General features: G+C 44.2%; 3 protein-coding genes and 2 long non-coding RNA genes across 6 annotated transcripts in view; 2 read left to right on the forward strand and 3 right to left on the reverse strand.

Moving 5' to 3' along the window:
- The window catches only part of macrod2 (mono-ADP ribosylhydrolase 2), a 1,179,663-nt gene extending 1,159,317 nt beyond the window's left edge, over positions 1-20,346 (forward strand). The window contains exons 16-17 of the mRNA XM_033026285.1: positions 16,412-16,465; positions 19,844-20,346. Of these exons, the coding sequence (XP_032882176.1) occupies positions 16,412-16,465; positions 19,844-19,857 (68 nt within the window). The 3' untranslated portion in view covers positions 19,858-20,346. The remainder of the gene's footprint in view (positions 1-16,411; positions 16,466-19,843) is intronic.
- A 3,557-nt stretch (positions 20,347-23,903) lies between these two features.
- Positions 23,904-34,377, reverse strand: LOC116976409. Its single transcript, XR_004412948.1, has 3 exons — positions 34,366-34,377; positions 33,248-33,249; positions 23,904-24,018 (listed from the first exon to the last, which is right to left on the reverse strand). It is a non-coding gene; the product is annotated as an uncharacterized LOC116976409 (long non-coding RNA).
- A 30,300-nt stretch (positions 34,378-64,677) lies between these two features.
- On the reverse strand, positions 64,678-187,548 carry kif16b (kinesin family member 16B). Of its 2 annotated transcripts, XM_033026286.1 has the most exons (27): positions 187,256-187,517; positions 162,197-162,266; positions 159,301-159,414; positions 158,601-158,717; positions 157,589-157,686; positions 152,609-152,718; positions 149,581-149,723; positions 142,900-143,068; positions 142,661-142,792; positions 137,685-137,860; positions 134,100-134,165; positions 131,558-131,617; positions 122,381-122,500; positions 121,583-121,634; positions 119,009-119,146; positions 117,126-117,208; positions 116,034-116,122; positions 108,264-108,296; positions 106,980-107,033; positions 104,088-105,443; positions 101,838-101,990; positions 100,008-100,119; positions 98,449-98,499; positions 90,885-91,007; positions 85,611-85,700; positions 70,790-70,873; positions 64,678-66,018 (listed from the first exon to the last, which is right to left on the reverse strand). In XM_033026286.1, exons 1-27 carry the CDS (start codon positions 187,300-187,302, stop codon positions 65,860-65,862), a joined length of 3,999 nt encoding a protein of 1,332 aa, XP_032882177.1. In that variant the 5' UTR covers positions 187,303-187,517; the 3' UTR covers positions 64,678-65,859. The 2 variants fall into 2 exon arrangements, with proteins under 2 accessions (XP_032882177.1, XP_032882178.1); XM_033026287.1 differs by lacking the exon at positions 108,264-108,296 and having other exon boundaries at positions 65,851-66,018; positions 187,256-187,548.
- Positions 187,549-197,488: 9,940 nt separating this feature from the next.
- On the reverse strand, positions 197,489-201,866 carry LOC116975788. Its single transcript, XR_004412775.1, has 3 exons — positions 201,852-201,866; positions 199,169-199,171; positions 197,489-197,589 (listed from the first exon to the last, which is right to left on the reverse strand). It is a non-coding gene; the product is annotated as an uncharacterized LOC116975788 (long non-coding RNA).
- Positions 201,867-223,900: 22,034 nt separating this feature from the next.
- Positions 223,901-231,644, forward strand: otor (otoraplin). The gene is made up of 4 exons (XM_033026288.1): positions 223,901-224,161; positions 227,928-228,067; positions 228,170-228,283; positions 231,144-231,644. Exons 1-4 carry the CDS (start codon positions 224,041-224,043, stop codon positions 231,165-231,167), a joined length of 399 nt encoding a protein of 132 aa, XP_032882179.1. The 5' UTR covers positions 223,901-224,040; the 3' UTR covers positions 231,168-231,644.
- The last annotated feature ends 56,714 nt before the right edge of the window (positions 231,645-288,358 follow it).

A 288,358-nucleotide genomic window follows, 5' to 3' on the forward strand; every position in this document is an offset into this window, starting at 1 on the left:
AAAGGATTTCCCCTTTATCCTTGAACTGTGACCCCTTGTCCTGCACTTCCCCAACATCGGGAACAATCTTCCTGCATCTAGCCAGTCCAACCCCTTAAGAATTTTGTAAGTTTCTATAAGATCCCCTCTCAATCTTCTAAATTCTAGCGAGTACAAGCCGAGTCTATCCAGTCTTTCTTCATATGAAAGTCCTGACATCCCAGGAATCAGTCTGGTATAACTTCGGCGAAGCAGTCTAATCTCGGACACAGTTGCCAGCCACTTACCCGGTTGCATTCAGAGTGGAAACTAGAAGCCCCATGAGAAATTAAAGTCAGTCTCCCTCGATTTGCGACAACCACAGCTATTTATTGCAACATCCACTGCTTTGCACAACTGAACCTTTCAAGATGTACAAGATTAATTTTCACTCCATTCAACCTTCCCTTGTCTGACATAGGGATCAGTTTAGAGGCTATTGTTTGACTGTAAGCCGGGAGAAGTTTGTCTCTGGTTCGCAAGCTTCTTAGCAGGGGGAAAAAAAATCCTCTTAAAACTAATTGAAACCGAGCCATTCTATCAGTAAACCCCTGGTTAATCAGTGGCTGCATGGATTAACAAGGGAACGGAGATTAGATCATTTTAAACGGTGTGTAAGTACGTTTTGTTGGCAGCCATGCGGGTAGAATAAGCAGAACGTATCAATACGACCTACAAGATGACATATTTTGTAAAATACACAAATTGCCGGAGTAACTCAGCAGGTCAGGCAGTATCTCTGGGTAACATGGATACATTTTGGGTCGGGACCCTTCTTCAGGGGTGGCACGGAGGCGCAGCGGTAGAGTTGCTGCCTTATAGCGCTTGCAGCGCCGGAGACCAGGGTTCGACCCCGACTACGGGTGCTGTCTGTACGGAGTTTGTACGATCCCCCCGTGACCTGCGTGGGTTTTATCCGAGATCTTTGGTTTCCTTCCACACTCCAAAGACGTACAGGGTTTGTAGGTTTATTGGCTTGGTGTAAGTGTAAATCGTCCCTGGTATGTGTCGGATAGCGTTGGTGCGCGGGGATCACTGGTCGGTGCGGACCCGGTGGGCCGAAGGGCCTGTTTCCGCGCTGTATCTCTAAAGTAAACTAGACTGATGAAGGGATCTATAACAGACACCACCATATGTCTCGGACACACGGAGTGCGAAGCTGAGAGTGATTCAGTCTGCAATGCCAGCATTGTGTGCATTCACTTCTTCCATTGCAATCAACAAATACATGTAGAGAGCATAGTTCCCAAGGAAGACCACAAAGTATTAAGCAAAATAATGACTATAAAGTCGCCCCATTTTAAACATCACCTTCTCATGCGTATTTACTGAACATGGCACGTTTTTGAAGATTCACATACATTAAAAAATATATATTTTGTAACTTTATGTTTTGGAAATATTGGGGGAGTTTTCATTTTTACTTTTAAGGGCTTTATCCACAAATTGCAGCAGCTGTTATTTGCAGCAAAGAAAAAACTGTGATGAACATGCACTCTGACCCAATTAAGGATTACTGTGGGAACAACTCACTTTAACTCCTCACCTGGGTGGTCTCAAGTATTACTCTGTGCATAACCCTCTCCCTTTACACCAGTAGGTTGATGACTTAAAATCTGATCTCAAAAAATCTGTGCAGTGCTAGGAAAGTGCAATGTCAAAGGTCAGTCACTAACATTTAGGGTCACCAACTTTCTCACTCCCAAATAAGGGACAAAAGGTCAAAATACGGGACAAATTCCCGACGGCAATTCTTTGACGGACTCGGCCGTGGCTGGGTGAACGATGAGTTGGCCCGGGTGCTGGACTGCACACAAAGCCCAGCCGGCGGGCCAGCTGAGGAGTTTTGGCCCGGGGGCCACGTGACACGGCGCGCAAAGTCCAGCGCCCCTTCCAACTCATGAATCGATGATCGGCCGTGAGAAGGTGGTGGTGTCGGCGGTAAGCGAAGGTCCGAAGGTCGGACAGCTGGCCGGGCTGCCGACCGACCGACGGGGCCACGGGCGAGGCGCTGCTGCTGCTGCACTCCATGGGCTGCACTACGTCGGGACGGGTGAGGCCAGGGCCGGACAAGGTGCTCCGACCCGACAGTCCCCTCGACCTGAGTAGTAGCGGTCAAATACGGGACAAGGGCGGTCCCGTACGGGACAAACCAATTTAGCCCAATATACGGGATGTCCCGGCTAATACGGGACAGTTGGCGACCCAACTAACATTGGAGACCTTCGAACTATTGAGTCTGAAGAAGGGTCTCGACCAGAAACGTCACCCATTCCTTCTATCCAGAGATGCTGCCTATCCTGCGGAGTTACTCCAACATTTTGCATCTATCTTTAATTCTACTTTACTGGACTTTACCTTGCACTAAACGCCGTCCCCTTTAAAGATTCATCATGGAAACCAGCCTCCCTTCCATACAATACAATACAATACAATTCAATTCAATTTATTGTCGTTTGGACCCCTTGAGGTCCAAACGAAATGTCGTTTCTGCAGCCATACATTACAAAACAAAAAGACCCGAGACACAACACAGTTTACACAAACATCCATCACATCGTTGTGATGGAAGGCAAAAAAAACTTATCTCTCCACTGCACTCTCCCCCCCGATGTCAGAGTCAGAGTCAAAGTCAAAGCCCCCGGCTGGCGATGGCGATTGTCCCGCGGCCATTAAAGCCACGCCGGGTGATGCAAGGTCGCACACCGGGTCTCGGTGTTAGAGCCCCCGGCGTGCGCTCGCAGAGTCCCGCGGCCACTCCAAGCCGCGCGGGGCGGTGATGTAAGGCCCCGCTCAGGTAATCTTCAACCCCGCAACTCGGGCGGGAGAAGTCGCCGCTGCGGAAGCCCCGAAAAGCGGACACCCAGCAGGGACCCGCGGGCTCCCAGTGCCGCAGTCCGCCAAACCCGCAGTTGCAGCCTCCGAAACTCCGGAGGTCGGGTGGCAGCAATGTTCAACCACAGCTCCACCCGCTCTGGACTCAGCCAGCCCCGTGACGGTGAGTAGTCGGCAGCTCCGCAGCTGGAACCCCAGGTCGTTCCTGTTGGAGGCCGCTCCACGTTGCAGCCCCAACGACAACGGAGACCCGACAAAGAAAAGGTCGGGTCTCCCGTGCAGGGGAAAGATTTTAAAGTTACCCCCTCCCCCCCACACACATACCCCAACAAAAAAAATAACAAAAACTACATAAAAACGAGACAAAAAATAATAAAACACAGACGGACTGCAGAGGCCGCTGCTGACGAGAGTCGCGCCGCCCACCTCACGCCTCACGCTACCTTGGCAAGGCCAGCAGCATAATCAAAGACCAGTCTCACCCCGGCCACTCCCTCTTCTCTCCTCTCCCATCGGGCAAGAGGTACAGAAGTGTGAAAACGCACACCTCCAGATTCAGGGACAGTTTCTTCCCCGCTGTTATCAGGCAACTGAACCATCCTAAGTACCAACAACTAGAGAGTGGTCCTGAACTACTATCTACCTCATTGGAGGCCCTCGTCCCATCTTTGATCTGACTTTATTGGCTTTACCTTGCACCAAACGTTATTGATGTTATTTCCATTATCCTGTATCTGTACACTGTGGATGGCTCGATTGTAATCATGGACGGTTAGCACGCAACAAAAGCTTTTCACTGTACCACGGTACACGTGACAATAAACCAAACTCAACTCAACTACAAAACTCAACGCCATGAAAAGCTGCATTCACACTGTGTCTGCTTCTAGTAAATGTGGCTCGGAGCAGAACTACCAGGTCAACCTCCACTATGCCTACCTCCACCCTGTACACTAGTCTTTCTAAACAACTTTAAAATGTACTTGCAAGACACATTCCAGTTTAATCCCACGTCTCTAGGGATGCGGCTCCAGCACAAAACAGCGCCTGGCCTATTTTTCTTTATTCGTGCCACCGTTGCACATCAAGGTTAGCTCCTTACGAGATGTCTAATACTCCAGTCCTCCAATTAATTCAACTGTGGGGCATTTCTGTGTGCTTCAGATTTAGCACGCTCCTTCACGGTTAAAATCGTCGTGTTAAAGGGCCTGTCCCACTTCGGCAACTTTTTTCGGCGACTACAGGCGACTAGGCTGTTGCCACATGGTCGCGGGGTGACGCCTGTATGGTCGTGAGTCGTCTCCTCAAGTCGCCTAAAGAGTCGTAACTTTTTTCTTGTTGCCGCTGTTCAAAACGTTTCGACGACTGTGGGCTTGACGTAGCTTGTCTTCACCTGTCGTAGGTTGTCACCAGGATGACGCAGGTTGTCGCCAGGTGACGTAGGTTGTCGCCATTGGCAACTACCTACGTCAACCAGCAACAGGTACCGGCGACTGAATTGTCTTCAGTTGTCGCCGACAGGGTCGTTACTTGTCACGGGTGGACGTAGGTTGACTTCGGGTTGTCGTAGGTTGTGGCCCGTGTGGTCGTAGGTGGACGTCCGAATGGGTCGCCGGTTGTCGGTAGCTTGACGTAGCTTAACGTCGACTAGGTGGGAGGTTGTCGTAGACATTGCCTTGGGGAGGGTCCAGTCACCGTTTGTTTCGGCGACCTGCTACGACTGTGACAGTCACCGAAAAAATTGCCTAGGTGGGACGGCCCTTAACATCCTAAATCTCAGTGAGAGGAGATGCGATGGATTTAACAGTAACCCAACGGGCTGGCTCGAAGGGCCAAAAGGCCTACTCTTGCACCTATTGTCTATTGTCTACTGTCTACTGTCTATTGACGGGCTGGCTTGAAGGACCGAAAGGCCTACTCTTGCACCTATTGTCTATTGTCTATTGTCTATTGACAGGCAAATTTTTCCCTAAGAGCTAAATCTACTGTCTATTGATGGGCTGGCTCGAAGGGCCGAATGGCCAACTCATGCACCTATTGTCTATTGTCTATTGTCTATTGATGGGCAAATTTTTCCCTGAGAGCTAAATCGAACTCTCATTTGAAAACATCCAGTGAATTGGCCTCCACTGCCTTCTGTGGCAGAGAATTCCACAGATTCACAACTGACAACATTTTACAACAAGAAAGGTCTCGACCGGAATCGTCTCCCATTCTTTCTCTCCAGAGATGCTGCCTGTCCTGCTGAGTTACTCCAGCATTTTGTGAGTCTATCCCCTGTTAATGAGCCCACCCACGAGGGTCCCTTCCTCTCTCCATTTTCCTGCGTTTCTCATGTACCACCACTCAACATAAATGCACAAAAAAAAAATCCTTCAGAAAATTTGAAAGCTATTCCCAAATTGGCTCAGAACATCAAAGATGCAGCCTCTCGCAGTGTCAAAAAATACTTTTGACTGACAGTTGAATATTGTGAAAAAAATTCTCTAACATAAAGTCAAACTAATTGGCTCCGATTGATAGACAGTATCTCCAATATCAACAGCATTAATAAGCAATTTATGATGCGATGGGAAAGGTTCTTATTTTCACATTTCACTATTTATTACTTTACAAATATTTAGTTTGGTTTAGTTGACGTTTAAGATACAGCGTGGAAATAGGCTTTGAGATACAGTGTAGAAACAGACCCTTCGGCCCACCAAGTCCACGCCGACCATCGATCACCAGTTCGCACACGATAGCAGTCGAGTTGCTGCCTCACAGCGCCAGAGACGCGGATCCAATCCTGACCACGGGTGCTGTCTGTACGGACTGCGTGGGTTTTCTCAGAGATCTTCGGTTTCCTCCCACACTCCAAAGACGTACAGGTTTGTAGGTTAAACGGCTTGGTGTAAACGTAAAAATTGTCCCTAGTGTGTGTAGGATAGTGTTAATATGCAGAGATTCTTGTTGGTGCGGACTCAGTGGGCCGAAGGGCCTGTTTCCACGATGAATCACTAAACTAAACTAAATTAAAGTAGTTCTCCATTGTTGAGGACCAGATTTTATGTTATTATCTTGGGCAGCACGGTGGCGCAGCGGTAGAGTTGCTGCCTCACAGCGCCAGGGACCCAGGTTCGATCCTGACTATGGGTGCTGTCTGTACGGAGTTTGTACGTACTCCCGGTGACCTGCGTGGGTTTTCTTCGGGTGCTCCGGTTTCCTCCCACACTCCAAAGACCTGGCTTGGGGAAATTGTAAATGGGCCCTAGTGGTTGTAGGATAGCGTCAAGGGTCTGTCCCACTTGGCGATTTTTTTCGGCAACTGCCGGCATCATTGACTGGTCTTTCCTCAAGTGTCACAACATTTTTTTAGTCGCCGCTGGATTTTGAAATGTTCAAAATCTTTCGGCGACCCTGATAAGTCAGTCAATGACGCCGGCAGTCGCCGAAAAAAGGTCCTTCAGTGTATGGTTTTGCCGTGGGCAGTGCGGACTCGGTGGGCCGAAGGGCCTGTTTCCATGTTGTATCTCTAAACTAAACTAAACTATATAAAGCAGATAATTCTTTGCAACAGCAAAATTTCAGGATTATAAGTCTCACCTGTGTAAATTCTCAGCCGCAATGTGTCACAAGTGAGTGCAGTTAATTTGGAATTGTTCGTGAATGTCATTGGCAAATGAGCTCAGGCCCATCTCATAAGAAAGAGAACAACTAACTAGCCCTCTGCTCTGCAAAAGACGGTGCAGAAATCTAATGTAGACATAGAATGCTGGCGTAGCTCAGCGGGACCGGCAGCATCTCTGGAGAGAAGGAATGGGCGACGTTTCGAGTCTCAGGATGAGAGTCAGGGGAAAGGGAAACAAGAGATATAGACGGTGATGTAGAGAGAGATACAACAAATGAAAGAAAGATATGCACAAAAGTACCAATGATCAAGGAAACAGGCCATTGTTGGCTGTGGGCACCAGGTGAAAACACACCTGGCTGTGGTAGCGAGTCTGGGTTGAAAGGTGGAGGTGGAGCTGGAGAGCAGGAGGAACCACAGAGGGGGAGCAGCGAGAGAGGGTAGAATTCTAGTGATGTGTACTGACGATAGACATAACGTCCTGGAGTCACTTAGCGGGACAGGCAGCATCTCTGGAGAGGAGGACAATAGACAATAGGTGCAAGAGTAGGCCATTTGGCCCTTCAAGCCAGCACCGTCATTCAATGTGATCATGGCTGATCATCCGCAATCAGTCCCCCGTTCCTGCCCTCTCCCCGTATCCCCTGACTCCGCTATCATTAAGAGCTCTCTCTTGAAAGTATCCAGAGAACCGGCCTCCACCACCCTCTGTGGCAGAGAATTCCACAGACTCACAACTCTCTGTGTGGAAAAAGTCTTTCCTCGTCTCCGTTGTAAATGGCTTACCGCCTATTCTTAAACTGCAGCCCCTGGTTCTGGACTCCCCCAACATCGGGAACATGTTTCCTGCCACTAGCGCATCCAAACCCTTAATAATCTTATATGTTTCAATAAGATAAACTCTCATCCTTCTAAATTCCAGAGTGTACAAGGAATGGGTGACGTTTCAGGTCGAGACCCTTCTTCAGACTGGTGAAGACCCGAAACGTCACCCATTCCTTCACTCCAGAATTACCGCCTGTCCCGGCTGAGTTACTCCAGCTTTGTGTGTCTATCTTCGGTTCATGTCTAACGTTGTGTAATACAGATCACAACCATTCAGTCATCTCCTTGTGATTTCTTTCATGACCGAGTGCATATCACAGGATTCCACCTTTGGTTAATAAGCTTTAAGATAATTAAACACAAACATGACTGATGTGCACTTTGTATTTATTTCATACAGTCACTCTGGGAACTGACTCCACATACTTGCTTTAACATGTCCTTCACAAAACTAGTGATTAAATGGTGCCCAGCACCATTCCTCATCTCTTCTCTTTTGACACCGTCGTTTGCTCATTGGCATGAGAAGCACTTGGTCAGACATGTCAGTCGTTCAAAGCTTCAGGCCGTTCCCATCGCATTGAGCATGCCTCAGTCTTCTGCAATTAGATTCAGGCTTTCACATTCCGCGGGGAGTGACTGTAGTGACTGAGTGATTTCAATGAAGGTTTGTGAAGGAAATTGTGTGCTGATGGTCAAAGCTGTAGTTCTCCGTGTGGGAGAACATCGCCAGTGAGGCAAAGGTTTAATCTGAGCAATATTGGTAATTAATTCCATGCACAAGTTTGCTTGTGTGCTTTTGTGTGTCTGTTTGTGCTTGTGTATGTGTGTGTGTCAATCTGTCTGAGCGTGTGTGTGTATGTTTGTGTGTCTGTGTGTGTGTCTGCAGGTGTGTGCATGTGTGTGTGTGTGCGTGTGTGTGTGTCGTGTGCGTGTGTGTGTATGTGTGTCTGTCTGTGCGTGTCTGTCGGTGTGTGAGGGTTTGGGTGTCTGTCCATGTATGTGGGTGTGTGTGTGCATGTGTGTGTCTGAACGTGTGCGCGTGTATGTGTGTCTGCATGTGTGCGCATCTGTCCGCCTGCATGTGTGAGTGTGTCTGCATGTGTGTATGGGTGTGTGTGTCTGTCCGTGCATGTGTGAGTGTGCGTCCGTGCATGTGTGTGTGTACATGTGTGCGTGTGTCTGTGCATGTGTGTCTGTGCATGTGTGGGTGCACATGTGCATGTGTCTGTCGTACATGCGTGTGTGTGCATGTGTGTGTCCGTGCAAGTGCACGTGTATGTGTGTGCATCTGTCTGTCTGCGTGTGTGAGTGTGTGTTTCTGTGTGTATGGGTGGGTGTGTGTCTGTGCATGTGTGTGTCTGTGTGTGCGTGTGTGTGTGTGTGTGTGTGTGTGTGTGTGTGTGTGTGTGTGTGTGTGTGTGTGTGTGTGTGTGTGTGTGTCTGTGCATGTGTGTGTGTGTGTGTGTGCGTGTGTCTGTGTGTGTGTGTGGGTGTGTGTCTGTGCATGTGTGTGTGTGCGTGTGTCTGTGTGTGTGTGTGGGTGTGTGTCTGTGCATGTGTGTGTGTGTGTGTGCGCGTGTGTCTGTGTGTGTGCGGTCCGTGTGTGTGCGTATGCACGTACGTGTGCGAATGAGAGAGGGATTTCTTTCATTTTGAGCCGTCTACCTCCAGGCAAGTCACAGGCCATGGGATTATTGATTGAGGGTGAAAGAACTGCTCCCAGCACCATTTGATTATGAAACAGTCAAACATTTATGTAATTAATGGACTGATTCACAGGGTAGGATTTTGTGGGATTATGAATCTAAATTTAAAATTGTCGGGAAGTAATTTACCGTAGAAAGATTCTGGACATAGAAAAGAATGGCAGCGGTAAAGAGGTGTAATTTAATCACATTGTGGTATTGGTTTATTCTTGTCAATTGTACTGAGCTACAATAAAATACTTAGTTCCCTACGCCATCATGGCAAATTATAATATACATGAATACACGTGGTAATGCTGAAAAATATAATAAACAGAGTGGGTTGGGGGAGTCCAGAACCAGGGGTCAATAGACAATAGACAATAGGTGCAGGAGAAGGCTATTCGGCCCTTCGAGCCAGCACCGCCATTCAATATGATCATGGCTGATCATCCAAAATCAGTACCCCGTTCCTGCTTTTTCCCCATATCCCTTGATTCCTTTAGACCTAAGAGCTAAATCTAACTCTCTCGTGAAAACATCCAGTGAATTGGCCTCCATTGCCTTCTGTGGCAGAGAATTCCACAGATTCACAACTCTCTGGGTGAAAAAGTTTTTCTTCATCTCTGTCCTCAATGGCCTATCCCTTATTCTTAAACTGTGACCCCCTGGTTTTGTACTCCCCCAACATCGGGAACATTTTTCCTGCATCGAGCCTGTGCAATCCTTTAAGAATTTTATATGTTTCTATAAGAAACCCTCTCATCCTTCTAAATTCCGGTAAATACAAGCCGTCGACCCATTCTTTCATCATATGTCAGTCCTGCCATCCCGGGAATTAACCTGGTGAACCCACGCTGCACTCTCTCAATAGGAATAATGTCACACAATACTCCAGGTGCGGTCGCAACAGGGCTCTATACAACTGCAGTAGGGCCTCCTTGCTTCTAAACTTAAATACTTTCGCAATGAAGGCCAACATGCCACTGGCTTTCTTCACTGCCTGCTGTACCTGCATGCTTACTTTCAGTGACTGATGTACAAGCACACCCAGGTCTTGTTGCACCTCCCCTTCTCCTAATCTGACACCATTCAGATAATAATCTGTCTTCCTGTTCTTGCCACCAAAGTGGTAACCTCACATTTATCCACATTATACTGCATCTGCCACGCATCTGCCCACTCACCCAACCTATCCAAGTCACCCTGCAGCCTCATAGCATCCGCCTCGCAGCTCAAACTGCCACCCGGCTTTGTGTCATCTGCAAACTTAGAGATGTAAACTAAACTAAACAATTTTCTCCGGGTGGAAATGTCAAATACCTGAGAGCATGGCTTTAAGGTGAGAAGTTTACAGTACATTTGCGGATATTGGTCATTTTACACAGAGGGTGGTTGATGCCTGGAACACGCTGCCAGGGGTGGTGGTGGAGGCTGATACGACAGTGGTGTTTAAGAGGCACTAGACCAAGTGGGAACCGTTGGGTCCCTGTCTCACCAGAGGCCTGGTCCCCCACTGCATCCCGTTCCCCCAACGAAATATTCCACCACTCACCCATAGCCCCCACGGGAGGCCTGGTCCACCATCGCAATCCGTTCCACGACGCAATATTCCACCACTCACCCCGTTTCCCCAACGCAACCCTTTCCCCCAACGCAATATTCCACCACTCACCCATAGCTCCCAACTGTGCCAGGGCCTGCTCATTTCCCCTTATTCACCATCCCTCATTTTAAACTTTAAAAAAATGCAATTGCACTTGCTAGGGCTGCCAGGACTCAGTGTCCTGGGATTGCAACATTGTAACGAGCAGGGCTACAATCCCATTGTGACATCATAGCTGTAACTGCCAATGCAGATGGAAGAAATGTTTCTCAAAGTGGGATTTTGTAAAGTTAAAAATGTGAATAACTTGTATAATATAACATCAACCTGAACTAAACTTGATACTCTACACCACAGGACAATTGTGAGTAAGGTGGTCCAATAATTGTAGCGCTATCATGTACCGTTTTGGCGGAGTTCAGGGCATGAGGGACACGCACGCAGACATGATGAGAGTTGTAGTAATATATAGATGTGGATGTGCAGAGATTGGAGGGATATGGATCATGTGCAGGCAGAGGAGATGACATCATGGTCGGCACAGACATTGTGGGCTGAAGGGCCTGTTCCTGTGCCGTACTGTTCTATAGGTCGACACAAAAAGCTGGAGCAACTCAGCGGGCCAGGCAGCATCTCTGGAGAGAAGGAATGGGTGGCGTTTCACGTCGAGACCCTTCTCCAGACCACACTGTCCTATATTCTATGAACCACCTCCGATTCCTTTAAATCCAACCGTATCAAAGTGCCCTCGTAAGAAAATAGTAAGGAAAAGACATGCAGTATTAGTATTTTTTCGTGAGGACTAGAGTATAAAAACAGGGATGTAATGCTGAGGCTTTATGAGCCCTCTGGTCAGACTGCATTTGTAGTATTGTGAGCAGTTTTGGGCCCTGTATCTGAGGAGAGGGTCCAGAGGAGGTTTATAAGATTGATCCCAGGGACGATTGCATTAATGTATGATGAGCACTGGGCACTGGGCCTGTACTCGCTGGAGTTTAGAAGGATGAGGGGAAACCTCATTGAAGCTTGCCGAATAGTGACAGGCCTGGATAGATTGAATGTGGAGAGGATGTTTCCACTGGTGGAACCAGAGGTCATAGCCTCAGAATTAAAGGACGTTCCTTTATGAAGGAGATGAGGAGGAATTTCTTTGCTCAGAGGTTGATGAATCTGTGGATTTGTTTTCCACAGAAGGCTGTGGAGGCCAAGTCAATGGATATTTTAAAGGCAGAGATAGATAGATTCTTGATTAGTACGGGTGTCAGAGGTTATGGGGAGACGTCAGGAGAATGGGGTTAGGAGGGAGAGATACATCAGCCATGATTGCAGATTTGATGGGCCGAATGGCCTAATTCTGCTTCTGTCACTAATAACTTCTGAAGGCACCTCTCACAATTTCTCACAATTAGTCGTTGGTTGTTGCAAAGTGAGTGTGTAAAAATTGATTGGAACTAAAGACATTTTAGAAGTACTGCGATTTGCATAAATATCATTAGATTGATAATGGGGATTCTATTATGGTTTCATTTGGGTCAGATTATTTAGAATGTGCTTGAGATTGTTCAGTATCTCTAATGCCCATGTAATATTATAAATATTTTATCATCTTTATATCTTGCGTATGGCGTGCTCAGCCTAATATTGTAAGACCACTTGTTCTGTTTGATCTTCTGCTTGTGCACGCTAGGTTGATTGCATTTGTCGAAACAGGGTGGACCACATGAAGGTTGCAATCTCCCACCCCGACATCTTTATATGACATCGATTGTCTCTTTTTCAAATCGGTTGATTTATTTTGAAGCCTCCACTCACAGACCCTTTTACAATTAAAGGCATCTCATTGTGCTATCACTCACCGACTGACTGAGGCAGCACATCGCTATTTATTTCATTGCAACATATCTTAATCTGCAAGGCTTTCATAAGGTCACCTCACAACCTTCATGGTTCAACTGGAAAATGTACAACATCGGGTCCTACCTTTTCACCCCCATAAATCTAAATAATAATGTCAGTAACATTCCCCTCCCACCGTGACAACTTTCTCCACATTACAACAATCGTCACACATCAAGAACTCTTATAAAGCGGCAGGTTGGTGCAGCGGTAGAGGTGCTGCCTTACGGCGCCAGAGACCCGGGTTCAATTCTGTGCTGTCTGTGCGGGGTTTGCATGTTCTTCACGGGCCACCTTTTTACGGTTTAAGAATAAGGGGAAAGGCATTCAGAACGGAGACGAGGAAACACTTTTTCTCACAGACAGTTGTGAGTCTGTGGAATTCTCGGCCTCAGAGGGCGGTGGAGGCCGGTTCTCTGGATGCTTACAAGAGAGAGCTAGATAGGGCTCTTAAAGATAGCGGAGTCAGGGGATATGGGGAGAAGGCAGGAACGGGGTACTGATTGGGGATGATCAGCCATGATCACATTGAATGGCGGTGCTGGCTCGAAGGGCCGAATGGCCTACTCCTGCACCTATTGCCTATTGTCTATTGTCAACCATGTGGGTTTTCTCTGGGTCCTCCGGTTTCCTCCCACACTCCAAAGATGTGCAGGTCATAAGGTCATAAGGAATGGTAGAATTAGGCCATTCGGCCCATCAAGTCTACTCCACAATTCAATCATGGCTGATCTAGCTCTCCCTCCTAACCCCATTCTCCTGCCTTCTCCCGATAACCTCTGACACCCGTTCTAATCAAGAATCTATCTATCTCTGCCTTAAAAATATCCACTGACTTGGCCTCCACAGCCTTCTGTGGCAAAGAATTCCACAGATTCACCATGTTAATTGGCTCCTGTAGTGTGTAGGATAGAACACGTGTATGGGTGATGGTTGGTTGGTGTGGACACTTTGGGCTGAAGGGCCTGTTTCCATGCTGTATCTTTAAACTAAACTAAACATCATAAAAGGAATGGGAAGGATGCAATCTAATCTTTCAAGAGAGAGCTAGATAGGGCTCTTAAAAATAGCGGAGTCAGGGGATATGGGGAGAAGGTAGGAACGGGGTACTGATTGGGGATGATCAGCCATGATCACATTGAATGGCGGTGCTGGCTCGAAGGGCCGAATGGCCTCCTCCTGCACCTATTGTCTATTGTCTATTGTCTATTGACCCAAATATGTGCAAACGTCTTATTATTTAAACTTATGCTTTGGCCGTTGAGTGGATTTAAGTCGTCTTTGAAGACGTCTCCGTCTCCTCTAGCGAGAAAATCCATGCCGGAGTAGAAAGCTGGTGTTCCCGCAACGATTGAGTGGCAAAAGGATCTGCCACTCTCATTGCAAACGGGAAAACCAGGAACAAATTTCCCCTTTTTTTAGATTCACCTTTCATTGTTCGTCTGCTTCTGCACAAAGTGACATCGTTTCTCACGAGCTGTTTAATTAGCAGAGGAGTCAAAGCACAATCGTAATGCTCAGTCCGTCCAGTTCAGTAGAGAAAGCGTTTGCCAATTTGTACGCTGAACTTGAAAGAAGTCCCTCTGCTTTAATGGGGTCATTAATAGGATGTGAATGACGGAAGAGCCTCTGGTGGATTTAGGTCCCATTTATTTTCCCGAGACCCTGATGGTAAGTCTTTGTCAGAAGCGATTTCTCTTTAAACTTCTTAACAAGTGCCTCGTGTTTGATGTAAGGCAGCCACCAGATTTTTTCCATCCTTCTGTTCTAATGAAGAGAGAGATCAGAAAGATGTGGTTTTTTTTTTTGTTTCATTTTGTCCAGCTATGATAAGTGCTTATTGCGCCTTTTGCTGCTCCCAGCCGCGAGCTTAATTACTGAGTGGCAACATCTGATCAAACTTAAAATGCCATCAACGTTTCAAATATAATTATTAACGCTGGCCTGATCTCTTCCTTGATTCAAATTGATAACCATCGCCCCACTCTTAGAATTTAGGAAGGAACTGCAGATGCTGGTTTGCATCGAAGATGGGCACAGAATGCTGGAGTAACTCAGCGGGTCAGGCTGCATCTCTGGAGAGAAGGAATGGGTGATGTTTCGGGTTCAGACTGATGAAGGGTCTTGACCTGAAACGTCTCCTATTCCTTCTCTCCGGAGATGCTGCCTGTCCCGCTGAGTTACTCCAGCATTCTGTGTCTGTCCACTCTTAGAGTCATAGATTAATGGAAACAGACCATTCGGCCCATCTTGCCCATACCAACAAAGATACCCCATCTAAGCTAGTCCCATCTAGTCACACTACAATCAGTCTGAAGAAGGGTCCCAACTCGTTATGCCACCTGTGCATGTTTTCCAGAGATGCTGCCAAGACCCGCTGAGTTACTCCAGCATTGGTTTCTTTTTTATTGTAAACCGACATCTGCGGTTCGCTGTATCTGCAGTTCAGGACCAAGTTTGTGCCTTAATTAATGAAAAATGATCTAGTTCGATGGCAGAGTGGCCCAGCGGTAGAGTTGCTGCCTCACAGCGCCAGAGACCCGAGTTCGATCCTGACTATGGGTGCTGCCTGTATGGAATTTGTACATTCTCCCTTTGACCGTGTGGGGTTTCTCCTGGTGCTCTGGTTTCCTCCCACACTCCAAAAACGTACAGGTTTGTAGGTTATTTGGCTTCGGTAAAATTGCAAATTGTCCCTAGTGTGTGTAGGATAGTGTGTGCGGGGATCGCTGGTCGGCATGGACTCGTTGGGCCGAAGGGCCCATTTCCGCGCTGTGTCTCTAAACTAAACTAAACTAAACTAAACATCAGCAGTGTTCAAAAGGGAACTGCAGATGCTGGAATATCGAAGGTACACAAAATTGCTGGGGAAACTCAGCGGGTGCAGCAGCATCTATGGAGCGAAGGAAATAGGCGACGTTTCAGGCCGAAACCCTTCTTCAGACTGATGGGGGGTGGGGTGGGGGAAGAAAGAAGGAAAAGGGGAGGAGGAGGAGGAGCCCGAGGGCGGGCGGATGGGAGGGTGGGAGGAGACAGCTAGAGGGTTAAGGAAGGGGAGGAGACAGCAAGGGCTAGCCAAATTGGGAGAATTCAATGTTAATGCCATAAGGACGCAAGGTCCCCAGACGGAATATGAGGTGCTGTTCCTCCAATTTCCGCTGTTGCTCACTCTGGCAATGGAGGAGACCCAGGACAGAGAGGTCGGATTGGGAATGGGAGGGGGAGTTGAAGTGCTGAGCCACCGGGAGGTCAGGTAGGTTATTGCGGACTGAGCGGAGGTGTTCGGCGAAACGATCGCCCAACCTACGCTTGGTCTCACCGATGTAAATCAGCTGACATCTAGAGCAGCGGATGCAGTAGATGAGGTTGGAGGAGATACAGGTGAACCTTTGTCGCACCTGGAACGACTGCTTGGGACCTTGAATGGAGTCGAGGGGGGAGGTGAAGGGACAGGTGTTGCATTTCTTGCGGTTGCAACGGAAAGTGCCCGGGGAGGGTGTGGTGCGGGAGGGAAGGGAAGAATTGACGAGGGAGTTGCGGAGGGAGCGGTCTTTGCGGAAGGCAGACATGGGGGGAGATGGGAAGATGTGGCGAGTGGTGGGGTCACGTTGGGGTCAACATCAGCAGTTCCTTGTATCTACAGCTCAGGACTAAGTTTGTGCTCTAATGAAGGCACAATGAATTAACAATAGACAATTGACAATAGACAATAGGTGCAGTAGTAGGCCATTCGGCCCTTCGAGCCAGCACCACCATTAACTGGGATCATGGCTGATCATCCACAATAAACCAGGGTGTCACAGTGGGAATGGTTCCAATGAAACACTGGAAAAAGGAGCAGATACATTTTATTTTTAAATTATGCACACTGTGAATGACATGCCAGTTATTGAAGAAGTCTAATGTGACTGAATATTGTACAATGTTTTACAGAAGAAGACAAGGATAATACTGACCGTATACCCTATATCGATGAATGTGAAGAAGGTATGGAGACTCTTGATTTTTTTTTTGGAAGAAAAGTTAAAAGGGGATTTTTTAAAAATAAAATTGGAATACAAAAAAGGATTGTGTACACTCGACAAGAATTCAGTTTTGTTTCGGCCTGAAACGTTGCCTATTTCCTTCGCTCCATAGATGCTGCTGCACCCGCTGAGTTTCTCCAGCACTTTTGTCTATCTAAGAATTCAGTTTGTCGGTTTTCAACATACTTACAGGCTAGCTTTGCATCAAAACCAATCTGAAGTCCTAATGTTATTTTAATTGTTCAACTATTTCATACGTAGGATATGTTAAAAGACAGCATAGAACATTGGACAGAACAGCACAAGAACAGGCCCTTCGGCCCACAATGTATGTGCTGAACATGATGAAGAGACTAACTCTGATTTGCCCGTTATCCCTCCATTCCCTACATATTTATATGCATATCCGCCAGTCTCTTAAATGCATTTTCCCATCTGCCTCAATCATCATCCCTTGTGGCTCCCCCTCTCACCTTAAAGCGATGCCCTCTTGTATTTATTTTTTTCCATTCTGGGCAAAAGACTCTGACTGTTTACCCTATCTACGCCTCTCATAATTGTATGTACTTCAACCAGGTTCCCCTCTCAACCTCTGGCATTCCAGAGAAAACAATCCAAGTCTTGTCCAACCTCTCCCTGGAGCTCACACCCTGTGGTTCTATGCTGCCTTTAAACATTTCTTCCATCGAACGTGTCCAAAGACAGGCGGTTCGATGTGTTACTAACACCTATGAGAGAGAAGCGAGTGTTATCAAACTTCTGAATTCACTGGTCGGGGTGGAACCCTCTCCAAGACAGACGTGAAGCTCACCTGTTTGACCTGTTTTTACAAAATGTTAAATAGCCAGCTCGACATAGATTACCAAACCTACAACAAACCCAAACCTATTAGGAGCATTTGATCCAATTTGAGATACCAGCTCCCGACAGATGTGTACAGCAATTTATTCTTCCCCCGCACAATTAAAGCATGGAACAGTCTTCACCCTACCATAGTTACCCAACCAGACGCAACTAAATTTAAGGTAGCTCTTTTTCTCCAAGAACCCTTTTTTGCTTAACTCCACCCTCCGCCACCTCCAGTTTAAATTCCATTTGGAATATTTTTGGAGGACCAGGAAACCAAGAACCAAGACAACCCCCTGATCCAGGCATCGCTCTGGCAAACCACCTCTGCACCTTGTCCAAAGCCTCCACATCCTTCCTATAACAAGGTGACTAGACATGCACTCAGTGCTCCGAATGCAGCCTGACCAATGCCCTCTAAAGCAGAGAACGGATGCTTAAGATGTTATCCATTGAAAAAAACATTCTACTGGTGCACCGCCATGTTGATCCCGTTTGGTCTGCAGAATGAATGGATAAATGAATGAATGTATGAATTCATGTTCATAAGTGATAGGAGCAGAATTAGGCCATTCGGCCCATCAAGTCCACCATTCAATCATGGCTGATCTATCTTTCCCTCTCAACCCCATTCTCCTGCCTTCTCCCCTTAACCCCTGACACCAAGAATCTATGTATCATCACCTTAAAAATATCCACTGACGTGGCCTCCATAGCCTTCTGTGGCAAAGAATTCCACAGATTCGCCACCCTTGTGAATGAGCGGATGAACGAATGGATGAATGGATCACAGTGGGAACGTTGATTCCGCTGTGTGGGGATGTTTATGTTGAACTCTATCGTGTGTTGTGTTATTTTTTATTCGTATGGCTAATTCAATAGTAATTCAAATCTCACTGTACAAATTGGTGCATGTGACAATAAATGTTTTTTTATTTTTTTTATTATTTTTATTAGAAGCAAATGTACAACGATAAAACATTCGGCATTTAAAATTATACAATTATTGTATAGCTTCAATTTTAACCTTTTAACCTGAAAATAAGAGAAAAGAAGAGAGAAAGAAGAGAGGGAAAAGGTGAGACGTGAAAAGATAGCTCGAAAAAGCACAAGTAGTGTGGCCAAAAAGTGAATAAAGATATAAGAGAGAAAAAAAGAAAAAATGAAAGTAGAGATATACCTGCCCCTCGTCCCTCACCACCCACCTCACCCAACCCAGAATCGGATTTAAATTTAAATTTGTGTTACGCCATATTATCCTTGTAAGAATTCGGTGAAGGGTGTCCATGTCTTGAAAAATTGATCTGGTTTTTCTGCCAAGACAAGCCTAATATTTTCCAAATGTAGGGTCTCGGACATGTTTGTAATCCACATCTTCACAGTAGGGACTATGTGACAATAAATGGAACTTGAACTTGATACTTTTATCAGATACTTTATCAGATTGATTCTGAGGAGTGGATGTCTAAAGTTAAATCCCAAAGACTCCATTCTTTGCGCTTTTCCTGGACTTGCGGTTGTAACGGCTCTCAATCACACAAGATTGATGAGGCATTTGCTACCACTGTGTTCAGCCGAGTTCTACTCTGGTATACGTTTCAGCTATTCACCCTGAAACCTCAGCTTGTAAACACGGGACCAAATTGTCCATTTACCCACCAAATCATCAGACATCTCAACTATGGTTTAAGGCAAAGTTACACTTTAAATCAATGCTCTTCAGGGATCACCTTTGTATATATTAAATAAGATGCACCTTAGAGAGAATTTTATCAGGATGCATCACAGCTCGGTTTGGGAACAGCTCCATCCAAGACCGCCAGAAATTGCAGCGAATTGTGGACGCAGCCCAGACCGTGACACACGAACCAACCTCACTTCCATTGACTCCATCTACACCTCACGCTGCCTCGGCAAGGCCAGCAGCATCATCAATGACGTGTCTCACCCCGGCCACTCCCTCTTCTCCCCTCTCCCATCAGGCAAAAGGTCTAGAAGTGTGAAAACGCCCACCTCCAGAATCAGGGACAGTTTCTTCCCAGCTGTTATCGGGCAACTGAATCATTCTGCCACAACCAGAGAGCAGTGCTAAAATACCATCTACCTTATTGGTGACCCTCGGACTATCCTTTAAGAAAGAACTGCAGATGCTGGAGAAATCGAAGGTAGACAAAAATGCTGGAGAAACTCAGCGGGCGAGGCAGCATCTATGGAGCGGAGGAATAGATAACGTTTCAGGTCGAGACCCTTCTTCTGTCTTCAGTTCTCCAGCATTTTTGTCTACCTCAGACTATCCTTGATCGGACTTTATTGGTTTAACCTTGCATTAAACGTTATTCCCATATCATGTATCTGTACCCTGTAAATGGCTCGATTGTAATCGTGTATTGTCTAAACCATTGACTGGTTAGCGTGCAACAAAAGCTTTCCACTGTACCTCGGTACACGTGACAATAAACGACACTAAATCTAATTTGTTTCTTGTCTTCAACAGAAAGTGGACAATGAAGACTATGTGTGACTAAGGGAAGACCCATTGGTGTCTTTGAAGACAAGCTGTACCACTTTAGACCTCCAAGAAGGCAAATGGTACAATTTTGTGCTGGAGTTTAGGTAGCCACTTAATTCAGTTTTGTGTAAAAAATTCTGAGTTGCATTCTGTTTTGTAATTGTGTTATTGAAGGGAATATTTTGGCCTGAGGACGTGCTTCTAAATCATATTTTGACTGGCTGGAGCTGTTGTTTTATGGGTCAATAGAGCTTTGATCTTCACACCAGATGAGTGAGGTGTTCACCTTTGTCACACCGGGAATATTACGCTTCCGACTATTCACAAAATAAAGAACGGACACGACTAACATCGCAAGTTCGCGGATGGGATTGGAGCTTGCAATGACTTTGTAAATGTTCACACAGTATCAATCTATTGATGTTCCGCTATCAACACTGACCTGAGTATGGATGATAGGAATATCACAATCTTTGAGGCAATTCAAATCTTTTTTTTTTCTCTTTTCTTTGCCAATTCCTTGAAGTTCCAGTGGTTTGGCCTGCTCTGCATCGACGAGACCAAGCGCAGACCGGGCTACTCTCCCGCTGAAAACCTGCGCTCGATCCGCCAAGGCCTGCTGGAACTCCCAGACCAACCATTATCACTACCCTTCCCCTTCCCATTTCCATTCCTGTGCTGACCTTAGGCACAAAAAGCTGGAGTCTTCCACTGACGTATGGCGTGCACAGCCTAAAGTTGTCGGACAACGTGTTCTATTTGATCTTATTTGATTGTGCGCGCTGGGTTGATTGCATTCGTAGAAACAGGGCGGACCACGTGAAGGTTGCAATCTCCCACACCAATGCTGGAGTAACTCAGCAGGACAGGCAGCACCTCTGGAAAGAAGGAATGGGTGACGTTTCGGGTCGAGACCCTCCTTCACACTGAGTCTGGCAGGGTCTCGACCCGAAAGGTCACCCATTCCTTCTCTCCAGAGATGCTGCCTGTCCCGCTGAGTTACTCCAGCATTTTGTGTCCATCCTCCCCCTTCCCAGTTCTCCGACCAGTCGGACTGTCCTCGTTTACATTTTATCTCTGTTTGCTTTGTTGTCACCTCCTCCAGGCTAGCAGGGTCTAGTGTCTCGACCCGAAACGTCATCTCATTCGTTTCCTCCAGAGATGCTGCCTGTCCCACTGAGTGACTCCAGCATCCTGTGTCTCAGATTCTCAGCCTGAAACGAACAAATAGAAAAAGCGTAGCAATGGTTCGAACGTGTTGTTAATCCCAGAGGGACATTTTTCACTCCAAAACTGTCATATAGCAGTCAATGAGAACACTCATATTTTCTCCCTGCCGCTCTTTTACTTGAACTCCTTTTGCTTCCAGTTGACACAGATTGCCACACTCGGCCAATTTTCATCGCCTTCCCCATCTGCTGACGAACTCATTGCCGCAGAACGCTGTTTCAGTTCAGTTTAGTTTATTGTCACGTGTACCGAGGTACAGTGAAAAGCTCTTGTTGTGGAGGCCAAGTCAATGGATATTTTTAAGGCAGAGATAGATAGATTCTTGATTAGTACTTTCTTTGGATACTTTCAAGACAAAGCTAGATAGGGCTCTTGAAGATAACGGAGTCAGGGGATATGGGGAGAAGGCAGGAACGGGGTACTGATTGGGGATGATCAGCCATAATCACATTGAATGGCAGTGCTGGCTCGAAGGGCTGAATGGCCTACTCCTGCACCTATTGTCTATTATCTATTGTCTATTGTATGGGGTTATGGGGAGAAGGCAGGAGAATAGGGTTGAGAGGGGAAGATAGATCAGCCATGATTGAATAGTGTAATAGACTTGATGGGCCGAATGGCCCGATTCTGCTCCTATCTCTTTAGAACAACAGTGTACATTTCGAATTAATTCAGCTGCCTCACCACAAACCTTGGCATTCCCAAATATAAACTTCCCCAAGTCACTTTCTTCCCTCCTTGTTTAAGGCTCCTCTAAATCTAACCTCAAGTTAAAGTTTAGTTCATCCATCCTAAGTGGGCGGCCACGGTGGCGCAGCGGTAGAGTTGCTGCCTTACATCGAACGCAGCGCCAGAGACCCGGGTTCAATCCCGACCACGGGTGCCGCCTGTACGGAGTTTGTACGTTCTCCCCGTGACCTGCGTGGGTTTTCTCCGAGATCTTCGTTTTTCTCCCACACTCCAAAGACGTACAGGGTTTGTAGGTTAATTGGCTTGGTGTAAATGTAAAAATTGTCCCTAGTGTGTGTAGGATAGTGTTAGTGTGCGGGGATCGCTGGTCGGCGCGGACCCGGTGGGCCGAAGGGCCTGTTTCCGCGCTGTACCTCCAAACTAAACTAAACTAAAGTGGCAAGTAGGCCTCAAAATGATTCCAGTGTGGCATCTGATGACGTTTCTCGACACTACAAGCAAGCTTTTGTTGCTAATGTTTAAATCTTTGTTAAATTAAGCTCTGGAGTGAATAACACACAACTCAGCCTTTGAAAAGGAAAGTCAGTATCTATTTTGCCTGCATGATATTGGCCAGCTAGCTGAATATTTTCAGCATTTTGTTTCGTCTATGACTTCCTCTATTGGGTGATTTTTCTTTTCTTTATCTCAGAAGACAGTACTGGAGGATATCATACTGCTGGGAGTAAACTAAAAATAATTCAGGCTGCACGCATTGACATTAGCCACTGCTATCAGCGGGAAATATTAACAAAATATATGAATAAACATTGTTTGAAAATCATAATTTTTCACAGGGGAAAGAAGCAATTTCAAAAAGACCAGAGAAAAGCAGCTCAGTGGTGCAGCGGGTGGAATCCACTCCACCATTCAATCTCTGCCTCCTAACCCCATTCTCCTGCCTTCTCCCCATAACCGTTGACACCCGTTCTAATCAAGAACTTGTCTATCTCTGCCTTAAAAATATCCACTGACTTGGCCTCCACTGCCCTCTGTGGCAATGAGATCCACAGATTAACTTACCCTCTGACTAAAGAAGTTCCTCCTCACCTCCTTTCGAAAAGAGCGCCCTTTAATTCTGAACTCAGTGTATTAGATACTTGGTCCAGAGGGAGGGGAGGTTCTTGCTGTGAATGTCCTGGGATGGGGCTGGAGTCAAATAAAGATACTATATGGAGCTGCAATTTTCCGGCCATGATGAGAGTTGGTAGCAGTTACTGTGAAGGTGCCACAGTGGCGCAGTTGGTAGAGCTGCTGCCTCACAGCGCAAGAGATCTAGGTTCAGTCCTGACCTCGAGTGCTGTCAGTCGATGAGAGAGGATCTTATTAAAACATATAAGATTAGTAAGGCTAGAGGCAGGAAACATGTTCCCGATGTTGGGGGAGTCCAGAACCAGGGGCCACAGTTTAAGAATAAGGGGTAAGCCATTTAGAACGGAGACGAGGAAACGCTTTTTCACACAGAGAGTTGTGAGTCTGTGGAATTCTCTGCCTCAGAGGGCAGTGGGGGCCGGTTCTCTGGATACTTTCAAGAGAGAGCTAGATAGGGCTCTTAAAGATAGCGGAGTCAGGGGATATGGGGAGAAGGCAGGAGCGGGGTACTGATTGGGGATGATCAGCCATGATCACATTGAATGGCGGTGCTGGCTCGAAGGGCCGAAGGGCCTACTTCTGCACCTATTGTCTACTGTCTATTATCTATTGTCAGTGTGGCATTCGCATTAGGGTTTTGTCCAGCTGTGGTTTCCTCCCACAACGGGTTTGTAGGTTAATTAGTCCTCTGTAAAATTTCCCCTTGTGTGCCGGGGGAGTGGTGGGGGGGGGAGGGGGGGGAAGGTGCGGTAACATAGAACCAGAGCGAGCGGGCGATCGATGGTCGGCGTGGACTCGGGGCGATCCAATCAATCAATGTGTCGAACGATTATCTCTGAGCAGATTGGGCAAATTTCCACACCCTGGCTCACTACAAACCAGTCGTTGGCCAGTTCAGTAATGTTGCAGGTTTTGCTGCTGGGATCCACCAGATTTCAGTGCTCGAGTCTATAGACTGAGGCTTGAATAATCCACAATATCTTGTCCGCTGTGGCCACTCTCAGAACAACCTCTACTCCTGTACTCATGAATTGTGATAGTTTCCCTTCAACAACTACAATGACTTTTCTCACGGCTTACAAGTATTTTCCCCAAATTGACAAGGAGTACTCCAAGTCTGCACCTGTTTAGTTTAGTTTAGTTTAGTTTAGAGATGCAGAACAGACACAAGCCCTTCGGCCCACCGAGTCCACACCGACCAGCGATCCCCGCACACTAGCACTATCCTATGCAAACTAGGGACAATTTACATTTATACCAAGCCGATTAGCCTACAAACCTGCACGTCTTCGGAGTGTGGGAGGAAACCGGAGCACCCGGAGAAAATCCACGCAGGTCATGGGGAGAACGTACAAACTCCGTACAGACAGCACCCGTAGTCGGGATCGAACCAGGGTCTCTGGCGCTGTGAGGCAGAAACTCTTCCGCTGCCTCTACTGTTCATGAAGTTTGATTGTTTTCCAAATTTCTCCCAATTATTTTTCCCAATTATTTTCCCAAATTGACGAGAAGTAAACAATTTGGCACGAAGATAGACACAAAATGCTGGAGTAACTCAGCGGGAACAGACAGGCAGCATCTCTGGAGAGAAGGAATGGGCGACGTTTCGGGTCGAGACCCTTCTTCGGAAACTGAAGAAGTCTGAAGAAAGGTCTTGACCCGAAACGTCACCCATTCCTTCTCTCCAGAGATGCTGCCTGTCCCGCTGAGTTACTCCAGCATTTTGTGTCTATCTTCGATTTAAACCAGCATCTGCAGTTCCTTTTTTAAATAAAGCATTAGATGGGCCAGAGTGAATATCAATGGTGAAAGCAAACCCAGGCAGAACCCTCACAGAGGTTACCTGGGTTGATTCCTTGTGATACACACCTGGATACCTGGTGGGGTGTACCTGGTGTAGTAAGGTGTGAAACTCGAATGATAAATCATATGCAAAGCGTGTGATAGCAAATTGACACGCCACTTTACATCGCTGATATAAAACGTCTAGACACTAATTTTCTCTTGCCTCATCTACCCTTGATACCAAGCTAGAGTTTACCCAGGAAAACAACTAATCTTATCTGTGTGAAAATAAGCACACAGTGCTGGAGTAACTCAGAGGGTCAGGCAGCACCTCTAGAGAACATTGGATAGGTGACGTTTTGGAATGAGACCCTTCGGGGTCTGAAGAAGGCTCCCGAACTGAAACGTCACCTTGTTCGGGAGCCGTGTTCCCCGAGCACGGGTGCTGCCTCACAGCGCCAGAGACCCAGGTTCGATCCTGACCACGGGTGCTGTCTGTACGGAGTTTGTACGTTCTCCCCGTGACCCCGTGGGTTTTCTCCTGGTGCTCCGGTTTCCTCCCACATTCCAAAGATGCATAAGTTCATCGGTTAATTGGCTTCGGTTAAATTGTAAATTGCCCCTCGTGTGTGTAGGATAGTGTTGGTGTACAGTGTTTTAATATATGTAGCTTAGTTTAGTTCATTGTCACGTGTACCGAGGTACAATGAAAAGCTTTTTGTTCGGATACGCTGGGCTGAAGGGCACGTTTCTGCGCTCTATTTCTAAAGTCAAGTCTAAAGTCTATTGTTGCTGCCTGACCCGCTGATTTACTCCAGTACTTTGTGTCTGTTTTGTAAACCAGCATCTGCAGTTACTTGTGTCTAATCTCATCGGGAACCTGGTTTTCAAAACCTACTGTTCAAAACTCTAGACTCTGTTGAATCTGCGACGGAAATGTTTAGAACACACTCTTTCTTGACTTTATGCATCTTGTAACACTACCCATGGCAGTGCATGCTTGCCTTTGCTCCAGACCACGTTTAGATAGCTGTCTTACTTTCGTTAGACATCTCTCCTTCCTCTTATGCTTTCAGACATTGCCTTATCTGATGGTTATGTGATCTAGTAACTGCCAGTTGTTGCTTATGAAACTGGAACTAAATTGATCAAATTGGACACTACCTTGCTGACTTACTGCTGTGTGTTAACTCATTAACTAGCCAACATTACTTACTGAACAAACGTTTTTTTGTTTCTCTCTCTCTTATTCTCTATGTGCCATGAATTTTGGGATGTAATCAATAGAAAACGATGCCTTCACATTATGTCTGTGAAATAAAATGAACTGTCATAGCATTTGGAAAGACACGCCTCCTCAATTATTTTCTCGGTTTGACTTATTTAAAGATGAACACAAAATGCTGGAGTAACTCAGCGGGACAGGCAGCATCTTTGGAGAGAAGGAATAGGTGACGTTTCGGGTCGGGACCCTTCTTCAGACCCAATACATCACCTATTCCTTTTTCCCGGAGATGCTCTCTGACCCGCTGAGTTACTCCTGCATTTTGAATGAATGAATGAATGAATGAATAAGTTTATTGGCCAAGTATATTCACATACAAGGAATTTGCTTTGGTGCTCCGCCCACAAGTGACAACATGGCATACAATGACGGTTAGGAATGACACATAAAACATTAAACATTAATAATAAAACATTATTGATTAAACATGTGAATTAAATAAAATACCAGAGTAAAAGGAGGCTACAGACTTTTGGTTGTTGAGTAGAGCTACTACTCGTGGAAAAATAACTGTTTTTATGTCTGGCTGTGGCAGCTTTGACAGTCCAGAGTCGCCTTCCAGAGGAAAGTGATTCAAAAAGTTGAATTGAATTGAATAAAATTTATTGGCCAAGTATGTCCACATACAAGAATTATCCTTTGCTTTGTTCGCCAGTAACAACACGATATTTAGTAGACAATTAAAAATAAAATGTTATAAAAACATAGAAAATATGTGCAGGAGGAGGCCATTCGGCCCTTCGTGCCAGCACTGCCATTCATTGTGATCATGGCTGATCGTCCCCTATCAATAACCCGTGCCTGCCTTCTCCCCATATCCCTTGACTCCACTAGCCCCTAGAGCTCTATCTAACTCTCACTTAAATCCATCCAGTGACTTGGCCTCCACTGCCCTCTGTGGCAGGGAATTCCACAAATTCACAACTCTCTGGGTGAAAACGTTTTTTCTCACATCAGTCTTAAATTAGCTCCCCTTTATTCTAAGATTGTGGCCCCTGGTTCTGGACTCGCCCCACATTGGGAACATTTTTCCTGCATCTAGCTTGGCCAGTCCTTTTATAATTTTATATGTTTCTATAAGATTCCCCCTCATCCTTCTAAACTCCAGTGAATACAAGCCTAGTCTTTTCAATCTTTCCTCATATGACAGTCCCGCCATCCCAGGGATCAATCTCGTGAACCTACGCTGCACTGCCTCAATCACAAGGATGTCCTTCCTCAAATTAGGAGACCAAAACTGTACGCAATACTCCAGATGTGGTCTCACCAGAGCCCTATACAGCTGCATTATAATTTAAACATGTGACGAATGAAATCAAATACCAGAGCAAAAGGAGGCTACAGACTTTTGTTTGTTGAGTAAAGCTTCTGCTCAGATTCCTATTACATATTTTCTCCTTCACCTTGAACCTATGTCCTCTGGTCCTTGATTCCCCAACTCTGGGCAAAAGATGCAGGCATGTGGATAATTCAGGAAGACCCTGTTAGCTGACTGATCTGAAAGCATTGACAATTCTACCTTGATATAGTCACCTTTATATAATCTATTATGCGACAAGATACGATACAATGCAAATTTATTCGTCACATGCACCAACTAAGGGGCAGTGAAATGAATTTGCCAGCAGCGATACAATTAAAAAAAGAACACACAATACACAATAGAATTCAACACAAACATCCACCACAGCATTCTTCACAGCGGTGGAAGACAACAAACTTCAGCCAGTCCTCCTCCTTTGTTCACCCGTGGTCGGGGCCACTAAACCCTACGTAGTCGCCGCTATGGACCATCCGATGATCAGGTCCTCTCGTCGGGCAGATCCAAACTTGTTTTCTGCATCTTGTTTCTTGTAATCTTGTCCAAATCTCATGACCATCACAGATGCTCATTTATGGCCTGTTTCGGCCTGGAACACATCTTCAGTCCAGGCCTGAACCATCTCCTATCCAAAACAAATTTGACGAGATTGCTTAAGAACAAAGAGTTTCAGGGAAAGGTTGACTGGGTTACCGGCCTTAGTATCTGGGAAAAAACCCAAAGTCAAGAGTGTTTAACATAGAAACATAGACAACAGTTGCAGGAGGAGGCCATTCAGCCCTTTGAGCTAGCACCGCCATTTAATGTGATCATGGCTGATCAATCAAAATCAGTACCCAGTTCCTGCCTTCTCCCCATATCCCTTGATTTTGTTAGTCCTAAGAGCTCTACCTAACTCTCTCTTGAAAGCCTCCAGAGATCCGGCCTCCACTGCCGTCTGTGACAGAGAATTCCACAGATTCACAACTCTCTGGGTGAAAACGTTTTCCCCCATCTGAGTCCTAAATACCCCTTAAACTGTGTGACCTCTGGTTCTGGACTCCCCCAACATTGGGAACATTTTTCCTGTATCAAGCCTGTCCAATCCTTTAAGAATTTTATATGTCATATGTCCCTACAATGGAACAATGAAATTCTTACTTGTAGCAGCTTGACAGGCTCATTAATATGGTATCATCAAAAATGCAATTGTACACAGATAAACATATAATAATCAACAATACACTAAACTGATAACAGAGCAACATCACAGCCTGTAGTACATCCATATATACGTCCTATACTTTAGACTTCCCACCAAGTCCGGCCAACCAGCGATCACTAGCACTCTGCTGCACACACTAGGGAAAATGTACAATTTTACCAAAGTCCATTAACCCGTAAATCTGTACGTCTTTGGAGTGTGGGAGGAAACGGGAGCTCCCGGAGAAAGCCCACGTGGTCACAGGGAGAACGTGCAAACTCTGTAAGGACAGCACCCGTAGTCAGGATTGAACCGGGGTCTCTGGCGCTGTGAGGCAGCAACTCTACCCGTTGTGCCACAGAAGAGCATTGTTGCTGAGGTAGAGCCCTATCTAACTCTCTCTTGAAAGCATCCAGAGAACCGGCCTCCACCGCCCTCTGAGGCAAAGAATTCCACACTCACCACTCTCTGTGAGAAAAAGTGTTTCCTCGTCTCGGTTCTAAATGACTTACCCCTTATTCTAAAACTGTGCCCCATGGTTCTGGACTCCCTCAACATCGGGAACATGTTCCCTGCCTCTAGCGTGTCCGAAGCCTTAATAATCTTATATGTTTCAATAAGATATCCTCTCATCCTTCTAAACTACAGAGTACACGCCCAGCCGCTCCATTCTATCAACATATGTTGATAGAATTGATAGATGACAGTCCTGCCATCCTGCGAATTAACAAGTGATAAAAATCCCTCCGTTCCCTGCATGTCCATGTGCCTATCCAAAAACCTCTTGAGTGCCACTGTTGTATCTGCCTCCACCACCACCCATGGCAGCGCGTTCCAGGCACCCACCACCACTACTCTGTGTAGAGAAAGCTGCCTTAGCCAAGGTTGAAAGGGATATATGGCAATCAACTTGTGGAGTTAAGGCCCCGGTCAGTGGTGTTGTCATTGAATGATGAGCCTGATTTAAAGGCCTAAATGACCTCCGGCCCATTGAAAGCCTTAAGCAAATTTTTAGCAAGCAATTATGTTTTTAAACGTGAATGGAAGCTGGCTTTATACTTTACAATTAGCTTGGTAAACAAAGACTGGTGAAGAAGCTATTCAGAGCTGGGTCTGAGGGCATGTTTGTCTGCCCCCGTGTGTAAGTTGTGCAAAGCCAGGCTCTCTTTCATCGCAACGCTCCATGAATAAGATGCAGCGTCTCCTCATTCACTGCTTTGTGCAGTTACCGGGAATCCAAAGGAGCTCTAAGCTCCTTACCGTAATTGGGATCCGGCAGAGAAAGATTTGCAAAAGGAAAACCGCCTGCTTTTGCCGAGTTGGCTGAGGACACCAACCATTTTTATTTTTGTTTTCTTGCCCGAATGAACGGTAAGCAGTAATAATCTCACATGTTGCTTTTGTAAATCTAACTCTGTTTACTTAGATGTGACAAGTATCAGGCTATTAAACGCCACAACCTTAAAATAAGCTCTGAACTATATCGACTTGGGGACATTAATTTTGACTTTGTACAACTATCATCTATTTATTTGTCTGTTTCTTTTATTATATACTGAACTTCTCTTTGTTGTTTATTATGAGTTTTACAGAGTACTATGTTTACATATCTGTTATGCTGCTGCAAGTAAGGATTTCACTGTTCCGTTCCGTTTGGGAACAGCTCCATCCAAGACCGCAAGAAATTGCAGTGAATTGTGGACGCAGCCCAGACCATCACACAAACCAACCTCCTCTCCATTTACCCCATTTACACCTCACGCTGCCTCGGCAAGGCCAGCAGCATAATCAAGGACGTGTCGCACCCTGTCCACTCCCTCTTCTCCCCTCTCCAAATTGGGCAAAAGGTACAGAAGTGTGAAAACACACACCTCCAGATTCAGGGGTAGTTTCTTCCCAGCTGTTATCAGGCAACTGAATCATCCTACCACAACCAGAAAGTAGTCCTGAACTACTATCTACCTCATTGGTGACCCTTGTACTATCTTTGATCGGATTTTGCTGGCTTTACCTTGCACTAAACGTCATTCCCTTATCATGTCTCTGTACAATGAATGGCTCGATTGTAATCATGTATTGTCTTTCCGCTGACTGGTTAGCACGCAACAAAAGCTTTTCACTGTACCTCGGTACACGTGACAATAAACTAAACTAAACTAAACATGCAGTTAGAGATTACTGGGCATTGCTTTGCAAAGACACACAGTTTAACCGTTTCCTCCATGAGATGTTTTGGCATAATAATTTGCTTACTTCTGAGTAAGCAACTGTATTAGGAGTGTTTTATTAGTCCCCAGTCTCCCTTGGCTTCCATAGTTCACACAAGTTATAGGAGTAGAATTAGGCCATTCGGCCCATCCAATCCACTCCGCCATTCAATCATGGCTGATCTCTGCCTCCTGCTCCCATTATCCTGCCTTCTCCCCATAACCCTTGACAACCGTTCTAATCAAGAATTTGTCTGTCTCTGCCTTAAAAATATCGACTGACTTGGCCTCCACTGCCCTCTGTGGCAACGAGTTCCACAGATAAACTACCCTAACATAGAACAGTACAGCACAGGAATGGGCCCTTTGGCCTACAATGTCTGGGCCCTTGGGCCTATAATGCCTGGGCCCTTGGGCCTACAATGTCTGGGCCCTTTGGCCTACAATGGGCCCTTCGGCCTACAACGAACATGAATCCATGTTAAAGTAATCTCATCGCCTGTACGTGATCCACATCCCTCTATTCCCTGCATATCCATGTGCCTATCTGAAAGCCTCTTAAACACCACTATCATTTCTGCCTCCACCACCACCACCCCTGGCAGGGCATTCCAGGCCCTCACCAACTGCTCCTCACTGGGAATAATTAAACATTGATGTGTGGTGGCCTTGTGGAAGGTCCCTGCTCAGTTTTACGGGCGCCTACCCGCCACTCGGGTAACATACCCACTTCCTGAACAATGGCAAATAGAGTCACACTGCACCGAAACAGGCCCTTCGGCCCAACTCATCCACGCCCCATCTATGATAGTCCTATTTGCCCACATTTGTCTCATTCTCTCTGGACCTTTCCTATCCATGTATATGTCCAAATGTCTTTTAAACGTTGATATTGTATTAGCCTCAACCACCTCCTCTGGCAACTCTCCCATAGCAACTTTAAGGGCCTGTCCCACGAGCATGCGACTGCATGCGGCAAGCACGACCTAACGTGGTCGCTTGAGCCGTACGGCCTCGCGGGGCCGGTCCCACTTCGATCGCCGGAGCCGTATGGAGTTGTGCGGAGCTGGTCCCGACATCGTGCAGGGCTCCGAAAAACTGGCACTGTCCAAAATTCCGTGCGGCAACAGCCTGCTGGCCCGCAGCCGCATTGAGGCCGTACGCAGAGCCTCGACGGGCGTGCGCAGCGTCTCGACGGCGTACGCAGCGTCTCGACGGGCGTGCGCAGCGTCTTGACGTGGTACGCCTAGCGCGAATTTCGCTCGAACTTCACGTCAACTCGTACGGGATCACTCGACCTCTGCGCGGCTCCCGCATCCGGTTTGGTCGCGCTCGCCGCATGCAGTCGCATGGTCGTGGGACAGGTTCTGTACGGGGATCACTCGACCTCCGCACAGACCCCGCGCGGCCCCAGCTTCCGGTTTGGTCGCGCTTGCCGCATGCAGTCGCATGCTCGTGGGACAGGCCCTTTACACTAGTTCTATGTTATCCCACTTTCTCATCCACTCCCTACACACTAGGGGGCAATACACAGAGGGCCAATTAACCTACAGACTAGCACGTCTTTGGGGTGTGGGACGAAACTGGAGCACCCGCCGGAAACCCACGCGGTCACAGGGAGAACGTGCAAACACCACACAGACAGCACCTGAGGTCAGTATTGAACCCGGCTCTCCGGCACTGGGAGACAGCAGCTCTACCCGCTGCACCACTTTCCCACCTGACCTACAGCTGTCGCTCAGCAATTGTTTTCTCTTTATTTCAGCTGTATTTGTACCATTTTGCCTCTTGTTATCCGCTATCTTCATAGGTTCATAAGATTTCAGAGCAGAATAAAAGCCCATCTCGTCTACTCCGCCGTTCAGTCATGGCTGATATGTCTCTCCCTCCTAACCCCATTCTCCTCCCTTCTCCCCATAACCCCTGACATCCATATTAATCAAGAATCTATCTGGGGTCAAGGAAAGAGCGTTCACATCGATCGCGGCCCTGTTTCCACCGATCTTTCCACCACCACAAGAAGCACAAGAAGCGACAAGACAGACACCAACGTGTGCAGATGCCGAGACGTGTTTTCAGCTCCAGCAGGACAACGTCTAATCTTGTGTGTGGCTCGACAAGAAGAAGAAGAATCTATCTATCTCTGCCTTACAGATATATCCACTGACTTGGCCTCCACAGCCTTCTGTGGCAATGAATTCCACAGATTCACCACCCTCTGACTAAACAAATGTCTCCTCATTCTCTTCCGAAAGGAACATCCTTTAATTCTGAGGCTGCGCCCTCTGGTCCTAGACTCTCCTGTCACCGTGTTCTCTCCCACACAAAACCCTTCCCTCGGTTTCTGCTTCGAAACAATGAGTTTGTCATACCAAGAATAACACATTTTGAGTTAAATCATATTTGAAATGACGTAGAGAATGAATAGAGTGACACAGCATGGACACAGGCCCTTCGGCCCAACTAGCCCACACCAGCCAACATGTCCCAGCTACACTAGTCCCACTTGCCTGCGTTTGGTCCACATCCCTCCAAACCTGTTCTATCCATGTCTAACTGCTTCTGAAACATTGGGGTGATCCCAGCCTCAACTACCTCCTCTGGCATCTCGTTCCATACACCCACCACCCTATGTGTGAAAAAGTTACACCTCAGATTCCCATCAAATCTTTTCCCCTTTACCTTGAACGGATGTCCTCTGGTCCTCGATTCACCTGCTCTGGGCAAGAGACTCTGTGCATCTACCCGATCGATTCCTCTCATGGAATAACTATGTTGGAATAACGACTGTTGAGGGCTTGGACACGTTAGAGGCAGGAAACATGTTCCCGATGTTGGGGGTCCAGAACCAGGGGCCTCAGTTTAAGAATAAGGAGTAAGCCATTTAGAACAGAGACGAGGAAACACTTTTTCTCACAGAGAGTGGTGAGTCTGTGGAATTCTTTGCCTCAGAGGGCTGTGGAGCCCGATTCTCTGGATGCTTTCAAGGGAGAGCTAGATAGGGCTCTTAAAAATAGCGGAGTCAGGGGATATGGGTAGAAGGCAGGAACAGGGTACTGATTGTGGATGATCAGCCATGATCACATTGCATGGCGGTGCTGGCTCGAAGGGCCGAATGGCCTACTCCTGCACCTATTGTCTATTGTCTATTGACTGCAGAACCAGCCAATTTACCTCGACTAACACCCTCCTCCGCCTAGCAGAGCTGGCCCTTATGCAGAAGGGTCTCGACCCGAAACGTCACCCCTTCCTTCTCTCCAGAGATGCTGTCTGTCCCGCTGAGTTACTCCAGTGTCTACCTATTTTTGAATCGCAGATGAAAAACTAATGCAAGCCAGCACACATGGTTAAAAGCCTTGCCCAAGTTATCTTTGTGGAGATCACAGTGGACTCTTTATAAGATATCAGCATGATTGCACATTTTATTCCACTAACGCAGACGTATTAACTCAGAACAAGTGCTTGCTATTAAGATGTCAGCTGCGATCATTCCTTCCTCTGGCACACAACTTTTTTGGTTCAACTAACACTCCAGAGATTTTAAGAACAGACTCTATCCTGATGCTTCAGTACAATACTGTGAGAATCCTAGATTCCCGGAGGAATCGTTTCATAAATGGGTTTATAAATCGAGGCCTAGTTTCTCTACCCTCAAAATCACTATTTTTTGAAGACCAATTTCTCACTATTTTTTCCTCTCTTCAATGTTCTAATTTTCAGTAACTTCATCTAAACACTACCCCCCTCCCTCCTTGCCCCTCCCTAGTTCCTTGCCCCCTTCCACTGTGGTGCGACACGGTGGCGCAGCGGTAGAGTTGCTGCCTCACGGCGCCAGAGACCCTGGTTCGATCCCGACTACGGGTGCTGTCCGTACAGAGTTTGTACGTTCTCCCCATGTGACCCACGTGGGTTTTCTCCGGGTGCTCCGGTTTCCTCCCACACTCCAAAGACGTGCAGGTTTGCAGGTTAATTAGCTTTGGTAAGTTTGTAAACTGTCCCTGGTGTGTGTAGGATTGTGCTGGTGTACGGGGGGATCGCTGGTCGGTGCGGACTCAGTGGGCCAGAAGGGCCTGTTTCCCCGCTGTATCTCTAGTCTAAAGTCCAGTCACTTTATCAGTTCTACAGTTCTCAACATTGTTTCTCTTGAGATCACACCTTCACGTGGACCTACCAAGCACCGATGTTGCCAGAGGTCATTGTTGCCGGACTTGATGGGTACCGGTCTTTTCCTGGTCTTTTCTCGTCACCTGTTGTTCATCCACCCCCCCCCCCCCCCCCTCCGCCCCCCCCTCCAACCCCCCCCCCCCCCCCCTCCGCCCCCCCTCCAGCCCCCCCCCCCCCTCCATCATCGGCAACACAGCACTCTGATCTTCCCCCTCTCTCTGCCCCTCCCCCACCCCCCGCCATTTAGAACAGAGAAGAGGAAACACCTTTTCACACAGAGAGTTGTGAGTCTGTGGATTTCTCTGCCGGGGCGGTGGAGGCAGGTTCTCTGGATACTTTCAAGAGAGAGTTAGATAGGGCTCTTAAAGATAACAGAGTCAGTGGATATGGGGAGAAGGCAGGAACGGGGTACTGATGGGGGATGATCAGCCATGATCATATTGAATGGCGGTGCTGGCTCAAAGGGCCGAAATGCCTACTCCTACACCTATTGTCTATTGTCTATTGTCTAGTCATCCGACTAGTTTCATTGACGTCCTGCTCACTTTCACTGTTTCACCTTCTCCACAGCCAACAATGGACCATTGTGGGCTCAACCTTTCCTTGATTATCATTGCTGACTCTGATTTGTCCTTTTTCTTACCTTTCGTTCATTTGTTCTTTGTACCTCTTCACATGTCTAGTTTCCCTCTCCCCTGAATCTCAGTCTGAAGAAGGGTCTCGGCCCGAAACGTGGTTACTGAGTTACTCCAGCATTGTGTGTCCATCTTCTAATCAATTGAAGGGTTGAATAAATTTAATGAGTGTTTCAACGAGAAGTTTAATTACATTTCCCTATTAAGGAAAAACAGCCGATTAACACAAAACCAACAATGTCCACCTTTTACAAATTGCCCCCCCCCCGCTGAACTATTAATCTCAACAATAGGCCGTTTAAAATAGGTGGAAGATTAATGCAGTTTCCCATTCCAGGCTATTATGAACCATTTAAAACACACAGTACTGGACTGCTGTCTCTGTCTGTAGGCAGGGCAAGGCCACAGTGGTGCAGCGGTAGAGTTGCTGCCTTACAGCGCTTACAGCGCCAGAGACCAGAGTTCGATCCTGACTACGGGTGCTAGTCTATACGGAGTTTGTACGTTCTCCCCGTGGGTTTTCTCCGAGATCTTCGGTTTCCCCCCACACTCCAAAGATAAGTTTAGTTTAGTTTAGAGCTACAGCACGGAAACTGGCCCTTCGGCCCACCGGGTCCGCGCCGACCAGCGATCCCCGCACACTAACACTATCCTACACACACTAGGGACAATTTTTACATTTACCAAGGCAATTAACCTACAAACCTGTACGTCTTTGGAGTGTGGGAGGAAACCGAAGATCTCGGAGAAAACCCACGGAGGTCACGGGGAGAACGCACAAACTCCGTACAGACAGCACCTGTAGTCGGGATCGAACCCGGGTCTCTGGCGCTGCATTCGCTGTAAGGCAGCAAATCTACCGCTGCGCCACCGTGATCGCCCTTGATGTACATGTTTGTAGGTTAATTGGCTTGGTATAAAGAGTAAATTGTCCGTAATGTGTTAAAGTGCGGGCATCACTGGTCGGTGCGGACTCCGTGGGCTGAAGGGCCTGTTTCCACGCTGTATCTGTAAACTAAACGACACCATACAAATAAATCTGCCTTTTTAGGAAATAACGTTTAGGTAATTTCAAAAGGCATTTTTTTTGATGCGGTGGTTTCTATTTAATCACTTTATTGATCGTTGAAATTCTTCGCTAAATAGATTTGCCACAAATTGTTTCCAATCTCTTCGTTATACACCACTAATTAAGTGGCATGTAAATAAACATAGCAAGGTCAAAGAAATTTAGCGAGGCTAAAAGGCCTACAGATAATTCACCTGGAACGTTCATTTAATTAAAAGCACAAGAAGTTATTTATTTTTGATCAATAACTCTCACTGCTTGAATGAAAAACTTCCCGCGCTGAAACAAAAACACCCTTTACCCTGGAGAAGGGCCCCAGACAACTGTCCAGTCCATCATCGGCTCTGACCTCCCTTCCATCGAGGGGATTTATCGCAGTCGCTGCCTCAAAAAGGCTGGAAGTATCATCAAAGACCCACACCATCCTGGCCACACACTCATCTCCCCGCTACCTTTAGGTAGAAGGTACAGGAGCCTGAAGACTGCAACGACCAGGTTCAGGAATAGCTACTTCCCCACAGCCATCAGGCTATTAAACCTGGCTCGGACAACACTCTGATTATTAATAACCCATTATCTGTTATTTGTACTTTATCAGTTTATTATTCATGTATGTATATATTTATATTATAGTAAATGGACACACTGATCTGTTTTGTAGTAAATGCCTACTATGTTCTGTGTGCTGAAGCAAAGCAAGAATTTCATTGTCCTATCAGGGATACATGACAATAAACTCACTTGGCTTAACTTGACCTGAAACTTCACCTCCCCGTTACCCCCACAGGCACTGCCCAAACCGCTGAGTTTAGTTTAGTTTAGTTTAGTTTAGAGATACAGCACGGAAACAGGCCCTTCGGCCCACCGAGTCTGTGCCGACCAGCGGTCCACGCACACCAGCACTATCGGTGGGCCGAAGGGCCTGTTTCTGCGCTGTATCTCTGAACTAAACGAAACTATCCTACACACATTCGGGACAATTTACAATTAAGCCAATTAACCAACAAACCCGTACGTCTTATAAAGGTTAAGCCATTTAGAAGGGAGACGAGGAAACACTTTTTCTCACAGAGAGTTGTGAGTCTGTGGAATTCTCTGCCTCAGAGGGCGGTGGAGACCGGTTCTCTGGATACTTTGCCCAGTGCTGTCATTCCTGGGATCATTCTTGTGAACCTCCTCTGGACCCTCTCCAGAGCCAGCACATCCTTCCTCAGATATGGTGCCCAAAATTGCTCACAATATTCCACATGCGGCCTGACCAGTGCCTTATAGAGCCTCAGCGTTACATCCCTGTTTTTGTATACAAGCCCTCTTGAAATAAATGCTTAGCACATCTGTACAGAAGATAGACACAAAATGCTGAAGATCCTCCAGCACTTTGTTTCTTTGGCACAGAACACGGGCGTCAAACTCATTTTAACTCATATTAGGTCACTGGCAAAATGCGACTTCTTGCGCGCCGGATCAAGCGTGCACATGTGAACACGCTCCGATCCAGCACCAATAACAGCTGCAGCCCGTTCTGGCATCGGGGAAATCATCCCGCGGGTCGTATCGGACCCTTTGCGGGCCGCGGGTTTGACACCCCTTGGCATAGATGGATGAATGAATGAATAAGTTTATTGGCCAAGTGTTCACATACAAGGAATTTGCCTTGGTGCTCTGCCCGCAAGTGACAACATGACATACAGTGACAGTTAGGAATGACACATAAAACATTCAACATTCATAATAAAACATTATTGATAAAACATGTGAATTAATTAGATGCTAAACAAACAGGTTCATCACAAGATGCCATTAAAGTACACATGCCATCGAGGGTAATCAAAGTACAGAACGCAACAGGCAAAGGTAAATCATCCACCTTGTTATAAACGAGATCTTTCATTATTTTGATTAATATTAAATGGACTGTAATGCTACATTAGATCAAACCTTCTTCAATTAACTTTCTTTTTGACCCTGACACCAGAGAATTATACAGGGTTATAAATTCCTTAAGACTTGCCCTCAAATATGCCACAAATTGAGTGTTTATCACCTTCGATTTTAAATACTGTGACTGACAGACGCACTGACATCATTGTTAATCTTCACCTTGCTCTGCCCCATCAATTAGGAGCACACTTTCAACGCTACTCATTCCTGCTGATGAGGGTGATAGAAAGGCTGAGAGTGTTATTATTACAAATTACAATTACATGTCATTACATTACGGACTACATTACACACCTGGAGTATTGTGTGCAGTTTTGGCCCCCTAATTTGAGGAAGGACGTTCTTGCTATTGAGGGAGTGCAGCGTAGGTTTACAAGGTTAATTCCCGGGTTGGCGGGACTGTCATATGCTGAGAGAATGGAGCAGCTGGGCTTGTACACTCTGGAGTTTAGAAGGATGAGAGGCTATCTCATTGAAACATATAAGATTATTAATGGTTTGGACACACCAGAGGCAGGAAACATGTTCCCGATGTTGGGGGAGTCCAGAACCAGGGGCCACACAGTTTAAGAATAAGGAGTAAGCCATTTAAAACGGAGATGAGGAAACACTTTTTCTCACAGAGAGTGGTGAGTCTGTGAATTTCTCTGCCTCCGAGGGCGGTGGAGACAGGTTCTCTGGATGCTTTCAATAGAGAACTAGATAGGGCTCTTAAAAATAGGGGAGTCAGTGGATATGGGGAGAAGGCAGGAACGGGGTACTGATTGGGGATGATCAGCCATGATCACATTGAATGGCGGTGCTGGCTCGAAGGGCCGAATGGCCTACTCCTGCGCCTATTGTCTATTGTCTATTATCACAAAAAGCTGGAGTAACTCAATGGGTCAGACAGCGTCACTGGAGAAATCGAATCAGGGAGGAAGGTACAGGAGCCTGAGAACTGTAACATCCAGGTTCAGAAACAGCTTCTTCCCAACAGCCATCAGGCTGTTAAACACTACAACCTCATATAAGCTATGAACTACAAGAGACTATTATTATTATTATTATTATTGCACTGTTATAGACAATAGACAATAGGTGCAGGAGTAGGCCATTCGGCCCTTCAAGCCAGCACCGCCATTCAATGTGATCATGGCTGATCATCCTCAATCAGTACCCCGTTCCTGCCTTCTCCCCATATCCCCTGGCTCCGCTATATTTAAGAGCCCTATCTAGCTCTCTTTTGAAAGTATCCAGAGAACCGGCCTCCACCGCCCTCTGAGGCAGAGAATTCCACAGAATCACCACTCTCTGTGAGAAAAAGTGTTTCCTCGTCTCCGTTCTAAATTTTTTTTTGTTCTTTTTTTTCTGAGTTTTTGTTATATTATTTAATATGTTTACATATTCTGTTGTGCTGCAGCAAGTAAGAATGTCATTGTTCTACCTGGGACATATGACAATAAAACACTCTTGACTCTTGAATAGGTGACGTTTCGGGTCGAGACCCTTCTTCAGACCCGACCCGAAACGTCACCTATTCCTTCTCTCCAGAGATACAGCCCGACCCACAGAGTTACTCCAGCTTTTTGTGTGTCTATCTTTGGTTTAAACCAGCATCTGCAGTTCCTTCCTACACAGATACAGGATAAAGGGAATAACGTTTATGTACAAGATGAAGTCCGATTAAAGATAGTCCGAGGGTCTCCATTGAGATTGGTGGAAGGCAACAGAAAACTTTTCACTGTACCTCGGTACACATGACAACAAACTAAACCAAACTCAGAGCATTTTCAACAAATCAATGCGCAGAATCCCTGGTGATTCTAACGCAACAAGGTTTGAAAAGTCTGTCTTTGAAAAAAAAATTCCATCAAACCAAATTAGACGTGAGTCAACAAATAAATCAGAGACTATTTTATAAGTAAATGATAATTTATTTGGATGGCAGAAATCATTACCCATGAAAAGATATCTTCAATAAGGTTTGTTATTCCCGCAGTAAATAAACTGTGATTTAGTTTCATCTTGAAATTGATTGGAAGAGTAAGAACATGTCATTTGCAGCTATTTTTTATTGTGACAATCAGCCGACCGTACATGTCCTCACATCGACTGGAAATCTCAAACTGATATCGTACATTAATTTAATATATTCGTAGAGTGATACAGCGTGGAAACAGGCCCTTCGGCCCAACTTGTCCTCACCGACCAACATGTCCCATCTACACATTCTCATTGAAACATATAAGATTGTTAAGGACTTGGACGCACTAGAGGCAGGAAACATGTTCCCAATGTTGGGGGAGTCCAGAACCAGGGGCCACAGTTTAAGAATAAGGGGTAAGCCATTTAGAACGGAGACGAGGAAACACTTTTTCTCACAGAGAGTTGTGAGTCTGTGGAATTCTCTGCCTCAGAGGGCGGCGGAGACAGGTTCTCTGGATGCTTTCAAGAGAGAGCTAGATAGGGCTCTTAAAAATAGCGGAGTCAGGGGATATGGGGAGAAGGCAGGAACGGGGTACTGATTGGGGATGATCAGCCATGATCACATTGAATGGCGGTGCTGGCTCGAAGGGCCGAATGGCCTACTCCTGCACCTATTGTCTATTATGATCATCAGGGAAATTGGGCAGGAGAATGGCAAATTCAGACAAGTGCAAAGTCCAAACTCCACACAGACAGCACCCGAGGTCAGGATCGAACCGGGGTCTCTGGCGCTGTGAGGTAGCGGTTCTACACGCTGCGCCGCCGTGCCACGTCATGCCTGACTGGACTGCCTCGTATAAATAGGAAATGGTGTTTGTAAGCAAGTAAGAATGTCATTGTCCTATCTGGGACATATGACGAATAAAACACTCTTAACTCTTGACAAGCTTAGATGGGTCATCTTGGTCAGCATTTACAAGTTGGGCCGAAGGGCCTGTTTCCGTGCGGTATGACCCCCCAAGTGAATGGACTCTGGCTTGTATCTCTCAAAACAGAAGTGAATAGCTAGCTAACAGAGGCAGGCCATTCAGCCCATCAGATCCCCAGTGCTAGACATGCCTCACTCAGATCTCTCCACACTCTTCCTTCTCCCTTGTGCGTTTCTTTGGCTTCTGTTGGCCTTTAGCCGGAGTCACTCTTAGTGTCAGCCAGCTCCGTCTGCTCTGTTACGTGAGCGAGACAGATTCTTCTGCATTCCCTGACGTTTTAATGATTCATCCTCAACACTTACAGCTCCCGGTTCACAAGGAAACATTTTCTCTGCTTCGTGCTGTGACACCACTTCATATCCGTGAAGACTTCCTAACAGGTCAGTTCTGTCTTATGGAGAAAAATAAACCCAAGCCTATTCAGTCATGGAGTCATAGAGCACAGAAACAGGCCCTTCGGCCCAACTGGCCCATGCCGACCAAGATGCAACGGAGGCGTTTGCTTGACCGTAGCAGCTGGAACAGTCCGTTGCTGGGGTGGAAGGGGTCTCCCATGATTTTATTGGCTCTGGAGTTGCACCTCCTGATGTATAGTTCCTGCAGGGGGGCGAGTGAAGTTCCCATAGTGCGTTCGGCCGAACGCACTACTCTCTGCAGAGCCTTCTTGTCCTGGGCAGAGCAATTCCCAAACCAGATTGTAATATTTCCGGACAAGATGCTTTCCACAGCCGCTGAATAGAAGCACTGGAGGATCCTCGAAGACACTCTGAATTTCCTCAATTGCTGCGGCGTGTGATGTCCATGTCATATCCTCAGAAATGTGGACTCCCAGATATTTAAAACAGCTCACCCTATCCACAGTATCCCCATTTATCCTCAATGGTGTGTAGTCCTCGGATGATGTGCCCTCCTAAAGTCCACGATCAGCTCCTTAGTTTTTTTGATGTTCAAGAGGAGGCTGTTGTCCTGGCACCAGAGTGCTAGATCAGCCACCTCCTCCCAGTAGGTCTTCTCATCGTTGTCTGAGAACAGGCCCCTACCTACCTACCTGTGTTTGGGTTGGAGAATGGGTTGTGTTGTGGGACCAGGCCTCCTGCATTGGGGAATGGGTGAGTGGTGGAATGTTGCGTTGGGGAACGGGTGGGTGGTGGAATATTACGTTGGGGGAACGGGTGGGTGGTGGAATATTGAGTTGGGGGAATGGGTGAGTGGTGGAATTTTGCGTTGGGGGTAACAGGTTGCGTTGGGGGACCAGGCCTCCTGCGTTGGGGAATGGGTGAGTGGTGGAATATTGCGTCGGGGAACGGGTTGTGTTGGGGGTCCAGGCCTTCCATGTGACAGGGACCCAACGTGTCCCACTTGGTCTAGTATACCTCCAAAACCTCGGCCTCAGAGCCGTGGTGGCGGCGGCGGCGGCAGCGGCAACGGAGACCCGACTCAGCCCCGGAACCGTGGCGGCGGCAGCGACCACCCGTGGAGTTTGAACCGGCCCGTTCGCGGAGCACGGTTGAGCCGCGCGATTTACCATCACCCGGTGGGGTCACAACATCTGGAGCCTGGATCGCCTCGGTGCAGAGGGAGAACAAAGAGGGAAGAGACAGAGACTTTAAGATTTTGCCTTCCACCACAGTGAGGAGGTGTTTGGTGAACTCACTGTGGTGGATGTTAAATTTGTGTTGAATGTGTGTTTTTGTTATTTTTTATTATATGTATGACTGCAGGGAAACGAAACTTCGTTCAGACCGAAAGGTCTGAATGACAATAAACGAATCTAATCTAATCTAATCTAATCTAATCTATCTATGTACCGGTTTAAATGATTTTTAAATGTTGTTATAGCCCTGCCTCAATTACTTCTTTTGGCAACTCGTTCCATATACCCATCATAGTCTGAATGAAAAGTTGCCCCTCAGAGCTCCTGTGAATTTGGAAGCAACAGCAACAAAGATATGCAGGAGAAAACACTGATTGGCTCTAGCCCAAGTGGGAGGAGAGTTAGAAGTGAGTCAGAGGGGTAAAACAGTTGAAAACTGAGGAATTTGGTTTGTAAATTGGTAAATTAGGCAATTCATCAGTCAATATAAGCAAGACGGCTCTTAGCGAGCGGCAGTGAGTGAGCGGCCTTGCGAGGGAATTGCCCTGTGAGAAAAGTGTGAGTCTTTGGCTCGAGAATCTTCGGCGAGGAGGCTGAGGAGAGGAGGCTACGCAAAACGCTGGAGAGAGAGAGACGAAAGAAGGAGATGTCAGGCAAGCTGATTCAGTGTGATGCTTGCAGTATGTCGGAGGCCACTCCCACTGCTGGTGCCTCTGGCTGCTACAAATGTGAGAAGTGTATCCAGGTAGAGCTCCTGAAGGGCCGTGTTGGGGAACTGGAGAAGCAAGTGGATGACCTCAGGTTCGTCCGAGAAACGGAGTCGTTCCTCGACAAGTCCTACAGTACGATTGTTACACCTAAGGTACTGGAAGAGAGAAGGTGGGAGACAGTGAGAACGGGAGGGAAGCATGGAATGCAAACGTCCCCGGGTGTTGTACATCTTGTGAACAGGTTCACCCACTTAGAAGCTGTCGGGACAGAAGACATTATCACACTGAGCGGCGGAGTGGCTTGGGAAGCAAATAGGGCTGTTGAGCCAAAACCAAAAAGGCCAACATCAGGCAACGCCATTGTAGTGGGAGACTCCATTGTGAGAGGTACGGACAGGGGTTTCTGCGGCAACAGACGGGATGCGAGGATGGTGTGCTGCCTTCCTGGTGCCAGGATCCAGGATGTCACGGACAGAGTGCAGAAAATCCTCAACGGCAAAGGTGAACAGCCGGAAGTGGTAGTGCATGTCGGCACAAACGATGTCGGAAAGAAGGGGATGAATATTCTGCAGCGTGACTTTAGAGAGCTCGGAAAAATGCTGAAAAGCAGGACCTCCAGGGTTGTTATCTCCGGTTTCCTTTCAGTTCCTCGTGCTGGCGAGAGCAGGAACAGGGAGATACGGGACCTGAATGCGTAGCTGAGGAACTGGTGCATGGGGCAGGGATTTAGATTCTTAGATCACTGGGATCTGTTTTGGAGTAAGGGGGAACTGTACAAAAGGGATGGATTGCATCTTAACAGGTGGGGGACCAGCATTCTGGCAGGCAGGTTTGCCACTGCTACACGGGTGGTTTTAAACTGAATAAGGGGGGTGGGGTGTCAAATGGGATAGTCGAGGATGGAGTTAAAGGGAAAGGGTTTCTTAAATGTGTGAGCGGAGAGACAGAGGGGTGTAAAATGAGGGTAGAAGCAATAGGTAGCAAGGTGAAAAGTAAAAGTGGCAGGCAGACAAATCCAGGGCAAACATCAAAAAGGACCACTTTTCAACATAATTGTATAAGGGGTAAGAGTGTTGTAAAAACAAGCCTGAAGGCTTTGTGTCTCAATGCAAGGAGCATTCGTAATAAGGTGGATGAGTTGAATGTGCAGATAGCTATTAATGACTATGCTATAGTTGGGATCACGGAGACATGGCTCCAGGGTGACCAAGGCTGGGAGCTGAACATCCAGGGATATTCAATATTCAGGAGGGATAGACAGAAAGGAAAAGGAGGTGGGGTAGCGTTGCTGGTTAGAGAGGAGATTAACGCAATGGAAAGGAAGAACATTAACTTGGAGGATGTGGAATCGATATGGGTAGAGCTGCGAAACACTAAGGGGCAGAAAACGCTAGTGGGAGTTGTGTACAGGCCACCTAACAGTAGTATTGGAGTTGGGGATGGCATCAAAAAGGAAATTAGAAATTCGTGCAACAAAGGTAAAACATTTATAATGGGCGACTTCAATCTACATATAGATTGGGTGAATCAAATTGGCAAGGGTGCTGAGGAAGAGGGTTTCTTGGAATGTATGCGGGATAGCTTTCTAAACCAATGTAGAGGAACCAACGAGAGAGCAGGCTATTCTAGACTGGGTATTGAGTAATGAGGAAGGGTTAGTTAGCAGTCTTGTTGTGCGTGGCCCCTTGGGCAAAAGTGACCATAATATGGTTGAGTTCTTCATTAGGATGGAGAGTGACATTGTTAATTCAGAAACAAGGGTTCTGAACTTAAAGAAAGGTAACTTTGAGGGTATGAGACGTGAATTGGCCAAGATAGACTGGCAATTGATTCTTAAAGGGTTGACAGTGGATATGCAATAGAAGGCATTTAAAGACTGCATGGATGAACTACAACAATTGTTCATCCCAGTTTGGCAAAAGAATAAATCAGGGAAGGTAGTGCATCTGTGGATAACAAGGGAAATCAGGGATAGTATCAAAACAAAAGATGAAGCATACAAATTAGCCAGAAAAAGCAGCCTACCAGAGGACTGGGAGAAATTCAGAGTCCAGCAGAGGAGGACAAAGGGCTTAATTAGGAAAGGGAAAATAGATTATGAAAGAAAACTGGCAGGGAACATAAAAACTGACTGCAAAAGTTTTTATAGATATGTGAAGAGAAATAGATTAGTTAAAACAAATGTAGGTCCATTGCAGTCAGAAACAGGTGAATTGATCATGGGGAACAAAGACATGGCAGACCAATTGAATAACTACTTTGGTTCTGTCTTCACTAAGGAAGACATAAATAATCTGCCGGAAATAGCAGGGGACCGTGGGTCAAATGAGATGGAGGAACTGAGTGAAATCCAGGTTAGCCGGGAAGTGGTGTTAGGTAAATTGAATGGATTAAAGGCCGATAAATCCCCAGGGCCAGATAGGCTGCATCCCAGAGTACTTAAGGAAGTAGCCGCAGAAATAGTGGATGCATTAGTGATAATTTTTCAAAACTCTTTAGATTCTGGAGTAGTTCCTGAGGATTGGAGGGTAGCTAATGTAACCCCACTTTTTAAAAAGGGAGGGAGAGAGAAAACGGGGAATTACAGACCAGTTAGTCTAACATTGGTAGTGGGGAAACTGCTAGTCAGTTATTAAAGATGGGATAGCAGCACATTTGGAAAGTGGTGAAATCATTGGACAAAGTCAGCATGGATTTACGAAAGGTAAATCATGTCTGACGAATCTTATAGAATTTTTCGAGGATGTAACTAGTAGAGTGGATAAGGGAGAACCAATGGATGTGTTATATCTGGACTTTCAGAAGGCTTTCGACAAGGTCCCACATAAGAGATTAGTATACAAACTTAAAGCACACGGTATTGGGGGTTCAGTATTGATGTGGATAGAGAACTGGCTGGCAGACAGGAAGCAAAGAGTATGAGTAAACGGGTCATAGAAACATAGAAATTAGGTGCAGGAGTAGGCCATTCGGCCCTTCGAGCCTGCACTGCCATTCAATATGATCATGGCTGATCATCCAACTCAGTATCCCGTACCTGCCTTCTCTCCATACCCTCTGATCCCCTTAGCCACAAGGGCCACATCTAACTCCCTCTTAAATATAGCCAATGAACTGGCCTCGACTACCCTCTGTGGCAGGGAGTTCCAGAGATTCACCACTCTCTGTGTGAAAAAAAGTTCTTCTCATCTCGGTTTTAAAAGATTTCCCCCTTATCCTTAAGCTGTGACACCTTGTCCTGGACTTCCCCAACATCGGGAGCAATCTTCCTGCATCTAGCCTGTCCAACCCCTTAAGAATTTTGTAAGTTTCTATAAGATCCCCTCTCAATCTCCTAAATTCTAGAGAGTATAAACCAAGTCTATCCAGTCTTTCTTCATAAGACAGTCCTGACACCCCAGGAATCAGTCTGGTGAACCTTCTCTGCACTCCCTCTATGGCAATAATGTCCTTCCTCAGATTTGGAGACCAAAACTGTACGCAATACTCCAGGTGTGGTCTCACCAAGACCCTGTACAACTGCAGTAGAACCTCCCTGCTCCTATACTCAAATCCTTTTGCTATGAAAGCTAACATACCATTCGCTTTCTTCACTGCCTGCTGCACCTGCATGCCCACTTTCAATGACTGGTGTACCATGACACCCAGGTCTCGCTGCATCTCCCCTTTTCCTAGTCGGCCACCATTTAGACAATTGAGTGTTAGCTGTGAGGAGGGTCCTTTTCACAATGGCAGGCAGTGACTAGTGGGGTACCGCAAGGCTCAGTGCTGGGACCCCAGCTATTAACAATATATATTAATGATCTGGACGAGGGAATTGAATGCAACATCTCCAAGTTTGCGGATGACACAAAGCTGGGGGGCAGTGTTAGCTGTGAGGAGGATGCTAAGAGGCTGCAAGGTGACTTGGATAGGCTGGGTGAATGGGCAAATGCATGGCAGATGCAGTATAATGTGGATAAATGTGAGGTTATCCACTTTGGTGGCAAAAACAGGAAAGTAGACTTATTATCTGAATGGTGGCCGATTAGGAAAAGGGGAGATGCAACGAGACCTGGGTGTCATGGTACACCAGTCATTGAAAGTAGGCATGCAGGTGCAGCAGGCAGTGAAGAAAGCAAATGGTTATGTTAGCATTCATAGCAAAAGGATTTGAGTATAGGAGCAGGGAGGTTCTACTGTAGTTGTACAGGGCCTTGGTGAGACCACACCTGGAGTATTGTGTACAGTTTCGGTCTCCTAATCTGAGGAAAGACATTCTTGCCATAGAGGGAGTACAGAGAAGGTTCACCAGACTGATTCCTGGGATGTCAGGACTTTCATATGAAGAAAGACTGGATAGACTTGGCTTGTACTCGCTAGAATTTAGAAGATTGAGGGGGGATCTTATAGAAACTTACAAAATTCTTAAGGGGTTGGACAGGCTAGATGCAGGAAGATTGTTCCCAATGTTGGGGAAGTCCAGAACAAGGGGTCACAGTTTAAGGATAAGGGGGAAATCTTTTAGGACCGAGATGAGAAAAACATTTTTCACACAGAGAGTGGTGAATCTGTGGAATTCTCTGCCACAGAAGGTAGTTGAGGCCACAGTTCATTGGCTATATTTAAGAGGGAGTTAGATGTGGCCCTTGTGGCTAAAGGGATCAGGGGGTATAGAGAGAAGGCAGGTACAGGATATTGAGTTGGATGATAAGCCGTGATCATATTGAATGGCGGTGCAGGCTCGAAGGTCCGAATGGCCTACTCCTGCACCTATTTTCTATGTTTCTAACCAATTAAATCTTTCCCCTCTCACCTTAAAACCTATGTCCTCTGGTTCTTGAATTCCCCAACTCTAGATCTATGCATTCTCCCGATCTATTCCTTTCATGATCTTATACACCTCTGTAAAACCACCCCTCAGCCTCTTGCACACCAAAGAATAAAGTCCTAGTCTGCCCAACCTCTCCCTATAGCTCAGGTCCTCGAGTCCTGCCGACATTCCTTTCCTGCATCATTCCCAATTGTTTCTCTTTTAACCTTGAAAACTGCTAATCACCGGCACGGAGTGTGTACGTTCTCCCCGTGACCTGCGTAGGTTTTTTCCGAGATCTTCAGTTTCCTCCCACCCTCCAAAGACGCACAGGTTTGTAGGTTAATTGGCTTGGTATAAATGCAAAATTGTCCCTAGTGTGTGTAGGGTGGTGTTAGTGAGCGGGGATCGCTGGTCGGTGCGGACTCGGTGGGCCGAAGGGCCTGTTTCCGCGCTGTATCTCTAAACTAAACTAAACTAAAGTAAACCTTCAATTGCCAAATTAACCTCAACTCCCCCCCCCCCCCCCCACCCCCCTGCAGGACCTATACACCAGGAAGTGCAGATCCAGAGCCAGCAAGATCATGAAGGACCCCTACCACCCCGGCAACGGACTGTTCCAGCTGCTACGGTCAGGCAAGCGCCTCCGCTGTCACACTGTGAAAGCAGAGAGGATGAGACGGAGTTTCTTCCCACAGGCCTTCAGGACTGTAAACTCTGATCTCACCAGGGAATAAATTCTGTGCCTTTTTCTAAATGTAAATACTGGTTCTGTTCTGTTCTGTTGTTTTGCACAATCCCGCAGGCATTGCCACTTTCATTTCACTGCACATCTTGTATGTGTATGTGACAAATAAAGTTGACTTGACTTGACCTTCCATACGCCAAGACACACATTGGCTGCAACCTTCCCTGGTGTAATAACACTCTCTGTCTTTCTATCACCCTCATCAGCTGAGTTGTGTTCGAAGTGTGTTTATAAATGATTGGGAAGAGCAAGGTGAAGCTTTGCAATGATATCAGTGCGTCAGTCAGTCGCAGTTTAGTTCAGTTTAGAGAGATACAGCACGGAAACAGACCCTTCTGCCCACCGAGTCCGGGCCGACCAGCGATCCCCGCACACTAAAGGGCCTGTCCCACTTGCCGATTTTTTTCGGCGACTGCCGGCATCATTGACTGACGTATCAGGCCTCTGAAAAACTTGCGGCGTTGGCGCGGCATTCACGGTGGCGCAGCGGTAGAGTTCCTACCTTACAGCAAAATGCAGCGCCCGAGACCCGGGTTCGATCCCGACTACGGGTGCTGTCTGTACGGAGTTTGTACGTTCTCCCCGTGACCTGCGTGGGTTTTCTCCGAGAACTCCAAAGACGTGCAGGTTTGTAGGTTAATTGGCTTGATAAAAATGTAAAACTGTCCAAGTTGGCGATATGCAGAGTACTGCCCTGCCGACTACAAAATTCACACGGTTCAGAAGGTATTGACGAGCGGTGTTTTTTCAAGTGTCGCAACGTTGCCGCTGGATTTTAAAATGTGCAAAATGTTTTGGCGACACCGATATGACGCCGGCAGTCGCCGAATAAATCGGCAGGTGGGACAGGCCCTTAACACCGTACTCTACACACACTGGGGACAATTTACATTTATACCAAACCAATTAACCTACTAACCTGTGCGTCTTTGGAGTGTGGGAGGAAACCGAAGATCTCGGAGAAAACCCACGCAGTCACGGGGAGAGCATACATACTCAGTACAGACAGCACCCGTGGTCAGGATCCAACCCGGGTCTATGGCGCTGGAAGCGCTGTGATGCAGCAACTCTACCGCTGCGCCTACGTGCCGTCCTACTTAAAACCAAAGGTTATACAGTGTGTGATAAACGTTCAATTTGTGGTATATTTGAGGACAAGTCTTAAGGAATTTATCACCCTATATAAGTCTGTGTTGTCAGGGTCAAAAAGAAATTAAATTGAAGAAGGTTTGATCTAATGTAGCATTACAGTCCATTTAATATTAATCAAAACGATGAAAGATCTCGTTTATAACAAGGTGGATGATTAGTTGAGTTTATTGTCACGTGTATCGAGGTACAGCAAAAAGCTTTTGTTGCGTGCTAACCAGTCAGCAGAAAGACAATACATGATTACAATTGTGCGAGCAGAAATGCTGGAGAAATCAGCAGGTGCGGCAGCATCTATGGAGCGAAGGAAATAGGCAACCTTTCGGGCCTGAAACGTTGCCTATTTCATTCGCTCCATAGATGCTGCCGCACCTGCTGATTTCTCCAGCACTTTTGTCTACCTTCGATTTTCCAGCATCTGAACATTACAATTGAGCTATTTACTGTGATAAGGGGAATAACATTTAGTACAAGGTAAAACCAGCAAAGTCCGATCAAGGATAGTCCGAGGATCACCAATGAGGTAGATAGTAGTTCAGGACTGCTCTCTGGTTGTGGTAGGATGGTTGCCTGATAACAGCTGGGAAGAAACTGGCGCTGAATCTGGAGGTGTGAAGGATGATTTACCTGTTATGTTCTGTACCTTGATTACTCTCGATGGCGCGTACTTGAATGACACCTGCAGTGGAGTCCGCTTGTTTTCCATCGATGCCAAAAGAACAAAGTGCTGGAGGAACTCAGCGGGTCAGGCAGCATCTGTGGAGGGAAGTGGGAAGGTGATGTTTCAGGTCTGGCCTCTTCTGATCCCTACATATCTCTCTATCCCCTGCATATCCATGTGCCTGTCTAAATGTCTCTTAAATCCCCCTGTAGTTTGCCTCCACCTACATCCTTGCCAACATGTTCCGGACACTTGCCACCTTCTGTGTAAAATCAAAATTCACTCACAGCGCCTCCTGGTGACAAAAAAAGGCACAAAAGTGCTGGTTTAGTTTAGAGATACAGCGCGGAGTCCGCACCGACCAGCGATCCCCGCACATTAACACTGTCCTACATTTTACATGTTACATCTATACCAAGTATACAAACCCAAGCCAATTAACCTACAAACCTGCATGTCTTTGGCGTGTGGGAAGATCTCGGAGAAAACCCGCGCAGGTCACGGGGAGAATGTACAAACTCCGTACAGACAAGCACCAGTGGTTGGGATCGAACCACCTTCTCTGGTGCTGCAAGCGCTGTAAGGCGGCAACTCTACCGCTGCGCCACTGTGCCCGCCCGCTGGTGTAACTCAGCGGGTCAGGCAGCATCTCTGGAAAATGTGTAAAGGGTGATGTTTTGGATCAGGGCCCTTCTTCTGACTGTTTCTAAATGGGGGGGGGAGGGGGGAGGGGAGGAAAGGGGGGAGGGAAGGGTGGAGGGGAGGATGGAGCCGAGGGGAGGGGAGAGGGGAGAGAGGGGAGTGGAGGGGGAAGGGGGGGGGGAAAGGGAGGGGGGACAGGAGGGGGAGGGGAGGGGGGAGGGAAGGGAGGGAGGAGGGGAGGGGGGTAGGGGAGGGGTGGGTGAAGGGGAGGGAGAGAGGGGAGGGGGGAGGGGAGGGGGGAGGGGAGGGGAGGAGGGAGGGGGAGGGGGGGAAGAATGAATGAATGAATTCAACTTCATTATCCCATGTGACATGTCACAGTGATACTCTTTGTTTTGAAAACCGTACACAAGGTATGCAAAGAGTCACTACATAAAGGGCACAGACACAGCTACAGTGTTCAATGTGGTCCCCAACGGAGTCCTCTCCTCCCAGTGACAAACCCTTCCCCATCTCCAACATTCATTACTCCAGCACTTTGTGTCTTTGTTTGGTGAAGCAACATCTGCAGTTCCTCGTTTCTACACTGTTTCCTGATTGATCATCATCATCATTGGCGGTCGCTTGAAACGAATACGACTGTCCTCTCCTCTCTTCTCCACAGGGTCGTCTACTTGTGGGTCTGCGGATGTCTGTAGAGGCTGACCCGCGATCCACACACCTTGGTGCAACGTGGGCAGTGGAGACTGGCGGTGGTTGGTAGTCGTCGAGCCCCCTTCTCTCTCTCTCCTTACGGTGCTGTCACATTGTCTCTGCGACACGGCGTAGCTCCTCATTTCTACATTGTTTCCTGATTGATATTGTCAAATTGACCTTGTATATAACAGACAGCAGCAATTGAGAAAAGAGTCCATTAGGCATGGATCCCAGTTTCCCAGTAATTCCATTTTTTAATATTCTCATTCCTACTATCAAATTCTGACATAACTCCCTCCTTTCTTTAGCCTCCCTCAGTCCGACTCTCTCGCCCTTAGGGGTGGCACAGCGGGTAGAGTCGCTGCCTCACAGCACCGGAGACCCCCGGTTCGATCCTGACCACGGGAGCTGTCTGTACGGAGTTTGTACATTCACCCGGTGACCGTGTGGGTTTTCTCCGGGTGCTCTGGTCTCCTCCCACACTCCAAACACGTAGATTTGTAAGTTGATTGGTTTCAGTAAAAATTGTAAATTGTCCCCTGGTGTGTAGAATAGCACTAGTGCATGGGACGATCTCCGGTCAGCACCAACTCGGTGGGCCGAAGGGCCTGTTTCCGCACTGTATCTCTGAAGTCAGAAGTCAAATCTAAAGAATGGGGTTGAGAGGGAAAGATAGATCAGCTGTGATTGAACGGCGGAGTAGACTTGATAAACCGAACGGCTCTTATCATTTATGATTTATGAATAATCTTATGAATTTATGAACTATTTTTCCTGCTTCCCTTTATTGCTCCACAGCATAAATTAGTGTTGTATCTTTGTGGAGGAAGGAACGGCGAATGGACACAAAATGCTGGAGTAACTCGTCAGGACAGGCAGCATCTCTGGAGAGAAGGAATGGGTAACGTTCGGGGTCGAGACCCTTTCTTCAGACTGAGAGTTGTATCTTTGTACTCATTTGAAAATAAGACTTCTTCTCTGAACTCTGTCGAAGTGCTTCTCGCTTCCCTGTAACCAGTTCCAAAGTCATTCCTGCCCTTGTGGCCATGACGAAAACAAATCCTGTTGATGTAGTGGCTTTATATTGACCCCACGAGTGCTTCTCACCTTTAATTCAACGTCCTCCTCCATCTTCGCCTGCCGCCCTGTCCTCTCACTCGTTGGCACGGTGTACGATCTATTCTTTCCCTCTGCCTATAACAGATTCCAGTCATTAACTTCTAGACCTCACCTTTATGGGACAGCAACAGCCAGGCCAGGATTTATTGCCCATCTCTAAATGCCCTTGACAGTGGCTATGGGTCTGAGCTGCCTTTATCACACGCTGCCGAACGCAATGCCTCCACCATATCTCAAGCCAAATCATCTCCAGTCATTATTTCCTTGCCCACATTAACATTGATCATGGCTGATTGTTAAGATTGTTAAGGGCTTAAGACACGCTAGAGGCAGGAAACATGTTCCCGATGTTGGGGGAGCCCAGAACCAGGGGCCACAGTTTAAGAATAAGGAGTAAGCCATTTAGAACGGAGACGAGGAAACACTTTTTCTCACAGAGAGTGGTTAGTCTGTGGAATTCTCTGCCTCAGAGAGCAGTGGAGGCAGGTTCTCTGGATGCTTTTAAGAGGGAGCTAGATAGAGCTCTTAAGAATAGCGGAGTCAGGGGATATGGGGAGAAGGCAAGAACGGGGTACTAATTGTGGATGATCAGCCATGATCACATTGAATGGCGGTGCTGGCTCGAAGGGCCGAATGGCCTACTCCTGCACCTATTGTCTATTGTATCATAAAATGAACCCCAACCCCTTGGTCGATCCACTCTATTAGAACATAGAACAGTACAGCTCAGGGACAGGCCATTCAGCCCACAATCTCTGTGCTGAACATGATGCCATGACCAACTCTCAGCTGTAGGAAGGAACTGCAGATGCTGGTTTACACCGAAGATAGACACAAAATGCAGGGAGAGGCAGCAGCATCTCTGGAGAAAAGGAATAGGTGATGTTTCGGGTCGAGACCGAATATGAAGAGCGTTTGACAGCGCTGGGCCTCTACTCGCTGGAGTTTAGAAGGTTGAGGGGGGACCTCATTGAAACTTACAGAATAATGAAAGGCATAGATTGAGTGGATGTGGAGAGGATGTTTCCACTGGTGGGATAGTCTAGAACCAGAGGTCACAGCCTCAGAATTAAAGGGCGCTCTTGTAGAAAGGCGGTGAGGGGGAACTTGTTTAGTCAGAGGTTAGTTATTCATTGCCACAGAGGCCTGTGGAGGCCCAGGCAGTGGATATTTTTTACGGCAGAGATAGACACATTTTTGATTAGAACGGGTGTCAAGGGTTATGGGGAGAAGCGTAGGAAATGGTAGGCAGAGATCAGCCATGATTGAATGGGGGAGTAGACTCGATGGGCCGAATGGCCTATTTCTACTCCTATAACTTGTGAACTTGTGTGAGTCCCTTCTTCAGGCTCATGACTGCCCACACATGACCCATATCCCTCCAGTCCCTGCATATCCATGTGCGACCCAAACATCTCTTAAACACCACAATTCTATCCGCCTCGACCACCACCCCTGGCAGCACGTTCCAGGCACCCACCACTTTTGTTTTTAAAGCTTTCCCCGCGCATCATCTTTAATCTTTGCCCCTCTCACCTCAAACTATGTCCTCTAGTATTTGATTTTTTTTCCATCCTGAGAAAACAGTTCTGGCTGTCAACCCTAACTCTGCCTCTGATAACTTTATGTACTTCTGTCAGATCCCCTCGAAAACCTCCAGCGTTCCACAGAAAACAATCCAAGTGTGTCTGAAGAAGGGTCTGAAGAAGGGTCTCGACCCGAAACGTCACCTATTTTTTTCGCTCCATAGATGCGATCTCAGCATTGTCTATACTTCTCCCCCTTAAATCATGTCTCCCCTCAACCTCTGGTGTTTCCGAGTAAACCATTTCTTTATTTCGCTTGGGTAGTTTACACCCCAGCGGTATGAACATTGACTTCTCCAATTTCAGGTAGTCCCTGCTTTCTCCTACCCTTCCCAGCTCTCTCTCAGCCCACCGTCTCCGCCTCTTCCTTTCTTCTTCCCGCCCCCCCCCCCCCCACCCAGTCTGAAAAAGGGTCTCGACCCGAAATGTCGCCTTTTTCCTTCGCTCCATAGATGCTGCCGCACCCGCTGAGTTTCTCCAGCATTTTCGTCTACCTTCGATTGGCCAGCATCTGCAGTTCCTTCTTAAACCATTTCTTTCTTGATCCTTTCTCCATCTATTATAATTGTTAAGTCTCCCGACAGGGTCTATCCCTATGCATTACTGTCCTGGAACAGAAGCACTAGTTGGGGATTAACCGGACACAGAGGTTTCTGGCTAAGTTGAGATCAACTAACTCAGCATAGACGAGCCCAACTGAGTTCTAGCTCGTTTATCTGCCCTTTACACGCACCAACTCAACCAGCTGGCAGGACTCTGGCGAGTGTTGGAGAGCAGACGGATCTAGGTCTGCAGGTCCATAGTTCCTTGAAAGTGGTGTCACAGGTAGATAGGGTGGTCAAGAAGGCTTTGGGCGCATTGGCCTTCACCAGTCAGAGGATTCAGTATAAAAGTGTGGAGATTATGTTGCAGGGTGATGGTTGTATGGAACGAGCTGACTGAGGAGGTTGTGAGGTCGGAACTATCGCAACGTTTAGGAAACATTTAGACAGCTTCATGGATAGGACAGGTTTAACTGGGTTATGGGCCAAATGCAGGCAGGTGTGGGCAAGTTGTTCGATGTGGGCAAGTTGGGCAGAGGGGGTTGTTTCTACGCTGTATGACTTTATGACTCTAACTTAACCAGCTTATGAACTATCAGGAGAGGTTTAGAAATGAGAGAGATGAACCGAAGCATGTGAAGTAGTTGTTGTATAACCTTTCCATGGCAATTGATTTAAGCGCTGTGTCAACTGACAGTTTAGCCTGTTTATGTTGAGACTTAATTACTGAGAAAGTTTATAGCTAATCAAATCCACATTCCAGGATAACTAATCCATAGATTATACTGGTGATGTAGTTAGCATTTAAAAAATGTATGGGTAAGGAATACGGCCCAGACATTTATGACTGGAATCACCATAATTATAATCGGGTATTTTTCATTTACCTTCCCGTACACACAATGGACTATCCTCGTGCTCTTAGCGGTACGGAACTATGGAAAAATAATAGCATTGCAAAAGGTTATGTAGACAATAATGTATTCTTGGGAGCAATTGCTGATAGTAATTGCAAATAGGGCTTTAAATAATGTTGCAAAACTGAAGCTGTTTTCTAAACCTGAAGATAATCTTTTAATTCACTCTGGCATATATGCTATCTTTTGTTTAATGGTACCTACTGACTAATTTATGTGATGTATAACAGACAAAATTTAAGTCACTGCCTTGCTGATGTTAATCCTTCGTCCCCACTATATGTAATGGCCATCATTTAAAACCAATGGGCCCCAATGGAATACAGTAAGGCTGTTCAGCTTCATGGTGTGTGTGTATATATATTGTGGCGGCACCTGGTGGTAGGCCACGGGCAGAGTGAACCCTCGGCTCTGGAGGAAGGAGTTAAGTGTCTCGGTGTGGGAGGCGCAGGTCACGGGGTTGATCCTTGGGGGTATTTAATGTCGGCCAACGCCCGTGCCCATTCAAGGAGTACGGGGCAGCACTGTTAACAATAAATAGTGTTCCTTCACGCAACTTCATGTCCTGTCTGATTCTTGGCTGGACTCCTGCGAGTCCCCGCTATTATATATATATGTGTGTATATATATACAGTATATATATATATATGAATGGCAGTCGCACCTGCACAGTGGGCTCCCACTTACCGCGCCCATCAGCCGCGCCTGCACAGTTAAGGGAGGGTTGCCGGCCCATTATAGGGTTCACTCTACCATAGGAAGAATATTTAAGCATGAGGGATGTGCTGTTTTAGAACTCCTATTCAGTACTGGACATTCTATTAATAAGCGAGATATATAGTCACAATTTATTTTAACCCTTAAATTTTCATGTAATTTAGTTGCACCTACCCTTTATATAAATTTTAAGCTTTAATTCGGATTCAGCCATTTACCAATCATACAGTGTAGAAACAGGCCCTTCGGCCCAACTTCCCAACACCGACCAACATGTCCCACCTACACCTGTCCCAACTGCCCACGTTTGGCCCACATCCCTCTAAACCTGTCCTATCCATGTACCCTGTCCAAATGTTTCTTAGATGTGATTTTGTTCTTAGAACGTTATTCCCAGTGTCAGACCAGAGGGCACAGCTTTAAGGTGAGAGGGACAAAGTGTAAAGGAGATGTGCGGAGCAAGCTTATTTTATACAGAGGGAAGTGGGTGCGTGGAATGTACTGCCCAGGTTGATGGTGGAGGCAGTTACAATAGGGGCGTTTAAAAAGCTATTAGATAGGCACATGGAGTATGCATCCTGTGTAGGCAGCTGCGATTACTTTAACTTGGCATCTTTGTTTGCCACAGACGTTGTGGGTCGGAGGGCCTGTTGCTGTACTGTAATGTGCAATGTCCCTCCATTTTTTTCCATACTTATTTTTCCAATGCAAACTGAAGAGCATATTTATTTTACCATGACCTAAAATATCAGAAATCAGAGATGATCAAAATATCTATTTATAAATATCTCTGTACAAAGATGATAAATGTGCTCTATTGGGGTTCATTTGGCTGTTGACGGTTTACGCTGCAAGATCTACAAGTGAAATTCGTGATCTGTGCTACATGAAAGTCTTTTCAAATAGAATTTCCATTGAAAGGCATTTGATGTTATCACAATGAACAATTCAAGGATACTTCATCTGCCAGTGCAGCATTCCTTTTCTTTCAATATTTGGTTCAGCTGCATGTTGCTTTAACATCAGGAGCTTGCAGTCTCGGGTAAGAGACTGACGTCGGGAAGCTGGAGGACAAAGAAGGGAAGAGATTGAACTTTATCCATCAGTGAGGAATGTGGAGGAGTCACTATGGCGGATGTTCATGTTAAAATGTATTTTGTGTGTTCTGTTTCTTTATATTGGTATGACTATATGGCAAATCAAATTTCTCGTATGCTGCAAAATACGATTATGATGATTATGATATTGATTTGTTGTACAGGGTCTTGGTGAGACCACACCTGGAGTATTGCGTACAGTTTTGGTCTCCTAATCTGAGGAAAGACATTCTTGCCGTAGAGGGAGTACAGAGAAGGTTCACCAGACTGATTCCTGGGATGTCAGGACTTTCATATGAAGAAAGACTGGATAGACTCGGTTTGTACTCGCTAGAATTTAGAAGATTGATGGGGGATCTTATAGAAACTTACAAAATTCTTAAGGGGTTGGACAGGCTAGATGCAGGAAGATTGTTCCCGATGTTGGGGAAGTCCAGAACACGGGGTCACAGTTTAAGGATAAGGGGGAAATCTTTTAGGACCGAGATGAGGAAAACATTTTTCACACAGAGAGTGGTGAATATCTGGAATTCTCTGCCACAGAAGGTAGTTGAGGCCAGTTCATTGGCTATATTTAAGAGGGAGTTAGATGTGGCCCTTGTGGCTAAAGGGATCAGGGGGTATGGAGAGAAGGCAGGTACAGGATACTGAGTTGGATGATCAGCCATGATCATATTGAATGGCGGTGCAGGCTCGAAGGGCCGAATGGCCTACTCCTGCACCTATTTTCTATGTTTCTATGATTTGCAATGGTTTTCATCTATTTTTGGTGGTGTTTTCAGCTCTCAGATTTATCATTGCTTACAATGAAACGTTGTCAGTATTGGTTATGACTGAAGCTGGAGTAACTCTGCGGGTTAGGCCTGGTGGTGGTACAGAGAAGCTCCATGCTGGAGATTTGAGTAGTGCTGATACTTTATTCATGGACTATTCATGGAAGGTTAGTGATACTACCTTTTCTAATGAGTATCTCTTAAACTGAGAGCCTGCCTCCTTGGACATTTCGGGTTAGGACCCTTCTTCAGACCGGAAGAAGGGTCCCAACCCAAAACGTCGCCTGTCCATGTTCTTCAGAGATGGTGCCTGACCTGCCGGGTTACTCCAGCACTTTTGTCTTTTTTCTTATAAACCAGCATCTGCAGTTCCTTATGAGGGGGTAACTTTTTCAAACAGAGGGTGTTGGGTGTATGGAACGGGCTGCCAGAGGAGGTCGTGGAGGCAGGGGCTATTGCAAAGTTTGAGAAACAATTAGACAGGTACATGGACAGGTTTAGAGGGAAATGGGCCAAATGCAGGCCAGTGGGACTAGTGCAGATGGGACATGTTGGCTGGTGTGGATAAGATGGGCCAAATGGCCTGTTTCCACGCTGTATCATTCGATGACTATGTCTGTTTCCTTGCCTGCTCTCTGAGGAGCTCTTGGAAGTTCCCTATTGAGAAAGCAGGGGAAATTTCCAGACGATTCTGACAATATTGATCCTCCAACCAACACAATGCATGTATCTAGTCACAAGGATTCCTGAGCTACTATCTACCTCATTGGAGACCCTTTGACTATCATTGACCCGAGTTCACTGGCTTTACGTTGTTCACAATATCACCTTTATCATGTATCTGTACACTGTGGATGGGTCGATTGTAATCACGTGCTGTCTTTCCGTGGACTGGTTAGCACTCAACAAAAGTTTTTCATTGTACTTTGGTGACGTGACAATAAACTAAAGGGGAAGTTACAGAGTGTAGAACATAGTTCTAGCATTGTAGTGCCAGTTCCAGAGACAAAGTCCAATGTGCACAATGGGGAAGAGGTGAATCGGATAGTACTCTAGCTTGTACTCATAGAGTGATACAGTGTGGAAACAGGCCCTTTGGCCCAACCTTCCCACACTGGTCAACATGTGCAGGCTACACTAGTCCCACCTACCTGCATTTGGCCCATATCCCTCCAAACCTGTTCTATCCATGTACCTGTCTAACTTATACAATGGGATAGTCCCAGCCTCAACTACCTACACTGGCAGCTTGTTCCATACACCCACCACCCTATGTGTAAAAACGCCACCCCAGATTCCTATTAAATCTTTTTCCCCTTCACCTTAACCCTGTTTTTTAGTCCTCTACTCACATACTCTGGACAAGGAACTCTGTACATCTCCCTGATCAGTTCCTCATGATTTTACACATGATTTTATATATTCTGCACAATATTTCTTATTTGCTTTTATTTTTAGTTTAGTTTTTGAGATACAGTTGCACCTTTTTGTGTGGAAAAAGTTACCCCTCCGATTCCTATTAAGTCTTTCCCCCTTCACCTATGTCCTCTGGTCCTTCCATAAACAACTGATCATCCCAATATTAGGTTGATGAAATGTGGGGAATATACATTCCCTGGATTAATTACAACATTCCCGCTGGAGTTGGCAGATGGCTGGTTTAGTGGCCAATAAAGTGGCAAGTGGCAGGACGAGGGTGGCTGATGCAGCAGTAACGATGGCGGCGGCATTTATGCCCATATCTCAAGACTGTACACGAGATGACAGCACCTGTCCCTCCGTGCCCTGGCTCTGTAATCACTAGGTACATATGGTGCTGACACCAAAAATCCATGCAGCGATGTTCTATTCATCCCACGAGGACAATGAATCCTTACCTCCAAACATCTGAAATGTTGTTTCATCATAAATGAATCTTTCAGCTCCATGCATTCAAGAAGCAACGATGCCACACAGCTGTTCGCCTTAAGATTTTATTTGAGGTCAGTGAGTTTACTTTACAAATAGCCGTTTTTAAAACACTATAAAAACATGCACAAAGTGCTTTCAATGCAGTTATAAATTATAAATGATTACACAATTAGGTGCAGAATCAGGCTGAAATTTGCATTATTTATGCTTATTTACACGGTATACAAATGACATCACGGGAGCTTTGAATTCCCAGTCAACTAAAAAAGAGCTTACAAAACTTTATACATATTGAACTTGGGAAAAAATGAGTAGTGTTTCCTTGCTAATGAAGTCAGCCCCGCAGCCAAGTACAAATAATAAAACCAATGTACACCCAAAGCTGAACTGGTTTCAGGAACATCATGATTGTCCCCACACCTCCATGCGCTGTAGAATAACAAGTTGTGTTCAGTGTAGTTCTGTCCATGTAAAACGTGTAGGTGGCAATAGCAGTTGCTTATTGATAGGTTGCGCCAAGCAAAACTAAAAACCATAATATCCACTTGTCCTCGACGCAGTGAAAACAACAATGTGCATCACCACTTCGGCTCCTTTCCATCATCATCTTTGCAATCGGGATATTTGAAAAGTTAACAAGTCTCAGGAAATTATTTATATTTTACAGAGCCATTATTTTCCTTTTATTGCACTCCATACGTGGATTAGATTTCAGCACAGAATCCATCGCGGACAAGGGTCGATTTTTCACATGAAATTACGCTTTGCGGACCATTTAGCATGTTACTTTAGCAGCTGCGATCCTATGAAATACCTGGAGCATTTTACCACAGTCAAAGCTGCAATAAAATGGAGTTGCTTCTATCTGCTCATCTACTGTATAATAATTATAATAAATTTTAGCTTGGCATCTCATCCTGGATCTTCTGGTATTCTAACACATACTCGTAGTATTCCATCAGGCAACATACTGCCCTCTCGAACATGCACAAGGGAAAGATTTTTATTGAATCAACCATCTGTAAGTATCTGAATGACTATACAGCATAAGCCCATTAAGGAAAGCCAAGGAAGCAACAATTGCCTACAGAAATATTTGTGCATGTTTTGGGGGTTTTAAGTGGCGAGGGGAAAAGTGCTGATTGCAACAACATTCTTCTTTATCCAAATGGAAGACTGCTACAACGCAAATCATACTTGGAGCCAATGTATTTTGAGCACTGGTGTTCTGTCTCAGTTAAACCCACACAGATTGTGGCCTCTGTTCCACTAACTAAACATCCCCAGCAAATAATTAAGAAACAAAACTAAAAAAAAAAAATCTCACAAAAGAAAAGCTGTCGAAATAGCCAATTAGTTAGGGATTAATTAGTGTTTCAAATAGAGACTGGCAAGATGGGTCCTACATTGATACGCGATCTACGATTCAAAGAAACCAAGGTGCAGGAGATCCACCAGTGACCAATTTCTGAGCTAAATTGAATACTGTACAGGGAGGGGACAACCATTTATTTAACCACATCATTCATAACATGTTGGGATGGAGAAATTGATGTCTGGTCTGGTCTGGTGCCTGAATATCCACGACCTCTCATTTCCATCTGGATTACAGGGCAGAGATTTGAGGTGAAAGGTGAAATTACTTTCTTAAAAAAGGTAAGTATTTAAAAATGTATTTCAATTTGAATGGTACGGAAGTCATTGAAAGAAACAGTTGCAGCTCTGTTGGCCCTGAGACGATGTCAGGGATATTTAGGGGGTGAGTCCAGTTGTTCCTGAGCTGAGAAAGCTGGATTCCAGGATGTGCAGTGGATGGGACTTGTAGAAACAAAGAACTGCAGATGCTGGCGAATACACAGCAGGACATAAAGTGCTGGAGTAACTCAGCGGGTCAGGCAGCATCGCTGGAGAACATGGATCGTTAACATTTCGGGTCGAGGCCATTCTTCAGACTGAAGACGACCTTCGACCCAAAACATTACCTATCCACATCCTCCAGAGATGATGTCTGGCCAGCTGAGTTTTTCCTGCACTTTGTACAAGATTCAGCATCTGCATTCTCTTGTGTATCCACTCCATTCTAACCTGTTTAGCTTATGCCTCAGGTTCTCTGGGTCAACGCACGGAGAGTTGCAACTCACTAACGTGAGAAATCTCAGCAAGCGTCTTCAGGTCAGGTACCTTCGCCATGTTACCACTTTAAAAGGCAATATTTGAAGTAAATTCAGTGCCTTCCATAATGTTTGGGACAATGACCCATCATTTATTTATTTGCCTCTGTACTCCACAATTTGAGATTTGTAATAGAAAAAAATCACATGTGGTTAAAGTGCACATTGTGAGATTTTAAAAAAGGCCATTTTTATACATTTTGGTTTCACCATGTAGAAATTGTAGCAGTGTTTATACATAGTTCCCCCCATTTCAGCAATCTGCTCAAGTTCAAACAAATGCCTCAAAACTCATTGGCCGGCGGTTCATTCTACAGCAAGACAATGATCCCAAACATACTGCTAAAGCAACAAAGGAGCTTTTCAAAGATTTTAAAAAATGGTAAATTCTTGAGTGGCCAAGTCAATCACCCGATCTGAACCCAATTGAGCATGCCTTTTATATGCTGAAGAGAAAACTGAAGGGGACTAGCCCCCAAAACAAGCATAAGCTAAAGGAGAGCATCATCAGAGAAGACACCCAGCAACTGGTGATGTCCAAGAATCACAGACTTCAAGCAGTCATTGCATGCAAAGGACATGCAACAAAATACTAAACATGACTACTTTCATTTACATGACATTGCTGTCCCAAACATTATGGTGCCCTGAAATGGGGGGGGGGGGGGGGGGGGGACTATGTATAAACACTGCTGTAATTTCTACATGGTGAAACCAAAATGTATAAAAAATGTCCTTTATTCAAATCTGACCACTTGTGATTTTCTCTATTACAAATCTCAAATTGTGGAATACAGAGGCAAATAAACAAATGATGAGTCTTTGTTCCAAAGGGGGCACTATACATATGTTGTTTGAAATTATCATTGATAACCCCACAATCACAATAACATTAAAATTAAAAGTGAAAACAAATGTTTTGACATTGTTTATATAGACTGGAGAATAGGTGAGGACTAATTGCTGACATAACAGCCTATAAATATTTTAGATCCATGAAAGGGTGATTTAATCCAAAATGTCAACTTTTGTTTTGTTCACCACAGAAGCTGTCTGGTCCAACTATTCCCAGCATTTTCTGTTTATTTCTGTTCAGTTTTGCCTAACAAGTTCAAATCTGATTAAAAGATTTATTAAAAGATAAATTATATCTTGCTACTATTTCCTATGTGATATTATTGCATTGACTTTCTCCTGATAGAGATTAGAGATGACTAAACTAAGTTTAGTTGAATGCAAATTTTAATATTAGTTAGACTTTAATCCCTTTATGTAGGAAGGGGCCGCAGATGCTAGTTTAAACCAAAGGTAGACACAAAATGCTGGTGTAACTCAGTGGAATCGGCAGCATTCCTGGATAGGAATGGGTGATGTTTCGGGCCGAGACCCTTCCTCAGACTGCAACAATTTGCTAATTTAATCAAGTGGAGCGGATTGTTTCTGGAAATAATGCTCCTTGTGAAGGTACCGGTTTATTTATTTCGGCAAAAGTTTTAAAACTGTGTCCTGGAGCTCATCTTCAACTCAAAGCTTGAAATTATACAGGAGAATCAGGAGGAAAAACACCTCTGTTACAACCATCAGCATTTAATCTACTCCAAACATTGAACGCTTCTCTCTCTCTCTCTACCTGACCCGATTATTTTCAGCTTTGTTTTTATTTTTAATTCCCTGCATCGACAGTACATTTAGATAAAGCAATTACCCGTGTAGCTCTTGCAATAATTAGAGAATAACATCTTAGAATTGTACTACACTAAATATAAATTTACTGTAACGGGAAATATTGTCTAAAATGTTCTACATTTTGTCTAAACTTTAGTCCAAACGCTATACAACAAAAGCTTGGCCATAGCTATGGGTGAGCCACGAAAGCTGCTGCATTGCTTGGACTGGGGTTTTGAGGAGTTATAACTACCCATTGTTCTAGATCCAAGTGAGCCACTAACTTCCATCAATCAAATTTACCACATGTTCCAGAGGATTGAATAGAAAAGAGCAGAAATGGAAGATCGATATTTTCTTGTAGACTCAGGCCTCTGTCCACACCCAGAGACACATAGGACTATAGATTGCTGCAAATATTTAAAACAATTGTCTTAAACTAGTGGGACACATAACAAAATAAATGAATCAAACATTTATTTTTTTCCCCCCCAGAAATGTCACCATGGAACCATAAGGGACCTGTAAACCTATTTCTAAACAAACTTATTTCTCTTCAAAGTCGATCTCTGTAGTTTTAATAAAGTGAATAGAATTAAGTGGTAGATTAAGTCATAATTACGATGAGATAAATATCTTTTGTTTTGTCTTATCGAGATAAACAGAGGGTAAAGAATAGATCATTTTCAACTGGTGTGGTGAAATATTTACACCGCAAGAATCCACATTTAGTTGCTGGAGAGATCTATTATAAATGGCCTGTGGAAGCAAAACAGTAAACAAAAAGCCTATAGATATTACATGTAGAATACTTTAAACTTTATGGAGGTGTTTTTTTTAAATATTTAAAAAATATATGAAACAGCACATGCTCATTGTGAGATAATCTGCCTGCATATTTAGAAGATTTGGATGGAAAGTGAAAAGGCACTGCTTTTGGTCCTGATTGCTACCCGTTTTTTTCCTCATTTAATTATCCAGTTCCGTGACTGCTGAAGTCGAAAACTCCTTTCCTGAAGAATGGCGTAAACTCACAGAGGGTGTGCTTCGACAATGTAAAATCTTCTTTGTATAGGTTCAGTGGTGAGGTTGGAGACTTCAAAATCAACGCGAAAAAGTTCCTGAGGTATCTCTGCAAAAAGATAGAGTAGAGAACATATTGTAATTCATAAGTTCATAAGTGATAGGAGCTGAATTAGGCCACTCGGCCCATCAAGTCTATTCCGTCATTCAATCATGGCTGATCTATCCATCTTTCCCTCTCAACCCCATTCTCCTGCTTTCGCTCCAAATCCCCTGATCGCCCATACTAATAAAAAAATCTGTCAAACTCTGCCTTAAATACCCAATTGCTTCATCGGTAATGGCAAATTCCGCAGAATTTTAAACTGGCAGAAGGATCTGTAACCCGCAAACACAGATTGAGTCATTGGCAAAATAATCACAAGAGAGAGTATTGGGAATTTTTTCATGCAATCAAAAATTCCCTTCCTTAGAATCATAGAGTGATACAGTGCAGAAACAGACCCTTCGGCCGAACTTGCCTTAAGGTTTAGGTTTGTTGTCATGTGTACTGAGGTACAATGTAAAGCTTTGGTTTGCATGCTACCAATAGAAACATTGAAAATAGGTGCAGGATTAGGGCCATTCGGCGCCTTCAAGCCAGCACCGCCATTCAATATGATCATCCAAAATCAGTACCCCTTTCCTGCTTTCTTCCCATATTCCTTGATTCCGTTAGCCCAAAGAGCTATATCTAACTCTCTCTTGAATACATCCAGTGAATTGGCCTCCACTGCCTTCTGTGGCAGAGAATTCCACAGATTCACAACTCTCTGGGTGAAAATGTTTTTCCTCATCTCAGTCCTAAATGGCTGACCCCTTATTCTTAAACTGTGACCCCCTGGTTCTGGACTTCCCCAGCATCGGGAACATTTTTCCTGCATCCAGCCTGTCCAATCCCTTAAGAATGTTATATGTTTTTATAAGATTCCCTCTCATCCTTCTAAATTCCAGTGAATATAAGCCCAGTCGACCCATTCTTTCCATTCCATTTCTATCCAAACAGATTGTTCAATACTATATATCAATACAATCAAGTCGGACTCAAGTACAATAGGTAGAGCAAAGGGGAAGATACAGAGTGCAGGAAACAGTTCTCTGCATTGTAGTGCACTAGTTTCAGAGACAAAATCAAATGTCAGAAATGAGGTAGAGGTAAAATGGACTGCACCCTAGCTTATGGAAGGACCATTCTGAAGGCTGATAACAGAGGGGGAAAAGCTGTTCCTGAGTCTGGTGGTGTGCGCTTTCCAGCTTGTGTACCTTCTGCTGGACAGGAGAGGGACAAGTCTTTGATTATGTTGGCTGCTTTTCGGAGGCAGCATGAAATGTAGATGGAGTCAACGGTGGGAAGACTGGTGTGTGTGATGGTGCACTCACGTGGGCTGTGCGCTTTGCACGTGCAAAATCCTCTTTGTACAGTTTTCAAAGGTAACATTGGAGACCACTTTTAAGATTTGTAATGCACTGCCTGAAGGTGTGATGGAAAGAGAGTCATCAACAATATTTTGTAAGGAATTGGACATATCTAAAGGGAAATATTTGTTGAGCTATGGGGAAAGAGCAGAAATGAGTGGGTCGTCCAAATTGTTAACTTAGGGAGGGTATACATGTCCGAAGAGACCCGAAACGTCACCTATTCCTTCTCTCCAGAGAGCCTGGCCCGTGAGTTACTCCAGCTTTTTGTGCCTATCTTTGGTTTAAGCCAGCATCTGTAGTTCCTTCCTACACACTGCCTTACATCCTAGTCTGAAGAAGGGTCTCGACCCGAACGTCAGCTCCAGAGATGCTGCCTGTCCCGCTGAGTTACTCCAGCATTTTGTGCCTGCCTTATGACCTACTGTTTCAGAGAATTCTATAAATTCAACGCTCAACTTTAACCTTTAAGATAATGTAACTGGAGGTGGCTTGAATATACAATGGTACTTTTGCCTTTTGAAGGGTGCTGACATCTTAGACTCTCCCACTAGTGGGAACATCCTTTTCCACATCCACTCGATCCAGGCCCTTCACTATCCATGGTATTAAATTTACAGGTCTCCCCATAATGGGGATTGGACGACCGCAGCTAGCAGGTGGTGATAAGCCTGAAGGATTATTACAAACATAACAGCATGCATCCAGAGATTTTTTAAATTCACACCGATATTTTACTGTCCTTTAAAATGTTATGGATACTAATTTTAACAATCTGGTTTACAATGTAGCACCAATAAACACTTAGTAAGCAACAATGATTGGATTTATTCCTGTACATTATTTCAAAAACAATGAAATGAGAAATCAGAAAAGAAACAGATCTTGACATCAATCTCAAATATACACATGTTGAAGGAGCAGTGGATGGTTTGAAGGAGGAACTAGTTAAGGTACAGCAATGATACCGTCAGATGAGTGAATGGAGTTTAATTTAGTTTAAAGATACAGTATGGAAATAGGCTCTTCAGCCTACCTAGTCCACATTAAATCGCCTGTTCACACTAGTTCTAGTTTATCTCCCCTTTCCATCCACTCCCTACACACTAGGGGCAATTTACAGAGGCCAATTAACCTATAAACCCACGCATATTTGGAATGTGGGAGAAAACCAGGGCACCAAGAGGAATTTTGTGGGGTGACAGGGAGAACGCGCAAACTCCACACAGACAGCACCTGAGATCAAGATTGAACCTCCAGTTCAGTTTATTGCCACATGTACAGAGGTACAGTGAAAACCTTTTTTGCATGATATCCAGTCAGCAGAAAGAAAATACATGATTACAATCAAGCAATTTACAGTGTACATACAGTGCATTCAGAAAGTATTCCGACTCCTTCACTTTTTCCACATTTTGATACATTATTCTAAAATAAATTAAATTCTTTTTTTTTTAAATCATCAATCTACACACAAAACCCATAATAAAATAGTGAAAACAGGTGTTTAGAAATTTTTGCAAAGTAATTAAAAAGAAATAACTGAAATATCACATTTACATAAGTATTCAGACCCTTTACTCAGTACTGTTGAGGCACCTTTGGCAGCAATTACAGCCTCATGTCTTCTTGGATATGACGCTACAAGCTTGGCACACCTGTATTTGGGTCATTTCTCCCATTCTTCTCTGCAGATCCTCTCAAGCGCTGTCAGGTTGGATGGGGAGCGTCGATGCTCAGCTATTTTCAGGTCCCTCCAGAGATGTTCGGTCGGTTTCAAGTCCGGGCTCTGGCTGGGCCACTCAAGGACATTCACAGACTTGTCACCAAAGATATAAAGCCACTCCTGCGCTGTCTTGGCTGTGTGCTTAGGGTTGTTGTCCTGTTGGAAGGTTTTTTTGTTTTTTTTTGTCCCAGTCTGAGGTCCAGAAAGCTCTGGAGCAGGTTTTCATCAAGGATCTCTCTGCACTTTGCTCCGTTCATCTTTCCCTCAATCCTGACTAGTTTCCCAGTTCCTGCCGCTGAAATGCATACCCACAGCATGATGCTGCCAGCACCATGTTTCACCGTAGGTATGGTATTGGCCAGGAGATGTGCGGTGCCTGGTTTCCTCCAGACGTGACGCTTGGCATTCAGGCCAAAGAGTTCAATCTTGGTTTCATCTTGGTTTCATCCTTTAGGTCCCTTTTGCAAACTCCAAGCGGGCTGTCATGTGCCTTTTACTGAGGAGTGGCTTCTGTCTGGCCACTCTACCATAAAGGCCTGATTGGTGAAGTGATATAGTTGTTCTTCTGGAAGATTCTCCCATCCCAACAGAGGAGCTCTGGACCTCTGTCAGAGTGACCATCGGGTTCTTGGTCACCTCCCTGACCAAGGCCCTGATTGCTCAGTTTGGCCGGGCAGCCAGCTCTATGAAGAGTTCTGGTGGTCCCAAAGTTCTTCCATTTAAGAATGACGGAGGCCACTGTGCTCTTCGGGACTTGCAATGCTGCAGAAATTGTTTTATACCCTGCCCCAGATCTGTGTCTCGACACAATCCTGTCTCGAAGGTCTACGGACAATTCCTTCGTCTTCATGGCTTGGTTTTTGCTCTGACATGCACTGTCAACTGTGGGACCTTATATAGACAGGGCTGTGCCTATCCAAATCATGTCCAATCAATTTAATTTACCACTGGTGGACTCCAATCAAGTTGTATAAACGTCTCAAGGATAATCAATGGAAACAGGATGAACCTAAGCTCAATTTTGAGTGTCATAGCAAAGGGTCTGAATACCTATGTAAATGTGATATTTCAGTTTTTTTTAATTACTTTGCAAACATTTCTAAACACCTGTTTTCGCTTTTTTTTAAAATTATAGTGGTATTGTGTGTAGATTGATGATAAAAAAAAAAGAATTTAATCCATTTTAGAATAAGGCTGTAATGTAACAAAATTTGGAAAAAGTGAAGGGGTCTTGAATAGTTTCTGAATGCAATGTATACATAAGGGAATAAAGTTTAGTGCAAGGTAAAGCCAGAAATGTCCGATCAAGGATAGTCACCTGGATCTCTAATGATGTGAGATGGCAGCTCTGCCAACTACACCACTAGTAGAGGTGTTTCAGATTAATTTTATTTGGTGTCACAACTGGAAAAGTAAGTGAGTGAGCAGGTAGAACGTAGAGGATGAACGGAATATCTGTGATCCAGTAGAGACCAAGATTATCCAGGTGGGACAATTACTGTTGTCTTTGTTTAAGAGACGGGATGAACACCGGTTAGTTTAGCTGATCTAGCTGAAGGTGTGTAAATAGAGGGAGATGAATGAAGGCAGATTTAAAAAATAATGCCGTCAGTGTTGTGTTATAGGCATTTATATTCACAGCTAAAGTTCCAGTAATATTATGATAGGATAACCTGAATAAAGACCAAGCAAAGCTTACCTCTAAATGGGATTGTCTCTCAGCAATGACTCTTTCATCCCGATTACCAAATAGTTTTTTGGGAGGAAATTCTAGACTGGCGATCTGGAAATGGGGAACAATGCAATCCTGAGTTTCATTGATCATTGTAGCAATGGTGAACTGAAAATTTATTTAGCACATCATCATGTCACAAACTCATTCTGAAAAATTTGTCAATAGATTGATAGACTGAGTGGATTAAAATAACCCAGTTTTATTATTCACACTCAGTAATCACCTGGTGCTGTATATATTTCCACTTGAGAAGGGAATAAAATATTATTTGGGCATTTTTCATCAATTTCAATGCCTTCAAGATTAATTTAGTTTCGAGATATAGCATGGAACAAGCCCTTCGGCCCACCTAGTCCATGCCGACCACCGAGAGCTGATTCAACGTTATCCCACTTTCTCATCTAATTCCAACACACTATGGCAAATTTTACAGAGGCCAATTAATCTGCAAACCCGCACGTCTTTGGAATGTGGGAGGAAACCGGAGCACCCGTAGGAAACCCAAGCAGTCACAGGAAAAATGTGCAAACTCCACACAGAGAGCACCCAGGGGCAGGATCGAACCCGGGTCTCTGGCCCGGAGGCAACAGCTCCTCCCAATGCGCTAATGTGCCGCCCTAATTCATAAATGTCTGTACCAGATATATCGATAGTCACCTGGGTTAAATAAAGTTTATTAGTAATTCATACAAAAATCTTGAAACCTTGCACAAGTAATGTATGCAAATTATAATTGTATTTCCTGCCTTTGAGAACAAAGCCAAAATAAAGGGAAGAATATCAATGCAATTAATATTAGATTATTGCCCTGGGTAAAATTCTGCAGAAAAACTGTTCATTCCTTCAAATGGAAAATTAGACCCGAAGGTGTATAATGTTCAGTGCAAGCTCTCTAATAGATCCAAGGAACAAAAATGTAAATATAATGCACAAAACAAACCAAGAACAAGCACCCCGAATTATTCTCACTTTCAAAGAAAATATCCCTCACCTCAAACAGACGTTTATTTCTAATATCAAAAAGAAATGCTGGGTTACACAACAGGTTAGGCTGCATCTCTGAAGAGGAAATATTTAATGTTTCATTTCAAAGACCATACACCGTCAAATTAATCTGGAAATGTAACATAATTGTCCCCCCACTTATGCTGCCTGATCTGCAGAATAATCTCAGATTTGTCTGTTGCTGTTTACCATTTTCAGCACCTGCAGTTACTTGCTTTTCATTTCTTATTTCCTCCCTCAACCTCCCAACTCTAGAGTATTAATGTTAGATTGGTAAATAGGCAATAGACAATAGACAATAGAGGCAGGAGTAGGCTATTCGGCCCTTCGAGCCAGCACTGCCATTCAATGTGATTATGGCTGATCATCCCCAATCAGTACCCCGTTTCTGCCTTTTCCCCCATATCCCCGGACTCCGCTATTTTTAAGAGCCCTATCTAGCTCTCTTGAAAGCATCCAGAGAACCTGCCTCCACCGCCCTCTGAAGCAGAGAATTCCACACACTCACACTCTCTGTGAGAAAAAGTGTTTCCTCGTCTCCGTTCTAAATGGCTCACAGTGGCACAGTTAAATTCTTAATGGCACTAAATGGCACAGTTAAATTCTTAAACTGTGGCCCCTGGTTCTTGACTCCCCCAACATGTTTCCTGCCTCCAGCGTGTCCAAACCCTTAACAATCTTATATGTTTCAATAATATACCCTCTCGTCCTTCTAAACTCCAGAGTGTACAAGCCCAGCCGCTCCATTCTCTCAGCATATGACAGTCCCGCCATCCCGGTATTAACCTTGTAAACCTACGCTGCACTCCCTCAATAGCAAGAATAGCAATAAAGAACAATATACATAAGATTCAGATTCAATTTTAATTGTCATTGTCAGTGTACAGTACAGAGACAACGAAATGCATTGTTATAAGTGATAGGAGCTGAATTAGGCCATTCGACCCATCAAGTATTCTCCGCCATTCAATCATGGTTGATCTATCTCTCCCTCTCAATCCCATTCTCCTGCCTTCTCCCCATAACCGGACACCCGTACTAATCAAGAATCTATCTCTGCCATAAAAATGTCCTAAATAACATGTATTAGCATGCGCTGAATAAAAGCATTTGCTTCACTTACGTCACTCCAAACCATCTGAACATATTTTGATCTGAATTATATTGCATTGTTCAGAAACCTGCCATCATTGTTCCGAAGATTATGGAGACACCTCTCACTGCAGTACTGATTTGAAATGTAAGCTTGCGATGAGGTGGGAGTTATGTACTTTGCACAAGTGAAAATGTTTACTTTCTCTTATAATAAACCCTCTTTTCTGATCTGCCAAAATTAAATTGAATTTCATTAAAATAAAAAATAAACTGCACAAAATAATAAAAATCTGAAAACTACCAACAAAAGCTGGAAACACTCAGCACGTGAAAGAACCATCTATGAAAGAGAACCAGAGATAATGTTTCCAATCCATAGAAGCATAGAATGTAGGTGCAGGAGAGGCCATTTGGCCTTTTGAGCCAGCACCGCCATTCAATATGATCGTGGCTGATCATCCGGAATCAGTACCCTGTTCCTGCTTTTCCCCATATCCCTTGATTCCATTAGCCCCAAGAGCTTTATCCAACTCTCTCTTGAATACATCCAGTGAATTGGCCTACACTGCCTTCTGTGGCAGAGATTTCCACAATCCTTCATCAGAATTGGTGTAGAAAATCTCATTATCAGAACAGGAGTAGCCCTATCGAAGCAGTGGCCAAGAAAGCACATCAACACCTCTAGCTTGGCACGTCCCCAACAACTCTCACCAGCCTCTGCAGATGTGCTGTAGAAAGCATTTTATCGGGATGCATCACAGCATGGTTTGGGAACAGCTCCAACCAAGACCACAAGAGGTAGCAGAGAATTGTGGACGCAGCCCAGACCATCACACAAACCAATCTCCCTTCCATTGATTCCATCTACACTTCACGCTGCTTCGACAAGGCCACCAGCATAATCAAGGACCAGTCTCATCCCAGTCACCCCATCTTCGCCCGTCAGGCAAGAGATGCAGAAGTGTGAAAAAGCATACCTCTCCAGAGACAGTTTCTTCCCAGCTGTTATCAGGCAACTGAACTATCCTACCAACAACTGGAGAGCAGTCCCGGGCTACTATCTACCTCACTAAAGACTCTTGGAGTATCTTTAATCAGACTTTACCGTGCACTATGCGTTATACTCTTTACCCTGTAGCTGTACACTGTGAACTGTAATCATGTCTAGTCTTTGCACTGACTGGATAGCACGCAACAAAAAGCTTTCCACTGTACCTTGGTACACGTGACAATAAACTAAAGAAATTGGAAAAAAGATACAGTCAAGGAAGCTGTGGTTATTTGTGTAAAACAAAGTGCTGGAGGATTTGTGGAGGGAATTTTGAGTTGGGATTCTTCTCCAGTCTGAAGAACTCCTGCACAGTCCAGTCCTGTCTCCAGCACTGTGTGTTTTGCTCAGGATTTGCTCCACAGTATCTGTGCTCTTAGTGTGGAACTGTTTGCTCGCTGATCTCGAGAGATGTATCGAGAAGGCAAGAAAAGTGTCAGGAAAGGGGCATGTGAAAACAAGAGCCAGCAGAGAACTGGCCGCTAAAGGTCATAACCTTTCTGGGTTTGGAACAAGTGCCGGGAGCAGCAACAGTCCAGCCATCAATGTAAAGGCAAACAATGTTAGGAGAACTTGACCGAGTTAATTTACAGTTTTGCCGACTTTAGAAGGTGTATTTATCAGTTCCAAGTAACAATCTGCACGTTAGTTAGCTGGTAGCAAAGTGCTTTATTCAAAACGGGTGATTAAATCATCCCCTTGCATTTGAAGGTCAGTAAAACTTGAAAAACAATACAAGATGTTTAGTTTAGTTTAGAGATACAGTGCGGAAACAGGCCCTTCCGGCCCACTGGGTCTGCGCTGACCAGCGATCCCCGCACCATCCTACACCCACTAGGGACAATTTTTACATTTACCAAGCCAATTAACCTACAAACCTGTACATCCTTGGAGTGTGGGAGGAATCCGATAGTCTCGGGGAAAACCCACGCAGGGCACGGGGAGAACGTACAAACTCCGTACAGACAGAACCCGTAGTCGGATTCAAACCCGGGTCTCCGGCGCTGCATTCGCTGTAAGGCAGCAACTCTACTGCTGCGCCACTGTGACCAAAGATCCTATAGTCAAGATAGACCACTCCCGCTAAATGCAATGGGCTGACGTGTAGTACGCAACGGAGCGGAACGTGGGCCTTTTTTTCATCCATTTCAGTAACCCAACCCGACTTTGGGTATCCCTCTCGCAGTGTAATCAACGTTGTGGGGGGACAGTTTGTGTTAATAAATTATAATTCTGAAAATGAGAAGATTTTTACCAAATAACTTTTATTTTTACGAGGATGTTTCCGTAACCGGCTTCCGTCTCCGCATTAGTATCTTTGCTCCGCTACGGGATCTTTGGTGTGGAGACGGAAGCCGGTTACGGAAATGGGGCCGAAAATTACCCATGAATCTGCCCATGACCATACTACGTCTTTTTCGTCGAGTGGACTATTTTGATCTTTGACCGTGACCGCCCAAGTGTGTCAACTCATCTTACGGAAATGCCAGTACTCAACCCCTTAGGCTGCTGAATGGAAATATTAGTTCTTGGGAGTAATGTTAAGGGAAGAGACACATCACTATCTCATTCATCACAAATGCACAATAACCATTGCAAATATCGATACACCATCCCCTTGGACACACTATTTAAAGTACACAAACACGTTAAGATACTGAATTCCTTGGGGCTGCTCAGCAATACTGTAGTTCCCACCAAAACGCCCTTCAATGTTCCTTTGTAAGAATAACTTCTGGCAAGTTTCTCAACTCGTATTCCGCGATCCGATTGCAAAGATTAGACAATTTATATAGTTGACAGCAAATTGCTTTGCCTCACTGATGGAAAAGACATCTTGCAATTCACTGGCCGAACCAAAAATGAAGCATCAATAAATTCTGTACATTTTACTTTATCTATCCCTACAAAATATATGGGTCATAAAAACAAGCAACTAAATTCCAACCATTGCTATGATAGAAAAATATGGAGATGAGGAGAAAGTGTCATTCAGACTATCTTACACATTTTTGCAGCAACAGACAATCTGCAGCATGTCATCTTTTTATGCTTGAAAATGTGGGATATTAATTCTCTCTCCGGATTTGCAACTGTAAATCACTGCAGTCTTGAGTTTAGTTTATTGTCACGTGTATCGAGGTACAGTGAAAAGCTTTTGTTGCAGTCAGCAGAAAGACAATGCGTAATTACAATCGAGCCATAGATACATGATAAGGGAATACCATTTAGTGCAAGGTAATCCAGCAAAGTCCGATCAAAGATAGTCCAGGGGTCACCAAAGCGGTAGGTAGTTCAGGACTGCTCTTGGGTTGTGGTAGGATGATTAAGTTGCCTGATTACAGCTGGTTAGAAACTATCCCCGAATCTGGAGGTGTGCATCTTTGCAGCAATCATGGCTGCATGGTGTATGCAAGGAATATTTCAAATATTGAGTCATACAGCATGGAAATAGGCCCTTCAGCCCAACTTGTCCATACATCATATATCCCTCTAAACCTTTCCTATCCATGAACCTTTCCAAATGTCTCAAAAATGTTAATTTTCCTTCTCTGGGTAAAATACATTGTGCATCTACCTTGCCTATTGCCCTTTTTATCTTGTACATCTCTTCACCATCACCCTTCATCATCCAGCGCTCCACGGAACAACATCCTAGCCTGCCCAACCTCTCCCTATAGCTCAGGCCCTCAAGTCCTGACAACATCCTCGTAATTGTGTGCCAATCTAATGGGATAATAACAGTGAGCACAAGGCAACCGATTGTGAGACACCTCCGACTGAATAGCAATAACTCAGATTCTACAGAAAACTAGGCGAGGCACCAAGTTTCAACGTTTGATGCAGTGACATCAGACAATAGGTGCAGGAGTAGGCCATTCGGCCCTTCGAGCCAGCACTGCCATTCAATGTGATCATGGCTGATTATCCACAATCAGTACCCCGTTCCTGCCTCTCCCCATATCCCCTGACTCCGTTAACTTTAAGAGCCCTATCTAGCTCTCTCTTGAAAGTATCCAGAGAACTTGCCCTCTGAGGCAGAGAATTCCAGACTCACAACTCTCTGTGTGAAAAAGTGTTTCCTTGTCTCCGTTCTAAATGGCTTACCCCTTATTCTTAAAATGTGGCCCCTGGTTCTGGACTCTCCCAACATCGGGAACATGTTTTCTGGAGATCTGGAGTAATTTGGAAGCTAATAATGGATAATTTATCACTTAGACTGTGTGTTTTGCTTCATAAATAAGCAAGTTCTGAGCAAAAGTCAATATTATGACATTGGCAATAGCTTTGCATTTTACTGAGTGAAGATGTTGGGTAAAAATAAATTACATTCTTGCACAGTAGCGCAGCGGTAGAGTTGCTGCCTTGCAGCACCGGGGGCCAGGGTTTGATCCCAACTACAGGAGCTGTCTGTGCGGTGTTTGTACGTTCTCCCCGTGACCTGCGTGGATTTTCTCCGAGATCTTCGGTTTCCTCCCACACTCCCAAGACGTGCAAGTTTGTAGTTTAATTGGCTTGGTGTTTGTGTAAATTGTCCCATGTGTGTGTCGAATAGTGTTAATGTGTGGGGATCTGCGGACTCCGTGGACCGGTTTCCGCGCTGTATCTCTAAACTACTGCTTTCTAAGTGTTCAGCTGCGGACATTCAACACCACAAGGATCTTCTCGTTGTCAGCATTGATTCCGACCACTGGAGAGATTTCTCTTTGAACTCCAAGTAAGTTTAATTTTGCAAAGTCAATCACACAACAGCAGACATCAAGGAGGATGTACTTTCAGATCTTCCTAGACATAACTCTCACAGACATGACAGAATCAATGTTGTAATTTGATCGAGTAGAACTCAAACTAAAGTCAGGAGATAATGAGTTGTCGTGGGAAGAAACTGCAGATGCTTGTTTAAACCAAAAATAGACCCAAAATGCTGGAGTAACTCAGCGGGACAGGCAGCATCTCTGGATTGAAGGAATGGGTGACGTTTCGGGTCGAGACCGTTCATCAGACAAAGAAGAAGACAGATGAAGAGTCTCGACCCGATTCTCCATTTGTTGTCTATCTTCAGAAGATAATTAGGTGGGGTGTGAGGGAGATTTATCAGCCATGATTGAATGGTGGAGTAGACTTGATGGGCCGAATGGCCTAATTCTACTCCTATCACTTATGATCTAATTATGCAGTAGACACAAAAAGCTGGAGCAACTCAGCGGGTCTGACAGCGTCCCTGGAGAAAAGGAATGTGAAGTTTCGGATCGAGACCTTTCTTCACACCGAGAGTCATAGGAAAGGGAAACGAGAGACAGAGACGGTGATGTGGGGAGATATAGAATAAATGAAGGAAAGATATGCAAAAAAATGATAAAGGAAACAGGCCATTGTTAACTGTGGACTAGGTGAAAAAGAGCAGACAATGAGATCAACAAAGACGGCTTTGGCACTGGGTTGTAAACTGCCCCAAGTGAAATATGAGATGCTGTGTTATATGCATCTTTGCACAACATTTGAGTCGGGAGTGTTTTATTGTCACTATCCCTTAAATATCTTAAAAGGGAAACAAAATATGTTGGAAATATCCAGCAAGACAGGCCTTCATTGTGGACGGAGTAACAGAGTTAAGGTTTTAAGTTGAAGACCTTTCATCAGAACCGGGGCCGGAGACAAAATAAGGTGGTTAGACTGCGGGGAAGATGGAAGAGGAGAGACGTCACTGATCATATCGATTGCCAGTTTTAAATATAAGTTTTCTTCGACTTTACTGATAACTTTGTATAAATTGACACCAGTCCGAATAATTGTCCCGACCCAAAACGTCACCTATCCATGTTCTCCAGAGATGTTGCCTGACCCCCTGAGTTACTCCAGCACTCTGTGAAACGTCACCTATCCATGTTCTCCACAGATGCTGCCTGACCTGCTGAGTTACTCCAGCACTCTGTGAAACGTCACCTATCCATGTTCTCCAGAGATGCTGCCTGACCCGCTGACCCAGCCAGTGATAATTTGGCTGTGTTACACCAGCCTGACCCAAGGATGTAATGGAAAGGTCTGTGCCTATTGCAACAAAGCATGTTTTTTAGTTTTAGTTTTAGAAATACAGCCTGGAAACAGTTCTTTGGCCCACCGAGTCCAGGCCGACCAAAGATCACCCGTACACTAGTTCTATCCTACAAACTCGGGGCAATTTACTGATCCCCTGAGGTCCCCACCTGCTTTAAAAGGGCATCAATTATACCGGTGCCCAAGAAGAGTAAGGTGACATGCCTCAATGACTATCGACCAGTGGCACTAACGGCGGTGGTGATGAAGTGCTTTGAGAGGTTGATCATGGAGCAAATCAACTCCTACATCGACAAAAACCTGGACCCACTGCAGTTCGCGTACCGCCACAACAGATCAACGGTGGATGCGATCTCGCTGGCCCTCCACTCCGCACTGGACCACTTGGACAACAAAAACTCATATGTCAGGCTGTTATTCATTGATTACAGCTCGGCATTTAACACAATCATCCCCTCCAAACTGGTTACCAAACTCGCAGAACTGGGTCTCTGCGCATCCCTCTGCAACTGGATCCTCGACTTCCTCGTCCACAGACCACAGTCTGTTCGTATTGGTGGAAATGTGTCAGCCTCAATAACAATCAGCACGGGAGCACCTCAAGGCTGCGTGCTCAGCCCCCTGCTGTACTCACTCTATACCCATGACTGCGTAGCGAACCACAGTGCGAACTCCATCATCAAGTTCGCTGACGACACCACTATTGTGGGGCGTATCACTGATGGGGATGAGTCAGAGTACAGAAGAGAGATCGAGCAACTGTCCATATGGTGCCAGCGCAATAACCTGGCCCTCAACACCAGCAAAACCAAGGAACTGATTGTGGACTTTGGAAGGAGTAGGAGGGGGACCCACAGCCCCATTTATATCAACGGGTCGATGGTTGAAAGGGTCAAGAGCTTCAAATTCCTGGGCGTGCACATCTCTGAAGATCTTTCCTGGTCCGAGAACACTAATGCAATCATCAAAAAAGCACATCAGCGCCTCTACTTCCTGAGAAGATTACGGAGAGTCGGATTGTCAAGGAAGACTCTCTCTAATTTCTACAGGTGCACAGTCGAGAGCATGCTGACCGGTTGCATCGTGGCTTGGTTCGGCAATTTGAGCGCCCTGGAAAGGAAAAGACTACAAAAAGTAGTAAACACTGCCCAGTCCATCATCGGCTCTGACCTTCCTTCCATCGAGGGGATCTATCGCAGTCGCTGCCTCAAAAAGGCTGGCAGTATCATGAAAGACCCACACCATCCGGGCCACACACTCATCTCCCTGCTACCTTCAGGTAGAAGGTACAGGAGCCTGAAGACTGCAACAACCAGGTTCAGGAATAGTTACTTCCCCTCAGCCATCAGGCTATTAAACCTGGCTCGGACAAAACTCTGATTATTACCAACCACTTTCTGTTATTTGCACTATCAGTTTATTTATTCATGTGTGTATATATTTATATCATGGTATATGGACACATTTATCTGTTTTGTAGTAAATGCCTACTATTTTCTGTGTGCTTAAGCAAAGCAAGAATTTCATTGTCCTATACAGGGACACATGACAATAAACTAACTTGAACTTGAACTTGAACTACACATCTTTGGAATGAGGGAGGAAACCGAAGCACTCAGAGGAAAGTCACACGGTCACGGGGAGAACATGCAAACTCCATACAGACAGCACACGTGGTCAAGATCGAACCCGGGTCTCTTGCGCTGTGAGGCAGCAACTCTACCGCTGCAGCACTGTTGCCCTAATTTGACATCAATCTGAACTGTAAAACAAAATCCTTGTTTTTCACTTACTAGGCTTTGTCCCAAATCCCACTTCTCCCTCCCAGAGTCCTGTCAATCTGAAGGAGGTTCCAATCAGAAACAACGCCTGTCCATTCCCTCCACAAATGCTGCCTGACCCACTGAGCTCCCCCAACACTGTGTTTTTGTTCAAGATTCCAGCATCTGCAGTTCCCACCGTCGCTAAGTCGAGGTTCTATTTTTAAGGAGTCTAAACAGAAGGCACACCTGTAGATGTGCTAATGAAAACTCTGGATTTAAATCAACTGACAACTTTGCCAACTTGTATAATTGACCCAGTCAGCTTTGCCCTATGTTTTTTTTAAAGAAATGTAGACACCTGTAGGTACAGCAGGATGCATCTTTCAGATTAACCAGTGGTGAGCAAGTACACAAAGCTATACTGTACAGAATAAACAACCTCAGCATTGTCTGAAGAACGGTCTCAACCCGAAATGTCACCCATTCCTTCTCTCCAGAGATGCTGCCTCTCCAGCTACTCCAGAATTCTGTGGCTATCTTGCTCCGATGTTTCAATTTTATGAAATGTGAATTAATTGCAACTGCAACAATGGCCTTATATTCTAATGCACACCATTCCATTAATGGCCCCTATGATTCATAGTAATTATCCAGGGTACCTCACTGATGGGCAGGCAATTTAAGGGATCCACGTCTATATTGCTTTGGGATGTGCACCTGTTGCCAATTTAGATATTTGAAAAAGGGCAATGCGGCATCAGTGGAGAATGCAAGACAAAAGGCCTTTGATGCAAGCACAATATACTCATTATTAAGCATTCACTGTGCGTGTAATAGCTGCGGCCCCTCCACAAGTTAAACTAAGTTATTTAAATTAATGATCTGAATTGTGATGGGTTGTCGCTATGGCCCAAGGGACCCGAGCTATAGGGGGAGGTTGGGCAGACTATTCCTTGCAGCGCAGATGGTTGAGGGATGATCTTTAGCGGTGTATAAGATCACGAGGTGAATAGACAGTGTCAACACACAGAGTCTTTTATCCAGAGTTGAGGAAATCAAGAACCTGAGGACATAGGTTTAAGGTGAGAGGGGGAAGATTTAATAGGAACCAGAGGGGCATTTTTTTTGGTATATAGGGCGAGCTGCCAGAGGAGGTGGTTTAGGTAGGTACAACAATAACATTCAAAAGGCTTGGCTAGGAAAGGCTTGGAGGGGTATGGGTGCTACAAGTCAGAGGGTGGTGAATCTGTGGAATGCTTTGCCACAGAAGGCTGTCGAGGCCAAGTCAGTGGATATATTTAAGGCAGAGATAGACAGATTCTTGATTAGTACAGGTGTCAGGGGTTATGGGGAGAAGGTAGGAGAATGGGGTTAGGAGGGCGAGATACATCAGCCATGATTGAATGGCAGAGTAGACTTGATGGGCCGAATGGCCTAATACTGCTCCCATTTCTTGTGATCTATAAATTGACTGCTCCGTCTCCCTGACATGGCCCAGTGCTTTCTTGTGCTGAACGGCCTGTCCCACTTAAGCGATTTTTTCTGCGACTTGCCAGCACCCGTCATAGTCGCAGCAGGTCGTCGAAAATTTTCAACATGTTGAAAATCCAGCGGCAACCTGCTGCGACTCTGACGGGTGCCGGCAAGTCACCGAAGAAATCGCCTAAGTGGGACAGGCCCTTTAGAAGATCAAGAAGTGGATCATTAATCTCATAAAGCACCACATCTACAGTATCTAAAATCATTCATGGGGGCAAGATCAGGAGTTGCCCAATGATTTTGCTTTTATGACCCGAGATGAGGGTTGCTTTCTGTTTTGCTTTTCTGACTTCCTGGTTAAGCTGAAACAATAATTCAAATATATTGTCGCACGCACGAGTAGAGGGAGGTTCAGCTACAATGAAAAATCTGGCTTGTGGCAGCATTATGGGCACATAAACTTGTAATCTATAATAATAAATGTGACTTCTGACACCACTTTTCATTAATTGTGCATATCCCTTTAACTATTATCTCATCAGAACATGTAATATCTCCTCATTAAAGTTGTGCCATTGCAAGGTCAAATCCGTGCCTGTGGTCTATGCTAATAATTCTCATCATCCAACCCCTGCTAAACGGGCCCAGACATTTCAATGTGTCAGCTCAGGTCACCTAAATTTTCATAGCGTGAATTTTGCTCATCCTCCAGAATAGTTAGATCAACAGAGGACACACTATTAACATTATAAAATGTTGCCAACTCATTTACATTAATTAATGAATACAATTCAGCGAGTTAATTAGTGCTTTCCGTGCGAATCTTGCACTGTGTACCCACACTGATCAGTCATCCGAGGAATGTTAACATTTTAAAGGATTAATTTAAATGTAAAGAGCAGAGACAATGGTTCCACATCACCAACAATATGGAGCGGAGGGAATTGCGGTTGCAAGACTACCAATAACCTCTCAAGTTACAGATAAATGGTTTAGGTTCATTATTGTCACGTGTACCAATGTACAGTGAAAAGCTTGGTTTTGCGTGCAATCCAATCAAAAGCAGATAATAATATACATAAATATAATCAAGTACAACAGGTAGAGCAAAGGGGAAGATACAGAGTATAGAATATAGTTCTCAGCATTGTAGCGCATCAGTTCCAGAGACAAAGTCCAATGTCTGCAGTGAGGTAGAGGTGAATCGAACAGTACCCTAGCTTATGGAGGCCTGATAACAGAGGGGAAGAAATTGTTCCCGAGCCTGGTGGTCTGTGCTTTCAAACTTCTGCATCTTCTACCCGACACTAGAGGGGAGAAGGAGGAATTACTGGGGTGGGACAAGTCTTTGATTATATTGGCTGCTTTCCCGAGGCAGCCTGAAGTGTCGATGGAGTCAATGCTGGGCAGCACGGGTCGGTGTGATGGACTGGGCTACATCCACTACTCTCTGCAATTGCCTAGTCTTGGGCAGAGCTGTTCCCAATGGACGAAAGATGTGGGACATTAACTTGAGGTTAAAAAGACACATTCAACTGTTAATATCTTCAGTGAGCAAAATCAACCTTCAATGATTTAGTGTGAAATCTGAGTAGGATTGTTCACTTGGTTACAGCTAGATAGACCGCAACAGGACTTAGAAGTGTACATGAAGACACAAAATAGCATTTGTCATCCAAATCCCCCCCTCTTCATGGAATGAAAACTACGCATTGAAAATATATCAAGATTTGTTATTAAAGAGTGTTTTTAAACTGTGGCCTCCTTTTGTTTTGAAGCAATAGATATGATATAGAGATTAAAATAGGCTGATGTTTGTGGTAAATCACCAATGCCTTGAAACATCCTGAAAATGTTGGAGTTGAACTGATATTATTTGATGGCTGTTCAAACATATTACTCTGCTGAAATCTGCGTTCTGAGCACAGATTTGGTGTCTTCACACTATTAATGTGTAATAAAATTATTCATGTTCTTCCTTCATCGCAACTTTCTATCTAGGTTATTTGAATAAATTGAGATTCCTCTCCATCTATTCCATTATAATTTTATGTGCTATATATCAAGAACAAATATACAAGCAACCGATGAAAAGCACAATTGCTATAAATTCTGACAGCTAATTACTGGGGGAACATCAGTGGGTCAGGCAGCGTGTGCAGAGGGAATAGACATCTGTGGAGAAATTGTCCATTCCCTCAACAGATGCTGCCTGACCCACCGATTTCCTCCAGCACTTTGCGTTTTTCTCAAGATTCCAGCATCTGCAGTTCCCGTATCTCTCCGATAGTTTCGTTTAGAGATACGGCGAGGAAACAGGCCCTTCGGCCCACCGAGTCTGCGCAGACCTAATGATTCCTGCATATTATCCTGCACACACTCTAGGGACAATTTTACAGCCAATTAACCTGCAAACCTGTACGTCTTTGGAGTGTGGGAGGAAACCGGAGCACCCGAAAACTCATGCGGTCACAGGGAGAATGTACAAACACCGTACAGCCAGCACCCGTAGTCAGGATCGAACCCAGGATCTCTGGCGCTGTAAGGCAGCAATTCTACCGCTGAGCCACCGTGCCGTCACAGTGTGTCTACCTGGGCCAATTAAGTATCTGTTTATTTCTGATTTAATCTTTACAGTGCTTGATGATCCTTTACCATGGTCATGTACTAACGTTTTCATTGTATGCCTTATTTATATACCACGATTAACATTCAAATGTTCAAACCTTTTCTTTATGCCGCAATGAATGTTAAGTTCATTGTACGGCAATGAAAAGTTTGTACGTTCTACCTGTGGCCGCTTGAGTTTTCCCCGGGTGCTCCAGTTTCATCCCACACTCGATTGACTTACAGGTGTGTAGGTTAATTGGCTTTGGTAGAGATTGTAAATTGTCCCTAGTATGTAGGATGGTGTTAGTGTACGTGGATCACCGGTTGGCGTGGACTCGGTGGGCTGAAGGGCCCGTTTCCGTGCTGCGTCTCTAAACTAAACACTGCTGTAGTAACTGAGCGGGTCAGGCAGCTTCTCTGGAGAACATGAATAGGTGCCAATTCGAGTAAGGTTTCGGGTCCCGACCTGAAGCATCACCTATCCAAGTTCTCCACAGATGCTGATTGACCCGTTGGGTTACTCCAGCACTTTGTGTCTTTTCTTTTGGTCACGTAGCTGCCTTTGGTCTCCACCCCCTCACCCCACCCACTACACTGATCTTGAGGCCCGGCCTGCTTCTGTGTCTGTCCCCAGCATCCACTATTGTTCCACGGTATTATCAAAATTGTGAAATTTGTACACCACGAGAACATTCATTGGATAGTCTTGAATTTTAAAATTCCGCCTTACTTCTGGATATTTGATCTTCATCGTTCTGTGCAGTTCTCGGAAACGACTGTAGCGTCTAAACACTGTCCAAGTCTCATCCAAAATGGTTATCTAGCAGAACACAAATGATTCAGTGATTCAATGATACTTAATTGTCACATGTACCTAGGCACAGTGAAATGCTTTGCTTGCAAAACCAAATAGCAGACTTCACCTGGGCAGTACACAAGGGTCACCACATTTCTGACAAAGATACAAAAGTTCAACAAACAATCCCATCTACTGCCTGACACCGCACGTGGCAGCAACATTCCCCCCTCCCGCTTGTCCCCTCCATTCGTTCTTGCAGCCCTCCCCACCAGCCGGGAATTATTTATTCATGCAGAATAAAATTATTTGACTGCATGGCCCAAATAAATGCAAAATGATTTTCAGATATTCTGCCAAAATCTGGTGTAAATATAAAATATATAAAACAGAGCTGAATTTTCTAATGGCCGAGAATATACGATACGATAAAACTTTAGTCATCCCCGGAGGGAAAGTGTTCTGCCGACAGTCACAACATGCAAGCTACACAAAAACTTGAAGTTAAAAGTGAAAACAAAAAGAAAAAGACAAGCGACTGTTGGCTGGCTGCCGTGTGCACAGCGCCTTCACCGGAACAAACCAACACAGACTTATCCCCTGGGCTGAGGGTTCTATCGCCCCCCCCCCCCCCCCACCACACCGGGTCCCCCTTTGTTCTCCCACCATCCCTCACAGCGGTCCCATCGCTCCTGGTATGGCATGAATAATTGTGTGGGAACTACCAAGGCATGGGTAAAGCAAAGCAACTCTTTAGTTGGGTCCAGAAGCAACTCTTCTGAGAGAATGGAGCAGCTGGGCTTGTACACTCTGGAGTTTAGAAGGATGAGAGGGTATCTCATTGAAACATAAGATTGTTAAGGGCTTGGACACACTGGTGGCAGGAAACATGTTCCCGATGTTGGGGAAGTCCAGAACCAGAGGCCACAGTTTAAATATAAGGAGTAAGCCATTTAGAACGGAGTCGAGGAAACACTTTTTCTCACAGAGAGTGGTGAGTCTGTGGAATTCTCTGCCTCAGAGGGCGGTGGAGGCAGGTTATCTGCATGCTTTCAAGAGAGAGCTAGATAGGGCTCTTAAAAATAGCGGAGTCAGGGGATATGGCGACAAGGCAGGAATGGGGTACTGATTGGGGATGATCAGCCATGATCAAATTGAATGGCAGTGCTGGCTCGAAGGGCCGAATGGCCTACTCCTGCACCTTTTGTCTATTCACACTGGTCAATGTCCAGCCACGATGGCTTAATGGTTAAGTTATTGGATAAGTTGCAGAGACAAAGCCAGAGACCTTAAATTACACCATGGCAACAGTGGAATGAAAACACCCTAAATAAATATGGAATTAACAGCTAGTTTACTGTCACGTGTACTGAGGTACAGTGAAAAGCCTTTGTTGTGTGCTAACCCAGTCTGTGGAAAGACAATACGTGATTACAATTGAGCCGTACACAGTGTACAGATACACGATGAAGGGAATAACGTGAATAATGTTTAGTGCAAGATAAAGCCAGTAAAATCTGATCAAAGATAGTCCGTGAGACTCAAAGCTATTGACAAAATAGTCACTGTGCATAAAGCTTTCCCAGCCCGACTACATCAGCTAATTTCTATTTCCACATTGATCCTAAAGTTTACAGAAATATTTTACCAGCCTCAAGTGTTGACCTGAAATCCCCCAACCAGAATATTGCAATCTGTGAGGCACAAAAATAACGTACACACATATACACTGGATGAAAGTGCATCAAGGGGTTGAAGACTCAAATTCTTTAAGAGGAATTGCTAGCAATGCATTCTGTCAGCGATGCAAAGATAGCCTCACATTATAGTTTTTTTTACGTTCAACAAGTCTCTTGGTACCCGACTGATAATCTGTTCTGGCTTTCCTTACAAGCTCCATATGCATCTGCATTAGCCAGTGCCAGTGGTATTTCCTCATTATAAAAAAGGTATTTCTGGAGGCTGCCGATTCATCTGATCAGCTGTGTTTTTAGTTTAGTTTAGTTTAAAGATACTGCACGGAAACAGTCCACACCGACCAGCAATTCCTGCACATTAACGCTATGCTACACACTTTAGGGACAATTTCTAATCGTGTATGAAGGTAGACCAATCTCCAGGGCCTGATCAGATATATCCGAGGACATTGTTGGAAACTAGGGGAAATTGCTGGAGCCCTGGTTGAAATTTACGAGTCGGCATTAAATACAGGAGAGGTGACGGAAGAAAAGTAGCAAATGTTGTGCCTCTATTCAAGAAGGGCTGCAGGGAAAATGCTGGGAACTATAGGCCAGTGAGTTTAACAGCAGTTGGAAAGTTACTAGAAGGTGTTCTGAGGGATAGGATATACACATGGTCTGATTAGGGATAATCAGCATGAGATTGTATGTGGGAGGTCGTGTCTCATAAATCTAATTTGAGTTTTTAGAAGACGTGACCAAAAATGTTGACGAGGGCAGAGTTGTAGATGTTGTACATATGGACTTCAGCAAAGCATTCGACAAGGTTCCACATGGTAGGCTGCTCGAGAAGGTTAGATTGCATGGGATCCAAGGAGATAGCTGAATGGATAGAAAATTAGCTTCATGGAAGGAAGCAGAGGGTGATGGTGGAAGGTTGCTTCTCGGGCTGGAGGCCTGTGACTAGTGGTGTGCCTCAGGGTTCGGTGCTGGGCTCGTTACTATTTGTCATCTATATCAATGATTTGGATGAGAACATACAGGACAAGATTAGCAAGTTTCCAGATGATACAAAAGTGGATGGGCTTGCAGATGATGAAGATGGTTGTGAACGATTGCAGCAGGATCTGGATCGATTGGCCAGGTGGGCTGAGGAATGGTTGATGGAATGTAATACAGAGAAATGTGAGGTGTTGGATTTTGGGAAGTCTAACATGGGCAGGACCAACACAGTGAACGTATAGGGGTCTGGGGAGTGTTGTAGAGCAGAGGGGTGGTTTCTTGAAGGTGGAGCCGCAGGTAGATAGGGTGGTCAGAAAGGCATTTGGCACATTGGCCTTCATCAGTCAGCGGATTGAGTATAGAAGTTGGGAGGTCATGTAGCAGTTGAGGCTCCATTTAGAGTAATGTGTTCAGTTCTGGGCACCATGTTATAGGAAATATGTTGTCAAGCTGGAAAGGGTACAGAGAAGATTTACAAGAATGTTGTCTGGGCTAGAGGGTCTGAGCTATAGGGAGAGGTTGAGTAAGCTGGGACTATATTCCTTGGAGCGTCGGAAGACGAGGGGTTATCTTATTGAGGTGTATAAAGTCATGAGAGGAATAGATTGGGTAGATGCACAGTCTCTTGCCCAGAGTAGGTGAATTGAGGACCAGAGGACATAGGTTTAAGGTGAAGGGGAAAATATTTAATATGAATCTGAGGGGTAACTTTTTCTCACAAAGGGTGGTGGGTGTATGGAACAAGCTGCCAGAGGAGGCAGTTGAGACAGGGATTATCCCAACATTTAAGAAACAGTTGGACAGGGACATGGATAGGACAGGCTCGGAGGGATATGGACCAAACGCAGGCAGGTGGGACCAGTGTAGCTGGGACATGTTGGCCGGTGTGGGCAAGTTGGGCCGAAGGGCCTGTTTCCACACTGCATCACTCTATGACAATTATGCCAAGCCAATTAACCTACAAACCTGTATGTCTTTGGAGAGTGGGAGGAATCCGGAGAGAACCCGCACAGGTCACGGGGAGAACTACAAACTCCATACAGACAAGCACCTGTAATCAGGATCAGATCTGGGTCTCCTGCGCTGTGAGGCAGCAACTCTACCGCAGCGCCACCGTGCCACCCATTTTCTTTCCTTCCTGCCATCAATTCTAATCAGATTAGAATCTCTAACTTCTCCTAATCAAAGGAAATACACTCCCATATTTTCAGTTTCACTGGATTTACATGAAAATTACAATCTTTGGAGATAATATCCTTTATATTAAAATGTGCCTTCCTTTGTAATGATATTCCATATCTGTCATCCACGGCTCTCTATCAATTTAAAATCACCTTCAGAATATGTGAGTTTTGGTTGTATTAATATAATTTGCAGTTCAATAAAAGACTACTCATCTTAATGGATACGCCAGTCCTTAATGATTTGCATAACTTATTGTAATGCTGAATATAGTCTGGGCTGATGAAATTACAATTCCTGTGTGGAAATATTTTTTTTTCTTAAAGCTTTATGATTCAGAATGATTGATTCTGAATGCTTCATTATTTCCATGGAGTCAGAAAGTCAAGAACGTACAGAATGAAAACAGGCCCTTCGGCCCACCTGATCCATGCCGGTCAGCTTGGCATGTGGAGCTAGTCCCATTTGTTTACATTTAGCCCATAGCCCTCTAAATCCTTCCCAACCACATACATGTCTAAATGTATTTTAAAAATCATAAGAATTATATTTTTTAGGGTTCATTTTAACTTCAAGTAATCCTTGCATTCCCTCTCTCTCCATCGTTCACCCACCCAAGTCGTTCAGCTTCAAAGTCGTCTTGTTGAGTCTCATAGTCTGTACTCGTTCTCACCTGGCACACAGCTAACAATGGCCTGTTTCTTTATCATCATTACTTTTTTGCATATCTTTCATTCATTTGATCTATATCTCTCTACATCACGGTCGATATCTCTTGTTTCCCTTTCCCCTGATTATCCTACACATTATATTGTTCATTATATCTCAGGACTATGTAGAGTGAAAAAGGTTGCCGCTGATGTCCATCCTAAATCTCACCCCCCTCACCTTAACCCTATGCCCTTTTAGAATTCTCTACCCTGGGGAAAAGAATGTACTTTAGGAAAGGAAATTAACTTACAGAATAATGGAAGGCATAGATAGAGTGGATGTGGAACACACGTTTCCACTGATGGGAGAGTCTAAGAGCAGAGGTCGTAGCTTCAGAATTAAAGGGCGCTCTTTTAAAAGGAGGCGAGGAGGAACTTCTTTAGTCAAAGGGTAGTTAATCTATGGAACTCATTGCCACAGGAGGCTGTGGAGGCCAAATCAGTGGATATTTTTAAGGCAGAGATAGACAAATTCTTGATTAGAACGGGTGTCAAGGGTTATGGGGAGAAGGCAGGAGAATGGGATTAGGAGGCAGAGATCAGCCATGATCGAATGATGGAGTAGACTCGATGGGTCAAATGGCTTGATTCTACTCCCATCACTTGTGAACTTGTGAAATAAGGGCAACACTCACCTTCACCTCAAACTCGTAGTGCTCATCCTTCCCTTGTCCACGCAAGACGTAACGGGATATACTAATTTTAATCGGATCCTTGAGGTTGTTTGGGCCAATCTCCAGTGATCGAGAGAACAAGCGCTGCCAAAGCAAAAAAAAAAAATCACAGGAAATCTTAAATTATCAAAGAGAAACTGTGAATGCACGAACAATTAAAGTATATAATGAAATATTGAAGTATGAAATATTAAAGCATACTGAGAACATATTTCAAAAGGGAGAGTAAATACAGTTCGTTAATACAAAATGTCAAGTCAAGAGCATTTTATTGTCATATGTCCCAGACAGAACAATGAAATTCTTACTTGCTGCAGCACAACAGAATATGTAAACATAGTACACTGTAAACAATATGATAAACGAGAGAAAAAAGTTCAGCGTGTATATATACACACACATACACATTACAGACTTATCAAAAGAAACGTTAACTTCTCACTGCTTAATAAAATCTTATCACCGTGTCTCTAAACCATTGAGATTCAAGTGAAGGAAATACAAAGGAAAGTGTTTAAAGGAGGTTAGCGTGCAGAATGTTCCTGTATGCACCATTCAAGCCGATAAAACTTAACAGAAAAGGAAACAGGATGGTTGTCAAGAGGTTTTAAAATAGATGCATTTTCTTAAAATGCTCACCAATCTGAGCAAACTGACAGACAAACTACACCAGTACAACTGATGTATGGCATATGTAATTTATTTCAAATTCCTTTTAATTTAAGAGCTGGAGCAGTGTTCCATCCCCAGGTTCTCAGTGATTGATTGCTTTCTCAAATGCCAGCAGCTCCTGGCAGCCTAATTGCATTTGAGCATGGCACTCGGAGCCGCAGAACATTAGCAAACATCTAGAGGTTCCGATAATTCAGCAAATATCTAGAGGATCTTCCAAGTTCCAAGCTTGCATCGGTTAATTTAAAATGCATCAAGCGAGGTACACGAGGGAGAAAAAAAACTGGCTTTTTGTAATTCTTTAGAACCATTGACAAAGCCAGCATGGTTGCAAGACTGTGGCGACTCTTTGCGTGCTCTGCCCAGAGAGGGATCTATACTGTCTTAGTTAGAGGCACAGCGTGGAAACAGGCCCTTCGGCCCACTGAGTCTGTGCCGACCAGTGATAATACACTTACTTGTTTTATCCTACACATTAGGGACAATTTACAGAAGCCAATTGACCTACAAACCTGTATGTCTTTGCAGTGCGGGAGGAAACTGGAGCACCTGGAGAAGACCCACAGGGAGAACGTATAAACTCCTTACAAACAGCACCCGTAGTCAGGATCGAACCCGTGTCTCTGGCGCTGTAAGGCAGCAACTCTACCGATGTGCTACTCTGTCACACGATACTGTTTTAAATCTCCTTTCTATCTGTTACACCTAAGTTTGACAGTTGTATTTATGTATAATAATAATAATAATAAATTTTATTTATGGGCGCCTTTCAAGAGTCTCAAGGACACCTTACAAAAATTTAGCAGGTAGAGGAAAAACATGTAAGGGGAATGAAATAAATAGTAGAGACATGACTAGTACACAAAGTAAAGACAGAATTCAATACAAAACACAATATTAGGCAATTAATGCACAGATGAAAAGGGAGGGGGACGTGGGGCTAAGGATAGGCAGAGGTGAAGAGATGGGTCTTGAGGCGGGACTGGAAGATGGTGAGGGACACAGAATTGCGGATCAGTTGGGGGAGGGAGTTTCAGAGCCTGGGAGCTGGAGAAGGCTCTGTCCCCAAAACTGCGGAGGTTGGACTTGTGGATGGAGAGGAGACCGGCTGATGTGGATCTGAGGGACCGTGAGGGTTGATAGGGGGAGAGGAGGTCAGTGAGATATGGGGGGAGGGCTTTGTAGGTGAGGATCAGGATTTTGTAGTTGATCCGGTGGGAGATGTGTTTGGACAGCAAACAAAGCTTTTCACTGCATTTCAGTACTGATAATAATAAGCCTAATTTATTACCCATTCCTTGCAACTGAGAAGATGGTGATGAGCTGCCATCTTGGTCCACTGAACTCCTTCATGGTGCTATTGGAGAGAGAATCCCAGGCTTAAGACCCAGTGACAATGAAGGGCTATGATGTATTTCTTAATCAGGAAGCTGTGCCACTTGGTGGTGAACCTGCAAGTGATGTTATTCCCCTTCACTAGCTGCCTTTGTTCTTGGTGGTAGTTATGAGATTGTGAGGTGTTGGAGGGGAACAGAACTCCCGTATGCCAAGGATGAATTCTCGATCTTCTAATCTACCTCGTGGCAGCATATGCCCTTTTCAACAGAAATAAAATCTGAACTTTCCCTGTAGCTGTAGCATTATATTCTGCACAGTTTCTCTTCTGTTTTACACTACCTAATGTACTCACGAACAGCACGGATAACAAACAAAACACAATGTTTCATTATATCTCAGTACATGCGACAATAATAAACCAAAAGCAATATAGATGCCTTGAATGACCTGAGCCTCCAGCTTAGCTTGTAACTGCTTTATCCAGCCCAGGGCAGAGCGTCCCAACGCACTTCCGACCTGCACCTTGTGGATGGTGGGAAGGCCCTATGGCATCAGGAAATGAACCACATAACACAGGGCATCCAGTCTTTGATTTACTCTTGTGGCCAAGCTATTATGTGGCTGTAGAAACAGGGAACTGCAGTTGCTGGTTTACAAAAAAAGACACAGAGTGCTGGAGTAACTCAATCGGTCAGGCACCATCTCTGGAGAACTTGGATAGGCGATGTTTCCTCAGTTCAATCCAAAAGAATGATATGAATCAATCTCTGTTTAAGAAAGAACTGCAGATGTTGGAAAAATCGAAGGTAGACAAAAATGCTGGAGGAACTCAGCTGGTGAGGCAGCATCTATGGAGAACGTCGCCTATTCCTTCTCTCCATAGATGCTGCCTCACCTGCTGAGTTCCTCCAGCATTTTTGTCTACATTCTGTTTAAATAGTGATGCTCTCCATTTTCTGCCACTGACTCGTCTGTCTGTCTTTCTTTCTTTCCCTCCCTTGCCTCTTCCAAATTGTTACACCCTTATTATCTATTACCAATCTGGGCCCAGTCTAAATTGCAGCCAATAATGTCCACTTTTCACAGATTTATCTTTGAACTGATTGCTTCTGTGAGCATGTTGAAAAATATTACAGCAGGAAGGGTCTTTGACTCTGTGCCAGCTCCATATGAAAGCAATCCAGCTAGCCCCAGTCTCTCCAATATTTTATACATTAGCTCAGATTTCTGAACTCATTTGTTTAGGAGGAAAAAATTGACATGAAATGAAAAGCTGTGGAGGAGGAAGGACAACTTGCGTATCTATGTATTAAAATTATTTTTTTGGAGCATCAGTGGACGAGAGACCGGATTGAAATATGTACAATTACGTGAGGCATAGAAACGGTAGACCGTCAGAACCTTTTTTCCCCAGGGTAGAAATGTCAAAGACTAGGCGGCATAGCTTAAGGTGAAAGAGACAACATTTAAAGGAGATGTGGGGTGGGGGTGGTTTACACAGAGGGTGGTGGGTGCCTAGAACGTGCTTCTCCGTGTGATGGTGGAGGCAGATATGATAGTGACGTTTAAGAGGCTTTTAGATAGGCGCATAGATATGCAGGGAATGACAATAGACAATAGGTGCAGGAGTAGGCTATTCAGCCCTTCGAGCCAACACCGCCATTCAATGTGATTATGGCTGATCATCCCCAATCAGTACCCCGTTCCTGCCTTCTCCCCATATCCCCTGACTCCGCTATTTTTAAGAGCCTTATCTAGCTCGCTCTTGAAAGCATCCAGAGAACCCGCCTCCACCGCCCTCTGAGGCAGAAAATTCCAGATTCACCACTCTCTGTGAGAAAAAGTGTTTCCTCGTCTCTGTTCTAAATGGCTTACTCCTTATTCTTAAACTGTGGCCCCTGGTTCTGGACTCCCCCAACATCGGGAACATGTTTCCTGCCTCTAGCGTGTCCAAACCCTGAACATTCTTATATGTTTCAATGAGATACCCTCTCATCCTTCTAAACTCCAGAGTGTACAAGCCCAGCTGCTCCATTCTCTCAGCATATGACAGTCCCGCCATCCCGGAAATTAACCTTGTAAACCTACGCTGCACTCCCTCAATAGCAAGAATGTTCTTCCTCAAATGAGGGGACCAAAACTGTACACAATACTCCAGGTGTGGTCTCACTAGGGCTCTGTACAACTGCAGAAGGACCCCTGCATGGAGGAACTCTGCATGGAGGAATGGCGGGATAACCCTGCTCGCCCCCAAAGACCAGGAACCAGAGAGGAGGTGGAGGGAGCCGGTAACGACGGCGGACACTGGACAAAGGGCTGGTAAGAGGGACCGGAGGGGTCTTGCCATCCATGCCCTCAAGGCTGGCTGCGGGAGGCACAACATGAAGGTTGAAAATGGCCAGCCGAGGAGAGGGGCGACGGTTCGTGGCATGAGCGGATGGAAGCAGCAGCTGCAAAGTGCCTTTATGGCCATCAGCAGCTGAGATTTTGAAATGGTGAAAACTTGGTGACTACTGCATATAGACTCACTAGGCTGTTTCTACACATTATGTACTTATTGTACAGCACTAATCTTCTGATCTGTATGCAAAAAAAATAATTCACTGTACCTTGGTACACATTATAATAAAGGAACTATTGTTATGGAACATGTGTAGGCAGAGGAGATTAGCTTGGCATCATGTTTGGCATAGACATTGGCAGCCGAAGGACCTGTGGTGTACTTTTCTACATTTAGTTTAGTATAGAGATACAGCACGGAAACAGGCCCTTCGGCCCACAGAGTCCGAGCCGACCAGTGATCCCCGCACACGAACACTATCTTACAAACACTAGGGACAATGTACAATTATACCAAGCCAATTAGCTTACAAACATGTACGTCTTTGGACTGTGGGAGGAAACCAGAGATCCCGGAGAAAACCCACCAGTAACAGGGAGAACGTACAAACTCCGCACAGTCAAGCACCTGTAGTCAGGATCGAATCCGGGTCTCTGGTGCTGGAAGGCAGCAGCTCTAGCGCTGCGCCACTGTGCTATGTTCAAAATTACTAGCAGCTAATGCATAGGCAAAAACAAAAGTAACTAAAAAATTGTTCACAAAACATTCCCTTTATATCAGAAATGGCCAACATCAGAGGTTTATGTAATGCTCCAGTTGTTCCGAGCCTTGCCCCGATAATATCAGATGCATTAACTTTGCTGAACGAGATTGCAGATCTTCGAGGAGATCGGGTGCATGCTAATCAGAATGATTCCAGGGCTTACTTTCACCTCCTTACCGTGGGAGGCTCAGGAAAGTTTAAAAGCAAGCCTTCAAAATCATTAACAAATTCTATGGGGTAGCTGGTGAGAAACCATTTCCTCCAGTGAAACAAGTGGGATTAAAAAAAACCTATCAAATTAAAGAGTGAAATGTGGATTAGTCAAAATCTGTATCACTCACTCTCAAAACACTGCAGCTTAAAACATTTTAGACCGTAAAGGTACCTTCTTGTTTGACAAGGATATCAAGGGAAATGGCACAATGGTCGGTAAATGCAATTTAAGTACAGATTTCCATCATCTAAACTAATAGCAAAAGTACTTGAACAGCTGAATAGATTTCAAAGACGACCTTGGTTCACTGTTCCTGCTTTGTTAGACAAAAGATTATACCACAAGATGAGAAACACATATTTTTTATTGCATTTTCTTGGAGAATGTACGATAAAAACAGCTATGAAAAAAGCGTGCAAGTAGACTACTGATGATATAATTTACAGTTCACACAATTTGCATACATCAAAACTGTTCATTTGCAATCTGTCTATTCAGAAATCCTGAACAAAACACAAAGTGCTGATCGAACTCGGCAGCACAGGCAGCATCTGTGGAGGGATATGCACAGACGAAAAGGGTCATGGGGACTTTTCTGGCTGGATCCTTCTTCAGACTAAGGTTCACAGGATACCAATTTCAGTGCTCCTTTCATGCTCCTAGGACTCAGATATTGTGCTCCCATTAAACTGACTGGGTCCCTGTTACCAGCACTCCCACCAGCACGGTGGCACAGCGGTAGAGTTGCTGCCTCACAGCGCCAGGGACCCCGATTCCATCCTGACTACTGGTGCTGGCTGTATGCAGTTTGTACGTTCTCCCTGTGACCTGCGTGGGGTTTCGCCAAGGTCTCCGGTTTCCTCCCACACTCCAAAGACGTACAGGTTTGTAGGTTAATTGGCTTGGTATAAATGCAAAAAATGTCCCTTGTGTGTATAAGATAGTGCTGGTGTGTGAGGATCGCTGGTCGGTGCAGACTCGGTGGGCCTGTTTATTACAGCGCCCTCCATAATGTTTGGGACAAAGACCCATCATTTATTTATTTGCCTCTGTAGTTCACAATTTGAGATTTGTAATAGAAAAAAAAAAATCACATGTGGTTAAAGTGCACATTGTCAGATTTTATTAAAGGCTGCAATTTCTACATGGTGAAACCAAATATATAAAAATACCCTTTAATAAAATCTGACAATGTGCACTTTAACCACATGTGATTTTTTCCTATTACAAATCTCAAATTGTGGAGTACAGAGGCAAATAAATAAATGATGGGTCTTTGTCCCAGACATTATGGAGGGCACTGTATATAGAATTCAAGACCTGGCATATTTGTATAGCCCAAGACAAAGAAAACATTTATTACTCTAATAAAATGTTTTTTTTACATACTTATACCTTATAGCCTAAACTAAACCATTGTAAAATACTTTAATCACAATTAAAATGAAATTTTAATTCAATTGACAATGACTACTCCTGGATTTATTTTCCCAATTAATTGACTGATTAACAAAGCACAACACTAATAAACAAGCTGAGGACATTTGCATTGGACATGGACTATGCATCACTGCATACGTCTGAAAAATGCGAGTTGAGAAATGGAGAGTAATGTAGATAAGTGCGGCCAGACATTTAATAACAATGTACAAGACAAACCATATCTGCAGTGCTGTCTAAATTTCCACAGGAAAAATAAGTTACCATTAGCAGAGTGACACGTTATGTGATTTGAATTCAACCCTTCAAGCACATGAAAGGATTCTGTCAGCTGCCTTATCATGGAATTAAACGTATAAAATTATAGATCTCAACCAGTAGTATTAAAGTAAGCATGGAAAATGAAGGTCCACTGTTGGATTAAATGAAACCAGTTTTAATGCTGCAATCTTAAAAAGGTAGTTAATGTTAGAAGGTAGTATTTTGTTATTTATCATTATTAAATCCGGCCTCAAGTACACTTCATGCAACTGTTTTTGAATCTGCAAAATCACTACAAAACACTGCGCCAGCAAAAAACTAGGAAATAGATTTACCATTTATACTGGACTTCTTCACAGTCAATTGCCTAACCCCCATTAGCTGCAAATCATAATGTAAATTGAACTACTTGACTTCAATTAATAAAAGGTTGATGGGCTTCTTTGCACCCAATTGCCACATTGTTAGAAAACAAATTTACAATAAAAATCAATACCTCGTATTTCAGCTTGCGCTGGTTCATGTTATTCTGAAGATTCCCATTTTCCTGAAAAAAAAGCCAATATATTATTAGTTTCATTTTAATCCTGTATTATTGATGGCAGACCATTTATTCTTAAGGTTGATGATAGATTTCCATTTCTCAGTTGCATGTTCTTCAGCAAACTGTTTGTATTTTGAAACAATTAGCTGCACAAGCATTGTATTTTTTTTTCAAATTCTGCAGATTACTATATATTACTTGCATCTGCTGCTAACTTTGATCCCTATTAATCTTTCAGCTCAGAAGCTATTATCTATCATCTGCGGTTTCATTTAAAAGTCAAACCTAGGGCACAACATAGCTAACACAACAAGCTCCCGGGGAGCTGCGCGTGCGGGAGTATCCTCGCAGCATGGATGCTATTCAAAGTAAGTTTGTGTTTAGTATCAATACTACAAATGGTTTTGATTCTACACTGCAATTTCTGTTGAAGGAGATCCTAAATTGGTAAATGGGAAAGTTTAAAATGGTGCCACGATAGTTTAGTTGAGTTGCAAGTCTTGTTTGAACAAACGTCTCGTTGACATTAAAGGAGACAGTATATTAAAACAGACACGGTGAACATGCAAACACTTCAGGCGGCACGGTAAAGTTGCTGCCTTATAGCACCAGAGACCTGGTTCGATCCCGACTACGGGCGCTGTCTGTGCGGAGTTTGTACGCTCTCCCCGTGGCCACTTGGGCATTCTCCGAGATTTTTGTTTTTCTTCCACACTCCAAAGACGTATGGCAGGGGTCGGCAACCTTGTTCTGCATTGGGGCTGGGACGCATGTCTGTGAGCGGATGGCGGGCCATATCTATCATGTGTACACATGGATCCCGCCCCCATCCCGCCCTGGATGACAGGCATCAAATCACGCGTTCACATAGATCCTGCTCCTTTGAGGACACCACCCGGATCACTGGTCCCTAGTTACGGGCGCTCACCAACATGGCGAACCTACGGACCACTGCCTTGGCTCTGTCCTGAAGCCAGTGGCTCAAATACTCACACTCACTCGTCCCCGGCCCATTGACAACCCCAATCCCCACAGCGAAGCCCAGACACAGGAGGTGTGCGGCCGTGCCGGGGCTTTGCGCAGGACGCAGTATAGCCAGAGCTCGCTACTCGGTCGTGCTCGCCGCCTCCGCAATTGCAGCCGCCAACGCAGGCCTCCTTGCGTCACCGCGCCTGGGCGCCGCGGCCTCGGGTCCGGGATGTACCGGAGATGAAGGAAGTCTGCGGACCGGAGGATTATGGAGAAAAAGAAATAGGCCCGCGGGCCGGATGATTTGGGGTTACGGGCCGCATTCGGCCCGGGGGCCATAGGTTGCCGACTACTGACGTATAGGTTTGTAAGTTAATTGGCTTGGTGTGAATATAAATTGTCCCTAGTGTGTGTAGGATAAGTTAATGTGCAGGGATCATTGGTGGGCACGGACTCAGTGGGCTGAAAGACCTGTTTCCACGGTGCATGTCTAAATTAAAACTAAACTAAAACTTGCTCTGAGTTGACGTTAGCATACACACCTGCTCTATGGAAAGGGAGAGGCTAGCTGCATCATTTACTTCATGAGATTTTTGTAATGTTGCCTTTTCTGCCAGTCGTCGTTGAACCTCTTCTTCAATGTATGCATTTAGCCTGAGAAAGACAAAAAACGGGATAATAGCTACATGAATTAAACTGTCCGTACAATGGAATAAAATTGAAAGGACTACAATTTCAATTGGGCAAGAGATCAACTTTTGTTATGGAAATGTTTGTCATGAAAGTAGAAAATCGCATTTATTTTGGTCATTAAAAAAAAAAATCACTAGAAAGTAATGTCAATTTCAAAGCACCCTAGTGAAGGGGAAAGGTCATTAAGTACCGACCCATTGCTGCCTTCAGAACAACAGATCTTATGGCCAAGTTAACTACTTTTAACTACTTTGAAACTCGAAGGATACAAGATGGTGCCAGAAATGTGGCCATTCTTGTGCACTGCCTCAGTGTAATCTGCTATTCATACACACTTAACATTACTATTTTCCGATTAATATTTTATTACAATTCGTAAGTATGTTTGTGCTTATGTATTGTAGGATTTTTGGCTGAACGGTATGCAAAGAAGGAATTTCACTGTACTTTTGACAACAATGGAACCATTATGAAGGCAGTGCACTTGCAGGGTTAGAATCATTGAGCGACTTATTCATACAGCTACGTGGATGAGAGAGCACATTTATAGAGCCAAGATAATGTTTGCAGAAAAACACGTGGACAAAAAGCTGTAGTCATTGATGTCTGCTTGCGAAGAAATGAGTCAACTTCACAGACGTTTTGGACGTTGGCTAGACCACATAAACGCACCCAATCTGATTTCCTCGCAAGAAGAATGGGCCTATATTTATGGAAATTTAGTTGAATGAAATGCGATCTTAGTTAAACAATAAAATTCAGAGGAGGCTCGACATCTTAGAGGCCGAGAGGACGTTTCTCAAGGTGGGGGTACTCTCAAGCTCATTTTAATTTAAAAATAAAAGCTCACCCATTTAAGACACACGAGGAGAGATTTCATTGAGGGCTGTAAATCTTCAGAGATCTCTCTCCCAGAGAACCATAATGTCCAAATCATTGAAGGCCAAGGTAGATAGTTTTGAAAGGGTAGACACAAAATGCTGGAGTAACTCAGCGGGACAGGCAGCATCGCTGGAGGGAAGGAATGACTGACGTTTCGGGTTGAGACCCTTCTTCAGACCAAAACGTCACCCATTCCTTCTCTCCAGAAATGCTGCCTGTCCTGCAGAGTTACTTCAGCATTTTGTGTCCATCTTCGATTTAAACCAGCACCTGCAGTTCCTTCCTACACAGTTTCTAAAGGGTTATGGGGGAACAGGCAGGGGAATGGAACGGAGGCCAAAATAAGAACAGTCACGTTCTCACTGAATGGCAGCATAGGTTCAGGGACACAATTATCCCCCCCCCCCCCCCCCCCTCCCCCCTCCCCCCCCCCCCCCCTTATCTCAGAGGTAGATAAAAATGTTGGAGAAACTCAGCGGGTGAGGCAGCATCTATGGAGCGAAGGAATAGGCGACGTTTCGGGGCGAGACCCGTCTGAAGAAGGGTCTCGACCCGAAACGTCACCTATTCCTTTGCTCCATAGATGCTGCCTCACCCACTGAGTTTCTCCAGCATTTTTATCTACCTTCGATTTTTCCAGCATCTGCAGTTTCCAGCATCTGCATGTTCTTTCCGACCCATTTTAACAAAACATGGACCTCAAGATTGCAAAGAACCATAAATGACACGATTAACCAATGTTTACTCAGTACATGCAGTGTTAAAACAAGGAGCAAAAAATATATCTGAAAGCAAACCTGTCATCAACTACTGGACTTGTTACTGACGGAGATATGCTAGGGCTAGCAGAGCTGGGGTAGGACAATTTATCTTCCACAGTTCCACAGACCCTTAGCGTCACATCGTTTTCACACAGTTTCTGCTTCAGCTGCTGAATTTCTTGCTCTAGCCTGTTGTAAAAGGAGATCATTAACTGCACAGACATGTTTAAAAGCATTAAAAAAAAAAGAACTGCATAGAAACAGCTCACAATGATATCAACAATATTGTTTGTACAAAAGCAAATTTGACCTGGCAAACAAGAGGAATAAACAGGGCAGTGTACATGTTTGTACAATGCACTGGTACAAGACAACTGTACAGGCCGCACTTGGAGTATTATGTTCAGATTTAGGAGGATATCGAGGGCGCTACCTTGCTTCTGAATGCTCCTTCCATAAGCCAGGATATTGTTTGATTCACCTCTACCCCATTGAGAACATTGGGCATCTGGAACTGGTGGGCTACAATGCTGAGATCTACATTTGCACTCGTTGCTCTAACTACTGTAACTAAGTTCAAAAACAATGTTGAAAACAAAAGCTAATTCCTGTGCTTTCCTTTTTTAAATCTGCCAATGCTATTTCCATTTTAATAGCGTGGTTGCAGCATTTTCCAAGCTATACAGGTGACATGTTTTTAAAAGTTAAAATGATCAAAATTGCGACAAATGTCAGTCAAAAATCTGGAACTAAATACATGTTTACATTGAAAATATCTTTGGCCCCCTTGAATGGTTTCTTCCTTCATTTAAACCATATTGCCACCGGGTATCATGGTACAAAGCACAGGAAGAGGCCCTTCAGCCCACAATGTCTGTGCTGAACATAATGCCAGGACGTTCCTTTATGAAGGAGATGAGGAGGAATTTAGTTAGTCAGAGGGTGGAATGGGAGGGCTGGGATAGGACGAATCTGTGGAATTCATTGCCACAGAAAGCTGTAGAGGTCAAGTCAATGGATATTTTTAAAAGCAAAGATAGATTCTTGATTAGTACGGGTGTCAGGGGTTACGGGGAGAAGGCAGGAGAATGGGGTTAGGAGGGAGAGATAGATCAGCCATGATTGAATGGCGGAGTAGGCCGAATGGACTAATTCCTGCTCCTATCACTTATGAACATGACCAACTCTTGTTTGCCTGCACATAATCCATATCCCTCCACGTCCATGTGCCTATCCAAAAGTTTCTTGAATGCCACCTCGTATCGAGGACTTGCATATCTTCCCACACAGGTAAATCCACCTCTCTGGATCGCAACATGCCAATCCTATCTCTGGGCCCTGGCAAAGTGTCGGCAGTCTATTAATCTGAAGTGGAACACAATTCTTCCCTTCATCCTGTGTCAGAGACAGACATCTTTTAGAACGTCACTAGGGAATGAGCAAGCCCCCTCCCCCCCCAGTACAAAATGTCAGTTTAGTACCGCCTTTGCCAGCACAGTTAAATTAGTAAACTTAAAGAAAAATATTATTTGAAAAATAAGACAAAGTTCTGTCTAACTCAGCATCTCTGGAGAACATGAATAGGCAAAGGGACATAAAATGTTGGAGTAGCTCAGCAGGTTTGGCAGCATCTCTGGAAAACATGGATAGGTGACGTTTCAGGTCGGGACCCTTCTTCGGACTGTTCCAGCACAAGATGTTCTTGTGTGTAAACCAGCATCTGCAGTTCCTTGTTTCTACACTATGAACAGGTGATTTGTTGTGTCAGGGTCCTCTTCAGACTGATCACCTTGACAACCCCCCCTCCCTCCTCTCCCCTGTATCCACACATCACTTGGCAGTCTGTCTCGCCCCCTCCAGCTTTCTCCCCCCAATTACAATCAGTCTGAAGGGTCCTGACCTGAAACGCCATCTATTCACGTCCTCCAGATATGCTGTCTGACCCGCTGAGTTACTCCAACACTTAGTGTCTGTTTGTGAACATGGATGTTGTCAGCGCGTATCAAAGGTTTGTAATATTCTACCTGTCTGGATCTCAATATGACAATTCCACTTATGGGCTCTGACAAAGAGTCAGTAGACTATTAGCCAGAAGTGGAACACAATGCTTCCCCTCATCTGTGCTCAGAATCAGACATCTTTTAGTAGCTGTCAGTTTGTGGACTTGCTTATTGTCCAGTACAGTGTACGTTGCTGTTGCTGGCACTTCTAAAAGTAATGAACTAACAATTATACAGCATTATATGAAAACAGAGTTTTCAGGTTTATTCTTTAAAAGTTTTTTACCTTTCTCTGTCTTGTTCCAGAGCTTTCTGTTCTGCCTCCAGACTATCTCGAAGATCTGCTTCTTCACAGCCATTTAACGTCGCTAGCTTTTGCTTCTGTTCCTCGATCTCTAGGTCAATGGCTGAATGGCGCTGAAGAGCGGCATGTCTCCTCTCTATTTTGGCGACAGCTTGCTCAAGTGCCTCTCTCTGTTGCTTTTCTCGCAGTTCAATAATCTCCTTCTCCTTCATTCGAACTTTCTCCTCTTGCCGAGCTATATTAGCGGTAAACTCATACGTTTGTTGGAGTTGCTGGAGCTGATCAGTACTCGCTCTGTATTGCGCTAATTGCTCCCCCTTTTCTTCAATCTCCTTCTCAGTCTGGAAGAGTACAACGTCCAAACTGTGGAGGCCTTGGTCAAGGATATCTGCAGCTCTTTGCTTTTCTTCCATCAGTGCAGGCAAATGGTTTTGCGTCAAATATTCCAGCTGCCGTTCCTTGTCCAGCAACCGCTGCTCGACCTCTTTGTCTTTCTCCGCAGCTTCGACCAACTCGCTCGAATCTACCGTACCACTCTCACCATCCTGATGAAGAACCGTCACAGAATCTTGATGCAAATACCTTAGCTGGTCAAGGACTTCACGCTCAGTCAGGATTTCTTGTTCCAGGAGCTCTTTTTGGCAAAAGGCATCTTCTTCCAAAGCGGTGAATTTTTCCAGCTGCGCTCTTTTCAGGTCCACGTATCTTTGCTTTGCTCTTTGAACGTCTTCTGGCTCTTCATCTCCGTTAGGTCGAGCTTCTTTAGCTTTGAGAAAAATTTCCCTCATTTCTTCCAGGATGTTTTTCTCTTCATCGATGCTTTGCACGTCGTCTCGCTTGAGCAGTTGGATGGTCTCCTGCTTGTCTCTGAGCTGTTCACCCAGTCGGGTAACCAGCGACTGTTGATCTTTTGCTTCTTCTTCAAGCCTTCTCTTTGCCAGTTCTACTTTCTGGCTATGTTCATCCTTTTCCTTCTTAAGCTTCTCCAGTTCTCGGAGAATCTCCAGTTTACCGGCTTTGTCTTGCTCATGGAGTTCCTGCAACTTCTGCAGTTCATTTTGGACCCGCGTGTAAATTTCCTCTTCCTGCTTTCTCTTTTGCAGCTCGATTTCCAGTTGTTCTCTCTGCCGTTCCTCCTCAAATTTTTCCTTTTCAGCTATCAAATCTTTAAGCCTGCTCTCAATGTCTAAATTCCTGTGCTTCAGACTTTCCTCTTGTTTCCTGATGCGCAGCTTCACAATTTCAGTCTCTTTGCGTTGCGACTCCACCTCCAGCTGCAATTTCTCCAGTTCCGATTTCTCCGTTTGCTGCTTTTCTTCCATTTCCTCGATTAGTCTCCTAAATGCATAAACGAAGAGCACATATTTAAAACAACTCAATCGTAAACTCAAAGCCTAAATTTTAGTTTCAGACAAAAAGTCAGGTCGATTCTACGTGACCTGTTGAGTAGGTCCAATATCTTTTGTGTAGGAAGGAACAGCAGAAGCTGGTTCACACCGATGATAGGCACAAGATGCTGGAGTAACTCAGCGGGGCAGGCCGCATCCCCTGGGCATTTGTATAAATATCCAATATGGTACAAGGGGCTTCTCCCATTGTACATGCAATTTCATTTTCTTGCCCAAATTTGGGATCATATTCAGCACGGACATCAAGAGCCATAGGACCTGTTCCTGTGCTGTATGTATTATGCTATAATTTCAAATCAAAAGCTTCACTGAAAATGTATATAGCAGGTCTCCAAAAAATAAAAGCAGAGAAATTGCCAAGATTCTGAATGAGCAAACAATAAGGAACGTATCATGCCTAAAAAATACTCCAGTGAGGCCACAAAATAGATGACATATTACAGTAAAAGAGACACAGAGTGCTGGAGTAACTCAGCTAGTCAGGCAGCATCACCGGAGAACATGGATAGGTGATGTGCAGGAAGGAACTGCAGATGATGGTTTAAACGCAGTTTTCTTTTTAACATAGAGAGTTGTGAGTCTGTGGAATTCTCTGCCTCAGAGGGCAGTGGAGGCCGGTTCTCTGGATACTTTCAAGAGAGAGCTAGATAGGACTCTTAAAGATAGCGGAGTCAGGGGATATGGGAAGACAGGAACGGTGTACTTATTGGGAATCAGCCATGATCACATTGAATGGCAGTGCTGGCTCAAAGGGCCAAATGGCCTACTCCTGCACCTATTGTCTATTGTCTAAACCGAAGATAGACACAAAATGGTCTGAAATGGGTCTTGACCCGAAATGTCACCCATTCCTTCTCTCCGGCGATGCTGCCTGTCCCACTGACTTACTCCAGCATTTCGTGTCTATCTTTGGATAGGTGATGTTTTGGGTTGGGACTCTGTTTCGACACATGAAACTAGTCGTGAACAAGACGAACGGCTTTGAAGCTCTTTCGCAACATAATCATGAGGTGATAGTCGTTAATCAGTCTTGTCGTGAAAAAAAATCTGCATAAATTCTGGTCTCCATTAATGTACAGATAATTTAATTTGAAACAAAGTAGCTTAATATTCTGACATCTTTACATTCATTGAACATAAATATGAATTATACATTCATATAAAAATGGATTTAGAAAAAATGTCCAATTAAAATGCGCTTTCAAGTACTTGATACACTTATTTTTTTAATGCAATTTAAGTGATTACTATTTGGCAAAAATGGAAACACCACTCCTTGGTTTCCGATTTTAATAATACCTAGTAAATACAAATCAAAAGATAGCTGTCAAGCAAATTATAAAATATTTGTGGGGATTTGAAAGAACTGATGATTGAGAAACCAAAATATGATGGATAATGGTTTAATTACTAAGTGTGCCAGTCTGCAGTTCCTTGTTTTTATTACATTTTGGTCCATTCTTACCTTTTGCTTTCCAGTTTTTCCAGTTCCTCTCGTTGCTGTCTCTCAAACTCAAGCCTAGTAAAAGAAAAATCACATACATTATGCATTCTTCAACTTTTAACATACATTAATATCCACATAAAAGGATTGGCAAAAATAAAATATTTTATTCAAATGAAGCAAAATGCATAATTCAAACAACACAACTACAACATAAGGTAGAAAAAAGTGCTGGAGGAACTCAGCGGGTGAGGTAGCATCTATGGAGAGAAGGAAAAGGCGACATTTCGGGTCGAGAACCTTCTTCAAACCCCTTCTTCTTAGCAACCAACTACAATATAAGCTCAGTACAAATTATAAACATATATGAAATAATAAGGTCAATATAAAAGCTCAGTCTGACAAAGGGTTTCGTCACAGAATGTCACCCATTCCTTCTCTCCAGAAATGCTGCCTGACCCGCTGAGTTACTCCAGCATTTAAATCAGCATCTGCAGTTCCTTCCTACCCATTCTCATCAAGCTCAATTAGTTCCCAGAGCATTTACAGATCAACTTCAATGTTCTTGTTTTAATTTTGGAATCCCTCTACTACCTTGCACTAGTTATTTTACCTATCACCTGCAAACAGAAGGTACCATTAACTTCTAACCCGCCCATCACCCATCCTTTTTCTCCAGAGATGTTGCTTGATGCGCTGAGTGACTCTAGCAGTTTGTGTCCAGCTTTGGTATAAACCAGCATCTGCAGTTCCTTTCTACACCTTTAACTTATACTGGGCCCCTCCACACCATTTCCACTCTCTGGAGGCAGATCCTTCAGCAACTACACCCTAACCTCCAGTATGATTCCTCAAACCTGCTTTAGCTTTCTTCCAAGGTAGACAAAAATGCTGGAGAAACTCAGCGGGTGAGGCAGCATCTATGGAGCGAAGGAAATAGGCAACGTTTTGGGCCGAAACCCTTCTTCAGACGTAATGAGCTTTCTTCCTCATTACTCAAACCTCTTTTTTTCCTATTAAAAGTTTAATTTTCCTCATTCATTCATTTTCTACCCAGTATCTACCCTATTCTTGTAAAACACCTTGGAAAGTTTATTTGTAAGACAAATCCAAGCTCTGACAAGCAGTGCACGCCAACTGAGACCGCAGTGGTGTTGGCATAATCCCAGGCACATTTCACATCCAAATTAGTGCACTTATCACGTAAAGAAAGGCATTTTGCAAAACAAGCCTGGCATATATTTTTTAGAAAAGTAATTTCATGCAGACATCACAATCAATAAATAGAAGCAGAATTTTTACTACCTTAGACAAATGGGTCCCTTTATAGTGAAAAAACTGTCATGGCAAGTGCAGTGAAAGCAAAAAAGATCAATTAAGAAAAGACACATTTTATCTGTTCAGTTGATTAAAATAAACAAATCCGAAAGTCAACTGAAAAATAACATACAATGAAACTAAATCCTGTCACTATTATTGATTGCAAGTCTAAAATGGAAAAAGTCAAAAATGAAAGGTACATTTGTGAGCAAAATTGAAAAATAAGTTATTAGAAAAGCAGAACCAAAACTGATCCATGATTGCATTGTGCCATCTGCAGGAACCAAGACATCCTCTTTTAAACCTCTATTGTGGTTCCATGCCCAATCTATAGCCCAGATATATGTTAGTTCCATGAGTATAAAGGCCTGTCTCACTGTACGAGGTAATTCAAGAGTTCTCCCGATTCGAGCTCGTGTAATGTACGTAGCGGGTACATAGGGGCTCGTACGAGTAAAAAGTAACAATTTATTTCATCACGAGTATTTTTTTACTCGGGACATTTTTCAGTGTTGAAAAAACGTCACGAGTTTACCGGATTTCCCGAGTACCTACCGTTACTCGTACGAGCCATTACGTGACATCCACGAGCTCCTACGTACCCGTTACGTACGTTACACGAGCTCGAATCATGGGAGAACTCGGGAGAAATCTTGAATTGCCTCGTACAATTGACTCCTGGGGCTCGGAGGCTCCAGCAACGCAGCCGCAGGTCCGGTGGACTGGGACATCGGGAGCTCGCGGGTCCGGGGGGAGAGAGAGGCCGCTTCCCGGAGCTCCCGCAACGCGACTTCTCCAGCCCGTGTCGCGGGGTTGGAACGACCCGGACCGGGACCGTACATCACCTGGCGCGGCTTCATGGCCGTGGGACTCACCATCGCCCGTGGGGGTTCCAACCTTGTACTTTCAGACCGGGAGCGGGGCCGTAAATCGCCCCGCGCGGCCTAAAATGGCCGTGGGACTTATCATCACCCGCCTGGGGCTTGGACATTGGGAGAGAAATTGAGAGCAGGGGAGAGAAAAGACTTTGCCACTGACATGTTTGTGTGAATTTAATTGTGTGTATGTCTGTAGGACATTGTCTTTGTTTGTATGGCTGTGTAAACGAAATTTCGTTTGAGTCTCACTGAGGCTCAAATGACAATAAATTTGTATTGTATTATTGTATTGTACAGTGGGACAGGCCCTTAATCATGTGTCTTTTCAGTTTAGTTTGGTTTAAAAATGCGGCGCGGAAACAGGCTGCCCACCGAGTTCGCGCTGACCAGCGATCCCTGCACACTAACACTATCCTACACACACTAGGGACAATTTACCATATTACCGAAGCCAATTAACCTACAAACCTGTACGTCTTTGGAGTGTGGGTGGAAACTGGAGCACCCGGTAAAACCCCACACAGTTCACGGGGAGAACGTACAAACTCCGTACAGACAGCACCCGTGATCAGGATCGAACATGGGTCTCTGGAGCTGTAAGGCAGCAACTCTACAATTGCGCCACAGTGCCACCCAATGTCATCTGTCATACAGACAATAGCCCATTATTTTTACCTCCAACCATTTTACCCCTATATTTTTTTTCCAGAAAATGTTGGATCACTATATTTACTCTCAGTCACAAACGCTGTGCATTAGCCATTAAATCCATTCCATTATTCAGGCCAAATCAAGCTGTTTGCTGTAGGTGAGTCTCAAACCCATATAGTATCCATCACCAAAATGGCCTATTTTTACCATCGTTGTTGAAACCCGACCATGTCATCAGATTTTTTATCAACTGATAGTGCTTGATTTATGAACATTTTGCCAATGTCATTGAGACAGAGGTAAGTATCTACGATTTGCATAGCTATTTGCCACTACAATGAATAACACGCCACTATCCATGCCGAGTAATACATTAAACCAAAATCCCCACCTTGTGTTTCATCCAGCCTTGTCAATTTACAAAATGTTGCTTTAAGAATTCCTAAAAACGTATTTCCTTTATACAGCAATGACTCGGACTCCTTGATAGGCATTATTCAAGTTTCAAACATGCTTCCAAAGTCCTTCATCTATAACTATATCCCACAGTTATATGTATGCCCACAACCCCTCTCATGCTTCATGGCTGCCTTTGCTTCACACTGGCAGCAATGCTTTTCATGTTACCTGGGCTTTAGACCGAGGAATTCCTTCTTTATGACCTCTCAGAAGCTCATCTTTCCACCAGAGATCATCACAACTGATCTCAGGCCAGACCTGATCTTGTGGTCAACCTGACAGAAGTCCCTGAACATCGTGGAGTTAACTGTGCCTGGGGAGGCTGCAGTTGGTGAAGCGCATGAACGCAAATGTATTCAGACGCATTCAGACTTAGCAGCCGAGGCAGAACAACGCGGCTAGCGTACTCAGGTGCTCACTGTAGAGGTTGTAGAGGGTTTGTAGCCATGTCAACAATCAGACTCCTGAAGGGAATGGGAGTTCGAGGACAGGCCTTCCGGCAAGCTGTCAGGTCGCTGTCAGAGGCTGCCGAGCGAAGCAGCAACTGGCTGTGGCTTAAGAGAAAGGACTCCAACTGGGCTGCAAAATGACCAGCAAGAGGGGTCAAACGGAGGGGAGCGCACCTGGGACGCCAGGTGTTGCTGTTGAGCCCTCTGGTGGTGTTGTGGGCCTATCAACGAAACACCAAGGAAGGAGGGTGCCCACCTGATGACCCCAATGACGTTTTTACCCCTACTCCCATTCAAGATAGTAAGAAGGTGTCAATTATAGTAGGGATTGTAATATCTATATTACTAAAAGTCGGATCTTGACCACTTCCTGTTGTTCTGTATATTGATTTTAGAAAAAACGCTGCCACTTACGGCTGTGATTTTTGGCCATCTTACTCAGAGTCCCCCTCTGCTGCGCAGGACAAGAGGATTTTTCCCATCGATGAAAAATAAAAGTTATTAGTGTTTAAAAAATGTTGAGATTCTCTCTCCTGAAGGCCACGCCCCTTTCAGAGGGACTATAAGACCCGGAAGTGTGGAGGTGCCTCAGTTAGTCTCTGCAAGATGGGGGAGCGAGAGGTCGTAATTCTCAGTCTGAGCTGTGAATAACACTGAACACATGTCTACTAAACTGTGAGTGGTTTTACTGACCTGTCAGTACCCTTAATGTGGTTTGAAAATATAGTTTGGAAATGCTAAAGCTGTGTTGCCTTTAGTTTGGAAATGCTAAAGCTGTGTTGCCTTTGGTTTGGAAATGCTAAAGCTGTGCCTTTGGTTTGAAAATGCTAAAGCTGTGTTGCCTTTGGTTTGTAAATTCTAAAGCTGTGTTGCCCTTGGTTTAGAAGTGCTAAAGCTGTGTTGCCTTTGGTTTGGAAGTGCTAAAGCTTTGTTGCCCAATTAAAGTTGCCTTGCCTAATTAAAGTTGCCATGCCCAATTAAAGTTGCCATGCCCAATTAAAGTTGCCATGCCCAATTAAAGTTGCCTCGTCTAATTAAAGTTGCCTCGCCTAATTAAAGTTGCCTCGCCTTCTATATAATTAAAAGTCTAATCTTGACCACTTCCTGTTTGCGCTTTATATTGATTTTATTTTTAAAAACGCTACCACGTACGGCTGTGATTTTTGGCCATCTTACTCACACAGTCCCCCTCTGCTCATCAGGTGCCGAGGATTTTTCCAATCGATGAAAAATAAGAGTTATTAGTGTTTAAAACAATGTTGAGATTCTCCCTCCTGTCAATCACACCATGAAGGCCACGCCCCTTCTGGTGGGAGGGGGAGAGGGACTATAAAACCCAGAAGTATTTAGTCCCTGCAAGATGAAGGAGAGAGAGGTCACGACTCGCTGTCTTGAAATGGTATGAAACTGCACTTGAATTTGGTGGCCTTGCACCCTGCTTGAAATGGAATTTCAAGGAATAGCCGCGAGTCAACTGCCAGCCCACCAGCCGTGAGCGAGCTGCATGCACAACAGGCTTGAGTGAGTGAGCCATTCGGCCCACAATGTCCATACTAGCCCTCTCGAAACCAGTCCCTTCAGCCCACAACACCCATACTAGCTCTCCAGGAATATTGCGTTGGGGGACAGCCCTCCCGTATGATGCTGGGACCCGACGGGTCCCACTTAGTCTAGTCAAGTCCTATAAGCCCAACTCCACATTCCACCTGCCTCTCCTAGTGACATTTAAAAGGCTTTTTGATATATGCATGAACATACAAGGATTGGCAGGGGGAAATGGATCATGTGCAGGCAAAAGAGATTAGTTTAATTTAGCATTACGTTTGGCATGGACATTGTGGGCTGAAGGACCAGTTCACATGCTGTACTGTTATTTCATGAATGCACATCTAACCAAGTATCATGTGTGCTAATACTTCTATTTTGTTTGGTGTCAAATTTTCCTTGGGAACATTATGTTCCTGCAGATATTACACAATGCGAAATGCATTCTGTCAATCTAATTTGGTGCAAATAAATAACAAGAAAATAATCTGGAAGATATCTTTACTTTGCAACTTTAAAACACGAGTAAAGATGATCTCCGGATGCATACAGCAGTTCATCCTCTAAAGCTGAAAACTCAAATATTTTATGGGTTCGGATCAAAGCAGAAAAACAAAATAAAAATATTCTCCACATTTAGTTTTCCTAAATAAGAGTTAATAAACATCTCTACTTTACCTGGGGATTTAGCCTGTGGTTTAATGATTGAAATGTGCACTTATTGTGAGTGAAGGCAATCAAATTCCAAGAAAACACGACAAGCTAGTCAAAAATGTAATAATAAATAATGCAGCCTATTTTAAGAAAGCTGTAGTAAGGAAAATTAAACATTGCTAGCTCTTTAACAGGGCTTTTTATGTAGTCAGAAATAAGTAAGATTAAAAAAAACAAAGGTGATTTTAATTAAGATAATAGCTTCAATGCATAATAATGTACAAAACACACAAATCTCTTTCAACAATTATTTTCCAATTAATTTTTGTGCCCCTTTTCACAACAAATTGTAATAAAGATGAATGTACGCATTATATTGTAATAATTGTAATATATTGTAATAAAGATGAATAAACATACCACGACAATACAATCACTGTTCTAATTTGGTTGTTATATTAGTTATTTTTATCATTTTAGAATCAATCCATTAAATTCATTATTTGTTGGTATTTATTTGATGTGCCCATATTCAATTTTTAGCATTGGTGCACGGGTTATTTATTTTCAAAATCATTTACTGTGAATGGAATTGCAGAGAAGGAAACTAAATGGCTCAAATAGCGATTATTTAAGGAACTGACTGATTGGGATGCAGTGGCAGATGTTTAAGGGAATCTTTCAGAGCAGATACATTCTAACAAGAAAGAAATGAAAAATCAAAACCACTGCAGAAGTTAAAGATGGATTTAAATGGAAGATGGGAGCTTGTCAGAAAATTGGGCATAATAGGAAACAGCAAAGTGTAACCAAAAGATTAACAAGGAGGGAGAAAGTAGAATGCAAGGAAAAGCTGGTCAGAAATGTTATAATAAGCAGCCCGTAATTGTAAAATATAAAAGCGAGTTGAACCAACAGAAAATGAGTCTGGATAGGCTGGCATGGTGGCGCAGCTGTAGAGTCGCAGTACCCAGATCGGTAGGGTCCGATCCGGGTGCTGCCTGTATGGAGTTTGTATGTTCTTCCCGTGACTGCGTGGGTTTTTCCCAGGATCTCTGGTTTCCTCCCACGCTAGAAAGACGTACAGGTTTGTAAGTTAATTGGCTGCCGTAAAAATTGTAAATTGTCCCTGGGTGTGCAGGACAGTGCTAGTGTGTATGGGGTGATTGTTGGTCAGCGCAGACTCGGTGTGCCAAAAGACCTGTTTCTGTGCTGTATCTACAAACTAAACAATTAATAAGGCAAGATAAGGAGTTATTATCTAATGATGCAAGTTTTGCATTAGATAATAATATGTAGTAAAATATAGTAAATAGATCTAATAATTGTTCATTGATGTGGAATTGCGTATAAAAATAAGGAGGTATTGGCACAACCATATCGGGAGTATTGTGCAAGTATTGATCTCTTTATTGGTGACACCGGAACGGTGACACCGGGTCCCTGCTGGGAGACCGCTTTTCGGGGCTTCCGCAACGGCGACTTCTCCCGCCCGAGTTGCGGGGTTGAGGATGACCTGGAGCGGGGCCTTACATCGCCCAGCACGGCTTTAAATGGCCGCGGGACTTGTTAGCGCACGCCGGGGCTCCAACACCAGACCCGAAGTGCGGCCTTGCATCGCCCGGCGCGGCTTTAATGGCCGCAGGACTTATTTACCATCGCCCGCCGGGGGCTTTGACTCTGACATCGGGAGGAGAACGAGTAGTGCAGGGGAGAGATAAGACTTTGCCTTCCATCACAGTGAGGTGGAGATTCACTGTGATGGATGTTCGTGTAAATTGTGTTGTGTCTTGGTTCTTCTTCTTGTTTGTATGACTGCAGAAACCAAATTTCGTTTGAACCTCTGGGTTCAAATGACAACAAATAAATTGTATTGTATTGATGAAAGGGTGTTAATACAGTGGAAGTGGGACAACGGAGGTTTATAAACTAGAATATTGCTAGGATAAACAAGTTGTGTTATGAGGAAAGCTATAGTTGTATTGGCTGGACCAGAGAGGGGAAAAAAAAATCAGTGGTGATTTGAGTGAAACCGAACATCTGGGAAGTTATGGTTGTGGTCAGGACGTTTCCTCTGTGGGAGAATCTTAAACCAGGGTGACCTTAGAGATGAAGCAAAATACTTTCTCACAGAGGGTTGTGGATTTTTCAAACTCTGTTTCTCAGAATGTGGGACAAGCAGTGTCTTTGGATATTTTAAAATCAGTGGCAGACTGATTCTTGCTAAATGAAGAGTTGAAATGTTGCAATAACATCGGGGCCAAAGCAGAACTGAGATTACAAGTGCATAAACCACAATCTTATTGTGACTGAGCAGGATTGAGGGAATAAGTGACCTACTCCTGCCCCGAGTTTAGAGTGAGATGCTTTTACAAAATTCACAGATGCATCCAAGACCTAGTAGCCTACACTTTTTAAAACAAATCCCAATTTAATGAGCATTTAGTAAATTTATTTTCATTAAATCCTACATGTTTTGTTGCAAAAGACTCATTATTCCAATTGGTCTCCTTTACCAATAAATGTCCAATTAAAAAAAAAAAAAATTCCTTTAAATAGCATGATTCGCAATGACCAGTTTAAATTTACTTTAGAGATACAGCGTGGAAACATGCCCTTCAGCACACCCAAGTTAGCATCAACCAGCGATCCCCGCACATTAACCCTACCCTACACACACTGGGGACAATTTTCACACACACTAGGGACAACTAGGGACAAACCAAATTTCGTTTGAACTTCATTTGAGGTTCAAATGACAATAAACGGTATTGTATTGTATTGCCATTTATACCAAGCCAATTAACCTACAAACCTGTACGTCTTTGGAGTGTGGGAGCAAACCGGAGATCCCGGAGAAAACCCACGCAGGTCAAGGGGTGAATGCACAAACTCCGTACAGACAAGCGCCCGTACTCAGGATGGAAGCCGGGTCTCTGGCGTGGCAAGGTAGCAACTCTACCGCTGCGCCACCGTGCTGCCCTATTGCATAACTAGTGATTCGCAATAACCAGTTTTTAAACCCAAAATACATTTGGGAAAATTCCACGGTGCCGTTCAACGCAACAGCAAGATAAAAACAGTTCAATCATAAATGCATCAAAATATTTCTTACATACCCTGGGTTGTAAAGCATGACAGTTGAAAGACTTTCACACGATTTAGAAAGGTCTGTCATAGACAAACTAAAGGTCGACAGCAATCCACTCTGTAAAAGTATACATAACTGTTTACAGTGATATTTACTTTATTATTATGGAGATTACAAACCAACATCAACATGATATCTAAAATAAAAAGTGTGGCTTTCCATGTTATAAATTTTATCTTTGGACAGGACTCTGCAGAATGACTGAAACTTTATTTTAAGCTTGCATCACAGGGCAATCCATAACACTTCGGAATATATGCAGGAGATAGTAATCTGCATTTTCCTCTTAAAGGTCCCTTCCAGCGTAGATAGATACAAAATGCTGGAGTAACTCAGCACTTCTGCAGTCTGAAGAAGGGTCTCGACCCGAAACATCACCCATTCCTTCTATCCAGAGATGCTGCCTGTCCCGCTAAGTTACTCCGGCATTTTGTGTCTATCTTTGATGTAAACCAGCATCTGCAATTCCTTCCTACACCCTTCTAGCCTACTTTGGTCTGTCACTAGAGATTATCTAGTCATCGCCAAAACCAGCATTGATTGTCTGACACATGGCAGGCACCGTAGGGTTAAATGAGAAACCTATGAGAAGAGCAGGGCACAGTACAACCAACCACACACAGAACGATTACACTGACCGACCAAATGTTTGTGGTTTTACCTGGAATTTTGTTCTCCGTGATGCTTACTATTAAACTTGCACATACATTTGATTTAAAATGTGATTCCATTGTTCCAACACTATTTTTTAACTAACACGATCTGAAGTTCATCTATCTGAAATTTCCAGATCAACACATTGCATCTTAATAAATTCTTTCAAGATCACATCTCTGGTTAATCTGGCCAGACTATAGCAACTGCTCTCCCCCCCCCCCCCCCCCCCCCTCATCTGCGGCACTAAAACAAATTGTCATTCTACTTCCCGATTACTCAATTAAGACACAATCTGTAAAGGGAAAACCTAGTTAAGTGTAAATATAATTGATCTGCACACCTATAATTTTCTTTGTAGTGCTCTTTTAAAAAAAAATGTGGTTACCTAAACTGCTTAACATACCTTCCTTTTCTCCCGGAGTTTAGCAGCTTCCTTGGGATGATTAAACCTGAACATGTTAGTTCTCCCCAGCAGTATGACAGCTCCTTTAAGGGAAGAGAAAAGGAAGTTGAATTAGTTGATTCATCAAGAGTTTAAAGTGTTAGTATTTAGAGATAGGGCATGGGAATAGGCCCTTTGGCCCACTGAGCCCACGCCGACAATCACTCACACATACACTAGTTCTATGTTATCCCACTTTCACATCCTACACACCGGGGGTCATTTAAATAAGCCAATTAACCTACAAGCCTGCACGGCGCACCCGGAGAAAACCCACGCGGTCACAGGGAGAACATACAAACTCCGCACAGACAGCACCCATAATAATAATAATAATAAATTTTATATTTATTGGGCGCCTTTCATACAAAATCTCAAGGACACCTTACATAGTGCAGGATCGAACTCGGGGCTCTGGCGCTGTCGGGGCAGCAGCTCTACCACTGCGCCAACATGAGGCCCTTGCGCCACTGTGCCGCCCTGTATGGACTTATATTGCCCTCTTGAAATTCTGCTCGCGAATGTAACTGAATGAAGTGTACTTCACCAAGTGCTGGTTAAGCACTGTTACCGGGATCATAACAATGCACCAACAAAACTACTTGATGCTCATTCACAAATACAGAATTTGCCACAGAAAGGTATGATTGAATAACAAATTTCATCAAGTTGTGCAATGAGAGGCTGAGTTTTAAGGTCGATTACACATTTCAGCAAGATACTATTTATATTAAATATCAGCCTGCTGCTCCTTAAATTCCCCGTCTATTACAATGGCAAGCACTAAAGCTCCGATGAATTATATGACCGTAAAATTGTTGAAACTAAATATGTCTGTTAATTGCACGTATTAAATTGCAGAAGTACTTTTCAACTCCTCAAGTAGCATAAAAATATTTCAGAATACTGGTACAAGCATTTCCTCATTAGTGTTTAAACTGGGTCGACAATCCTATAAATCTAATAAAATTTCATCCCGTGTTTTCCATCTAATTTACATCACTTGATAATTAAAGCGTAGAGTTTTGATTTTATCTGGGGCATTGTGGCTATGCAGAGGTAGAAAGAAAATCCCATCAATTTTGTTAATATTTGAAAAGCAGGTAGATAATGTAGAGAATTATTAATCCTCTGAATAACATATTGCTCCTGGGTGTATGAAAATACCCCAACGGTTCTTAAAAGGCAAAAAACACTTAAACTTGTCCAATTGGCCCTCACACCTTACTACAAAACTGAAATTAAACAAAAGATAACAAATGAATTTGCATGCATCCAAATTGCATTTTATTTGTTAGTGTATAAATGCTAGTTCAGAGCAGGATTTAATAAAAGGCAACGATAGCATTTAAAAGTAAAAATTGAGGGCAAACATTGATTAAATATTCGGCTTGTGCTGAAAATGATTATAAGTTTGCGATATTTACTACACCAATTGTGTGCATAAACATTTTTTTTTAAATGCCAAAAATCATCCAAACACTGGAAAAGCTGGAGTAACTCAGCGGGTTCAGCGGGAGACACTTCTTCAGACTTCAGTCCTCAGTCTGAAGAAGGGGGGCGTTGACCCGAAATGTCAACCATTCCTTCTCTCCAGAGATGCTGCCTGTCCCGCTGAGTTAGTCCAGCTTTGTGTCCATCTTCGGTTTAAACCAGCATCTGGAGTCCCTTCCTAGACATGACTCTAATGAGTACTTTTGCAACTCTTGTTAGCACCATAGACGTGGCAACTCTGTGTACTTTGTGTATTGTATGCAAAACAAAACATTTCACGTACCTAGGTAAAGTATCATTGATAGTCATTAATTTAGTCATTAAGTAAACATTCCTTAAAGTCCTGTTACCTTGGTTTAATTTAGTAGGTTCTTTAATAGGATTCCCATTGACAGAGCACTGTGCATCGTTCAGTGGTATTACAGTCACTCTGTTATTCAGGTTTTCAAAGATGCAGTGTTCACTTTCTAAATCAAGGCCATGGAGAACTGCAAGACAAATTGGTAAACACAACCATGATTACGAGTGAATAACAATCTGCTTTTTCAACATACATCTCAAGTCACTCCCTCAGACCACTTAACTCTGAATATATAGCTAGCCAAGATGCGATTATTTCTGAAAACCATTTAAAAATGTTCTCCAACTACAAGCACGATCCTTAATAAAATGACCGTAAATGACGCAGACTTTAAGGAAAGCCAATCCCAAAGGTACAATTTCAAAAGCTGAAACGTGGCTGCATAATAGGAGTAAGCCTTTCATGCGATTTCTTGGCAGCAATATTTAAACACGCAATTAGGCTTCAACACATAGAAAATGCGACAGAAATATGCTGAATAACAATAATTTATATTATCATGGCAATTTTAATAAAGCTACTAGTTGTCTCCTAGTGTTTTTACAGGGAAAAAGTAAATGGCAAACAAAATGAAAAACGAGGGGTAACGAGAGGCTTGTTTTTTCATTATTCATTTTCAGGCAATGCATATCAGTGGCAAGGCAAGGATTCTATTGACCAGTAGACACAAAATGCTGGAGTAACTCAGCGGGTCAGGCAGCATCTCTGGAGAGAAGGAATGGGTGACGTTTCGGGTCGAGACCCTTCTTCAGACTGAGAGTCCAGGGAGAGGAAAACTAGAGGTATAAAAAGGTACGGAACAAATCAGAGCCGGCACCGATGATCCAGGAAAGGTGGAGCCCACAGTGGTCCATTGTTGGCTGTGGAAGAGCGGATAACGAAAGGATGCCCATCCCTGTAAAGCAAAAATTCCATTGTTCCCAGTGCAAAAGACAATTAAATATTCATGATTCTTAAATGGCTGAAGGTGCTGATCATCTCCTTGTGGAACTATTTTATTTCAATCCTGTTAAAGGTATTCCCACTGGAGTTAGATGAAAGGACAGTAGTCGTTTCCTAATCAGGTTAGAAATCTGAACAGGAATCTTGGAGATTGTGTTCCCATGTACCATTGACAATAGACATTAGGCAACGGGTGCAGGAGTAGGCCATTCAGCCCTTCAACCCAGCAATACTATTCACTGTGATCGTGGCTGATCATCCACATTCATTACCCTGTTCCTGCCTCCTCAACATATCCCCTGACTCCGCTATCTTTAAGTGCTGTATCTAACTCTCTCTTGAAAGTATCCAGAGAATTGACCTCCACTGCCTTCCGAGGCAGAGAATTCCACAGACTCACAACTCTCTGGGGGAAAAAGTTTTTCCTCGTCTCCGTTATAAATGGCCGACCCCTTATTCTTAAACTGTGGGCCCTGGTTCTGGACTCCCCCAACATCGGGAACATGTCTCCAGGTTGTCCAATCCCTTAACAATCTTATATATTTCAAAAAGATCCCCTCTCGTCTTTCTAAATTCCAGAGTGTACAAGCCCAGCATTGCTGTTGGGAATTGCCTTGGTGAGTAACTACAGTAAAATCTTGAAAGGACCATTTAGTGTGGAGAAAAGGATGGCAAACAATGCAAGATACTTTCAACCTAGATGATGTTGACTTCCTTGTGTGTTGTTAGATCTGCTCCCAAATCAGGAATGCAACTGACTTGTGGTTTGTAGATGACAGAAGGTTTTGGTTAAGTCAGGTGGCAAATCTTTTGAGATATTTTAAAGGAGGTCATAAATCAGCAAGACTGAAGATCATATTTTTTAATCATCCTAATATAGTGCTTCTTCAAACAAGACTGGCAAATGGAAATACAGAGAATGACAGAAAGTGCAGGAGTAACTCAGTGTGTCCGGCATCATCTCTGGAGAACAGGGATATGTGACATTTTGGGTCGGGACCACATTTCAGGCCGATTGTGATGGTGGGAGGTGGGGGAAACTGGAAGACAAATGCAGGCGTACTTATATCCACTAACAACAAAAATTGTAGGTGGACAAAAGCGAGGGGTTGTTTTGATGGGCAGATGGTTGGATAAAGGCCAGAGATGAAATGACAGAACGTGCTATATTTAAGAGGGAGTTAGATGTGGCCCTTGTGGCTAAAGGGATCAGGGGGTATGGAGAGAAGGTACAGGATACTGAGTTGGATGATCAGCCATGATCATATTGAATGGCGGTGCAGGCTCAAAGGGCCGAATGGCCTACTCCTGCACCTATTTTCTATGTTTCTATGTGTGAGATAAGGATAGAAGAAATGCAAATTGTGAAGCCAGGAGAAGGAATACAGGTGGAAAGGGAGGAAGAGGAGAGAAATGGGGGCACGTCAAGGTGAGGCACGGAGGAGAAAAAGGAGAGGGGGGGGGGGGGGGGTGGATGGTGTCACCTGGGCTTTGAGATGCTGCATACAGGCATTCAAGGAGAGGGGAATAACGATGAAGATTAGGTCGTAAAGGATGAATTCTTAGTGATCTCTGAGTTATGTTGGAATGCCAGGTATCAAAGAGGAATAGATTAACTAACCAATATCTTGCTCGGTAGCAGCATCTTCTCGTCCAACATATGTCTTGCCCTCCTGTTAAGGAAAATAATATGTGTTTACAAGGTGGAAGCAAAATGGAAAGACAACAGCTGAGAAAGAAACGATATCAAAGTAAATGGCCGAAGTGACTATCATTCCAAATTGCGCGATTTGGTGTTATCTTTCATTAAAATCAGGAAATATAACAACATTAAACTTAGCGGAAACATTTACAATAGACACTTACTTTGAACCATCAAATTACTAATTTAACTGGCTATGTTACTCAATCCTAGTCATACTTTATAATAAATGTCGACAACTATAAAATGAAAACATGTGTTATCAACAACTCAAGAAGCCTTTGTGCAGGTGAAGGAAATGCTGTATGTTTCAACGAACAGATAAATAAATACTGTACAATATTTAATGACATTAGATGCATTTTGTATTATTCATGCCAGTTGTCCCTTCCATTTCCTTGGATAATTGAGCGCTGACTGCACATGAAATTCTTTCTGGCTCTGCACTTCAAATCATTGAAATGTATGTTCACACATTTTGCCACAAGAAATTGATGAATCCTTATTGCTTTTCAGTATGAAACTACTTTCTTGATTAAATCTCAGTTTTTGAAGAAGTCATTTGTTCTAAGAGTTTTGGGGTGCCAACCTCACCATATAATCTGGTGACATTTCTCTGTGCAACAATTTAAATTTATATTACAGCAAAGAAAAGCGATTTATAATTTTCAGACAAGTTCCAAATAGGATTTTCTGTGTTACAAAAGTCATCATTACCTTGAGATGATACAAAATAATGCCTGTACTAAGTAAGTCATCGTCAATACCGATCAAATGAGGTAATTCGGAATCCAAAACTACACCAATTCCTTCTTTTCGAAGAGCTAAAGTTTCTTCCTAAAACAAGAACAGATAGCAGACAATTATCACCTTTAAAACATTTATTTAATAGAAATATATTTGTCACAAACAAGAGAATGCAGGAACATGATAAATAGTAGCAGGGTGAGCCATTGGGCCTTTCGAACTTGCTTTCCATAATCATCATGCTCGATCTTCATCTTTTTACTTCTACACTTTCCCTTGATTTCTTTAACATCCACAGAAATCAGTGAAAGAACACAATGACCATGCCACCACGGACCCGAGATAGAGAATTCCAAAGATTCATCACCTTCTGAGGTGAGGAATTTTAACTCATCTCCGTTCTAAAGTTCCCACATTAAGAACCTCTGCCCATTTTCTCCTTGGCCAGGAGAAACAACTGCATCAAACCTTAATACATTACAAAAAGTTGCATTACCCAGTTAAGGTGTTCCATTTGTATTATATCTGATTAACAGCAAAATCTTTTAAGTTGCGGCTCATATTTCACATTGATAAAATAAATTGGGCAAGAACTTAGAGACACAAGGAACTGCAGATGTTGGAATCTTGAGCAAAACATAACACAACACGCTGGAGGAACTCAGTGGGTCACTCAGCATCTGGGGAGAGAATGGTCAAGCAATGTTTTGGGTCAGGACCCTTTTTCATACTTGTTAGAACTTAACAGATAAATTATATGACAATTGGAAAGAAGGCAGACTTGGGGCACAATGTCAGCCATGATCTTACTTAATGGGGAATGGGGTTTCAGGGCAATTTGGCCTCATCCTGCTTCTTTTGCTAACGTTCTGTCATTAGCACACCAACACATTGATGTTTCAGACAAAACATAAAGATGATTTTGCCAGAGGAAGTGGGCCAGAAACATTAAGAAAAATGTCACCACTCTTTCAGCAAGTAGTTTGATTGATTGGTGCAAATTGGTGCAATATAATGAATATTCACCCGGTATCATTCTATAATCAACAGGATACATGCAGCAACTGATTATGATTACTTTTACACAATCTTATACTTCCTGCAACGTCTGATAATAAGAAGCACAAAAAACGTGACAACTCTTTCTCCTTCAAATCAGTAATCAAAGAATTAATGATCGAAACAATCAATAAAGATACACATATTTGAAATAAAAATAAGGACATTATAATGTTGAGCAGTTGGAGATATAACTGGGCAAATCAGTGTACTATGGCAACTCAGAAAAATTCTTTAAAAGAAGATTGAAGATGACTGTGGGTATTAAGATTCTCCTCCTGCAAGGCTCAAGGTCACGGCATCTACTTCATCTTGCCCACGCATTATCTTGTAAATCAATTCAACATTAGCTCCATAACTGTGAATAATAACTTGAACCATGTAATTGGGATATCTTCCACTTGCAAAATGTTGTAAAGATGCAGACATTAAATATGAATGTATCACGCACACACGAGTGGGTGTGCGTTTAGTTTAGAGATACAGCGCGGAAACAGTGCAGCCCACCGAGTCCGCGCCGATCAGCGATCCCCGTACACTAGCACTATCCTACACACTAGGGACGATTTACAATTTTTACCGAAGCCAATTAACCTACAAACCTGTACGTCTTGGAAATGTTGGAGGAAACTGGAGCACCCGGGGAAAACCCACGTGGTCACGGGGAGAATGTACAAACTCCCTACAGACAGCACCCGCAGTCAGGACCGAATCTGGGTCTATGGCACTTTAAGGCAGCAACTCTACCACTGTGCCACCATGCCACTAAGGGTGCGTAGAGACAAGACCTTTCAGAAAAAAGAGTGGAAAGATATCTACATTAGCTTAGCCAATGCAAGTGAAAATGGCTCAAACAGATAGTGTGACCTCTTTCAATTTTCACAGCAGGGTCAAATGTTTTATCTTTGATTAAAGGCAAGAGGGTTTATGAAAATAAATATTCCAAACCAGAACACAATTCAAAAACTATGTAGGCATATAGTTACTACACAAATCGTTATAAATTTAACACACCTCCAAGATATTTAATTGTTTACATAATAGCAATTATTCTCTATTCTCAGCTAAATACTGAACATGTACAGCAGCCAACTTGGAATTAGCAGCACAATCAAACATTATTATCTGTGAATGACTGCGCTGTGCATCAAAATGAAATCACTGAATGTCAAAATAAACGCAAATTCTAATTCATTAGGGCTCTTTCTGCTGACAGCTGATCGACGTCAAACAGAAGTGTTAATTAATCATATACTTTCAAAGGAAATAATCAATTGTATCTTGTATCCTTGATTTTAGATCTTGAGTACATCCTGTGCTGGGCTGTAAACAAGTCAAACTCTGACTCAAACCACTGATTTACTAAGCTTTATTTTATATCATCTCACGTATACAAAATGATCATGTTAGCTGGAAAATGTGTGCAGTATTTGTCAAACCAGGATACAAAATAAGCAGGCAGAAATCGCACAAATTCGCAAAGTGTAAATTAAGTAATACAATAGGTAATACATTTATTTACTGAGCCCAGCATTTATTAGGCTTGGACAGCTTACAACCCAGTGGTATGAATTTTGCTTTCTCCAATTTAAATTAACCCCTACACTCCCTCTCTCCCAGTATCCTTTCCTTAACATCTCATCTCAGGCCAAAAATGTGCCATTATGGGATCCACCCTTCTTTGGCCATCTGTTGTTGGCCCCGATTTTTGGTAAACTGGATTGGGCTTGCTTACTTTTTGCTAATGGGACCAACGTGTACAATGTATACATCATTTGGTAGATGCCTGTATTGCAATTTTGTTGGAATAGATTGTCTAGACGTTCAGCTAGTTCAATAGACAGTTCTGCCGTAGTGTAGCCAGGAAGTTAGCTGGTGATATTGTCTTTTGCTGAATCCTGTGCCCTATCTGCATCTTAAGACCATGTAAATAAAAATTGGCTGGAGAGTGGGTTCTGTATTGGTGGGGATCTTGGGACAAAGGCCTCATGATACTTGTAGGCTAAACATGTTTGCAAATGTCTTGGCCGATTCTTTTACACTTGCATGCTGGGCCTCTCCATCGTCAAGGTTGGGAGTGATCTTAGAGTTTAACAGCTTTAAGTTTGGTATATTGTCACGTTTACCGAGGTACAGTGAAAGCTTTTGTTGCGTGCTAACCAGTCAGCAGAAAGACAATACATGATTACAATCGAGCCATTTAGTGTATAGATATATGATAAGGGAATGCAAGGTAAAGCCAGCAAAGTCTGATTAAGGATAGTCCGTAGGTCACCAATGAGGTAGATACTAGTTCAGCACTGCTCTCTGGTTGTGGTGGGATAATTCAGTTGCCTAATAACAGCCGGGAAGAAACTGCCCCCTCAATCTGGAGGCGTGCGTTTTCACACTTCGATGGGAGAAGGGAGAAGAAGGAGTGGCCAGGGTGCGACTCGTCCTCGATTATGCTGCTGGCCTTGCCGAGGCAGCGTGAGGTACAAATGGAATCAATAGAAGGGAGATTGGTTTGTGTAATGGTCTGGACTGCATCCACAATTCGCTGCAATTTATTGCGGTCTTGGATGGAACTGTTCCCGATAAAATGCTTTCTATGGTGCATCCTCCTTTGTTTAGTGGTTTAATTGTCCAGCACTGTTCATGACAGATGTGGCTAGATTGCCGCTTTGATCTGATAAAGTTCGATTAGCTTGATCTAATGCATGCTGGTTTTGTTGTTTAGCACACAAATAGTCCTGTATTGCAGCATTAAAATGCTGAAATCCTATGATATTTTTAGTGGTGCTGCTCCCAGCAATTCATTCTGCAATTTCACGGCTCCAGAGTCCATTCCTGGCTTGATTGTAGTAGTTGTCGCAGGAATATGTCAAGCTATGGAGCTTCCAAAAATCACAAATAATGAAGTAATATAACAAGAAAGCTACGGGTTACAAAACAAATTCTGTTTTTTTAGTAATGTAAAATATTAATGCGTTGGTTTTCTAAAAAAAAAGCATTGCCATAAGGAATAGGAGGAGAATTAGGCCATTCGGCCCATCAAGTCTACTCCACCATTCAATTATGACTGATCTATCTCTCCCTCCTAACCCCGTTCTCCTGCCTTTTCTCCATAACCTCTGACACCATACTAATCAAAAATCTATCTATCTCTGCCTTAAAAATCACTTAAATCTGCCTTAAAATATCAATGGATATTAAAGTTTTCTAATTGAGTCAATTTTTTTTTAACACACACCTCGAAATACCTGTGTTCTGCCACCACAGTCACCCATGTTTCATCAATCAATCAATCAATTAATTTTATTTGTATAGCACATTTAAAAACAACTCACGTTGACCAAAGTGCTGTACATCAGTTCAGGTACTAATGTGCTGCATACAATGGTACACAGACCTAACAATACATACATAAACTGTTTACATTCATGCAATACTTGAGCAAAATAAAATGGTTATCTTTTATTAAAATATCTTATTTTACATTAACAGAATGTAACAGAATGGACGCAACAGAAATGAACCAAATTCAAGTTGCGTTCTCATCATTAATTGTCACTGATGTTCTTTATTGGAGGTGACAGCATTGGTAATGAGAAACAAATTGACAAGTCAAGGTTTTAGCCCATGTTAATTGACACTGCCACAGAATGTTCACAAACATCAAGGCGTAAACTAGAAGAATATGAGGTCACCATCAAGCAGCTGACTCCATGGACCATTAGATAAGACTCTATTAATGAACATGTTAATGCGGCTGGAATAAATTAGTTTCAGTGTGTTATCAAAGAGTACTATTGCATAAATATCATGCTGTAAGCATATTAAAATAATCAGACTTCTAATTGAAGAGGAAGTAAGGTGGCGAGGGTCAGTAGAGAACGTCTTGGGCACGGGCTCGGAATTGCTACCCCATGAACAGAACCACTATTATACAAATGGCAGTGCCATGATCTGATCAAACAACATCTTTTTTCAGAAGCCCAGGAGAGGGTGGAGACCACAAAAACAAATCAATGGGAAAGCTATTTGTAAATAAATCAGCAGTACTGCCTTGGGGGTGGGATAATGTTTTACAATGGTACCTTGAGTAGTGCTGCCAGGAGGCCAGCGCTAATTATCAATTGGAATTCTCTGCCATCTCTGGAATTCTCTGCCACAGAAGGTAGTTGAGGCCAGTTCATTGGCTATATTTAAGAGGGAGTTAGATGTGGCCCTTGTGGCTAAAGGGATCAGGGGGTATGGAGAGAAGGCAGGTATGGGATACTGAGTTGGATGATCAGCCATGATCATATTGAATGGCGGTGCAGGCTCGAAGGGCCAAATGGCCTACTCCTGCACCTATTTTCTATGTTTCTTTGTTAAGAAGGGTCAGTGCAACATTGAAGCAAGATAGCGCCAAAGTCAGGCGATTCTTTGCGTGCTGGTCCCATAAGTGGATCTGCTATCATTACAATTGCTCCACTCTTTAAATCTTTATTTCAACACCAGCATTCTTTAATCAGACTTTATCTTGCACTAAACATTATACCCTTTATCCTGCATCTGTACACTGTAGACAGTTTGATAGTAATCATGTATCGTCTTTTCACTGACTGGATAGCAGGCAACAAAAAGCTTTTCACTCTACCTCAGTGCACGTGACAATAAACTAAACTAATATTTAGAACAAGATGCATTACTGACGGCATTGGTGGGAACATGGTGTAGATGTCTGCCCTCCCCAATGCCAAGGCAAGAAAATGGGGACGAGGAACATATCGTGGATCCAACGAGGAATTGCCCTTTGTGATACAAGGCTAGGCACAGCAAGTGCTGGCTAATGTTTGAGTCCGGAGCAAACTCTGCTACATGCATTGACAGATGAATTCTTGGGTCTCTCCCTCTCCATCAGTTACCAACACAGACACAAACGGCTGGAGTAACTCAGTGGGTCAGGCAGCATCTCTGGAGAAAAGGAATACATACAGCGCCCTCCATAATGTTTGGGACAAAGACCCATCATTTATATATTTGCCTCTGTAGTTCACAATTTGAGATATGTAATAGAAAAAAAAAATCACGTGTTTAAAGTGCACATTGTCAGATTTTAATAGAGGCCATTTTTATACATTTGGGTTTCACCATGTAGAAATTACAGCAGTGTTTATACATAGTCCCCCATTTCAGGGCACCATAATGTTTGGGACACAGCAATGTCATGTAAATGAAAGTAGTCATGTTTAGTATTTTCTTACATATCCTTTGCATGCAATGACTGCTTGAAATTCGTGATTCATGGACATCACCAGTTGCCGGGTGTCTTCTCTGATGATGCTCTGCCAGGCCTGTATTGCAGCCATCTTTAGCTTATGCTTGTTTTGGGGGCTAGTCCCCTTCAATTTTCTCTTCAGCATATAAAAGGCATGCTCAATTGGGTTCAGATCGGGTGATTGACTTGGCTTTAAAAAACTCCTGTGTTGCTTTTGCAGTATGTTTGGGATCATTGTCTTGGTCTTGACCCAAAACATCGCCCATTCCTTCTCTCCGGAGATGCTGCCTCACCTGCTGAGTTACTCCAGCATTTTGCGTCTACCTTGTGTCTACCTTGGTTGTAAACCAGCATCGGCAGTTCCTTCCTACACTTACCAATACATCTCCGGGTTGGGGAAGAGCTATGCAGTGAAACACTGGGAAAGAGAGAGAGCACTCTCTATCATAACCCAGAGGCAAAAAGGGAATAATGCTGAATAGCTCTGATATGATTTAATGGGCCCATGAGAATACTTACTTGTTGGCAATAAATTTTACACAACTTCATCAAATAATTTTATTGACTAATATCATTGTAACGCAGACGTGCCATTACGTTTTTACAGGTACAGTAATTAAAAGACACAAATGCTACTTTCCAATTTATTGATCAAGAAATTATTATACATACACAGTAAAGCTCTGATAATCTGCCATGCACAGACATGGGTGATGCTTGTTTAGCAACTTTTCCAGGTTGCGGGATAATTTGCAGCAAATATCGAGCATACATTTAATTTACATTGTTTTGATGTTACGTGGCACTATAATACATTTGCCAGTGAACCCGATCTGTTCAGCGAGAGCACAGCAACCAGGGGTCCCGTGGGTGGGAAGGGGGTGCAGGGAACATTGTCTGGTTTGCTAGATGCCAAACCAGCAGGACTTCTGCATGGTTGGGTAGCGACTATTGAGGAGTATTCGGTGAAAGTTAGCACTGTGACGTCACTGGAAACTGGTGTTTTAAAAGGTGGTTTTGTTTTTTTTTTTTAAACTTTAATCATGAATAACCCGGGAGGGGGTGTGAATAACTGGGGGGAGAAAGGGGGTGGGGGGGATAAGGTGTGGCACTTGGCAGCTTGAGAGCCCACTGTGATTATCATCACTGGAAGCTCCTGGTAAAAAGGCTGCTGTGAGAAGCTGCAGTTACCGTTGGCAACGTCCCATTGTGATGTCATTGTGGAACCCGGCAGCTTGAGAGCCCATTGTGATTGGTGCACTGAGTGGCATTGTGACATCATCATTGGAAAGTCCCGGAAAAAAGCTGTGTGTAAGAACCGTTTTTTGCCTTTTTTTTAAATAAACTTGAATCGTCAATAACTTGTGAAATATAGGATGAAATCTTAAGTGAACCTGATTACTGCGTGGAGGGGAAAAATATGTAAAAATTTAAGTGCTACCGCGTAGCATTTTGACGAAGGTAGAAAAACATAGACACACATACAGACACACACTCACACACATGCAAGATGAGACTTTTAATAGTATACTAGACCAAGTGCAGACCCGTTGGGTCTGCTCCCCCAACGCAGCCGTTCCCTACCCGTAGCCCCCACGGGAGACGTGGTCCTCCAACTCAAGCGGCTCAGGAATCAGCAGTGCGGCTATTTTTAAATGGCGTCTTTGAGGCGAGATGCGGGCGCCAGCAGCCGTTATGGTCGCTGGCCAGCAGGAGGCGACAAAATGAGTGAGTGGGGGGGGGGGGGGGGGGAGAAGGATTTTATTAAAAATGTGTGCATAAACACAACAAAATTTTATGAGGAGTGGATACTTGGAATGAAAAGTGAAACTCTACCGAAATGGAAGAAAACTCAGCGTTTCTGGGTCTGACGTTGGCTGGCAGCCACAAGTCAGGCAGAAACACACACAGCCAGCCAGCCACAGAGTTTTAATATTATATAGATATAGATTTGGACAAATATGTAGATAAGAAGAATTTAGAGCAGTTTATGGGCCGAATGCAGGAAAATTAGACTAGCCCAGTATGTCAACATGGTCAGCATGGAGAAGATGTGCCGAAGGTCCCGTTTCTGTGCTGTATAGCTCTATGACACTGGTAAGGGCACACATTATCTCAAAAATACTCGCAATTAAAACTGCAAAAAACAAAAATGTCTTCATCTTTATTCAAAATAAATTATTCAAAACTGTCAACATATTGCACGTGATATGGAAAATCAGATTTAGCAGATTTAGCAGGGGCATAATTAGTAGTATCAAATGAGCACAAGCTAACCTGCCCAAAGCCAATGACCAAACATATTCCCTCTCCGAGGACAGTGCAATTACTGCGTCCAACCTCTCGATACTCATAAAGCAAAAACTCTTCATTCTGTAACACCATCTGCCAAGCATTGTCAATCAACACACTTCTCCTTGCATTACTTGCAAAATATTATATAGCTGCTGTTTTACTAATTTCTCACAAAAACAGTATTTAAAAAGACTTGAGCCTACATCATGTCACATTTTCATGCACGATACTTTTGCATGCATGTATACTTATGAAACTGGTAGACGTAGGTAGCTTAACACAAGAGAAAATTAAGTGACACAATAACTTTGATACAACTGGATTTCAGGAAAGTACCAGACCAAAATAAGATGCATTTTCACCCTTTGTTGGGTCCATTCTTTAAAGTTCATAACTTAACATTTAAACATTTTTACTATGTAACGATTGGTCAGCTGAGAATTTTAATCAATCATATACTTTTGTTACATTTTTGATGGCTACATGTAGGATTACTACTCACATAGTAAATACTCAATTTAATAAAGGACAATAAAATCATTTCATACCTTAAGGATATTTTGTGTTTCATTCCATTTATTTGTCCATTCTTTAGTCAATTCTTCGACCTGCCACACAGCAATCAAGCAAGAATTTCAGTCCCAGTAAATAAAACTTTAGCACATCTTTAGCACAAGCCCTTAATCACGGCAGATGGAATAGATTGTGACGATCAGTCAGAGAGAAATATTTTAAACTGCATCAGTAAAAGTTATCACCTGACCTTGCATCGCAATCCCGTTCATTCCAAGCTACTTTTTATGTGACTTAGCTGGGAAAGCTAAAAATCAGAGCTAATAATAGAATTTATTAACATTGAAACGCTCGTAACAAAAACAATAAAAGTGAAAGACAGCTGGCTTGATAATTTTCTTCAATTGTTTTTAGGAATAGTAAGAACTTCTAGTTGAAGGCCCACTCAAAGTTCTGCCCTTCTGTGCTTTGCTGTTCTGTGTTGTTTAAGGGCTTATTTTGAGTTCAGGTCTACATATTCTACATATCTACATATCTTGTTACTTTTGTAATAACGACCTTTCAGCTTCGGGACTCAACTAACTGACATAGAAGTTATTTCAATTTTGTTTTGTTACAAACTTGCTGCTGATTTTATTTTAAAATACAATCGCAAGACGCCCGCAAAGTCTTTCAAAACCCTTCTGTGTAGAGAATTTCTTGGGAATGTCAAAATATATCCTCTTAATGCCCCTCACTACCTTAGTTTATAACTTCTTTGCTACTCTCTGTGAGTAATTTTTGTTTCACATTTAGGTGATTCATTGTTGGCTGTCGATCTCAAATTATTTTTCATTTGGTATTGATCCTTTCCCTGCCCTTCATTGATGACGTCTTTATGATCGGTTTAGAAATGGGTTGATGTTGGCAATTTAGGAATAACAGAGCTGTTTCTTTGCCACGCTGAAATGTTATTTAAGGCTCTTTGTCAAAAAGGCTTTTGGCACTTTGGCCTTCATCAGTCAGAGTATTGGATATAGAAGTTGGGAGGTCATGTTGCAGTTGTATAAGACATCAGTGAGACCGCATTCAGAATATTGTGTTCAGTTCTGGGCACCATGTAAAAGAAAAGATATTGCCAAGCTTGAAAGGGGTCAGGAAAGATTTACGAGGATGTTGCCAGGACTAGAGGGCGTGAGCTATATGGAGAGCTTGAGTAGGCTGGGTCTCTATTCCATGGAGCACAAAAGGATGAGGGGAGATCTTATAGAGGTGTACAAAATCATGAGAAGAATAGATCGGGTAGATGCACTGAGTCTCTTGCCCAGAGTATGGGAATCGAGGACCAGAAGACATAGGTTTAAGGTGAAGGGGAAAAGATTTAATAGGAATCCGAGGGATAACTTTGACGCACAAAGGGTGTGGGTGTATGGAACAAGCTGCCGGAGGAGGTAGTTGCGGCTGGGACTATCCCATCGTTTAAGAAACAGTTAGACAGATACATGGATAGGACAGGTTTGGAGGGATGTGGACAGCGCAGTCAAGTGGGACTAATGTAGCTGGGACATTGTTGGCCAGTGTGGGCAAGATGGGCGAAGGGCCTGTTTCCACACTGTATCACTCTATGACTAATGACATGATTTTTTTTTTTTAAACATACTGAATGACATATTGTGTCTTCTTATGTCTTTGATTTATAAAAATACTTGGATAATTCAATCTCTCCAACAATCAGAATTCGGAGTGATACTTTTGACAAGCTTATGATTATTAAGTGAATATAGAACACAATTACCAAGGATCAGAGAAACATAGAAAATAGGTGCAGAAGTCTGCCATTTTACTCTTCGAGCCAGCACCACCATTCAATATAATTAAGGCCGTACCCTGTTCCTGCTTACTTCCCATATTCCTACACATCATCTGTGTAGGAAGGAACTGAAGATGCAGGTTTACACCAAAGATAGACACAAAGTGCTGTAGTAACTCAGCGCGACAGGCAGCATCTCTGGATAGAAGGAATGGGAGACGTTTCGGGTCAAGACTTCATCAGACTAAAGAAGGGCCTCGTCCTTCTTTCCTTCTATCCAGAGACGTCATCCATTCCTTCTATCCAGAAATGCTGCCTGTCCCGCTGAGTTACTCCAGCATTTTGTGTCCACCAAGGATCATCATTCAACATTAGCTGAACTTTTCAGTTTGTGGTAAAATTAACATGTGATTACTAGAAGAAAATGTTCCAAATTTGATAAAACTATAGACAATACTGAAAATATCTGTGTATGAGAAAGTGACAGAACAAATGGGAAGGCACATTATGTTTTATGATATAAAATTAACAATGTAACATTAAGTAAAAAGTTGAAAACTATCCAAGTACAATATTCAACCTTTAACATAATTTTAACAGATTCCCCTCGTTAAATGATTCCATTCACATTCATACAATGTAAATTGCAGACGGTACTTGCTTTGTTGAATTTTTAAATATAAGAAGCAATGCACTTGCATACCATTGAACCAAATTTCTATTCTGTAATTTCTCTCTAACTTATACATCTATATAAAAAGGAACACAATAATTGTGATGTTTCTTACTCTAGCTTCATTCTGATGCAGCTTTTCCTCCATACTTAAAGCCGTCGGAGAATCCAGTAATGCAATCTGAAAGAAAGACGTACAATGGTTCTTTACTAGTTCATTAAATGGCCGGTCTGTTAAAACATGCTTTAAATAAGAAAAGAGACCATGGGACAGAGTGAAGTATCTGACTGCATGGACAAATTGTGATTACCTCTCAATTTTCCATGTTGAAGCCACATTTGCAATCTTTCCACTTCCAATATTTAAAATGCAGTTCGTGTATAGAGACAAGATCTGCAATTTAAACGCTGCATTACAACTTTCATTGAACCCTCTTTCCTTGACCAAAATTAACTCTTACATATGCTTTAGAGCAGTGCTGAACAACTATCTACCTCCTTGGTGACCCTTGGACCATCCTGATTGGACTTTGCTGGCTTTATCTTGCACTAAACGTTATTCCCTTATTATGTATCTATATACGGTAAATGGCTCGATTGTAACCGTGTATTGTCTTTCAGCTGACTGGATATCACGCCATAAAAGCTTTTCACTGTGCCTCAGTACACGTGACAAAAAACAAAATTGCAACTGAGAAGAAAAAAATATTGTTTCTCTTGACAAACAGGTCAAGCAATATGGAGAAAATAATCACATTTAATGAATGCATTTTTTTTTACCCCATTGAAAGAGACTGCTGGGATCAGAAATCCAGAAAAGATAAAAATGGCTCAATAGTTGGATAGTTCATATTGAAGGAGAAATTCTTTACCTGAGATATTTGTATTCTTATGTTCAATATAAGTGGTCTGGTATTTTCAAATAGGGTATTCTATTAAAACTAGCTGATACGATAGAATCAAGAAAACTATTTGATATTCAGCACAGATGCAAACAGCAGTCATTGAAAAATCAAACACAAACCAAATACAGACAGTTTCCAAAATTATCTGTTCTACTTTGAGTGCCTTGGAAACGGCACTTCCATATCTTGCATCAAAATATTACCAATCAATAAACACTTACTGCCTTCCTGCTTTGTTGCTGTATTGAATCCTCAAGTTTACTGCTGCTCTTTATGGGTTTATTTTCAGCATTTTCCAAAGATCAATTCAATACTATAACAATAACTAATACAGTCTACAACAATTGGAGTCACCACTTTGTCCCATCTCGATAAAACCTCCTGCCAAATACACTCATTCGCTGGAGGCGAATGTTGCCAGTCCCTTTTCCATTCCCACTGGTTATAATTGCAATAAAATTGTGTAGTAAAGATCACACACGTCTGCAAATTTCTCTAACTATACACAATCCTCTTTTCTCTAAATTATCTAAGCGTCTTTCATCCTCAAGTTCCTCCTTCAACATAAACTGTCCAACTATTGAGCCAGCTCACGTTTTCTGGATTCCTGGTTCCTACAGTCTTTCAATTCTCCAGACACTTCTTTCTTATTTTCCCCCAAATAAGTTCCCGTCTACTTCTCAAGCCAACCTCCGCTGGGAAAAACTGTGCCCACATCACTTGGGATCTAGCCATTGATCTTCCACAAGTCAACTCCATCACCAGACCCTAAACCAATCTAGAGAATCTCACTGAGACTTGGTTCAAAAAACGAATCTTGGTTGTCAGATGCCTGGTATTTTTCAAAGCTATTACTAAAAAGAAATGGAATACCTTTCAAATAGTCCAAGTATTTATTGATCAGCAGCCAGCAAAACACTCTGCCTCAGAGGGGGGTGGAGGCAGGTTCTCTGGATGCTTTCAAGAGAGAGCTCAATAGGGCTCTTAAAAATAGCGGAGTCATGGGATATGGGGAGAAGGCAGGGACGGGGTACTGATTGGGGATGATCAGCCATGATCACATTGAATGGCGGTGCTGGCTCGAAGGTTCAAATGGCCTACTCCTGCACCTATTGTCTATTGTCTAAAACTCTTTATCTCACTTTTCCCCAATTCCTGTTATCAGATCTGTACTATTTACTATTTTGATGTGATTTTTCTTTCTCAGTCTTCCCAGATTAATAATCCAATTATTGTGTGTCAGCAGTCAGTGCTTGCCACATTTATTGTTTTATCCGCTGATACCAAATGTCGGCGTATCACATGGTGAATTTACATTTGATTAACAAAGTGCAATTATTCCTACTTACCTTTCAGAATAATCCGACATTACAAAGATGAAAGAGATTTTTTTTAAATGATCTTTAATTAATCGGTCCAAAATAAACAAACAAGAATTTGAGCCAAAGTCAGATGAAAACATTTTCAGGACATTAAATCAGCATTCCTGCTATGCTGGTGTTTCTGGGATTGTGACAACAGCCTCCTCCTTGTTGCTAAAAACGGTTTCCTGATTCACCACTGGAATCTGTCCATACTTTGTCCCGCCATCACCTCTCTTCCAGCTTTCAACCACCCCACCTACCCACCACAATCAGTCTGAAGAAGGGTCCCAACCCAAAACTTCTCCTATCCTTGTTCTCCAGAGATTCTGCCCAACCTAGAGTTTTTTCAGCACCTTTTGTCTTTTTTTGTAAAGCAGCGTCTGCAGCTCCATGTGTCTGCATTGCATGAGTGTTACTCTATTGGTCAGAATGTTCAACCTTACTAAAGCAGTGGGGTGGGAGATTGCAACCTTCAAGTGGTCCGCCGTGTTTCGGCGAATGCAATCAACCTGGCGTGCACAATCAAATAAGATCAAATAGAACAAGTTGTCCTGCAACTTTAGGCTGTGCATGCCATACGCAAGAAGAAGCCTAAAGCAGTAAGGTAAAAATATTTCAATGGACAGAGTCATAAGGTGGTTCAGCTTGGAAACAGGCCGCTTACCCAACACAAGTAAGATTAGGTAGAAATAAGGAACTGCAGATGATGGTTTACAGAATAAAACACAGAACAAAAGATGCTGGAGTAACTCAGTGGGTCAGGCAGCATCTCTGGAGACATGGATTAGTGTGGGGATCATTCCTCACAGAAAGAAGGAAAACTGGCATATCTCTGGAGGAGGTTTCTGTTCGCTGCATGATATAATTAACTCAGAAAACCAAACTGAACCCGGATAACCTGCAGTGAATCGATAATTTTAGGCAGATTAGATGTGCTAATTTGTGAATTTGGATTTATAATGCTAGCAGACATTAGTTATGCTCTATAAACACCACTATTTTAAATTTCACCCTCAATTTAACAGCATTAGGAGAAAAAGAAATCTTGGCTGCCATCTGCAGGCATTTCATTGAAGGAAAGAAAAGTTTGTATAAAAGACAATACATAATCATAATCCACTGTGAATTACATCCCAAAGAAAGTCTCTTAATTAGGTGTATAAATCTACAAAGCTAAATTTAGTGCAAGTTTTTTTTTTTGTCTGAGGATCATTAATATGTTCTTTTATTACTGTAACAATTCACAGAAGAATATAGCAATTTGTAAAAGTTAAGCACAAGCGAGTATAAATGATTTTGCTATTAGTTGCATAGATCTATTATTCTTGGAGTTTATCATAATCCAACAAGGTAATTATAACTGATAATCAGAAGCCCTTTTTCCCCCAAAACAGAAATAAATTAACAATCCTACTCACGATGAAAACTAACCTGATTCCCCTGAGTGAGTAAAGCTTTCAGTCTTGCTATCTCTGCACGCAGCTCACGTATAAGCTTGACGTTAGAATCTTCATTAATGGTAGGCTTGTTAATAATGTTTTTGGCTCTGTTTGCATAACGAAGTGTGCTTAGTGTTTCTCCATAATTGACATCTGCTGGTGAAATGGCTATCAAAAACGATAATGAAAAATAATGAACCACTGACCTACCCAATCAACATTAAATGCATCTTTAAATAAACCACATTCTGAAACAAAATCAGCACATATACAGAATGGTGTGGGTATAAATTGATATTCTAATTGTTACATGGATAGGATGGGTTTAGAAGGATATGGACCAAATCGGTCATGTGGGACTAGCGAAGCTGGGATATGTTGGCCGGTGTGGGCAAGTTGGGCTGAAGGACCTATTTCCACGCTGTAATATGTAATATAACTCTAATGATACAAAGTTAAGGTGGATTGACAAAACACAAATTGTTATGTTAGAAATCAAAGTAAAAATTTACCGTTCTGTATACGGATATGCCTTGTGAATTGAACCTGACATATTTGGAAAATACAGGCAACTTGTTGAAAGTAAACATGCAGGTCCGGCAGGCAGTGAAGAAAGCTAATGGCATGTTGACCTTCATAACGAGAGGATTTGAGTATAGGAGTACAGAGGTCCTCCTGCTGTTGCACCTCCTGGTGAGACCACATCTGGAGTATTGTGTGCAGTTTTGGTCTCCTAATTTGAGGAAGGACATCCTTGCTATTGAGGCAGTGCAGCGTAGGTTCATGAGGTTAATCCCTGGGATGCCGGGACTGTCATATGAGGAAAGATTGGAAAGACTGGGCTTGTATTCACTGGAATTTAGAAGGATGAGAGGGTATCTTATAGAAATGCATACAATTATAAAAGGACTCGACAAGCTAGATGCAGGAAAAATGGTCCCACTGTTGGGGAAGTCCAGAACCAGGGGCCAGTCTAAGAATAAAGGGGAGGCCACTGAGATGAGAAAAAACTTTTTGACCCAGAGTTGTGAATTTGCGGAATTCTCTGCTACAGAAGGCAGCAGAGGCCAATTCATTGGATTAATTTAAAAGAGAGTTAGATAGAGCTCTCGGGGCTAGCGGAATCAAGAGATATTGGGAGAAGGCAGGCTACTGATTGTGGATGATCAGCCATGATCACAATGAATGACGGTGCAGGCTCGAAGGGCCAAATGGCCTCCTCCTGCACCTATATTCTATGTTTCTAACATATGGTTAATATATAGATAAGTTATTAATAAAGATTGATACGCACAGCTATGAATTTAAATATGTAGGACCCATAAGTTTGCAGGTTAGTTGGCCTCTGCAAAACTGACCCTGAATGTGTAGGGAGTGGATGAGAAAGTGGGATAACAAAGAACTAGTGTGAAAGGGTCAGCAGGGGCTTAGTGGGTCGAATGGTCTTTGATAATGCTGGGGGCTGCTGGGGGCTTTAAGTGAACAAAAACTAATATACCCCCTTGTTAATAGTTGGCCTTATCACTCTTTATTTGACATCATATACTGTAGGTATGTTGCAAAACGTACCTGAACCGTCGCTGAAAATCTGTCCCAGCCCGTGTGCGCGATTTTGGTGCCGTTTAGAGGGGGGCGGGTTTAAAACGCGATTTTCCCTAGTCTGTTCAAATCGAGGTTTTTCAGCCTAGTTAATTATTAAGGAAAAATCGCTGGAAGATTCTCTCGCTTGAGCTATTATTAGTTTTAAGGGCTTTATTTACTTGTTATAGTAGGTTAAACATTAACCTCTAAACCCCCGACCGCCGACAACGGGCCAGATCTCATACAGGGGAAAACGGAAGGTAGGCTGTTTATTTTTACGTTAAAAAGGGCTTCTTAAGATCCCTTTATACAAAGTTTAATGTTGCGAGTAGCTAATTTTGGGCCCATTATATCCCGCAGTATTTATCTGGGCATTTGAGGGCACAAATCTACCGCAATGTGAACGTTCTAAACCAGCGCGTTCACAGGATCCCACTAGAAAGCTGATTTAAATGGGCTTTAATTTACAGCAATTAAACACTAAATTCCTTCCATTTGGCCTATAAATTAATGTAAATGAGATTTAAAAATCATGTTTTATTGTGAATTGTTTGTGAATATTATTTGGACACTTAGGCTATTTAAAAATGTTAATCATTTATTAAGAACTGGATAGATGTTTAGATCTAGTAATTGAAGTTTGGAATTAGCTACAATTAGGTAACTAACTAATTATATGCTTTAATTTCAGGTCATCCAAGTAAGATTATTTTATATTTGTTTCAGAATGCTTCAATCTATGATAACTGAAAATTTCATTCAGTTCTCTTAATTTTTAAGAAAGTTATGGGCTTTTGACTGTCCACGATCACAGCTTTTTTGTTATGTCCATAGAAAATTAATAGGGAACAAGATGCTAATTTCCGAGTATGAAAATGGCCATAACTTTTTAAATACTTGAGATATGAAAGTGAATTAGGTGTCAAATTAAACTTATTTTTATGCTTTATCTGATGGGATAAATTGCAGACTTGATTTTTAAAATCTCAAAATTTTGTAACATTGCTATATACTGTTAATCTGAAATGATGGCCAATAATTGCAATCCAAGCGAAGTGTGGTTTTAATTTAGAGATATAGCATTGAAGCAGGCCCTTCGGTCCACCACATCCTGCTGTTCCCACTAGTTATAGGTTATCCCACTTCTCCATCACACTCAACACACTAGGTCTATTTAGAGAAACCTATTACGTCTTTGGGATGTGGGAAGGAGGAGCACCCGGAAGAAACCCACGGGATCACATGGAAAACATGCAAACCACACATGTATCAGCCGAAGCCAGGATCGATCCCAGGTCTGTGGTGTTGTGAGGCAACAGTCATACTAATATATCCCCTTGTTAATAAGCTACCAGCTGTGCCACTGTGCTCAATTAACCAATTTCCCCAATGCACCAGAATTATGTACAAGATCTGACACTGTGTGCATATTTACCACCAAGGAATTGACCAGTTTCTCCAGTTCCTGTTGGAGGAACCAAAGTTAAAGAAAATATTGTTCATCAGAGCGGAGGGGGTGGGAGAAAGATGAGGGAAATGAGCAAATCTCTACCACCAGATTTTCTTGGCTACCCCACCCCACGATATAAAAATGGGTGGAGTTGCAGACATTGGTGAGTTCCTTCAAAAGAAGCAGAGTGGGCATAGATATATCAGTTACAGATATGGAGAAACAGCAGATGGAGTTTAATCTGGACAAGTGTAAGATGTTGAACTTTGGGTGGTCAAATGTATGGGGAAAGTACATCATTAATGGCAGCCCCCCTCAACTGTATTGATATACAGAAGGACCTTGGGGTCAACGTTCATAGATCCCTGCAAGTGGCAACACAGGGACAACACAATGTCTTGCCATTGACACCCAGATCCAATTAAATGAATTGATACTTTAGAAAAGAATGTGGAGGTGGTTTTTGGCCAATAATAATCTGAACTACTATCGGGCTTTACAGGTTTTACCTTACACGAAACATTATTCACTTATCTGTATCTGTACACTGTGAAGAGCGCGATAATCATGTCATGTTTTTCCGCTGGCTGGTTAGCACGTAACAGAGCTTTTCACTGTACCCATGTGACAATGAAGTAAACTGAACTGAACTAGTTAAATACTACTGTGCATGGGTCATGCACAAATTTAATTCTGTTTATGTATTGCTGATCACAATGGAGGTGTTCAGTTCACCAAATATGAAATAGGTCACAGATCAAGACACAAATTACTTTTGCACTATAACAGACTTATCAATTCTATTACGTCCCAAATCCCATTAAGAGGAATTCACTTAAGGATTTGCTCTTGCAATTATGAACACATTCATAATTCAGAAGAAACAGTAAAAGGGCTTGGAGGTTACTTGGACACAGAAACAAATTATGATGTTCCTAAAAGCAATTAAATACAAAGTATTGGAGCAAAGAAGGATTTAGTTTCTAATGAGGAGAATCTTGGACTTGGAAAAACACAAGGGAAATGAAATGTAATACTTCTGTCAAATATGCTGACTTGCACCTTTATAAATCAAGCTGCCCGATGGGACATTGAGAGGAGGAGCAAATGATTGAATAAACCAGTAGGTTTTGAGGAGCATCAGAAAAAAAATTAAAGATAAGAGCAGGAGATTTCAGAGCCAACATCCTATACAAATGAAACTATACTTCCTGTAAGCAATGCAATTAAAATTCAGAAACTACATGATGCCAGAAATGGAGAAGCAGAGATACTTGGGGATACACAAAATGCTGGAGTAACTCAGCGGGTCAGGTTATTATCTCTGGAGATGCGTCATGTTTCGGATCGAGACCCTTCTTCGGGTCTAAAGAAGGGTCTTGACCCGAAACATCACCCATTCCTTCTCTCCAGAGATGCTGCCTGTCCCGCTGAGTTACTCCAACATTTTGTGTCTATCTTCGATTTAAACCAGCATCTGTAGTTCCTTCCTACACATAGATACTTTGGAGGGTTGTGGCTCTTGAGAATCTTACAATGATGTGAATAATGAGTTTTGACAACACACGTTATTAGTGGTGGCTAAGGAGCAATTTAAATATGTCCACTTTTGCAAGGGCACAGTACATATGATAAATATGTACATCGAAGATAGATATGTATATATGTATATATTCTACCTCAATGGTGGTGGACAATTGAAGGAATATGGGGATTTTGAAGGTGAAATTTGACCTTCCTATTCCCTGGAATTGGAATAAACGTAAAGTTACATTAAATCAAAAGTCCCTTTTTTGCCACTCGCTTACTTCTCAAAGAAATTTATACCAATGATTATTTCTCAAGCAATCATTCAGGGTTTGAGGTAGTTAATAGACTCAATAAATTGAATACATTGGATCTTGAATTTATACACATCTTAAAAGCTAAAAGCTTACTGGCAATCATAATTGTTTTGGAGTTTCCACCAAGGCTGTCTTTCAATAACCAGGTTAAAACAGAGTCTCTGTAAGGCACAAACACTTGTTTCTTCTTTGTTTGATAATTTGTCCCATCTTGAGATAAGTCAGCTGTGAAATTAAGAGCACTTCAGTTCATCATTTTTTCCAAGAACACCATGAAATCCAAAGCAAACTCAATCAGTTAATGCTTATTGAAAACTGAAGTGAGAACCTACCCAAAGCAGAAATGACATTTCCCAATGTGACCAAAGACTTATTTATATTCCCTCCTTCTTTCAATCTGACGCCAGAGGCACCTGTGGCATCAGCTCTTTCACTTCCTGCAAGATCAACCAAGTGAATCTTGCTAATTGTTTCGCATGGCATTTCTGCATCAAATTTGGCCTGGGATGTAAAATGAAAAATCATTACTTGCGTCACTGAACAGTGTTCAATCAATGGAAAAAAAAAGTTACCCGATGGCAGCTGCAGCATTTAAATTAACAATTTAAAAAAACAAGTGATACACTTTGGCCCACTGAGTCCATGCCAGCCAATAATGTCCTTCCTCAGATTTGGAGACCAAAACTGTACGCAATACTCCAGGTGTGGTCTCACCAAGACCCTGTACAACTGCAGTAGAACCTCCCTGCTCCTATACTCAAATCCTTTTGCTATGAAAGCTAACATACCATTCGCTTTCTTCACTGCCTGCTGCACCTGCATGCCCACTTTCAATGACTGGTGTACCATGACACCCAGGTCTCGCTGCATCTCCCCTTTTCCTAGTCGGCCACCATTTAGATAATAGTCTGCTTTCCTGTTTTTGCCACCAAAATGGATAACCTCACATTTATCCACATTATACTGCATCTGCCAAACATTTGCCCACTCACCCAGCCTATCCAAGTCACCTTGCAGTCTCCTAGCATCCTCCTCACAGCTAACACTGCCCCCCAGCTTAGTGTCATCCGCAAACTTGGAGATATTGCCTTCAATTCCCTCATCCAGATCATTAATAATCAATTACCTGTTCACATTAGTTCTATGTTATCCCACATTTTCATCCACTCCCTACACATTAGGGCCAATTTATAGAAGCCAATTAACTTACAATATTAGACAATAGGTGCTGGAGCAGGCCATACGGCCCTTCAAGCCAGCACTGCCGTCCAATGTGATCATGGCTCATCATCCACAATCAGTACCCCGTTCCTACCTTCTCCCCATATCCCCTATCTTCAAGAGCCCTATCTAGCTCTCTCTTGAAAGTTTCCAAAGTACCGACCTCCACTGCCCTCTGAGGCAGAGAATTCCACAAACCCACAACTGCGTGCTAAACGGCTTACCCCTTATTCTTAAACTGTGGCCCCTGGTTCTGGACTCCCCCAACATCGGGAACATGTTTCCTGCCTCTAGCGTGTCCAAACCCTTAATAATCTTTTATGTTTCAACAAGATTCCCTCTCATCCTTCTAAATTCTAGAGTATACAAGCCCAACCACTCCATTCTCCACAAACCCAGTGGTCGTTGGGATGAGGGTGAAAACCGGAACACTTGGAAGAAACCCACGTGGTCACGGCGAGAACGTGCAAACTCCACGCAGGCAGTACCCGAGGACAGGATCGAACTGAGGTTTCTGACGTCGTGAGGCAGCTGCTCTACCAAATGTGCCACTGCTGCCAAATCTTCTACATTAAGAAATTTAAAGAAACTGATAAAACCTTTCTGCATTAAAATAAAATGTTACAGGCCATTCCACGACAAAAGTGAAGGCAAATCAAACATTAAAACCATCCTCTCTTGTCCATATTGTGCAATAGTGGAATCACCAAAAAGTCAAACCAATTGTGACCAGTTAATGACATCACAGAGGATTTGTTCTGGGTACTAATATAGATTATGTATAGCTAAATAATGCCAGGTAACAGTCCTGGATGAAGTGTCAAAACGGAATTGTTAATAAATAACGCGCAGGATAGCCTCAAGAGTCTGAAGAAAGGGTCCCGACCTGAAACGTCACCCATTCCTTCTCTCCAGAGATGCTGCCTGTCCCAAGTTACTTCAGCATTTTGTGTCCACCCTCAAAAGAGGAAATACTGTATATGAACATGGATTCGATTTACTGAATTTATTCAGAAAGGTGCAAATATATGGAATGTCAAAAGTGAATTGAGGGAGCAGATTCTTGAAGCTCTGATTTAGTAGATAAGGAGAAAAAAAATTAGGTATGATGCAGATATCCTAAACACAATAAAAAGGCCAAAAAAACACCTCTGTTGGTTTTTTTAGTTTGTGCATAACTAACAATATTGGTATTCAGGAAAGGATAATTGACTCATGTGACCAGATAATTTTGGATTACTAATTGAGAGGATAATGGCCCAAAATGGACCTGGTTGGAGATCCAAATTTAGCAAACAGATTAAGAAACTTACATTCAGCTGTATCTAATTTCACCTCTTCATCCAGATCTCATGATTTTGAACAAACTTGTCATAATGGTTTAATATGTTTTCATCTCTTCAGCATACAAGTACTTCAGATGTAGTTTCACATCTCTCCAGCAAAACCTACTATATTTGGTCTTACTAGGTGCGGCAGGGATTCACCTGCACCTCCTCCAACCTCATCTATTGCATCCACTGCTCTAGGTGTCAGCTGCTCTACATCGGTGAGACCAAGCGTAGGCTTGGCGATCGGTTCGCCCAACACCTCCGCTCAGTTCGTAATAACCAACCTGATCTCCCGGTGTCTCAGCACTTCAACTGCCCCTCCCATTCCGAATCCGACCTATCTGTCCTGGGCCTCCTCCATGGCCAGAGCGAGTCCCATCGTAAATTGGAGGAGCAGCACCTCATATTTTGCTTGGGTAGTTTACACCGCAGCAGCCTAAACTTGACTTTTCCAATTTCAGGTAGTCCTTGCTTTCTCCCTCTTTCCCCTCGCCTTCCCAGCTCTCCCACAGCCTCTTCCTTTCTTCTTCCCGCCCACCCCCCCCCCCCCACCTCTTTTTCAGTCTGACGAAGGGTCTCGACCCGAAATATCACCCATTCCTTCACTCCATAGATGCAGCCTCACCCGCTGAGTTTCTCCAGCATTTTTGTCTACCTTCGATTGTTCCAGCATCTGCAGTTCCTTCTTAAACATTCGGTCTTACAGTAAGTGCAGACATAGGTCATCCCCAGGTTATGGAAAGGTTCCATTCCCAAGAACTGTTCATAACCTGAACAGTTCACGAGTCGGAAATGTGGGCATGAACTGAGTTCCCAAAGGGCAGACCATGCCTGCAGCCCCACGGCAGCCAGCAAATCCATCCCGCTAGTTTTCTCAAACCCACATCGTTTGTACAGTCTGAGCAAAAGTCAGGAGTTTGTAAGCCGATGAATGTATTCTTCTCCCATATATATTCATTGGTAGACACAAAATGCTGAACTCAGCACGACAGGCAGCATTTCTGGAGAGAAGGAATGCAGTTCTTTCCTACACATATATTCATTGGTCTTCTATTTGAGAGTCAGGAGAACATACTGGATGGCACAGCTTTAAAAGTATGAGGGACAAAAGGTTAAAGGACAAGTTTTATTTTTACACAGGGGGAAGAGAGTGCCTGGAAAGCGTTTCCACGGATGGTGGTGGAAGCCGTTACGATAGTGGTATTTAAGAGACTTTTGTATAGGCACATGGATATGCAGGAAATGGAGGTATATGGATTATGTGGAGGCAGATAAGGGCTTGCCTTGGCAGCATGTTCTGCACAGACATTGTGAGTCGAAGGGCCTGTTCCTGTGCTGTACTGTTCGATGTTCTATAGCATCATGACCCTCTTACATAACCTCTGCTGATAAAAATTGCAATAAAAAAAGGCAACTATTTATTGATTTCTCCAAATAGCTCTTGCTTTCCCTCTCTCTCCATCCACTCCCCCTTCCCAGTTCTCCTACCAGTCTTACCGTCTCCGACTACATTTTATCTCTGTACCGCCCTCCCCCCTGACATCAGTCTGAAGAAGGGCCTCGACCTGAAATGTCACCCATTCCTTCTCTCCAGAGATGCTGCCTGTCCCGCTGAGTTACTCCAGCATTTTGTGTCTGCCTTCGATTTAAATCAGCATCTGCAGTTCTTTCTTACACATACGAAAAAATCTGCAGGTTTTGCTTTGTACAAGAAATAGTTTGAAAACAAATAAAAAACATTGAGAGTGAATATTAATCCATAAAAAAAATTGATTTAGTTCTACTTTTAATATTTACTTTCAGACTTCAGAGATACAGTGTGGAATCAGGCCCTTCGGCCCACAGCAACCAGCGATCACCCTGTACACTAGCACTATCCTACTACATTTTTCTAATTCGGGTCTGTGGCGCTGTAAGGGAGTAACTCTACCACTGCACTATTCTGCCGCCCCCAAGCTAATACTTAAAAATGAAAAAAATCAGAGGTCTTATTAAATACTATTTATCATTTAACCATCCCACGAATCTTTGGTGAAGAGATTTTAAGGATAAAAGTAATTCCGTATTCCCCTTTAGTAAGAACATCACATTATAGAGGCCAAGAAAGCAGCAGTTTTTTGATTGGATCTCAATAACATACATTTATATCGTACTTCTTCACGAGACAAGTCCTATGGCAACTCGTAAATTTGATTTATCTATCTGATGCAAACAATCGCAGAATATTTGTTTTGGAATAGGATCAATGCTGCACATCAATTCAACTAAAACAGCTTTTAGACTCGGCACTGCTTATTCTCAACATGAGGAAGAATATACCACTTAGATGACAATTTAGCAAATTCTTAACCCAATGCAATTTTGAATAACCCTGGAGGATCTATGATTGAGGCAACACAATTGACAGTATCAAAGGATACTCAAAATTGAAAAGAATAAAGACTATTTTGAAATGCAGCTTCATAGCTTAACATTGTAACTACATGCGGAATTTGTCCTTCATTAAAATGTGGTAAATGCACACATATTAGACTTTATCCCTTAGGACAATCCCAGTATCCATAACCTGAAGCAATCACCTCTTTCACATCCATTCTCGGAGGTGCTGCCACATACTCTTACTCACCAACAGACCACAGTCTGTTAGGGTCAACAACCTCACCTCCTCCACTATAACACTGAACACCGGCGTGCCACAGGGCTGTGTGCTCAGCCCTCTCCTCTACTCCCTCTTCACCCATGACTGCATCCCTAAGAATGGCTCCAACGCCATCATCAAATTTGCCGACGACACCACGGTGGTAGGACTGATCAGTGACAACGACGAGTCAGCCTACAGGGGGAAACCTGGTGTGCCAACAATAACCTCGTCCTCAACTCCAAGAAGACGAACAAAATTATTGTTGACTTCAGGAAGATCAGAGGGGGCAGACATACCCCCATCCATATAAACGGGACTGAGGTGGAGCGCGTCTCCAACTACAAATTCCTCGGGGTACACATCTCGGAGGATCTGTCCTGGTCCCTCAACACCTCCAAGCTGATCAAAAAGGCGCAGCAGCGCCTTTACTTCCTGAGGAGGCTCAAGAAAGCTCACCTGTCCCCCCAGATCCTGACCAACTTTTACCGCTGTACCATCGAAAGCATCCTGACCACCTGCTTCACGGTATGGTTGCACCGTAGCGGACAAGAAGGCACTACAACGGGTGGTGAAAACCGCTCAGTACATCGGTGCCCCGCTCCCTGCCATGGTTGCCCTCCACCGAAAACGGTGTCTGAGACGGGCCGGGAAGATCATCAAAGACCCCTCCCACCCCAACCATGGACTGTTTGCCCTCCTCCCATCAGGGAGGCGGTACAGGAGCCTCAGGTCTCGTACTAGTAGGATGAGGAACAGCTTCTACAACAACACTGTCACATTGCTGAACTCGGAGTCCCGCCGATAGATTTCTCCAGTCTCTCCGTCCACATTGTTCAAAAGGGAACTGCAGATGCTGGAATATCGAAGGTACACACAATTGCTGGGTAACATTGAATTCTCCCAATTTGGCTAGCCCGTGCTGTCTCCTCCCCTTCCTTAACCCTCTAGCTGTCTCCTCCCACCCTCCCATCCGCCCGCCCTCGGGCTCCTCCTCCTCCTCCCCTTTTCCTTCTTTCTTTCCCCACCCCCCATCAGTTTGAAGAAGGGTTTCGGCCCGAAACGTCGCCTATTTCCTTCGCCCCATAGATGCTGCTGCACCCGCTGAGTTTCCCCAGCAATTGTGTGTATCTCCGTCCACATTGTTTGCTTATTCTGTATTTTTATTTATTTATTGCACTATTACTACGGACTGACGCTAAACTGCATTTCGTTGTACCCATACTTGTATTTGTGCAATGACATTAAAGTTGAATTGAATTGAATTGAATTGAATGTGTATAAAGTAATCTGTATCCGTACAGAAGGTTGGACAGGCTAGATGCAGGAAGATTGTTCCCGATGTTGGGGAAGTCCAGAACAAGGGGTCACAGTTTAAGGATAAGGGGGAAATCTTTTAGGACCGAGATGAGGAAAAAAATTTTCACACAGAGTGGTGAATCTCTGGAATTCTCTGCCACAGAAGGTAGTTGAGGCCAGTTCATTGGCTATATTTAAGAGGGAGTTAGATGTGGCCCTTGTGGCTAAAGGGATCAGGGGGTATGGAGAGAAGGCAGGTACATGATACTGAGTTCGATGATCAGCCATGATCATATTGAATGGCGGTGCAGGCTCGAAGGGCCGAATGGCCTACTCCTGCACCTAATTTCTATGTTTCTATGTTTCTACATGTGTGCAGTACAACTACTGCAGAGCACTCGCAATGTTCTTATGTCTTCCTAATTCATGAATGAAAACTTGATCTCTCAGGAGTTACAGCTGATAGATATTCGTTCCCGCTGACAAAACTTCAATGTTAACAACGCTGTTTTCGGGACTCTCACTTGAGTAAAGTTGATGGTGAAAATGGCATGGGATCGACTGCTGACATCATTCATCTCTGTGGCAGCAGTGGTTCGATTGACATTTCCAGCTTCCATAAGTTCTTCCACATCACTGTAATTCTGCACCAAATGTTTTGATAGGTCTGAAAGCATAGAAAATAAGGATACTGAAGAATTTTCTCCTTTTGGTTTATTGGTGGATGAATAATAAAACTAGCTCTCTAGTGTCCCTGTTTCTTATCGAAGAGATTCATAAATCAGGATAAATATACATGTGAAGATATCACAGAAAAATTGCTGCAAAAGTCAAGTGCATGCAAAATTCAGGAGATACAGCAGGAAATGTAAATTATTATGAAAGGGAATGGTGGCTGGTTAAAAATAAATCCAATTCATCCTACACTTGAGAGTCATAGAGTGATACAGTGCGAAAACAAGCCCTTCGGGCCAACTTCCCCACACCGGCCAACATGTCCCAGCTACACTGGTCCCACCTGCCAGCATTTGGTCCATATCCCTCCAAATCTGTCCTATCCATGTACTTGTCTAACTGCTTCTTAAATGTTTGGATAAGCCCTGCTTCAACTACCTCCTCTGGCAGCTTGTTCCATACATCCACATCTTTGTGGGAAAAAGTTACCCCTCAGATTCCTATTAAATCTTTTCCACTTCACAGAAAACCTACAGTGCCCTCCATAAAGTTTGGGACAAAGAGCTATAATTTATTTATTTGCCTCTGTACACCACAATTTGAAGTCTGCAATTCACGGACATCACCAGTTGCTGGGTGTCTTCTCTGGTGATGCTCTGCCAGGCCTGTATTGCAGCCATCTTTAGCTTATGCTTGTTTTGGGAGCTAGTCCCCTCCAGTTTTCTCTTCAGCATAAAAAAGGCATGCTCAATTGGGATCAGATGATTGACTTGGCCACTGCAATTGACCATTTCTTAGCTTTGAAAAACTCCTTTGTTGCTTTAGCAGTATGTTTGGGATCATTGTCTTGCTGTAGAATGAACCGCCGGTCAATGAGTTTTGAGGCATTTGTTTGAACGAGCAGATTGGATGTGTCTACACACTTCAGAATTCATTATGCTACGACCATCAACAGTTTTATCGTCAATGAAGATAAGTGAGTCAGTACCTTCAGCAGCCCAGGCCATAACACCCCCACCACCGTGTTTCACACATGAGGTGGTATGCTTAGGATCTTGGGCAGTTCCTTCCCTACTCCATACTTTGCTCTTGCCATCACTCTGATATAAGTTAATCTTCATCTCATCTGTCCACAAGACCTTTTTCCAGAACTGTGGTTGTACTTTTAAGTACTTCTTGGCAAACTGTAACCTGGCCATCCTATTTTTGCAGCTAACCAGTGGTTTGCACCTTGCAGTGTAGCCTCTGTATTTCTGTTCATGAAGTCTTCTGCGGATAGACAAATCCACACCTGAAGAGTGTTTCTGATCTGTCGGACAGGTGTTTGGGGATTTTTCTTTATTATAGAGAGAATTCTTCTGCCATCACCCGTGGAGGTCTTCCTTGGCCTGCCAGTCCCTTTGCGATTAATAAGCTCACCAGAGCTCTCCTTCTTCTTAATGATGTTCCAAACAGTTGATTTTAGTAAGCCTAAGATTTGGCTGATGTCTCTAACAGTTTTATTCTTGTTTTTTTGTCTCATAATGGATTATTTGACTTTCATTGGCACAACTTTGGGCCTCATGATGATAAACAGCAATAAAAGTTTCCAAAGGTGAAAGAAAGACTGGAAGAAAGACGAGGTGCTGAGAGCTCTCTTATACCCGCATTAAGGAGGCAATTAAACACACCTGAGCAATTACAAACACCTGTGAAGCCATGTGTCACAAACATTAAGTTGCCCTGAAATGGGGAGACTATGCATAAACACAGCTGTAATTTCTACCTGGTGAAACCAAAATGTATAAAAATGGCCTTTATTAAAATCTGACAATGTGCACTTTAGCCACGTGATTTTTTTTCCATTACAAATCTCAAATTGTGGAGTACAGAGGCAAATAAATAAATTATGGGTCTTTGCCCCAAACATTATGGAGGGCACTGTGTGTCCTCTGGTCCTCAATTCCCCTACTCTGGGCAAGAGACTTTGTGCATCTACCTGATCTATTCCTCTCAGGATCTCATACACCTCTATAAGATCACCCCTCATCCTTCTGCGTTCCAAGGAAGTCCCAGCCTACTCAACCTCTGCCTATAGCTCAGACCCTCTAGTCCTGGCAATATCCTCATAAATCTTTTCTGTACCCTTTGCAGCTTGCAACATATTTCCTATAACACGGTGCCCAGAACTGAGCACAATACTTTAAATGTGGCCTCACCAACATCTTATACAATAGCAACAAGACCTCCCAACTTCTATACTCAATACCCTGGCTGATGATGGCCAATGTGCCAAAAGCCTTTTTGACCACCCGTTCTCCCTGTGACTCCACCTTCAGGGAGCTATGCATTACTGCTCTTTATCCATTGTCTTATAACTTTTGGCCATCTACCTGAAAGTTATTATTGAGTTTACTTCTAACATCCTATCCAGCAGTATATTTTATAAAGTAATAACTTATTGCATGAAAATAAAAAAATAAAAAATCCTGGTCAATTTTCTACATGGTTGGGCAGACGCCAGTATTGGGAGTAATATTGGAGGTTTTAGTCATGTATTTTTTTTAAATGCAAAATGACACTCGTCATCAGTTAAGTGTTCTGGTCATAAAGACACTTTCCTCAATCACCCTTGTAACTCTGCTGAAAACAAAAGGCAAGTACGAGTTTAGTCTTCCTTGTATTGTTGTAATAATTAATCTGTTGCTTGAAGTAGGGTTCACATTTTAGATGTGCTAAATACACTCTGCAGTATATTGTTTAACAGTTCTGACGTCAAAGAAAATGCATTTAATTTCAATCAGCATTTTTCTAAAAATTGTCCAAACATTTCCATATCATTCAAAACAGTATAAATGTAGCCTAGGTTTGACATTTTTATTGCAAATATGTTCTTACCTTCCACATATGGACCTTCCTTTGGATGCTCTCTTACTCTTAAATTGTAGTTTTTGGTCGACTTTCTCCTGAGCAGATCCCTGACCCGTTCATTATAAATCTCCAGATAGCTGTTTTGTGAAAAGGAGAGGTTTAAAATGTATTAAATTACAACTTTGTAGTCCCGCACCACACAAATCACGAAGACCAACTGCCGATACTTTCAAATCCAAAATATGCTCGTAATTCAAAGATCCCAAGGTCTGCAATTATGAATAGTGAAAGGTAAGAATGAGACATATAAATGAGGAGATCGTGAAATTGGTTTTCAGGATGAAATAATTGGTGTTCTGCAACCTCTGGACATTCCAATGCCAACGATACACCTTTTGAAATGTAATGACAATTGGAAGGGTGTTCAGCAAATACAAAACCAGCAATGTCTCGGATGTTCTCACATCCAAAGAAAAGTGAAACCCTGCAGACACAAGGAACTACAGATGCTGAAATCCTGCGTTAAACACAAAGTGCTAGAGAGTAATTCAGCGAGTCAGGCAACATCTGTGGCGGGAATGGATAATTTTTTGGTCTAGACCCTTCTTCAGAGTGGAACCCTAGTTAAGATCACATCAGAAAAATAACCAGTGCAGTACACTCTCAGTATTGCACAGTAACATTAACCCACTTTATATGCTCAAATCTTCAGAGAGTGGATAGAAGCCATTCTCATCTGATTTGGAGGTGAGAGTATGCCACCGAGCCAAGATTATCTATGAAAGATGAAAAGATATGAGGGCAGAGTATTTTGTGAAAGAACTGCAGACAGTAGAACATTAAGTTATCAATCGGGTAAAGCACAGAGTCTGTTGCCCAGAGTAGGGAAATCAAGAACCAGAAGACAAAGGTTTAAGGCGAGGGGGGGGGGGGGGAAAGGATGCAATAGGAACCAGAGGGGTGACTTTATTTGTTGGTATGTGTATGGAACGAGCTGCCAGAGGAGGTAATTGAGGGAGATACTATTACAACAATTAAGAAAAAAATTTAGAAAGGTACATGGATAGGATAGGTTTAGAGATATATGGGCCAAATGCAGGCGGGTGGGACTAGTGTAGAACTGACATGTTGGTCAGTGTAGGCAAGCTGGGCCGAAGGGTCTTTTTTCAAACTGTATGACTATGCCAATAGTACAGCAAAGGAAGGATAAAGAGGACTCTATTGCTAGAAACACAATATTTATTGCAAATATTTAGTTGCAAGAGCTTGCAGAGATATGGTGGAATAAAGACACAGAAAGACTTCTACAGTGCCCTCCATAATGTTTGGGGCAAAGACCCATCATTTATTTATTTGCCTCTGTACTCCACAATTTGAGATTTGTAATAGAAAAAAAATTACATGCAGTTAAAGTGCACATTGTCAGATTTTATTAAAGGCCATTTTTATACATTTTGGTTTCACCATGTAGAAATTACAGCTGTGTTTATACATAGTTCCCCCCATTTCAGGGCACCATAATGTTTGGGACACATGGCTTCACAGGCGTTTGTAATTGCTCAGGTGTGTTTAATTGCCTCCTTAATGCAGGGACAAGAGAGCTCTCAGCACCTAGTCTTTCCTCCAGTCTTTCCATCACCTTTGGAAACTTTTATTGCTGTTTATCAACATAAGGACCAATGTTGTGCCAATGAAAGTCAAATGCCATTATAGACTGAGAAACAAGAATAAAACAGTTCGTGACATCAGCCAAACCTTAGGCTTACCAAAATCAACTGTTTGGAACATCATTAAGAAGAGAGCACTGGTGAGCTTATTAATCGTAAAGGGACTGGCAGGCCAAGAAAGACCTCAACAGCTGATGACAGAAGAATTCTCTCTATAATAAAGAAAAATCCCCAAACACCTGTCCGACACATCAGAAATACTCTTCAGAGTCAGGTGTGGATTTGTCAATTACCACTGTGCACAGGTGACTTAATGATCAGAAATACATTGGTGGAAATGTGTCATCCTCATTAACAATCAGCACGGGAGCACCTCAAGGCTCTGTGCTCAGCCCCCTGCTGTACTCACTCTATACTCATGTCTGCGTATCGGACATAGTGCGAACTCCATCATCAAGTTTGCCGACGACACCACTGTTGTGGGACAAATCACTGATGGTGATGAGTCAGAGTATAGAAGTGAGATCAACCGATTGACCAAATGGTGCCAGCACAACAACCTGGCTCTTAACACCAGCAAAACCAAGGAACCGATTGTGAACTTTGGAAGGAGTAGGATAGGGACCCACAATCCGGTTTATAGCAACGGGATGACGGTGGAAAGGGTCAAGAACTTCAAATTCCTGGGCGTGCATATTTCCGAAGATCTTTCCTGGTCCCAGCACAATGATGCAATCAGCGCCTCTACCTGAGATTACCGAGTCCGTATGAAAAAGAGAACTCTCTCGAACTTCTACAGGTGCACAGTAGAGAGCATACTGACTGGTTGCATCGTGGCTTGGTTCAGTAACTTGAACGTCCAGGAGCGGAAAAGATTGCAGAAAGTTGTGACCACTGCCCAGTCCATCATCAGCGCTGACCTCCCCAACATCATCAAAGACCCACACCATCCTGGCCACACACTCATCTTTCCGTTGCCATCGGGAAGAAGGTACAGGAGCTTGAAATCTGGAACATCCAGGTTCAGGAACAGCTTCTTCCCCACAGCCATCAGGCTATTAAACTCGCCATCAAACAAACTCTGCACAATAACAGCCTACTGCTCTCCATCTGTTATTTATTGTGTATGTATTTGGTCTATGGTATATAGACACACTGAACTTTTATCTCCTGTTCCATATTATGTTTACATATTCTGTTGTGCTGCAGAATGAGATGAAGATTAACTTATATCAGAGTGATGGCAAGAACAAAGTATGGAGGAGAGAAGGAACTGCCCAAGATCCAAAGCATATCACCTCATCTGTGAAACATGGTGGTGGGGGTGTTATGGCCTGGACATGTATGGCTGCTGAAGATACTGGCTCACTTATCTTCATTGATGATACAACTGCTGATGGTAGTAGTATAATGAATTCTGAAGTGTATAGACACATCCATTCTGCTCAAGTTCAAACAAATGCCTCAAAACCCATTGTCGGCGGTTCATTCTACAGCAAAACAATGATCCCAAACATACTGCTAAAGCAACAAATGAGTTTTTCAATGCTAAAAAATGGTAAATTCTTGAGTGGCCAAGCCAATCACATGATCTGAACCCAATTGAGCATGCCTTTTATATGCTGAAGAGAAAACTGAAGGGGACTAGCCCCCAAAACAAGCATAAGCTAAAGATGGCTCCAATATAGGCCTGGCAGAGCATCACCAGAGAAGACACCCAGCAACTGATGATGTCCATGAATCGCAGACTTCAAGCAGTCATTGCATGCAAAGGACATGCAACAAAATACTAAACATGACTACTTTCATGTACATGACATTGCTGTGACCCAAACATTATGGTGCCCTGAAATGGGGGGGGGACTATGTATAAACGCTGCTGTAATTTCTACATGGCGAAACCCAAATGTATAAAAATGGTTTTAATTCAAATCTGACTATGTGCACTTTAACCACGTGATTTTTTTTTCTATTACACATCTCAAATTGTGGCATACAGAGGCAAATAAATAAATGATGGGTCTTTGTCCCAAACATTATGGAGGGCACTGTAGATGTATCGGAAAGAACGGCAGATGCTGGTTTAAATCAAAGATAGACACAAAATGCTGGAGCAACTCAGTGGTACAGGAAGCATCTCTGGAGAGAAGGAATGGGTGACGTTTGGGTCGAGAACCTTCTTCAGTCTCCAGAGATGCTGCGTGTCCCACTGAGTTACTCCAGCATTTTGTCTATCTAAGACTTATTGATAATGTTTACAAATTTAACTTCAATATTTTGAGGAATAGAAATCAAGTGGAGTTTGCAGATTGGAATGATCAAAGACTTAACATAGGACAGAATATAAGCAGAAGAGATTTAGACTTTTATGGAGGAAGCTACAAGGAAGGCCAACAAAAAGATAAAGAATGTGTAGGAAAGAACTGCAGATGCTGGTTTAAATCGAAGGTGGACACAAAATGCTAGAGTAACTCAGCGGGACAGGCAGCATCTCTGGAGAGAAGTCTGAAGAAGGGTCTCGACCCGAAACATTGCCTATTCCTTCTCTCCAGAGATGCTGCCTGTCCTGTTGAGTTACTCCAGCATTTTGTGTCTACCAAAAGATAAAGAACCTGTGCCAATGGAAAATTAGTAGTGTGTTATAAGGACCTCAAGAAATGCGCAAGTCTTCGCCACAGATGGAGATGTAAAAGATTCCTCTAATAGGATTAATCAGCTAAACAACCTTTCATTGTTCCCCATTTTCACCTGGTCATTTTAACATGTTTTAAAAGATAGATTGTCCTGTTTTAAATAGTGTTTTGAAAAATCAGTTACCTTAGAATGGAATATTATTTGTTATTGCAATATGTGCTTTTACTCCCCCAACTATAAAATGTTTGAAAGTCCTTTAAATTTGTATTTATTATATAGCAAAGTACAAACAAATATGAAATGTTTAAAATACATTATTTGTTAACTAGTTCTTTTTCATGAACTCAGTTCTTAACCCTAATCTTTGTATTACAAACTTCAGTGTTGTGCAATAAAGGACAGGTCTCAATTCCTACTTCCTACAAGATTTTTGACAATTACATCTCCATCTCTGGCGAACATAGATACAAAACCTGGAGTAACTCAGCAGGACGGGCAGCATCTCTGGAGCGAGGGAATGCGTGATATTTCGGGTCATTCCACTCCATCTTTGACGAGTTCCTTTAATAAATTCTCTTGCAAAACGACACTGAACCATCCAGTTATCATCTTGACACTTCAGGATGTTAATGAATCGATTATGATTTTTCATGTTAGCCAAAGGCCTGAGGAAATTGAACATAACAAAGGTAATCCAGCTTCCTACCTTACTTCGGTACGAAATGAAGCTTCGTTCCAATTAGACTTCCCAGCAATTCTGTCGTATAGCCCTTGGCAAATTCGTGGTATCAAGCCTACATCTTCCTAAAATAGAATAGAATATTCAATGAATGTCTTTAGCATGGAGAACAAAGGAAATATACAACCCTAAATGTACCTTCTAACATTTCAAATAATGAAACATTATAATTCTCATTAACACTCATTTAAAAGAAATGTTGGTCAAATTAACCAGCTCAGTGTTTATTTTGTTTATGAAGCAAATAGTACACAATCTGAGAATGAAAGATTGTTTGGGAAAACAATGTCTCATTTCTAGACATTGAATATGCTTCGAGCCAAAGGGACCATTAAAGTTGGAATGAACTGTGCCAAAGTCAAACCATTCCAACCACCTTGCTGATGAAGGCAAATAGAATTATGGGCGAGTTGTTAACAAGCAGGTTGGACACAAGAAACTAATCTTTAAAAGGTTTGTATGCAGGCAAAAAATGGATCTTCCAAAGGCTTGGTTTGGAGGGACCAGTACAATTTATAGCCAAGGAATAAACCAATCCAAAATAGTGAGAATAAGTGAAGGCACCTGGGAACAACAAAGATATCTCAAGGATAAAGGACACAAAAGAAAGGAGGCAAATACAATTTCCATTTGTTTAGCTTCCAACATGGAAAACTACTCCATGTTTTAGGAAACGTATAGTTTCTAAGAACCGTCATTAGGCTAAATTTGACAGAGCAACACAACGGAGATATCACAATTATCAAAAGCTTGTCCAAAGAGATTTTAAAGAGCACCTTAAAGGAAGCAAATGAAGACTCAACGGTTTTGGGAAGGGAATTCCAAAGCTTAAAAATGCTACAACTGCAGGCATAACCAAAACATGGAGAGAGAGAGTACAAGCTGTTAGAAGATTGGATTTGCCACAAAATTAGTTCCTGCACCATTGATCTTACATAAAACCTACCCTTTGAAACTACGGTTAGTGCAAACGTCTTACCGGGTTTCCCATCATTGTATACGATTTTCCAGATCCAGTCTGGCCATAAGCAAAAATACAAGCATTGTAGCCTTCAAATGCAGCTTTAAGGACATCTGTGCCAAGCTCCTTGAATATCTACAAAATAAATGTTTTATAAGAGACTAGAATATCTGCATGCATTATGTGGTTTAAAAAATTGAGTTGTTGAAACATACTTAATTGCAGTGCTTCTTTTTAAAATACAAAGCTTTACCATCATCAGAGTCTCCCATCATCAACATCCTACAGCAAAACACAAAGTGTTGGAAGAACTCAAAAGAGGGTCAGGCAGCACCTGTGGAGTGAATGGACAGGCAAGATTTTGGATAAAGGCCATTCTTCAAGCTCCTTAACTTGACCTGAAAAGTCACCTGTCCATTCCATCCAACGATGCTGCCTGGCCCACTACGTTCCTCCAGCACTGTGCTTTCCTCAGGATTCCAGCGTTTACAGTTTCGTGTGCTTTAATTCCTGCATAGTTATTTGGTAACATTATACAACTGGCTACATTATACAATGAATACCAAGGTTCATGCATTGGCTTCTGCATTTATCATGATTATTTGAACAGTGTTCTTTCAGATATTAGAATTTTTCAAAACTTAAGATAAAGCAAAATATGAATTTATATCAGTGAGATGGAAAATAATGTGCCTTTGATTATCATGTGCAAACATACCTTTTCCTGAGACACAAATTTGAGACTTCTGCAATCAACAGAACAGTAAGAATGGTCGTAAGTAAATGTTTTAATCCGCTCTCGCCCAAAATCACCTGAACTTCCTTCTGTAATCTATGTAGAGGAAAGAAGCAAGCACCTAATCAAAATCTTTAAAACCATAACTCATTTGATTGTTTCAACATTTAGAGATCATATAGAATTTTAAAACAAAAACTTCAGTTTCAATTGAAGTAAGGCTCATGCTATTTCAGCTCACATTCAAGGCTCGCTATAAGTAACCCCAACATTTACACACAGTTCAAAAATGTTTCCACATTTACTTGGAACAAGGCCATCGCAGGGTACAGTAGAAACTAGCTACACATTTGAGAAATATATTCACACCAACATGTGGATTTTAAAATCGGGATTCTTGTTTATGTACCCATTACTTTCTCGCATCAATACAGAACTAAGCGCAGTGACCCTGCTGGTAGAGCTGCTGCCTTACAGCACCAGAGGAAGGAGTTCGATCCTGATCTCGGGTGCTCTAACATAATAGTTTTGAAGTAAGTTAGGCCAGTTGTTCCGAGACCATTTTTTATTTAATCAATCATCAGGAACCCTCGACATTCGGATTAACTCCAGCACAAGAGCAGGGCCAATTACAACATTTGTGGAAAAAGATAAAAATGACAGAAAACAAAGATTTTGCACTAAATTAATATGTTGCTGAATACCTTCAAATGGAAATTAATGTCAATAGACAATAGGTGCAGGAGTAGGCCATTCGGCCCTTCAGGCCATTCAATGTGATCATGGCTGATCATCCCCAATCAGTACCCCGTTCTTGCTTCCTCCCCATATCCCCTGACTCCACTATTTTTTAAAGAGCCCTATCTAGCTCTCTCTTGAAAGCATCCAGAGAACCTGCCTCCACCGCCCTCTGAGGCAGAGAATTCCACAGACTCACCACTCTTCGTGAAAAAAAGCGTTTCCTCATCTCTGTTCTAAATGGCTTACTCCTTATTCTTAAACTGTGGCCCCTGGTTCTGGACTCCCCCAACATCGGGAACATGTTTCCTGCCTCTAGCGTGCCCAAGCCCTTAACAACCTTACACGTTTCAATGAGATCCCCTCTCATCATTCTAAACTCCAGAGTGTACAACCCCAGCTGCTCAATTCTCTCAGCATATGACAGTCCTGCCATCCCGGGAATTAACCTTGTAAACCTACGCTGCACTCCCTCAATAACAAGAATGTCCTTCCTCAAATTAGGGGACCAAAACTGCACACAATACTCCAGGTGTGGTCTCACTAGGGCTCTGTACAACTGCAGAAGGACCTCTTTGCTCCTATATTCGATATTCGCTTTCTTCACTGCCTGCTGTACCTGCATGCTTACTTTCATAGACTGATGTACAAGTGAATATATACGAATGCAAGAGCCAATCATACATCCAAATAAATTGAGCAAATGCGGATCAGTATTTGATTTAGATGTTAGGACCGAGATAACTGGTTTGGTGCAAGTTAACCCGAGTGGAATACTTCTGGTACATTAATGGCAAGTTGTGGCGGCTCCCAAGGGTCGTGCCACCTTAGTGTCGAACCCCTCGGCACAGGAGTGGTTCAGTCCGGAGGCGGCCCTTAGCCGGTGGCTTTAAAGGCTGGGGTTTGGGTGCCATCTTTCTCTCGTTTGGTCTTCCCTACAACCGGGAGGATCAGAATAAAAAGTGTCTCTCTCTAAACACGACTCCGTGCTTTATTCCAAGACACACGCTACAAAGTGCTTATTGCAGGATATCATATATGGTTAGGGTTTTGCTTAGGTTTGAGGCAGCGACTCCGATAACTCCCTTCGATGGTGGGGAGGTCAGAGCCGGTGATGGACTGGGCAGTGGTCACTACTTTTTGCAGTCTTTTCCGCTCCTAGATATTCAAGTTGCCAAACCAGGCAATGATGCAACCAGTCAATATGCTCTCTACTGTGTACCTGTAGAAGTTCAAGAGAATCCTCTTTGACATACCAAATCTCCAAATTCTTCTCAGGAGGTAGAGGTACTGATGTGCTTTCCTTCTAATTGCATCAGTGTGCTGGGTCCAGGAAAGATCTTTGGAAGTATGCACGCCCAGGAATTTGAAGTTTTTGACTCTCTCCACCATCGTCCCATTTATATAAGCAGGATTGTGGGTCCTCAACCTTCCTCTTCCAACGTCCCCAATCAGTTATTTAGTTTTACTGATATTGAGAGCCAGGTTGTTGTGCTGGCACCTCAAAAGGGCAACTTTGTGCCTACTATGTTCTGGTGTGCTAAAGCAAAGCAAGAATTTCATTATCCTATCAGGGACACATGACAATAAACTCTCTCTTGAACTTGAGCATCATCAGTGACTCACACCACCCTGGCCACACACTCATTTCTCCCCTGCCATCGGGAAGAAGGTACAGGAGCCTGAAAACTGTTGTGCTGCTGCAAGTAAGAACTTCATTGTTCTATCTGGGACATAAGGCAATAAAGCACTTAGACACGCTTTGAGATTTAAAAAAAATTAAATGGTTAAGGTTGATCATTCCCAGGATATGTCACAGTATAATTTAGCTGAGGATAACTGTTTGACTTCTTTGAGAGTGACTCGATTTTTTTGCATAGCCACATGATGAAATGACATGTTTAAGATGTAACTGCAGATGCTGGAAAAGTTGAAGGTAGACAAAAATGGTGGAGAAACTCAGCGGGTGAGGCAGCATCTATGGTGCGAAGGAATAGGTGGATGAAATGACAGTCTCAATGGTCCTGAGCTGAAAGGACAATGGAGTTCTGGATGATTACATCTTGGGCAGTCATCAAATTGGTAACTAGCACTTTGAAGGGGAGCAGACTGTAGAGAATAAAAACTGTTACAGTAATACCTTCAAGTTTGTGATTGTTGTCTTGTTTCCTTCCATGTGTATGATGCATTTGGCCTCCAGTTCTTTTTCCCTGCACAAAAATTAAACATAAGAATGTGACACAAAACAGCAAGAAAGTTCTGCCCATGCCAACTTTACATCAACCAGGTGACTATTTTACACAGCACTGTCCATTTTTTGTAAACCAACATTTATATTTCCTTGTATTCAACTATTTTATTTATTTGTTTGTTTTCTTTCTACCCCTCCACATTTTAAAAAGGTATCCAGAACTATTTCCACCTAATTAGTGACCCTAGACTATCCTTGTTCGGACTTTGCTGGTTTTACCTTACACTAAACGTCATGCCCTTATCATGTATTTGTACACTGTGAATGGCTCGATTGTGATCGTATTGTCTTTCCACTGACTGGATAGCATTGAACAAAAACTTTTCACTGTACCTCAGAACACGAGACAATAAACTAAAACTAGTGATGAAAGGCTTTTCTGGCAAGGATCTTCAACAAATCAACCTACTGCAGAAAGAAAGGCTTGGATTGCGTGGATATGGAGAGAACGTTTCCGTTGGACGGAGAGTCTAGAACGAGAATCTCCCTCCAGAATTAAAGGACGTTCTTTTAGGAAGGAGATGGGGAATTTCTTTAGTCAGAGGGTGGTGAATCTGTGGAATTTGCCACAGAAGGCTGTCAGTAGATATATTTAAGGCAGAGATAGATACATTTTTGATTAGTACAGGTGTCAGATGTTATGGGGAGAAGGCAGGAGAATGGGATTGGGAGGCAGAGATAGATCAGCCATGATTGAATGGCGGAGTCGACTTGATGGACCGAATGGCCTAATTCTTTTCCTATCGCTTATGATCTTAAGATTAAAAAAGGAGGACTATTACTGCACGTTTTGGATGCATTAGGGAAACACCTCCTTCACCCATTCCTCAGCAAATCACATCAACTTTGTTCATTGTCAATATTCCCAATTTCATTTCAAAACTTCATTAATCACTTTTCTTCAACTCTCCAACTATATTTGGCTACAATATAACTATTGACAAAAAGATTAACACAGTCTTTCAAACCATCCTGACTTTGTGATATCTCAGATTCTGTTCTCAAACCTAAAATGTAGGTGAATTGAGGCAAGAAGCAAGTAAATATGCAAAAAAACTGCAGCAATACTACAGCTTTAGCTAATTGTGTTTTTACTATGCTTATCATACATAATGCATCAAGAATAAAACAGTTAGGAAGTATCCACCTAATAGAGATCATGCTGCATTTAAATGTAAATGTCAGCTGATGCAGACAGATGGGTATAATTAGTTAGAAAACTCCTTTAAATGACATTAACATTGATATTAGTATACCAGCAACAGCACTTTTGGGCGCAACAAAGGCTTTCAATCCCATTTTAAAAGCAACAGGGACAATTTCAAAATTAAATTATTTAACATTAGTCATTTAAGTGCACATCAGTGGCACGCAAGCAATTAAAATGCAGGATATCAGACAAAACTAAACCACCCTCCCTAAGGACAATGGCATCAACTGTCAATCAGACCAAAGACAAACATAAAAGGCTGGAGTAACTCAACGGATCAGGCAGCATCTCTGGAGAAAAGGAATAGGTGGCGTTTCTGATTGAGACCCTTCTTCAGACCGACCATCATGACGACTGAAGAATGTCAGCAATTAATCGATAGTGGAATATCCTTATTTCACTTAAGTCTAAAGAAGTGTTTCGGCCCGAAACGTTGCCTATTTCCTTCGCTCCATAGATGCTGCTGCACCCACTGAGTTTCTCCAGTTTTCTTTGTGTACCTCCTTATTTCACTTATGTTTTTGCAATGAAATTATTATTTTAGATCCATTTAAAATCTGCTGGCACATGATTGACTGCTATACAACATCCCAGAAGTAAACACACATTGGAGAAAAAGGATGGGTGATGTTTCTGGTTGGAACCTTACTTTGGTCTGAAGAAGGGCTCCGACCCGAAACGCCACCCATCCTTTTTCTCCTGAGATGCTGAGTTACTCTAGCACTTTGTTCCTATCTTTGGTATGAGCCAGCATCTGCAGTTCTTTGTTTTTACCGAGTAAACATTATACTACAATTTACAATTGCCCTAATGTGCATGTCATTATATGGATTTTTTTTAATGGAATTATTTTACGTAGCTTTCCAAATCAATCCAAACTGCCATACAATTTACCTATTTTTTTTTAAAGTACAATTAATGTCACATTCTAGGAAACATAGTAACAAATCTATGCACAGCATAGCCATAAAATAACAAAGTCATTTGCTTTAATGTTAATTAAAGGATGAATTAGCATTAAATATTGCTCAGTCAACAGGAAAATCCTGTTCTTTTCTGAAACATTACTATAGAGTCCCTAATGTCCACCTTAGAGTTTAGTTTAGTTTAGTTTAGTTTATGGTCACGTGTATTGAGGCAGTGAAAAGCTTTTATTACGCACAATCCAGTCAAAGAAAAGACGCAACATGATTCCAATCAAGCCATCCAATGTACAGATGCACGATAAATGCTACAACATTGAGTGCAAGATAGAAACATAGAAAATAGGTGCAGGAGTAGGCCATTCGGCCCTTCGAGCCTGCACCGTCATTCAATATGATCATGGCTGATCATCCAACTAAAGGTTCAAAGGTTGATTTATTGTCACATACACCTAGATGTAGTGAAATTCTTTTTGCCAATGCAGCACATAAAAAAGAATACAAACATAACAATAATAAATAGCTTTAACATAAAAAACATCCCCCCACAATGGTTCCCATTATGGGGGAAGGCACAAAGTCCAGTCCCATCCCCAATGTCCACCCATAGTCGGGCCTATTGAGGCCTCCACAGTTGCCTCTACGGAGGCCCGATGTTCCAGGCCGTCCTCGCCGGGTGATGATGTTCCGGCGTCGGGAGAGTCCTCTCAGCGGCATGGGAACCCTGGAAAGGCCGCCTCCCTACTCGAGACCGTGGCTTCCGGAGCCGACAAAGCCGCGCCAAATGGAGCTCAACTGGCAATCTCATCGAGAGATCCCAGGCTCCCGATGGAAAGTTCAGCGCCGCCGCCCACAGCCGCTCCACAGACCCACAGCTCCGCAACGGACCCAGCTCACCGCAGTTCCAGCTCAGCGACCCAGGCAAGGCACCGCCCGCCCCGCAATGGCGCTCCAGCGCTGCACCGCCGTCCTCAGACCCGCAGCTCCGCGGCAGCCGATGTCGGTGCCGCCGCCGCCGGTGCCGCCGCCGAGGCTCCGGGCGGTCCCCTCTCTCCTCGGACCCGCAGCTCCACAGCCGCCGCCGCCGATGCCGAGGCTCCGGGCGGTCCTCTCAGGAAATGCCGCTCCAGGCCCGCTGGTAGGCCGCGAGGACGAGTCGAAAGTGCAGCCCGGAGAAAAGCTGCATCTCCGACCAGGTAGGGACCCTGAAAATTAGTTTCCCCCTTCCCCCCCCCCCCCCTCCCCACACATAAAAAAGCTAGAACTCCTTAAAAACAAAACACTAAACTAACTAAAAATAAGAAAAAAGAAATGAAAAACAGACAGCTGCAGGCTAGGCAGCCATACCCCCTACAGGTCGGCGCCCATAAGTATCCCATCCCTGCCTTCTCTCCATACCCCCTGATCCCTTTAGCCACAAGGGCCACATCTAACTCCCTCTTAAATATAGCCAATGAACTGGCCTCAACTACCTTCTGTGGCAGAGAATTCCAAAGATTCACCACTCTCTGTGTAAAAAATTATTTTCTCATCTCGGTCCTAAAATACTTCCCTCTTATCCTTAAACTGTGACCCCTAGTTCTGGACTTTCCCAACATCGGGAATAATCTTCCTGCATCTAGCCTGTCCAGCCCCTTAAGAATTTTGTAAGTTTCTATAAGATCCCCCCTCAATCTTCTAAATTCTAGCGTGTACAAGCCGAGTCTATCCAGTCTTTCTTCATATGAAAGTCCTGCCATCCCAGAAATCAGTCTGATGAACCTTCTCTGTGCTCCCTCTATGGCAAGAATGTCTTTCCTCAGATTAGGAGACCAAAACTGTACGCAATACTCCAGGTGTGGTCTCACCAAGACCCTGTACAACTGCAGTAGAACCTCCCTGCTCTTATACTCAAATCCTTTTGCTATAAAGTCTAATGAAGTCCAATTAAAGTTCAAAGATCTCTAATGAGCTCGATTGGAGGTTAGCACCATACTATGGTTGGTGATAGGATGGTTCAGTTGCCTGATAACAACTGGGAAGAAACTGGCTCCGAATCTTGAGGTATACATGTTCACACTTCTGTATCTCTTGCCTAATGGGAGAGAGGAGAAGAGAATGTGACCAAGGTGAGACTTAGTCCTTGATTATTATGGTGGCCTCGCCGAGGCAGCGTGAAGTGTAGATGGAATCAATGAACAGAAGGTTGGTTTTCATGATGATCTACGTTATAAAAGGCATTCGGGGCACCCAGTTTAATGTCTCTTACCAATATTCATTATCAAAATCTTCCATGATTGATTAAAGATGAACTTCCCCATAGAAAACTATAACTTTTCAACATTATTTTCTACATTTGCCTCTATATTTTGACAGTTATAAATGCAGACCAATCTCCTCATAAACTTGTGCCACAGAACTGGGATTTCTACTGCACTAAAAATATACACATATACTCCCAAGTTCTGCTTTTTGGTTTTACAACAAGTCCCAAAATTTGTGTAATCACCATTTCAATTGAGACTCAAATTCTGCAGCATTCCCCATGCCAATTCTCCGTCAGTAGCACAGTGGCAGTGTCAGTCATCTTATAGTTCCAGCGATATCTGTTTGATTCTGACCTCTGATGCAGTTGGTGGGGAGTTTGCACATTCTCCCTGCAACCACAAAGGACTCCCTCACATGCTTGGGTTTTCTCCCTCGTCCCAAAGACATGCTGGTTATTAGGAGTCTGAAGAAGGGTTTCGGCCCAAAACATAGAAACATAGAAAGTAGGTGCGAGAGTAGACCACCAGGTCCGTCGAGCCCGCACCGCCATTCGCTCATGGCTGAACACTAAACAGACACACTTACCCACAAACAGTAGACACAAGACACAGAACACAAGACACTACCCTCCCCTTTATACCGCTATCACCCCTCTCCACCCCAAGAACATGTTCACACTTCTGTATCTCCTGGGGGAGGCAAAAAAACGGATAAAAACCCAGGTCCAATTCGGGGAAAAAATCCGGGAAATTCCTCTCCGACCCCAATCCAGGCGATCGACACTTGTCCAGGAGATCACTCAGGTCTTACTATACTAACCATACCTAGGTCCATATCCCTGCCCTCTCCCCGTAGCCCCTTATCCCCTTGGCAGCTAAAAAACCATCTATTTTAGACTTAAATATATTTAACGTTTCTGCTTCCACTGCTCCCTGGGGCAGTGAATTCCATAAATTAACCACCCTCTGGGTGAAGAAGTTCTTCCTCATCTCAGTTTTAAAAGAGCCCCCCCTTATTCTGCAACTATGTCCCCTAGTTCTAGTTTCCCCGATCATTGGGAACATCCTCGGTGCATCCACCCGATCAAGGCCCCTCACGATCTTATATGTTTCAATGAGATCGCCTCTCATTCTTCTAAACTCCAAAGAGTAGAGTTCCAGCTTACTTAACCTTTCCTCATATGTCAATCCCCTCATTGCAGGAATTAATCTTGTAAACCTTCGCTGCACTGCCTCCAGGGCTAGTACATCCTTTCTTAAGTATGGACCCCAGAACTGTACACAGTATTCCAAATGTGGTCTCACTAATACTGTGTACAGCTGCAGCAAGACCTCCGTGTTTTTATACTCAATCCCCCTAGCAATAAAGGCCAAAACTCCATTGGCCTTCCTGATTGCTTGCTGCACCTGCATACTAACTTTTAGTGATTCATGTACTAATACCCCTAGATCCCTTTGCGTTGCATTACAACGCAGCTCCTCCTCATTTAGAAAATAACTTGCCCTATCATTTTTTTTCCCCAAAGTGAATGACTTCACATTTATTAGTATTAAATTTCATCTGCCAAGTTGTTGCCCACTCACCTAACTTATCTATATCCTTTTGCAGACTCTTCCTATCCTCCTCATCCCCTACTTTTCCTCCCATTTTTGTATCGTCCGCAAATTTTGATATATTACACTTGGTTCCCTCCTCCAAATCATTTATATAAATTGTGAACAACTGGGGTCCCAGCACCGACCCTTGCGGAACCCCGCTAGTTACCGGTTGCCATCCCGAGTATGAACCATTTATCCCCACTCTCTGCTTCCTATTTGTTAGCCAATCCTCTACCCATGCTAATATATTACCCCCAATCCCATAATTTTTTATTTTTAGCAATAGTCTCTTATGTGGCACCTTGTCAAAAGCCTTTTGGAAGTCCAAGTATACCACATCCACCGGTTCCCCTTTATCCACCCGGGTTGTTACTTCCTCAAAGAATTCGAGCAGATTCGTTAAACAGGATTTCCCCTTCACAAAACCATGCTGGTTCTGTCCGATGAAGTCATGTTTATCCAAGTGCCCCGTTAGTGTTTCTTTAATAATTGTCTCTAACATTTTACCCACCACCGATGTTAGACTAACCGGTCTATAGTTACCCGCCTTCTGTTTACTTCCTTTTTTAAATATAGGTGTTACATTGGCCATTTTCCAATCCACTGGGACCGTTCCTGCCTCCAGGGAGTTTTGGAAAATTATCACCAATGCATCCACAATCCCCACCGCTATCTCCCTCAAGACCCTTGGATGTAATCCATCAGGCCCAGGGGATTTATCCTCCTTCAGTCTCATTAATTTCCCTAATACCACCTCCTTGGTGATCTTAATAGTATTTAGCTCCTCCATTCCTACCGCCCCCTGTTTATCCAGCGTTGGAATATTTTTTGTGTCTTCTATGGTGAAGACTGATACAAAATACTCGTTTAATGCCTTTGCCATTTCCATGTTCCCCACCAACAACTCTCCAGTCTCACCCTCCAATGGACCAACGTTCACCTTAGCCACCCTTTTTCTTTTTATATAGCTATAAAAACTCTTACTATTAGTTTTTATGTTGTTCTCTAAATTCCTTTCATAGTCTATTTTCCCCGTCTTAATTAATCTCTTAGTTATTTTTTGCTGACCTTTAAATGCTTCCCAATCCTCTACCCTCCCACTATCTCTGGCTACCTTATATGCCCTTGCCTTCAGCCGAATACTATCCTTTATAGTTTTACTGAGCCATGGCTGACTGTTCTTACCCTTACCCCTTTTTTTCTTCATAGGAATAAAATTTTCTTGAAGGTTATACAGTAGATCCTTAAACGTACACCACTGCTCATGTACCGTCTTATTCTTGAGTCTGCTATCCCAGTCAACTTTGATCAGCTCAGTCCTCATACCTTCATAATCCCCCTTATTTAGACTAAGCACCCTAGCCTGAGTTTCAACCTGCTCCCCTTCTATTTGAATATGGAATTCGACCATATTGTGGTCATTTGTTCCCAACGAGTCCCTAACTATGACATTTTTAATTAATCCTGCTTCATTACACAGGACCAGATCCAAGATTGCCTCCCCCCTTGTCGGTTCTGTGACATACTGTTCTAGGAACCCGTCTCTAATACATTCTATAAACTCTTCCTCTAGTCTACCCTGCCCAGTTTGGTTTGCCCAATTAATATGAAAATTGAAGTCCCCCATGATTACAGCAGTTCCCTTTTTACATGCGTCAACTATTTGCAGATTTATGTTCTGACTAACAGCGTCACAGCTATTTGGAGGTCTATAAATTACACCCACTAGTGTTTTTTTTCCCTTGTTATTCTCTATCTGTACCCAAGCTGTTTCACTATCCTGATCCTTCAACGCAATATCCTTCCTCTCTATTGCCGTTATTCCCTCCCTTATTAAAAGGGCCACCCCTCCTCCCTTTCTTTCCTGTCTATCTTTTCTAATTGTCGAGTACCCCTCTATATTTAACTCCCAGTCCTGATCCCCTTGCAGCCATGTCTCCGTAATGGCCACGATATCATAACTATATATACTTAATTGCACCGTTAATTCATTTATCTTATTTCGAATACTCCGTGCATTTAGATAAAGCACTTTCAGATGATTTTTACTACCCTTCCTTTCCGTTTTTGCCCCTTTTACATCTAGAGCTTTATCTTCACACATTCTGGATCCTCCTGTCACATTTTGATTTTCCGCTTCCCTAGCCTCCCTAGATGAGCCCTCCAATCTATCCTTCCAAAGCACTGCTGTAATATCCTCCCTGACTAGCAATGCAACACCACCACCTCTTGCCCCTCCAATTCTATCACACCTGAAGCAACGAAATCCTGGAATATTTAGTTTCCAATCACAGCCCTCCTGCAACCATGTTTCACTGATCGCCACAACATCATACTTCCAGGTGTCTATCCAGACTCTAAGCTCATCCACCTTTCTTACAATGCTCCTAGCATTAAAATATGCACATTTAAGAAACCCCCCGTCTCTTCTTCTCTGTTTATTTCCTTTTTTTTTTCTTTCTCCTCTTGTGTCCGAGTGCTTCCCTTTTCTGCTTCCTGCCTCCCATTCGGTCTACTAGCTTTCTCTATTTGAGTCCCTCGCCCCAACCATTCTAGTTTAAAGTCTCCCCAGTGACCTTTGCAAATCAAAACGTCGCCTATTTCCTTCGCTCCATAGATGCTGCTGCACCCGCTAAGTTTCTCCAGCATTTTTGTGTACCTTCGATCTTCCAGCATCTGCAGTTCCTTCTTGAACACTGGTTATTAGGATATTTCGCTGTTGTAAAGGTGGCATGTGGGGGAAATCAAGTTATTGCGTGGGAGGGAATAGGTTACAAGAAAATAAATGGAGGGATGGAACAAATAGTATGCCAATGACAACCAGTACAGGTTCAATTGGTGGAATGGCTACCTCGGTCAAACAGAAAAATGGATACTAGTCAGATCAGTTTAGTTTAGTTTTGATATACAGTGTGGAAACAGGCCCTTCGGCCCACCGAGTCCGCGCCGACCAGCGACCCCCGCACATTACACGCACTGGGGACAATTTACACTTATACTAAGCCAATTTACCTACATATCTGTACGTCTTTGGAGTGTGGGAGGAAACCGAAGATCTCAGAGAAAGCCCACGCAGTCACGGGGAGAACATACAAACTCCGTACAGACAGCACCCGTAGTCAGGATTGAACCTAGGTGTCCCAACGCTGCAAGGCAGCAACTCTACCGCTGCGCCACCGCGCCGCCACAGTTCTTTGATGTCCATCAACACCACTGGGACCACCTGTTTACTCGTACTACTGACACAAACAGGACTTCTTTCAGATTTACTAAAGTCAGCTGATCTCTACTCTTATGAAAGTTACAAAAACTGTATGAAAATTCGCATTACATTCACGGTTGAGCTTATAGCGCCTGCACTCAACAGTTACTTTTCTATTGATTTGAGTGCAACTTATGCAATTCAAACTGGTTTATGAACAAATCAGGTAAGCTTTTAATGGGTGATTATTTCCGAATGGATACATTTGTCTGAATCACAGCAACCTTTACATTATGTATACTTGGGCAAACAGACTCAGCACAGAGCACAACACATACATACATTATCCCCCCAAACACTTGAGGCTAGGTTAAACTCCAAGTGCATATGGAAGGAAAATAATAATGCACTGTGTAATGCTAATTTAATATGAGAGTTCTGCTCGATTACCTTCCAACGGTAGCTTAAATAGATGCCTTTGATAATTTCCCTTGTTAAGAGCTCATGATAGTATCAATTGTACGAGAACCTAAAATATAAAAATCCTGGCATTCTTAGGAATTTGGAAAATATAGAATTATGTTTGACACAGTATAAAAAACACTGAAGAACTAACAAATTACCAAAGCATTAAAGGTAGACATAAATGCTAGAGAAACTCAGCGGGTGAGGCAGCATCGATGGAGCGAAGGAATAGGTGCGTTTCGGGTCGAGACCCGTCATCAGACCTTCAGACCCACATTTCCTTCGCTCCATAGATGCTGCCTCACCTGCTGAGTTTCTCCAGCATTTTTGTCTAGCTTCGATTTTTCCAGCATCTGTAGTTCTTTCTTAACCAAAGCATTAAATGTCGGTCCCTTTATAGAAGCAGGGATTTGTAATGTAGTTTTTTGGAAAGTTCCCCCACTCAAGTGATTAGCCTTTCAATTGTCGCACAATTCCAACATTTAGAAATTATTAGGTGAAGTTATTTTTGAAAGAAATCCACATTTCCCTAGGTGATACTGGTACCACACTTTGAAGGGTTTCGGCCCGAAACGTTACCTATTTCATTCGCTCCATAGATGCTGCCATACCCGCTGAGTTTCTCCAGCTTTTTGTCTACCCACACTTTTAAGTTATGGAACTTTTTTTTGGCAGTTGGTTTAATTTAAGATAGAAGAAGAGAAAATAAGGAAGTATACAGTGGTTGGCCTGACATAAGTGCTGCAATCCATTATCAATGAACTGGTAACAGGATAGCAAAAAAAAAAAATAGTTCAGGGCAGTCAACATGGGATTTCCCTTTTTATAAATTATGCTTGACAAACCTGTTAAATACTATTTTGAGGTTGTAGCTATAATAAAGGGGAACCAGTGGATATGGTATATTTGGATCCTTAATATTTTGCCACATAGGAGGTTATTAAACAAACTGAATGCATGGAGTTGGAGGCAATATACAGACATGAATTGGGAATTGGTTGACAGAAAAGAGTAGGAAACAAAGGGTTCATTTTGAATGAGAGTCTATGACTAGTGAGCGGTATAGAGATCAGAGCTGAGTCGCATCTAGTCATGACATTTCAAAGATGTGGATGAGAGGACCAAGTGCAATGTGGGTTTGTTGATGATACTAACTCTGTTGCCAATGTGGATTGTGAGGAAGATGCAGAGGTGCTCGAGGGAGTTTATGTAAACTGATGAGCCCAGAGAAGTGTAATACAAGGTGGAAAATATGTGCAATCATCCATTTTGATTTTAAAAAACAAATTTTTAAACAGATTATTCAAGTGGTAAGGAATTGAAAGGTGTTGGCATTCAAAGGAATTTGGGTGTCTGTACACAAATCACTACAGATACAGCAGTCAGTCAATTAGGAAGGCATATAGGCCAGTGGCTTTTATTGCAAGATAATTTGCTTGCAAAAGTAACTAAGTTTATTGGCCAAGTATTCACATACAAGGAATTTGCCTTGGTGCTCCACCCACAAGTAACAACATGACATACAGTGACAGTTACGAATGACTCAGAAAACACTAAACATTAATAATAATAAAACATTAATGATAAAACACCATTGATCAAGCATGTGAACTAACAAAATACCAGATCAAAGGGAGGCTACAGATTTTTGGCTGTTGAGTCGAGCAACTACTTGTGGATAAAACTGTTTTTATGTCTGGCTGTGGCAGCTTTGACAGTCCAGAGTCGCCTTCCAGAGGGAAGTGATTCAAAGAGTTTGTGGCCAGGGTGAGAGGGGTCAGAGATGATCTTGCCCGCTCGCTTCCTGGAGGGAAGGTTGCAGCCAATAACCTTCTCAGCTGATCGGACGATTCGCTGCAGCTTCCAGGTGTCGTGCTTGGTGGCCGAGTCAAACCAGACCATGATGAAGAAGGTGAGGACAGACTCTACGATGGCCGTGTAGAATTGGACCATCATTGCCTGTGGCAGATTGTGCTCCTTCAGCTGCCGCAGGAAGTACATCCTCTGTTGTGCCTTTTTGACTGTGGAGTCGATGGTAGCCCCCCACTTAAGGTCCTTGGAGATGATTGTTCCCAGGCATTTAAAAGACTCCACAGATGCGACTGTGGTGTTGTTGATGGTGAGTGGGGTGAGGGGGGGGGGGCGGAGCTCTCCTAAAGTCGACAATCTACAAAAAGATGTTTTACCACAGTTATACAAAGTCCTGTTGAGATCACACCTGGAAAATTGAAGACGTGTGGTCTTCCTATCCTAGCCAAAGGGAGTACAACAATGCTTCACCCAAACACAAACTGCTAGACGAACGCAGCAGGTCATGTGGCATCTGTGGCAAAAAATGGATAATGTTGTGGGGTGGGATCTTTCTTCATTCTGGAATTGCTGAAGATTGCAGCATCTGCAGCCTTCAAGAAGGTTCACGAGATTGACCCCTGGGAGATGTCGTTAAAAGAGAGGCAAGGCAGACTAGATACACTTTTGGCTTATCAAAATAAGGGGTAATTCTACTGAATGCACAAAATTCTTCAAGAGCTCAAAAGGAAAAGTGCAGGGTGCAGTGACGTTTTGGGTCGAGGCCCTTCTTCAAAATGGTTAGGGATAAGGGAAACGAGATATAAAGACAGTGATGTAGAGAGATAAAGAACAATGAATAAAAGATATGCAAAAAAAGTAACGATGATAAAGGAAAGGCCATTGTTAGCTTTTTGCAGTAAAAATGAGAAGCTAGTGCGACTTGGGTGTGGGAGGGACAGAGAGAGAGGGAATGCCGGGGGCTACCTGAAGTGAGAGTAATCAATATTCATATCACTGGGCTGTAAGCTACCCAAGCTAAATGAGATGCTGCTCCTCCAATTTGCGGAGGGGTCGATCTGGTTTTGTGCTCCGAACAAAATCAGTCAGAAATGTGGATGGTCTGATTGGGGCAGAACTGGTTAGAGGGGCAGATCATCGCTAAGGTATGCCCACCGAACTGTGAGTCAGAAAACATCAGAATCATGAGTGAATCGGACTTGGTGCAAATTAGGGCACAGATAGACACAAGGAATTGGAGACAAAGGAATATGAAGAAGGATGCCGACCCAAAACGTCACTCCAGAGATGCTGTCTGACCTACTGAGTTACTCCGGTATTTTGTGTTAAGAGCATTGATGGCTGTGTTTTGCAGCATCTCAAGTTTATATGGAGGTAAATCGAGTTAGATGTGAGCTCAGTACAAGAAAAAGCAAACAGAAATGTGCAAAATAAATTCCAGGACAAGTAATGTATACATTCAGAATTTCACGGAATTGAAAGACCTTTTCTCATTCTTGATAATGTTTGCAAAATCGCAGCTGCAAAACACCACAATATTATTTTCTTTCCTTTTTAATACATATACAGACAGTATGATACACTATTTCATCTTGCAACCTAGAAGGGAATGTTTTGCCAGTTCTTTGCTTCAGAAATCAGAGATGCAAAGAAAAAAAAAAATTGGAAGCACTACCCCTGCAATCCCACCCCCACCCCCCCCCCCCCCTTGCGCAGTAGCCAACACAACAGGATATGTTATAATACATCACGAATGTTTACTATCATATTGACAGCGCAGATGCTGTTGGAAGCAAAAAATACGGCAAAATATAACTACACACGTTTTAAACAGCATAATAATATTCATTCTGTTGTGTAAACTGATTCCCTATACAGAGGATCTTTAAAGAGCAATATCAAATTCCCAGCAATTTATAGCTTGAATAAGCCTTAAAAGCCTCTACAATAAACAAGAAGGTCTGATGCGTGTAAGAAGGAACTGCAGATGCTGGTTTAAACCGAAGATAGACACAAAAAGCTGGAGTAACTTAGCGGGGCAGACAGCATCTCTGGAGAGAAGGAATGGGTGATGTTTTGGGTCGAGACCCTTCTTCAGACTGGTTAGGGATATGGGAAACGAGATATATAGACAGTGATGTAGAGAGATAAAGAACAATGACCAGAAAATATGCAAAAAAGTAACAGTGATAAAGGAAACAGGCCATTGTAAGCTGTTTGTAGGGTGAAAATGAGAAGCTAGTCTCATCAAGTCTAATCAAGAGATCTACTCTGGGACTCCCTCGCAAACTGTACCTTCACCTGAAGGATCACAACACCACCTTCTTGAGGGCAATTACGAATGTGCAATAAATACCCGACTTTTGTATAGTTTGAACTGAAAACATCAGAGAGAATATCTCTGAAAATCTATTGCTAGACATGGCTCAGTTCCCTCTAAAATGAATACATTAAAAAAAAAATATTCTAGATAATTTTACATTGATTTGTGCTGGTTGAAGATGAGCAAAATTTGTAGGACTCTTCAGATAATAGAGATTTAAAAAAACACACAAATCAGGCTTCCTATTGTATTTTTTAGGCTTCAATCAAAATAGTTCTTTCATGTGGAGCATGAAAGACTATTCTACTGAGAAACTGCCAAAAAATGAAAGTTTTTTTTAATCCACAGTATCTATCATATTACCTGGGGACTGAACATACATTATGGTCCCTTCAGTTAGTTTATTAATTCACATGAAGACCCTTGTCTCTTTCCAAGATTTTGGATAATGGACCATTAAACGGAACGTAAATCTCATGCAGGAAAATGACAAAAAGATAGAAACATGAATAGGGCTTTAAAAACCTCAAGCTTGTTATGCCATTCAGTTCAATCATGGCTGATCTGTGTTTTAAACAACATTCATTTGCCTTGGTTCCAAAATGATCAATATCAATGCCATACAAAAATATTCTGCCTTTTGAAATTTTTGATTGAACCCAAGAATTATTTTATTTAGTGCAGTATTCCAGATTTCTCACATTACATTCTAATATGTGTTATCTGTTATCACTGCTGAATGAATTTAAGTTTATGCTTCTATGCTTGATTGAAGTTCATTGGTACAGGATTTCAAACAACCACCCTTTCTTCTCTCTACTTTTTGGTTTCTATGGAAACTGATTATATCAGCATCCATCCATTCCATTGCATTATCCAATAAATGTTTGTTCTCCGCTTCATCTAATAACTTATTCCGTATCACTGATGCACTGTGGAACAAACTCAGAAACAAACCATGTGATTTGAACTAGTGACCGAAAATAAAATAAATTACTTTAAAGCTGTTATTTCTCCACGAGATAACATGAAAGCATTGTGGTGAAATCTTCGGCTTTAATCAAGTCATAGAGGGACACAGCATGAAAACAAGCCCTTCTGCCCAGCAAGTCTGTGCTGACCATAAATGACATATTTGCAGTAATCCTACATGAAACTTTTTTTATTCTCCTACATTTTCATCAATTCCCTCCAGATTCCACAAATCACCAACACATCAAGGGCAATTTACAGTGATCAATTAACTTACCAACGTGCATGGGACAGATAAGTTGCATCCCAGAGTACTTAAGGAAGTAGCCTCAGAAATAGTGGATGCATTAGTGATAATTTTTCAAAATTCTTTAGATTCTGGAGTAGTTCCTGAGGACTGGAGGGTAGCTAATATAACACCACTTTTTAAAAAGGGAGGGAGAGAGAAAACGGGGAATTACAGACCAGGTAGTCTAACATCGGTGGTGGGAAAAATTCTGGAGTCAGTTATTAAAGATGGGATAGCAGCACATTTGGAAAGCGGTGAATTCATTGGACAAAGTCAGCATGGATTTATGAAAGGTAAATCATGTCTGACGAATCTTATAGAATTTTTCGAGGATGTAACTAGTAGAGTGGATAAGGGAGAACCAGTGGATGTGTTATATCTGGACTTTCAGAAGGCTTTCGACAAGGTCCCACATAAGAGATTAGTATGCAAACTTAAAGCACAGTGGGTTCAGTATTGATGTGGATAGAGAACTGGCTGGCAGACAGGAAGCAAAGAGTAGGAGTAAACGGGTCCTTTTCAGAATGGCTGGCAGTGACTAGTGGGGTACCGCAAGGCTCAGTGCTGGGACCCCAACTATTTACAATATATATTAATGATCTGGATGAGATAATTGACTGCAACATCTCCAAGTTCGTGGATGACACGAAGCTGGGGGGCAGTGTTAGCTGTGAGGAGGATGCTAGGAGGCTGCAAGGTGACTTGGATAGGTTGGGTGAGTGGGCAAATGCATGGCAGATGCAGTATAATGTGGATAAATGTGAGGTTATCCACTTTGGTGGAAAAAACAGGAAAGTAGACTATTATCTGAATGGTGGCCGATTAGGAAAAGGGAAGATGCAACGAGACCTGGTTGTCATGGTACACCAGTCATTGAAAGTAGGAATGCAGGTGCAGCAGGCAGGGAAGAAAGCAAATGGTATGTTAGCATTCATAGCAAAAGGATTTGAGTATAAGAGCAGGGAGGTTCTACTGCAGTTGTACAGGGTCTTGGTGAGACCACACCTGGAGTATTGCGTACAGTTTTGGTCTCCTAATCTGAGGAAAGACATTCTTGCCATAGAGGGAGTACAGAGAAGGTTCACCGGACTGATTCCTGGGATGGCAGGACTTTCATATGAAGAAAGACTGGATAGACTCGGCTTGTACACGCTAGAATTTAGAAGATTGAGGGGGGATCTTATAGAAACTTACAAAATTCTTAAGGGGTTGGACAGGCTAGATGAAGGAAGATTATTCCCGATGTTGGGGAAGTCCAGAACTAGGGGTCACAGTTTAAGGATAAGAGGGAAGTCTTTTAGGACCGAGATGAGAAAATCATTTTTTACACACAGAGTGGTGAATCTGTGGAATTCCATGCCACAGAAGGTAGTTGAGGCCAGTTCATTGGCTATATTTAAGAGGGAGTTAGATGTGGCCCTTGTGGCTAAAGGGATCAGGGTGTATGGAGAGAAGGCAGGGATGGGATACTGAGTTGGATGATCAGCCATGATCATATCGAATGGCGGTGCAGGCTCGAAGGGCCGAATGGCCTACTCCCGCACCTATTTTCTATATTTCTATGTCTTTGGGATGTGGGAACAAATTAGAACACCCACTGTCTCCAGGGAGAATGTGTAATTTCCACATGCAGGCAGCACCCAAAAGATTAATGAATCAAGGGGATGAAGAGGGAGCGGTCTTTGCAGAAACCTGAAAATTGGTGGGGATGGGAAGATGTGACTGGTGGTGGGATAATGTTGAACGTAGCAGAAATGCCAGAAAATGATGTGTTGGAAGTGGGGGCTTTTGGGATGAAATGTAAAGCACCAGGGAACTCAGTCCTTGTTCCATCTGGGGGCGGGAAGGGGGAGTGAGAGCAGAATTACAAGACACAGAGGAGACACAGGTATGGGATCCATCTGTGTCATCAAGGAGGGAAACCACATTTATTAATGAAAGAGGGCATCTTGGATGTTTTAGAATGGAAAGCCTCATCTTGGGAGCAGTAACAGTGGAGTTAGAGAAATTCAGAGTAAGGTAGATACAAAATACTGGAGTAACTCATCGGGTGAGGCAGCATCTCTGGAGAAACTGATGTGAGGGTGCAGGGGGTGGGAAGAAGAAAGGAAGAGGTGGAGACAGTAGGTTGAGGGAGAGTTGGGAAGTGGAGTAGAAAGCAGGGACTACCTGAAATTAGAGGTCAATTTTCATACCGCTGGGGTGTAAACTGCCCAAAGTTTACACACCAGTGGTGACAATGGTGGAGAAAATCAGCGGGTGAGGCAGTATCTATGGAGCGAAGGAATAGGCGAGGTTTCGGGTCGAGACCCTTCTTCAGACTCATGTCGGGGGGGGGGTGGGGTCGGGAAAAAGAAAGGAAGAGACGGAGACAGTAGGCTGTGGGAGAGCTGGGAATGGGAGGGGAAGGAGGAAGAAAGCAAGGACTACCTGAAATTGGAGGTCAATTTTCATACTGATGGGGTGTAAACTACCCAAGCAAAATATGAGGTGCTGTTCCTCCAATTTGTGGCAGGTCTCACTCTGGCCATGGAGGAGGCCCAGGACAGAAAGGTCGGATTCGGAATAGGACGAGGAGCTGAAGTGCTGAGCCACCGGGAGATCAGGTTGGTTATTGCGAACTGAGTGTAGGTGTTGTGCGAAGCGATCGCCAAGCCTTGGTCTCACTGAGGTTGATCATACGCTGAATAATCCAACCAGAATTTTGTTTGGAAGTGGAAAGAAATAATAGAAATTACATTCTTTGCAACGTGTAAAAGGAGATGAGATACTGTATTGTTATTTTGCTGCATGTCATTGTGGTATATATATCATGTCTTGATTGGTGAATATGTTTAGTTTGTGACTTTATTTGAAGCAGAAATAATATGTGAATGCTTCATTGACCATATTTCTTACTGGTAACTACGCACTTCGTCCGAGCACATTATCGCACGTGTCATGCAAGCCGTCTTAAATTACCACCTAAACTGTCATTTGGCAACCTAAAAAGCTGCCTAGGTTGCCCGGCTGGCAACAGGGAATAAAAGTTAAGCGAGAGCCCTGACACAGAATGTACTACAATGGAAATGTACTACAGATATAGTAGCAATGCTTAAGAGACATTTAGACAAACAAACAGGCAGTAAATAGACAGATACAGACCAGGTGAAGACAGATGGGATTAGTTTGACTTGGCATCATGATCAGCACAGGCATAGTGGGCTGAAGGGCCTGTTCCTCTGCTGTACTATACTGTTTCTATGTTGCCTCTAGCTGCGCAACTGTACCATTTCTATGCAAACTCCATCCAGCATCCAAGTAATTTTCCTAGAGAGGGTTAGGAACATCCAAAAGCTGCCGAATCTCCAGAGTTCCTATAACCTAACTGACAAAGACAATAGATGCAGGAGTAGGCCATTCGGTCCTTCGAGCCAGCACCGCCATTCACAGTGATCATGGCTGATAATCCATAATTAGTACCCCGTTCCTGCCCTGCCCATATCCCCATATATTTAAGAACTCTATCTAACTCTCTCTTTAAAGAATCCAGAGAATTGGCCTCCACTGCCTTCTGAGGCAGAGAATTCCACAGATTCACAACTCTCGGGGTGAAAAAGTTTTTCTTCATCTCCGTTCTAAATGGCCTACCACTTATTTTTAAACTGTGGCCCCTGGTTCTGGACTCCCCCAACATCGGGAAAATGTTTCCTACCTCTAGCGTGTCTAATCTCTTAATAATCTTATATGTTCCAATAAGATCCCCTCTCATCCTAAATTCCAGTGTCTGCAAGCCCAGTTGCTTTATTCTAGCAACATATGACAGTCCCGCCATCTATGGAAATAACCTCGTGAACCCACGCTGCAGTCGCTCAATAGCAAGAATGTCCTTCCTCAAATTTGGAGACCAAAGCTTAAAAAAATTGTAATGTATCTAAATCATTAATGTATTTTGTAAATATCTGCGGTCCCAGCATGGAGCTTTGTGGTACCCCACTAGTCACTGGTAACAAGAAAGCCTATGTGGTAAGTTTCAACTGTTCTTTTTCAGAACACTTAGGACAAAAAGAATCAGTAAAAGGAAAACCAAAAGGAAGCATATATTCTAAATATGTATTACTCAGAATGAGAGTGATACAAATGAAATAGAAACTAGAATCAGTCCCAGATTTAATGGTCCACTCAGGGTTATGAAATTTAGCATTTGACTTTGTAAGTTATTGCAAATCACAAACAACAAAAGTGCAGAGAAATGGATGCAGATGTCCCAAACCACAGAACAATCAAATATACTACAACCTAGAAGTACTTCAAAAGATGTTAAGTTTATATTTCATTTTAGATAATAGGCTGCATTTTATAAGCAAGATTCGAAAGATTTCACTTCCACTTCAGTAACGTTGCGCCTCAATCACTTTAGTTGCAAATAAGAGTATATTTGCTTGGTTTCCAATTACAAAACATAATCACATTTTAGCTGCAAATATCACCTTCTCCAAATAGTCCGAATCAAAGTATCTTTGGTCCGAATATATGTCTGGAGGCAAGCAATAGAAGGTTCCTAAATCCCATCATCTCCTATCCCCAATCCAAACTTCATCATTATCAAAGATCATAGAGCGGTGAGGCAGTAGCTCTACCAGCTGGGCCGCTCTATGATCTTTGATCATTACAATATCCTTTTCCCTTGAATCAGAATACTGACGAGCTTAGTGCTCTATCTCTATTATACTAAAACTCTTCCCTTTGTTCTCAATATTTTAAATGTCTGTGTGAGCCAGGGTTTTATTGGCTTTCTTTTAACCTCCTTAATTTGTATCTTCCAATCTTCCCATTTGCACACATGCTACTCACATTTTCTCCCCCGGATACATGTCGTCATGTCGCATTTCAACCTATATTTCTCAAGTTATTAACCTTTTAAAAACAGCTTCAAAATATTAAAGTTTTCAACGTTCTAATATTGAAGAAAAAAATGCCGACTGACATCACAATACATTCACACGCTGCGTGCGAGAGGGGCACTCCAGCATTCAACCCACTTGGCCCAGCTGTGATCCCTCGTCCTCTCCATCTCTATCCTCCCTTCCCCCCCCCCACTCTACCCCCCTCACCGCCCTCTCTACCCCCTCCAGCACTCGGCCCCGCTGGGACCCATTCGGCCCCGCACGCTCGGCTCGGCGCACAAAAGGAGGGCTACAAGTACTGGATTCGGGACGAGGAGCCCATCGTGGAGAGATACATCGGCTTCATTACCGTGACCCCTATGGCTCCAGAGGAGAGTTTGAAGGGTTTGTGGCGGTGGTGAACAAGGACATGAGTGCCAAGTTCACCCGGCTGGTGGCCTCTGCTGAGCAGCTGCTGCCCCAGCTACCCTCGCCCCAGCCCTTTGAAATGGCCCGACTTCACCTCCCTCGACGTGCTCACCTTCGCTGGAAGATCACGACAAGGACCTGTACATCAAGTGGAAAGGCTCCTCCTTCGAAGTCCAGGTCGGCCTTCACGAGCTGCTGGGTCACGGCAACAGGAAGCTCTTCGTCCAGGACAGGGGTTTCCGAACTATGGCCCGCGGGCCACATCAGGCCCGCCAAGATCCTGCCCGCAGCAAGCTCAGCACAGGACGGTGCGTGTGTCCGTTATGGGCCAGTCCCACTTAGGCGACTGCAGGAAACTTGTTCATGGGTGGTTACCAGGGAGTCGCCTTCATGATCATGAGGAATTCCCGCATTCTGGGAACTAGTCTTCTGTAAAAGTGTAACTTTGGGACACCTGTTCCCACCTCTGTAAAACTGTTTAACACTGCCTTTGTACAATCGCTGCTGAAACCCTCAGCTGCATTTTATTTACCTGCACAATTAACTACATCGATGCATTTCTGGAGGACTTTCTCATTCTATTTTCCATAAACCATTTGGGGTGGTACAGTGGCACAGCAGTGGAGCGGCTGCCTTACAGCACTGGAGAACCAGGTTCGAGCCTGAGTACGGGTGCTGTCTGTGTGGAGTTTGAATATTTTCCCTGTGATTGTGTGGGTTTTCTCCGGGTGCTCCGGTTTTCTTCCACATTCAAAAGACGTGAAGGTTTGCAGGTTAATTGGCTTGTGTAAATTGTCCCTTGTGTGTATGAAAGAACTAGTGTATGGATGCTCACTGGTTGACGTGGACCCGGTGGTCTGAAGGGCCCATTTCCCCACTGTCTCTCCAAACTAGGCTAAACGTGAACTCACATTAATTGCTGCTTAGGATCCATCTTGCTAGTCCCATCCACCCACCTCCAGTACTAGCTGACCCACACTGGTTTGGATTTAAACATACATTTGATTCTAATTGTTTCCTAATCTCTCCTTGATCAAAATCTCTAATCCTTTGCAGCACAATGACCCTCAAAGTCATTAGTGCGCCTTAACTCCTGCTTCTTGGGGTTCTCTAATCTTCCAGTTTCATCAATGATGGCCATGCTCTCCAAAAACCCCTTTGAACTGAATTCAAAGATACAACATGAAAACAAGTTATTCGGCCCACTGAGTCCTTGCCGACCATCACCCAACTATTCATCCCAGTTCTATGTTATCCCACTTTCACATCCCCTCTCTAAACATTAGGGGCAATTGATAAAAGACAGATAATCTGCTAAATCACACGTCTTTGGGATGTGGGAGGAAACTAGAACATTCAGAAGAAACCAACACAGTCAGAGGGAGAACGTGAAAACTCCACACATGACAACACCCAAGGTCAGGATTGAACCCAGGTTTTAGGACTCAGGATTAGGACTCAGGATTAAAGCACACGGCATTGGGGGTTCAGTATTGATGTGGATAGAGAACTGGCTGGCAAACAGGAAGCAAAGAGTAGGAGTAAACGGGTCCTTTTCACAATGGCAGGCAGTGACTAGTGGGGTACCGCAAGGCTCAGTGCTGGGACCCCAGCTATTTACAATATATATTAATGATCTGGATGAGGGAATTGAAGGCAATATCTCCAAGTTTGCGGATGACACTAAGCTGGGGGGCAGGGTTAGCTGTGAGGAGGATGCTAGGAGACTGCAAGGTGACTTGGATAGGCTGGGTGAGTGGGCAAATGTTTGGCTGATGCAGTATAATGTGGATAAATGTGAGGTTATCCATTTTGGTGGCAAAAACAGGAAAGCAGACTATTATCTAAATGGTGGCCGATTAGGAAAAGGGGAGATGCAGCGAGACCTGGGTGTCATGGTACACCAGTCATTGAAAGTAGGCATGCAGGTGCAGCAGGCAGTGAAGAAAGCGAATGGTATGTTAGCTTTCATAGCAAAAGGATTTGAGTATAGGAGCAGGGAGGTTCTACTGCAGTTGTACAGGGTCTTGGTGAGACCACACCTGGAGTATTGCGGACAGTTTTGGTCTCCAAATCTGAGGAAGGACATTATTGCCATAGAGGGAGTGCAGAGAAGGTTCACCAGACTGATTCCTGGGATGTCAGGACTGTCTTATGAAGAAAGACTGGATAGACTTGGTTTATACTCTCTAGAATTTAGGAGATTGAGAGGGGATCTTATAGAAACTTACAAAATTCTTAAGGGGTTGGACAGGCTAGATGCAGGAAGATTGCTCCCGATGTTGGGGAAGTCCAGGACAAGGGGTCACAGCTTAAGGATAAGGGGGAAATCCTTTAAAACCGAGATAAGAAGAAATTTTTTCACACAGAGAGTGGTGAATCTCTGGAACTCTCTGCCACAGAGGGTAGTCGAGGCCAGTTCATTGTCTATATTTAAGAGGGAGTTAGATGTGGCCCTTGTGGCTAAGGGGATCAGAGGGTATGGAGAGAAGGCAGGTACGGGATACTGAGTTGGATGATCAGCCATGATCATATTGAATGGCGGTGCAGGCTTGAAGGGCCGAATGGCCTACTCCTGCACCTAATTTCTATGTTTCTATGTCTCTGGCTCTGTGAGGCAGTAGCTCGACCAGCTGTGTCGTTCTAAATTTACTCTCCTTTAAACCAGGACTGGAGATGTTCTTTTTGGAACAAAAGTGAAAGAAGGTAAATTTAATTGAGGTATATAAAATTAAAAGCTCGGTGTCAAATTTTATTTGATCATACTCCTCCAATAACATTTATTTAAAAAATGCTAAATTTAGATATAGATCATTGTGCATGCCTTTAAGTATGCTAGAAAGCAAATTACATGCAGGGAAATACTTTTAAAGTTCAGTCACAGTTACATTTGTACACGGCAAATACTCAGTGACACTGAAAAACAAAGTGCTGTAGTAACTCAGCGTTTCGATTCTGGATATTTCTTCAAACAATCATTATTTTAAAAAATGTTAGCCAGGACATTGATGATAATTCTCCTGTTCTTCTTTGAAATAGCCTGGGTAATCTTTCATAAACAATCGGAGGCGGTACACAGGCCTCGGCCTCATACAAAAAATTACACCTCCGTCACAGAAGCCTGGTTGACAAGATATTAAAAGATACTCAAATGCTGTCATTTTAAGGAGCACCTAAAAAGGGCAGATGGACAAGCACGAGCAGGCAATGATTTTAAACATAGCATCAAAGTATAAACATTACGACACAAAGTGCTGGTGTACATTACTTCGTAGAAAAGTTACTAGATTTAAAAAAAATCACAAACTCATAAAAAGTTCTGATGAAAAGTGATATTTCTGAAATAGTAACACTCTGTTGTTGCTGCTGAGTATCTCCTATGTTTTCTAACAACCTATTTGTTCTACTTCTGCAAGGAGATATTACGACAGACAATAAACAAGCAATGCCTTAACAGGAGAAATCACAGCTGCAATAAAAATAAAGTAAAAAACAAGCCAACAACTCATTAACTGTAACTATTAAGTCATGTGACATAGAAACAGGCCCAACTCATCCATGCCGATCAAGGTGACCCATCCAAGCTAGTCCCATTTGGCCCATATTTAGCCCATATCCCTCCAAACCTTTCATATCCATGTACCTGTCCAAATGACTTTCAAATATTATTATTGTACCTGCCTCAACTACTTCCTCTGGCAGCTCATTCCATATAACCGCCATCCCGTGTGGAAAAAGTTGCCCCTCAGGTTACTACTAAATCCCCACCCCACCACCTTAAACCTATGTCCTCTGATTCTTGATTCCCCTACTCTGGGTAAAAGGCTCAGTGCATTCAACTCATGATTTTATACACCTTAGTAAGATTCACCCTCAACCTCCTGCACTCCAAGGAAAAGTCCTCGCCTAGTGTAGGTAGACACAAAATGCTGGAGTAGCTCAGAGGGACAGACAGGCAGCATCTCTGGAGAAAAGGTGACGTTTCGGGTCGAGACAATAGACAATAGATGCAGGAGTAGGCCATTCGGCCCTTCGAGCCAGCACCACCATTCAATGTGATCATGGCTGATCATCTACAATCAGTAGCCCGTTCTTGTCTTCTCCCCATATCCCCAGACTCCGCTATCTTTAAGAGCCCTAACTAGCTCTCTACTGAAAGCATCCAGATAACCTGCCTCCACCGGCCTCCACAGAGAATTCCACAGACTCACCACTCTCTGTGAGAAAAAGTGTTTCCTCGTCTCAGTTCTAAATGGCTTACTCCTTATTCTTCAGACCGTTCTTCAGACCAGGACTTCCAAGTCCTAACTTGCCCAGCCTCTCCCTATCCACTCTGCATCAGTCCTAACTGATATTATCTGTAATTGTCTGTAGGATCGGCGAGTTGTTTTCAGTTATCAGTCTTGCTTTTTAGGTGATTGGAGCAGAATTTGGCCATTCGGCCCATCGAGTCTACACCGCCCGCCATTCTATCTCTCCCTCCTAACCCCATTCTCCCGCCTTCTCCCCGTAACCCCTGACACCAGTGCTTATCAGGAATCTATCTATCTATCTATCTCTGGCTTGGTTGGGGTAAGTTTTGCGGCGGCGCTGCTTCCCCAGGGCCGGACCTTTACCTCAGGTTCATCGGTCTGAGCCGCACCGCCACCTTCACCGAGGCCATGATTCATCACTTCCACCTTTCCAACGCCGGCGCCTCTCAAAGTGTTTGTTTACAACTGTTGGGTGCGGTGGTCAGCGATCACGGGGCGTTTAAAACTTTCTGCACCACTCGGATCCGGCGTCGTCACCGCCGCCGCCATCATCAACATAACCCGCGCGCTGCCGTTACCAACGGCCGCCAACTGGCGCCCGGTCAGATCGAGCCGTAAACGCCAACCGCGCCCCGCGAGGCCCAAAACACCGCGGTACGTCCCGCCCACTCCCAACCCTCATTGGCCGACCGCGGCTGTGATTGACGGCGTGGCTCACCATTCACGACGGCCGACCAGCCCGGGGTGGTGATTGACGGCACAATTCACCACTCACGGCGTACGTTCCGCCCCGGGGGGAGGGGGCGGTGAGATCCCGCCATCCGTCCCCGCCCTCCCTCCCGTTGCCCCGGCAACGCCGTCGCTGCGCACAGTCGGACAGCAGCGAGTGTCATGGCGGCCGCAGGTGTGGGGCTTGTCCAGGCGACGTTGTTGCAACTTCACACACTCCTCTCGCAGGATGATGACTCAATCGTTCCATGAACGCCAGGTATTCATACAACAGTACAGCACCAGCAAAGGCCTTTCGGCCCGCAATGTCTTTAGGAAGGAGATGATGAGAATTTTCTTTAGTCAGATGGTGGTGAATCTGTGGAATTCTTTGCCACAGACGGCTGTGGAAGCCAAGTCGGTGGATATTATAAAAGGTACACAAAAATTAAGCTGGAGGAACTCAGCGGGTGCAGCAGCATCTATGGAGCGAAGGAAATAGGCAACGTTTCGGGCCGAAACCCTTCTTCAGACTGGTGGGGGTGGGGGGGGCGAGGAGCCCGAAGGCTGAGGAATGGGAGGAGACAGCAGGAGGGCAGAGGAAGGGGAGGAGACAGCAAGGACTAACAAGATTGGGAGAATTCAATGTGAATGCCCCCAGGATGCAGACTCCCCAAGCGGACGGAATATAATAATAATAATAATAATAATGGATTGGATTTATATAACGCCTTTCTAATACTCAAGGCACTTTACATCGCATTATTCATTCACTCCTCAGTCACACTCGGTGGTGGTAAGCTACTTCTGTAGCCACAGCTGCCCTGGGGCAGACTGACGGAAGCGTGGTTGCCAATCTGCGCCTACGGCCCCTCCGACCACCACCAATCACACACACATTCACACACAGGCAAAGGTGGGTGAAGTGTCTTGCCCAAGGACACAACGACAGTATGCACTCCAAGCGGGATTCGAACCGGCTACCTTCCGGTTGCCAGCCGAACACTTAGCCCATTGTGCCATCTGTCGCACCATATGAGGTGCTGTTCCTCCAATTTCCGGTGTTGCTCGCTCTGGCCATGGAGGAGACCCAGGACAGAGAGGTCGGATACGGAGTGGGAGGGGGAGTTGAAGTGCTGAGGGCAGGTTGGTTATTGCGGACCGAGCTGAGGTGTTCGGCGAAACGATCGCCCAACCTCCGCTTGGTCTCACCGATATAGATCTGCTGACATCTAGAGCAGCGGATGCAATAGATGGGGTTGGAGGAGATGCAGGTAAACCTCTGTCGCATCTGGAACGACAGCTTGGGTCTTTGAATGGAGTCGAGGGGGGAGGTAAAGGGACAAGTTGCGGTTGCAAGGGAAAGTGCCCGGGGAGGGGGTGGTACGGGAGGGAAGGGAAGAATTGACAAGGGAATATTATAAAAGGACTGGACAAGCTAGATGCAGGAAAAATTTTCCCAATGTTGGGCGATTCTTATGAATAAGTTTATTGGCCAAATATGTACTCATACAAGGAATTTTCCTTGGTGCTCCGCTCGCAAGTAACAACACGACATACAGAAACAAATAAGAATGACGCATAAAAAATTAAACATTAATAATAAAACATTATAGTTTAAACATGTGAATGAAATAAAATACCAGAGCAAAAGGAGGCTACAGACTTTTGGTTATTGAGTAGTACTGCTGGTGAAAAAAAGCTGTTTTTATGTCTGGCTGTGGCGGCTATGACAGTCCGGAGTCGCCTTCCAGACGGAAATGCTTCAAAGCGTTTGTGGCCAGGGTGAGAGGGATCAGAGATGATCTTGCCCGCTCGCTCCTGGCCCTTGCAGTGTACAGTTCATCAATGGGGGGCGAGTTGCAGCCAACAACCTTCTCAGCTGATCGGACGATTGCTGCAGCCTGCGGATGTTGTGCTTGATGGCTGAGCCAAACCAGACCATGATGGAGAAGGTGAGGACAAACTCTACGATGGCAGTATAGAATTGGACCATCATTGCCTATGGCAGATTGTGTTTCTCTAGCTGCCGTAGGAAGCTGCCGTAGGAGAGGCCCAGGGAGCCGTTGGTGCGAGGGGAGGAGTACCTGTGCTGTAAGTATAAAATACATCGCGGGGCTTGCTTTCACAGAGGCCCAGGGAGCCGTTGGTGCGAGGGGAGGAGTACCTGCGCTGTAAGTATAAAATTCATCGCGGGGCTTGCTTTCACAGAGGCCCAGGGAGCCGTTGGTGCGAGGGGAGGAGTACCTGCGCTGTAAGTACACCAAAATCGGCAACGTTCCAGAGAAGGAGTCTGGTGGAAGCCTCTGATTGGTGGAAGAGGACCGGGTTTACATTTTTACATTTCTACCTTCAGGTTAAGGATTCTGGGAGTTAAGGATTCTGGGAGTTAAGTGTACAGTATTTATTAGTATTTATTAGTAAAGTTTAAAGGATAAAGTTTTGTGTTTTTTTAATATTTAATATAGAGTTAATTTGGGAGTAAGATATGTCAGTGGAGATTGGCCCCGTGGTTTGCTCAGCCTGCAACATGTGGGAGATCAGGGATAAGGTCGGTGTCCCTGGTGACTACGTTTGCAGGACGTGTGTACAGCTGCAGTTCCTGGCAGACCGCATTGAACGATTGGAACTGCGGCTGGATTCATACTGGAGCATCCACAATGCTGAGAAAGTCGTGGATAGCACGTACAGCGAGTTGGTCACACCGCAGGTAAAAGGTAAGAGGACAGAAAGGGAACGGGTGGCCAATAGCCAGCAAAGCAGTAGGCAGGTAATGCAGGAGTCCCCTGCGGTCATCTCCCTCCTAAACAGGTATACCATTTTGGATACTGTTGAGGGAGATGGCTCATCAGGGGAATGCAGCAGCAGCCAAGTTCATGGCACCATGGGTAGCTCTGCGGCACATGAGGGGGGGAAAAAGAGTGGAAGGGCAATAGTAATAGGGGATTCAATTGTCAGGGGAATAGATAGGCGTTTCTGCGGCCGCAAACGAGACTCCAGGATGGTATGTTGCCTCCCTGGTGCAAGGGTCAGGGATGTCACTGAACGGCTGCAGAACATTCTGGAGGGGAAGGGTGAACAGCCAGTTGTCGTGGCATATTGGCACCAACGATATAGGTAAAAAAAGGGATGAGGTCCTACAAGATGAATTTAGGGAGCTAGGAGATAAACTTAAAAGTAGGACCTCAAAGGTAATAATCTCTGGATTACTACCAGTACCACGGGCCAGTCAGAGTAGAAATAGGAGGATATTGCAGATGAATACGTGGCTTGAAAAATGGTGCAAGGGGGAGGGATTCAAATTTTTAGGGCATTGGAACCAGTTCTGGGGGAGGTGGGACCAGTACAAACAGGACGGTCTGCACCTGGGCTGGAATGGAACCAATGTCCTTGGGGGAGTGTTTGCTAGTGCTGTCGGGGAGGATTTAAACTAATGTGGCAGGGGGATGGGTACAAGAGCAGAGAGGCAGGGGGGTGTAAAATGAGGGTAGAAGCAATAGGTAGCAAGGTGAAAAGTAAAAGTGGCAGGCAGACAAAACCAGGGCAAAAATCAAAAAGGGCCACTTTTCAACATAATTGTATAAGGGGTAAGAGCGTTGTAAAAACAAGCCTGAAGGCTTTGTGTCTCAATGCAAGGAGTATTCGTAATAAGGTGGATGAGTTGAACGTGCAGATAGCCATTAATGATTATGATATAGTTGGGATCACGGAGACATGGCTCCAGGGTGACCAAGGCTGGGAGCTGAACATCCAGGGATATTCAATATTCAGGAGGGATAGAGAGAAAGGAAAAGGAGGTAGGGTAGCGTTGCTGGTTAGAGAGGAGATTAACGCAATGGAAAGGAAGGACATTAGTTTGGAGGATGTGGAATCGGTATGGGTAGAGCTGCGAAACACTAAGGGGCAGAAAACGCTGGTGGGTGTTGTGTACAGGCCACCTAACAGTAGTAGTGAAGTTGGAGATGGTATCAAACAGGAAATTAGAAATGCGTGCGACAAAGGCAAAACGGTTATAATGGGTGACTTCAATCTACATATAGATTGGGTGAATCAAATTGGCAGGGGTGCTGAGGAAGAGGATTTCTTGGAATGTATGCGGGATAGTTATCTAAATCAACATGTAGAGGAACCAACGAGAGAGCAGGCTATTTTAGACTGGGTATTGAGTAATGAGGAAGGGTTAGTTAGCAGTCTTGTTGTACGTGCCCCCTTGGGCAAGAGTGACCATAATATGGTTGAGTTCTTCATTAAGATGGAGAGTGACATTGTTAATTCAGAAACAATGGTTCTGAACTTAAAGAAAGGTAACTTTGAGGGTATGAGACGTGAATTGGCCAAGATTGACTGGCAATTAATTCTAAAAGGGTTGACGGTGGATATGCAATGGAAGACATTTAAAGACTGCATGGATGAACTACAAAAATTGTTCATCCCAGTTTGGCAAAAGAATAAATCAGGGAAGGTAGTGCATCCGTGGATAACAAGGGAAATCAGGGATAGTATCAAAGCGAAGGATGATGCGTACAAATTAGCCAGAAAAAGCAGCATACCAGAGGACTGGGAGAAATTCAGAGACCAGCAGAGGAGGACAAAGGGCTTAATTAGGAAAGGAAAATAGATTATGAAGGAAAACTGGCAGGGAACATAAAAACTGACTGCAAATGTTTTTATAGATATGTGAAAAGAAAGAGATTAGTTAAAACAAATGTAGGTCCCTTGCAGTCAGAAACAGGTGAGTTGATCATGGGGACAAGGATATGGCGGACCAATTGAATAACTACTTTGGTTCCGTCTTCACTAAGGAAGACATAAATAATCTGCTGGAAATAGCAGGGGACCGCGGGTCAAAGGAGTTGGAGGAATTGAGTGAAATCCAGGTTAGTCGGGAAGTGGTGTTGGGTAAATTGAATGGATTAAAGGCCGATAAATCCCCAGGGCCAGATAGGCTGCATCCCAGAGTACTTAAGGAAGTAGCTCCAGAAATAGTGGATGCATTAGTAATAATCTTTCAAAACTCTTTAGATTGTGGAGTAGTTCCTGAGGATTGGTGGGTAGCAAACGTAACCCCACTTTTTAAGAAGGGAGGGAGAGAGAAAACGGGGAATTACAGACCAGTTAGTCTAACATCGGTAGTGGGGAAACTGCTAGAGTCAGTTATTAAAGATGGGATAGCAGCACATTTGGAAAGTGGTGAAATCATTGGACAAAGTCAGCATGGATTTACGAAAGGTAAATCATGTCTGACGAATCTTATAGAATTTTTCGAGGATGTAACTAGTAGCGTGGATAGGGGAGAACCAATGGATGTGGTGTATCTGGACTTCCAGAAGGCTTTCGACAAGGTCCCACATAAGAGATTAGTATACAAACTTAAAGCACACGGCATTGGGGGTTCAGTATTGATGTGGATAGAGAACTGGCTGGCAAACAGGAAGCAAAGAGTAGGAGTAAACTGGTCCTTTTCACAATGGCGGGCAGTGACTAGTGGGGTACCGCAAGGCTCAGTGCTGGGACCCCAGCTATTTACAATATATATTAATGATCTGGATGAGGGAATTGAAGGCAATATATCCAAGTTTGCGGATGACACTAAGCTGGGGGGCAGTGTTAGCTGTGAGGAGGATGCTAGGAGACTGCAAGGTGACTTGGATAGGCTGGGTGAGTGGGCAAATGTTTGGCAGATGCAGTAAAATGTGGATAAATGTGAGATTATCCATTTTGGTGGCAAAAACAGGAAAGCAGACTATTATCTAAATGGTGGCCGATTAGGAAAAGGGGAGATGCAGCGAGACCTGGGTGTCATGGTACACCAGTCATTGAAAGTAGGCATGCAGGTGCAGCAGGCAGTGAAGAAAGCGAATGGTATGTTAGCTTTCATAGCAAAAGGATTTGAGTATAGGAGCAGGGAGGTTCTACTGCAGTTGTACAGGGTCTTGGTGAGACCACACCTGGAGTATTGCGTACAGTTTTGGTCTCCAAATCTGAGGAAGGACATTATTGCCATAGAGGGAGTGCAGAGAAGGTTCACCAGACTGATTCCTGGGATGTCAGGACTGTCTTATGAAGAAAGACTGGATAGACTTGGTTTATACTCTCTAGAATTTAGGAGATTGAGAGGGGATCTTATAGAAACTTACAAAATTCTTAAGGGGTTGGACAGGCTAGATGCAGGAAGATTGTTCCCGATGTTGGGGAAGTCCAGGACAAGGGGTCACAGCTTAAGGATAAGGGGGAAATCCTTTAAAACCGAGATGAGAAAAACTTTTTTCACACAGAGAGTGGTGAATCTCTGGAACTCTCTGCCACAGAGGGTAGTTGAGGCCAGTTCATTGGCTATATTTAAGAGGGAGTTAGATGTGGCCCTTGTGGCTAAGGGGATCAGAGGGTATGGAGAGAAGGCAGGTACGGGATACTGAGTTGGATGATCAGCCATGATCATATTGAATGGCGGTGCAGGCTCGAAGGGCCGAATGGCCTACTCCTGCACCTAATTTCTATGTTTCTAAGTACATCCTCTGTTGGGCCTTTTGACTGTTGAGTCGATAGTGGTCTCCCATTTCAGGTCCTTGGAGATGATGGTTCCAAGGAACTTAAAATACTCCACAGATGTGACTGATGTTGTTGATGGTAAGTGGGGGGAGGGGAGGGGGAGCTCTCCTAAAGTCTACTATCAATTCCACTGTCTTAAGAGCATTGAGCTCCAGGTTGGAACAAAGGCACCAGGACGCCAGCTGTGTCACTTCTTGTCTGTAGGCAGATTACTCCCCATCCTGGATCTGTCCAATCAAGAAGAAGGGTTTCGGCCCGAAACGTCGCCTATTTCCTTCGCTCCATAGATGCTGCTGCACCCGCTGAGTTTCTCCAGCAATTTTGTGTACCTTCAGTCCAATCAAGGTTGTGATGTCCACAAACTTGAAAAGCTTGACAGAGGTGTCTGTGGAGCTGCAGTCATTGGTGTAGAGAGAGTAAAGGAGAGGAAAGAGTACGCAGCCTTGCGGTGCTCCTATGCAGAGGATCTGCGGGTACGAGATGTGCTTTCCCAGCCTCACATGCTGCTTCCTGTCTGTCAGGAAGTTGGTGATCCACTGACAGAGGGGTTCAGGCACAGTGAACTTGGAGAGTTTGGAGTGTAGTAGCTCTGGCACAATGGTGTTGAATGCAGAGCTAAAATCAACAAACAAAATCCTGCAGGAAGGAACGGCGGATGCTGGTTTACACCGAAGATAGAGACAAAACGCTGGAGTAACTCAGCGGATCAGGCAGTATCTCTGGAGAGAAGGAATGGGAAACGTCACCCAATTCTTCCACCTGTACATATCCACATCCTTCCATTTTTTCCCCTACACTCCCTACAATCAGTCTGAAGAAAGATACCCACCAGAAACGTCACCTATCCATGTTCTCCATAGATGCTACCTGACCCTGCTGAGTTACTCCAGTATCTTGTGTCTATGTAGCTGTTATCAGGCAACAGAATCATCCTACCACAACCGGAGAGCAGTCCTGAGCTACTATCTGCCTCATTGGAGACTCTTGGACTATCTATGATCAGACAGGAAGGCCGTCAGCATCCATAAAGACTCCTCACACCCTTGTAATGGACTGTTCGAACTACTTCCCTCCGGCAGACGTTACAAGGCCTTCTACGCCCGAACCTCCAGACTCAGGAACAGCTTCATTTCCAGAGCTATAGCGTCTCTGAATCGGCCCTGTTGAGTGCCCCCCACCCCCCCCTGGACTGTCTCCCTCGGATGGTCACGTCGCACAGACACATCTGCACTTTAGTCTGTTTGAACTGTTTTGACTATTTGACTGTTCTTTTTACAATCCATGTTCTCGGGGTATATAAATCTAAATTTATTAGTTATTTATGTTATGACATCGGATGGAAGCTGCATACCAAATCTCGTTGTGCTTATGTGCAATGATAATAAAAGATATTATTATTATTATTTACTGGCTTTATCTTTCATTTAATGTTATTCACTTTATTCCCTTTAACATGTATCTGTACGTACACTGTCAATAGCTTGATTGTAATCATATATTGTCTTTCCGCTGACTGGTTAGCACACAACAAAAGCTTTTCACTGTACCTCGGTACACGTGACAATAAACCAAACTAAACTATATCTTTGGTATAAATTAGCATCTGCAGTTCCTTTTCATTACTTTAATCCATATCCCACCATGCTCTACATATCCATGTGCCTATCCAAAAGTTTCTTAAACTCCATTATCTATCTGCTTCCACCACCACCCCTGGCAGTACGTTCCAGGCACTCGCCACCTTCTGTACTAAAAAAATTGTCCTGCAGATCTCCTTTAAATTTTGCTCCTCTCACCTTAAAGCTGTGTCCTCCAGTCTTTAACATTTCCATCTTTGGACAAAGGTTCTGACAGTCTACCATGTGCCTCATAATTTTATATCATTCCATCAGGTCTCCCCTCAGCCCCCCGATTCACCAGAAAATACACCACAATCCACTTTTTGCTCAACCTGTCCTTATAAGTAGATCTCCTTATAAGTAATACCCTGTAATCCAGGCAGCATTCTGTAAACCTATATATTCTCCCCAAAGCCTGCATATCCTTCCTGTAATGGGACGACCAGAACTGAACACAATATTCCAAATGCGGCCTAACCAAAATCCTCCATGGCTACAACATAATTTCATGACACTTATACTCAATGCCCTGACCGATGATGGCGTCCCATGCACCTTTACCTCTCATCTACTTGATTCATTACCATTCACTTCATTTCCTAAAGGAACACAAAATTTAAACCTATAAAGTACGAAAGTAAGTAATTTTTATTTATAAAGCACGTTTAAATCAACTCGCGTTGAAACCAAAGTGCTTTACATAGAAGAAATTAGGTTTCCATACACCATAAAATGACACAACACACTATAGAATTTAACATGAACGTCCCCCCCCCCCCCCCCCCCCCCACAGCAGAATCAACATTTTCCACTGAGTAAAGGCACTAAAAAGTTCAGTCCTCTTCCTCTGTGTTCTCCCGAGGTCGGAGCCTATTTGAGGCCTCCGCAGTCGCTGCAACGGCAGCCCGATGTTACAGCCCTTCTCGCCGGATGATGGAGTTCCAGCATCGGGAGAACACTCTTCAGCGGCTTGGAGTGTCTGGAACGGCCGCTTCCTCCCCGGAGACCGAAAAAGGACTGATCAAATTAAATCAAATAGCTTTTGTTCGGAATTGACAGTTGAAGGCTGGATAGGAGAAACTAAAGTAGGGCATATGGCTTGAGTCTGCTCCTTTATTCATTGTCATGGGTGATTTGTTACCTGATCTAATTTCCCACCTGATGATATGTCCCTTCATCCAAAATATAGCAATGTCAGCTTTGAATTCCCATTTCTAAATGTTTGATGTTCCTCAACCTTTATCTAACATTGGTTTACTATTCTTATCAAATCTCACAGCATATTTCCCCATATGATACTTCATCTATCATCTTCTTTTCCCAAAATGTAACCTATCTGTGTCCTTTGTTAACTCTCAGTATTATCCTCACAGCTTATTCTTGCTGCTTGTTTCCTGCCAACACCAAAACTGGGCATAATACTTTCTGTCTATTTATCAGCCTGTTATGCAAATACATGGTAGCCTAATACTGAACACGTTGAAACTGACTGTCAATGTGACAAATGCATATCAATCCCTAATCTCTAATGTCTGTCCTTTATTGCCCTCTATTTCTGTTAATACATAACACATTAAACAAGGAAGGTGCCTTTTATATAAAACTCTCATCAAATGCCTTTAGAAAATACAGATATAGAACATAGAACAATACAGCACAGGAACCGACCAGCCCCAATGCCCATGTAAGATATTAAATGGTCCCTCCCTATCAACCCTGCTAATAAGCGAGTTCGGTATTCCGAAAAACTCTAGGAATCATGCGATTTGTCAAAGGTAATTCGCGTTAAAGAAAAAGTGAATGAAGCGCTGTCTGTATAAACTACAAATTCTTATTTTTATTCAGAATTTATGTGTAAAAATATATTTAATATGACGAATGTGCCAGGTAGCAGGAGAGCGAGGTGTAACAGCGAGAGAAGGGTCAGATGCGAGTGGGAGACAGGGGGAGAGATTGGACCGGCGGAAAGACATTCTCGGCTGCTGCGCGCACTCAGACCCGCAGCCAGGATCGAGCCCGGGTCTCCGGCGCCGCAAGTGCTGCCAAACTGCCACTGGACCGTCCCATCCCCGCCCAGGGGGCGCCCGGAGACGTATGGTGCGACCCCGGACTGACGGGACACCGGCCTGGAGCAGCGGTGGCCGCAGGCCCACAGCCAGCGAGGAGAGGAAGCGCCAACTCCAACCCAACTCCCGAGGAATCCGCTCCCCAACATGCCGGGGACCGCCAGCCGCACCCCCGCCCTACCCAGCGCCGGCGAAAACCAAGCACCAGCCATCACCGGGGACACACACAAAACGTTGCAGCAATTCAGCGGGTCTGGCAGCATCCCAGGAGAAAAGGAATGGGTGACGTTTCAGGTCGAGACCCTTCTCCAGAGATGTTGCCTGAACCACCAAGCCACCGCACCACCCCGTTTGCATCCCCGCCGATGACCGGTGCTCGGCACCGAGCGGGGGCGACCGATAACCAGTGGACAAGGTGATAGGTGCAGCCGACAGTCCCCGGCCCGCCGGAGAACGGCCCCAACTGGGAACCGGAGCAGATTGTCTGATGTGTTTTCTAATTTGTAACCTATGTTGCGTGTCCATAAATAACACGATTTTCATATTTCTTTGTGTTTTAAGAAGAGCTGAGCTGCATTTTTCCAACAACTGATGTCACATGTCACATTAATGGAACTACTGTTCCTTCTTTCATCTCTCTTTCAATAATGGTGTTGCATTTTCTACCTAATCTATAAAGAATTATCTATTATCTGAGAGATACTACAAGCTTATCACAAATTCATCCGTTATCTGAGCTGTCACCTCTCAACCAGGAATGGAATCGGGTCCAATAGATTTGTTGTGAAAATTGCTTGAAGTTTAGTAGGGATTTTAGATCTGTGCATGTGATGACAGATGCAAAGTTTTTATTTAACAATTCTGTCATTCTATTACTCTCCATCACAATGTCAACTGCCTTTGTCTCCAATAAACATATTTTCAAAACTCAGTGTCAGGTAAAACGATTGTTCATAAAATATAGGCATGTTACATTTGGGTAACATGAATAGGAATAGAGGATTTGTTAAAGGACTGAAAATAGAGAATAAAAATTAATGAAACTTTTTCAGGTCAGTAGCCTAGTTCTAGTGGGATGCCACTGGGTTCAGTATTGGACTTTGTGTTATCATAATTTACATAAAAGACAGAACCTGGCATGTCTAATTTAGCCAAACTGTATTTTTAGGTATTATCTTTTTATGGAGTTACAGAAAATCTTAGGTTTTTACATTGTTTGCTAGCTTATTCTCAGCGTTTATCTTATCTTATCTTTACCCGACCCAGAGACCTTACAGGCTGCAGGGTTCAGTTATACACAAGTGCAGCTGTTACAGTGCATCAAGTCATTCTACCTGCTGTGACCCAGAGTTTGCACTGAAATTCCCAGAGCCATTGTAATTTTCACAATATCAATCCAACTGTAGAGTTGCTGCCTTAGAGACTCCAGTTCGATCTACAGCTGCTGCTGTACGTTCGCCCTGTGACCGTGTGGGTTTTCCCCAGGTTCAATAATTGAACCTGAGGCCATTGAAAAACAGAAACACAATCCTCAAATTCCATAACTGATTAGGAGGTGACACAAACCATGGAATCTGCAAAACCAAAGCGGCGAATCCAGCGTTATGATCGTTCGGGTGACGGAAATTAGTTCTTGCAGAATTCACAAATCACTACCCATAAAATTTACAATGCAGAATAAAATTAGATCTCACGGAACTTGTGTGAATGAAAAGCAAAATTGACACATTTTTTTCAACCAACATTTCTTCATGCAATCACAGGTGACAGTGCTTCATACTGCTGAAAATTGCAATGCAGCCCATTTTCAAGGAACATATGCCCCTCCCCCACAGTAATGCACGGATTGTCTGCAGTGATACTGATGCATTGCTGCTGCATTGTGTCGGAAGATGCGCATAGGGTTGCCAACTGTCCCGTATTAGCCGGTACATCACGTATATTAGGCTAAATTGGTTTGTCCCATACGGGACCGCTCTTGTCCTGTATTTGACTGTTACTACTGGGGTCGAGGGGACTGTCAGGTCGGGTCGCATCCGGCCCCGTCTCACCCATCCCGACGTAGTGCAGCCCATGGAGTGCAGTATGATACTTCATCTACCATCTTCTTTTCCCAAAATGTAACCTATCTGTGTCCTTTGTAAACTCTCAGTATTATCCTCACAGCTTATTCTTGCTGCTTGTTTCCTGCCAACACCAAAACTGGGCATATTACTTTCTGTCTATTTATCAGCCTGTTATGCAAATACATGGTAGCCTAATACTGAACACGTTGAAACTGACTGTCAATGTGACAAATGCATATTAATCCCTAATCTCTAATGTCTGTCCTTTATTGCCCTCTATTTCTGTTAATACATAACACATTAAACAAGGAAGGTGCCTTTTATATAAAACTCTCATCAAATGCCTTTAGAAAATACAGATATAGAACATAGAACAATACAGCACAGGAACCGACTAGCCTCAATGCCCATGTAAGATATTAAATGGTCCCTCCCTATCAACCCTGCTAATAGGGTGATTTCACGAAAGGTCACTGGAGCGTAGATCCGCACCCACGTGACCGCAAATTGTAACTGGGGGACAAGCGTCACTTCCGGTACATGTTAGTGAATGGGAAAACACGCACTTTCACACCCGTTAAAAACATCGAAAACGGCCAGTTTTTGAGCTGCAATTAACTACCAGTCGGGGTGACCGTGAGGCACATCTACCTAAATTTACAGTTAAAAAAAAAGATAGAAACTAAGGTAAATTCAAGAGGGAGCTGAAGGTGCAAAAACGGCGGAAGTTGATAGCGGACATTTGCCGTGGAGATTTAAAGATCCAAAATATCGGGAATTATCGCGTTTGCTCGCTGCATTTCATCAAAAGTAGGGCATTATTGACTTTTTATCTTTATTCATTTGTTAGATGAAAAGTATTAAAAGTTAGAAATCCTTCAGTAAAATTGCAAAATCGCCCATTGTTCTCAGGTGGGTTTTAACATGCAAAATGAAAACGCTTCTGAAGCTCCATTTACCATTTAAATAATCGTAAACTCTCAATGCGTTTGGAAATAAATTTTACTCAGATGCAAGCTAAGGAATGGGATAATTGTCAGCTGTTAGTTGGACAAAATCAGGAGATTTTATTATTTGCCAAAATATATTTCTCAATGTTTCTTGTTTAAAGCCTGCACAATCACCCAAACTACTTATTTATTTATGTCGCAATGTGAGTACAAACTTCCCCAAGCCCTGCCTTGCAATCACAGTGGGCACTGCATTGAGAAATATATTTTGGCAAATAATAAAATCTCCTGATTTTGTCCAACTAACAGCTGACAATTATCCCATTCCTTAGCTTGCATCTGAGTAAAATTTATTTCCAAACGCATTGAGAGTTTACGATTATTTAAATGGTAAATGGAGCTTCAGAAGCGTTTTCATTTTGCATGTTAAAACCCACCTGAGAACCATGGGCGATTTTGCAATTTTACTGAAGGATTTCTAACTTTTAATACTTTTCATCTAACAAATGAATAAAGATAAAAAGTCAATAATGCCTTACTTTTGATGAAATGCAGCGAGCAAACGCGATAATTCCCGATATTTTGGATCTTTAAATCTCCACGGCAAATGTCCGCTATCAACTTCCGCCGTTTTAACACCTTCAGCTCCCTCTTGAATTTACCTTAGTTTCTATCTTTTTTTTTAACTGTAAATTTAGGTAGCTGTGCCTCATGGTCACCCCGACTGGTACAGTTAATTGCAGCTCAAAAACTGGCCGTTTTCGATGTTTTTAACGGGTGTGAAAGTGCGTGTTTTCCCATTCACTAACATGTACCGGAAGTGACGCTTGTCCCCCAGTTCAAAATTTGCGGTCACGTGGGTGCGGATCTATGCTCCAGTGATCTTTCGTGAAATCGCCCTATAAGCGAGTTCGGTATTCCGAAAAACGCTAGGAATCATGCGATTTGTCAAAGGTCATTCGCGATAAAGAAAAAGTGAATGAAGCGCTGTCTGTATAAACTGTATAAATTCTTATCTTTATTCAGAATTTATGTGTAAAAATATATTTAATATGACGAACGGGGGTGCCAGGTAGGAGAGCGGGGTGTAACAGCGAGAGAGGGGTCAGATGCGAGTGGGAGACAGGGGGAGAGATTGGACCGGCGGAGAGACATTCTCGGTTGCTGCGCGCACTCAGACCCGCAGCCAGGATCGAGCCCAGGTCTCCGCCGCCGCAGCGCCTCGACTGTGGACCCGTCGATCGGCAGCCCGGCCAGCTGTCCGACCTTCGCTGACCGCCGACACCACCACCACCCCTCCTTCTCATGGCCGATCATCGGTTTACGCACGACGTTGCGCGGCCTGGGCCAAAATTCCTCAGCTGGCCCGCCTGCTGGGCTTTGTGTGCAGTCCAGCACCCGGGCCAACTCATCATTCACCCAGCCACGGCCGAGTCGGTCAACGAATTGCCGTCGGGAATTTGTCCCTTATTTTGACCGTCTGTCCCTTATTTGGGAGTGAGAAAGTGGCAACCCTAGATGTGCATGACTGCACCGCTTCTCTTCGATATTGCTGCAAAAGGACCCTTGGTGACTGCATTGAGTGCACATTTTGGTTTATGTAGAAGCTTATTTGCCCATTAAGATACCCATCAGCTTTCAACATTTTCCTTGCGTATAAAACCAAAATAAGTTTTAAATCAGAATACAACTCTGTACTCAGTTTTATTTATTTTCGCTTTAGTATAGAACAAGCCCTTCACTCTGCGAAGTCCATGCTGACAATTGATCACCTGCTCACACTAGTTCTATGTTACCTCACGATCGGATCCACTCCCTATAATTCCCATTTTATCGAGATCAATTAACCTACAAATCCTCACGTCTTAGGGGTGTGGTAGGAAACCGGAGCGCCCGGAGACATTCCACGTGGTCACAGGGAGAACATACAAACTCCCCACAGACATCACGTGACGTCAGGATTCCAGGTCTCAGGCGCTGTGAGGCAGATGCTCTACCAGCTGTTTTACTTTCCCAGAAAAAAAACATTTTATTTCAGTATCATGACTTTTGAAATCCTGATGTTTACACCTTCTCCCTGTGACCATAAGACATAGGAGCAGAATTAGCCATTCGGCCCATCAAATCTTTTCCACCTTTCAATCATGGCTGATCTATTTTTCCCTCTCAACCCCATTCTCCTGCCTTCCCATAATCTTTCATGCCCTTACTAATCAATAACCTATCAATCTCTGCTTTAAAAATACTCAATGTCTTGGCCTCCACAGCAATCTGTGGCAATGAATTGCACAGATTCACCAGCCTGTGGCTAAATACATTTCTTCTCATCTTCATTCTAAAGGTATGTCCTTTTATTTTGAGGCTGCACCCTCTGGTTCTAGACTCTCCTATTACTGGAAACACCCTTTCCATGTGCACACTAGGTCAGGATTTCTGATGGCTATTTTGATTTTTCTCAAGATCCCAAAGATGTACAGGTTGTTCACCACTGTAAATTATCTCTGAGCATAATAGGTAGTTGCAAAAGAAGCAAAAGGGAGATGGTGAACATGTCACAGGATGAAAGGAGAACGGGACTGTTGAGATTGCTCTGCTGGGAGGCAGCATGGATTAGATGGGCAGACTGGCGTCCTGTGCCTTAATATACAAAAAAAACCTTCTGTGATAGATCAAAGCAGTCAGATCCAGTAAAAGCAACCTTCACTTAAGAAATTTCAAATTAGACCTTTTGCAGTTATTGAGCTAAACTTTAAGTTCGCATTTGCAGTATTTTACTGCCCTGCAGTGGTTGATACAGGGTAATTTATTCAATCAACTGATGTGTTTAATACCTACTATTAAAAAGGTGGCCTAAAAGTTTGTATGCATTTGAAGCAGATTTATCTTTTTTGTAGGATGGCAATAATGTTAACTGTTTCTTTCAAAACCGAATCAGGAATTGGCACCTTCTACAAATAGCAAGCAGCTGCCTTGTAAAAAAAATCTATTACAGCTGTGTGAAGTCTGTTTATATCTTTGGGTCAATAGATTGATTTTCTGTTGGGTTAAGAAACCAATGAACAAGTTCTGCTTCTCCAAATAGTTTGAAGAGTTTCTACAACTAAATAAATTACAGTTGAGTATCTGGCTTTTGAATGTCCTAGGACATTTCTTGAAAGATCTTGTAATAGATGGAATAAATGCTTTGAGATTTCTATGACTTTGCTGTAGCATTGTGCTTTTTAAAGGAGGCCACATCAAGAGTACCAAAATGGCTTCCTTTACATCAGTGAGACCAAGCCTGGATTCGGCGACCGTTTTGCCAAACACTTGCACACAGTCTGACTAGGTCTGCTCGATCTCCCGATTGCCAACCATTGAACTCCTCTTCCCATTCCCATACTGATCTTACTATCCTGGGCGTCCTCCATTGCCACATTGAGTCCACACACAAACTGGAGGAACAGCATCTCATATTGGCAGAAAGCAACGAGTGCGAATAAAGGGGGATTTTTATAGTTTGCTGTTGGTGACCAGTGGCGTTCTGCAGGGTTCAGTGTTAGATCTGCTACTTAATGATCTGAATGATGGAAATTGTGGTTTTGTGGCCAAGTTTGCAGATGATATGAAGATAGATGGAGGGCCAGGTGTTGTTGAAGAAGCAGGAATGCTGGAGAACAACTTGGACAAATTCGTAGAGTGAGCAAGGAAGTGGCAAATTGAAAGTTTGAAAAAGGGTCTCGACCTGAAATGTCACCCATTCCTTTTCTCCAGAGATGCTGCCTGCACAGCTGAGTTGCTCCAGCTTTTTGTGTCTATGGTTTAAACCAGCATCTGCAGTTAGAAACATAGAAAATAGATGCAGGAGTAGGCCATTCGGCCCTTCGAGCCTGCACCACCATTCAATATGATCATGGCTGATCATCCAACTCAGTATCCTGTACCTGCCTTCTCTCCATACCCCCTGATCCCTTTAGCCACAAGGGCCACATTTAACTCCCTCTTAAATATAGCCAATGAACTGGCCTCAACTATCTTCTGTGGCAGAGAGTTCCAGAGATTCACCACTCTGTGTGAAAAATTTTTTTCTCATCTCGGTCCAAAAGGATTTCCCCTTTATCCTTAAACTGTGACCCCTTGTCCTGGACTTCCCCAACATCGGGAACAATCTTCCTGCATCTAGCCTGTCCAACCCCTTAAGAATTTTGTAAGTTTCTATAAGATCCCCCCTCAATCTTCTAAATTCTAGCGAGTTCCTTCCTACACAATGGAAAATTGAATACGGCGTAGCTAAATGTTTGGTCATGCACTTTGGTAGAAAGAAGAAAGTAGACTACTTGTAGTGGCAGATTATTATATCGTTCAAGAAAGTTCAAGGAATTTCTTCCGCTAGCCACTATGACTGAAGGCAATGGGTAAGGAGATATCCTCGTTACGCATGTGACTTCTCCACGAGACATTCAATGCCGTCGAAAAATAAATCTTCAAAACACAGTCGCATGATTAATAGTTTCTTTATTGTCGTAGTAAAAACAGTGAGATATTCATCCAAACTTCTTCTTGTTTAAGTACATTTTAATCTTACTCGTAGTCAAATTCCATGATAAAACTTAGCACTAGCATAATTCAGTTTAAAAAGATGCACAAAAACACTTGTTTAAAAGGATATTGGGATGAGGATAGGTGATTGTGATATTTGTTATACTGATTGTATTGGGAAGGGTTATTACAGAGTGATGGGTTGTAAATATGACTAAGATACTGTATAGTATATGCGGGTTTTTTTCTTTTATTTTTATTTTTTGTATGGCTTTGTAAATATTTGATTAGTGTTCAAATGTAAATAATTTGGTGTACATATAGTGGCTGGTGTACATATGGTATACATATAGCTGCTAAATTTGTATAAGATAATTACAAGCAGTTGAATAAGGGGTGGGAATTAATAAGCTTTGGCTTCTTCCTGCTCCTTTTCGGACACATATGATTTCATTTATTTATAGATATTGTTTATGACACTTTATAAATATTTTTGTTTTGTTTTTTGTATGCTGTTTCACACTTGCTTTTTATTCTTTTATTCTGTTCGAAATAAATAATAAAATAAAATAATAAAATAAAATAAACTCGTGCATGGTCGAAAGCTGTGCCTTCCCGAGGCCTCCTCCGAACTAAATAAAACTAACTCGCTTGTCTGCGTGAAAAATCTCAGCCACAAACACGCCTCCAACTACGTAATAAATCCCACCCACATAATTACAGGCAGATAAAATTTAAAGGTAAATGGTTGTAATTATAACATACTGAGCTAAATGGCTATTACACTACTTTCTAAATGGGGAGAGAATTCAGAAATCAGAGATGCAGAGAGACTTGAGAGTGCTGGAGCAGGATTCCCAAAAGGTTAATTTCCAGGCAAAAGTGCTGGAGAAACTCAGCGGGTGCAGCAGCATCTATGGAGTGAAGGAAATGGGCAACGTTTCGGGCCAAAACCCTTCTTCAGTACCTTCGATTTTCCAGCATCTGCAGTTCCTTCTTAAACAGGTTAATTTCTAGGTTGAGTCGGCAGTTGTGAAGGCAAATGCAACACTAGCATTCATTTCAAGGGAACTAGAATATTAAAGCATGAATGTAATGCTGAGATTTTAGAAGGCGCAGGTGAAACTACATTTGGAGTACGGTGAGCAATTTTGGGCCCCATATCTGAGGAAGGAAGTGCTGGTTTTGGCGGGGGTCCAAAGGAGGTTTGCGAAAATGATCTTGGGGATGATTGGGTTAACATATGAGGAGTGTTTGAAGGTTCTGGTTCTTGCAGGAATCTGGCTTGAAGGTTCCAGGACTTGCTGGAATTTAGAAGGTTGAGGGGGGATCTCATTGAAACCTACCGGATAATGAAAGGCCTATATAGCGTGGATGCTTAAAGGATGTTTCCAGTAATGGGAGAGTCTACAACTGGACGTATATTTAAAATTGAGATGAGGAGGGCACAAATGGACGTATATTTAAAATTGAGATGAGGAGGAATTCCTTTAGCCAGTGGGTGGTGAATCTGTGGAATTCATTGTCACAGGTGGCTATGAAGACCAAGATATTAGGTATTTTTAACGCAGAGATTGTTGGGTTCTTGATTAGGAAGAGCTTCAAAGGTTACAGGAGAAGGCAGGAGAATGGGGTTGAGAGGGAGATATAGATTAGCTATGGTTGAACCGTAGAGTAGACTCGATGGGCTGAATGGCCTAATTGTGCGCCAACATTGTCTGGTTTTATTGTCTAAATATTGCCTGACTTGCTCCGAATTTCAGATATTCTCTATTTTTATGTCTCTGACATTGAAAAAACTAATCATTAAAAAATAAACACACCTAAAAAGTTTCAGGTCCAAAAAATAAAAAAAGTACAGTTTTGTGTATTGGTATGAATCCTGACATTTATGAAGGTTTTATAAATTCTCCAAGGCTCTTAAATGAACAAGTAATAAATAATGTGCCACTTTGCTGTCTCTCTCTTCCTTCTGGGATGAATGGAGTAATTGAAAGGCTGTGCTTTGTCAGGATGTTGCGTATGTTTACCGGGCAGATGTCCCCATGTACTCACTAGGGAATGAGGAACTATGTGCTCTGCGACCTGACGCTTGGAAATCAACCTTGGATCAAAGCGTGCAAACCACAGATGAGAATGCTGACCCGCTGAGATAGTCCAGCACTTCGTGTCCTTCTTTGCATTGCTTACATAGTAGTGATAGGCCTGCAGAGCGTGGATGTGGGGAGGATGTTTCCATCAGTGTCAGAGTCCAGGATCAGAGTCCACAGTGGAGTCTGTGGAATTCTCCGCCTCAGAGGGCGGTGGAGGCCGGTTCTCTGGATGCTTTCAAGAGAGAGCTAGATAGGGCTCTTAAAAATAGTGGAGTCAGGGGATATGGGGAGAAGGCAGGAATGGGGTACTGATTGTGGATGATCAGCCATGATTACATTGAATGGTGGTGCTGGCTCGAAGGGCCGAATGGCCTACTCCTGCACCTATTGTCTATTGTCTATTGTCTACTGTCACAGCTTCAGAATAAAAGGACGTTCCTTTAGGAAGATGTGGGGGGATGTCTAAGTCAGAATTTATTGCCACAGAAGGCGATGTAGGCCGAGTCAATGGATATCTTTAAGGTGAAGATTGATAGGATTGGTAAGGGTGTCAAGGTTTATGGGGAGAAGGAAGGAGAATGGGGCTGAGAGGGAAAGAATGATCAGCCATGATTGAATGACGAAGTAGACTTGATCGGCCGAATGGCCTAATTCTGCTCCTACACCTTATGATGAATCTTTGGGAAGTTCTATTTGGAATTGTTTCTGTTATTTATGGCTGCCAGAATGTATCCAGAAAATATAGACCTATGTTTGTAATTTAAGAGGTGCAATTTAAACTTCTATTAGAAATTTTTTAGGCATCTAAATTTATAAAAACAAAACCCTGTATTTGTGTTTAAAAATCACATACAAACATAATTTAAGGTTGACAGCAATGAATAGAAATTATTGTTGAAGAAGGGTTTCTTGCATGTTTATTACATTTGCACTTGGCAGCTTTGGTAAATACTTATTACATAGTGTAACAGAGTCTTAATTATGCTGAATGCAAATGTGGTGAAGTAATTCTGCCAAAATTTGTTTTGAGCAATGAAATGTGGCATTGAGAGGAACATATCTCTTGCGCAGTTTTAATTTGGCGAGCATAGCAGCCTAATTTTGTTGAATACCAGCAAATAATTGCATTAGCAAATATTTACCACAAAGATATACAAAAATGTAATTATATAAAACCATATTATCTATGGGATAAAACTATTAAAATCCTTTAAACTTTAGACCCCAGTCTTTAAAGAGATCCAGTATGGAATCAGGCCCTTTGGCCCACTGAGTCCGTGCCGACCAGTGCTCACCCCTTACACTAGCACTATCATATATCATTTTTTTTTTTTGGTCTAACTGTAGTCTTGTAGGTCTGTGTCCAAGATGGCTGCCGTGAAGGGAGAGTGGACGCTGGCACGAATTGGTTGCCGCTGCTCTCTCTTCACACTGTGTTTTTGATTTTCTGTTTTTGGATTGAATTCTGTTTTTAATTTGTGTCATTGTGATGTCTTTAATTACTTGTTTTACTCCGATTATATGTTTTTATTCCGATTACTATGTAAGGTGTCCTTGAGATTTTGTATGAAAGGCGCCCATTAAATATAAAATTTATTATATACGCTACGGACGATTTACAGCATCTGCCAAAGACAATTAATCTACAAGGCTGAGTGCGCGTGGAAAGCAGGGCACCTATAGAGGGAGAACGTACAAACTCCGTACAGACAGTAACCGTAGTCAGTATCGAACCCGGGTCTCTGGCACTGTGAGGCAGCAACTCTACCGCTGCACCACTGTGCCACCCAAAGAGTATTTTCCCATTTCTATTTAAATAATAGCATATTCCATTTTCTTAAGCTCGTCCTTTTTTATTACTTGCAGGATCATGAACCTCAATTATGAAGTCTTTAGTTGCACGAAGGACTTTGTTTTTTATATTAGTATTAGGGTTATTAATGTATTGATTTTTTGTTTATTATCTATGCAAAAATGTGAGGTTATCCACTATAAATGTGAGGTTATCCACTTTGGTGGCAAAAAGAAGGGGCAGATTATTATCTCAATGGGGTTAGGTTTGGTAAGGGGGAGGTACAGCGAGACCTGGGTGTCCTTGTACACCGGTCACTGAAAGTTGGCGTGCAGGTACAGCAGGCAGTGAAGAAAGCTAATGGAATGTTGGCCTTCATAACAAGAGGATTTCAGTATAGGAGTAGAAAGGTTCTTCTGCAGTTGTATAGGGCTCTGGTAAGACCACATCTGGAGTAATGCTTACATAGAAAATAGGTGCAGGAGTAGGCCATTCGACCCTTCGAGCCTGCACCGCCATTCAATATGATCATGGCTGATCATCCAACTCAGTATTCTTTACCTGCCTTCTCTCCATACCCCCTGATCCCTTTAGCCACAAGGGCCACATCTCTTAAATATAGCCAATGAACTGGCCTCAACTACCTTCTGTGGCAGAGAATTCCACAGATTCACCACTCTCTATGTGAACTGTACAGTTTTGGTCTCCTAATTTGAGGAAGGACATCCTTGCGATTGAGGCAGTGCAGTGTAGGTTCATGAGATTGATCCCTGGGATGGCGGGACTGTCATATGAGGAAAGATTGAAAAGACTAGGCTTGTATTCACTGGAGTTTAGAAGGATGAGGGGGTTTTTATAGAAACATATAAAATTATAAAAGGGCTGGACAAGCTAGATGCAGGAAAAACTTTCCCACTGTTGGGCGAGTCCAGAACCAGGGGCCACAGTCTCAGAATAAAGGAGAGGCCATTTAAGACTGAGGCGAGAAAAAACTTTTTCACCCAGAGAGTTGTGAATTTGTGGAATTCCCTGCCACAGTGGGCAATGGAGACCAAATCACTGGACAGATTTAAGAGAGAGTTAGATAGAGCTCTAGGGGCTAGTGGAATCAAGGGATATGGGGAGAAGGCAGGCACGGGTTATTGATTGGGGACGATCAGCCATGATCACGAATGGCGGTGCTGGCTCGAAGGGCCGAATGACCTCCTCCTGCACCTATTTTCTATGTTTCTATGTTTCATATTGTGTTTACAGATTTGGTATGCTGCTGCAAGTAAGAATTTGATTGTTCTGTTGTCCGTACATAGGATAATTAAACACCATTGACTCTTTTGGCATTTGACTTGAAATGGATGAGTGGTTATACTCAATGAGACAGATTTCAGCAGCATTTCCTTGAGCATACAAGTAAACAAGAAACCATTTGGGATTATTTAAGTGCTCTAATTCATGTATGGTTTCTTTATTGTACACATGTGTTATCTTTCATTTTCTATGCTAATGGGATGCTTATTGTTTTATTCGAGAGGCCACAGGCAAGACCAACATTTATTTTCCCAGTTTCAAATGAAGTGAGAAAGCAGTTTAAGATTCCACATGATATTGAGTCACATATTGGCTAGGCAAGATAAAAATTCCAGATTTTCTGCCTTGAAGGGCTCCAGTGAATGACAAGGAAAATGTCATTGCAGGTTATGTTAGTTTTCCATAAAAGTAGTTTCTTGAGGCTTTTTCTCATAACATGCTTAAATATTGACTCCCCCCCTGTTTAGCTGATACACCCCCGTAACCATCAAATCTTCCCGCTAGCAATATCTCCAGCAATCTTCCAATCATCTTAATACAGTCAATTTACTTCAATGTGCTCCTAAACCTGTGATCTTCTGATAATTTCCACCAGAACACACATCTCCACTGGCCACTGTATTCCATAAACCTCAGCACCCATCACCTTCATCCCATCCTTATGAGCAGATGATTTCCATGCTCAAAATCAACGCCACCTTTTTCAAGGGCCCATCTTATTAGTCCCAATCACTAAATCCACCCATATCTCGGCAACTTCTTTCCCCCTCCAGTTTCTTTTTTGAAAAATAAATAATTGATCTTGTTACACAACCAGTGAATTAATAATAAGTACACTTCAGATAAACTTGCGTTTTTCTAAATGACAAATAAAATTGTATTGTATTATTGTAATCTTTTTTGTTTAGTTTAGTTTAGTTTAGTTTAGTTTAGTTTAGTTTAGTTTAGTTTAGTTTAGAGATACAGCACGTAAATAGGACCTTCGGCCCACCGGGTCCGCGCCGATCAGCAATCCCTGCACACTAACACTATCCTACACCCACTAGAGTGGCAGACAGGAAACAAAGAGTAGGGATTAACGGGTCCCTTTCAGAATGGCAGGCAGTGACTAGTGGGGTATCACAAGGCTCGGTGCTGGGACCGCAGCTATTTACAATATACATCGATGATTTAGATGAAGGGATAAGTAACATTAGCAAATTTGCAGAGGGCACAAAGCTGGGTGGCAGTATGAACTGTGAGGAGATGCTATGAGAATGCAGGGTGACTTGGACAGGTTGGGTGAGTGGGCAGATGCATGGCAGATGCAGTTTAATGTGGATAAATGTGAGGTTATCCACTTTGGTAGCAAAAACAGGAAGGCAGATTATTATCTAAATGGTGTCAAGATGGGAAAAGGGGAAGTACAATGGGATCCGGGGGACCTTGTTCATCAGTCAATGAAAGTAAGCAAGCAGCTACAGCAGTCAGTGAAGAAATCGAATGGCATGTTGGCCTTCATAACAAGAGGAGTTGAGTATAGGAGCAAAATGGTCCTTCTGCAGTTGTACAGGCCTCTAGTGAGACCACACCTGGAGTATTGTGTGCAGTTTTGGTCCCCTAATTTGAAGAAGGACATTCTTGCTATTGACGGTGTGCAGCGTAGGTTTACAAGGTTAATTCCCGGGAAGGCGGGACTGTCATATGCTGAGAGAATGGAGTGGGCTGCACCCTAACTCCGCTATATTTAAGAGCCCTATCTAGTTCTCTCTTGAAAGTATCCAGAGAACCGGCCTCCAACGGTTCTCTGGATACTTTCAAGAGAGAACTAGATAGGGCTCTTAAATATAGCGGAGTTAGGGGATATGGGGAGATGGCAGGAACGGGGATGATCAGCCATGATCACATTAAATGGTGGTGCTGGTTCGAAGGGCCGAATGGCCTACTCCTGCATGTATTGTCTATTGTCTATTTCTAGGGACAATTTTTACATTTACCAGGCCAATTAACCTACAAACCTGTACGTGTTTGGAATGTGGGAGGAAAACGAAGATCTCGGAGAAAACCCACGCAGGATAAGGGGAGAACGTACAAACTCCGTACAGACAGCAGCCGTAATCGGGATCGAACCCGGGTCTCCGGCGCTGCATTCAATCAATCAGTCAGTTTTATTTGTCACTTGCACATAAAGTGCAAGTGAAATGAATTTGCTGTAGGGCAGCAACTCTGCCGCAGGGCACCGTGACTGCCTTTCATTCCTTTGGCATTTACCTTAAATCTGCTGCTAATGGGTGCAAATTTTCATTGTTTACTTTATCTCAGCCGTTCATGATTGTAATTTAACAAATCTCTTCTGTACCCTCTGACTAGTTCAAATTCTGACATGACCTAGAAAAACATGTCAATTTTAATTGCATAGCACTGAAATGAACAACACTTAGTGATCAAGTTGCTGACTTTTTGAAAACTAAGGTTTGCAATATGCTTTATCAATAGCTTTCTTAAGTTATCCCACAACTTTCAAGGATAACAACGCAAGCTTTCATCCCCATCCCCAGATCTGTCTTCTTGCAGTTATCTTTACTATTCCACTATTTGGCCTGTTAAAATATATTTAGCATCAACCTCAAATGCACAGAGCATAGAAATGCCTGTTTTATCTCACTCAGACATCCACTAATCAATCCAGTTAATTGACAACATTTACTTTAGAGATTCATATATAATCGTGGAAACAGGCCCTTTAGCCCACTGAGTCCGTGCCGACCAGCGATCACCCTGTACACCAGCACTCTCCTACATACTATTTACAGTTTACAATTTTACCGAAGCCAATTAACCAACAAACTGTACGTCTTCGGAGAGTGGGATGAAACCAGATCACCCAGAGAAAACCCACGTGGTCACAGGGAAATTATACAAACTCAGTACAGGCAGCATCGATAGTGAGGGTCGAACCCGGATTCCTGCCGCTGTAAGGCAGCAACTCTACCGCTGCGCCACCGTGCCGCACTTTGTCTGTGCCGATTACTTTGTAGAGCTCATTAATTACTTCTAGTTCCTTGAACTTTTTCAATAGTACTTTATATTTCCCTTGAAGTATTTATATTGTTTTGGGGTTAATTTATAAAAAAAAGATCTTTCATAGCAATCATTAAAGCCTTCTACACTTGTCTGGATACAACAGAAGATCGATATGAACACCCCCAGGTCACTCTGTCATTTGTTCGACTTTATCAAATTACAGTACATGCCAGCGGCGAACTCTTAAAACCAGCACTATAGTCCAGGTATCTCCTAAAGGAGAGTTATCCTGATGCTGAACAAACGGCAAAGTGCTGGAGGAACTCAGCGGGTCTGGCAGCATCTGTGATGGGTTTGGACTGGTGACCTTTCCGGTCAGGACCCTTTTTCAATAAGTAGTTCTAAAAAAGGGTCCCGACCCGAAATGTCATCTGTCCATTCCCTCCACAGATGTTGCCTGACCCGCTGAGTTCCTCCAGCTCAAGACTACAGCATCTACAGTCTCTTGTGTCTCTATCCTAATTTTGACTCTGGGGAGAGTGGGTGCCACTGTATACTTTACTGCATTCTGTCCCTCAATAATTTCTATAATTCAAATAATCCTATGAGTATTTGATTTTATTAACACATTTTCTCTGTGGAATATTATTTGAAACTCCACATGTACAATATCAATTGCACTATCATTATCAAACTGCTTTGTTACCTATGTTCAATGGTACTTTATTGTCACGTGTATCTAAGTACAATGAAATTCTTCTTTTTACATACAATAGACAATAGACAATAGGTGCAGGAGTAGGCCATTCGGCCATTCGAGCCAGCACCGCCATTCAATGTGATCGTGGCTGATCATCAGTTCAGTGAAAATCCTACTATGACATTGGCTGGCATGCCATCTATTTTCATTTTTTGAAATTCATAATAATCTCATGCAAGTGAGAGATCCAGCAGAACTAACCTTGTCCAATTAATAGACAATGTTTCAGATTGGGCCCCCTCAATCTGATAAGGAATCAATCTGAAGAAGGGTCCCAACACCAATATCGGGGGCCTCGATCACCTCAATACACAATAGACAATAGGTGCAGGAGTAGGCCATTCGGCCCTTTGAGCCAGCACCGCCAGTCAAAGTGTCATGGCTGATCATCCCCAATCAGTAACCCGTTCCTGCCTTCTCCCCATATCCCCTGACTCCGCTATTTTTAAGAGCCCTATCTAGCTCTCTCTTGAAAGCATCCAGAGAACCTGCCTCCACCACCCTCTGAGGCAGAGAATTCCACAGACTCACCACTCTCTGTGAGAAAAAGTCTTTCCTCGTCTCTGTTCTAAATGGCTTACTTCCTTATTCTTAAACTGTGGCCCCTGGTTCTGGACTCCCCCAACATTGGGAACATGTTTCCTGCCTCTAGCGTGTCCAAACCCTTAACAATCTTATATGTTTCAATGGTATGCCCTCTCATCCTTCTAAACTCCAGAGTGTACAAGCCCAGCTGCTCCATTCTCTCAGTAGCAGTTTGACTGCCTGACCGCAGGAGAAGAAGCAAGGAAGAGATAAGACTTTTTTTACCTTCCATCACAGTCAGGGAGGAGGTGCCTGGCGAAGAGTCACTGAGTTGGATGTTTATGTTAAATCTATGTCATTGTGTGTTTTGTTTGCTTTTTATCGTTATGACTATGGTAATGAGATTTTGTTCAAATTTTTTTTTAAATGACAAATAAAATCAATTCAATTCAACACAATGTCATCAAACAAAACACATATCGCCAAATTCGGGGACAGTTCAATTCAGGCAATTAAACCATCTTATCAGAGCTGTCCTGATCAACCATCTACCTCATTGGAGCCCCATGGACTATCTTTAATCAGACTTTACTGGACTTTATCTTGCATTGTACCCTTTATCCAGTATCTGTACACTGTGGTCAGCTTGATTGTAATCATGTATAATCTTTCCACTAACTGGATAGCATGCAACCAAAATGCTTTTCACTGTGACGTGATAATAGACTAAACTAAACTAAGGTGCTGAAATCCTGAGTAAAATACAAAGTGCTGGATTAACTCAGCAGATCAGGAGGGATTGTAGAGACAGCCTTTCGAGTCAGGACTCCTCTTCAGACTCAAGACTTCAGTCATGAAGGATCCTGACGCAAAATGTCGTCTGTCCATTCCCTCCACAGATGTTGCCTGACCCACTGTATTACCCCAGCATTTTATGTTTCACAATGTCACTGTATTGTTCAATTGCCCAATATCAGACATACAAAACACTCTCTCTGTTCTGACCTCTGTCACAGGAAGAGAATACAAGGCAGGCCGAGGAAAGAACTAACTAAAACTAGACAAAAGAAATGTGAAGACAGGGATGGCAGGACTTCTGTGCTTTATCAAGGCAACTTAATAATCCTACCTCAACCAGAGAGCAGTGCTGAACTACTATCTACTTTGACGACCCTCGGACTATCCTTGAAAAGCTCAGCAGGTGTGGACTCATCTATGGAGTGAAGGAAATAGGCGACGTTTCGGGTCAAGACCCTTCTTCGTCTGAAAAGGGTCTCAACCCAAAATGTCGCCTATTTCCTTCGTTCCATAGATGCAGCCTCAGCCGCTGAGTTTCTCCAGCATTTTTGTCTACGTTCGATTTTCCAGCATCTGCAGTTCCTTCTTAAACACTCGGACTATCCTTGATCGGACTTTGCTGGCTTTACCTTGCACTAAATGTTATCCTCTTACACTGTAAATGGATCGACTGTAACCATGTATTGTTTTGCTGCTGACTGGTTAGCAGGCAACAAAAAGCTTTTCACTGTACCTACGTACATGTCACAATAATCTGAACTGAATTTATATTTGTGACTTTTTTGAAAATGCTAATAAGTGGAGGAATACTTACTTGTGGAAATGAATCGTCAGTAAGTACATTTTATTTATATAGCACGTTTAAACCAACTCGTGTTAAATCCAAAGTGCTTTACATAGAATAAATAATTAAGTTTCCGTACATCCATAGAAACATTTTTAGGAGTTGTTACCACACAGAGATATGTGGTGAAGTCAAGACTAAGAAATATAAAAGTTAGATGGATATCAAAGTAACAATAGCAATTAGGATTATAATCCTGAGGAAAAGATAGTTCTGCAAATGGCATAGCAGCAAATATCAAGGGCAATCTGATGCGAGAGAAAGCAATGTGAAAGTAATACAGATGCAGGCAGGAAAGTAAGGCCTGTGTTATATCACGACTTTCGTGGCTTCAGGTTGTCTCAAAATATTTTACAACCAATTAACTATTTTTGACATGTAGGCATTGTTATCTTTTCATCTTCTCCTCAGATATTCCTGGGGGAATGAGGACAATTTGTTTCCGTTTTGGTTTCCTGGGTTCTGCGGAGATGGATCTGGCTGTTATGAAACCTGCAGACTGCAACGTAGTCGGTGCAGGAGGTGCATGATAGGGCGGGCAGGTGGGTACTTTGTTAATGGTACGCTGCTGTCATGCACTCAGGGCTGCCGTGCGCCATCGAAACCCGGACTCGATATTCTCAATATCATTGCTGATGCTCCTTCTTCACTTGGTGCTGTTATGGGTCAAGGATTCCGAAGAGTTGAGGGTTTATTGCAATTCTTCTAGCTGGGTGTTGTGCACATCCTTGATTTTTTTTTTCTCTCAGTTGCCTGGTAATCTTTTCCTGTGACAGTTCGCAGGACAGAAAGCCTGTTTTGGGAATTTGGCATTTGGCCCATTAACAACATGGTAATATTGGATGAACACAAAGTACTGGAGTAACTCAGCGGGTCAGGCAGTATCTCTGGAGGATTGGGACCCTTCTTCGGTGTGAAGAAGGGTCCAGACCTGAAATGTCGCCTGTCCATGTCCTCCAGCAATCTAGACACGAGGAACTGCAGATGCTGGATTACAAAAACACATGCGATGTGCCAAAGTAATTCAACGATCAGGCAGTATCTCTGGAAAAAGTCCCAACCCGAAACGTTGTCTATCCATGTTCTCCAGAGATGCTGACTGACCCCGCAGAGTTACTCCAGCACTCTGTGAAACGTCACCTACCCATGTTCTCCTGAGATGCTGCCTGACCCGCTGAGTTACTCCAGCACTCTGTGAAACGTCACCTACCCATGTTCTCCTGAGATGCTGCCTGACCCGCTGAGTTACTCCAGCACTCTGTGAAACGTCACCTATCCATGTTCTCCAGAGAAGCTACCTGACCCGCTGAGTTACTCCAGCACTCTGTGAAACGTCACCTATCCATGTTCTCCAGAGAAGCTACCTGACCCGCTGAGTTACTCCAGCACTCTGTGAAACGTCACCTATCCATGTTTTCCACAGATGCTGCCTGACCCGGTGAGTTACTCCAGCACTTTGTGTTCTCCACAATATTTGAACATCTGCGATTCCTTGTGCCTCCAGTAATATTGTAATGTATGGAATACATATATTTAGGGAACACATCAGCCAGTTTGCTCAGAGCAAGCTTCTGTAAACATGAATGCGATAATGATCAGATGATGTGTCACACAACTGGTGACTCATGGATATAAAATGGCCAGCATCTGAAGGAAAACCTCTCCTCAATTCTTGAAAGTAGTGTATTGGGATATTTTACATTAATTGAGAGGAAGGATAGGATATAAATTGTGTGCCTTATCCACAGGATGTCTGGATTGTAGCACTCTCTCATCACTGTAAGGAAGTATCAGTCTAGGTTTTTCAGTTCAAATCTCTGAAGTGGGATTTAACCTTCCTGTTGAGTACCTTGGGGCATTTTACTAGGTTAAAGGTGCTTTGTTAATACAAACTGTTGCTCTTGATGTTATTGCTTCCCTGTCTGAATCCTCACACTCGTCTGTAGAAACAGAGCCGTAACACTTGTCAGAAGGTCAGCGTATCTTTAAAACCCAGTTCCCAAGGCAAATCATAACTGCAGACAGAATGCCACAAATGTGATGAGCATTAGCTCAACTAATCTAAGTAGAGCAATATTCTTTGGAATCACTACTTTATGCTTTAATTGGCAATGTCCCTTCACAGAGGACATTACAGAATGATCACCCTCAGAGCAACATCATCCCTGTAGCAGCTTTAACACACTAAAGCACCCAATGTGCATTGAGAAGCATTGCCAAAGAAAATTTGACACATAAAAAATACTGTAAAAGGTCACCAAGAAAGAGCTGGGTTAAAAAGGCAGGATTTTAGGAGTGCCTTAAAAAGGATCGTAAAAATTAATGAGCAAATTCCTGAATTTACAGAGAGATTCAGTATGGAAACAAGTCCTTTGACCCATCGAGCCCATACTGTCCATCAATCACCCATTTACATTAATCTTACACTAAATAATTTATTTATTTAGCGAATGCAAAGTCCTTTAGCCAAGCAGTTGCTTCTTGAACAAGCACACCGTGGGGTTGGGCTGCTGCCCCATTTGTGAAGGCTGGCCAAGCAGGGGCCATGTCCAGTCCTGAATAGCAAAGAAGATCAAAGCCATTGATGGTGTAACGGCCCGCTTCCTCTGTGCCCAACGTGAGTCTCGTGGAGACAGATGACGTCGATGGAGTGTTGGTGGGCGAGGACTTCGATGAGGTGTCGCTTGGCTGCAGAGAGGCCTTCAACATTCAGTTGTAGTATTCGGAGAGCAGGTCCAACTGCTAGGTGCTCTTGAGGCTGGTCGTTGTTGCTGCTTTCGGCTTTGGGATAATGACTAGGATTCTTTGACTTGGCTCTCAGGCGTCGTCTTGTAGAATTTAGTCTGCTGGGAGGATCATTGGCTTCCCCAGGCGAGCCTGGGTACTGACGGGGGGCGCGACGAGAACGCTGATCCATTGCCCCCTAAATAATCAACTTTATTCTCTCTTTTATTCTCTCCATATTGTTATCAAATCCCGCCAGATTTTATCACTCACCAACACACTAAGGTACAGAGGACAATTGATCTACCGACCTGCACATCTTTGGGATGTGGGTGGAAACCAGAGCAACCGGAGGAATCCTAAGCATCGCGAAGAGTTGGGGAATCGAGGACCAGAGGACATAGGTTCAAGGTGAAGGGGAAAAGATTTAATCAGAATCCGAGGGGTAACTTTTTCACACAAAGGGTGGTGGGTGTTTGGAATAAGTTGCCAGAGGAGGTAGTTGAGGCTGGGATTATCCCATCGTTTAAGAAACAGTTAGACAGGTGCATGGATAGGACAGGTTTGGAGTGGTATGTGCCAAACGCGGGCAGGTGGGACTAGAGTAGCTGGGACATGTTGACCGGTGTGGGAAAGTTGGGCCGAAACGCCTGTTTCCACGCTGTATCACTCTATGACTCTAAGCAGTCCCAGAGAAAATGTGCAAACTCCACTTAGGCAACACCTGAGGTCAGATCGAACCTGGGTCTCCAGTGTTGTGAGGCAACAGCTCTACAGCTGCCATTCTGCTGACTGGTTAGCACGCAACACAATCTTTTCACTGTACCTCGGTACACATGACAATAAACTAAACTAACTACTGTGCTGCCCAGGTATGGCATTGGTACTGGAAGGAAAAGGGTCTTCCTAATATGATCCCCAGCTTTGACTCTAACTGCAAATTGAAATAGTGAAGCGAGTCATTTGGCCCAAGGCCAGTTTGGAAAAGGTGACAAACATTAGTGTTTCCAGAAATACCCACTGTGTGACTGAATAATAAAAGCCCAAGTCTTGACCTTAAATCTCAACCTTTGCTCTGCGCCCAAAGCTGCACGGTCCACTAAGTTCCTCCAGCAGATTCTTAGTGTTCCGTTTTCCAGCATCTGCGACCTCTTTTGACTCACAATCCTTTCTTTGTCATGTGTGTGAAAAAGAACCAGGTCCTCATAAAATCAGTTGATTAACACCCTTACCTCATTGTGTCGGAAGGAACTGCAGATGCTGGCTTACACTGAAGATATCCAGAAGATCCAAAATACTGGAGTAACTCAGTGGGTCAGGCAGCATCTCTGGAGAGAAGGGATAGGTGACATTTTGGGTGGAAACCCTTCTTCAGACTATTCCTTTTCTCCAGAGATCCTGCCTGACCCGCTGAGTTACTCCAGCATTTTGTGTCTACCCTTACCTTATTGTTCATTTCCTTGTACGAAAGTGGGATAACAATGAATTAGTGTGAACAGGTGATTGATGGCCTGAATGGACTCAGTGGGTTGAAGGGCCTGTATTGATTCATGCTGCATCTCTAAAGTACAAACCTTCCTGCCTTACTCTGATTACTTTTGTTTCCTGCTCCTGAATGGTGCAGCCAATGCCCGATGTCTAGGGAGGGGAGAGTTGGGCCATGAAGCAATATCTGACCAACACTTTCAAGGCATTTATATAGCAACAGCCACAATAAAGCACCCTGACTCTCAGTCTGAAGAAGGGTCTCGACCAGTAATAGACTGTGGGCCGAGCATCAAAAATGTGTCTAGAAACCAACTTTCGTGACCCATGTCTCGGAACTACATGAAATTTTGCAAAGATTTAAATAAAATATAATTGAGAAGTCATAATCGTCAGTGCCAAAAGTTGCACATTAATTAATTGAAGTAATTAGAAAATGAGATAGAAAAAGTAATCGCCATCTAGTGTCCAATGCCCATATTACACCATGGGGAGCCTATTTTCCGTGTTGCAGTCTATTTAAACTATATATTATTATACCATATATATATGCCATATATAAATATATATATATATATATGACTTGTCAATATGACTGTAATCATGTATAATTATGTATAATTGTATTATATAAAAATATTAATATAATTGTGTGTGTATTTTGAATGAGACTGCCGCAGAGGTCCGGCTCCTGAACCAGCCTAATTAATGGGTCAGTACAGATCCTGTGGGTTCCCACGTTTACTGAACCCTACTGACTGCCAGTGTGCAGAGTGGGGGTCACGGCCATAGTGGGACTGGAGCAGTGCCAGGCTGGGGGAAGGCTAAGGCATCTTCCACTGACAGGAAAATGCCTGACCTTAACCCTAACCCTAACTCTCCCCCCTTCCAGAGCTACCCATGGCTGGAGCTGGAGCCGCTTTGGAACTGGCTGCGGGCTCCGTACATGTGGCCGTTCAGTGGGTCCACTTCAGTCAGCATGCCCTTCTCGATCATCGTAGTGATGAAGGTGGGGAGCAGCACTGCCCTGCACACAGCCCGGGCCGCCTTCAGCACCACCATAGCGCCAGCTCCGTCAGACCGCCTGCTCGCTCGCTGCAACACCGGCCGTCCGACAGCCCGACCGACCCCTCGCAGCACCCACAGGTGGCCCGGGCACTCTCACCACCCACAGGTGGACCGACCCCTCGCACCACCCACTGGTGGCCCGGGCACTCTCACCACCCACCGGCGGCCCGGGAACTCTCACCACCCACCGGCGGCCCGGGCACTCTCACCACCCACCGGCGGCCCGACAGATCCTCCACAGCATCCTTCGGCCTACCGGCAGCCCGACCGACTGACTGACCCTAACCCTAACCCTAATCCTATCCCTAGCTCTACATTTGTTATTTATCATTTTTATTTAACAGTTCACATCATAACTTTATAAAGATAAATCAATTGAAAAACAAAATTATCAGCAAGGTTAGCATTACCTTTATTCCTTGGAAACCTTGCTAATGTTTTGATGTAATGAGGAGGCAGCCATGATCCCAGGGTCCTCGCTGCCTAGCGACCATAAAACAAAGTGCGGGATTGGTCAATTTGCGCCCGATCTCAATGTCAAACGTGCATTGATTGGGCAATTACTACTCGGAAAATTGGAAGTTTTTCTCATATTTAAACAAAATGTGCAGGTTTTAGTCCGGACGAGTTTCAGGTATGATTTATATAATATTTTTACACAATATGTTAAAAATTCAGGTAGTTCCGTGAGTTGGGTCACGAACTTGAACGAAAAAGCTCCTCGGCCCACAGCCTATAACATCACCTATTCCTTTTCTCTAGCTTTTTTCTTTGGCTATCTTCGAATTAGATAATTCCATCCTACACACAAAGTGTGAGATGGGTGTTCTACTCCTGGGCTGTTCCCCACCAAGGAATTGTTGTCTTTCAGTGACAGGACGATTGGTGAGTAGCTTCCCGACGGGCCGCGACTGTGGACTGGGAACGCGGCCAGAGGCCTTTATCGAGGCGCCGCGGTCTCGATGCCTCCCGGATCGCCGCATAGAAGCCCGGGTCGGTGGGTCGGTGGAGCGGCCGACGGACCCAGCGGCTGAGGCCCGGCTCGGCTCCACGGAGGCGTGAAATGGGGCGTTGACCGCGGTGAAACAGCGGCAGCGGTGAAGCCTGGCGGCGGTGGGGCCTCGGCGGTGGTGAAGCCGCGTGACGTCGGCGATGCCTCGCGGGTCGACCCGCGGTCGATGAGAGCGTGGAGGACCGCCATGAGGGGGCAGGGGAAGAACAATGGAGGACCCGGCGTGCGGGGGGACCGTCATGAGGGAGGTGGGGGGGGAGAACAATGGACAATGGAGGGCGGGCGGACATGGGGGAACCGCTGGGGTGGGCGTGGTGGGGGACGAAAGGGGGAGCCGGCGTGCTTTGTAACTTTGTCAGCACCGTAGGTGGCAGCTATCTGTATACATTGTGTATAACCATATAACCATATAACAATTACAGCACGGAAACAGGCCATCTCGGCCCTTCTAGTCCGTGCCGAACACGTATTCTCCCCTAGTCCCATCTGCCTGCACTCAGATCATAACCCTCCATTCCTTTCCCGTCCATATACCTATCCAATTTATTTTTAAATGATAAAATCGAACCTGCCTCCACCACTTCCACTGGAAGCTCATTCCACACAGCTACCACTCTCTGAGTAAAGAAGTTCCCCCTCATGTTACCCCTAAACTTCTGTCCCTTAATTCTCAAAATTCTATGCAAGCAAAGAATCTCACTGTGCATAGTCACATACGACAATAAAGTATTCCTATTCCTATAACCAGCAGAGCTAGAAAGGTGCCCATATATACATGGTAAACATTTGAACGAAGCATCCAGACTTGTGTAAGGCGAGCTTGTTTGTTCTCTTGCATTTGGCTATTGTATTCAAAACTGTCCATGAAACCTCTGATCACATCTTCTAAAAAGGTTTCATCTAAAATACTTTACATATTTGCTTTAGAAGGGTAGCCTTGAAACATTTGTGCTTTTCCAAGCGATTAGCGCTGCCACCCATATTTACTGCACGGTAGGAAGGCTATTTGGATTAGCAATGCCAGGCATCTGTGTCGCTGGTCTGCATCCTCCCCTCTCCACAACCCGTCCTGTCCCGTTCCTCCCCCCAGTGCTGACACAAGTCTGATTGTTCCGCTGGAGGAAATGACATTGGTGGCAAATGTTTATCCAGATGTTTGGCTTCAGCTTCCAAGGGGAAAGCTGAAAGTTTGTTGGCAAGGAGCGATTCAGTCCGAGCGATCTTAAGGGAAAGCAAAAAAAAGTTGCAAACTGCGAAATTAAAATGGCACGAGCTGCCTGCTGCCTATTCTCACTTTTGCTAATTGGATTGGCACAAGTCATAAAAGCAGATTACATGGAAAAACTCGCAGAAAAGAAAATCTGTGCTGAAGAGGATTGCAGTTGTAAGTACATTCGCTTCATTTTTGAGATTGGGAACGTAAAAACCTCTGTTTATTTATGCGTTTTGTTATTACATACATACATTCTATATTCAGCAGCTATGAAAAAGACGCACACATACCCTTAATGTGTTTATACATTTTTTTCCACATTTAAGTTTAGCTCTTATTTCCCTGGAATATAAACTGCTCATCACTGGTTTATAATCTGTGGAATCTCAGTCATTGTTGACGTTGGGTTTTCGCAAAATAAGGATACTTACTTATAAATGTCATACCAATTTTTCTTTCCCACTGCTATTAACACGATGGATCAAAACTCATTCAATGGGGCAAGTCTCAAAGTATTTCAGTGTGAACCTGACATTTAGGTTAATCGTCGCTCTGTATCAAGTGACTCCGCGATGTTATTTTCGACAAACCATGAAATGGGGTTTGCTTCAGATATTTGTTTCACTTCAGAGTGATCGACACCCAGCCAGAGGTGACCGACGAATGTTTCCTGACAGAAGTTTGAATGGTGAATGAATATTCCCCGCCACCCAAGAAGGGGCAGTTCAGCCCTTTAAAGAGAAATCCGAGCTCAACCAGACTTGTACTGTGCAGATGTGAGGCTTGTCCACAATTCACGACTACTCTTTGAAAATTGAGAAGTCAGGCTTCACTGATCTACTGCTGCAATTTTCCTTTTTGACAAAGCCATAGTGACATTTTGAAGGAAAAGGGCAGAACAGGCCAAATTCCGATTCTCAAATATCAACTCTTGGTGACCCCCTTGGCCACTGAAGTATTAATAATGGGCAGAAAGACGTGCATTTATACGGCCTGTCACCATTTCAGGATGCCCCAGAGCACTTTTCAATACTCTTGAAATGTTGTCACTGTTAAAGGGGATGTAATGCCACAGCCAATTTGTGCATACCAAGCTCTCACAAGAAAATGCTAAATTGCTTCAGTGATATTGAGTGGGAAACAAATATTAATTGACAGACTGGGAATAGTTTCCCTAACTCCTACCAAAATTAGCCCTTGGGACCTTTTACGTCCATGTCAGCAAGCAGGTGGGAAGTTTTAACGTCTTATTTTAAAGTTGCCGGTGGAGAAATTTGCTCTCATTTGTTGCTTCCAGATGCACTTGTAGTTGTTATTGATCTTAGTTTAGTTTAGAGATACAGCGTGGAAACAGGCCCTTTGGCCCATCAAGTCCGCACCAACCAGCGATCCCCACACACTAACACTATCCTGCACACACTCGGGACAATTTACATTTACACCAAGCCAATTAACCTGCAAAACAGCACGTCTTTGGAGTGTGGGAGGAAACCGAAGATCTCGGAGAAAACCCAGGCAAGTCACGGGGAGGACGTACAAACTCCGTAAAGACGGCATCCGGAGTTAGGATCGGACCCGGGTCTCTGGCGCTGTGAGGCAGCAATTCTACCGCTGTGCCACCGTGCTATCCGTGGCAATTGCTTGACACTCAATTCTATTCAAGCCAATGGAATTGAATTTTGGATGAGTACACATAGATTCCCTCCCTATGGGACGACAGATGGCACAATAGGCTAAGTGTTCGGCTGGCAACCGGAAGGTAGCTGGTTCGAATCCCGCTTGGAGTGCATACTGTCGTTGTGTCCTTGGGCAAGACACTTCACCCACCTTTGCCTGTGTGTGTCCTTGGGCAAGACACTTCACCCACCTTTGCCTGTGTGTGTGTGGATGTAATTATGTGAAGCACTTTGGGGTCAATGCAAGTTGACTAAAAATGTGCTATATAAATAAAGAAATTTAATTTAAATTTAATTCCTATATGATGCATGATGTGCAAGAAACAAAAAAACATCTTTCTACTTTCGACTCCACTACTGACTGTTCAGTATTTCTCTAGTACTGCCCTTGAAAGTAAGCTTAGATTTTTTTCTTCTGTCCTTGGGTTCCTGCGGCAGGACTTGAATTCACAATCGTCTAACTCAGAGGTTAGAGTTCTAGCGACTGAGACACAGCTGACAAACAGCATATTATTTTTTGGGAGCAGGTAACCTTCACAAGCTATCATTGCCTTCGTTTTATGTAGCAGTCAAAACTGAAGTATCAGAACATCCTTTTCATCTTCTGGAATATTGATTTATCTAACTTCAAGTAACCCTTGCTTTCCCTCTCTCTCCACCCCTTACCTGTCCTAGTTCTCCGACTAGTTCTACTATTCTGATTAAATATTTCTGATTGTATGCTGCATTGGCACCTTCCCCATTGCTGACAATGAACCATCAATGTGTGAGAAAGAACTGCAGATGCTGGATGAAATCAAAGGTAGACACAATCTTCCAGACACAAATCTTATGGACACAAATCTTCCAGAACCAGGGGCCACAGTTTAAGAATAAGGGGTAACCCATTTAGAATGGAGACGAAGAAACACTTTTTCTCACATCAGGTCAAGAGATTATTGTAATGGTCCCAGATAGGACAATGAAGTTCTTGCTTGCTGCAGGACAACAGAATATGTAAACATAATACAGAACAGGAGATAAAAGTTCAGTGTGTCTATATACCATAGACCATATATATATATACACAATAAATAAACAGATAACGTGCAATAGGCTGTTATTGTTCAGAGTTTGTTTGATGGTGTGTTTATTAGTCTGCAATAGAGTTGTGAGTTTGTGGAATTCTCTGCCTCAGAGGGCGGTGGAGGCAGGTTCTCTGGATACTTTCAAGAGAGAGCTCGATAGGGCTCTTAACGTTAGCGGAGTCAGGGGATATGGGGAGAAGGCAGGAACGGGGTACTGATTGGGGATGATCAGCCATGATCACATTGAGTGGCGGTGCTGGTTCGAAGGGCCAAATGGCCTACTCCTGCACCTATTGTCTATTGCCTAAAATGTGGAGTAACGCAGAGGGTGAGGCAGCATCTATGGAGAGAAGGAATGGGAGATTGGTTATTGCATGTGAACCAATCAGAGTAATATACTACCACTAACTCCACCCTATTGAACACTTCATATTAACACTCACTTCCTATATTACGTAGTCGGACGAGTGGTAGAGTGGAACTAACGTATTGTACTGTGCCATTATGACTGATGATCAAAGCTGACTAAAACACCATACAATGTCCGTACACTTGTTTATAAGAACATTACCCATTCCTTCTCTCCATGGTTGCTGCCACACCCGAATGAACCATTCTACTTTTCTTTATCATCATATGCTTTGTTTGGTCATTTTCACACCTCACCCTTCTATATCTCTTGACTCTCTATTCAAGTTCAAGTTCTCATTTATTGCCACATGCACCGAGTAAGATACAGTGGAATTTGACTTACAATGCAGCCACACAATCAAAAAGAGCACAATGCACAGTAGAATATGACATGAGCATCCACCACAGTGGAATCACCATTCTTCACTGTGATGGAAGGCAATAACGTCTAGTCAGTCCTCCTCCTTTGTTCATCCGTGGTCGGGGCCATGAGCCCTCCGCAGTCACCGCTACGGGCGGCCCGATGTACAGGCCCTCTCGTCGGGATGATCGAAACTCCGACGTCGGGACGGACGGGCACTCCGCGACTTGGAGGTCCCGAATCAGACACTTCCTACTGGAGACCGCGGCTTCACGATGTCATACCTCCCGACACTCAGTCTGAAGAAGTGTCACCAGCCGAAACGCCACCCATTCCTCTGATCCAGAGATACCGCTTGACCGGGTGAGTTACTCCAGCATTTTGTGTCTATCCTCAAATAAAGCAAGTGATTTGTCTTTCAGATGTCATCTCAATCGGCCAGGTGGTGGATGATTACATTGCACCAGACTGCAGGTTCTTAAACCTTAAGGAAGGCCAGTTTATATATGTATACTCCAAGCTGGTGCATGAAGGCCAAGGTGGAGAATTCTGGTCTGGTAGCGTAAGTACATCTACTCTTCCTGAGGGATTACAAGCAAACAATTCAGTGATAACTTAAAGACTCTCCATGTGCCTCCTTGTGATTTTTGCTTCTCCATTGCAGATTTACAGTGACCATCACTATGTGGAACAAATGGGTATAATCGGTTATTTCCCCAGCTCGATGGTCACAGAGCAGGAAGTATTCCAGACCACAACGATGGAACTTCCCACCACTGTGAGTACTTCATTCTATAATTTTAGTTTAGTTTAGAGATACAGCGCGGAAACAGGCCATTCGGCCCACCGAGTCTGCGCCGACCAGCGATCCCCGTGCATTAGCGCTATCCGACACACACTAGGGGCAATTTTACATTTATACCAACCCAATGTCACAGGGTAGAACATATAAATTCGACACAGACAGCACCCATATTCAGAATGGAAACCAGGTCTCTGGCGCTGTGATGCAGCAGCTTTACCGCTGTGCCGCCCCAACGACAATTCTACAACAACCCATTTGTGTCCATCTTATCAATCACTTTTAGAATCTGCAGAATGTTTCAATGAGATCATCTCTTAGTTCCTGTGAGTTTGGGCCACTATTACTAAATTTCTCCTCATTGGACAACCTCTCAGCCCTCTCAACCCTCAGTCTGAAGAAGGGTCTCGACCCGAAACGTCACCCTGCCTGTCCCGCTGACTTCCCTCAGCATTTATCTTCGGTTAAAACCACCACCTGCAGTTCTTTCGTACACTCTCAGCTCTTTAGTTAAGTTAGTGAATCTGAGCTACACCACCTCCAAGCTTATCTTAATTTTGGAACCCAACACTGCATGTGTTGACCCACACGTCGTGCCACCAAAGTGCCATACAATTGTAGCATGACTCCCTTGCCATGTACTTCAATCCCTTGTTTAATAAACATCAACATACCAATTACCTCTTGGTTACTAAATGTGAAAACTAGCTACAATAGACAATAGGTGCAGGAGTAGGCCATACGGCCCTTCGAGCCAGCACCGCCATTCAATGTGATCATGGCTGATCATCCCCAATCAGTATTTAAGAAGGAACTGCAGATGCTGGAAATTCGAAGGTACACAAAAATGCTGGAGAAACTCAGCGGGTGCAGCAGCATTATTTACGTTGCCTATTTCCTTCGCTCCATAGATGCTGTTGCACCCGCTGAGTTTCTCCAGCATTTTTGTGTATCCCCAATCAGTACCCCGTTCCTGCCTTCTCCCCATATCCCCTGATTCCGCTATTTTTAAGAGCCCTGTCTAGCTCTCTCTTGAAAGTATCCAGAGAACCGGCCTCCACCGCCCTCTGAGGCAGAGAATTCCACTACATGTCATACAGCAAGACACCCGGAACTCTCTGCACTCTTTCCCCCTTTGGGTAGGTGATGAAATAAATGAATGATATTCCATGCAATGTACGTGGATTTGTTGCCTGTGAAAGTATCTGAGCAAATACCCGAGATGATTGTAAATTAGATTTATTTCAGTAAATGAAATTTAATTAAAATTAGTTAACAAAAAATGCTATGACAATAGCAATAAATATTATTAATGTTTCTTAGTTTAAATGTGACAGATACCTTCAGTTGTGTGGATTTTTAAAATATACTACATTGAATTAAATTCTCTTGAGTGTTTACAATCAGGTTTGCTTTCTATGCTTGAAATTTAATGTGTTTTCAGTAGTTGCTTCAAGATCAGGAGCAGACGGGCTATTAATCAGAAATGGACCTTGCATAATTACAAAAACGTCCAAGGCCTGGATAGAATAAATGTGGAGAGGATGTTTCCACTAGTGGAAGAGTCTAGGAACAGAGGCCACAGCCTCAGAATAAAGGACATACCTTTAGACAGGAGATGAGGAGGAATTTCTTTAGTCAGAGTGTGGTGAATCTGTGGAATTAATTGCCACAGATGGCTGTGGGGGCCAAGTCGATGGATATTTTTAATCATAATCATACTTCATTAGCCAAGCATGTTTTGCAACATACGAGGAATTTGATTTGCCATACAGTCATACTAATAAAAAGCAACAGAACACACAAAATACATTTTAACATAAACATCCACCACAGTGACTCCTCCACATTCCTCACTGTGATGGAAGGTGAAAAAAAGTTCAATCTCTTCCCTTCTTTGTTCTCCCGTGGTCGGGGGCCTTGAGCCCTCCGTTGAAAGGACGATCTTGGCTCCCGTAGCCGGCATTGGGCCTTCCTCGTCGGGGCGATCAAGCTCCTGCATCGGGTGGATGTCAGCTCCCCCGCGCCGGGCGATCGGACCCCGGGTCAGGGCTAGTCGAAACCTTCTGTGACTTTGGAGCTCCCGACTCGGTCTTACCCGAGACTGCGAACTCCAGGCAAGGGATCGCAGGTTCCGATGGTAAGTCCACCTCCCCGCGGTGGGGTTCAAAGTCAGTCCTGAGCGAGGCCTCCAGCTCCACGATGTTAGGCCGCAGAGCGACTGGAGATACGACCTGGAAAACAATCGCATTTCCTGCAAGGTAAGAGATTGAACAAAACGTTTCCCCCGGCCCCCACATAAAATAAACCAGAGAACATTAACACCAACTTTTAAAACACGCTAAAAATAACAAAACAAAAGAAGACGAAAGGACAGACAGACTGTTGGCGAGGCTGCCATCGCGGCGCCACAAGGCGGAGATTCTTGATTAGTCAGGGGTTATGGGGAGAAGGCAGGTGAATGGGGTTGAGAGGGAAAGATAGATCTGCTTAGATTGAATTGTGGAGTAGACTTAATTCTGCTCCTAGATATTATGAAAAATATTTAACATGCCTGGCCTTTATTAGATGTTAACCTATTTCTAAATTATTCAATATAAATGTAAACGTTGCTGATAATATTTCTTTTGTGCTGTCTTTAAAAAAAATCTTCCTTGCAACATACTTATATGTTAAAGCTATTTAGAATCATGTAGAAAATGCATTGATTTTTCATTATATAATGATCCTGCATTTTTCTTCATCACCGATTGATGTATTCTAATGACAATGTTTAAGTGTGTCATCTGTAATTGGTTTTAGAATCTGATGCATTCTTACTTTAACTTTCCATCAGGCTATCGACTTCTACTGTGACTAATGCTAATGACCTACTCATCAAACTGTGCAATCAAAGAAAAAATGCAGAACAAATTCGATTTAACTGAGAAGGTCTGTTCAGTTTCTTGCTGCTAAAAGTCCTTACTTCTTAAAGCAACGTATAACGCCAAAGGCTGAAGTCTAGCGGAAAGATTATAAAGTGAACGTTTTTGTCCTTATTGTGATTTAATTTACTTGTTTCACTTTTATTTTTATTTTAACTGGTTATAAAACATCTATTTCAATGCTTGTATCAAATATTTGAATCATACATAATATGATTAATGCATTCATTTTTGTATAGGTATAACAAATGGATGAAAAAAAAGTATTTTCTGATAGTTTCCTTGCTACCTGAATGTCATCAGTTTATTTCATGTCTCTGTGGTTAATTTCGCAGTACTATGTCATGTAGAGGCAATCTCTAACCAACACAAAATATATCCAAGCAAAATTAAAGCATATTTTATTTGCTTAATTCATGTGTGTGTGTGTATGCACATGTGTGTGTGTGTGTGTGTGTGTGTGTGTGTGTGCACGTGTGTGTGTGTGTGTGTGTGTGTGTGTGTGTGTGTGTGTGTGTGTGTGTGTGTGTGTATGCACGTGTGTGTGTGTATGCACGTGTGTGTTTGCTCGTGTGTGTGTGTGTGTGTGTGTGTGTGTGTGTGTGTGTGTGTATACACCTGTGTGTATGTGTGTGTGTATGCACGTGTATGTGTATGCACGTGTGTGTGTGTGTGTATGCATGTGTGTGTATGTGTATGCACGTGTGTGTATGCACGTGTGTGTGTGTCTGTGTATGCACGTGTGCGTGTCTATATGCACATATGTATGTGTGTGTCTGAATGCACGTGTGTGTCTGTGTATGCACGTGTGTATGTGTGTCTGTATGCACGTGTGTATGTGTGTCTGTATGCACATGTGTGTGTCTGTGTATGCACGTGTGTATGTGTGTCTATGCACGTGTGTATGTGTGTCTGTATGCACATGTGTGTGTCTGTGTATGCATGTGTGTATGTGTGTCTGTATGCACGTGTGTATGTGTGTCTGTATGCACATGTGTGTGTCTGTGTATGCACGTGTGTGTGTGTGTCTGTGTATGCACAAGTGTGTGTGTGTGTCTCTGCAGGAGGGGAAAGGATCAACTTCCTAACGACAAGGAATGGGAGACTGCTGTCTGCCAATATCTCCAACGGTTGCTAATCTCCATCCATCGCTAACATCTGACAGTCTGCACACATGAATGAAAACAGTTGATGACAATGGTGCAAATGCACTGTGGAATTGGACAAGTCAGATTACATCAACAGCTCGCTAACGGTTCTGTGAAGAGACAGCGGCCAGGTATTGTGGCATTTAATCTTGTTCCAAACTAATGTGCTTATGCACTGCAGCATCAAAGTGTAGAACACAGTCGAAGTCAAGATACATGTTACAGTGTTGGACAAAGACAGAGTGTTTAATTGTCATTTCTGCCGACAACAGAGTGATTACATTCTTACTTGCAGCAGCACAACAGGTCTGTAAATGCAACACATGCAGATACTATAAAATACAAAGTCAAAATATTAATAACCACAATACTAATGCAAAAAACCCATTGTCCTCAGGGCAACCAAAGACAGTCCATAAAACGTCATAGTTGAGGATCGTGTTGTGCGGTGTTCAAGAACCCGATGGTAGCTGGGAAGAAGCTATTCTTGAAGCTGGTGGTCACTTTTTAAAGATTCTTGTAACTTATTTCCGACGGCCGGATTGAACTAAGAGCGTGACCAGGGCGGCTGTTATGTAATATACTGAATGTGTATGAAGGAACTGCAGATTGCTGGTTTACAGCAAAGAAAGTCCCAACATGCTGGAGTAACTCAGCGGGACAGGCAGCATGTTTAAGAAGGAACTGCAGATGCTGGAAAATCGAAGGTGGACAGAAAGTGCTGGAGAAATTCAGCGGGTGAGGCAGCATCTATGGAGCGAAGGAAATAGGCAACATTTCGGGTCGAAACCCTTCTTCTCTGGATAGGAATGGGTGACATTTGGGGTCGAGACCCTCAGACTGCTACTCCAGCAGTTTGTGTGGATGTAATATACTGAGTTGGGTTCTCTCTCCCTCTCCCTCTCCCTCTCCCTCTCCCTCACCCTCTCCCTCTCCCTCTCCCTCTCCCCTTCTCTCTCTCTCCCCTTCCCTCTCCCTCTCCCCATCCCTCTCTCTCTCTTCCTCTCCCTCTCCCTCTCCCTCTCCCTCTCCCTCTCCCTCTCCCTCTCCCTCTCCCTCTCCCTCTCCCTCTCCCTCTCCCTCTCCCTCTCCCTCTCCCTCTCCCTCTCCCTCTCCCTCTCCCTCTCCCTCTCCCTCTCCCTCTCCCTCTCCCTCTCCCTCTCCCTCTCCCTCACCTCTCCCTCTCCCTCTCCCTCTCCCTCTCCCTCTCCCTACCCTCTCCCTCTCCCTCTCCCTCTCCCTCTCCCTCTCCCTCTCCCTCTCCCTCTCCCTCTCCCTCTCCCTCTCCCCTCTCCCCTCCTCCCTCTCCCTCTCTCCCATCTCCTCTCGCCTCTCCCTCTCCCTCTCCCTCTCCCTGCTCCCTCTGGTCCCTCTCCTCTCCCCTCTCCCTTCGCCCTTCCTCATCGCTCCCTGCGTCCTCTCCCTCTCCTCTCGCTCATCCCTCTCCCTCTCCCTCTCCCTCTCCCTCGTCCAGCTAGCCCTCTCCCGTCTCCCTCCTCCCTCGGCCCTGCTCCCCTCCCCTCTCCTCCCGTCTCCCTCGTCCCTCTCCTCTCGTCTCCCTCTCTCCGCCTCTCCCTGCTACCCTCGCCCTCTCCCTCTCGTCCCCATTCGCCCTTCCCCTCGCCCATCCGCCCGTCTCCCTCTTCCTCTATCCCTCTCCTCATCCCTCTCCCTCGTCCCTACTACCCTCTAACCCTCTCCCTCCCTCTAACCCTCTCCCTCTCCCTCTCCCTCTCCTCTCTCCCTCTCTCCCTCTCCGCTCCTCCCTCATCCCTCCTCCCGCTCCTCTCACGCTCTCCCTCTCCCTCTCGCCTCTCCCTCTCCCTCTCCTCTCCCTCTCCCTCTCCCTCTCCCTCTCCCTCTCCCTCTCTCCCTCCCCCTCTCCCCTCTCCCCCGTCTCCCCCCCCTCTCTCTCTTCCCCTCCCCCCCCCAAGCATTATGCCAATCACAGTTGTCGTGTCTGGCTCAACCCAAGACCAAACCCAAATTATTTTACTTTAATTTAACTTAAAATTGGATCTGGTTTAAAACACATTCAGTATATTCAATATATTTTGTTCTTCTTAATCAATATCTTTTAATTTATTAAATTATTCAGCTGTTTTTACTTAAGGCCTGATCATCAAGGACATACGGAAGCAGAGGGGAAAACACCCTCCTGACAACACTGAACTGTACCACGGTTGAAGGATGATGAGGATTATGAGGGAGGACCTTGTGAAGCACAGGCTCAGGTCCAGCACCATCCAACCAAATGAGGCTTTCATTCCACAGACCGCTGTGGAGGCCAAGTCAATGGATATTTTTAAGGTGGAGATCAACAGGTTCTTAATTAGTATGGGTGTCAGGGGTTATTAGAAGAAGGCTGGAGGGGGCGCTGTTCTGGCAGCAGCCATGTCAGCAGCGCGTCAGTTTTTTCAACCTTTTATTATTTTTTATTTTGTTTTAAAGTATGTATTTAATGTTCCTTCGTGTGTTTTGTGTGGGGGGTGGTGTGGGGGGGGGGGGGTAAGGGAGAAACCGCTTCGGTCGCCTCCTCCATGGAGAGGCGACTTTTTACAGGTCGCCTCCCCCGTGGCCTAACATCAAGGATCGGCGCGGCCTTTCCCGGAGACGCGCCCGGGGCTTCAGCGTCGGGCGCAGCGTTGACTCTCGGCGTGGAGCGGGTGAACCCTCGCTGGGGCTCGCTGGAGGGGAGCGCTCCGTTTCGCTGGCCCGAGGCAGCCGGCAGCCTGAAGTCGCAGCCTGAAGCCGCGGTCTGCAGAGCTCCAGCTGGTGCGGCGTCTACAGCCCAGGATCCCTCATGGGGGACCCGGGGGAAGAAGAAGCCATCACTGCCGGCCCGCGGCCAACTTCTACCGCGGGGGCCGGCATGGACTTACCATCACCCCTGGAGGGGAGCTTCGACCGCCGGCCCTGCAGTCTACGGTGCTTCTGGCTGCGGCGGGGACTTTAAATCTTGACCACCGGCCTGCGGCCTACAACAATCTAAAGCCGCGGTCTCCGGTGAGGAAGAGCCGATCCTGGACTGACTCTGGACTCTGGTCCTGTCCACGGGGGGGAAATGGAGGAGGACTGGCCAAATTTTTGTGCCTTCCACCATAGTGATGAATGCTGTGGTGGATGTTTGTGTTACATTTTGTGTGTCCTTTATTATTGTATCGCTGCTGACAACCCAATCCTTGCCGGGTCACTGCTCGTGCGGTCGACCGGTTGGTGCAGAGAGTAGCTTTGAATGTTTGTCTCTTCGTTGATTGTGTCCCTTTCTTTTTTTAAAAGCTACTGTAATGCGCCCTTTAAATTGCCCCTCGGGGATGAATAAAGTGCTTGATTGATTGATTGATTGATTGATTGATTGATTGATTGAAAGGGGCTGAGATCAGCCATGATTGAATGGCGGAGTAGACTCGGTGGGCCGCATGGCCTAATTCTGCTCCAAGAAATCGTGAATTGTGAACCTGCATTGGAATAGTCAATTAGCACCATCTGCACACTTGCTTTGTGCAGTGAGACCCAACTTTGATCATGCCTCAGGCCACCAGCGATGACCACGTATTGGGATCTTTCAACGGGAGATTCAGTAAGCCGACGAATTCTCTCTTGAACTTCTCCTGGTGTACGGTGGGGGAGCATATTGACAGCTTACATCACGGCCTGGTTGGGCAACTCGAACGCCTTGGTGATGCTGCCTGGCCCACTGACTTATTCAGCACTTTATGTCCTTTTATTTTTGTCAGATTTTATAAGTCCAGCTGGTACGGTAGCTCTGATTTACAGGCTTTATGTTGAATAGGATTGACGGAATCCCTGAAGGAAAGGAACGTGTAATTGGCCACTCGCAGGATTTCAGTAAAATATTCAAAATAAGACAAAACTTAATAGAACCCTAATTTCAATCTTGAGCCTTGGAAATGGAACCACCAGCCAACATTCTTGAGTTTAGAAACAAGATGTCCTAGCAATGTAGTCACATCGTGATGTTTATTTCAGGTCCTTCACTCCAGAGATGAAAACAGGCACGTCCCAGGACGTTAAGAGGCGTTTAAGAGGCTTTTAGATAGGCCTATAGATATGCATGGAATTGAGGGATATAGATCAGGTGCAGGCATTATGTTGGGCATGGTTATTGTAGTCTAATGGGCTGTACTGTTCTATGGCCTATGAACACCTTGCGATCATCCAATGGCTCAAACCCCCTCCTCTCTCCCCACCCCCCCCCCCCTCCCCTCCCCCCCCCCTCCCCCCCCTCCCCCCCCCCTTTCCTCACCTCAGTCCTAAATGGCCTACACCTTATTCTTAAACAGTAACCCCTGGTTCTAGACTCCACCAACATCGGGAACATTTTTCCTACATCTAGCCTTGCAAGAATTTTATATGTTTCAATAAGATATCCTCTCATCCTTGTAAATTCCAGTGAATACAAGCCCAGTCGACCCATTCTTTAAGTCAGTCCCGCCATCCCGGGAATTAACCTGGTGAACCTACGCTGCACTCCCTCAATAGCAATAATGTCCTTCCTCAAATTAGGAGACCAAAATTGCACACAATACTCCAGGTGCAATCTCACCAGGGCCCTGTACAACTGCAGTAGGACCTTCCTTCGCTCCATAGATGCTGCTGCACCCGCTGAGTTTCTCCAGCAATTTTGTGTACCTTCAGTAGGACGTCCTTGCTCCTAAACTCATATCCTCTAGCAATGAAGGCCAACAAGCCATTAGCTTTCTTCACAGCCTACTGCACCTGCATACTTACTTTCAGTGACTGGTGTACAAGCACACCCATGTCTTGTTGCACCTCCCCTTTTCCTAATCTGACCCCATTCAGTTTCCTAATTTGACACCATTCAGTCTGACGAATGGTCTCGACCCGAAACGTCACCCATTCCTTCGCTCCAGAGATGCTGCCTGACCCGCTGAGTTACTCCAGCATTTTGTGTCTACCTTTGATTCAAACCAGCATCTGCAGTTCTTTCCTACACCCCCTAACCATTCAGATAATAATCTGCCTTCCTGTTCTTGCCAGCAAAGTGGATTAACCTCACATTATCCACATGCATCTGCCCACTCACCTAACCTATCCAAGCCACCCTGCATCCTCATCGCAGCCCACACTGCCACCCAGCATTGTGTCATCCGCAAACTTGAAGACATCACATTTAATTCCCTCGTCTAAATCGTAAATATATATTCGTAAATAACTGGGGTCCCAGCACCGAGCCTTGCGGCACCCCACTCGTCACTGCCTGCCACTCTGAAAAGGACCCATTAATTCCTACGCTTTGCTCCCTGTCTGCCAACCAGTTCTCTATCCATGTCAATACTCTACCCCCAATACCATGTGCTCTAATTTTGCACACTAATCTCTTGTGTGGGACCTTGTCAAAGGCTTTTTGAAAGTCCAGATACACCACATCCACTGGCTCTCCCTTATCCATTCTACTTGTTACATCCTCAATAAACTCCAGAAGATTAGTCAAGCATGATTTCCCCTTCATAAATCCATGTTGACTTTGATTTCACTGCTTTCCAAATGGGCTGCTATAACATTTTTAATAATTGACTCAAGCATCTTTCCCACTACTGATGTAAGGCTAACTGGTCTATAATTCCCCGTTTTCTCTCTCCCTCCTTTCTTAAAAAGTGGGGTTACATTGGCTACCCTCCAGTTCACAGGAACTGATCCAGAGTCGAGAGAACATTGGAAAATGATCCAATGCATCCACGATTTTGTGTCTTTTTTTGTGAAGCAGCATCTGCAGTTCCTCGTGTCTATATTTTACTGCTCCACTGCGAAATCTCCTCACTGTACGGCTACCTTGAAGAGGTTCTCCTCCTCGCTCCAATGAGACCCTCTCCCACTGCTCCCCCTCTGTGATTCCTACAGCTCTCCTGCTCTATGACCATGTTCTGACCCGGACTCACCACCACAGCCATGTGTGTTTCCTCAACACTTGCCTGCGGCACCATCTTGTGCCACTTAGATTCAAGTTCCGTTTCCAGCCCTCCCAGTTTGGTCCCAACCAGGAATTCAGGTACCTACACTCAATCCAGTCTGAAGAAGGGTCCCGACCCGAAACGTCACCTATCCATGTTCTCCAGAGATGCTGCCTGACCCGCTGAGTTACTCCAGCACTCTGTGAAACGTCACCTATCCATGTTCTCCAGAGATGCTGCCTGACCCGCTGAGTTACTCCAGCACTCTGTGAAACATCACCTATCCATGTTCTCCATAGATGCTGCCTGACCTGCTCGTTACTCCAGCACTCTGTGAAATGTCACCTATCCATGTTCTCCATAGATGCTGCCTGACCTGCTGAGTTACTCCAGCACTCTGTGTCCTTTTTCTGTAAACCAACATCTGCAATTCCTCGTTTCAACACAGTTAATATTTCCCAGTCGAAGGAACTTCCTCAGAACTGGGAACGAGAGAAAATTAGTTAATTCAGTGTTACAGAGCAGATTGTAAGTGGGAAAATATGGAATTATCTGTGGTAGGGGAGGTCAGGAATGCCCGGGGGGGGGGGCGTTCAGTTGATGGGTTTAGGGCCTGTCCCACTGGGCCTCACGCAGATGGCGTGCAAAGATTTAGTACATCCAAAATCCTGGGGCGCTGAGCGCGACCGTGCGTCACTGCCTATGTCACCACGCACCATGCACATGTAATGCGCACCATGCGCGCATCATGCGTCGTGACGCGTAAATGATGTCGCGTAAATGACGCGCAAAAGACGCCCAAGTGGGACAGGCCCTTTAGTCAAGTCAAGAGTCAAGAGAGTTTATTGTCCTGTGTCCCAGATAGCACAATGAAATTCTTGCTTGCTTGCTGCTGCACAACAGAATATGTAAACATAATAAATAAATAAATAAACAGATCGAGTTACTGGGGATAGTTGGAGAGAAAAACAATGCAATGAAAGCTATGAGATGAGGCTTGTTAGAAGAGGGGAAAATACAAACAAAGGAATGTAATGAGGAGGTAGACAAAAATGCTGGAGAAATTCAGCGGGTGAGGCAGCATCTATGGAGCGAAGAGATAGGTGTCGTTTTGGGTCGAGAACCGAAACGTCACCTATTCCTTCGCTCCATAGATGCTGCCTCACCCGCTGAGTTTCTCCAGCATTTTTGTCTACCTTCGATTTTCCAGCATCTGCAGTTCCTTCTTAAACAATGTAACGAGGAGGTCTGAATCGGAACTCCTGTAAGTCAAATGTGATTTGGCTGTGTACGATGGATAGATAGAGCAAAGGGGAAGTTACAGAATGTAGAAAATAGTTCTCAACATTGTAGCGCACCAGTCAGTCCCAGAGACAGAGTCCAATGCCCGCTGTGGGGTAGAGGTGAATCAGACAGTTACACCTGTGCTTATGGATGGACCATTCAGAAGCCTGATAACACAAGGGGAAGAAGCTGTTCCTGAGTCTGGTGCTGCGCGCTTGCAAGCCTCTGTCCCTGTTGCCTGATGGGAGCGGGGAGAAGAAGGTCAAAGTGCAATGTTCACTGCAGGCTCTGTTTTTCCCTCTCTCGCCAGACATGTCTGGGACCTCTGAATTTGTCACCACCTCACATTCCTTTATTCTGCATCCCGCCCGACCTGTGCAGTGTTTCCTGCATTTGCAGTTTTTATTTGGTTGTCATCAGCTTGATTCCCTGCCAACGTTAGGCAGGACACTGGGTTAAGGTTGCAAAAGTATAGTGTTTCATATGTCGACTACTTGCTTCCTTAATTTACCTTCTCATGTTATGGAAAACATATCTTTTCCATGATATTTTCTGACAATTTCTTATGACATTGAAATTTAACAAGCTGCATTTTACATGCGCTAATTGAGCCCCACCTAGTGGCAGTTAAGTTGAAGTTCGAGGTTAATTTAAAAATATTGGGCAAACTATGTTTCTCTCATTCTTAATTATTTTTCATCTCATTTGAAACAATTTTTCTTTAACCCGAGGCTAATTGTTGAGACATAGAACATGCACCATAACAGGCTTGTCAGCCCACAATGTCCATGCCGAACAGGATGACAAGACCATCACTTATCTACCTGCACATGGTCCATATCCCTCCATTCCTATCCAAAACACTAGGTAGCGTGCTCCAGGCACTCACCGCCCTCTGTTTAAAAAATGTTGCCCCGTACACCTCCTGGATCTTATAGAAACATATAAAATTATAAAAGGACTGGACAAGCTAGATGCAGGAAAAATGTTCCCAATGTTGGGCGAGTCCAGAACCAGGGGCCACAGTTTTAGAATAAAGGGGAGGTCATTTAAGACTGAGGTGAGAAAAAAAAATTTCACCCAGAGAGTTGTGAATTTATAGAATTCCCTGCCACAGAGGGCAGTGGAGGCCAAGTCACTGGATGGATTTAAGAGAGAGTTAGATAGAGCTCTAGGGGCTAGATGATCACAATGAATGGCGGTGCTGGCTCGAAGGGCCGAATGGCCTCCTCCTGCACCTATTTTCTATGTTTCTATGTTTAAACTTTGCCCCTCTCACCTTAAAGGGCCTGTCCCACTTAGGCTAATTTTTAGGTGACTAGGCTGTCGCCAGATGGTCGTGAGTGTCTGCTCAGTCACCCAAAGAGTCGTAGCGTTTTTCTGGTCACCGCTGGATTTTCAAAAGCTCAAAAATTTTTGGCGACTGTGGGCTTGACGCCAATGAGCGTAGCTTCACTTCTCCAGACGTAGGCGCTGTCGTAGGTTGTCGCCACGTGCCGTAGGTTGTCACCGGAGCTGACTTCGGTGAATTCCATTGGCGACGACCTACGTCAACCGGCGACTGAATTGTCTTACCTTGTCGTAGCGTGTCGCAGGTGGTCGTAGGTGTGGTCGTAGGTCGCCGGTTGTCGGTAGCTTGCCGGAGCTTGACGTCGACTAGATGGTACGTTGTCGTAGACGGTGTTGTAGGTGGGTCCAATCACTGGTTTTTCGGCAACTTGCTACGACTATGACAGTCGCCGAAAAAAATCGCCAAAGTGGTACAGGCCCTTAAAGCTGTGCCCTCTACTGTTTGATATTTCCATCCTTAGAAAAAGGTACTGGGTGTCTGTCCTATCTATGCCTCTCATCATTTTATATACATGTGTATCACACATGTTGGCAATGTGCACATGTAATAAACATGCATCACATGTGAGTTTATAAGTGGGCGTCTGTCTGTCTTTTTTGTCCCGTTGAGTGTAGTTTGTAATGTTTTCTTTAATTGTTTTTAACTGTGTATGTGTGGGGGTGGGGGGTGGTGGGGGAAACTTTTCAATCTCTTCCCTGTACGGGGGACCCAACCTTTTCCGTGTCGGGTCTCCGTTGTCGTTGGGGCCTAGCACCGTGGAGCGGCCTCCAACCGGAACGACCTGGGGGCTCCAGTCACGGAGCCTGCGGACCTGCCATCGCGGAGCTGGCCGGCTTCGGAGCGTGGGGAGCTGTGGCCCGACTCCGGAGCTTTGGAGGCTCCAGCTGCAGGTCCAGTGGACGGTGACATCGGGAGCTCGCGGGTCCCTGGTGGGAGACCGCTTTTCGGAGCTCCCGCAACGGCAACTTCTCCCGCCTGAATTGCAGGGTTGAAAATGACCTGGAGCGGGGACTTGCCAGCGCCCGCTGGGGGTTCCAACATCACGACCCGGAGCGCGGCCATGCACCGCCCAGCGCGGCCTTAATGGCCGCGGGACTTACCATCGCCCACCGGGGGCTTTGACATCGGGAGAAGAATGGAGAGCAGGGGAGAGACAAGTCTTTGCCTTCCATCACAGTGAGGAGAAGATTCACTGTGATGGATGTTTGTGTAAATTGTGTTGGTGTGTGTCTTGGTTCTTTTCTTGTTGTATGACTGCTGAAACCAAATTTTGTTTGAACTTGAAGTTGGAAATGGTCAAACTCATCATGCAACGGCGAAAGCAACAGGTGTCCTAAACTTTCTGAGGCGCAACTTTCATCATTGTTCAACTTCTGTCAAGGAGAAGCTGTACTTCACCCTCGTTAGACCTCATTTGGACTACGCAGTTGCAGCATGGGACCCATACACAAATAAAAACATTTCTTCCATCGAACGTGTCCAAAGACAGGCAGCTCGATTTGTTACTAACACCTATGAGAGAGAAGCGAGTGTCACCAAACTTCTGAATTCTCTGGGGTGGAACCCTCTCCAAGACAGACGTGAAGCTCACCGTTTGACCTGTTTTTACAAAATGTTAAATGGCCAGCTCGACATAGACTACAAGATCTACACCAACCCCAAACCAATTAGGAGCAGACGAGGGAATTCGATCCCATTTGTGATCCCAGCTACAAAGACAGATGTGTACAGCAATTCGTTCTTCCCCCGTACAATTAAAGCATGGAATAATCTCCACCAAACTATAGTTACCCAACCAGATGCAACTAAATTTAAAGTAGCTCTTTCTTCCCAATAACCCTTTCTCCCTTCACCACCTCCAGTTTAAATTCCATTTGGAATATTTTGGAGGACCAAGAAACCAAGAACCAAGGACAAGAACTTCATTTGAGGTTCAAATGACAATAAACGGTATTGTATTGTGTTGTATTATACATGTAATACATGCTTATTACATGTGTAATAGTATCCTGAAGCTCCAGTCAAGCACTTACTTTGTCCTGTAAAGTAGATACTCAGATATTAGGGGCCAATAATATTTGACCTTGCCGAGAGCACAAAGTACTAGAGATCATTTCCAGGTGAGTTCACACCTGAAAGGAATTTAGTCTGCATGTTTCTATGCCCTATTTACATTAACATGCCAGATGTGTTCATGCTCCCATTGATGTCACGTTTAACTAATCCTCCTGTCTGTGCCTGCAAAAGTTGGAGTCATAGAGTCAAAGAAACAAGCCCTTCTGCCCAACTTGGGTATCATTAGGTGTCACCATTATATGGTCTCATTAGAACTAGAGACACAATGGATGAGTTTGCTAGCTTATTTCTCTATTTAAAAAGCCCATGCTCCTGACATCACCAGACCTTCCAAGAACAGAAACAGGCCCTTTGGCCCACCTCTTCCATGCCGACCATGATGCCTTCTAAGCTAGTCCAAATTGCCTGCATTTGGCCCTTTTCCCTCTAAGTCTTTCCTATCCATGTACCTGTCCAAATGAATTTTAAGTGTTGTTATTGTACCTGCCTCAACTACCTCCTCTGGCAGTTGATAAAATTCCCTGCTGAAAGGAAAGGTTTAGAGAGATATGACCAAACGCAGGCAAATGGGACACTCTTAGCTATGGCATCTTGGTTGGCATGGACAAGTTGGGTCGAAGGGCCTGTTTCCATGCTGCATGACTCCATGACTATATTAATTAAATAGGGACATAGAAAATAGGTGCAGGAGTAGGCCAGCACCACCATTCAATATGATCATGGCTGATCATCTAAAATCAGTACCCCGTTCTGACATTTTCCCCATATCCCTTGATTCCGTTAGCCCTAAGTGCTAAACCTAACTTTATCTTGAAAACATCCAGTGAATTGGCCTCCACTGCCATCTGACACAGATAATTCCACAGATTCACAACGCTCTGGGTGAAAAGGTTTTTCCTCATCTTAGTTCTAAATGGCCTACCCCTTATTCTTAAACTGTGACCCCTGGTTCTGGACTCCCCCAACAACGGGAACATTTTTCCTGCATCTCCCCTGTCCAATCTTCTAAGAATTTGATATGTTTCTATAAGATCCGCTCTCATTCTTCCAAATTCCAGCGAATACAAGCCCAGTCGTCCCATTCTTTCATCAGACGTCAGTCCCGCTATGCCAGGAATTAACCTGGTGAACCAACGCTGCACTCCCTCAATAGCATTAATGTCCTTCCTCAAATTAGGAGACCAAAATTGCTCACAATACTCCAGGTGTCACCTGGGCCCTGTACAACTGCAGTAGGATCCCCTTGCTCCTAAACTCAAATCCTCTTGCAATGAAGGCCAACATGCCATTCGCTTTCTTCACTGCCAGATGTACCTGCATGCTTACTTTCAGTGACTGATGCACAAGGACACCCAGGTCTCGTTGCACCTCTCCTTTTCCTAATCTGACACCATTCAGATAATAATCTGCTTCCTTGTTCTTGCTACCAAAGTGGATAACTTCATATTTATCCACATTATACTGCATCTGCCATGCTTTTGCCCACTCACCCAACCTATCCAAGTCACCCTGCAGCCTCATAGCATCCTCCTCGCAGCCTTCACTGCCAGCTTTGTGTCATCCGCAAACATAGAGATATTATCTTTAATTCCCATGTCTAAATCGTTAATATATATTGTAAACAACTGGGGTCCCAACACCGAACCTTGCGGCACCCCACTAGTCACTGCCTGCCATTCTGAAAAGGACCTATTAATTGCTACTCTTTGCTTCCTGTCTGCCAACCAGTTCTCTATCCATGTCAATACCCTGCCCCCAATACCATGTGGTCTAATTTTGCACACTAATCTCTTGTGTGAGACCTTGTAAAAGGGTGTTTGAAAGTCCAGATACACCACATCCACTGACTCTCCCTTATCCTTTCTACTTGTTTTATCCTCAAAAAATTCTGAAAGATTAATCAAGCATGATTTCCCCTTCATAAATCCATGCTGACTTTGACCGATCCTGTCACTGATTTCCAAATGCGCTGCTATTACATCTTTAATAATCAACTCCAGCATCTTCCCCACTACCGATGTAAGGCTAACTGGTCTATAATTTGCTGTTTTCTCTCTCTCCCTCCTTTCTTAAACCTTGGGGTTACATTGGCTACCCTCCAATCCACAGGAACTAATCCAAAGTTGAGAGAACATTGAAAAATGATCACCAATGCATCCACGATTTCTAGGGCCACTTCCTTGAGTACTCTGGGATGCAGACCATCAGGCCCTGGGGATTTATCTGCCTTCAGTCCCATCAGTTTACCTAACACCACTTTCCGAATAATGTGGATTCCCTTCAGTTCCTCCATCCCACTAGATCCTCAGTCCCCTAGTATTTCTGGGAGATTGTGGATTTAACAAGAAACAATGTTCAGTGGCCATAAAGGACTACAACAATGCTCCTTCATTGTCAAGAAGACTTTGGAATGAAGTAAGAAAGAACTGCAGACCCTGGTACAATCGAAGGTAGACACAAAATGCTGGAGTAACTCAGCGGGACAGGCAGCATCTCTGGAGAGAAGGAATGGGTGATGTTTCGGGTCGATACCTTTCTTCTTCAGTCTGTAGAGGGGTCTCGACCCGCAATGTCAGTCTTTGGACTTTGGAATGAGTTTTCCAATTGAGGGAGTGCAGCGTAGGTTTACAAGATTAATTCCCGGGATGGTGGGACTGTCATATGCTGAGAGAATGGAGTGGCTGGGCTTGTATACTCTGGAGTTTAGAAGGATGAGAGGCAATCTTATTGAAACATATAACTTTATTAAGGGTTTGGACATGCTAGAGATGGGAAACACGTTCTCAATGTTGGTGGAGTCCAGAACCAGGGGCCACAGTTTAAGAATAAGGGGTAAGCCATTTAGAACGGAGACGAGGAAACACTTTTTCACACACAGAGTTGTGAGTCTGTGGAATTCTCTGCCTCAGAGAGCGGTGGAGGCCGGTTCTCTGGATACTTTCAAGAGAGAGCTAGATAGGACTCTTGAAGATAGCGGAGTCAGGGGATATGGGGAGAAGGCATAAACGGGGTACTGATTGTGGATGATCAACCATGATCACATTGAATGGCGGTGCTGGCTCGAAGGGCCCAATGGCCTACTCCTGCACCTATTGTCTGTTGTCTATTGCCTCATCTCACGCACAAACACATCTGTGAATATAGAGGAATCTTTCCACTTAAATAATCTGCAGCTCAGAATTTTAAAAGACAACATCCTCTTATGATCACTTGAAAATACTTTAGTTTAGACATACAGCATGGAAAGAAGCCCTTCGGCCCACCGACCCATAAACGAACTAAAGATAGACACAAATTGCTGGAGTAACTCAGCGAGTCAGGCAACATCCCTGGAGAAAAGGTAATGTGACGTTTCGGATCGAGACCCAAGCCCAGTCTGAAGAAGGGTCTCGACCCAAAATGTCACCTATACCTTTTCTCCAGAGATGCTGCCTGACCCGCTGAGTTACTCCAGCATTTAGTGGCTGCCTTCGGTTTAAACCAGCATTTGCGGTTCACTTCTGCAACCCGTCCTCCTCCCTTCAAAATGAGTCCATCAACCTAATTCTGCATTAGGATAGAGAGTGACATGGTTAATTCAGAGACTAGGGTCCTGAACTTGAATAAAGGAGACTTTGAATATATGAGACGGGAATTGGCTAGGATAGGATAGGAATGTTGGCCTTCATAACAAGAGGATTTCAGTATAGGAGTAGAGAGGTTCTTCTGCAGTTGTATAGGGATCTGGCGAGACCACATCTGGAGTATTGCGTACAGTTTTGGTCTCCTAATTTGAGGAAGGACATCCTTGTGATTGAGGCGGTGCAGCGTAGGTTCATGAGATTGATCCCTGGGATGGCGGGACTGTAATATGAGGAAAGATTGAAAAGACTAGGCTTGTATTCACTGGAGTTTGGAAGGATGAGGGAGGATCTTATAGAAACAGATAAAATTATAAAAGGACTGGACAAGCTAGATGCAGGAAAAATGTTCCTAATGTTGGGCGAGTCCAGAACCAGGGGCCACAATCTTAGAATAAAGGGAAAGCCATTTAAGACTGAGGTGAGAAAAACTTTTTCACCCAGAGAGTTGTGAATTTGTGGAATTCCCTGCCACAGAGGGCAGTGAAGGCCAAATCACTGGATGAATTTAAGAGAGAGTTAGATAGAGCTCTAGGGGCTAGTGGAATCAATGGATATAGGGAGAAGGCAGGCACGGGTTATTGATAGGGGACGATCAGCCATGATCACAATGAATGGCGGTGCTGGCTCGAAGGGCCTTCTCCTGCACCTATTTTCTATGTTTCTATGATAGAATGGTAAATTATACTTAAGGGTTGACGGTGGAGATGCAATTGTGAAGATTTTAAGACCACATGGATGAACTCCAGAAATTGTTCATCCCTGTCAAAAATACAGTCAAAGTCAATTTTATTCGTCACATGCACCCGAAGGTGCAGTGAAATGAAATTGCCAGCAGCGATACACTTAAAAAGAACACACAGTACACAATAGAATTTAACACAAACATCCACCACAGCATTATTTATAGTTACAAAGTGATGACTGAAACATTTTTATTGGAAGCTGTCAATCGGAAAAAAAGAATATATGTATAAGTATCAAAGCAAAATGTTGTTGCTCTCCTCTAAGATGTACTTAAGGGCCTGTCCCACTTACGTGATTTTTTCGGCGATTTGCCGTCCGTCATAATCGCAGCAGGTCGCCTAAAATTTTCAACATGTTGAAAATCCAGCGGCGACCAGAACAAGGTACGCCTCTTTGGGCAACGACTCACGACCATACAGGCTGTGTGTGCGACATGTCGCGGGGTGACGCCTGTATGGCCGTGAGTAGTCGCCCAAAGAATTGTACCTTTTTCTGGTCCCCATGTTGAAACTTTTCGGCGACCTGCCACGACTATGACGGGTGCCAGCAAGTCGCCGAAAAAAATCATGTAAGTGGGACAGGCCCTTCAAGCGCCTGGGCTCCTGGGAAGCGATCTCGGAGGGCTGAAGGGCCTATTTCTATGCTGTAGCTGTAAACTAAACTAAACTAAATTCTGAAAGCTTCCAGCAATGTTGATGGCGAGGCAATTGCAGGGTTGTCCTTTTTTTTAAAACAAACATCTTGTTTACTTTTATCCCTTTAGAGAAGTACATTTGTGATTCTGTCTGTGTTGGAGTCTGTTTCTCACTCCACTCACATCTCAAGGTGGTTGCCTTTCTACTGCCTGTAAATAGCTTATCAATCCATTCAGTTGGGAATGACTTGAGGCGAGGTCTCATCATTGTTATCTCAGGGGCAATTAGGCTTGGGTATCGAATGCTTGCTTTGCCAGTGATGCCCACCTGCTGCGCCATAAACGAAAACGCCACGCTCTAATCTATGGTGATATTGTTTCTTTATTCTTTTATGGAGCAAAAGAGAAATAGCATTGATTCCATAAATCATATTCATTTTCTCTTTCATTGACAGTCACCTGCTCTTCCCCCTCATCCGTGAACACCGTTTATTGAGCAAGAAACTGAAAGTGTGCAAAATGGATGAAGAACATTTGACTCGTGCCTGAAAAACGTTCCTCCGCACGCCTGTTCGCATGTAAACACACCGGCATTCCAACATGCAGAACATGTACCAATATCCAACCCCTGGGAACATGGCTGGAATATACCTGGGAATGGTATGTGTTGCTTACTGGTGGTTAACAATAAATAATAAAGTCTGTGTAAGGTAGATGTCTGTGTTAATCTGGACTGAATTGAATTCAATCAGACAGAGGATTAAGTTCCTTTTATGACAAGCTTTCATTTTGTTCCCTGCGGCACCTATTCCAAACCTGTTTTGCAATCACCTTACCCCTCGTACCTATTGATTTGACGAAGACCTGCAATTGCTATTGACGAGAGGTTGCTAAGTACATGTTTGCTGCAACATGTTCCATAATACAACAGTGGCTGCAATTCAGAAGAGCCATTTCATTGATAGTAGAGAGAGCTTTGAGGCATCCTGCCAGATGCGGAGTAAATGCATTAGCGGCTTGGTTGAAATGTATATACAAATTGGACAGGTACATACATGGATAGGACAGTTTGGAGGGATATGGGCCCAACGTGGGCTGGTGGGGCTAGTATAGCTGGGTCATGTTGGCCGATGTGGGCAAGTTGGGCTGAAGGACTTGTTTCCACACTGCATCACTCTATGACTCTAAAACTCTAAAGTTGGAGTGAAAAGTTAAGACGTGGTCATATTGGGTGAAATGTGGTGGGGTTTTTGATAAGAGGGCCAAGAATAAAATGGTGAGTGTGGAATTCTCTGCCTCAGAGGGCGGTGGAAGCAGGTTCTCTGGATTCTTTCAAGAGAGAGCTAAATAGGGCTCTTAAAGATAGCCCTATGGTATTCGTTCCAACACGAAACGATGGATCTCCAGTTTCCTGACAAAACGTCTTCAGCGTGTGTGTGTGAACGGAAAGAGCTCCAATTGGCATCCAGTGTTGAGTGGTACACCACAGGGCACAGTACTTGGCCCACACCTATTTATGCTTTACATGAATGACATCCATGAAAAAGTCGCAAGTACGACCAGACTTTTCGCTGATGATTGTTTGCTGTACCGTCCAATTAAGTCAGCTGATGATGAAGATGCTCTCCAAAAGGATCTCGATACTATGGTTGAGTGGTCACAACAATGGGGCATGCAGTTCAATGTGAAACTATGTGTGTCACCAGAAAGAGGAATCCAGGCAAAACATCTTACAATATACTTGGTGCCACCCTTGAAGAATCCAAACAAACCAAGTATCTTGGCATCAAATTGCAGAATGATCTGCGTTAGAATGGTCAGACTCATCATGCAACGGTGAAAGCAACAGGTGTCCTAAACTTTCTGAGGCGCAACTTTCATCATTGTTCAACTTCTGTCAAGGAGAAGCTATACTTCACCCTCGTTAGACCTCATTTGGACTACGCAGTTGCAGCATGGGACCCATACACAAATAAAAACATTTCTTCCATCGAACGTGTCCAAAGACAGGCAGCTCGATTTGTTACTAACACCTATGAGAGAGAAGCGAGTGTCACCAAACTTCTGAATTCTCTGGGGTGGAACCCTCTCCAAGACAGACGTGAAGCTCACCGTTTGACCTGTTTTTACAAAATGTTAAATGGTCAGCTCGACATAGACTAAAAGACCTACACCAAACCCAAACCAATTAGGAGCAGACGAGGGCATTCGATCCAATTTGTGATCCCAGCTACAAAGACAGATGTGTACAGCAATTCGTTCTTCCCCCGCACAATTAAAGCATGGAATAATCTCCACCCAACTATAGTTACCCAACCAGATGCAACTAAATTTAAAGTAGCTCTTTCTTCCCAATAACCCTTTCTGGCTTAAGCCCTCCCTTCACCACCTCCAGTTTAAATTCCATTTGGAATATTTTGGAGGACCAAGAAACCAAGAACCAAGATAGCGGAGTCAGGGGATATCGGGAGACGGCAGGAACGGGGTACTGATTGGGGATGATCAGCCATGGTCACATTGAATGGCAGTGCTGGCTCGAAGGGCCAAATGGCCTTCGAGCCAGCATATAAGATTATTAAGGGATTGGACAGGCTAGAGGCAGGAAACATGTTCCCGATGTTGGGGGAGTCCAGAACCAGGGGCCACAGTTTAAGAATAGGGGGTTGGCCATTTTGAACGGAGATGAGGAAAAACGTTTTCACCCAGAGAGTTGTGAATCTATGGAATTCTCTGCCTCAGAAGGCAGTGAAGGCCAATTCTCTGGATGCTTTCAAGAGATAGTTAGATAGAGCTCTTAAATATAGCGGAGTCAAGGAATATGGGGAGAAGGAAGGAACGGGATACTGATTGTTGATGATCAGCCATGATCACAGTGAATGGCGGCGCTGGCTCGAAGCGCCAAATGGCTTACTCTTACACTTATTGTCTATTGTCTACTGTCTATGGGTGCTGTCTGTACAGAGTTTGTACGTTCTCCCCGTGACCTGCATGGGTTTTTTCCCAAGATCTTCAGTTTCCTCCTGTGAATTGCTCGTATCTAAGCTTCCCCCCAGTCTAGGTTCAGTAAAAACACTAAATCAAGCACTTGATCAACTAATCTTTATTTTAACAAAAGCGCAATTACAGTTCAACTACTGTACCTATCCCACTGCGTGTTCGATCAAGCCCTCTAGGCCTCGCTCAGACAGAGACACTGCAGAAGGTCACGCAGTCCCTAGCGCTCTCCCAGAAGATCGATGTTGGACCTCATGGCAGTGGACTTGTATATCTCCCAGGACCTCAATGGGCCGAACCACATGGGTTGGTCTCTTAATAATCCAATTACAGATATCGATTAACCCCATACATAACAGACATTTCCCTAACCCAATAATACAGCAGCTCAATACATTGTATTCAAACAGGACTTCTCAAGGAAGCCAACTTAGAAACATTTACCCCGATCTGCAGGAAACCCAGACAAGGCTCAATACCTCATCCAATCAAAAATCGGCAAAGTGGAACTCTGCAACATTATTTACAAGGTGTATGCCTGGTTTGCAGCCATGCAATCCATTCTATGCATTTTGCACCTACTTGACAGGGTCTGCAGATGTTCTTATTCTTTTCTTGCAAATTGTATCTAGGATCTAGACATACTGGCACCACTCCACAGCTTGTCCCAGCTCTGTAGAGAGCAATTTCAAATTGGCCAAATCTCCCAGCAGCCCTGAAGCTTTTACCCCATTTTTAAGGCCTAGCCTCTCAGATTTGGCCAGGATTAACACTTACACACTCCAAAGACGTACGGATTTGTAGGTTAATTGGATTGGTATAAATGTAAAAATTATCCCTGGTGTGCGTAGGACAGTAGGACTTAGTGTGCGGGTATTGCTAGTCGGCGTGGACTTGGTGGGTCGAAGGGCATGTTCCGCATTATACCTCTAAACTAAACCTGGCTTTGAAATTGTGGAGACGTGTATACAGCCTCAGTATAATCGACTATTCTTACACCCTTGTACTTGGGTATGTTTGTGCTAACGAATAATAAGACTTTACTGAATTAGATAGTCATACAGCACAGAAGCATACTTTTCAGCATAACAGGTCCATGCTGGTCAAGATGCCCCATCTAAGCTAGTCCCATTTGCCTACATTTGGTCCATCCCTCTAAACCTTTCGAGAGCCTGCGCCTGGTCTCACCATACTGTATATTATACACACAAAATCAGAAATAACTCTCTGTGAAAAAAGTGTTTCCTCGTCTCCGTTCTAAATGGCTTACACCTTATTCTTAAACTGTGACCCCTAGTTCTGGACTCCCCCAACATCGGGAACATGTTTCCTGCCTCTAGCGTGTCCAAGCCCTTAACAATCTTATATGTTTCAATGAAATCCCCTCTCATCCTTATAAACTCCAGAGTGTACAAGCAACTCAGTGGGTCTGACAGCATCTCTGGAGAAACAAGAGATCTTTGGATGGACAGAAGGGTTCTTACACAAAATATCACCCGTCCTTTTCCTCCAGAGATGCTGCCTGACCTGCTGAGTTACTCCAGCACTCTGTGAAATGCCGCCTATCCATGTTCTCCACAGATGCTGCCTGACCCGCTGAGTTACTCTGGTACTTTGTCTATCTGCAGTACAATGCTGATCAATGATAACTGTAAATGATTGAAGCACAATGTGGAACAGATGCATGGATAATGTAGAAAATTAGGCTGAAGGGACGTGAGGGGAGATTCTTACCTTGAACCCATTGACATAGAACAATTTGTCTACTGTGGATTGGAGTAAGGATGTATTAAAATTCCCCAAAGAGCTGATCCGATCTGAATCAAATGTTTGGAGACCCTTGGAAAGCATGCAGACAAGATTTATGAGGATATTGCGAAGAATAGTTGTTGCTGCCATGTACTTTGTCCACGTATCAGTCTGGCCTGCAGTGCAGCAGATCATCACACGGTGGGAGTGTTGTCCACATAACAGGACCTGCAGTGCAGCAGATCACCACATGGTGGGAGTGTTGATCACAAATTGGCCAGCCCTGCAGTGCAATGCATCACCACATGGTGGGAGTGTTGTTCATATCTCAGACGGGCCTGCAGTGCAGCGGATCATCACCAAAATTGAAGCGACCTGTTAAATGAATTCATTGCACATTGGGAGTTGCTGTCTACAAATTTTATATAATTGTGCTCTTTAATGTAAAATGGTTCTTCATTGCTCTGTAACCTGTTTCCTTGCCCCGTAATGCACCCATTGCCCAGATGCCAAAGTTTGTAAAAGCCCTGAAACCAGGGAAGATTTGGTATGAAAATCGAGGAACTGCAGATGCTGGTTTACCAAAAAAAAAAAGATAAAGTGCTGGAGTAACTCAGCGTGTCAGGCAGTTTCCCTGGAAAACATTGATAGGTGATATTACACAGAGTGCTGGAGTAACAGCAGGTCAGGCAGCATCTGTGGAGAACATGGACAGGAGAGATTTCGGGTTGTGAGCCTTCAGATTGATTACTTGGTGTGGTTCCATTTACTTCATGAAGGCAATGGTAAGAATCAATTTGTCTCCTGGATAGATGTCCAAGTGTGTTTTAATTGGGGCACTTTATGAAAACTGGTTTTCAGTTTATGACTAATTGTTATAAATTGTTAGGAATTTAAAGTGGATCTACATTGTATTTGGTTGAGGCAAGTTAATGTGAACTAGTCGTTAACCACTTAACTACCCTAATCAAAGTTTGTTTATTATGATTTTTTATGAAGGACTTTTAGGTGACAGGAAGCTGTGTGTGATGTGTAGAGTGGTCATTCTACACATGACCAAATGACACATTGGGACGACAGATGGCACAATGGGCTAAGTGTTCGGCTGGCGACCGGAAGGTAGCCGGTTCGAATCCCGCTTGGAGTGCATACTGTTGTTGTGTCCTTGGGCAAGACACTTCACCCACCTTTGCCTGTGTGTGAATGTGTGTGAATGTGTGTGAGTGATTGGTGGTGGTCGGAGGGGCCGTAGGCGCAGATTGGCAGCCACGCTTCCGTCAGTCTGCCCCAGGGCAGCTGTGGCTACAGAAGTAGCTTACCACCACCGAGTGTGACTGAGGAGTGAATGAATAATGCGATGTAAAGCGCCTTGAGTATTAGAAAGGCGCTATATAAATCCCATCCATTATTATTATTATTATTCATTGTGCTTTGGACTGGACAGATGCAGGGATAATGTAGAATATTAGGCTGAAAGGACCCGAGGGGAGATTCTTACCTTGAACCCATTGACTTGGAACAATTTGTCTACTGTTAATTGGAGTAAAGATGTATTAAAATTCCTAAAGAGCTGTCTCCAATGTTTGGAGACCCTTGGAAAGGGTGCAGACAAGATTTATGAGGATATTGCGAAGAATCAGACTGGCCTGCAGTGCAGCGAATCACCACATGGTGGGTGTGTTGTCCACATAACAGGACCTGCAGTGCAGCGGATCACCACATGGTGGGAGTGTTGATCACAAATTGGCCAGTCCTGCAGTGCAATGCATCACCACATGGTGGGAGTGTTGTCCACACAACTGGACCTGCAGTGCAGCGGATCACCACATGGTGGGAGTGTTGATCGCAAATTGGCCAGTCCTGCAGTGCAATGCATCACCACATGGTGGGAGTGTTGTCCACATATCAGACTGGCTTGCAGTGCAGCGGATCACTACCCAAATTGGAGCGAATATGTAATGACTGTTGTAAAGATATATGGATGTTCTTGCTCAAAATGCATAAATTGCTGGAGTAACTCAGCGGGTCAGGCAGCATCTTGGGAGGACATAGAAACATAGAAAATAGGTGCAGGAGTAGGCCATTCGGCCCTTCGAGCCTGCACTGCCATTCAATATGATCATGGCTGATCATCCAACTCAGTATCCTGTACCTGCCTTCTCTCCATACCCCCTGATCCCTTTAGCCACAAGGGCCACATCTAACTCCCTCTTAAATATAGCCAATGAACTGGCCTCAACTACCTTCTGTGGCAGAGAATTCCAGAGATTCACCACTCTCTGTGTGAAAAATGTTTTTCTCATCTCGGTCCTAAAAGATTTCCCCCTTATCCTTAAACTGTGACCCCTTGTTCTGGACTTCCCCAACATTGGGAACAATCTTCCTGCATCCAGCCCGTCCACCCCTTAAGAATTTTGTACGTTTCTATAAGATCCCCCCTCAATCTTCTAAATTCTAGCGAGTACAAGCCGAGTCTATCCAGTCTTTCTTCATATGAAAGTCCTGACATGTATAGGACATGTATAGTTGACGTTTCAGAGTGCTGGAGTAACTCAGTGGGTCAGGCTGCATCTGTAGAGAACATGGACGGGTACAAAGTGCCTACATCCACTTACCAGTTGCAAGGTTTTGGCCCACCTCATCTCTTCAGCACTCTCCCCATCTACATCTTCAATCTGAAGAGGGATCCTGATCAAAATGATACTGGTCCATTCACTTTGTGGTCAGGAAGATAGAAACATAGAAAATAGGTGCAGGAGGAGGCCATCAGCCCTTTGAACCAGTACCGCCATTCATTTTGATCATGGCTGATCGTCCCCAATCAATAACCGTGCCTGCCTTCTCCCCATATCCCTTGACTCCACTAGCCCCCAGAGCTCTATCTAACTCTCTCTTAAATCCATCCAGTGATTTGGCCCCCATTGCCCTCTGTGGCAGGGAATTCCACAAATTCACCACTCTCTGGGTGAAAAGATTTTTTCTCACCTCAGTCCTAAATGGTCTCGCCTTTATTCTAAGACTGTGGCTGCTGACTCTGGACTCGCCCAACATTGGGAACATTTTTCCTGCATCTAGCCCGACCAGTCCTTTTATAATTTTATGTTTCTATAAGATTCCCCCTCATCCTTCTCAACTCCAGTGAAAAGAAGCCTAGTCTTTTCAATCTTTCCGCATATGACAGCCCCGCCATCCCAGGGATCAATCTCGTGAACCTACGCTGCACTGCCATAATCATAAGGATGTCCTTCCGCAAATTAGGAGACCAAAACTCTACACAATACTCCAGATGTGGTCTTACCAGATCCCTGTACAACTGCAGAATAAGATGCTTTCCTGACAAGGCATTACTATCCCTTAAGTTCTCGTGGCGAGACTACATGGAACACTAAGGAAGCCAAGGAGTAGTCATAGACTGACAGCATGGAAACAGGCCCTTTGGCCATACTCGACCATGCCGACCAATATGCCCAATATGGACAAAATGGTCTGAAGAAGGGTTTCGGCCAGAAACGTTGCCTATTTCCTTCGCTCCATAGATGCTGCTGCACCCGCTGAGTTTCTCCAGCATTTTTGTGTACCTTCGATTTTCCAGCATCTGCAGTTCCTTCTTAAACAACATGGACTAATCCTATTTGCGGGAAATTTCGACCATATCTCTTCAAAACCACTTCTATCCATGTACTCCGCACTGTGCCATTGATGTGCTTTTACAGTACCTAACTCAACGACATCCTCTGCAGCTTGTTCCCTGCACTTACCTTCTCGGTTAAACCTTGACTCCAATTATGTTTAGTTTGGAGATACAGGGTGGAAACAGGCCCTTCGAATCCACACCGACAAGCGATCGCTGTGCACTAGCACTATCCGACAAATTAGGGAAAATGTATAAATTTTACGTTACCAATTAACCTACAAACATGCTCTTCTTTGGAGTGTGGGTGGAAACTGGAGCACCCGGGGAAAACACACTTGGTCACGGGGAGAACGTATAAAATCCGTACAGACAGCTCCCATAGCGAAGTTTGAATCCGTGTCTCTTGGGATGTGTGGTATCAGCTCCACCGCTCCGCCACTATTAAATGTTTCCATTCTCACAAAACTATGTCCATTAGTTCTTGAGTCCCACATCCTCAATGAAACAGTGTGCATTCATCCCATCAATCCCCCTCATTTATTTATAAGCCTCTTTTTGCTGAGTTCTTAGCTTCTTGCGCTCCAAGAATTGAAGTCTGAGCCTGTCCAACCAACATAGCTGAGGCCCATGAATCTTTGGGACTTCATCGTACATCTTCACCGCACTCCTTGCAGCTTACTGCCATCCTTCCCAAAGTAGAGTGGTCACAACGGAACTCAATAGTGGAAATGTGGCATCACCATGTTCTTCTACAACTATAACATAACATCCTCATCTATGGCTCCTTCATGACTTCCATTTTCCAGGCCCCCACTCCCTCACCTTCACCCTGGATGTCCAGTCACTCTACACCTCCATCCCCCACCAGGAGGGTCTTAAAGCTTTCCGTTTCTTCCTCAACCACAGAACCAAACAATCCCCGTCTACTAATACTCTCCTCCGCCTAGCGGAGCTGGTCCTTACGCTCAACAACTTTTCTTTTGACTCCTCCGATTTCCTCCAAATCCATGGCGTAGCTATTGGGCACGCGCATGGGCCCCAGCTATCCCTGCCTCTTTGTAGGGTACGTAGAACAATCCTTGTTCGAGGCGTACCATGGCCCTACCCTCGAACTTTACCTCCGCTACATTGGTGTTACCTCCTGCACCCATGCAGAACTCACTGACCATCTATTTCACCACCAACTAACATCCAGCACTCAAATTCTAGAATTTAGAAGATTGAGGGGGGATCTTATAGAAACTTACAAAATTCTTAAGGGGTTGGACAGGCTAGATGCAGAATGATTGTTCCCGATGTTGGGGAAGTCCAGAACAAGGGGTCACAGTTTAAGGATAAGGGGGAACTCTTTTAGGACCGAGATGAGGAAAACATTTTTCACACAGAGAGTGATGAATCTCTGGAATTCTTTGCCACAGAAGGTAGTTGAGGCCAGTTCATTGGCTATATTTAAGAGGGAGTTAGATGTGGCCCTTGTGGCTAAAGGGATCAGGGGGTATGGAGAGAAGGCAGGTACAGGATACTGAGTTTGATGATCAGCCATGATCATATTGAATGGCGGTGCAGGCTCGAAGCGCAGAATGGCCTACTCCTGCACCTATTTTCTATGTTTCTGTTTCTATCTCCTCCAACCTCATCTACTGAATCCGCTGTTCCAGGTGTGCACTTCTCTACATCGGTGAGACCAAGCGCAGGCTTGGCGATCGCTTCGCCCAACACTTCCGCTCAGTTGGCACTAACCAACCTGATCTCCCGGTGGCTCAGCACTTCAACCCCCCTCCCATTCCAAATCTGACCTTTCTGTCCTGGGCTGTCCATTGTCACATTGAGGTCCAGTGCAAATTGGATGAACAGCACCTAATATTGTGCTTGGGTAGTTTACACCCCAGCGGTATGAATATTGACTTCTCTAATTTCAGATATTCCTTCCTTTTTCTCTCCTTCCCTTCCCCTTCCCCTTCCCAGCTCTCCCTCAAGCTTACTGTCTCCGCCTCTTCCTTTCTTATTCCCACACCCCCACCAGTCTGAAGAAGGGTTTCGACCCGAAACATCGCCTCTTCCTGCTCCCCACAGATGCTGCCTCACTCGCTGAGTTCCCCCAACATTTTTGTCTACCATCTATTTATCCAGCATCTGCAGTTCATTCTTTAACATCCCGACATCTGTAGTGAATATCCTGAGTGACAATGGCCAAAGCCTTCGCTGTCACCAGATCTACGCGTTACGCCATTTCCGCGGATCTATGATCAAATCACACTGGTCTGCAACACACCCTCAAAAATAGGACAAATGAGAAAGGGATAATAGTGTGGCTCAAGTAACACAGTGGCCATTTTTAACAGGGGGATGCTCTCTCGTTTTCATGACTGTATCAGTGGCACCCATATGATCCCTGGAGAGCTGAGCACAAAACCCGACTCTCAGTCATGTGGGCGCTGTCCATACTGCAGCCCATACTGGCTGTTGGAATGCCTTTTTTGTCATTCAAACGGGGTTTGAACAAAATTGCATTTCATACAGTTTTTACATTACAAAAAACACAGTTTACATAAACATCCATCACAGTGAGTCTCCAACACCTCCTCACTGTGATGGAAGGCAAAAGTCTTATCTCTTCCCTTTGTTCTTCTCCCGCGGTCCAGCAGTCCAACTGCAGCGTCGAGGCGACTGGGGCTCCGATGTTAAGCCCCCGGCGGGCGATGGTAAGTCCTGTGGCCGTTTAAGCCGCGCCGGGCGATGTTAGGCCCCGGCTCCTTGTCCTTTAAACCCCGCGATTCCAGTGGGAGAAGTTGCCTTTGCGGAGCTCAGAAAATCTGTCTCCCACCAGCGACATGGGAGCTCCCGATGTTACTGTCCACCGGGCCTGCGGCCGGAGCCTCCGAAGCTCCAAAAGTAGGGTCACAGCCGTGTGCCACCACAGCTCTTCCCGCTCCGAAGACGGCCAGCTCCGCGATGTCAGTTCCACAGGCTCCACGACTGGAGCCCTCAGGTTAGTCCCCGGCCGGAGGCCGCCGCCGCCGTCTCCTCGATGTTAGGCCCAACGACATCGGAGACACGACAGGGAAAAAGTCCGGTCCCCCACAAAGGGAAGAGATTAAACTGTTTCCCCCACAATACCCCTCCCCCCCCCCCACATATACACAGCAAAAACATTTAGTAAAAACTAGCTCAAGACATACATTTAACAAGACAAAAATGTAAAAAAAGACAGACGACTGTAGTCGAGCTGCTGTCGTTAGGCGCCGCCACTCCACATATCGCAATCCTCAATTTTCTCCTTATAAACTATACTCTGAATTGGCTATTGCAAAATAATATTAAGGGAAAGCAAAGCAGTTGTCAATTATTGTTTATCAATTCAACTTTTCACACTGTTTTTCTTGACAAACAGTTGATATAAGACCCAAATGAAACGTAGTTCCCTGGTGAAAGATTCATTTCGCTCCACTCGATGCAACATTTCTCCTCATCGTAGCACATTCCGCTTTCCTGAAAACCATCGGGGCAAGGGTTCTGGCATGTTCCCTTCCGAATGCTACAGTTAACTGTACGACACGAAATACAAGATGAATTATCAGATGGTAGACAGGGACGGATCTACTTTAAAACTAATGAAGCGTAAGCTTCAGGGCCCCTAAACCCGGAGGGGCCCCAGAAGCGACTTTAGTCCTTATTGCTTAAAAATTTTTGGTCTACTGTATGAGAAGTTGTTTTTAAAAAAAATACATATTAATAATTCAATGCAAAATCATAGTTAAAATTAAAATTTATATGTTATTAAAGTATCATGTAGGCTAGCCGTAAATGAAATAAAACATTCAAATTAAGGATGTTTCATTCTAAATATATTTAATATAAAATATTTATAAATCACGTGATTATCACGTCGTGATAGCGATCTAGACAATAATTTTTTTCCAATAAAGTGTTCATAAAGATACAATATTTTAATCACCCCTTCTCAAAAATAAATGTTATATTTTGAAAAGTAAGGTAAGTGATAATGGTGAAATCGTGTTAGATTGGCCTAAGCCTATTGTTTTTATGAAGAGGTGACCGCATAGCCTAGGCTAATACTGTATTACAAGTATTTATGAAAAAGTAATAAAAGGGTGAACGTGTTAAATTACGGATGTTTATTATGAAAAGTGTTTAAATAATGGAAATATTCTGTTACATTACCTTAGTCTATGAGTTTTGGTGGCCTAATCTTGCCTAACTTAGTCTAGCCTAGCATAGGCTATCTTGAACATAGCCCAGTTTAGCCTATTAAGCTTATTTATTATAAATCTTTAAAAAAGGCGCTTTACGTTCCGAGAAATAAACCTTTCTCAGAAAGTAGACCTGAAAGTTGTTGACTATTATGGCATTTTACAGGAGCTGTATGTGTTTTTTTCTGGATCTCCACGAAGATGGGGGATTTTAAACACACAGGGCAATCTATATATAATCTGCACACTACGAGGCAGTCCGGGCAATTAAAAATGGAGATATGGGTATTTTACAAACTATCAAACATATTTTTGAAGACTCAGAAGAGAAGCCTGAATGTAAACGCAAAGAATTTACATCATGTTGGTAAAGCTGGAATATGCTATATTAATAGTCGTTTAGGAAGAGGTGCTGGGGGGTTTCAACAAAACAAGAAACTCCAAACCCTTGGTTTTGATATATTTGAAGGTTATCTTCTGCTATCATCTTTACTTTCGTTTGTTAAAAAACTCAGAGAAAATTCAGCCGATAGGATTGTACACTATGAATCAGAAGCAAAAGGTTTGTGTAAAGATATCACCTCAAGTTATTCGGATGCTTCCAAACGCATTGTTACAAGGACATTTTCAGATGGAACAAGTGGTATTGCTTCTTTGAGAGGAGCTGACAAATTTGGGATAGAAGTTCTATATCAACTCTATGACTGTTTGATAATCCTGTTACCCAAGAGTAGACTTAGACTTAGATATTTGTCATTCAGACCTTTCGGTCTGAACGAAATGTCGTTGCCTGCAGCCATACATGTAATAATAAACAACAAAACACACAATAAACACAAATTAAATGTAGTCTAGTTAAATGTAGTATTTGGTGTTTTTTAATACTAGTTTTATATGTGTATATGTGGGGGTGGGGAGGGGGAAAACGTTTAGAATATCTTCCCTGCCCGGAAGACCCGAACTTTTCCCTGTCGGGTCTTCGTTGTGGTTGGGTTCCAGCACCGTGGAGCGGCCTCCAACCTGAACGATCCGGGGGCTCGGGAGACTGCGGAGCTGCGGAGCTGCGGACAACTACTCACCATCGTGGGGCTGGCCGGCCTCGGATGCGTGGGGAGCGGTGGTGACTCGCTGCTGCGACTCGACTCCTGGGGCTCGGAGGCTCCAGCAACGCAGCCGCAGGTCCGGTGGACTGGGACATCGGGAGCTCACGGGTCCGGGGGGAGAGAGAGACCGCTTCCCGGAGCTCCCGCAACGCGACTTCTCCAGCCCGTGTCGCGGGGTTTGGAACGACCCGGAACGGGGACGTACATCACCTGGCGCGGCTTCGTGGCCGTGGGACATTACAGCGCCCGCCAGGGGCTCCAACTTCGAGACTTCTAGACCGGGAGCGGGGCCGTAAATCGCCCGGCACGGCCTAAAATGGCCGTGGGACTTATCATCGCCCGCCTGGGGCTTGGACATCGGGAGAGACATGGAGAGCAGGGGAGAGAAAAGACTTTTGCCTTCCATCACAGTGGGTTCACTGTGATGGATGTTTGTGTGAACTTAATTGTGTGTATGTCTGTAGGACATTGTTTTTGTTTGTATGGCAGTGGAAACAAAATTTCGTTTGAGTCTCACTGGGGCTCAAATGACAATAAATTTGTATTGTATTGTATTGTATTGAACATCCACCACAGTGAGTTCACCAGGCACCTCCTCACTGTGATAGAGGCAAAAATCTTAGGGTTACTGTCTCTTCTCTCCTCTTCTCCCTCTGCGCTGAGGCGATATCCCACCGGGCGATGGTAATCATTCCCGCGGCACAACGAGCTCCGCGAACGGGCCGATTCAAGCTACGCGGCCCGGGGTGGTCGAAGCTGCCGCCCTCCAGTCCAGCGAATGCAGCTGTTGCCGCGGGAGCTCCGGAAAACAGGCACCAGCCTGTGACCTGTGAGTTCCCGACGATGTCGTCCACTGGCCCGCGGCCGAGCCCCGGATTCAGGTCGCCGCCGCCGCAGCTACCGGAGCACCGTCTCAGCCCCGCGCCGGGCCGTCTCAGCCCCGCGCCGGGCCGCCTCAGCCACCGGAGCACCGCCTCAGCCCCGAGTCATGCCGCTGCCACCGGAGTGTCTCAGCCAGCACCGTCTCAGCCCCGCGCCGGGCCGTCCTCACCGGAGCGCCGAGTCGTGCCGCTGCCACTGGATGCCTGAACGCCGCCACAACTCGAAGACGACCAGTTGTTGAGTCCTGGCTGGCTCTACCTCCGGAACCCCGAGGTCGGTCGCAGGTTGGAGGCCGCCAGCTCCGCCATTAGGCCTCAGCGCAGACGGAGGCAGAGAAGGGGGATACGACAAGAAAAAGTCGCATTCACCAGAAGGGAGAGACAGAAAGCCCTGTTTCAGCCCCCCCCCCCTCCCCCCACACATAACATAACCCAATAACCAAAAATTTAACTAAACAAGACAAAAAAAACAACAACAAAAAAAGAAAAACAGACGGACTGCAGGCGAGCCGCAGCCGTTCAACAGCGCCGCCACTTCCGGAACCGTATTGACCCATATGAGCAGATTGCGAAAAGGTTTAAGTTCCTATCAGAATTCATGAACAATTCTGAAATTGATGCGGACAGTATTAAACGTATAATATCGTATTACAAAGATGATATTGACCACAAATTAGTAAACGAGTGTTATTAGTTCAAAGAATATTTGCACCTTACAAAAATCCCAGAACACAGAAGAAAACACGCCATCTAAAATGCAATGCACACACATTCTTCAGCTTTTGTGAGCAATACCTAATTGAAGTGCTCCCCAATATTACCACTGTGCTTAAGCTGTACTTGACAAGGCCTATCACAAGCTGTGAAGCAGAAAGGAATTTCAAAAAATTCCCAAATTTTCATCCCCCCCCATAAATCGGAATTTTTTTATTCACACCAGTGACTGACATGTGAAATAATCCAGTACACAATCTGTTTATCAACATTTGAAATTAGTGGTTAAATTAAAAACAAAATGTGTGGTGATCCGTCGTGGAACAACCCCATTGAAGAAGATAAAAGTGGTTACCCTGAACGAAATGTCGTTGCTTGCAGTCATACATATAATAAAATAACAAAACACACAATAAACACAAATTTAACATCCACCACAGCAAGTTCACCAGGCACCTCCTCACTGTGATGGAGGCAAAAGTCTTAAGTCTTTGTCTCTTCCCTCCTTGTTCTCCCTCTGCCCTGAGGCGATCCAGGCCTCCGATGTTGTGACCCCACCAGGTGATGGTAAGTCCCGCGGCTCAACCGTGCTCCGCGAACGGGCCGGTTCAAACTCCGCGGCCCGGGGTGGTTGAAGCTGCCGCCCTCCACTCCAGCGGACGAAGCTGTTGCGGGAGCTCCGGAAAAACAGGTCACCAACCTGTGACCTGCGAGCTCCCAACGATGTCGTCCACTGGGCCCGTGGCCGATCCTCCGAAGTCGGGCCGGAACACCGCATCAGCCCTGAAGTCGGCCAGCCTCGCGTTGGTAAGTCCTGGTTGACTCTGCCTCCGGAGCCTCGAGGTCGGTCTCAGTTGGAGGCCGCCAGCTCCACCATTAGGCCTCAGCGCAGACGGAGACGGGGGATACGACAAGAAAAGTCGCACGCACCTCCCCCCCCCATTAACAAGCTAAAACAGGACAAGAAAACATCAAAAAAAGAAAGAACAGACGGACTGCAGGCGAGCCGCAGCTGCTAAAGCAGCTCCGCCACTTGTCTCTCTCCCTCTCTCCATCTCACCCCCTTCTCCCTCTCCTCCATCTCCACCCGCGGGAGCGTCCCACAGTCACTGACCACCATCGATCGGACCGCCAATCTTGCCTTCTGTCTTTCAAATTGCGGTTTGATATCTATCACATCCTGATCACTGCCTCCTTGGGATTTCTTCACCTTAATCTCCCAAATGAAATCTGGTTCATTGCGCAAACTCAAATGCAAATTGCCTTTAACCGCTGTGTGCGACCAGCAGCTTCTCCAGGAAGGGACGTTGTTTGGGGGTGGGGAGGGTGTTGCAGTTTTGGAAGTCAAACCAGAGCAGGACATTCACTGTGAATGGCAGGATGTTGGTGGAATGTATGGACCCGAGCGATCTAGGAGTGTGGGTACTAGTTGGGCCGAAGGGCCTCTTTCCAACAGTGTATCACTCTATGGATCTGTGACAGAGTGCTGGAGTAACTCAGCAAATCAGGCAGCATCTGTGGAGAAGATAGACACGAAAAGTGCTGGAGTAATTCAGTGGGACAGGCAGCATCTGTGGAGAAGATAGACACAAAGTGCTGGAGTAACAGCGGGTCAGGCAGCATATTTGGAGAAGATAGACACAAAGTGCTGGAGTAACTCAGCGGGACAGACAGCATCTGTGGAGAAGATAGCCACAAAGTGCTGGAGTAACTCAGTGGGTCAGGCAGCATCTGTGGAGAAGATAGACATGAAAAGTGTTGGAGTAATTCAGCGGGTCAGGCAGCATCTGAGGTGAAGATAGACACAAAGTGCTGGAGTAATTCAGTGGGTCAGGCAGCATCTGTGGAATAGGCACAAAGTGCTGGTGTAATTTAGCGGGTCAGGCAGCATCTGAGGAGACGATAGACATGAAAAATTGTTGGAGTAATTCAGCAGGTCAGGCAGCATCTGTGGTGAAGATAGACACAAAGTGCTGGAGTAACTCAGCGGGACAGGCAGCATCTGTGGAGAAGATAGACATGAAATGGGATGTCAAATGGGACAGTCAAGGATGGAGTTAAAGGGAAAGGGAGTAAAGGGATAGTTAATGACCCCAGAATTAATGGGAAAGAGAGCTCACAAAGGGATAGAAGAGTATGGCCAACTGTAGTAGGGATCGATGTGAATGGTGAGATGCGTAAGGAATTAAAAGTACTGTATTTGAATGCGCAACGTATAAGAAGTAAAGTCGATGAGCTTGAGGCTCAGATAGAGTTTGGTAGATATGACATTGTGGGGATAACCGAGACGTGGCTGCAGGAGGATTGGGTCTGGGAACTTAATATTCAGGGTTATACATCCTATAGAAAGGACAGGCAGGTGGGCAGAGGCAGGGGGGGAGGGGGGGGGGTAGCTCTTCTGGTGAGGAATGGAATTCAGTCCCTTGCGTAGAAAGACATAGGGACTGATGAGGTAGAGTCACTATGGATTGAGTTGAGGAATTGCAAAGGCAAGAAGACACTAATTGGTCTTATCTACAGAACCCCAAATAGTAGCCCGGATGTCGGGTGTAAGTTGCAGCAGGAGTTAAAACTGGCATGTAACAAAGGTAATGCCACTGTGGTGATGGGGGGATTTCAATATGCAGGTAGGTTGCGAAAATCAGGTTGGTTCAGGGCCCCATGAAAGAGAGTTTGTAGAATGCCTCTGAGATGGATTCTTAGAGAAGCTTGTAATGGAGCCGACCAGAGAAAAGGCAATTCTGGATTTAGTGTTGTCCAATGAATCAAATTTGATAAGAGAACCCGAGGTAAAGGAACCGCTTGGAGGTAGTGATCATAATATGATTAGTTTTAATCTGCAATTTGAGAAGGAGAACGTTAAATCAGAAGTGTCAGCGATGCAGTTGAACAAAGGGGACTATGAAGGCATGAGAGGGGAGCTGGCCAAGGTAGACTGGAAAGGGATACTAGCAGGAATGACGGTGGAACAGCAATGGCAGGAATTTCTGGGCATAATCCGGAAGACGCAGGATCGTTTGATTCCAAAAAGGAAGAAAATTTCTAAGGGGAGTAGGAGGCAACCGTGGCTGACAAGAGAAGTTAGGGATAGAATAAAACTAAAAGAAAAGGTGTATAACACAGCAAAGAGTAGCCGGAAGCAGAGGATTAGGAAACTTTCATAGGACAACAGAAGGAAACAAAACGGGCAATACGGGCTGAAAAGATGAAGTACGAAGGGAAGCTGGCCAGGAATATAAAGAAGGACAGTAAAAGCCTCTTTAGATATGTTAAGGGAAAAAGAGTAGCAAAGTCAAATGAGGGTCCCTTGAAGGCAGATACGGGTGAAATTATTATGGGGAACAAGGAAATGGCAGAAGAGTTGAACAGGTACTTCGAATCTGTCTTCACTAAGGAAAACACAAACAATCTCCCAGAAGTACTGGAGGACAGAAGATCTAAGGGGGTCAAGGAACTGAAAGAAATTTTCATTAGGCGAGAAATAGTATTGGGTAGGCTAATGGGACTGAAGGATGATAAATCCCCTGACCTGATGGTCTGCATCCCAGGATCCTCAGGGAGGTGGCTCTAGAAATAGTGGGCGCATTGGTGATAATTTTCCAATGTTCAATAGATTCAGGATCAGTTCCTGTGGATTGGAGGATAGCTAATGTTATCCCATTTTTCAAGAAAAGAGCGAGAGAGAAAACGGGGAATTACAAACCAGTTAGCCTGACTTTGGTGGTGGGAAAGATGCTGGAGTCAATTATCAAAGAGCTACTAATGGGGCATTTGGATAGCAATAAAAGGATTAGTCAGCATGGATTTATGAAAGGAAAATCATGCTTGACAAATCTTCTGGAATTTTTTGAGGATGTGACAAGTAAAATGGATGGAGGGGAGCCACTGGATGTAGTGTATCTAGACTTTCAGAAAGCCTTTGATAAGGTCCTGCACGGGAGACTGGTGTTACTTTATTTATAGGTCCCTACCTGGTCGGTGTGGCAGCCTTTTTTCCGGGCTGCCCGTCGACCCGTCGTCGTGGCCTACCAGCGGGCTTGGAGCGCCGTTTCTTGGCGGGAACCACCCAGCACCTCGGCCTGCGTGGCGGCACTGCATTGGAGCGCTGGAGCGCTGGAGCGGAGCGGAGTGGAGCGGGCGATGCCTTGCCTGGGTCGCCGCGCTGGAGCTCTGGCGAGCTGGTCCGCCGTAAGCAACATCTCCGGGCTGCGGGTTTGCGGAGCGGAGACGGTGTGCGTAGAGGCGGCAAGGCGGCAGTGAGGAGAGCGGGCGCCGACTTTATCATCGGGAGCCTGGGAGCTCCAAACCGGCGCGGCCTTGTCGGCTTCGGCAGCCGCGGGCTCCAACCAAGAAGCGGCCGTTCCAGGTGGCCCAGCCGCCGAAAGGACTCTCCCGACGCCGGGGCAAGACCACCCGGTGAGAACGGCCAGGGACATCGGGCCTCCGTAGAGGCAATTGCGGTGGCCTCAATAGGCCTGACTTTGGGGTGAACATGGGGTGGGGACTGGACATTGTGCCTTCCCCCACAGTGCTATCCACTGTGGGGGGATGATTTTTTCTGTCTAACTGTAGTCTTGTAGGTCTGTGTCCAAGATGGCTGCCGTGAAGAGAGAGTGGACGCTGGCACGATTTGGTTGCCGCTGCTCTCTTTTCACACTGTGTTTTTGATTTTCTGTTTTTGGATTGAATTCTGTTTTTAATTTGTGTCATTGTGATGTCTTTAATTACTTGTTTTACTCTGATTATATGTTTTTATTCCGATTACTATGTAAGGTGTCCTTGAGATTTTGTATGAAAGGCGCCCATTAAATAAAATTTATTATTATTATTATTAAAATGAGAGCACATGGTATTGAGGGTAGGATGTCGACGTGGATAGAAAATTGGTTGGCAGACAGGAAGCAAAGAGTAGGAGTGAACAGGTCCTTTTCAGAATGGCAGGCAGTGGCGAGTGGAGTGCCGCAAGGCTCGGTGTTGGGGCCGCAACTGTTTACCATATATTAATGATTTGGAAGAGGGAATTAGGAGCAAGTTTGCGGATGACACAAAGTTGGGTGGCAGTGTGAACTGTGAAGAGGATGTTAGGAGGTTGCAGGGTGACCTGGACAGGTTTAGTGAGTGGGCAGATGCGTGCAGATGCAGTATAATATAGATAAATGTGAGGTTATCCACTTTGGTGGCAAAAACAAGGGGGCAGATTATTATCTCAATGGGGTTAGGTTAAGTAAGGGGGAGGTACAGCGAGACCTAGGTGTCCTTGTACACCGGTCACTGAAAGTTGGCGTGCAGGTACAGCAGACAGTGAAGAAAGCTAATGGAATGTTGGCCTTCATAACAAGAGGATTTCAGTATAGGAGTAGAGAGGTTCTGCAGTTGTATAGGGCTCTGGTGAGACCACATCTGGAGTATTGCGACAGTTTTGGTCTCCTAATTTGAGGAAGGACATCCTTGTGATTTAGGCAGTACGTTCACGAGATTGATCCCTGGGATGGCGGGACTGTCATATGAGGAAAGATTGAAAAGACTGGGCTTGTATTCACTGGAGTTTAGAAGGATGAGGGGGTTCTTATAGAAACATATAAAATTATAAAAGTGCTAGATACAGGAAAAATGTTCCCAATGTTGGGCGAGTCCAGAACCAGGGGCCACAGTCTTAGAATAAAGGGGAGGCCATTTAAGACTGAGGTGAGAAAAAAACATTTTCACCCAGAGAGTTGTGAATTTGTGGAATTCCCTGCCAGAGAGGGCAGTGGAGGCCAAATCACTGGATGGATTTAAGAGAGAGTTAGATAGAGCTCTCGAGGCTAGTGGAATCGAGGGATATGGGGAGGATATGGGCAGGCACGGGTTATTGATTGGGGACGATCAGCCATGATCACAATGAACGGCGGTGCTGGCTCGAAGGGCCAAATGGCCTCCTCCTGCATCTATTGTCTATGTTTCTATGAAGAGTGCTGCTCAGTGGGTCAAGCAGCATCTGTGGAGAAGATAGACACAAAGTGTGGAGTAATTCAGCGGGTCAGGCAGCATCTGTGGAGAGAATGAATGGGTGGCATTTTGTGTCGAGACCCTTCCTTGGTTTCGTTTAGTTGAGAGATGCAGCGTGGAAACTGGGCTTTCAGGCCCGCGGTGTACACGCTGACCAGTGATCACCCCGTACACTAGCACTATCCTACGCACATTAGCTATGCACAACTTAGCTATTTTGCTGAGGCCGATTAATCTACAACCCTGAACATCTTTGAATGTTGGAGGAAACCGCAGCACCCGGAATAAAAACCCACATGGATCAAGAAGAGAACGTACAAACTCCACACAGACAACACCCGTAGTCAGGATCAAGCCTGGGTCTCTGGCGGTGAGGCAGCAGCTGTACCGATATGGCACTGTGCCGCGCAGAATTATATAATGGTTTCCTCCGCCATAAACGCACCCAATATGCGCTAGCAATGTCCTGTTTGCCAGCTTGTTAACCCTCTGCGTTCCCCTCCCGCAAGGTTTAGGAGCCGTTGCTGTGGGCGGAGAGACGGGGACGTGAGCGGCCATTGAGGGCGGCCAGGGTGCTGGTGAGCCTCCCCCCCCCCCCCCCCCCCCCCCCCCCCATCTGCTCGGTGTGCGGGCTGAGCTTCGATGGAGGACCACGTGACGGGGCACAACAAGGAGAAACGTTATGAGTGCGACGTGTGTGGCAAGGCCTGGCAGTGCCCGAGCCAGCTGGAGATCCACCGGCTGGTGCACACGGGTGAACGCCCTTTCGACTGCTCGGAGTGCGGCAAGAACTTCGCCAGCTACGACAAACTGCTGCAGCACAACCGCATGCACTCCGACGAGAGGCCCTTCACCTGCTCCGACTACGACAAAAACTTCAAGACGGCAAAGGCCCTGAAGGTGCACCGGCAGGTGCACACGGGCGAGAAGCCCTATGGCTGCTCCACCTGCGGCAAGAGCTTTGCCCGGTTGTCGGGGCTGTGGGTGCACCGCCGGGTGCACAGCAGTGATTGGCCCTTCACCTGCTCCGACTGCGGCAAAGGCTTCAAGTCGTCATCGGACCTGAAGGTGCACAGGCGCCGGCACACCGGCGAGCGGCCCTACACCTGCAGCGACTGTGGCAAGGGCTTCACCCAATCCAACAGCCTGCTGGAGCACCAGCACACCCACAGCGGTGAGCGCCCATACACCTGCGCCCAGTGCGGCAAGGGCTTCACCTGCTCCACCAACCTGCTGTCCCACCAGCGCACCCACACCGGCGAGCGCCCCTACACCTGCGCCCAGTGTGGCAAGGGCTTCACCCGCTCCACTTATCTGCTTTCCCACCAGTGGGTGCATGCCGGCGACCGTCCCGTCCCCAGCCCGGTGTGTGGAGAGCGCTTTGCCATGGCCTCCCACGCCCTGTCTCACTAGCGCGTGCACACCAGTGGCCAGCCCTACGACTGCCCGTACTGCGGTGTGGCATTTGATAGCTCGCGGGGTTTGCGGCAGCACCGGGGTGCCCACGCCGGCGAGCGGCTGCTCCCACTGCGGCAAGCATTTCAAGAGCGCAGGGAACTGTGGGAGCACCAGCGATACACACCGGAGAGAGACTCTTTGTGTGCACTGAGTGTGGCAAGGGTTTCACCTGCCTGTCCAGCCTGTGACAGCACCAGCGTACCCATAGCGCTGAGCGCCCCTTCCCCTGCCCGTCCTGTGGTAAGGGCTTCACCCACCTTGACCACCTGCTGGAGCACCAGCGAGTCCACACCGGCCAGCGCCCCTTCACTCGCCCGCTCTGTGGCAAGGCCTTTGCCCGCTCCTCCAGTCTGCTGGCACACTGCCACATGGGTAGATAGGCGCTGTTTAGGTAGACACAAAATGCTGGAAGGAATGAGTAATGTTTTGGGTTGAGACCCATCTTCAGTCTCGACCCGAAAGTCACCCATTCCTTCTCTCCAGAGATGCTACTTGAGTTACTCCAGCACTCTGAAATGTCACCTATCCATGTTCTCCAGAGATGCTGCCTGACCCACCGAGTTACTGCAACACTTTGTGTTAGTCATAGAGTGAAACAGTGTGGAAACAGGCCCTTTGGCCCAACTTGCCCACACCGAACAGCATGTCCTAGCTGCACTAGTCCCACCTGCCTGCGTTTGGTCCATATCCCTCCAAACTTGTCCTATCCACGTACCTGTCTAACTGTGGAGACGGGAATGTGGGGGTAATTTTCCCACACAAGCCATAGTTGACTGGGCAATCTGAACCCAAGCACCAAGTTGTAAGCGGCCGAAGGTGCACATCCCTCGGGACAGCCCCCACTCTCCCACGGCCACCCTCCACGGGCTGTGGGTCAGGTGGAGCGGAGGTGTGGGACAATGTTCATCCCTCCACAGTGATCTGATGGATGCGGGGGTCTGGACCAATCGCTGACAAGTCCCGCCCCCTGGCAACGTCATGTGTGTTATTTGACTTTTCCGTTGAGCGGCAGTCGATTCGTTGGCTTGTAGGCGACACCGCCTTTCGGGTAGGTGATGTTTCGGCAGAGCGGCCATTCGGTGAGTTTGCTTTTAGGCGACGCAGCCTTTCGGTTAGTTGGCTTTTAGGCATCCCATCTTTTCGGTTAGTTGGCGTTTCGGCTTTGTTTCCATTCGGTTATTTGGCTTCCACTTCTTTGCTTCGACTTCTCGTCCGTCGCGCCACGTCCACACACGAATATGAACATATAAAGAAATATAATGAATTAAAATAATATCAGGCAGAAATGATCAATTCTGATAGCCATAAAGGCCGAGTAAGCGTGGATTTACATTTTGAGTTCATTTTCTTACTGTCTTTTATAGATCTTCTTCAGCATACAGTGATGGTTCTGATGTGTCCTTCATCTTTGTTGGGTAACCATTCTTATTTGATTATTCTTGTGAGAAGTGGTTAGGGAAATCTTGTTAAATTAATACTTCTAAAAAAATGCCAGCGCAGCACTCAACAAAACATAAGTACTGTACACAGAGACATGTCATTAACCTATTTGTTAATTCTGCTTCAAGAAAAGCTGTCCCTGAAATCAAGCAAAAACAAGAATTTTCCAAAGATCAAGTCCATTGATGTATAAACCACACTTCTGGAGGTTATATTCAATTGGAATCTTAGCTCATCCTGCTCAGCAGAAACAATAGATTAGTGACATGTTATGTCATGCATTTGTAGTTAGGCCCACTAGCTTGTTACCATTTTGCCAAATTAATGTGAGCATTGAACGCCATAAATTTTTTTCATTGTCAAAAACAGGGAGAACTTGTGGAGCTGTATATTAATGCACTGGAAGCATGTCGCTAGTCGATGCGATTTCAGAGAGATTCAAGATAGTTTGGTACGAGATCGCCTGGTACATGGCATATTGAAAGATAAACTACGCGATGTATTGCTGCGAGAAGTTGACCTGACCTTAGCGGCTGTTGAAAACCGCTGTCGCTTAGCTGAATTAACCAATGCTCACATTAAATCACTAACACATTCTGCTGCTCGTGAAGTCAATACAGCCAGCGTGTCTAATGAAACTCCTGCTCGCCCGTTACAGGGGCCAGCTAATAACCGAGATGGATTGCTAATTGCTTTAATTGTGGCGGTTCACACACTGCAGTTCGTGACCGGTGCCCTGCGTATGGAAAACTCTGTAGATTTTGAAATAAAATAAACCATTTTGCCAAATGTTGTCGGTCACTCAGTAACAGATTTCAAATGAGACGCTGTCAACTTGTTAAATCAGGATGAATGTCCAAGCTCCAAATCCACACAAACAGATGGTGATAACACAGAGATTGATGTACATGCTTTGTCTGGCTCAGCGTCCAAGCTGGATCCCAAGGTCGCATTGCTCATTAACGGCAAAATCCTTTATCTCAAGGTAGATAGTGGAGCACGCTGCAACGCTATGTCACTGGCTGTCTTCCAACAGCTGCAGAACACAGAAGCTCTAGCTCAGACAACTGCATCACTTATCTCGTTTAATGGTTCTCCACTACACCCTATCTGCCAAGTAAAGTTACGTTGCAGTCTCAACGGGCGTGACCACATTCTGGATTTCTACGTGGTGCCGATGTATGCCATGACATGGGTTTGATTTCTTTCAGCCCTCATGTCTGTTCACTGACTATAGGCTGTGATTTTACACATCATATTTTAACACAGTACAAGGATTTGTTTAATGACAAGCTGGGCAGGTTGCCTGTGAGATACACAATTACTATTGACCCTGAAGCAATCCCAGTTGTTCGTCCGGCTCACAGGATTCTCCATGCTATGCGGGATCGTGTACAAAGTGAACGTAACAGAATGGTGGCTCTTGGTGTGATTACTCCTGTAACTGAACCCTCAGACTGGGTCTCTTCAATGGTTGTCGCTACTAAGAAGAACAAAGATGAGATACGGATGCGCTTTGTGGACGTGATTGCGGCACAGATGGCTGAAGCAACTGTATTCTCAGTACTAGATGCCAAGAGCTCGTTCTGTCAATTTCGACTGGAACATAAATCCTCCAAGCTGACAACTTTCTGTATTCCGTTCGGACGTTATAAATTTCTGAGGATGCCCTTTGGCATAAGTTCTGCCAGTGAAGTATTTCAACACTCCATGGAACAATTGTTTGCCGGATACCCATGTTCCATCTTCGCCTGCGCCACAGTCTTCAGTTTCGACTCCAGGGATGTTGGTCCAGTCCCCCTCGGCAGTGAAGTCGCCTGCTCTTTCCCCGGAGAAAAAGAATGGAGATGGCCTCTATCGTACACGTGCCGGTCGTGTTTGCAGGCCGGTTGCGAAGTATCCGGATTATGTTTCATTTTCCACCAGTCTCATCGGTTGTGATACTTGCTTTGCTTAATTATGGGCATATATTGTTATTGATTCTTTAAGAGGGGGGATGTAGATTAGTGACATGTTATGAGTCATGCGTTTGTAGTTACGCCCACTAGCTTGTTAGCATCGTGGTCTGCTGCTTAAGAGAGGTTGTATTGCTTGTAACCAATATAAAACTATATATCCTGACATGGTGTAAGGCCATTGTTATTATAAGGAGTACAAATCAACAGAAACCCAGCTGGACAATTATAATATACTTCCCGATTTCCCTCCAGAAGTTTGTGTGGTCCTTTTCAACTGTTTAGGTCAAAGTCCAAAGATGATCTCGGCCATGATCATTCAAATGCAATATTAATTCAATCTGAAACCAGAAGCTGCTCCAATAACCATGCCAGGTAAGAACTACGTGATACAAATATATACAAAGCACTGGAGTAACTCAGTGGGTCAGACACCTCTGTGGAGGGAATGAAAATGAGATATGTAACATTAATTTGTGCAAAGAGATATTTCAAAACTTCTCCGTGGATTGTCACCTTGTCGTGGTGGAGAAGCTTGTTGAACAGATACTTTGGATCTGTCTTCACTAAGGAAGACACAAACAATCTCCCAGATGTATCAGTGGCCAGAGGACCTGGGATGACGGGGGAACTGAAGGAAATTCACATTAGGCAGGAAATGGTGTTGGGTGGACTGATGGGACTGAAGTCTGATAAATCCCCAGCCCTGATGGTCTTCATCCCAGGGTACTTATAGTGGCTCTAGAAATCGTGGATGCATTGGTGATAATTTTCCAATGTTCTATAGATTCGGAATCAGTTCCTGTGGATTGCAGGGTAGCTAATGTTATCCCACCTTTTAAGAAAGGAGGGAGAGAGAAAACGGAATTATAGACCAGTTAGCCTGACATTGGTGGTGGGGAAGTTGCTGGAGTCAATTATAAAAGATGAAATAGTGGCACATTTGAATAGCAGTAACAGGATCGTTCCGAGTCAGCATGGATTTACAAAGGGGAAATACTTGACTAATCTTCTGGAATTTTTTGAGGATGTAATTAGGAAAATGGACAAGGGAGAGCCAGTGGATGTAATGTGCCTGGTCTTTCAGAAAGCCTTTGATAAGGTCCCACATAAGAGATTAGTGGGCAAAATTAGAGCAAATGTAATTGGGGTAGGGTACTGACATGGATAGGAATTGGTTGGCAGACAGAAAACAAAGTGTAGGGATTAACGGGTCCCTTTCAGAATGGCAAGCAGTGACAAGTGGGGTACTGCAAGGCTCGGTGCTTGGACTGACTCAGATGAAGGGATTAAAAGTAACAGCAAATTTTCCGATGACACAAAACTGGGTGGCAGTGTGAACTGTGTGGAGGATGCTATGAGAATGCAGGGTGACTTGGACAGGTTGGGGGAGTGGGCAGATGCATAGATGCAGTTTAATGTGGTAAATGTGAGGTCATCCACTTTGGTTGCAAGAACAGGAAGGCAGATTATTATCTGAATGGTATCAAGTTAGGAAAAGGGGACGTACAGCGAGACCTTGGTGTGCTTGTACATCAGTCACTGAAAATAAGCATGTAGGTATAGCAGGCAGTGAAGAAAGCGGCTACTCAGCGGCTGTGGAAGGCATCTTGTCCGGAAACATCACAATCTGGTTTGGGAACTGCTCTGCCCAAAGGACAAGAAGGCTCTGCAGAGAGTAGTGTGTTCGGCCGAACGCACTATGGGAACTACACTCGCCCCCCTGCAGAAACTATACATCAGAAGGTGCAGATCCAGAGCCAGCAACATTATGGGGGACCCCTTCCACCCCAGCAACAGACTGTTCCAGCTACTACAGTCAGGCAAACGCCTCCGTTGCCATGCTGTGAAAACAGAGAGGATGAGAAGGAGTTTCTTCCCAGTGGCCATTAGGACTGCAAACTCCTATCTCACCAGGGACTAACTTACTGAACCAATTTACTGCTGTGTGGTGTCTTTTTAAAATTGCTGTTTTTTCTTTTTTTCCCCACAAATATGTAATTACTGATTCTGTTCCATTCTGTTTTGTAGTTTTTTTGCACAATCCACAAGCATTGCCACTTTTCATTTCACTGCACATCTCGTATGCATATTTGTGACTAATAAACTTGACTTGACTTGATGTTGGCCTTCATAGCGAGAGGAGTTGCGTTTAGGTGCAGGGAGGCCCTACTGCAGTTGTACAGGGCCCTGGTGTGACCACACCTGGAGTTTTGTGTGCAGTTTTGGTCTCCTAATTTGAAAAAGGACATTCTTGCTATTGAGGGATTGCAGCGTAGGCTCACCAGGTTAATTCCCGGGATGGCGGGACTGACATATGATGAAAGAATTGGTCGACTGGGCTTGTATTCACTGGAATTTAGTAGGATCAGAGGGGATCTTATAGAAACATATAAAATTATGCAGATGCAGGAAACACGTTCCTGATGTTGGGGGAGCCCAGAACCAGGGGCCACAGTTTAAGAATAAGGGGTAGGCCATTTAAGACTGAGATGGGGAAAAAACGTTTTCACCCGGAAAGTTGTGAATCTGTGGAATTCTCTGCCACAGAAGGCAATGGAGGCCAATTCATTGGATGTTTTCAAGAGTGAGTTAGATTTATCTCTTAGGGCTAATGGAATCAAGGGATATGGGAGAAAGCTGCCAGAGGAGGTAGTTGACTATCCCAACGTTTAAGAAACTGTTCGACAGGTACATGGACAGGACAAGTTTGGAGGGATATGGACCAAATGCAAGCAGGTGGGACCAGTGTACCGGGATATGTTGGTCGGTGTGGGCCAGTTGGGCCGAAGGACCTGTTTCTACACTGCATCACTCTATGACTCTAACACAAAGTGCTGGGGTAACTCAGTGGGTCAGGCAGTATCTGTGGAGAACATGGATAGGTGGCGTTTCACAGAGTGCTGGAGTAACTCAGCGGGTCAGGCAGCATCTGTGGAGAACATGGAAAGGTGACATTTCGGGTCGGGACCCTTCTTCAGACTAACACTATGTTTACAGATGAGGGGATGATCGGCAGATGAGTGGAGTAAGTGAAAGAGGCGAGAGAAAATAAGGAGATAAAAGGGTGTGATATATTTATTTAATTCTTTATTTCGAACAGAATAAAAGAATAAAAAGCAAGTGTGAAACAGCATACAAAAAACAAAAAAACAAAACAAGAATATTTATAAAGTGTCATAAACAATATTTATAAATAAATGAAATTGTGTGTCTGAAAAGGAGCAGGAAGAAGCCAAAGCTTATTAATTCCCACCCCTTATTCAACTGCTTATAATTATCTTGTACAAATTTAGCAGCTATAAACATCAATTTCCATATGTACACCAAATTATTTACAATTATACACTAATCAAATATTTACAGCCATACAAAAAAAGAGAAAAAAAGAAAAAACCTTCATATACTATACAGTATCTCTTCGTCATATATACAATCCATCACCCTATAATCACCCTTCCCATTACAATCAGTATAACAAATACCCCACTCAAAATCACCTATCCTCATCCCAATATCATTTTAAAATAGTGTTGTCCATCATTCGAATACCTTTGTGTTGTATTGAAATGTTCCCCCAGAGTTCTCCTATTAATTATTTACAGGCCTCCTAAATATTATGCTAATTTTTTCGATGACTTTACAGAATTATTGTCTAGCATCTCCACTGACTTTGACTGTCCAGTTATAACTGGTGATTTTAATTTTCATACTGATGATTTGAATGACAAGGGTGCAAAAGAATTTTAAACTATTTTAGACACGTTTGACCTGTCTCAACATGTGAAAGAGGCTACTCATTGTAATGGGCACACCCTTGACTTGATTATCACAAAGGGTCTCATTGTTTCTGATATTTTCGTGACTGATCCTTCATTGTCTGACCACTTCTGTGTTTTCTTTAATATATCTTTTATTTCCGACATACAGACAAAATCAAATACTGTCAAAAAACGGTATATAAATGAACATTCTAATGTACTCTTTAAAAATGCCATCTCCCTCTTACCACCTCTAAACCCATGTTCTGCTGATGATCTTGTAGATAACTTTAACTCCAAAATTGTGAAAGTTATAGATGTCATTGCACCTGTTACGGTTAAAACGATTTCTGGTAAGCAAAAGGCACCCTGGAGAAAAGCTGCTTTTGTAACAGCCCAGAAAAGAGAATGCCGGAAAGCTGAGCGCATCTGGCGGAAAACAAAACTTCATATTCACCATGACATCTATAAAGAGAGCCTCCGTGCCTACAATTTAGACTTAAAAAGTGCTAGAGAAACATTTTTCTCCAATATCATTAACAACAACACTAATAAGGCAAAAACCCTATTTGCAACTGTTGACAGACTGACCAACCCCCCAACACAATTACCACCTGAACTCCATTCCACGCAGAAATGCAATGAGTTTGCATTATTCTATACAGATAAAATTGAAGGCATCAGACGTGCCATCAATACCACCGCTTCAAACAAAACTGTTGGATCACCACCCTGTTTAGGCAAAGGTAACGTGGCAATGATGACATGCTTTAATGTCATAGACTCTAAAACTCTCGTGGAAACGGTGACACAACTAAGGCCATCCACCTGCTGCCTTGATGCTTTACCTACCAACTTCTTTAAGAATGTTTTTGACTGCCTAGCAATAGACATACTGCAAATAGTTAACAGCTCTCTTCAATCAGGCAATTTCCCAAAAGCCTTGAAAACTGCAGTTATTAAACCTCTTTTAAAAAAGCGGAGCCTAGATGCCTCTATTATTAACAACTATAGACCAATTTCAAACCTATCTTTCATAAGCAAAATCATTGAGAAAGTTGTCCTCCAGCAACTTAATCAATTCCTGGCTTCAACTGGCTGCTACGACAACTTCCAGTCAGGATTTCGACCTCTTCATAGCACCGAGACCGCTCTTATTAAAGTTGTAAACGACATCCGTCTTAACACAGACTCTGGCAAAGTTTCAATATTAATGCTATTAGATCTCAGTGCTGCATTCGACACTGTTGATCACTCAATACTTTTGGACAGGTTGGAAAAATGGGTGGGGCTCTCAGGCACAGTCTTAAGTTGGTTCAGGTCATATTTACAAGATAGGAACTATTTTGTTTCCATTGGAGACTTTGTATCAGAACCAACCAACGTGACGTGTGGAGTACCGCAAGGTTCGATCTTAGGGCCCTCTTTATTCAACATCTACATGCTCCCACTAGGGCAAATCATGCGATATAATAATATTGACCACCACTGCTATGCCGATGACACTCAAATCTATGTAGCGCTATCACCAAATGATTATCGCCCCATAGATCTGTTGTGCCAGTGCATTGAGCAAGTCAAAGACTGGATGTGCCAAAATTTTCTCCAACTAAATAAGGACAAAACGGAGATAATTGTTTTTGGTGCTAAAAAAGAAAGGCTTAAAGTAACCCAACACCTTCACTCTCTGTCCCTGAAAACTTCAAACAAAGCCAGAAATCTTGGGGTCATTATGGATTCAGATTTAAATTTCGACAGTCACATCAAATCAGTAACAAAATCGGCCTACTATCACCTCAAAAACATAGCAAGATTAAGAGGACTCATGTCAGCTCAAGATTTAGAAAAACTTATACATGCATTTATTAATAGTAGGCTAGATTATTGCAACGGTCTCCTTGCAGGTCTTCCAAAAAAAACTGTCAGGCAGCTACAGCTTGTTCAGAACGCTGTTGCTACAGTTCTAACAAAGACCAAAAAATTTGAGCATATTACACCAATTCTTAAATCCTTACATTGGCTCCCTGTATGTCAGAGAATTGATTTTAAAATCCTGCTGCTCACCTATAAATCACTACATGGTTTAGGGCCAAAGTATATCACTGACATGCTTCCACTATATAAGCCTTCTAGACCGCTAAGATCTTCTGAAACCAATCTGCTAGTGATTCCCAGAGTAAATACAAAACATGGGAAAGCAGGATTTAGTTACTATGCAACAAATAGCTGGAATAAACTTCCTGAAGATTTAAGACTTGCCTCAACTTTGACCACTTTTAAAACAAGACTGAAAACTTTTATGTTTACTTTAGCTTTCAGCTAAATCTTAACTACATTGCACTTTTAACTTTTGCACTTTTTATAATGCATTTTTAATTTTGTTTTTCTTTTCTTTTAGTTCTTCTATTTTATTTCATTTTATTATTTCATTTATTGTATGACATGTTTTTATGTGAAGCACTTTGAGTCTGCCTCGTGTATGAAATGTGCTATATAAATAAAGTTGCCTTGCCTTGCCTTGCCCTTGTTGTACATTTTTTTTAATGAATTATGTATGTACTAAGTTTTATCTCCTGTTCCAGACCATTCCACAAATTCATTCCACAGATTACCTTGCACATACTTTTAAGAGTTGTTCTAACATTGAGTTTTTTTTAATTGTTCCCTTCTCAAATTATACCCACCCTGTCTTTCCATAAACAGTTTTTGTATATTTCCTGGAAGTAAATTATTTCTTGCTTTGTACATGATTTGTGCAGTCTTAAATTTAACCAGATCAAGATATCCAATGTTATTGATCATTCTTAATGCTCTTTTTTGTAATGTGCATAATGGCTGTAGGTTGGTTTTGTAGGTGTTACCCCTTATCTCCACACAATAACTCAGATATGGCAATATGAGTGTATAATACAGAGTATGTAATGATTTGTGGTCCAGAATGTGTCTTGATTTTCCGAATATTACTATAGACTTTACCAGTTTAGCTTTGACGTGGTTTATATGTAGTTTCCAGCAGATTTTGTGGTCTAAAATCACACCAAGAAATTTATTTTCATATACTCTTTCTATACTTATGTTATCTATTATCAATTGTACTTGAGGGTTTGTTTTATGTTTTCCAAATAGCATAATCTTTGTTTTGCTTAAATTTAGGGACAATTTGTTGACATCAAACCACTGTTTTAATTTATTCATTTCTGATGTGATGACCTCCAAAAGCTGCTTCAAATTGTCACCGGAATAAAAAATATTCGTATCATCGGCAAATATAATACATTTCAGTATATTTGATACTCTGCATATGTCGTTAATGTATATTATGAAAAGCTTTGGACCTAACAGAGACCCTTGAGGTACTCCACAAGTTATGTTCATAATGTATGTTCACCTATTTCTACAAATTGCTGCGTTTCTTAAATAACTTCTCACCCAATCCAATCCAACCCCTCTGATGCCATACCTATCCAGTTTCATGAGTAAAATGTCATGATTTACGGTATCAAATGCTTTTTTAAAGTCTATGAATATTCCCACTGCAAGTTTTTTATTATCTGTGCAATTTGTGATTTCCTCGATTAGTTCCATTAGCGCCATAGATGTTGATCTGTCTGTCCGGAATCCATATTGACTGTCGACCAAAAGCTTATGTTTTTCAATGAAATTGTCAAGTCTCTCTGTAAAATGTTTTTCAAGGATCTTGGAGAATTGGGAGTAAAGAAACATGCCTGTAATTTGTGAAATGATGTCTATCCCCAGTTTTATATAATGGTATTACTTTCGCTATTTTCATTTTGTTCAGAAATTTACCGGATTGAAAAGTTACAGATATGAGAATGGTTCTGCAATTCCTTCAATAACGTATTTTATTATAATCATATCAATATCATTTCAATCAGTAGAGGATTTGCTTTTACATTTTCTTAGTGTCTATGATTTATTTTCCTTCAACTGCTCTAAGGAAGATAGAGCTAGTATTGCTATCCCAAAGATCAGTATCCGCCCCTTCTTTTGTTTCTGGGTCATTAATTTTTTTCTGCCAAATCTGGTCCCGGATTTACAAAGAATTTGTTAAAACCATTAACCGCATCATCCATATTATTTATTGTCTTGTCTTCCTCAATAAAATACTCAGGGAAGCCTGTATTTTTTGATCCATTTCTAATAATACTATTTAGCACATTCCATAAACCTTTCATATTGTTTTTATTATTCTCTAATATTTTATTATAATATTCTCTTACATATCCTCATAATATTGGTTAATTGATTATTATATTTTTTATATTTATTTTCTGCTTCTGAAGTTTGATGTTTTATGAATCGTCTATATAGTGTGTTTTTCTTTTTGCAGGCATTTTTTAAACCTTTAGTGATCCATGTACTATTTGTTTCTTTTTGTCTATCACTATATTGTTTCACAGGACAGTTTTTGTCATAAAGTGATTTGAAAATATTTAGAAATCCATTGTATGCTTTGTCGATATCGTCACCCTCATATATCACCCTCCAATTCTGTTTCAGTAAATCATTTTTGAATGCATTTATGTTTTCTTCGGTTCTCACCGTTTTGTAATTGAAATGACTGGTGTTCTTAGGCTTCCTATAACTACAGTGATCTATATACTTTTAAAACTCTATGTGGGTGTATGTCATTTTGATTTTGTCTTTGATTCGTTACTCTGCGAAATCCAGACGCTAAAACGCCGAGATTTTTACCATTTCGCTAGTGATTTTACTTTTACATTCGCATATCCACTCATTAAATTGAGTCATTTTTCTGTACACATTTTTAATAAAATCCACCACTCCTCCCCCCCCCCATAGTCATTTTTTCGCCTCCCGCTGGCCACCTTCTCATCGCGTGCCCCGCGCGACCATAACGGCTGCTTCCGCCCGGCTCTCCTCCACTCCCCCCACCCCCGGCCCGGCTCTGTCACGCTGGCGGGAGCCACAGATCGCCTGCTACTTTTCGCCGTCCTCGCTGGTGGCCCACAGGCTCACTCGGAATCACGCCCGCCCGCCCACTCCACCCTTATTGTGTGTTTGTTATTTTATTATATGTATGACTGCAAGGCAACAAAATTTTGTTCAGACCGAAAGGTCTGAATGACAATAAAGGATACTTTGACTTTGTATTGATAAATTCTTCTGTAATTTTATGCTTTTTAAGATTCAACAGGTCAATATTGTAATCCCCACAGATGAACATAATCTTTTGTAATGATTTTGTAAACATGTTTTCCATCCAATCTTTAAATATTTCAATACTGGATCCGGGAGCTCTGTATGTACAGCTCACAATAACATTTTGGTCTTTTCCATACAAATTTCTACTGTAATACATTCCAACAAATCGTCAACAGCTGTTGCATGTTCTCCACATGAGATGGTTAACTAGATTGGTTTAAAAACAAGGAACTGCAGAAGCTGGTTTACAAAAAAGGACACAAAATGCTGGAGTAACGCAGCGGGACAGGCAGCATCTCTGGAGAGAAGGAATGGGTGGCGTTTCGGGTCGAGACTAAAGGGTCGGAAGAGCGGGCAAAGGCCTTGCCACAGAGCGGGCAGGTGAAGGGGCGCTGGCCAGTGTGGACTCGCCGGTGCTCCAGCAGATGGTCAAGGCGGGTGAAGCCCTTATCATAGGACGGGCAGGGGAAGGGACGCTCACCGCTGTGGGTACGCCAATGCTGCCACAGGCTGGATATACGGATGAAATCCTTACCACCGACCGCACACAAAGGTTCTCTCTGGTGTGTATCCGCTGATGCTCCCGCCCCCCGTGCGCTCTTGAAACTCATGCCGCAGTGGGAGCAGCCACTCCCCAGTGTGGGCCCGCTGGTGCTGCCACAACCCCCACAAGCTGGCAAATGCCACACCGCAGTACGGGCAGTCGTATGGCTGGCCACTGGTGAGCACGCGCTAGTGAGACAGGGCATGGGAGGCCATGGCAAAGCGTTCTCCACACACCAGGCTGGGGACCGGACAGTCGCCGGCGTGCACCTGCTGGTGGGACAGCAGGGTGCTGGAGCGGGTGAAGCCCTTGCCGCACTGGGCGCAGGTGAAGAGGCGCTCGCCGGTGTGGGTGCGCTGGTGCTTTAGCATGTTGCTGCAGCGGGTGAAGCCCCTGCCGCACTGGGCGCAGGTGTAGGGGCGCTCGCCAGTGTGAGTGCGCTGGTGCTCCAGCAGGCTGTCGGAGCGGGTGAAGCCCTTGCCACACTGGGCGCAGGTGTAGGGCCGCTCGCCAGTGTGGGTACGCTGGTGCTTCAACAGGTTGTTGGAGCCGGTGAAGCCCCTGCCGCATTGGGCGCAGGTGTAGGGGCGCTCGCCGGTGTGGATGCGATGGTGCTCCAGAAGGCTGGATGAGCGGGTGAAGCCCTTGCCACACTGGGCGCAGGTGTAGGGCCACTCGCCGGTGTGGGTGTGCTGGTGCTCCAGCAGGTTGCTGGACTGGATGAAGCCTTTGCCGCAGTCGGAACAGATGAAGGGCCGCTCACTGCTGTGCACCAGATGGTGCTCCCGCAGCCCCGACAACCGGACAAAGCTCTTGCCACAAGTGGAGCAGCCATAGGGCTTCTCGCCTGTGTGCACCCGCCGGTGGATCTCCAGCTTGCTCAGGCACTGCCAGTCCTTGCCACACACGTCGCACTCATAATGCTTCTCCTTGTTGTGCCTCGCCATGTGGTCCTCCATCGAAGCTCAGCCCCTTGAAGCTCAGCCTGCTCACCGGCACCCTGGCCGCCCTCAATAGCTGCTCATGTCCCCATCTCTCTGTCCACAGCAACGGTTCCTAAACCCTGCAGGAGGGGAACACAGAGGGTCAACAAGCTGGAAAACAGGGCATTACTAACGAGTGAGCGTTGCAAGTGCTTGAAGGGGGGGGGGGGATAGGGGGGTGAGAGTGGGGGGAGGGGAGCTGGGGGGAAGAGGGATGGGGGTGAGGAGGCAAGTGGGAGAAGGGGGATGGGCCGGGGGTGAGAGTGGGGCGAGGTGGAGGGGAGCTGGGGGGCTGAGGGAGGGGGGCGAGGAGGGTGTGAGAGGGGGGTGAGGCGGCAAGTGGGAGAATGAGGGGCTGCACCGACCTGTGTCGCCGAGTGTCTGGGCACCGCGTCGAGCCACCTGCCTGCACGAACGCCAGCCAACTGCCCTGCGCTGTGACGCATAAGATTGTTAAGGGTTTGGACACGGTAGAGGCAGGAAACATGTTCCCGATGATGGGGGAGTCCAGAACCGGGGCCACAGTTTAAGAATAAGGGGTAAGCCATTTAGAACAGAGACGAGGAAACATTTTTTCTCACAGAGAGTGGTGAGTCTGTGGAATTCTCTGCCTCAGAGGGTGGTGGAGGCCGGTTCTCTGGTTACTTTCAAGAGGGAGCTGGATAGGGCTCTTAAAAATAGTGGTCTGAGGATATGGGGAGAAGACATGAACGGGTTACTGATTGGGGATGACCAGCCATGATCACATTGAATGGCGGTGCTGGCTCGAAGGGCCGAATGGCCTACTCCTGCACCTATTGTCTATTGTACCCCCGCCTTGCGCCGTGACATCTGTCACACGCATGGCACGCACGACCAGCACCCTGACGTCTCCCCCAATCCGAGGGGGGCTTCCGGCACCGCCCTGCCAGTGATTAGCGCTGAGTCACGTGGGGAGTGGCATGCAACTTGGGGAGGTCACAGAGTGCTGGAGCCACTCAGCGCGTCGGGCAGCGTCTGTGGGGAACGTGGATAGGTGCCATTTCACAGAAACATAGACAATAGGTGTAAGATCTGAAGAATGGTGAAGTCTGAAGAAGGGTTTCGGCCCGAAACATTGCCTATTTCCTTCGCTCCATAGATGCTTCTGCACCCGCTGAGTGACAATAGGTGTAAGAGTAGGCCGTTCGGCCCTTCGAGCCAGCACCGCCATTCAATATGATCATGGCTGACGTTCTCCACAGACGCTGCCCGACTCGCTGAGTGACTCCAGCACTCTGTGACCTTCTTCCCATGATGCACGCCACCCCCCCCCCCCCACGTGACTCTACACAATGGCAGGGGAGGTGACATCAAGGCGCCGTCCGTGCGGATGATGTCATAGCGCAGAGCGGCTCACGTGTGGGCGGGAGGCTCAACGCCGGGTCCGGATGCTCAGCGCCCCCTCACCCCTTCCTCCCACACACCCCTCCCCCTCACCCCCCTTCCACTGCCTTCTGTGGCAGAGAATTCCACAGATTCACAACTCCCTGTGTAAAAAGGTTTTTCCTCATAGAAACATAGAAAATAGGTGCAGGAGGAGGCCATTCGGCCCGTCGAGCCAGCACCGCCATTCATTGTGATCATGGCTGATCGTCCCCAATCAATAACCTGTGCCTGCCTTCTGACTGGTTAGCAAACAACAGAAAAGCTTCTCACTGTACCTCAGTACACGTGACAATAAACTACTCAACCCTCCCGCCGCCAGAATGCGCTGCAGCCGGCTGACCAGAGACGCTGCACCGCGGCCTCCCGCCACCAGGAGGCGCTAAAGTCGGAGGACCAGAGCAAAGATACTAGAGGAGCAAGATAGACCACTTGACGAAATAGCCGCAGTACCAAAGATCCTATAGATCACTCCTGCTAAATGCAATGGGCCGACGTGTAGTATGCAACGGAACGTGGGCCTTTTTTTCCATCCATTTCCGTAACCGACCCGACCCGACCCGACTCGCAGTGTAATCAGCTTTGCGGGGGAACAGTTTGTGTTAATAAATTAAAATTCTGAAAATGAGAAGATTTCTACCAAAGAACTTTTATTTTTACGAGGATGTTTCCGTAACCGGCTTCCGCCTCCGCAATAGTTGTCTATAGTGTGGAGACAGAAGCCGGTTACGGAAATGGGGCCGAAAATTACCCATGAATCTGCCCATGACTGTACCACGTCTTAATTGGTTGAGTGATCTATCTTGCTTGCTATAGGAGCTTTGGTAGTATGGTCATGGAATCGTGGGAAATTTTTTTCGCTCCATTTTGGGAATCAAATATACGAGAGGTTTTTTTTCAATGGGCTTCTGTCATGGCGTTCACATCTACAAACATAGCGAGCTGTTTTGCTATAGTGCTCGAATCGCCAATGTAAGCGATTCGAGCACTTTGTAGCAGTCTTTCTTCAGGTTCCCCATAAAGAGACGAAAGGTAAGAAAAAAATTATAACTTTCTGTCGTGTGGCCTGCCCGATCTCTTCCTGTAGCTCAGATCACATAGAAACATAGAAACATAGAAATTAGGTGCAGGAGTAGGCCATTCGGCCCTTCGAGCCTGCACCGCCATTCAATATGATCATGGCTGATCATCCAACTCAGTATCCCGTACCTGCCTTCTCTCCATACCCTCTGATCCCCTTAGCCACAGGGGCCACATCTAACTCCCTCTTAAATATAGCCAATGAACTGGCCTCGACTGCCCTCTGTGGCAGGGAGTTCCAGAGATTCACCACTCTCTGTGTGAAAAAAGTTCTTCTCATCTCGGTTTTAAAGGATTTCCCCCTTATCCTTAAGCTGTGACCCCTTGTCCTGGACTTCCCCAACATCGGGAGCAATCTTCCTGCATCTAGCCTGTCCAACCTCTTAAGAATTTTGTAAGTTTCTATAAGATCCCCTCTCAATCTCCTAAATTCTAGAGAGTATAAACCAAGTCTATCCAGTCTTTCTTCATAAGACAGTCCTGACATCCCAGGAATCAGTCTGGTGAACCTTCTCTGCACTCCCTCTATGGCAATAATGTCCTTCCTCAGATTTGGAGACCAAAACTGTACGCAATACTCCAGGTGTGGTCTCACCAAGACCCTGTACAAATGCAGTAGAACCTCCCTGCTCCTATACTCAAATCCTTTTGCTATGAAAGCTAACATACCATTCGCTTTCTTCACTGCCTGCTGCACCTGCATGCCCACTTTCAATGACTGGTGTACCATGACACCCAGGTCTCGCTGCATCTCCCCTTTTCCTAGTCGGCCACCATTTAGATAATAGTCTGCTTTCCTGTTTTTGCCACCAAAATGGATAACCTCACATTTATCCACATTATACTGCATCTGCCAAACATTTGCCCACTCACCCAGCCTATCCAAGTCACCTTGCAGTCTCCTAGCATCCTCCTCACAGCTAACACTGCCCCCCAGCTTAGTGTCATCCGCAAACTTGGAGATATTGCCTTCAATTCCCTCATCCAGATCATTAATATATATTGTAAATAGCTGGGGTCCCAGCACTGAGCCTTGCGGTACCCCACTAGTCACTGCCTGCCATTGTGAAAAGGACCCGTTTACTCCTACTCTTTGCTTCCTGTTTGCCAGCCAGTTCTCTATCCACATCAATACTGAACCCCCAATGCCGTGTGCTTTAAGTTTGTAAACTAATCTCTTATGTGGGACCTTGTCGAAAGCCTTCTGGAAGTCCAGATACACCACATCCACTGGTTCTCCCCTATCCA

The sequence above is a fragment of the Amblyraja radiata genome, chromosome 8, assembly GCF_010909765.2.
Source record: "Amblyraja radiata isolate CabotCenter1 chromosome 8, sAmbRad1.1.pri, whole genome shotgun sequence".
In the NCBI taxonomy this organism is placed as follows: domain Eukaryota; kingdom Metazoa; phylum Chordata; class Chondrichthyes; order Rajiformes; family Rajidae; genus Amblyraja; species Amblyraja radiata.

What these genes read in the sequence shown, in the direction of transcription:
- kif16b (XM_033026286.1), bottom strand. Translation starts at nt 187,302, where the DNA reads ATGGCCTCGGTGAAGGTGGCGGTGCGGCTCAGACCGATGAACCTGAG. An exon ending in GGAAGGTCCATATGTGGAAG is followed by an intron (nt 149,724 to 152,608) that starts GTAAGAACATAT and finishes CTATGCTTTCAG; the next exon opens with ACCTATCAAAACATTTGGTG. An exon ending in AAACACAAAATATCCTTAAG is followed by an intron (nt 122,501 to 131,557) that starts GTATGAAATGAT and finishes TTCTTGTTTTAG; the next exon opens with GAAGAAACTTTAGCTCTTCG.
- otor (XM_033026288.1), top strand. Translation starts at nt 224,041, where the DNA reads ATGGCACGAGCTGCCTGCTGCCTATTCTCACTTTTGCTAATTGGATTG. An exon ending in TGCTGAAGAGGATTGCAGTT is followed by an intron (nt 224,162 to 227,927) that starts GTAAGTACATTC and finishes TTTGTCTTTCAG; the next exon opens with ATGTCATCTCAATCGGCCAG. An exon ending in GAGAATTCTGGTCTGGTAGC is followed by an intron (nt 228,068 to 228,169) that starts GTAAGTACATCT and finishes TCTCCATTGCAG; the next exon opens with ATTTACAGTGACCATCACTA.